General features: G+C 48.2%; 2 protein-coding genes, 2 long non-coding RNA genes and 2 pseudogenes across 14 annotated transcripts; 3 read left to right on the top strand and 3 right to left on the bottom strand.

Annotated features, from left to right (window-relative positions):
* Window positions 1–24,545: 24,545 nt before the first annotated feature.
* On the bottom strand, window positions 24,546–27,158 carry LOC101441765 (eukaryotic translation initiation factor 4E transporter pseudogene; annotated as a pseudogene).
* Window positions 27,159–46,306: 19,148 nt separating this feature from the next.
* On the top strand, window positions 46,307–114,516 carry ZRANB1 (zinc finger RANBP2-type containing 1). Of its 11 annotated transcripts, XM_071215633.1 has the most exons (12): window positions 46,584–46,723; window positions 71,450–72,300; window positions 87,183–87,304; window positions 89,644–89,725; window positions 92,013–92,200; window positions 97,045–97,198; window positions 98,495–98,566; window positions 99,090–99,288; window positions 108,588–108,708; window positions 109,964–110,093; window positions 110,294–110,523; window positions 111,441–114,516. In XM_071215633.1, the coding sequence occupies exons 4-12, from the start codon at window positions 89,698–89,700 to the stop codon at window positions 111,657–111,659; spliced, it is 1,341 nt and encodes a 446-aa protein (XP_071071734.1). In that variant the 5' UTR covers window positions 46,584–46,723; window positions 71,450–72,300; window positions 87,183–87,304; window positions 89,644–89,697; the 3' UTR covers window positions 111,660–114,516. The 11 variants fall into 11 exon arrangements, with proteins under 11 accessions (XP_071071731.1, XP_071071738.1, XP_071071730.1 ...); XM_071215629.1 differs by lacking the exons at window positions 87,183–87,304; window positions 89,644–89,725 and adding an exon at window positions 70,041–70,215 and having other exon boundaries at window positions 46,347–46,723; XM_071215634.1 differs by lacking the exon at window positions 71,450–72,300 and having other exon boundaries at window positions 46,641–46,723.
* Window positions 100,757–101,632, bottom strand: LOC101434041 (small ribosomal subunit protein eS8 pseudogene; annotated as a pseudogene).
* A 1,159-nt stretch (window positions 114,517–115,675) lies between the features above and the next one.
* Window positions 115,676–146,743, bottom strand: CTBP2 (C-terminal binding protein 2). Its single transcript, XM_004446660.5, has 9 exons — window positions 144,769–146,743; window positions 126,308–126,462; window positions 126,009–126,153; window positions 122,572–122,778; window positions 119,308–119,522; window positions 118,757–118,887; window positions 118,137–118,264; window positions 117,497–117,614; window positions 115,676–116,163 (listed from the first exon to the last, which is right to left on the bottom strand). The coding sequence occupies exons 1-9, from the start codon at window positions 146,378–146,380 to the stop codon at window positions 115,983–115,985; spliced, it is 2,892 nt and encodes a 963-aa protein (XP_004446717.2). The 5' UTR covers window positions 146,381–146,743; the 3' UTR covers window positions 115,676–115,982.
* A 21,956-nt stretch (window positions 146,744–168,699) lies between these two features.
* On the top strand, window positions 168,700–176,300 carry LOC111767014 (uncharacterized). The gene is made up of 3 exons (XR_002798921.2): window positions 168,700–169,208; window positions 170,110–170,202; window positions 175,970–176,300. It is a non-coding gene; the product is annotated as an uncharacterized lncRNA (long non-coding RNA).
* A 98,790-nt stretch (window positions 176,301–275,090) lies between these two features.
* On the top strand, window positions 275,091–278,645 carry LOC111767029 (uncharacterized). Its single transcript, XR_009186041.2, has 2 exons — window positions 275,091–275,544; window positions 278,237–278,645. It is a non-coding gene; the product is annotated as an uncharacterized lncRNA (long non-coding RNA).
* The last annotated feature ends 9,713 nt before the right edge of the window (window positions 278,646–288,358 follow it).

The following is a 288,358-nucleotide window of genomic DNA, read 5'->3' as shown; positions in this document are numbered from 1 at the left end:
ATTTGTGCTAATCTCCCTTTCTTTGTTGCGTCACCTTGCTGAGTTGACTCTCCATGGCACCTGGACCAGGGGGTCTCCACAGCGTGGGGGCGAGCCTGCCTTCACAAGGAGGCCCTGGGATGTGAACCCAGCTGATTGAGCCACAGCTGCTTTCGCAGTAAGAATACATTTTTGCTCCTTTCCCATTCTTCCCTTCTCCCTGCCCCATGCCTGGAGGAGCCACAGGCAATAGTGGTGGGGAGGCGGTAGGAGGGAGGTGGTGGGAAAGAGAGCAGAGACAAGGGGAGAGGGAGAGGGAGAGGATGGAAAAAATCAACCTCAACCCCTCTTCAGGCTCATCATGGGAGAAGGGGAGTAGCTTTGAACTGGAAGTGAATTTGAGGTTTTGGTTTAAATCAGATCATACTATCTACTACCTAAAACGAGGACCAGTGGTCCATACCTGGAAGGCAGAGTATGGGATTGTGGGAAATGTTGTCTGGGAGGGCAGAACCAGCAGAGGCGAGGTGGGGCAGGGGTGGGTGCGGGTAGGCTGGGGGGTACAGCTGGTTCCTGAAGTCCAGACTGTTGAAGAAATGGGTTACACTTACTGTAAGAGAAGAAGGTGCCAGAAAACCCTCTAGCCCTTCCCACTTCAAAACTCAGCTCAGATGCCCCTTCTCGGGAGACTTCCAGGACCGCCCGCGCCCAGCTCTGCCCGGCACACACTGGCTCTGCCGACTAGAGGTTTCTCTAGCGCCCGAGGGCTTAAGCTCAAGGCCAGCTGTGCCCAGCGCTGAGCAGAGAGCCTGTTAGTGGGGTGTGCTCACTGAATGCTTGTTGAGGTGAGGGACGAAAAGGCAGCAGCGTGGCAGGACTGAGAGCGACCATCTGCAGGGAAGGTCTACTAAAACGGCAGTGACCCCTCAGTCTCCGCATTTTGTCTGGAGAAAAGAGGTGCAACTGATTTGGCCAAAAGATTGATAGTTGAAGAAGACCTCAGATCACAAGGCAGCCCCAAACGTGCTGGCTTCTGCAGGAGGTGGAACACGGCCTTAGCAACAGGAGGGAGAACCTCCAGGGCATCAGACGGAGACGGCTGATTTTTCATATTTGAAATGCAGGGGTACGTTGTTAAATAGCCCATTCCTTTTTTTTTTCAATTTCTCTCCCCTTCCCCAACCCACTCCCAAGTGTCCACTCTCTTATATCCATTCACTGTGTGTTCTTCTGTGTCTGCTTGTATTCTTGTCAGTGGCACTGGGAATCTGTTTCTTTTTGCTGCATCATCTTGCTGTGTCAGCTCTCTGTGTGTGCAGCACCACTCCTGGGGAGGCTGCATTTTTTTTCGCGCTGGGCGGCTCTCCTAATGGGGCGCACTCCTTGCACGTGGGGCTCCCCTATGCGGGGAGACGCCTGCGGGGCACGGCACTCCTCGCACACATCAGCACTGCGCATGGGCCAGCTCATCACACGGGTCAGGAGGCCCAGGGTTTGAACCCTGGACCTCCCATGTGGTAGATGGACGCTCTATCTGTTGAGCCAAATCCACTTCCCCATTCTTTTTTTTAAAGATTTATTTTATTTACTTATTCCTGCCCCCCATTGTTTACGCTCGCTGTCTGTTCTCTGTGTCCGTTCGTTGTGTGCTCGCCTTCTTTTTAGGAGGCACCAGGAACCGAACCGCCTAATGGCTTGAGCCACCACTGCTCCCACTTGTGTCTCTCATTGCGTTTCCTCATTGTGTCTCTTTGTTGAGTCATCTTGTTGCATCATCTTGTTGCGTCAGCTCACCACACCGGCTCACTGTCTTGCTAGTCTTCTTTAGGAGGCATCAGGACCCGAATCCAGGACCTCCTTGTGGTAGGCGGATACTCAACTGCTTGAGCCATATCTGCTTCCCTAAGTAGTCCATTCTTAATTCTAAATCAATGTCAGGATACATGTGGCAAATGATTGATCAGGAAATGGAGACAAAAGTCAAACGTTGGGGGAGTGGGTATAGCTTACTGGTTTGAGCACCTGCTTGCCATGTATAAGGTCTCGGGTTCAAACTCTGGTGCCTCCTCAAAAAATAAAAAATTAAAAAATATCAAGCATGGCCAAAAGCAGATCAGTTACTATGTAGATTAGGGAAACAAAGGGCTATTCAAATGCATTCCCAAATTCTGCTTATGAAATGTTCTCGTATATAAATAGTCCCAAATGTCCCACAAGTGAAAGGAAGATAATTCTTCAGCTCAGCTTTTTAGGTCTCTTCCTGGAGTTGAGCCATTCCATGCTCCTTCAAGGGGCCAGAGGATTGAGTTGAAACAGCAGACGAGTAAGGTTTCTTGGCCACTTACCCATCCAAAGCTGTTGCGATCCCATTTTCTTCTCACCCTAACCCCATGAGGTGTTAGGAGGCTTAGCAGATGTTAGCGGTACCTCAATTTAAATTTTACAGGAAACTGAAGGTCAGAGAAAGTAAGTGATTTGCCCAAGTCTTGGGGTGTAAGCAGTGATGAGCCATCTCAGGCCTTCTGATCCCACGTTCCATGTTGATTTTTGCCACATCCGGCTGCCCATCCGTGGGTCCACAGGCAGGAGAGGGGAGCACTTAAAACAGAGTCACAGGGAAGCAGACATGGCTCAACTGATAGAGTGTCCACCTGCCATATGGAGGGTCCAGGGTTAGATACCCAGGGCCTCCTGACCCGCGTGGTGAGCTGTCCCACGTGCAGTGCTGCCCTGTAAGGAATGCCGTGCCACACAGGGGCGCCCGCATGCGGGGTGCCCTGTGCGCAAAGAGTGTGCCCTGCCAGGAGAGCCGCCCTGCGTGAAAAAAGCGCAGCCCACCCAGGAGTGGGGCCGCGCCCACGGAGAGCTGACGCAGCAAGATGATGCAGCACAAAAGAGACGCAGTTTCCTGGTGCTGCCTGATAATACGGGCGGACACAGAAGAACACACAGCGAATGGACACAGAGAGCAGACAATGGGAAGGGGGGAAGGGGAGAGAAATAAATAAAATAAATCTTAAAAAAGAAAATAGAGTAAAAAATATCATGTCTACACGGGGATAAGGAATGTGTCAAATCATCAGCTATCTAGAGAAAGATTTCAGCACAACCATGTTTCCCTGAAGTGTTTAGAAGACTGTTGGGGTTTGGGCCCAGCCTCAGTCCCTGCCCGCTGAGACCTGGGGGCCTCGCCCCGCAGCAGCGGGACTTCCTGTTACGAGCGAGCGTGCCTGAGGGCTCGCAGGGCCTGGGGCTGAAGGAGGCCCCTTCCTTCCACACTGCCTCTCCCTCTGGCCTCCGCCTGCTCAGGCGCGCTGCGGCGAGACAGAAGGCGGAACCGGCTCGGTGGCGCCTGCCCAGGAGGTCCAGGGATGGGAGCTGCGGGTTTGTCACCACAGGAGAGAGGGTGGAGAGGCGAGGGGCGTCCCCACCACTAGTAAAATGTTGACCCAAGTTAGGGCCAAAGTCTGCGCCATTGAATTAGGCCCCACCCCCCTTGTGGAGGGATTGGAGAGAGCTGTGGCAGCACCTTCTTCTCTTGTGCCTGTGGAGGCAGGAGTGTGGGAAAGGGCCGTGGAGGGTCTTCCCTACATACTGCAAAATTTAGAAACACCCTAAACACCCAGGTGTTTATGGTACACATACAATCATATGTAGTTATTTAATAATATACTTTCAAAGAATTTATACATCTGTCTATATTATTTAGTGAAATGATGAATGTGTGTTATAAAAGCTGTTTAAAAAAGCAGACCAATAATATGTTTCTGGAAGGAAATCCCACAAAGTGTTATCTGTGATTTCCTGGTTTATGGTACAGGAAATACTTTGTTTTTTCCAGGTCTTCTGTAAGAAAAGAATATTACTTTTGTTGGATTTTCTCCTCTTAGAGAAGGCAGTGGGCCTTGAGCAAGGGGTGGTCCCTGAGAAGTCACGGTTGAGTGGGCTACTTATCAGGGAACCCAGAGAGCAATCTAAAAGTCAGAAAACTGGGGAAATGTCACAGCAGAAACCCGGATAAACTGTCTGATGCATCATCAGCTGGAAGAGCAAGCAAGCATGATGATCCAAGTGCAAACTCAAAGAACCAGATGACATCGTAAGGTTTGGGGTGGAGGATGTAGCCCTCCCCTGGGCAGACAAGTGCAAGGCCTTTTCAAGAGTGCCTGAGCCTTGGTGTGGACAGGGAGGGAGTAATTCATGTGCTGACCCGAAGGGGACAACCTTTGCAATCACGCACATGGGTGAAAACCTAATCGTGGTAGTTGACAATGACGCGGTGAGCCTCCTCTGTGCATGTCTGTGCCCTCATTTTCTCTCCCAGCATGCCTGCTGCCTTATCAAGGGCTCTATACAACGGTCTTGGCAAAACCCCTTTGTAACCTCCAGGACCCGCCAAGATGACAGTGGCAGGAGCTACAGGCTTGTTGGTCTACAGCCTGGAGGAATGCAGGAAGTACAAGCTCAAGGCCATCAACTGATGGCAGAGAACTCAAAGGCAGCAGTAGCTGCTGGGGACAGGCCATGAGCCACCCGGGACCAGGGATGACAGATGATCTGGGAAGTGTGGCATCATTCAGCGGGGAGCTCAGAGTCAGCCTGCTGTGGTTTCCCCTGCCCCTGGGCGGCCCAAGACCAATGAGGCCCAGGGACACATGGTGCCTTCCATTTGTTGGCCAGGTCTCACCTTTAAGTTCCTCTGTGGCCACATTGCTCTTGGCCTCTGTTCTTTGCAGGTGTCTCTGCAATGGTAGGCAGAACTTTCTGGGCCCCTGAGACACGGGTACCTTGCTTCTCTATGGTTTTAAAGCTGTTTTTTTGAAAGCCCTGGATAAATGTTTGTGTACTGGGCCACCCTGCAGGGGCCCTTTTTTCCAATGATACTTTTCTTCCCTCACACTTGTTCATTTCTCTTGTTAGCCAAAATGAAGACAGAGCCATGGCTAGTTCCCTTTTGTTTCCTCTTCTGGATGATACAAGAGAAATGGTCATCAAATCAATAATTCATCAAGCCATTGCATCTTACATTCTTTATTTTCCTTTCTTCAGTGAATGAGCTTGTCATCTCAATGCTGCAATGCTTTTTCTTTTGGCCCCAGGCTCAGGGTTTAGCATCTCCAGATGCTGTTATGTGTTGTGTAATTTGGGTTGCCATAGTGCTGGAAATGGCAATTTTACTGGTGCCGCCTAAGAGTGAGGTTAATGTGACACTTGGATTATGTGTAGATTTAGCTGCTAGTGACATCTGTGATGTGACTCCATAGTTTGCATCCTCTTCAGATCCTAATCTGATCACCTTCTTGGCCCCATCAGTTGACTGAGTACCAATCAATTGTTAAAACAGCAAAGAACCTATTTGACAAAAGGACGCTGAATTCAAAGTTATTTCTGGCCTCGGTCATTCACTGAACTTGCAAACACTGCTGCTGCTGCAAAGTCAACTGAGAAGGCCCCCTGTACTTGGATTGATGACAGTAAATCTCCAGCCCCGTGTTGCCACCTGCTTAGCAGCTTGCCTTGCAGTCCTCTGCTCTCCCCAGCAGCAGCCTCTTGACCCCCTTGTCAGCCGTGCTCGCGCACTAACCCCCAAGGCGGGGGGCTTCCAGCAGACTCAGGACAGGAGCCTGACCATTCCTCATTTTCCACTCTGACCCTTCACCCTTAAGCCAGCTGGACAACCACTTGTCCTTGACTTTTTGGGGGCACCCAAATGCACCGGCTACTCCTGTCCTCGGATGAGTGCTTGAACTCTGGTGAAGGAAATGGGGCTAGGTAGCCATGTTTGTCCCCATGACCTCCGTCCCCGGCCAAAGATGATTGAATACGGAGACACATAATCCATGCCGAGCCAAAGACACTCTCCAGAGAATTTAGTCCAATGGCTCAGGGCCTGAGTTAGACGGCCCTGGTGCTGTGTCAGGTGGAAACAGCTGTTTTGTGGACCCTCCACACTCAGGTCCACTCTTGAATCATCCATCAGGACACCCTGGCTCATGCCTCTTGAGCCGGAGGCTGTGTCGGGTCCTTCTAGCATCTGCTTTGGGGCAGCTCCTCCTGTGGGGTCACGTGGCCTCACCCCACCCACTCTCTCCACGTTGGCCTTCCCCAGTGACACGCCGTCTCCACAGACCATTCCGGATGCCCAACCCAGCTCTGACCGGCCACCTGGTTGGCCCAGCTGCTGGCCCTACTCTTTCTTAAGGCCTAGGCCCAACAACCGGGGCCTGGGAAGGACTGGGCTGCACACTCAGAGGAGCGAGACTAACAGAAGAAATGTCTCCTGTGGGGCTTGGCTTCGACCCACCAGGCTGGCTGGTGGGCTTTTCTCCCAGTCCTCCTTGCAAACAAGGGGGCACCTCCCCCGAGAGGCCATCAGAGCTTCTGTGACGGAAAACGGAACTGCCCACCACTCAGCCCATGCCCGTGTCAGATCTGGAGGCCCCAGGAACAGGCTGTCTCCTACCACTTGCAGGACCCAGGGCAAGAGGGCAACGGAGGCCTGCCTACCATGTGTCAGAAAGGTTTAAAGGTTTTTAACAGAGTCACTTAACAGTTACACAAAACATATTCTACCCTCTTACCTTGGCAGATATATCTTCATAAGGAGAAAACAAAAAACCTGTATTTGTAAAGCTATGGCTTTTATTTTTAGAAAATTGGCAAAATATCAAAGACAACCGACTATTATTGTACACGTCAAGGTGTTTTGTTGATGGGCAGGTGATGTTTGGATGAGTCATACATAGTTTATAAATTATTCTATATTTCTACCAAAATATTTATTTTTCTTTCCTGCATTTCAGCAAAGTCACTGTTAATGTTGTTATAGGCAAATTTTTCACATCATTTTTCCATTGACAATTATGCTAAATTAGACAACTTCCCTGGAAATACTGTACTTCTTAGTTTTTTAAAAAATTAATTTCTATTTGGAGAAATGTTGCTCTATTGAAACAGTAGCAGTTGGAATTGTCAGTAAAATTATTAACGTAATACTTGAATTTTGAAATAAGCCGTGGATTTCATATATCAGAATCAAACATTATAGTGGGGTTGTGTGTGGCAATAATCTTTATTGCAGAAAATACTGCACGTACTTAATTTTTCCCTATAAATTGCTATCGCTGGCATTGCAATTTTTAAGAAATCTTAAGGCAATATCTAGATCCATAGAAGAATGCAAGAAACTGGCATTATACTTCACACATATAACATCTAGACCTGCTTTTGCACACATTTAAGAATAACATGAATTGTTTAATATTGTACAATATTCCTCTGCTGCCATGGGCAACTGTCATGAAAACCATACTAATTTATGAATCTCTCCCAATCCTGAATTAGAACATGAAGAGAAGGAAAAAAAGGCACACCAGCACCCTCCAGGAAATGATGTGTGCTCGTGCCAGAATCTGTGGTATTTATCCATTTGAGAAGGCTTTGACTAACGGGTCAGTTTGTCTTTCCCTCACCTACCCGTTTCCACTGCCAAATCTTCCCTGCTCTCAGAAGCAGGGTCCATCTCCAAGGTTGGCAGCGACACAAGCCAAGAGTCTCCAGGGTGTTCTGACCCAGCCCCTTTAATTGCAAGGACAAAGGCCAGAAATAGTGGATAAATGCTTCCCTGAAGCTGACTAGCGTTAGTCCTGGGAGTAGTTGTTTACATTGAATAGCTTGTGCTGTCCACGCCCAGAGCTCAGGATCGCAAGGGAGCAGAAGGCTGGTCCTCTTTAGAACGCGGGTTTTTGTAACGGATGAGGCTGGAAGGGGCCTCTCTTGCCAGGGAGTAAGGGTGGTTCTGCCTGGGAGAGGCTCTCCTCTAGGGACAACAATGCTTCCTGCAGGGGTGGCAGAATGGACCCGGGGAGCACTACAGGTTTTGAGCCCTGTGCTCCCTCCCTCCCTCCTTCCTTCCGTTCTTCTTTCCTTCCTTAAAAGGAAATACATGCAAACAGTAACTGGTTCCAAACCCTGCACAGTAAGCCCACAGGGGCAGGAATGGAGAGAGGTACCTGGCTGAGCAGGAGAAGGAACAGCTGCAGGAGCAGAACCTGGTGCTCAGGTTCCCAGACTGCTGTGACAAATACCATGCAATGGTCTGGCTTAAACAGCAGCGATTTTTAAATTAAAAAAAATTTTTTTTTAGTATTTTGATTTCAAAGCTTTTTGTTTGTGAAGGCTTACAGAGATTTAAAGGCTCACAGGTGCAGAGGCTAGAAGGCTGCTGCCCCCCAAAGTGTGTTCTGGCTGGCTGGCAAGCCTTGGGGTCCGTGCCTTTCCTGTCACGTGGCGATGTATTTGGCCCTGTCCTCGCCTTTCTCTCCTGGGTTCCCACTGACTTGCGGCTTTGGCTCTCCTCTTTGGCTTTCTCCAGGTATAAGATTAAGATCCATCCTCTTTCAGTAGGGCCACGCCTTAACTAAACATCTTAAAAAATGTCCCATTTACAATGGCTTCACACCCACAGGAATGGATTAGAATTAAGAACACTTTTTTTCCCCTGGGATACAGAGGCCTGAAGGTATTTGGCCTCTTATAGTCTCCCAATGAAGTTCTTCTCCAAGATTGTTTTATCCCATCATTTGGTTGCCTAGATTCTTTGACTCTTCCCTTAGACTGCTGGACAGGGGAAGCAACCGTTTATCCTTTAAGTGCAAGTTCAGAGCATTCAACAGATTGAACTTTTTTTTTAAGGATTTCTTTATTTCTCTCCCCTGTCCCCCACATTGTCTACTCTCTGTGTCCATTTGCTGTGTCGTTCTGTGTCTTCTTGTCTTCTCTTTAGGCAGCACCGGGAACCGATTCTGGGACCTTCTGGAGTATTAGAGAGGTGCCCAATCTCTTGCGCCACCTCAGCTCCCTGGTCTGCTATGTCTCTTATAGTCTCTCCTCTGTGTCTCTTTTTGTTGCATCATCTTGTTGCACCAGCTCTCCACTCAGGCCAGCTCACCGCGTGGGCCAGCTGTCTGCTCAAGACCAGCTTGCCTTTACCAGGAGGCCCTGTAAGAAACGAAGATTAGTTTAGTTTTCACATAAAGGAAGAAAATATTGATTAATGTGACCTGGCAGCCTACTGCCTCAGTCTCCCACTCCTGGGTTAAGCAGGGACAAAGGAAACCAGCTTAAGACAGTCTTATAGGCAGTTAAAAAGATGCCCAAGAAAGAGCTAAGTCAATACCAATTCAGCACTAAATTCCATTCCTTATTTGGCAAAGGGGAGCAGGTAAAAAGTAATGGTTGGCATGTGATGGGGGAAGCGGTTAATCACAAACTTTTGTGGGAGAAAGTTAGATCTTCCTGGATAGGCTGTAACCTCTGAAGTATCCAATCTATGGAGAAACAGAGGAAGGGCTTGCGTGCCAGGCTTAGGGGTATAAATTGTGTCATTTTTCTTTGTTTGGGGCACCAGCCATATTTTCTGGTTGTGCGCCCCTTCTTGCAAGATTGAGAATAAATTCTTTACTTCTCCACCATCGGGCGAGCCTTATTTTCTTCCAGAAGAAGCTTTCTTTCTAACAGCCCCAGGAATCGAACCCTGGGCCTCCCATAGGGTAGACGGGAGCCCAATCACTTGAGCCACATCCGCTTCCCAGGATTGAATTTGAAGACAAGTTTCCTTGACACTAATCACTCCTCTTGTACCAAGAGGAAGGCTGATATCACAGCTGCCTAGTATGTTCCTTTCATCTCAAACAACACAACTTTCTCCCGGCAGGACTCTAATGGCAAGGCAGCCCTGGAGACAGCGGAACATGCGGCCAGACCTGGCTTGGTCTTTCTGCGCTTAGATTCTTCAACTGTAAATGGAGGGAATTGTGGGGATGACGTGAGAAAGCCTCAGAGAACCGTACAGTCCTCCATCCATCCCCTGTGAATGAATGGGAAAAAAAAACCTAATCAAGTCTGTATGGAAGGGCCGCCCATTACCCCACAAATGCAAGAATGGGTGATGCTCTGTAAAAATGCTTTCTTACGGGGTGAAAGAAAAGATTATCCCCCAGCCCCATCAACACAGTCTGGTTTCCATCAGGGAATCCAGCAACCCCTTCTGGGCTTATTCATTTCAGAACCCACCTGTAGGCTTAAAGTGGCAAAGGAGGGCCTTGGTTATTTGATCCTGATTTCTCATACTGCAGGATTTCACATATTGTTTTTAGAAATAGAGGATAGCAGGTCAATCATTTCAAAAGCATTAACAGAAATGTGTGCCCAGAAGGGGATGTCGTCACCATCTGGCTTCTAACCCTCTCATTTTCTAGATGGGCCACAGGAGGCCTGGAGAGAAGCGGCTGCGGAGCGGAGGAGCCGGAGGTGGGCTCAGCGCCCCCGCAGCCTCCTCCATCGGGCTGGGACCCAGCAGGCTGACACGCCTTCTCCCTTGTAGGCTTTGCAGCCGCCCTACAAGGCAGGGGCATCACTATCTCCACTTTCCAGACGAGGAGGCAGAGACCACGTGAGGCAGTTGTCTGGCTGGCTCAGCGCCAGCAGGGGCGTTATGTGGGTGGGCCAGCACCCAGGCCCCCGGCTGGCAACGCCTGGCTGCCGGGCCAAAGCAATGGAAGGAAGGGTCCCGCTCGGGAGGCTTCCCACTGCCCTCCCCGGGGGGCTGGGCCAGGCAAACAACAAGCGTTTCTTCCTGATTGTATCCTGGCTAGGAATGTCATGGTCACATTTTGGAATGAAACTACTGTCTCCATAAGTAAAATAATGCATCAATAAAGAGAACATCTGGGGGCTTGGAAAAGTCTGCCCGCTGGGACGGGAATGGCAGGATAGTCCTTAAACCAGCGGCGGCTGAGAGAGGTCCCCTGGGAGGCTGCCTCCTGCGCCCCAGTTGTGGACGCCACAGCTCTGCCTCGGGTTTGCCCTCGGAGCCACCGGCACGTGTCCTCGAACAAGGTACCGTTCCAGCAGCTTTATCTGGACTTTGCTCTGGATGCAGCGTTCATCTGTCAGCAGCCCTGGCCTTACCACAATTACTAAAAACTAACCAGATGACTCCTTAGGCTTTCAGGATTTATCTTTATCAGACTTCGGAAAAGAAATTTCCCGTCAACCACAGCCTCTGCTCCTCGCTAACTTCCGTGCACTGACCCGCTGCCCGCTGCTGAAAACCTGATGAGTCAGGACTGATTTTAACTCAGTGGAAGGGAGTAAGAAAATAATTTTGAGGAATTATGTTTAGGATTTAGGAGTATGAAATTATATTCCATGTGGGGCTAATGCTCTATGTCACGTGCTGGATGTTTTCTAACACAGAATCAAATACTACATGTAGAATAGTCTATTAAGGTCTTCTCTTTTTTTAAGGAGGTACTGGGGATTGCACCCAGGACCTCTTACATGGGAAGCAGGTGCTGCATGACTTGAGCTACAGCTGTTCCCCTAATAAGGTTTTTTTTTAAAAAAAAAAAAAGATTTATTTTTTATTTTACTTATTTTATTTTTAATTTATGCCCCCCCCCGCCCCGCCCCGTGGTTCTCTCGTCTGTCTGCCCATTGTTTGCTCACCTCCCTTAGGAGGCATCGGAAACCGAACCCTGGACCTCCCACATGGGAGGCAAATGCCCAACGACCTGACCCACACCTGCTCCCTGTGGGCTGTGGCATCTGCTGGCCTGTGGCATCTGCTTGTTTTCGGGCATCTAGCTCTCGTTGTGGCAGGGTGTGGCGTCTAGCTCTCGTGGCAGGGTGCAGTGTCTAGCTCTCGTGGCAGCGGGTGCAGGAGTCTGCTTGTCTTCCTTAGGAGGCAACAGGATGAAACCAGGACCTCCCACGTGGTAGGCAGATGCCCAACTGGTTGAACCACATCCGTTTCCCCCTAATAAAGTTTTAACACAGCATCTCTTAAAATGTAAAAGTGCCTCCTATTTTTTCTTTCTACTTTTCTTTTTTTTTTTTTTTTTAAAGATTTATTTATTTTATTTAATCCCCGCCCCTCCCCTGGTTGTCTGTTCTTGGTGACTATTTGCTGCGTCTTGTTTCTTTGTCCGCTTCTGTTGTCGTCAGCGGCACAGGAAGTGTGGGCGGCACCATTCCTGGGCAGGCTGCACTTTCTTTTCACGCTGGGCGGCTTTCCTCACGGGCGCACTCCTTGTGCGTGGGGCTCTCACGCGGGGGACACCCTTGCGTGGCACGGCACTCCTTGCGCGCATCAGCACTGCGCATGGCCAGCTCCACACGGGTCAAGGAGGCCCGGGGTTTGAACCGCGGACCTCCCATATGGTAGACGGACGCCCTAACCACTGGGCCAAAGTCCGTTTCCCTCTTTCTACTTTTCAACTTCTGGCCAATTAATTTTTGGATTAAAAGAAAACTCTAAATCTCCTTCCACAAAGTGCCGATGAAAGGAGCACTTTGGAAAGGGGAATTATTTTGATTAATGTTGATAAACGATCTGGAAAGTCAGCATAGCACTGAAACCAAATGTTAGAGCTGGGAATGGCTATAGCAATTAAAATCCACTGTCATTGGTATTTTTATCAATTGGGCATAACTAATCAGGTGCATATTTTCATAAAATGATGATAAAGTACAATGTTTTAAAGGGACATCATAGAGAAATGGTGAGTCAACCCCCAACATTGGAAATTTGTAAGTATTATGCAAATATAAGTTCTTAGTTTATTATCCACTAAGCTGATTAACTAGAAAAGCTTCTACTTGACCTCAGAATCTGCAGAACAGAAGGCTCTGCCTATAGCCTGCTGTGTCTGGTAAGGCACAGGGTCAGTTTCCTCTGGGAACACAATTGAAATGCTACTCTAAAACGAACCAGTGCCCATAGTTCTCATAGAAGTACCTTTGCCTTTTTATCGGCCCTACCCTGGTTCCTCTGCTGGATTTTCTCTATTTCACACCCAAAAAACACCTACCCCAGCCTTTTTATGTTTTTTTTTTCCCCCCACTCAGAGTTCCATAAATCATTTACAGATGAAATTATATGACCTCTGATATTTACTTCAAAATAATATGGAAAGGGAAAAATAAATCTGATAAAGGTTGAATGGATATTAAATATATAATAGAATATATAAAGAACACCTACAGCTCAAAAAAAAAAAAAAGACCATCATCCAAATAAAATATGGGACAAAAGATTTGAATAAATACATCTCCAAAGAAGATACACAAATGGCCAATATGTTCTGTCATTTTGGCCATTAGGAAAATGCAAGTCAAAACCTTGGGATACCACCCCACAATAAGAATGACTATTATTGGGGGGAATAAAAACAGAAAATAGGCCCAATCAAATGGTAGAGTGAGAAGCTTCAGGATGCTGTCCACCCATAGAAGCTTTGAACAACCAGTGATAACTGGAAAAACATCTTTCCCAAAGCCCCAGAAAATAGTTAAAGGATGGCAGTAAAAGGGCAAGTGCTGAATCAAGGAAAAGGCTTCTTAAAAGCTGTAGGATCCGGTGTTGCCCTGGGTGGCCCTACCCCGACCCCTCGCCTCCCAGTGCGTAGCCTGGTTCCATTTCCAGAGGGAACAGAGTAGTCCTCACCCACATACTGGGAGCACAGATAGCAGGCCCAATCTGTCTGGTGGTGGCCTGAGGGACTCTCTGGCCCTGAACTTGCCCTGTGTATAGAGGGCAGCTCACAGAGTGCTTCTATAGAAGGCTGTGAAAGAATAGTCGAGCGGCTGCTTGGGGCAAGGAATTGCTAGCTATAGGACATTCAGTACAGTACCCAGGACTGTGAGGAAACTGTTTCCTAGGGAAAAGGGGGTAGTAGTAGCCAAACAAAAAGGGGAATTTTCAGGGTCAAGTGCAAATGCCCAAGACAAGGTTCATGCTCAGAAAGGACTAGGGCAGCACCTATGCTTTGGCCTGGAGCTGTTCTCCAAACTCATTGTATGGATAAACTCTGAAGGAGAGCACTCCCACAGCTCAGCCTGCAAGGACTGGAAAAAGTGTTTTCTTTTCTTCCTACTTTTTTTTATTTGTTAGTACCTGACATTCAAGGAAATCTTTGTCATAACACTAGCTAGCTACAAGTTTAAGGAACAGACACCACAGAGTCTAAATTCCAACATATCACATTAAAATATCCAAATGTCCAGGTTTCAATAAAAGATTAAAAACATGCAAAGAAACAGAATGTGATGACCTGGACAAAGGAAAAGATTAAAGCATTAGAAACCACCTATGAAGAGGAGCAGAATGGGACATCAAGGCAAAGTCTTAAAAAAAAATGGTCCCAAATATGCTCAAAGAGCTGGAAGAAAATATGGACCAGAACTAAAAGGAAATAGATGGTCACAAAAAGAATATCAAAAGAGAAATGGAAATTATGAAAAGGAAACAGAGCTGAAGACCATAGTAACGCTAATTTAAAAATCCCGAGTCCTCCGCTGTTCAACAGCAGATTGGAGCTGGCAGAAGAAAGAATCAATGAACTTGAATATAAGACAATTGAAATAATCCAGTCTGAGGAGCAGAAAGAAGAAAGAATGAAGGTAGTGAACATAGCCTGAGGAACCTGTGGGACACCACCGAGCATATCAATGTACGCATTGTGGGAGTCCCAGAAGGAATAGAAAGAGAGAAAGGGTTAGAGAGAATATGCAAAGAAATGATGACAAAAAACTTCCCAAATTTAAGAAAAGACATGATATATACATTCAAGATGTTCAATGAACTAAAAACAGGATAGACCCAAATAGACCCACACTGTGCCATGTTATAATCAAACTGTTGAATGCCAAAGAAAAAGAGAGAATTCTGAGAACTGCAAGAGAGAAACAATGTGTCACAAATAAGGGAACCTCAATAAGATTAAGTGTGGATTTCTCATTGGAAACCATGGAGGCAAGAAAGCAGTGGGAAGACATTTAAAGTGCTGAAAGCAAAAGTTTGCCAACCAAGAATTCTATACAGCAAAAGCATCTTTCAAAAATGTAGATAAACAAAAACTGAGGGTCTTCATTACCATTAGACTGGCCACCCAAAAACTTGATAAAGGGTGTTCTGTAGGTTGAAAGGAGAGGACAGTAGACAATTGACTGAAGCCACATGAAGAAATAAAGATCTCCAGTAAAGATAAAGACACAAATAAATAGAAATATCAGTTCTATTGTATTTTTTATTCGTAACCCCACTTTTTACTTCCTATATGATCTAAAAAGCAAATGCACAAAATATAATGAAAAATCTGTGGTTTTGGATTCATAATGTATAAATATGTAATTTGTGAAAAAGAATAACATAAAGGTTGGGGGATGGAGGGATGTGGGAACATTATGTGTGTATACTATTCAAGTTAAGTTGGTATCAAAGCAAATCAGGTTGTTATAGCTTTAGGATGTGAAATTTAAGCCCCATGGTAACAACAAAGAAAACATCAGAGAATACGCAAACTCATAGAGACAGAAAGTAGAGTCATTTACCAAGGATGGGGGCAGAAGTAATGAGAAATTAATGCAAAATAAGTGTAAGGTTTCTGTTTGGAATGAGGGTAAATTTCTAGCAATGGATGGTGGTGAGCGTATTGTAACATTGCGAATGCGATTAATCTCACTGAACTGATGCTTAGGAGGGCCTAGAATGGGAAGATTTATCTTGCATATATGTTTCCACAGTTTAAAAAAAAGAAAGAAAAACTGGAGAGATAGTTACAATTAAATGCATACATGATGTTGGATGGGATCTAAGAATGGAGGAGAGAAACCCGTAAGGATATTATTGGGCCATAAGAAAAAAATGGAATGTAGAATGTAAGCTTTATATCAATGCTGATTTTCTTGAACTTGATAACTGCACTTTATTACATAAGTTAATGTCCTCGAGAGCGAATGTGGCTCTAGTGGTTGAGCACCTGCTTCCCACATGTAAGGTCCCGGGTTCGGTTACAGGTGCCTCCTAAAAACAAAAACAAACATCAGGTAAACAAATGAAAGGTCAACTCAGGGATGCCAATGTGGCTCAGTGGTTGAATGCTGGTTTCCCACTTATGAGGTCCTAGTTCAATTCCTGGCCCCAGGACCTAAAAATAAAAAAGTGAATGTGCTTGTTCTTTGGAAATGTACATGGAAATGTTATGTGTTCAAGAAACGTGGTGTGTGCAGTCTCCTCTCAAATGTTCAGAAAACAGATTAGATAGATGGATGGATAGATAAATAGATAGATATAGATAGATAGAATCATCACAAATGTGGCAAAATGTTAAAAGCTGGTAAATCTGGGTAGGGGTATATTGGCATTCTCTGTGTTAGTTTTCTACTATTTTTACAACTATCTGCAAGTTTGAAATAATTTAAGTTAAAAAGTTTAAAAAGTATGGAAAGGGGAGAAATGGGTAGAGATCAAATTGAAACAAGAGTGGCCATGAGTTGGTAATTGTTGAGGCTGGATGATGGGGCTATGGATAACGTGATGTTTGTAATATGCTCACGAACATCCTTATAGACATGTGGGGAATTCTCTGAGCTAAACACCCAGAAGAGGAACTGCTGGGCTTAAGCACACTGAACATTTATTGGATGCTATCAAATTGCTCTCCAAATGGCTGCACTAATTTTCACTCCCATCAGTGAGAGTTGTCCACAGCCTCATCCAAACCTGAGGTTGAACATGCTCATCAGCCTGATATTTTTAAAAATTGATGTTTCCTTATTGTTTTAATCCACATTATTCTGGTCACTGGTGAATTCAGCATCTTTTTTCTGTGAATTATCTGTTCATATTGTTCCTGATGATAGATAAAGCTCAGTTCTCTGTTCTCGCCAAGAAGGGAAGTATGCAGTAGCCTGCTTGCATTAGCTTGTACATTCAAGTGTTAAATTCTCAAGAATTTTTTAAAAAATTTCTCTCCCCTTCCCGCCCCCCCCCCCCCATTGTCTGCTCTGTGTTTTCCTTTGTTGGGTGTGTTCTGTGTCTGCTTGTATTCTTGTCAGCAGCACCGGCAATCTGTGTCTCTTTTTGTTGTGTATTCTTGCTGCATCAGCTCTCCGTGTGAGCTGCCACCACTCCTGGGCAGGCTGAGCTTTTTTTGCACTGGGCGGCTCTCCTTACAGGGTGCACTCCTTGCACGTGGGGCTCCCCTACATGGGTGACACCCCTGCGTGGCAGGGCACTCCTTACGTGCATCAGCACTGCATGTGGGCCAGCTCACCACATGGGTCAGGAGGCCCGGGGTTTGAACCCTGGACCTCCCATGTGGTAGGCAGATGCTCTATCAGTTGAGCCAAATCTGCTTCCCAATTCTCAAGCATTTTGCTAGCTGATTTTCAAATATTGGTAGCTCCAAATTGGCCCTGGTAGGAAATATTTACACCACAGCAATTAGAAAATGGTGCAGATTAGGGCGCCAGTATCCAGAGAGCTGGTTGTTATTCGTTCACCAGCATCGCACTGCCTCCACAAATTTACAGCTAGACAAAGCCTGATTCCAAAGGGCTCCAAGGTGACCCTGAGTCAAGGGCGGGCGAGGGGACCAGCAAAGGGCTCCGCATCAGCTGGAGCATCCTTGGGGGTGGGGGCAGCCTCCATTTCCCCAGGAGTTCCGACCTGCTGCTGCAGCAAGACAGGTAGGTTTGGACACAAGTTCTAGCATGGAGCTATTCCTTGGCCTCTTTTGCTTTTGTGCTAGGCGGACACAGCTACATCATTTACCGGGCGCAGTGTAAAATGAACACGTGACTCCTCTGTTCAAAAGCAGGAAGAAAGCTCTTTCCTTTCTTCCACCTCTCATCTCTCCGCCTGCCATGGTGTTTTTTATTTGCTATCAATGCCATGTTCTCTTGGGCATGGAGATATTTGTGGGGTGAGTGCAGCCCTAACAGGCGATGGGGACCCTGGCCTGTGACTTGGCACCGGGTCTCACCGGATCCTCCCCACCCCCGCCCCCGGGACCCCTCCCCGCCGAGGAGGGCAGCAGTCACTGGGCGGTGATGGGGAGCAGGGGACCGAGAGCCTGTGCAGGGAGGTAGGGAGGCCGCGGGAGGCCAGACTGCTTGAGTTGAGGCTCTGAGACCCTAGAGCAAGCCCCACTGACCCTTTGGACTTTACTTACAAAACACAGACACAAAGATGAAATGAAGCATTTCAAGACAGCAATGGCAGCACTCCAGGCCAGGCAGCACTGTGGCCCCAGGCCTCTGTGCCGTCGCTCTGCCGCCCGCTGCCTGACCCTGGACGTCCTCACCACCACAATCTAGTTACAGGCAAGTTAGCGTAGACAGGGTCGTTCCAACAGGTCAAAGATAAATACAGTATGTTAGAGAGTCGTGGGCACTAACAGGAAAATGTAAAGCAGGGGATGGGGATAGAAAATGTCGGTGTGCTGAGACTGCTAGGGATGTGGGCAGAGAAGGCTTCACTGCAGTGATACCTGAGCAAGAATTGGAGAGGAGAGAGGGATATCCGAGGCTCTGTATTAGGCCCTTTGTACCACGTAGATCAGAAGTGTAAGGATTTGTGTGTACTATGCAATATGGCAACTGTTGATTGTAGATGCAATCAAGAAAAACCTGAGTAATACAGCCAACTTTGCATGCATAATATTCAATTTTAGTTGTGAGTTATTTTAAGCATTGGAAACATTATATATTATAGGCTGGTGATAATCCTTTTTCTTCTTACCAGAGTGTGTATGAATTCACTTTTCTTTAAACCAGACACTTCTTGATTGCCATATTTTCAGAGATTTGGGAAAGTTATCTTTGGCATCATCTGAGGATTAAACACTTTCTCTCACATTCTTTTAGTTGTGGTTTCTTCCCTCAAAAGCAAAGTAGAGTGTTAAATAATGAAAAATGTAAAGATACAGGAAGAAATGGAAAAAATTTTAAAAGATTAAAAAAAAAGATTCAGGAAGAGGAGAAGGAAAGAGCAACTTCTCAATATTAGGAAATATAATATTAGTCTATCAAACTGTTTGAAACAGGAAATCCCCAAACAACAGTGGCTTAAATAAGATAGATGTGTCTTCCTTGTGTAAACGGTGTCTGCAGAAGGCAGTCCACGTTCGGCCTGTAGAACAGCTCCATCAGGGCCTGGGGCTCCCAACCTTCTGCTCTACCATTGTCAAAATATTGTCATGGTTCAAAATGGCCACAGGAGCTCCAGCCATCACTTCTACCCTCTAGGGAGGCAGGTAGAATGGGTGGAATGGCCTGCACCCTCCATTTTACTGAAAATTTCCATAAAGTCTTTTTACAACACTATTTCTGCCTATATATAACATACATACATTATGGGCCAGAACTTAGTCATATGGCTGTAATGGAGACTTGGAAATATAGCAAAGGCATTTAGCTGAGCAGCAATTTTGTTACAAATTGATGTTCTGTCGCCTGGGAAGGAAAGGAGAAAGGCTGTTGGGAAGAGTTTCTAACAGTTTCTATAATGATCACCAACCTCATTTTCTTTGTAAGTTTATGGAGGCTGTGAATCTCAGAAAAAGAAATCAACATCTAACTCCTAGGGCCTTGGGAAGTGACATTTAAAAAGGTTCTTGTTCTAGCTTTTAAAAAATCAGATTAAAAAAGACTCCAATGGGAAATAAATTTAGGTTCCACTATCTTTATTATTTTTGTGTCTATATTAGCAGTCAAATGATTTGAGGACTTCACTGTAGTTGCACAGAATTTTGTGCTTTATAGGATGAAATTTTTTTCAACGTGCTTTTAAGAAAGGAAATAATAATGGATTGATTGCAATGGTGTTAAAGTGCTGGGCTTCGAAAAAAGCATTTCCAAACGGACATCTTAACTTTTTTCAGTTGAAAATACCTCCAGCTAAGAGAGCTTCTCTCTCTTGTTGATCCACGCCACAACAGACTGTCTGTCCAGGCCGCTTTTAGACAGTACCAGTGCTTTTCTTTTAGAAAGCTAAGCTAATGCATTTTTAAGAAAAAAAGAAGTCTATTTTCTTAGCTCTTGAGCAAGAGCACACCTTCCTCTTGAAGATTCATTTTCTTTCTTTCTAATGGAAACAGACCTTGCCTGCTGGCATGGCAACACAAGAAAAACGTCAAGCTTCAGTGGCAATGACCGTGGGCCACAGCAATGCCGCTCAGTCTTATGCACGGCGACCTAGTGATTAAACTGCTAGTATTTTATTCGTGGGAAGTTATCCCACGAATAAGTAGAGAAGCTTTCAGGAATAGTGTGTTAAACACAGAGCTACTTGTCACTCACATATTTCCCTGCTTTATTGAAATACGTTTTTCTTGGAACTAGGGCTATCCTCTTAATACATTTCTTTCCTCCTCAGTAATATAAGGAAAATTCTTTCTCTCTAATCCTGATGTCAATGATGGAAATCTCATAGACAGATTTAAAGCTGCAACGTAAGACCAATGAAAGTCTATAACCTCCCCAGCTGTGGAAATCTAGCTTATAACTGTTTAACATATGAGCATGACTGGCATTAAATTCAGTCTAAGCCCCATACAGATCTTACCTTTTGTGAGAAATCATTTCATTCAGAAGAACTGCTGCCAAATAGATAACCTCACTTTATGGACTGCAACTTCCTTTCCTATTAATCTACGAAGCTATTTCTTGATGCCTTTCCATTATTTCACTGAAATGATTCTGTACCACCTTGACAACCATCTACAGAGTTTCGCACACAGACTGGATCATCATAATTAGTAAGGCGTATGGACATGCTGTGGCAGAAAAAGGGAAATTCTGACGTTCTTAAAATACGTTGTCTTTGGGTAGAACAGACTTTGCCTAGGTGACATAATTCAGAGTGGCGGTAGATGTGCCCTTCAAGTAAAGGGTAAAGTTCTGGAAAGACCCTGTTTTAAAATGCATGCTCTGCTATCATTTCCGTTGGGTGGATAGCCCTATTTCCCCTGCAGACCCATTTGCCCCTGCTCTGTGCCCTGGGGCAGATAGCCCTGCAAAGACTCCCGCCCTAGCCCTGGGTCCCCAGTTGGCTTTGGCCAACGGGAGGCCCTGGAGGTGATTGGAGGGAGGAGAGAGGGGTCGGGATGTTACACCTGGCCCCTCACTGCAGGGCCTCAGGTGGAGGGGGTCTCTTTCCCTAGGAAGGTCAGCGCTCTGCCTGGATGGCAACTGCACTCTCCCCCCCTCCCTTCCTCCTTCTCTCTCTTTCTCTGATCTGGTAACCATTTCCTACTGTTGCTAGCCCTGGATGTTTCACCATCTTTGTTGGTTTCCTTCACCTCTGCCCGCATCTTGGTTAAGCACCTTGATTCTTTCATCTGTTTCCTCCTGGGACGCTGCCTGATACTCATGTCTTCAAAGGACAGCTTTTAAGAATGGGGAACAGTGGTTATGCTGCCTGTGGCTTATTTTTAGAAAATATTATTATAACCAGAATGGAAAGAGATGTCCTCTGCAATGTGAATTTTTCCTGCTGTTTATTTTTCACTAGAGTTCTGCGGGATTTACATTCTCACACAAGGATGTAAAAGAGGAAGCGTGTGGTTCTGCCAGGTATTCGTGCGCTCTGACCCGTTCTCGAGCAGGGTGCTGATGCCTTGCTAGATCTCCCAGTCTCCCGGGGGCGGGGATTGAATCGGGGTGCTCACTGGCGTCTTAGTGCTCCGGGGCTGCCCTAACAGAGTACACCGACTGGCTGGCCAAAAACAGCAGATGGGTATTTTCGAAGGTGCACAGTCCCAGTGCCAGCAGGGCTGTGCACCCCGAACTCTCTAGAAGAGAATCCTTCTGGGCCTCTTCCAGCTCCTGGAGGCTCCCGGCAGACCTGGGGTCCCTCAGCTTGTGTTGCCCCACCCCTGCCTCCTTCTTCACAGGCCTTCCTCCCTGAGGCTGTCTACTCCTCTTCAAATCTCCTTCTCCCTACACCAGTTGTTGGATTTAGGATCCCTGAAACCCAGTCTGACCTTGTCTCAACTTGATTACCTCTGCAAAGACCTTTTTCCAAGTAAGGTCACCTTCCCAGGGAGGGGGGGTGAAGGGCAGGGTTTAGGGGCACGGGGTGTGTTAGAAGTCCAATATCTCTTTTGGGGGGACACAATTCAATTCGCACCAACTGGCATCCCAGTGGCCCAGGGGCAGGGGATGTAGTCCTGGGTGGGTGGAGCCTCTGACCACATCCCCCCGCCCCCCAGCACGGCTCCAGCTGCCTGCCTTTCCTGCTTGCTTCTTGACTACTTTAAGGTACTCCTCGCAGGCCCTAACGTTTCAAGACCCACACCGGGTTCCTGAAGCAAAGTGTTGGAGGTTGACACTAATCACCTGTCCCGAAAGCCAGGGTGAGAAATTCGCTCAGCAGGGTCAGGTGATTTTTCAAGTTCGTCACTGAGTAAGCATGGCTTGAAGTCAGGTAGTTAGGCTACTTCACCTCACCATTGGGGTGATTCTGATTTCAAGAGTGTGCTGAGGCTGGAAAACGGTGATCATCTGATAAATACCCTTTGCAAGAATTGCCTTTTGAAAAATTAATTTTAAGATTAGAGAAGGCGCTAAGATTTCATTTTAATCCACAAAGCTTTTATGAAAATATCCGTGAGCTATTTGCTGTTTGGGTCCCAGCTGAGAAGATGGAAAAGCTTGGGGGAACCATCACGGGGTAAGGACTTGGGGGCTGGCACTCCGATTTCTAAAAACCAAGTCTGTATCTTGGCTTTCCCATCAATCACATGGAGATGACACCTACCTCCCAACACTGATAAGTATAAAAATGATATACAGATATTAAAGTGCTTTGAAAAAATGAAATATTCTCAAACTACAAATTATTGTGATTGTCTGAAAATACAAAATATGGTATAAACCAGTGGTTTTTAATCTTTTGGGTCATGATGCCTTTCAAGAATTGATGACAGCTGTATCAAGCCCAGAGCATTTTTTCATACAATTTCAAGGTATCCAAGGACCTTCTGAAGCCCCCTCACCTCACCGATTTCAGATTAAGATGTCCCAAACAAATTTCATAAACTACATCTTGTTCTTTTAAAGATTGCTACATGCAAAAGTTAATGTGTTAGATTTAATTTTCACCTGCTTTTCTTTATAAGACAACATTTAAAATTCTGCACAAGATGTACAAATTACAAATTGAAAGAAAAAAATAAAAAAAAATCTCAAAATGTTCTAAGTTCATGAAAAAAATTTAAATATATTAGGATTAGAAACTAGAATAATGATTGAAAATACCCTAAAGTGTAAAATCAAGAGAGCAAAGTAATTCATTCGACAAATATTTCTTGAGCACCTCGATATACACACTATTCAAAGTACTCAAGAGACATCAGGGAATAGCCAAAAATAGGTAAAATATAGGGAGTGGTCATTTCTGTTTATTGTTAAAGCTTGACCCACCAAGTAATGTATGAACATAGCAGCCAATAGGTTCATTAATCTTATAATTCATGTTTTTATCCTTGTGTGGAACAAGTGAATAATTTTGTATTTGTTATAAAACTACATTGCTGCCTGATTAGCCCCTTTTTTGTTTGACTTGCATAGTTTAAATTTATAGCTCCTGTAAATCTGCTGTAACGAAGGTGATAAAATATTGTTCTTCATGGCTTAATCTTAGCTACAAATCAGCCTCCCAGACCATTCTCTTTGGGCCCCTATTTGCATTTATATATTGTTTTTGAAGCAAATGAAATAAATTGCATGAATCAACTTTACTAACTTAAGAAATACTTGAATGATATCATGAATACTTTGAAACATTTTGAAATATTTTTAGACTGTGTGGTTTCTGCCATGATGGGAAGGAAGGGAATGAGAAATATTGTGGCATTCCTCACTTTACTATTTTGGAATAACTTTGAGATAGTTTATCCTTTTAATGTTTGGTAAAATGGCAGGATATTTTCAAATTCATATAAGCATTATATAATAAGACATGTATTCAAAGTGCTAGACTCCAGATCAGTACGTTTTTTTCCTTTGAGTAAGAGGGAGAGAGGGGGAAGGGAAGGGAGAGAAAGGAGGAGAGTTGGCGGCCCCACCCTGCCAGGACGGAAATGGGAAGAAATTTGTGAAACTAACATACTGGACAAATATCTTCTTTGGGGCTGTTCACATGGGTTAGACTTAAAAACAGGCATATATATATATATTTATTTATTTATATATATATTTTTTTCCATTCACACTCTTAGCATAATGCAACTTTAATCAACCAAGGAAAAAACAAAAGTTCCAAATGTACAGTTGAGAAAAATCCAAACTACAGACACAGGCTTAATTAATAGCTACTTTAATGGAAAGCCCTATAAGTTCAAAAAAGCTATCCTGTATATATATACAAAAGTCTGTACATTTAATTCCTCAGAAGAACCTTCCGGTGCCACTTCTTGGAGAAGACACCAACGCTTCATTTGGGTAGCTTACAAAAAGAGAAAGACTGTTTCCAGGGTTGACAGGCTGTGCATCCTGCATGCGCACCAGCAGACTCCACCCGGACTTCGGGGATCCTTCTACTGTAGCGCCATCCACAGCAAGTGCACGCGCATTCTCAAGGCCCCCAAACAGCTTTGCAAGAGTGCGCCCAAGAAAAAGCCTGCGAACCACTCCACGAGCGGAGACAGAGTCCTGACCTGAGTGCCGCCGTAGGTCCTGGCTTAGGTGAGCACATCTGCCCTGCTCACTGTCACCTACACATCTGCGCCAAACCACGTGACGGGGTCCACGGAGCAGCGGCTCCCCTTGCTGGGGTGGGGCTCCAGCTGGGAGGCCAGTGGGGCAGGCCTGACCCGCTGGGGACATTCAGGGGGCAGGAGGGTCGTCTGAATGCTGCTGGGGCTGCCTGGGAACCAGAGCCTGGAGGGGGCAGAACTGACTGTTGTAGCTGCTGTGGCATCATTGTTAGATGCAGAGGTGTCCCAGGATAAGGATTTAGGGGAGGGTCACTAGCATCAGGTAAACGATAAAAGGGCTGACCCAGGATTGGGCCAGATATTCCATCCTTGGAGGAAGCACAGCAGCTTGAAATCAACTTGAAGATGCTGTGGATGAATTCCATGGGCCTGCATCATTTGGACCACGCATGGGTGAAGCTGGTGAATGGGCTGAACAATGGTTTGTGGGGGACGAGAGGAACTGGGTGGACAGGGTGGAGAAAAGATGTTCCTGGAACTGGGGAAGCCAAGGTGGTGTTTTTCTCCCTTTTGCTTTAGGTCAATAATGTCATCCTTTAGTGTAACAGCTGGTCTGGGACAATGGGAGAGAGGACATGAAGACCGTAGCAGTGGGAGAAGAGTCTATTGGCACCGGGCAGAGTTGGATGACAGGAGGTTCTCCTCACTGGTCTTCTGAGTGTCCTCTTTACTCTCATCAAAAGCTGCTTCTCCAGATGCCACCTCTCGTTGCTTTTTCCCTTTGCTTTTATCCAGACTTTGTGTCACTGAGGCAGGGGAAAAGGAAGGAGAAGACATACTTGTGATGGAGGCAGTGGGGGCAAGGGAAGAGGAGTTCCCTTGCTGCATGGGTGCTGGTGACTTCCTGTTGCCCATTTTTCAGTCCATCTCTTGTTCTGTCCAACTGTGGGTTGCCAGAAGTGGGCTAGAAGTTGGCTGTCCACATTGCAGTGTTGTATGGCAGGGCCAGCCCCATAGAAGCTGCCCGTGTCAGGGCTCATGGGCTTGTGTGTGCCTTTTAATGGATTTCTGAGTGGCTGCTGTGGCCCGAGCATGAAACCTGCTAGTGATGGCATTCTGTGGTGAAGGTCCTCTGCTGAGACTGCTAACATTGGAAATACCTGAGATGAGGATGGAGAAGGTGCTCTTTGGCCCTATAAAGATGTTGGAGGCTCCCAGTTCCCCATAAAGGAGCAGGTCTCTGCATTGGTGGACCCAGAAGTTCCTGCAGGATGTTCTTAGGGACAGGCTGGATTAAGATCTCAGCACAGGACATCAAATGACTTTCAAGGTTTTGGCTGACTTTGGACTGTGAAGGCAAAGTTCTACTTGCCTTCATGGTGCTCACTGGCTTGTTAAAGGAGTCATATCTCTATCTCTATCCCTTTATTTTATTTTTTTAGGAGGTACTGGGGATTGAAACCAGGACCTCGTACATGTGAAGCAGATGCTTAACCACTGAGCTCCACCCGCTCTGCACATCTCTATCCCTTTTGAGCTGCTGCTTGCTCATTGCAGCACCAGAGTCTCCTCCAAATGTTCTGCCATGAAGGGGAATGAATTCTTCACTTGCTGGTCTACTGTCAAGCCCGTGAGTCCTGCTGCTACATTTTCCACTGAAACACAACCCCTGATTGTAAGCTTTCTTGAAGTTTTCCTTTATTTGCACAAAGGCTGGAGAGAAGAGATTTTAAGTTCACTTTGGCTTTCTGTAGCATTTCTAAAATATCCACTTAATTGTCAGCATGGTCTTTCATGGGATAGGAGCAAAAGAATTCTCTGAGTTCTGTCCAGGAGAGAAGAGGGCTTGCTCTAGACCTATCAGTCTGAAAAGAAGAACATTTATGGTCCACAGACTATCAGTCCTGCTTTTGACTTTTGCAGCCTTGCCTCATGTTTCTCACTATCTCCCCCATCTTTTCCTCTTGTCTCCTTACTCAGCTAATCACATATGCCTGAAAAACACAGCCTTTATTTCCCATTTCTATTTTCCAAGGGAAATGCCCAGCTGATCTGCTCTGTGTCTTGTTTTGGAATACCAGGATTCTGATTATTTTATTGAGAGTTTGCCTCTCTGTCTTGAAGATGTATAAACTTCAATCTCCTACTAATGAGACCAGAATTTCTTAGGCTTCTTTTGTGCCATGGACACTTGAGAATAATTTTCTAAATGCATAAAATAAATAAGATTATAAGGGAACCAATAAACTTGAAATACAGTTATCAAAATGTTTTAATGGCAGGTCCAGAGCTCGGGCTCCATCTCGCCTCACTCTGCTCTCTCTGCCACACTCCCTGCCCTGACATTAGCTGATATCCTGACTTGTTACCTGCAGGCTCTTTGCCCTGGACCCAGGTGTCTTGGAGAAGTTGGGACAAGATGTCCCAGCTGGCCTCACGGCTTAGTGAGGTCCAGTGGTTCATCTTATGTTGCTCTTCATTCTGACCCTGGACACAGTGGGCCAGTACCTAGTACCATGGGTGCTGGCCAAGGTGTGACCCCAGCCAGTGAGCAGCAGAGCCCAGTGTGGGGCAGTGCCCCAAGACAGCTGCCTTCACTGACCTGGCTCCTGACAATGAACAGCTGGAGGAGCTCAGTGGCAGGTGGCCTGCGTGACGGCCCTGAACCATGAGGCCAAAAGAAAAGGGGACATCCACTGCTCCTCGGCTTTGCAGAGGACCTGTTGCAGCAGCCCCTGGAGTCAGCAGTGCAGCAAGTCTCAAGGGTGGTCATGTCTACCTGGGAGAAGGTGACATCTTATAACACGGTGGGTGAGGCATTCAGTTTCTCCCCAGCCCCAACCTGCCTCACCTGAGGGCCCAAGATGACCTGTGCTCTTCCCATTTCCTATACAGCTGCAGTTCCATGTGAAAGAAGAGAGAGAGAGGACATCCAGGTGAGGAGGTCCTTCATTAGTGTGCCAGAAATGGCCATTCAATTCTAGCCCAAAGCACTGGGGGAGGACCAGGTGATTGAGACACACAATATCTGAAACTCACAAAGGTACTTTGAGGCATCTGGTGAGTTCCACTTTCCCATCAGTGGTTCTGAACACAAAGCCTACAGCTAGCTGTGAAGGAGGTTCAGCATCTCTAGGGTACTTAGGTCTACTTCTCAGGAATCCTGCTTTCCCAAACCTCCAAGCACTCACAAACTCACACTATTGGCAAAGAATATCTTAGCCTTGCTGCTAAGTGATCCTGGTGCTTCAGGTAACATTAAACCAATGTGCATAGCTCAGCTGAACCATCCTGGGAATTCACCTTTGAACTGAATGACAAATCAAAAAAGTTACAACTGAAGATTTCAGAGTATGGCAGATCCTCAAGAGGTCTCTTGTGATGGCAACTCTTCCTTTAGATTCAAGAAGCAGCTTTCTGGGCCATAGCACTTTATGTTGACCCATGTTTCTGCCTTTGGTAGCTTGAGGTCAGGATTGGCTCTGTGGAATTTTCTTACATAGAACCTGGTGAGTTGAAACCCTTCCCCTGTTCTTGCTGCAAAGATAGAACAAGATGAGACTTCCAGGAAGATGGAGGATTTAAGAGGCAGAGGGATCTCTTCCCTTCCAGAAAAATTAGCTAGAAGATAGGCAGAGACTGTTTGGAGGGCTGCTCAGGGGCTCAGGACACCAGAGGAAGGCAAGATACCACCCAGAAGAGAGAAGGGTGAAGGAGAGGAGTCTCAGCTGGCTGGAAAAATCCTGTGAATAAAGTTGCCAGCAGTAGCTGGCACCCATCCCTCCACCCTCTGAGCAAACAGCCAAGGCAGTCAGCCAAGAATTCTTTATCTGGCAAAACCATACTTCAAATGTGACAATAACTTTAAACTATTCACAGATAAACAGACACTGAGAGAGTTCATAAGCAAGAATCCAGCTCTGCAGGAAACACCAAAGGGAGTTCTGCAGCCAGAAAAGAAAAGGCAAGAGAGAGAGGCTAGAAAGAGAGTATAGAAATGAAGACTATCAGAAAGGGTAACCAAAAGGGTACAAAGATTGGGAAATGGATGTGGCTCAACCAGTTGGGGCCCCATATAGGAGGTCCAGGGTTCAATGCCCAGGGCCTCCTGGTGAGGGCAAGTTGGCCCACGTGGAGTGCCGGCCCATGTGGAGTGCCGGCCCACATGGGAATGTCACCCTGTGCAGGAGTGCCACCCTGCATGGGAATGCCACCCAGTGTGGGAAAGCTGCCCTGCGCAGGAGTGCTGGCCAACGCAGAATGCTGGCACAGCAAGATGATGCAACAAGAGACAGAGAGGAGAGAAAATAAGAAGACATAGCAGAACAGGGAGTTTAGGTGGCACAAGAGAGTTATCGCCTCTCTCCTACTCCAGGTCTCAGGATCAGTTCCCAGAGCCGCCTAATGAGAATACAAGCAGACACAGAAAAACACACAGCAAATGGACACAGAGAGCTGACAATGGGAGAAATGGGGGTGGGGTGGGAGAAATAAATAAAAACAAAAAAATAACCCACAAAAGGGTACAAAGATGGACAAAAGTAAGATATGACATATGAAAACCCAAGGATAAAATGATTGAAGAAATGCCTTCACAGTAATGACATTGAATATTAATGGATTAAACTCCCCAATCAAAAGACATAGGCTAACAGAATGGATAAGAAAACATGAGCCACCCATGTGCTGTCTGCAGGAGACTCACCTTAAGGGTAGCTATGCTGGCATCAGACAAAACAGACTTTAAATGCAAAAAAGTGATGAGATGCAAAAGGCCTTTATATATTAATAAAAGGGATAATATACCAGGAAGGAGTAAAGATAGAACAAGACCACGTGGTGACGCCACGTGGTATTGGTCAGGGCTGTCACTGCTGTGCAAAGCAAGCCCAGCTTTGCATGGAGAGGGTGTCCCCCAAGCCCTGAGTCTCCTGTGAAAATGTCTGTTAACGTGATGGTGTTCAAGACAGACATCTCCATCTAAGCCATCTCATGCCAGAGAGCTCCTGTCAGTAAAGCCTTCTCTTGTTCAGATACAGAATTATTATATGTTGATTGGTTAGATCCCATGGCTGAAGTTGACCTTCGACAGCTCAGCAAACCTTCAAAACTCAAACTCAATTTGCTGCAGAAGAAAAATGCCCTACCAACACAGTGGGGATTTCCAAGACCTCACTATCTCAGGACAGCGATGCTGCCCGATGCTGGACGCTATGGCCTCTGCGAACATTGCAGGCCAGGAAGGGACCCTGGGCTGTCTGGAAGTGGCTGCAGCTTCTGACTCCCTGAGGAGGACCTGCCCGGCCTGGCCTCGCCTGCCCATGAGCCCCAGGAGAAGGAACATGACTCCTGGGATATGAAGGAGCCCTAGGCCAAGCCCTGCTGGACCCAGACGGGGTCCTGGATGGGTTCAAGCTGCCTGAGCGCTCCCTGAATGTCTCTGAGCTGGGTGCTACAAGAAAGCATAAAGAGGACACTCTGTAACTGGAATTAACTGCCTGCACAGAGGAATTTTAAGGAGGTCATACAGCTGTTCTGCTGGTGATATGGACAGAAAGACAACACAGGCATGAGCCACACAATGACCTCACGTTCCTGCTGTAGCCAGAGGGGGCCAGGAGGAAGAGGGTCAGCCTCAGCAGATCCTGAGCAGGCAACTGCTCCCCGGACACACAAGCAAGAGCAGTTTGAATGGCCCCCGTGGACCGCTGCGTGGGACCTGCCAGCATGGGCTCCTTTGTGCAACCCCAGAAGAGGTGCCCCTGTGTTAACACCCTTCTGGGGCAAGTGCGAGCCCATGAGGCTGAGGGGTGGCATACAACTTGGTCTTTTATATATATATATATATATTTTTTTTAATTTCTCTCCCCTTCCCCCCCTCACCCCAGTTGTCTGCTCTGTGTCCATTCGCTGTGTGTTCTTTCTGTGACTGCTTCTGTCCTTATCAGCAACACCGGGAATCTGTGTCTGCTTTGTTGTGTCATCTTGCTGCATCAGCTCTCCGTGTGTGTGGCACCACTCCTGGGCAGGCTGCACTTTTTTTTGCACTGGGTGGCTCTCCTTACAGGGTGCACTCCTTGCACGTGGGGCTCCCCTACGCAGTGGACACCCATGCGTGGCATGGTACTCCTTGTGTGCCTCAGCACTGTGCATGGGCCAGCTCATCACACAGGTCAGGAGGCTCTGGGTTTGAACCCTTGACCTTGCATGTGGTAGGTGGACGCTCTATCCATTGAGCCAAATCACTTCCCCAACTTGGTCTTTTAAAGAGGAAGGGAAGTTGAGTCGCCAACCAGGAGGTTTGCCCCAGAGAGAACTGACGAAGCTTGAATTGCTACCAGACACCGGATGAGACCTAACAGTACCATGCTTGGGCTATGGTCGAATCTGAGAGTTGAGATTAAATATAAGAAGGAGGTTTACATTTTAAATTAAATGACATACTATAATGGGTCATGGGGTGGGGAGGTTTGGGGGACTCAATTTTACCCACTCTGCACTCCACAAGTGTCTTGGGTGCATGCTTGGACTACATTACAAAGAGGAGTCACCTCTCTGTGCTGTCACTATGAACAGGATGAATGGGTCATCTCTCTAATTTGCTGCTCAGAGTAAATGAGAACAGTGGGCTCTGAGTATAGGGAGTCGGGACGTAGGCAGGAATTTGGGGAAATAGAGACATTTCTGTAGGAAAGGGAATGTTGTGACAAATGTAGGAAAATATTTGCCTTTGAAATTAGCCATATAAGTTGAAAAACTATGCAATTACTAATTATACCCTATGCATATAAAAATGTTTAAAAATATGTAATATTAATTTAAATATTTCTTTAAAAATGCATTAAGGCAACAAGTCCTAGTGGTAGGTCTAACAGCCTTCATGATTTGGCATGAACCATATTTTGAGAGCTTGACAACTAATGTGATATATAAACAACTGGACTCTATTGGTGACAGTCACAGGTCTACTAATACAATGCTGGTTTACTGCTTACATAGATGATCAATGTAAATGTTACATTTTAGTTAAAAGTCATTCCCAGTTCTTGGATGCTGGTGTGTGTGAGAGTCTCTCCATAGATCTCTAGAGAGATCCCCAGGTTAGGAATCCCTCCACTAGCTGTTAGCCCTTTGGGTGCAGAGAGTATTGTCTCTGCATTGTCAGTGCTTGGCATGGGTCTGAGATGGAGTCATTCCTCAGTAGATGTTATCAGAATTAAATGAAACACAGAGCCAGGAAATGGACATTTCTCCATTTCATACTCAATGTTTCAGAGGAAAAGCCTAGAACTCAGAAAGAACAGGTATGTGGCAGAGCAGAAATCAAACTCAGGTCTGTTTAACTCCAAAGTCCATGCTCCCCCTGTCTCACAATGTAGCCTCTTACATAACTTTTCTAGATCCAGATAATAACACTAGTGAAGTTGTTTTAGATTCTTGATGTTGCCGAATTTCTTAAAAAGACTCAGTAAAACATCAACAATTCTTTCATAGCTCAATGAGTGTAAAGAGATACCTAGTTGAATATTTATGAAAATGTCTTAATCCAGTTGTACATTGACCTTATTACTAAGAGTGTAAATTCCTATCTATCGAGATGGGGCTAGTCCTAGCATTGGCTGAGACTTGGATAAGTCAAATGAGCTATGTTTTGTCTGATGCTTAGCAAGCATATTTTGTCCTTTCATGGTAGATTTTTTTCCCCAGGCAGATTTGTGGTTGGTGTCCTGGAAGATCCCAGTGTAATTTATTGCATCAGAATGGATTAGGCAGCATTATTATGTTGCATTTTCTACTGTAAAGAGATTTTTCCACTGAGGAATCAGGTGGCTTACACAAGTGGAAGCTATTTTGCAGTTTATAGAACTGACATTTTCTGCAACTTGGCTGAGAATTTGTTCTTGTAACAATTGAACATTTCTATGATTTCTCTTGAGGGAAACTCACCTGTTTTATAAAACATGCTTCATAAAAGCACAGACCTCCTAAGCACCCTAAGCAAACTGGACCCCTGGTCATTTGCTTTGGCAAAGTGCCTTTGGTTTTCCTTCCTTGCAAAGGTCCACCTCTCGGTAACCTCTGAAGTCTGGGCTCCTGATTCTTGGCTGCCCAACTTTGCTGGAGGAAGTGGCTCCTTGTTGCTCTTCTTTTTTCATTCTTCTTTGATTGCTTACCCCAGACCCCTGTTCCAAGATTCCTTCATTCTCCTCCAGGTCCTGATTCCACCTTCAGTAGGGACCCTGTGCCTAATTCACTGAGGAAGAGAAAGCAGACAAGTCTGCACCATCACTTCTGGCTTTCCCTCCAAAATCTCCCTACCACACTATTAAAAAAAAAAAAAAAAAAAATATATATATATATATATATATATATATTTATTTATTTATTAAAGAAGTTGTGAGCTTACAAAACAATCAGGCATAATATGCAGAATTTCCATACATTATCCCTTTACCAACATCTTGCACTGTTATGGAACATTTATTATGGATTATGAAAGAACATCATATTTTTCCATATACCCTTCTATTATTAACACCACGCATTAGTGCTGTACATTTGTTATAGTTCATGGGAGAACACTCTTATACTGGTACTATTAACCACAGTTCAGCACCCACCACATGGTTCACTGTGTTATACAGTCCCATGCCTTGTACCATCCATCAAAAGTGTACTCTCAGTGGCTCTGTTTCATTACAGAATTGTGCAGTTACTGCCTCAGAAAATTTTTTGAACATTTTCCTTAGTCCAAAAAAAATCCCATATCCCCTATTATTGGCCCTTAGCATTGATATAGTAACCTTCTTTGACACTGATGCAAGAATATTACAATATTGCTAACTATAGTTCATAGATTACGTTAATTGTATTTCCCCACACATCACCATATTCTTACCACCTTGTAATAGTGACGTATACTTTTTCTAGTTCATAGGCGAACGTTCTTGTATTTGCCCTATTAACAACAATTACACCACCAGGTTCACTATGTTATACAGTCCCGAGATTATTCCCTAACTTTCTTTCAATTGATATTAACATCCCCAGACTACCCCTTTTCAGCCACATTCACATTTATAAATGTGTTTGTTATACTCACTATGATGTGTTACCATCAACTCTATCCATTTTCACACTTTTACAGTCAAGCTATTTAAAACTTTTACATATATTAAACATCAGTACCTCTTCTTTGCACTCATCTCCAAGTAAACTATACTCTAGATTTTAGCTCCATGTGTTTCTTTGTATTTAATCCATATTAGTGAGACCACACAGTATTTGTCTTTTGTGTCTCACCTATTTCACGCAGCATAATGTCCTCAGGGTTGATCTATGTTGTCATGTGTCCCAATTTCATTTCTTCTTACAGCAGCACAGTATTCCATCATATACGTTTATCATACTTTGTTTATCAATTCATTGGTTGATGGATGCTTGGGCTGTTTCCATATTTTAGCAATTGTAATAATGCTGCTATGAACGTCGGTATGCACGTCAGTTAGTGTCCCTGTTTTCAGTTCTTCTGGATATAGTCCTAGTAGAGGGATTACTAGACATACATCAGTTCTATATTTAGCTTCCTGAGGAACCGCCAAACTGTCTTCCACAGAGACGGCATCATTCTACATTCCTGCCAACAGTGAAGGAGTGTTCCTATTTCTCTACATCTTCTTCAGCACTTGTCATTTTCTTTCTTTTCTTTTTTTTAAACAATGGCCATTCTATAAGGTGTGAAATGGTAATTCATCGTAGTTTTGATGTGCATTTCCCTAATAGCTAATGATGTTGGACATTTTTTCATTTACTTTTTGGCCTTTTGTATTTCCTCTTTGGAGAAATGTCTATTCAAGTATTTTGTCCATTTTTTAATTGGGTTGCTTGTCTTTTTAAAAAAATTTTTCACATTTAATGCCATTCTCCACATTGATTACTCTCATGCTGCCATGAGTTCCCATTCCAATATGTTTTCAGCTTCTTTTTTAAACAAATCAATTTTGTTGATACTTATTAATAAAGCACAAATCTATACAAAGTATATAATCACATAGTTGTGCATTCATCATTCATTTTTAGAGCATTTTCATTATTCCAATAATAATAAGAAAAAACACAAACTCATCACCTTTCAATCTATGCTTCCCCTGTTGTACATAGCTGCTTGTTTCTTTTTAGATTATTTGTATTTTGTAAAAAGTCTTATATATGCAATATCACCATATTTGTATTTTATTTGAGGTTTCACTATGCTATGCAGTCCCATGTTACATTTTTTTTTTATGTGTGCTACTTGGGAAGTTGTACTTTTATATCTTTTTTGGTATACATTTAACTGAATGATTTTTGACAAGTCGCCATGTTATCCTGGGCCTGTTATTTTTTTTATTTTATTTTAGTTTTTATTAACTAATCAATATAGTTTTTAAAGAGCAATAGGTGAATTTTCTGTTTTAACATTGATTGCAAGGCAATATCAAAACAAAGGAGTGGATAAAGCATGTATTTTAGTTTCAAATCTAAACAATATAGTGTTTCACAGTGCAATAGGTGCATGTTGTGTTTCAACATTCATTATAGGGAAGCAGACTTGGCCCAGTGGTTAGAGTGTCCGTCTACCACATGGGAGGTCCATGGTTCAAACCCCAGGCCTCCTTGACCTGTGTGGAGCTGGCCCATGTGCAGTGCTGGTACGCGCAAGGAGTGCCATGCCGCACCGCGTAGGGGAGCCCCACGCGCAGGGAGTGTGCTCCGTAAGGAGAACCACCCAGCATGAAAGAAAGTGCAGCCTGCCCAAGAATGGCGCCGCACACACGGAGAGCTGACACAACAAGATGATACAACAAGATGACGCAACAAAAAGAGACACAGATTCCTGTGCCGCTGACAACAACAGAAGTGGACAAATAAGAACACACAGCAAATGGACACAGAGAACAGACAGCTCAGGTGGGGGGGAGGGAGAAATAAATAAATCTTAAAAAAAAAACACTCATTATAAGTCAATATCAGGACATAGGAGTGAATAAATCATATATTTTAGTTAGTTTTCAAAAATAATCAAGGTAGTTTTTTACAGTACTATGTGAGAAGCCTGTTATTTCATACTGAGTGCAAGTCAATATCAGTATGAAAAAGTGAAGAAAGCATGTATTATAGTTAGTATTCAAAACTAATATAGTGATTTCACAGTACACAGTGTATCCTGTGTCTTAACATTGGTTGTAAGTCAAAATCACTACATAGCAGTAAATAATATATGCAGTTTTTTTATATTTAAAACTAACCAGTATTGTGTTTTCCAATGGCACTTGCAGTATCCTCTGTTTTACAGTGATTATAAGTCAATATCTACATATAGTAGTGGATAAAGCAAGTACTTTTTTTTTTTTTAAGATTTATTTTTTATTTATTTCTCTCCCCTTCCCCGCCCCAGTTGTCTGTTCTCTGTGTCCATTTGCTCTGTGTTCTTCTTTTGTCCACTTCTGTTGTCAGCGGCATGGGAATCTGTGTCTTTTTTTGTTGTGTCAGCTCTCCATGTGTGCAGCCCCATTCCTGGGCAGGTTGCACTTTCTGTTGCGCTGGGCGGCTCTCCTTACGGGGCGCACTCCTTGCACGTGGGCTTCCCTACATGGGGGCATCCCTGTGTGGCAGGGCACTCCTTGCGCGCATCAGCACTGCACATGGGCCAGCTCCACCCGGGTCAAGGAGGCCCGGGGTTTGAACCGCGGACCTCCCATGTGGTAGGTGGACGCCCTATCCACTGGCCAAGTCTGCTTCCCAAAGCAAGTACTTTTGTTAGTTTTTGAAACTAATAAGATAATGTTTTCACCTAGCAGTAGGGGAATCTTGGGTTTAAACATTGATTGCATGCAATATCAATAAATAGTGAATAAACATGTATTTCAGTTTGCTTTCAAAACTAATCAGATAGTTTTTTTTACAGTACAATAGGTCAGTCATGTGTTTTAATATTGATTGTAAGCCAATATCATAGCACAATAGTGAATAGACTATTTTGGATTTTGAAACAAATCAAGTTACTGTTTTGACAGCTCTAGGTGAATCCTATGTTTTAACATTCATTGTCAGTAAATTATCAGTATATAGAAGCGAATAAAGCATGTGTTTTAAGTAGATTTCAAAACTAATCAAGATAGTTTTCTCACAGTGCACTAGGTTGGTCATGTGTTTTAATATTGATTGTATGTCAATACTAGTATATGAGTTAATAAAGCATATATTTTAATTAGTATTCAAAACTATTCAAGGTACTGTTTTCACAGAGCAATAGGTGAATCCTGTGTTTTAACATGGATTGAAAGTCAATATCACTGCTTAACACTGAATAAAACATTTGTTATAATTTTTGAAACTAATTGTTTTCACAGTGCAGTAAGTGAATCAGTTGTTTTAACCTTTATTTAAAGTCAGTATCAGTACATAGCAGTGAATAAAGCATGTATTTTAGTTATATTTCAAAACTAATCAATATAGTGTTTTTTAAAAAATCTTTTTTTTTTCAAGATACATAGATCACACAAAATGTTACATTAAAAAATATAAGAGGTTCCCATATACCCCACTCCCTACTCCCCCACTCCTTCCACATCAACAACCTCTTTTATCAGTATTGCACCCAGCCTTTATTTTTTACCTGTGAAACGATTTACCTGTGAAGAAATGTCTACTCCACCTACCATAATTAATTCAGTAAGTAGTTACTGAGCTGCTATTATGGGACAAACACTGTTCTAGGCATTTAAGGTATGTGACAGAACAAAAATGTGTGCGTAAACAGAAAATAAACACATTAAATAAGTAAACCATAAAACAAGTTAGAAGATGAGAAGGGTTATGGGAAAAAACTTAGCAGGGTAAGGGCAGAAGTCTCCTGGTGGGAGAGGTGGGCTCACTGAAGTTTAAAATAGGGTCCTAGTGGCTCAGGCCATAGGGCACTCACTTCTCACATGATAGGTCTCAGGTTGGGTTCCTGGTGCCTCCTGGAGAAGGTGAACAAACAGTGAACTGACAGATGGGAAGGATAGATAAAAAAAGAAAAATTATAATCTAAAAAAACCAAACTTTATTTGGATATTCCAAACAGGCTTCCCCTTTGGGGTAATCAATAACAGCGGGGACCCCTCCCCTTACCATTGCCAAGGAGAGAAATAATTAAAAGTTTAAAAGGTAATCACCCGAGACAGAGCTTACTCTCTCTGCCTAGAGGAGCCTGCACCAGATCTTGGTGTGTATTTTTGTCTCTCGTTCCCATTTCTCAGCAAGCTCTGTTCTTTCCCCATTTCCCAAATAAATTATTTTACTGGTCTAAAAATAAATTAATAAAATAAAATAGGGTCCTCAGGATAGCTCCATGGAGATGACATCTGATAAAAGACCCCAAAGTAAGGGAGCTTGTATCTAGGCTGAGGAATTCACTACGGCAAAGGCCATAGGGTATATTTGATGAGTTGCAGAACTGCAAGGAGGCCAGAGTCAGTATAACGGAGTAAGTAGGAAAGTGGCAGAAGTCCAAGATGTAAGAGGGATTGGAAGATTAGTGGCTGGGAATTTAGGTTGATCATGCAAAGTCTTGTAGGCCATGATAACGAGTTTGTTTTCATTCTGGGGGAGATGGAAAACCTTGGGAGGGTTTTGAGAGAGGTGATGTGATTCAAATTGTTTTTGTTTTTGAAACAAATCACTTTTACTGATACAGATTGAGAAAGCATATCATTCATCTAAAGTGTACAATCAATGGTATTTGTTATAATTACATAGTTGTGCGTTCATCACTTCAATCATTATCAGAGCATTTTCATTATCCCAATAATAATAATAACAAACAAACAAACAAGAAAATTCCTCATCTCTCAATCTCTCCATGTTTTCCCTGCTATATATAGCTGCTATTTCTGGCTATTCTTGCACTATTATTTATTTGTTTATTAAGAAGTTTTATTGAGATATATTGACATACTATATGATCTATCCAAACTGTATAATCAATGGCTTTTAGTATAATCACCATGTTGTACATTCATCATCTGAAAACTATGTTACAGTTTTAGCTTTCCTTCTATTAATATACATGACCTTAGACTTGCCCTTTTAAACACTGTCATATCCATATAATAGCTCTGCTACTTACAAACACTAAGATGTTTTCACTATTTCTATTCATTTCCAAAGTATACAAACAACCATTTTACGAATTCTGCACAGATTAACCCTCAGCTTTCCATTCTCTACTCTCATTCTATTTTCTTTTCTTTTCTTTTTTTTTTTTTAAGATTTATTTGTTTAATTCCCCCCTCCCTCCCCTGGTTGTCTGTTCTTGGTGTCTATTTGCTGCGTCTTGTTTCTTTGTCCGCTTCTGTTGTCGTCAGCAGCACGGGAAGTGTGGGCGGTGCCATTCCTGGGCAGGCTGCACTTTCTTTTCACGCTGGGCGGCTTTCCTCACGGACGCACTCCTTGCGTGTGGGGCTCCCCTACGCGGGGGACACCCCTGCGTGGCAGGGCACTCCTTGCGCACATCAGCACTGCGCATGGGCCAGCTCCACACGGGTCAAGGAGGCCGGGGTTGAACCGCGGACCTCCCATGTGGTAGACGGACGCCCTAACCACTGGGCCAAGTCTGTTTCCCTCATTCTATTTTCTGGTGACCTATATTCTAATTATTAACTCCACAAGTTTACTTGATAAATTTAATTCATAATAACACAATCTTACAGTATTTTTCCTTTTGTGTCTGGTTTGTTTCACTCAACATAATGTCCTCTAGGTTCATCCATGTCATCACATGCTTCATGATTTTCTTTCTTTTACCACTGCATAATATGCCATTGTGTGTATACACTACGATTTGTTTATCCATTCTTCGGTTGATGGACACCTGGGTTGTGTCCACCTTTTGGCAATTGTGAATAATGTCGCTATGAACATTGGTGTACAGATTTCTGTTCATGCCACTGTTCTCAGTTCTTCTACGTATATTCCTAGTAATGGTATTACCAGGTGACATGGCAAGTCTATATTCAACTTCCTTAGGAACTGCCAAACAGTCCTCCACAGTGGCTATACCATTCTACATTTCCACGGATAAGAGAAAAGCATTCCTATCTCTCCACATTCTCTCCAACACTTAGTTTTCTGATTTTTTAATAATGACCGGTCTAATAGGTATGAAATGATATCTTATTGTAGTTTTGATTTGTATCCCTCAATCAGTAGTGATGTTGATATTTTTCATGTGGTTTTTCACCATTTGCATTTCCTCTTTAGAGAAAGGTCTATTCAATTCTTTTGCCCATTTTTAAATTAGATTTTTGTTTTTGTTTTTGTTTGTTTGTTTGTTTTTAGGTTCCAAGGCTAGGGATTGAACCTGGGAGCTCATTTATGGGAAGCCGGTGCTCAACCACTGAGACACATCAGTTCCCTTGAGTTGGTTTTGTTTGTTTGCTTTTTTGTTTTTGAGGCACCAGGAAATGAACTGGGACCTCCCAGGTGGGAAGCAGGTACTCAACCACTTGAGCCACACCTGTTCCTCTGCTTGTCTTTAGTGTTGAATTGTATGATATCTTCATGTAACATGGATATCAAACCCTTATCAGATATATGGTTTCCAAATATTTTCTCCCATTGAGTAGGCTGCCTTTTCACCTTCTTGACAAAGTCCTTTGAAGCACAAAAGTGTTTACATTTGAGGAGGTCCCATTTATCCATTTTCTAATTTTGTTGCTCATGCTTTGGCTGTATAGTTTCAGAAACCACCACCTACCACTAGGTCTTGAAGATGTTTCCCTACATTTTTTCCTAGAAGTTTCATGGTTCTAGCTTTTCTAATTAGGTCTTTGATCCATTTTGTGAGATAGGTGTCCTCTTTCTTTCTTTTGGACGTGGAGATCCAGTTCTCCCAGCACAGAATGTTAAACAGCCTGTTTTACCCCAGGTGGGTGGACTTGACAGCCTTGTCAAAAATAATGTGACCATAGATGTGAGGGTCTATTTCTGAACAATCAATTTTTTTTTAACCACTGTAGCTAGGTAATATGATTTAAAGCTAGGAAATGAGAGTCCATCAAATTTGTTCATATTTTTAAGATGTTTCTGGCTATTTGGTGCCCTTTACCCTTCCAAATAAATTTGATAATCAATTTTTCCATTTCTTTAAAAAAGGCTGTTGTAATTTTATCAGGATTACATTAAGTCTCTAAATCAGTGTGGGTAGAATTGACATCTTAAATATATTTAGTCTTCCAATCCATAAACACTGAATGTCCTTCCATTTACTTAGATCTTTTAAAATTTCTTTTAGCAATGCATTGTAGTTTTCTGAGTACAGGTCCTTTACACCCTTGGCTAAGATTATTTCTAAATAGTCGATTCTTATAGCCCCTGCAGCTCTATTTTTTATGATGTCCTTTTCTCTTGTTTTTGAGAAATAAGGGGCTCACCTGCTTGCCAAGACCAGTCACTGTGCTCTGGATTGCTTCTCTCCTGGATTACAGTCATCCTTTTTTCTCTCCATCTTCACTCCTCTGTTTACAAAAGTGCTCAGATATGTCTATTCCTAAAAAGAAATACTTAAAATGAAACCTTGCCTCATTCCTGTTACTCCCTGTGTCTGTTCTTCTGGCTCTTGCCTTCCCTTCACTGCCAAACTTCTTGGACTGGTAGTGTAATTTGCTACTGCAATACCCAAAAGGGCCTTCAGCTTTTGAAATTTGGCTTCTATTCCACCTTCCTACTGAGAAACTGTTTTCCAGAAGGTCACAAAGTCTCTTGTTTGTCAAGTCAAAACAAGACTTTTGTTTCTCTAATTCCTCTCTAAGTCTACATAATTTGACATTGTTATTACCACGTTCTTGAGGCTCACCACCCCCGTGGCTTCCAGAACACTGTATTACCTTGTTCATCTCTCTTTCTGACTGCTTTTTTCGCCTTCCATCGTTCTTTTTCTTTCCCACTCCTGTGGCTTCAAGGAGTGGGTGTGTATTTTCTGCTCCAGCATTTTCCCTGCCTGCTGCACATCTCCTCCTGTGGGAGGGGCCAGGAGAGTCTCAACAAAACCTAAACAGGTAGTAGACTGCTCTTCCTATCTGGTTGCTCTCCCATCTTACCCACTGTTAATGACACCATTACCATTCAGAACTCTCTGCATCTTGTTCTTCTGCCCCAGATTGAGTCACTGGCAGACCCTGAAGATTTTACTGTCATACCATTTTACCTTTGTCCTGCTTTCCATTCCCACAGTTACTTTGGTATAGGTCCTTTTTTTCTAGTTGATAGCTCTGTCTTGATTATAATTCCACTACAATTTGTCTCACAAACATTCCAGGGGAAAGTATAGCTCCACTATTGGCACTTACTGCTCACAACACTTCCAAGACTTTCTACTATAAATGGATTTAAGTACAGATCTATAATTTTGCCATTCAAGACCTTTGCAATAAGCCAGAAAAAGTAAAATGGGATTTTATCTTCTATGGTAAGTTGGGAAACAACTGAAATAAAAACGCTAGAACAAACCAAATGTCAACAAAACCATACTGTCTCTACACTTTAGAGATTAAAACAAACAACCAACAGTGGATACCTTTTTTCTAAATGAAATATTTCTCAGAATCCAAATATTTATAAGGATTGTAGTTTAACTTCTGAGCCAAATGACATGTATCAATTCCTTAGCTGTGACAATGCTATCCCCTGTATTTGCTGGCACCTTTTTAGCTCAAATGTGGTATAATGGAAAGAGTACTTGCCTGGGGAATCAAGAGCTCTGTGCTCTAATGCCAGACCTACTTAGCCTGAATTCTGGTAAGTTGCTTAACATTCCCAGGCATTAGTTTTTACATCTGTAAAATGTTTCAAGATCTTAGCACTGCACATTATGCTCTTCTAGGGAGTGCTTAAATGGAGCATGTCCAGCCCTCCTCCTAGGGCAGAGGTTCTTAAAAAGGGGTCTGTGAGCTTGAATTGAAATTCAAGAAAACATTCTTATGGGACGTGTTGGTGCGAGTGTGATATATTTATTAAATATTACACAGTTTAGTGTGGACTTAGTAAGGGGTCTGTGGTTTTCACCTGATTGGCAAAGGGGTCCGTGGAACAAAAAAGCTTAAAAACACCCGTCCTAGGGATTGATTCAATAGATCTGGGGTGGTACCTAGATAACCCTATTTTTAAAAACCTACTCAGGTAATTCTAAGAACAGGCGTTCTTAATCTTTTATGTTCCACGGACCCCTTTGCCAGTCAGGTGAAATGAATAGTACTGTAATTTATGTATTGCATACATTCATAAGTGAAGGAAGTGTTAGATTACAGTTAGAGGTCAGAGGAAATAAGATAAGTTGATTTTTTCAATTCAAGCTCATGGGACCCATGAAATTTTTTCATGGACTGATACGAAGGGCCTTCCTTATATTATGATAAATATGGCTGTTTTTGTCTTATCGTCTTTCCTTTGCATAGTTTCCTTAAACACAGAATGTCTTGTTCTTCTTTTTGTGCTTCTTGTTCCTTTTTTTAAAAGATTATTTTTATTTATTTCTCCCCTTCCCCCGCCCCCCACCCCAGTTGTCTGTTCTCTGTGTCTTTTTGCTGCGTGTTCTTCTTTGCTTTTGTTGTTGTCAGTGGCACGGGAATCTGTGTTTCTTTTTGTTGCGTCATCTTGTTGTGTCAGCTCTCCGTGTGGGCGGTGCCATTCTTGGGCAGGCTGAACTTTCTTTCACACTGGGCAGCTCTCCTTATGGGACACACTCCTTGCCTGTGGGGCTTCCCTAAGCGGGGACACCCCTGTGTGGCATGGCACTCCTTGCGAGCATCAGCACTGTGCATAGGCCAGCTCCACATGGGTCAAGGAGGCCCAGGGTTTGAACTGTGGACCTCCCATGTGGTAGACGGACGCCCTAACCACTGAGCCAAGTCGGCTTCCCTTCTTGTTCCTTGACACATGGTAGTCCTTGCTAAATTGAATAATTCTTATCCAAACAATATCTCCTTCTCTCAACAAAACAAACTAACTGAAACTAAACAAAATAAGGGCCTCAGTTACTTGTTAATTCAGAAACAAGATGCTCTGTAGCTTTGATTCAGGGAAGGGAAGCTGGAGGTACTTAGAAGCTCTCAAAGGAAATATTTTTCTTTGAGAGAAATGTTGTTGGTTAAATCATTATTTCTGCCTAACAATGTGGTGTTTGGATTTATCCATATTATGTTAACTACATGTTTGAGAATGTGCATTATATTTTATAGGCAAAAGACGATTGTAGTTCAAACTCAATTTATTGATGAGTCTTTGAGCAAAGGATGTTGTTTTCTTATACTACAGATTCCACCCTGTGAAAACACGATAAAAAATCTACCACAGGGATGGCTGTGAAGATAAAATATAACAACAGCTATGAAATATATTTTTGGTGAGGGGAAGGTATTATTCCTTATTGACTAGAGTGAAGCTGTACATACATCTTTTACCATATTTATGCCAAGAGAAACTCAGAATACCATGACCAGTTTTTCCAAATGAAGCCCCTATCCAACTTTTAGAAATCTGATTCCAGGGGTTCTTAACCTTTTTTGTTCCATGGACCCTTACTAAGTCCACACTATACTCTGTATTATTTAATAATACATCTATCATACCCACACCAACACGCCCCCACAAGAATAATGTCTTTTTGAATTTCAATTCACGCCCATGGACCCCTTGTTAAGAACCTCTGGATTAAACCTGAATAACTCTACCCTCCAATGGAAGGTGATGTGTCCAATAAGACTGCTAAATGCCTTTTACAAGTGCTATAGTGTTTTGTCAACAGCTAACTTTTTTTTTTTAACCGACATATAAATTTATTTTTCCTCCTAACAATATTCAACTATCCTGGGTACAATGATCACCTCAGAAAATGGTGCCTTACAGGGGGCTGAGTGTGGGTCTCTGCTGCTGGCAGATTAGGCACTCAGCAGTGGCTATAGCCAAGTCAGCCTTTGTGAGAGGAAGTCCATGTTGCTGAGTCCATGCATTACCTCCATCCCTACCACCATGGCCACTTTGTTCTTGAGCCCATTGAACAATGGCAGGAGTACCTGGGGAAAGGGACTGAATATCCACAGAACGGGTCATCTTATCCACTTGATTATTAAACTTCCCTGCTGAAGTCACCTTCTGGGGAGCATTCATGTGAGACACAAATATTTTCATGTTTTTTGCCCTCTCAGAAAGGTCTATCCATATCAATCTTCCCCAGACCTCTGTTGCCAATTTTCCAGTCACGTTCCTTCCATGTCCCTGACCATCCAGCCAAACCCTTGGCAACAGCCCATGAATCACTGTACAAATGTACCTCCGGCCACTTCTCCTTCCAGGACAAATGAACAACCAGGTGCAGTGCTTGAAGTTCTGCACACTGGGAGGATTTCCTCTCACCACTACCCTTTGGGAACATCTCAGAAAGAGGTTGCAGTGCTGCTGCAGTTCACTTTCAGGTGGTACCTGCATATCATGGAGCACCACCTGTAAACCAGGCCCAAGTTTTCTCCTTCTCGGTCAACTGACTGTACGTAACTCCCCAAGAGGCCAAAACTATGGGCTGGGAAAGAGAAGGTAACATGGCAGGAGTGGTGACAGTGGGCATTGAGGCCACTTCTGCATGTAAATTACTTGTGCCTTCAGAACCTGCTCCAACCCTATCTCTTATATACCACTTCCATTTCATAATGGAGTGTTGCTGTGCACACCCAACTTTATGGTTTGGTGGGTCAGACAACTTGCAGCTCATGATAAGGCAACTCAGGTGTCATGGTAACTTGGTGGCCCATGGTTAAGCATTCAGTCACTACTATGCAACAGCTAGCTTTTAAAGAGATTTACAACTTTCATAGAGTTGCTGTGCTTGATGGTCTTCCAAAATCTTGAAATAAAATTTGAAGTATGAGAAACGAAAGGTGAAGCCCCATTGGGAAAAACCAAGCTCTCCAACCAGAAAAAATCAACACACTGGGCTTTTAGCAAATGGCAGACTTTAGACTTTTGGCTATTTTCACAGTAAACACACACACACACACCCTCACCATATAACATATCCTATTCAGAATTCAGGCATTGGGGATCCTCACAGCAGTACTTTTTTCCATAGCCATAATTTATCTTCTTAAAACAGGTAAGGCATATACCAATTTACAGAAAAGGCAACCATAATAAAGGCGGCTTTAACTAAGTCTCTAGATAGGACGCGGTGGAGGAGAACGAACACCAGGTTCTCTATGGCTTTTCATATGTGTCGCCATACATGTAACATACATATGGACATTACATATACACACACACCTATAAATAGCCACCTCCACAACAGGGTAAAAAAAGATATAAAATTTAAACTATCGCAAACAACCAAAGCATTTGTCTTTCCTGGAGTCTTATCAAGAGCTTGAAACTACCGCAGAAGTTGAGGAGAATCTAAAGTTACTAAGTTCACTCAGAAGACGTGAGCCTTGGTTGTTGTCGAATCTGTTTGCAGAGCAGAGGAGCAGGGAGGGAGCTGGAGGAAGAGCGCGCCTCCAGCGGGCAGGCAGAGCAAGCCCTCGGCGCCCCCAGCGGCCCACGTCCCCGACGGCCCCGCGAGACCCGCACATCGCGTCGTCCGCGTCGCTCTCGGAGAGGAGCCGGCCGCACCGCGCCAGTGGCCGCAGCCGCGGAGTGTGCGCCGCCGCCTCACAATCAGGGCCCGGAGCCGAGGTGACGTCACTCTCGGAAGCCCGCCTTCTGCGCCCGGAAAGAGGCGGTCGCCCATTGGCTGCGCCGCTGGCAGGCGCGGGGCCAATGACAAGGCGGTGAGCGGCGGGGTCCGGTCTTGACGTTGTGCGGTTCGCCGTGGGGTTTATTTGGCTCCGGGTCCCCTCAGTCGCCGCCATTAGGAAGCCGCAGCTGCCGGCCGGCCCCCTCCTCTCTTTCCCCCTCCCCCCGGCGTCCCCCCGCCTCCGTGCCTCCTCTCCGCCCCTCTCTCCCGCCTCCGGCAGTCGAGAGCCGCGCGCGGGCCCGCGGAGATCATGTCCTGACTGAGGGGTGAGGGCGGAGGCGGCGCGGAGGGAGGCGGAGAGGGGCCGGGCTCGGCTCGTCGCCGCGGGTTGTTTGGAGAGTCGCCGCCGCCGCCGCCGCCGCCGCCGCCGGGCGCCGAGCGTCGGACGGGGAGGAGGAGCAGGAGCTGGAGGAGGAGCCGCCACCGCCGCCAGGTAACCGGGCCCCGGGGGGTGCGCCTCGCCGCAGGCCCCTCGCGGCCCCAGCTGCGGCCTGCCGGGGCCCTCGCTCCGGCGCCCAGGCCGCTGAGTCTCCAGGGTCTCCTGCCCGGCGGCCTCCGGTTGCGGCGGCGCTGTAGGCGAGGTGAGGGAGGGGGCCCCGGACCGCGCATCCCTTGCCGGTCGCGGGTTTGCCGCTGACTGCCCTTCCATCTTGGGTGCGGGGTTAGGCCTGGGGCTGCGGGGAGGGTGGCTCAGTCCCGCTTGTTTACCGACCATCGATCAGCCGCGGCTGGACTCCTTGCCTGCCCTGCCACCAGTCGTCCGCCAAGATTTTCTCCGAACTTTTCCTGCCAGATAAGAGTCCGTGAGTGGGGTTTTGCTCCTTTTCTGCCATAGGCCCTAAATACTTGGGTCCATCGCCACAAGTTGGTGCTGGTCTCCAAACTTGTATTTCGGTACCTCGGCCGCCTCCTCTCCGCCTCCTCTGGTGGCCTCCTGTTGTTGCCATTTCAGTCTTAAGAAAATAAAAGCGGGGGGCGGGCGGGGGGTGGGTAGGAAGAAGAGAAGGAGGAGGAGGAGGAGCTGGAATTAGTGGAAAGATAATACACCCCTCCCGCTCGCATTAACCATTGTCTAATGCAAGTATTTATTATTTTCTCTGCTGTGGCTCGGTGTGGGTCATTTCACAGACAAAAGAAAATACGCACAAGGGACAGACAGTTTAGTTTAAGCCTGGAAGTTTGAATTGGCCCATTATCTTCGAGATACGCTGGTGTTTTAAATTCGCTGACAGTTTTGAATTTCGATCATTTGCTTCCCCTTGTCCATAACTCCATAGACTTTTCAGGTTAATCGTGTTCTTTCTCCCCAAGTATTTTGGTCTGTTTGCTCACAGTATGACCCGTGGTATTTTTATTAGAAATCTAACGTACAAAAACGTTGTTTTACGAACACAAGTGCGGAGAAATCTTTAACTTTGGAAATGCAATGTATGTATCGACACACATATTAAATGAGTGGTTCTACTTGTAGGTCTCATTTTTCAGTTAGTTTCATTATCACTTAGGCGACAACTAAGTACCTATGTTTTGATCAAACGGGTGATTACAGCCATAAGCCAGGGAAGCCATAAGTAATTTTGATTTTGGCTTTGTGCCAGGGGCCTTGGGAAAGTCGTTTAAACTGTGTATGTGAAAAATAAAACCGGACCACTCCTCCTGGTTATTATTATTTTTAATTAAACGAAGTAGTTCTAAACGAATTTAGGACCTTATCTCTCTCTTGATTTTAGGATCTTATAACAAGATATGCAGTTTCCTTCTTATACTAAAATTTCATAACATTGTTTTTATTGGACTATTATGTGGGCTAAGTAGTAAATAGTAATGACATTTTAGTTTTTGGGAGAGGCTGTTCTTTGGATATCAGGAGGGGCTTTTATTAAAGTCTCAGAGCATTGGGACAACCCATTTATTTACTCTTGAAATAGGCTTGGGTTAGTATGATGAACTCATTCATAATAGTTTATTTTCAACTTACTCCCTTGATCCAGATCTGTACACTGAAAGGAGTTATGGCATATTACATTTGAAGTCTGAGGGTTAGTAGAGTTTTGGAGCTCACTGTCTGCTTGTACAGTATTTGGTACAGATAGTTTCATATAATTGGTACTGTGAGAGCTGTTCCATGGGCTTTATACTTAAACTTCTTTTTAATAAATGCAGATTTTAAATAAATGGGAGTTGCAGAAGTGGACCACAGTAACTTTTTAAATTTACCTTAGCTCAGTTTTATCATTTGAGCATTGCTGCTCACCCCTCTCTCCTTGCACTAATACTCTCTTGTACCTGGACTTGAATGTTTTTTCTTCCAGTGATGAGATATTTTCTTGGATTATTTGTGCTCCACTTATGCATTGGGTAAAATAATATCTTGTGTATGTTAACACTCTGTGCTCTTCATACTGCAACTTAAAGACTTCCACAAGACTCCCTATTTACATGGAAAGTAGTGCTTCTTGGCGTGGTGTTCTAGATTCTTTATAATCTGGCCAATCCTTTCTCCCGTCTTCACTCCTATTTCTTCTCTTTGTGACTCCTTAGAGTTCTGGCCAAACTCACTTGTTTGTTGTTCCTTTGAAGTCCCTCCTCTTGGCCTTTCTTTATGACATTCTTTCTGTTTGAGATCTTGTATTCAGGGATCCTTTTTTTCACTCTGGACTCAGGTTCTATCTCCTAAGAAGCATTTTTGAATACTTCCACCCCAAGGAATCTAGTTGCTTTTGTCTTGTGTAGAACTGTTTTCTTTCTTTTTCCTTAGCATATGCTAGTTGGATTTCAGTTTTTTTTCCTGCTTCCCAGCTAGATTTTTAAGACCTCTAAGAAATGGGCATGAATCCTATACCCTGTATCTATGGAGACCATATATTCAGCATTGAACATGAGCACCTAGCCTGATAGGGGCCCTTTACGGTTATAAAGGTGATTATGTAGTTAAGTATTGAAATTTATGGGAATTTGATGTTTATGAGACAAAATATTTGAAAAAGTATCTTAAAAATCTTCAAAATACTCAGTCAGGGTGTTTGTATATCAGCATAGTTCCTTGCTTGTAGAGGATGCTTAACATATTTGGTCTTATTCAAATAAACATAAGTACCACAATTCTGTGGTTTACTTCAGATTTGAGTCTGGTGCAATTATTTTGTTTTGTTTTAGTTTGACACCACTGACACTAAAGGTGGGCAGTCTGTGTTTGTATATAGGTAATATTTAACATCATGGAAAGAAGAAAATAATTTGTAACCTCAGTTTGCATCTTAACCTCAGATATTTTCAGCATGTATCATTGATCACAAGGCAGATGAGATTCAGGAGAATGGGTGTGATTCACTGCTACCTGTCAGCCTTTTTGGAAGAAGACACGAACACAAGCTGGTCCATAGTTTTTTTGTATCGCAAGGACAATACATGTAATTATTTAGGTTATAGATGAATGCTGATACGTTGGAAAATAGGTGTGTATGTTTCTGTTGTTTATGAGTAGGAGGTATGGTATTTACTTCCTGCTTCGGTCAGTATCTTCTGGCTGGCTGGCTGGCATTGGCAGCCTTTGGCATTCCTGGCTTTTCTGTCACATGGCAATGCATGTAGCAAAGTTTTCTTTTTTCTCCTTTGGTACCATTGACTTCCGGATCCTGGCTGTTGCTGGTGGCTTCCTTCCCCTGTTCAATTTCCTTTGCCAATAAGGGCTTCAGCCATATTGGATTAAAGCCCACCCTCATTTGGTTTGGCCACACCTTAAAGAATAACATCTTCAAAGGTCCTATTTACAAATGGGGTCATATCCACAGGACCAGGGGTTGGGATCTGTCAGCCTTTTATGGGGCACATGATTTCAATCCCTAGCAATAGTTTACATAATATCTAATTTTTTTTTTTAACTCCAGAAACCTTGTTAGCATAATTGAAGCTAAAATTGAAGTATGCTTCAATGTTAATAAGGTTTCTAGAAATATTAGGCATTTTTACATAAGCTATTTGCATTTGTAAAAGGCAGTCTCATAGAATTATACCAGTAATTCCACTACTTGAAAAATCTGGATCAATAACCATTCTTTGACTTTTGAGGGGGAGGATGGTATTTTGGTTAAGATGTATGTAGTTTTAACTAGAGCCATCAGTTTGGTAAATTGAAATTAAAGTTGATTTTTTTAACCTGCCTATTAATTTGAACTTTTTAGTAACTAAAACCCAGTTTTTCTAATTCATATTTTGAGGGCAAACTGCCCACTCAACTCTCCTCCCCAACTAGCACAACACAGTTTTGGTTTTTCATCCTTTGGCTTGTGGAATTTATGTGAATGGTGTTAATTCATATAAATAAAAAATGCTTGGGGAGTGGATATAGCCCAAGTGATTGAACGCCTGCTTCTCATGTACAGGGTCCTGGATTCAGTCCTCAGGTACCTCCTAAAAAAAACAAAACTAAACAAAAACTTGAATGGGTAAAGCATGTTGGAATTAGTTACCTATCTTTTTTTTTTTTTTCTTTTTAACAGCTTCATTGAGGCATATGTCAGATATCTTAAAATTCACTCTTTTATAGTACATAATTCAATATTTTTTAGTATATTCACGGAGTTGTGCAATCGTCATCACTAATTCCAGAACATTTTCATCTAAGTGAGACCCAAAAGAAACCTAAAAAGAAACCCACACCCATTAGGAGTCATTCTCCATTCTTCTTTGCCTTCAACTCTTGACAAACAGTAATCTATATTGTCTTTATGGATTTGCCTTTTCTGGACTTTTCATGTAAATGGAATCGTAAATATGTGATCTTTTGTGTCTGGCTTCCTTCACTGAGTGTATTGTTTAAGGTTCATTCCTGTTGCAGCATGTATCAATATTTCATTCCCTTTTTTTTTGGGCGGGGGGGACGGTGAGGAAGTACTAGAGATTGAACCCAGGACTCTCGTACGTGGGAAGCAGGCACTCAACACCGAGCTGCATCCGCTGCCCAGTGAGCATTTGTTTGTTTTTAGGAGGTACCAGGGACTTCATACATGGGAAACAGGCACTCAACCACTTGAGCTACATCTGCTCCCCTCTTCATTCCTTTTTATGGTGAATAATATTCTCTTGTATGGATATACCACATTTTATTTATCCATTCATCTCTTGATGGGCATTTGGTTTTCCATTTTTTGGCTGTTATGAAAAATGTTGCTATGAAAATTTATGTATAGGTTTTTGTGTTAGATATAGGCTTTTATTACTCTTGGGTATATACCTAGGAGTGGAATTGCTGGGTTATATGGTAATTGCGTCTTTAACCTTTTGAAGCATTGCTAGACTGTTTTCCAAAGTTGCTGCACCATTTTACATTGCCACCAGCAATGTATGAGGGATCCAATTTCTGCAATTTCTCATCAATACTTGTTACCGTCTCTCTTGATTATAGCTATCCTAGTGAAGTGGCATCACTGTTGTTTGCGTTTTTTTTCAGTCATCTGATGACTAAAGATGCTAGCATGTTTTCATGTGCTCATTGGCTATTGTGTATCTTCTTTGTAGAAATGTCTATTTAGATCCTGTTTTTGTCTGTTAGGCTGCCGAAATGCAGATACTGTAAAATAGGTTGGTTTATTTTTTTCCATTAAAATAATTTACTGAAGTTTATCATTCATACATGAACATATATAAACAATAAGTGTGTAGTAAAAGTTGTGAACTTAAAAAGCAAATATGTATAACATCATGCAGGGCTTGCATACATCACCCCACCCACCACCAATACCTTGCATTGTTGGGAAACATTTGTAACCAACTATGAAAAAGCATCATCAAAATATTACTGACTATAGTGGGTTGGGTTTTAACAATGGGTATTTATTAGCTTGTAAGCTTACAGTTTGGAGGCTGTGAAAACGTCCAAATCAAGGCATCATCATCAGACTATGCTTTCTCCCTGAAGACCAGCTGCTGGTGATCCTGGACGCTTCTGTCATAGTACAATGTGCGTGGCAGCATTTGCTGGTCTCACCCTTTTCTTCTGGGTTTTGTTGCTTTCACCTTCTTGCTTCCTTGGCTTTCTCTCATCAACTTCTGTGGCTTTCTCTGTGTTCATCCCATTTATAAAGGACTCCAGTAAGAGAATTAAAAGCCTCCTGGGCCACGCCTTAATTGAAGTAACCACAATAGGTTCATATCCACAGGAATAGACCAGCTTTAAGAACATGATTTTTTGGGGTACACACAGGCTCAAACCTTTACTCATTTTTACTCATTTTTCTAATTAATTGTCTTTTGATTGCTAAGTTGTTAGAGTTATTTATATATTCTCTGTATTAAATCCTTACCAGTTAAGTGAATTGCAAACATTTTCTTCCATTCTAGAGATTACCTTATCACTTTCTTGATGGTGTCATTTGAAGCACAAAAATTGTTAATTTTTTTTTTAAAGATTTATTTTATTTATTTCTCTACCTTGCTCCCGCCGTCCCCATTGTCTGCTCTCTTGTGTCCATTTGCTGTGTGTTTTTCTGTGTCCACTTGCATTCTTGGTGGTACCGGGAGTCTGTGTCTTTCTTTGTTGTGTTATCTTGCTGTGTAAGCTCTCCATGTGTGCAGCGCCATTCCTGGGTGGGCTGCGCTTTTTTCACGTGGGGCGGCTCTCCTTGCGGGGCACACTCCTTGTGCATAGAGCCCCCTCTGCAGGGGACACCCCTGTGTGGCATGGCACTCCTTGTACGCGGCAGCACTGTGTGTGGGCCAGCTTACCACACAGGCCAGGAGGCCTTAAGTTTGAACCCTAGACCTCCTCTATGATAGGCAGATGCTCTATCAGTTGAGCCACATCCATTTCCCTATTACTTTTTTTAAAAAAAGATTTATTTATTTCTCCCACCCCCTTGTTTGCACTTGCTATGTCTTCCTTGTTTCTTTTTTTGTTTTAGATTTATTTTTTATTTATTTCTCTCCCCTTCCCTACCCCCCCCCCCACCAGCTGTCTGCTCTCTGTGTCCTTTCGCTGTGTGTTCTTCTTTGTCCACCTGTATTGTCAGCAGCACTGGGAATCTGTGTGTCTTTTTGTTGTGTCATCTTGCTGTGTCAGCTTTCTGTGTGTGTGGCACCACTGTAGGCAGGCTGCACTTTTTTTGCGCTGGGAGGCTCTCCTTATAGGCACACTAATTGCGCGTGGGGCTCCCCTATGTGGGGGACACCCCTGCGCGGCATGGCACTCCTTGTGCGCATCACCACTGCACGTGGGCCAGCTCATCACATGGATCAGGAGGCCTAGGGTTTGAACCCTGGGCCTCCCATGTGGTAGCTGGGTGCTCTATCCGTTAAGCCAATCTGCTTCCCCCTTGTTAGGAATTTTAGGAGCACTGTCAACTGAATCTGAGACCTCCAATGTGGGTGGGAGGCGCCTTATCTCTTGAACCACCTCCATTCCCTGCTTTGTTGAGCATCTCATTATGTCTTCCTTCTTGTGGCTCTTGTTGTGTCATCTTGTTGCATCATTTTGCCGTGCCTGCCCATTGTGCCAGCTCGCTATCTTCTTTAGGAGGCACTGGGAACCTCCATGTGGTAGGTGGGAGCCCAATCAGTTGAGCCACATCTACTTCCCCGAAATTTTTAATTTTCATGTTCAATTCATCTGCTATATCACTTGCTGTTGGTGTTTTTTGGTGTCATATCTAAGAAACCATTGTTCATCCAAGGTCATGAAGATTTGCACCTATGCTTCTAAGAATTTTATGGTTTTAGCTTTTACCTGTAGAGCTCTGATCATTTTAAGTTCACTTTTGTGTATGGTTATCAGGTAGGTGTCCAATTTAATTTTCTTCCCTGTGCATATCCAGTTGTCCCAACATCATTTGTTGAGATGAACTTAGTTTTAACAATGGAGTTATTCTCAACTATAAGTTCTTATTTCAAGACAACATTCCCTTGTATATATACATTTTTGCAGATGGAGAAAAAATTCCATTGTTGCATATTAAGTTGTAATGCTATATATATGATTGGAAATTCTGAAGGCAGGGCATCTTTTCTGTGATTTTTTTTAACAATCCACTTCTAAATCTTTTGCTTTTTTGATGGGTGTGGGTGGGTAATTAAATTCATTTTCTGGGTATTTAATGAATCTATAGTTTGTTTTTAAACAGGAGACTATACAACAGTTTTTTTTTTTAAAAGATTATCTTATTTCTCCCCCATCCCCGCCTTCCCTGCTCTTTATGCTGTCTGTGTCCATTTGCTTTGTGATCTTCTGTATCTATTTCTCTTTTTGTCTTCCCTTTCTCACTTTTTCTCCTCTAGGATTTCCTGGGATTCAATCCTGGAGACCCCTGATGTGGAGAGAGGTTCCTTGTCAATTGAGCCACCTCAGTTCCTGGTTTCTGCTGCGCTTCACCTTGACTCTCCCCTTGTCTTCCTTTTGATATGTCATCATCTTGCTGCATGATTCACTTGTGCGGGCACTGGCTCACTGCGGGTACTCTGGCGGTCACTGGCTCACCATGTGGGCACTCACGTGGGCACTGTCTTGCTTCACTACCACGCTTTCTCTTCTTTTTCACCAGGAGACCTCAGGGATCGAACCTGGGTCCTCCCATATGGTAGGCAGAAGGTCTATCACTTGAGCCACATCCACTTCCCTATAACAATTTTTAAAACTATTTTTGACTAAACTGTTTTTGGAATACTGTCCTTCAATACCAGCAGAATATTGAGTTGTATTCCATTGACTAAATGATTATAAGAAACTCATAAAACAGACACTTTTTAAGTTATAAAAATGAAATTTTCACAGTTAAGTGTTAGAAACAAACCATAATTCAGCAACCTAAGTACAGTAATAAAGCTTTGTTTGGACATGGTAAAAAAAATGGACTAAATTAGTTTAATCTGAGTTTGGGAAGGGTCGGGAAGGACTTTACAGAGGTGGAGACATTTGAGCTGGTCCTTGAAGAAGTAACAGGTTTCCAGGTATATAAAACTGAGTGCGAATGGGGAGTGGGAGGGTATCCTGTGCAGAAAGAATAATATGAATGAAGATATAGAGACATGAAAATTGCATGTCATGTGTAGGGAACAGCAGAGTTTAGTGTGGCTAAATCCTGAGGATGAGATTGGAAAAGCACTTCAAGCACCTGGTTCTAGGTGTCTGTTCTATTCCTTCTCCAGTCCCTGATCTTTATCTTCCTCCAGGGAAGTATTGTCGCCTGGCTGGGAGTTAAGAGAGGAGTGGTTCCCTTCAGTGTGGATATCCTACACATGCCTTACAGATAAGAGGAGGGGTATGTGTGTGTGTTGGAAATATTTGTTGTATTAGGTTGGAAACCTGAAGGCATTGATTTTTATAGAAATTCATTCAGCAAAGTAAATGAATAATTTTTGGGTACTTACCTTGTGATTTGAAGTTGCTTAGAATTTTCACAATGTACGTTACATTAAACACTGTTTAAAAGGTTTCTGAAGTTGAAACATTTAATTAATTCGGTGTTAATTTATTTAATTTTTTATTAATAAGCATTTCGTACTACATGTTGAAATACAACTGTGAACAAGACAAAGTCTCTGCTACTTGTGTTTACATTGTCTGTGGAGAGACATCAAGAAGTAAACAAGGGAAACGGACTTTGGCCCAGTGGTTAGGGCGTCTGTCTACCACGTGGGAGGTCCGCGGTTCAATCCCCGGGCCTCCTTGACCCCTGTGGAGCCGGCCCAAGTGCAGTGCTGATGCTCGCAAGGAGTGCCGTGCTACACAGGGGTGTCCCCCGCGTAGGGGAACCCCACGCGCAAGGAGTGCACCCGTAAGGAGAGCCGCCCAGCGCGAAGGAGGGAGCAGCCTGCCGAGGAATGGCGCCGCCCACACTTCCCGTGCCGCTGACGACAACAGAAGCGGACAAAGAAACAAGACGCAGCAAAAAGACACAGAAAACAGACAACCGGGGGAGGGGAGGGGAATTAAATAAATAAATAATAAATCTTTAAAAAAAAAAAAAAGAAGTAAACAAGAGAAGATTAGTGATAAGTCCTATGCAGGTAATTAAAGTAGGGAGATGTGATGGAGAATGAGTTATAACTGTACTGAATGTCAGGGGAAAACTTTTTGAGGAAGTGACATTTAAATTGAGATCTCATTGACAATAAGTTGGCCATTTGAAAATCTGGGGAAAGAGTATTCTGGGCAGAGGAGATTTCTAATGCAAAGACCTAAAGTTAAGAATGAACTTGGCATGTAAAAAGAATGGAAAGAAATCCTGTTTTAATATAAAGTTTTGTCATTTTAGTCTGAGTGGATTGGGAAGCCATTAGAGGATTTTAAGCCAGGCAGTGGGTAGTGATGTGGTCTGATTTACATTTTTAAAACATTACCCTGGCTTCTGTTTAAAAATAATGGGTTGTGTATAAGTAGGGAGATCAGTTAGGCCTCTGTGCAGTAGTGGAAGTGAGATGATGGTGGCTTGGACTAGGGGCATAATAGGGGAAGCTGGAGAGAAGTAACCATTTTGGGACTTGCTTTTGAGGTAGTGTCATTGCTGCATGCTGTTAGAGGCAGTGACTAGACAGTCATCTAGTCTTGGAACCTAATGTTCATGTTTCATTTTATGGGGAAAAGTCTTTGTAACTCTGGAAGGCCATGAAGGCCATGGTGCACTAGTGACAGTAGAGTCAGAAGCTGGGGTTTACTTCCTAGCTTTGTGACCCTCCACAAGTCGTCTCACCTGTCCTGAAGCCACGTACAATTCCTTGTCATAAAGTCACATATAATACCTTGTCATAAAAGCAAATATCTATCTTGGGATTATTTTGAGGATTAAATGAAATATAATTTAAAAGTTTTCTGTGACCTAAAATTCCATATAAAACTTAAAAGTGGTGTTATTTCAAGCTTGTAATTGTTTGTAATATTAATTATAGGTCTTGGGTCTTTAGATGATCTGTTTTAGCCCCTACTTGAAGATAGGTGAGACATTATTATCCCCATTCTTCAGATGAAATGGCTTGAATTCTAAGGATTTACCCAATGCAGTATCTCAAGAGTCAGTAAAAGGTGGAGGGGAACTTGAACCCACATCTAAGAAGTGCAGTATGTTTTTGTCTTCGTGAGAGAATAGGGAATAAATATCAAGAGATGCTGTTCTCATAGTAAAATAAGGTAAATTTCAGTTTAGTAAAGCTTTGATGAAAAGCAGTAATAAATCAGTATAGGAAAATATTATAAGACTCTTACCTTGTGTGTGTGTGTGTGTGTGTGTGTGTGTGTTGGGAATGTTGGAAGAGGAGATACTTAAAGACTGGCATGAAGGGCCTGACTTGCTTAGGACTTTTTAGTTTAGTACGATATTGTTGAAAAGTTTTAAAGCTGCAGAATAGCAGGATCTGCTCTTCATTTTTTTTTTTAAGACATTTATTTATTTTATTTATTTCTCTCTCCTTCCCCACCCCAGTTGTCTGCTCTCTGTGTCTATTTGCTGCGCGTTCTTCTTTGTCTGCTTCTGTTGTTGTCAGAGGCACGGGAATCTGTGTTTCTTTTTGTTGCATCATCTTGCTGTGTCAGCTCTCTGTGTGTGCGGTGCCATTCCTGGGCAGGCTGAACTTTCCTTTGCACTGGGTGACTCTCCTTACGGGGCGCACTCCTTGTGCATGGGGCTCCCGTACGCGGGGACACCCCAGCTTGGCGCGGCTCTCCCCACGTGCATCAGCACTGTGCGTGGGCCAGCTCCACACAGGTCAAGGAGACCCGGGGTTTGAACTGCGGACCTCTCATGTGGTAGACGGATGCCCTAACCACTGGGCCAAGTCTACTTCCCGGCTCTTCATTTTGATAAGAACACTGCCAGAGATGTGGAGGATAGGAAGACCAGGTACAATAATAAGTAGTTGAAGTGAGAATGGAAAGGAGGGATACTTTTTAAAAGGGTTTAAGATATTACCTTTAGCTCACTCACATATAAAAGGGTAGTGGTAATGCCTTCAGTACCTATTTCATAGTTTGTGTTGTGATGAAAATGATGTATGTGAAAGTATTTTGAAGCTTAGTAGGGTTTATTGTCTGATGGCATATATATAATTATACTTTTTCCCCCTGAACTGTTTGAAAGTTACTTCAGACTTTATTATGCCCTTTTACCCCTAAATATTTCACTGTGTACTTCTAAAAGCGGGGGCTTTCTCTTTCATAACCACAGTACATTTATCAAAAATCAGGAAAAATTATATGATACTGTTCTAATTCTTAAAGATAGGATTTTGTAAAACTCTGTAAATCATATTTAGATTTTGTCACTTGTCCCAGTGATGTTCTTTATAAAAGCAAAAGTAAATCTCAAATCATGTGTTGCATCCCGTCATGTTTCTTTAGACTCCTTTAATATGAATAAAGTCTTTTTTGTCTTTCATGATAATTGGTGTTTTTGAAGAGTGTAAGCTAGTTATTTTTTAGGAAGCCTTTTTATTTGGGTTTGTCTGGTGCTTTTTCATGATTAGAGTCAGGCTATGTATTTTTTGGTTCTTCGCATGACTTTTCAGGAGACAATTCATGTCATTGTTGATGACATTAACATTGGTTACTTTGATTAAGGTAGTGTCTTTGAAGTTTCTTCATTGTAAAGTTTCTGTGGGGAGATATTTTGAGACTGTATAAATACCCTGTTGATTCTCAACTTTCATGCACTGGTTTTAACATCTGTTGAGAATAATTTTCTGAATTCATCATTATTGTGATGATTGCCAAATGGTGATTTTCTAATTCAGTCATTTATTATTATTATTTATGTGGCTGCAGAGAGACTAGTAGAATGAATATTTATGTATTCATCAGTTATCAACATATGGCCAATCTTGTTTCATTTATATTCCTCCTCCTCCTTCCCAAAGGACTGTTTTAAAACAAATTCCAGACATAATTTCATTCGTAAATATTTCAGTATGCCTCTTTTAAGAGAAAAATCCTCTTTGGAAACCATGGAAAGCATACTATTATCACAACAAAAATATTTAAACAATAATTATTATTAAATCATTGTTTTTATTTTCTTTGTTTATACACACGGTTTTTAAACATTTGGTTTGTTCCTACCAGGATTCAAAAAATTAGGTCCATATATTGGATTTGATTGATAAAATTTTTTTTTTTTTAAGATTTATTTATTTATTTAATTCCCCCCCCTCCCCCGGTTGTCTGTTCTTTGTGTCTATTTGCTGCGTCTTGTTTCTTTGTCCGCTTCTGCTGTTGTCAGCGGCACGGGAAGTGTGGGTGGCGCCATTCCTGGGCAGGCTGCACTTTCTTTTCACGCTGGGCGGCTCTCCTTATGGGGTGCACTCCTTGCGCGTGGGGCTCCCCTACACAGGGACACCCCTGCGTGTCACGGCACTCCTTGCGCGCATCAGCACTGTGCATGGGCCAGCTCCACACGGGTCAAGGAGGCCCGGGGTTTGAACCGCGGACCTCCCATGTGGTAGACGGATGCCCTAACCACTGGGCCAAGTCCGTTTCCCGATAAAATATTTTAATTCTGCTTTTGCCTAAAGGGTCCTACTACTCCCCCCACCTCTTTTTTCCTTGCCATTTATTTTTTGAAGAAATTGGATAATTTTTTTGTGGACTTCCGTGCATTTTGGAATTTACTGATTTCATCCCCAAGATATATTAGTTTGTTCCTCTATCTCCTATATTTCCTGTAAAGTTGCAGTTAGGTGTAAAGGCTTGATCAAATTCAGAGTCAATAACTTTTATTATTATTTGCACAAGTAATTCCTAGGTGATATGGTATGTGGTGTAAGAGAGCCTCATTTTAAAAGTAAAGCTTAGATCTTTTATGTGATCATTAATTTAATATTAGTGAACATTTTAAAATTTGGACCTGACTCTTTCAGGATTTTTCACAGTTGGAGCAGAGAAAAGTTTAGGAAATTACCTTCGGAAATAAAGTATTTGTAAAATCAGCTTAATAAACAAGATTTGAAAGTGAGTCTTTACATAGAAGATTGAAAGACTTTTTACTAATTAGAGTTTAGCAGAGGGGATGGGGAATCTGGATGTCATCTTGTTCAGCTCTTTCATTTTTTTATAGATGAGAAAATAGAGATTCCAAGGGATGATTCTTGACTCTTTCACAAAGATGAGTCTTAATTTTCTCACAGATAGACATTCTTTGCTTTCCTTTAACACAGGACCATGTTCAGGTTGTTACAGTAAGTTCCTTTTGTTTGGAATTGTAATTTGGGATGCACTATTGACTTGTGATGTCTGAAACTGTAAAGGAACCATGCTAAAACGGGTTCTTTAATAACTCAAGATCTATAGGTATTACTCCCTTTCTTGTTACTGTCGAGGAACTGATGTGTTTGAACAGAGGAAGTTGATAAAATTACAGATAAAACTGGTTTGTAAAGAGGTAGAATTCTTAAAATGACTAGAAGAAGATAGATGAAAAGAAACAGCTTTGCCGTTGTTTTGTTCTAGATTTGGTCCAGTTATTGGTTAGTTTTTTGTCTTCTATATCTTCTTTCATTCTAATCAATAGGTTGTTAATTATCTAATTTTTTTTGAGCCATTAGCATTTTAGTTTTTATTTCAGGTTTTCGTAATTAATGTGGTCTTGACAGATAAAAATGTAAACTTTAAATTCTTTGTTAGGCTAGTTGTAGTTGAAAGAGTTATCTCCTAAGTTAAGGTGCAAATAAAGGCCAAGCTCACCCTAGCAGATGTTGTTTAATTTAAATTTGTCCACTTGTCCACAGATTCTTGGGAAGGGGTCTCAGCAAGTATGTTTAGTTCAAATCTGCTCTTTGTTTGAGAAGGGCAGCATATTTTTGAGAACTACTAATTCTTGATTATTTATACACAGTTTCACATAGATTTAGTACTTTTAAAGGATATTTAATGATTGCCAAAGTTTTGTACTTGTGTTCTTTACATAGTAGGGCTTGAGTAATTAAGCAGCTCATGGATGGTCATAGTGGCTTAGGTTGCTCAGATTTGGAATGTTTACACATGTGTTGTAGAATCATAGACTTTCAGATCTGTGAGGAAAGGAGAAACAAGCCTTTGTCGATGGGAAAACTGAGGCCCAGAAACATGAAATTCTGATTTGGTCTTCATTTGAATTGGATTCTAGGGTTGTTTGTGAAGCTTAGGAAATAAATATATATACCCAATTAATAGTAAGAATTTGAGTTTTAAAAGAGTTTGGCTATTCATCTGATGCCTCAGATGAATTTTGAAATTCTTGTTCTCATTGTCATATTCCTCGTGATCCACCCCCTCACCCTCTTGCTTAGGAAAATATACTGCTCAATTATTTATCGACAGTCACATCTTAGTTCCTGATGGTGATAGCTGACAGTTTAGAGGGCTTACCATGTGCTAATTGACTCATTTTATGCTCATACAAGCCCTAGAATATAAAGATATTATTGTTGCTCTGTTTTTCAGAGTAGGAAAGTGAGGCTCAGTCAAGTTAGAGGATGTGATCAAAGTTAAAGTTAGAAAGGGCCAGAGCTGGGATTTGAATTCTGACATCCAGATCTGAATTTACTCTCTTATTCATTAATGCTCTTTGGCCTTGCTGGACAAGTCTTAATATATGATATAAAACACTTCAATGCGTGTAATGTTCTTCTCATTGGGGTCTTAAACCAGTTATGTGACCTGTGCAAAGGTGTTTGAGCAGATCTGAGGCTAGAAGCAGGTCTTTATAAAAATTTTATTAGAAAAACCATGTGGAAAATAGAGTTCCCATATACCCCAAGAGGTTTTAATACTAAAGTATTTGCTAAGAAAAATAAAGGTAATAAACATATAGCATTATTTTGCATAAGTATTTCATTTGCTCACTTGGGAGATAGGATTTTTAGTTTTTCTAAAAATTCAGGTTTCTGTAACTTGGCAATTACAGGATAGTGATCAGTGATGTTTTATATTTTAATGCCTTAGAATTTTCAAGATTTGAATCACCAAATGAAATAATTAAATCTTAGTTTATCTTAGAACACTACCAGTTCTTTGAATAAATTCAGTCCATGAAATGCAGCTCTGTCTTTAATTGGTAAATCTGTGGTGATGCCTACTGTGTGCCAGCCACTGTTCACACTGGGAATAGAGTAGTGGGAAGACAGTTAAAAATCCAGGCCTCATGTTACCTAGCCTTGTGGAGGGAAAGTGTGTGAATGAAATAAATAAATTATAAGGTGATAAATGCTGTGGAGAAAATTAAGTAAGAAAAGGGACTGGGCGATGCTGGGCCAATGGTGTGCGGAGGTGGTAATGCAGTTCAAGTAGGTGGTCAGGGAAGGCTGAGGGGCTGAAAGTAACATTTGAGGAAAGACCTGAAAGAGGCTGAAGGAGCACATCATGCAGCTGTCTTGGGGCAGAGGTGTATTTTGTGTTTGAGGGTGGTGGAAGGGAAAGAGAGTGTTCAGTTTTAAGAGAAGAGCAAATGTCAAGCCCAGGGTGGTGGTGGAGCTGGTGGAAGAACAAATGATATAGGGGCCATTAGGGTCCTTGGCTTGCATTTTGAGAGAGGTGGAAAGCCAATTGTGGATTTTGAGCAGAAGAGTGATGTAATTAAAACGATGTGTTTCAAAATAGTAAGTGTGGCTGCTGTGTTGAGAATAGATGGGGCTTAGGGGTAGGGTGCTAGGGGAAAAGCAGGAAAAGCAAGGAGACCAGTTAGGAGACTACTGGTATAATCCAGGTGAAATAAGGTGGTGGCTTGGAGCTCAGGTGGTAGCAGAGGAGGTAGAGAGAAGTGATCAGAATCTGGATATATTCTGACGGTCAAACTAGAAAGATTTGCTGATGGTTTGGGATTTGGGATTAAGACAAAAGAGGAAACGATGCCAAGGCTTTTTGGCCTGAGGATGAGTTGCCATCAGTTGACATGGTAAAGATTGTGGGTGGAACAGATTGGTGGTATTGGACAGACCAGGAATTTAGTTTTTTACAGTTTAAGTTTGAGATGTCTATTAAACATTAAAAGATGCCAGGTAGCCAGTTGGATTCACAAATCTGGAGTTCAGAATTTGAAATCGTCAGCATATAGGTGGTATTTAAGCCTGGGAACTGAATGAGCTCCCTAAGAGAGTTAGTGATTACAGAAAAGAGGTATAAGGAATGAATCTCAGGGTTTTTTAAAATCAGGAAGATGAGGAAGCCTGCAAAGGTGATTAAGGAAGACTAGCTCCTTAGAATGAAGGAAAACCAGGAGTGTCTTGGAAGCTAAGTGAGAAAGTTGTGTTTAATTATGAATTATGGAACCACATGGTTCCATTGTTCAACTGAACCACTTAAAGAATTTAATGATTGTTGTATTTTGTCTTTTCAGTTGAGTTCCTTTATTCCAAATGCCAGAATAGCAGAGGCATAAGTGCTTTCAATTTTATAAACTATTAAATTACATGTATTATATATATTCATGTATGGGCAAGGAAGTGGGGATGCAGTAGTCATGACTTGCTATGTAATGTTTTAGATATTCATTGATAGAGTAATATATTTAATTATGAACATAACTGGTGTGCCGTCAGCTGAAGGAAAAACAGAGTTTTTGCTGTTTATAAGCTGGTTGGGATGTAGGGAAATAGCACAAGTGTATCAAATACGAATCTCAGTCCCAAAAATTCAGGTTAGAGATACCACATTTTTCTTTAAATCAAATTGATTTAAAGAACTCTAAGCTCCCTTGGCAGGAAATTCAACCTCAGTCATCCTTGGGGCTCCCTTCCCTCATGTTAGTCAAAGGTTTGGTGTCATATGGTTCAAATTTTACCTGCATAGGTATTGTATTCCCTTGCCTTCCACAGGATTCCTTCAGATTCTGTGACTCTGCCATCAGCCCCAGTGCCTGTGCTTGGCCCCTAGTTTGTTCCTTGCAAACATTTTCTCCTGAGGCCTAGCTACCTCTGCAGCATGGAGTAGATTCCCTCTTCCAGCTCTAGAGTCTTTCCTTTTTGTCTGAGGTTGCTTAAAAGTCCGCTCCACCTTTTTCTTTCTCTTTTCAGGTCACTTAACATGGTCTTTTCTATGGACTTTACTAAACACAGGGATGGTTTGTTTGTTTTTAGGAGGTACAGGGATTGAACCTGGGACCTCGGATATGGGAAGCAGGCACTCACCACTTGAGCTACATCTGCTCCCTGAACTGAGTCTTAAAGGATTTGCTGGAAGTGAATGTGTCTGAGGTGCTTTTGTATCTAGGGAGTGCCTTGATGTGTGTATTGTGGGGGAGGGAGTACAAGAATGAGTTTGGGGCATGTGTGGTCTGTTTGAGGGTGAGTGGTGCATATTAGGGTATGTTTGTGTGGGGAGTATGTGTTTGATGAGAAACAGTTGAGGGTTTACTGTTGCAGAAGAGCTTCAGAAAGAGGGTGGTATTATTAGGATTATTCTGATAGCAGTGAGCTTGGCTGGATTTGGCAGGGTAAGCAGCTTAGTAGGCCTCTATAACAGAACTGGTACAGTAGTTCTGACCTGAACTGAGAAGGGGTTGGTGGCAGTGGGAATGGGAAGAAAAGAACTGAATGCACAGAAACCACCAGGAAGAATCTCTGGAGAAGACAGAATTAAAGACGTCTGTGGGTTTCATTGTGGGTTACAGGGGTACTGATGGTATCATTCATGGAAACTGGAAAACTCAGGATAGGAGTTGGAGCCCTGAAATGAGGTTATATTTGGAGATGTAAAGTTAATCATATCATTAGTCTTTTTGTTCTTGCTCCAAACTAGTTGCTTTTCCTCTTGACTGTTGGTAAGACAGTGATGTTGGAAGATGTTAATGAGAAAAGAAGAAACGACTGTTTGGGGTTTTTGGCTTAAGAGTTATGTAGTCTTTTTAAAAATTTATTTCCATAAATAGACAATTCAGGATACCTTGTAATATTTTAACAGAACCTGAAAATTCAACATGCGTGGAATACCCACTTAGTTTTAGCTTTCATCTATATTCCCCAAGATGCTTTTTGAGCATTTGTAAATCTCCACAGATTTATAGTAATAAAACTAATGAGAAAGAAAAACTTTAAAGATTGCTCTCAGTCTTTCCTCAGGGTAACTTGTCATCATTTAAAACTTACTGACAACTGAGATCATTTCAGGTTGTATCTTAAGGAGCTTGTCTTTGATGAGGTTTCCTTCGGTTCTTCATTTCTTTTTCATTAGCAGTTTGTTTTATAGGTGGTTGGGGGAATTTATAGTGTAGCTACAATTTTGGGAATGGTTATTATTTTCAATATACATGCATTTCTTCTAGAATATTTAGTAACACTTCAGAAGTATGTATTCATTAAGTCATTGTCAAGCGTGACAGCATAAAAAAGATTCATTTACTACTCCCCTCCACTTCCCTGGCCATTAATATGTGCATCATAATACTTATGCTCTTTGATTATTTGGATTTGGAAGCATACAGAAGTTATGATTTTAATATTGTTAAATGGTTGCTATATTTGGAGATATTATTCAGTCTCCAGGTAGACCTTGATGCACAAATGAATATATAGACTCTCTGGTCCACAGAATGGGTACTGCTGGTATTGAATTGAAACCAAGGAATATTTGTCTTAAGAATAACATGTGTCCAGTTCCCCTTAAAGAAAGTCCAGAGTATTATATAAATTTTGCTTTTTAAAAATTTTTTTTAATTTTTAAAATATTTTGAAAGATAGATTACATAAATGTTACATAAAAAATATGGGGGATTCTCATATACCTCACTCCCCACATCTCCCACATTTTCCCACATTAACAATATCCTTCATTAGTGTGGTATATTCATTGCAATTGATGAACACATTTTGGAGCATTGCCACTAAGCATGGATTAAAATTTACATTGTAGTTTACACTCTCTCCCACCCAATTCTGTAGGCTATGGCAATATATATAATGGCCTGTATCTGTCATTGCAATGTCATTCAAGATAATTTCCAAGTCCCGAAAATGTCTCTGTGTTATGCCTATTTGTCCCTCTCCCTGTCCTCAGAACTTCCAGTGGCCACTGTCTCCACATTATTGATAAAATTTCTTCCATTGCTAGAATCACAATAATTGTATAGTAGAATACTGGTAAGTCTATTTCAGTCCATAGTTCATTCCCCAATCCTGAGGATTTTGGGATGGTGATGTCCATTCCACCTCTAATTGAGAGGGGGCTGCGATCTCATAGGGCTGATGGATGGGGCTGTCTTGTTTGCAGTTGTAGACTCTTGGTTCCTTGGTATGGTAACTGTCCATCATCACGTCCATGTTAGTTGTTCTGGATGAGACCAGTGAACTGGAGAGTAGGTGTTGCAACTCTTTGAGATTCAGAGCCCAGCTGGCACAGGGACAGACCAAAGATTTAAGTCTCTTGGGCGTACATTTAACAACTCTTGTACTAATCATAAGTTCAGATAGAAAGAAGAGCCACGTGTAGGAAAATCACAACTGAGTCCAGTCCTTTCACACTGGGGAGCATAAATTCCAAAGTAGGCCTACTGGTAAGGCACCAAACTTCTGACTGTCTGCCCTGACTGTAGTGTCTGGATATCTCCAGTGCCCTGAGGAGCCTCGCTATTTGTGGTAGTATCTACTTTGGCAGTCAGTGAGATCCTGTTGAGATGCACGTAAGTGTAACTTCTGGAATGACCTCCTTGCTCACTTTGAAGTCTTTTAGCCATATAAACTCATTTATATTTACCTTTTTCCCCTTTAGGTCAGGGTCTTTTTCCAGTTTCATTACTAGTTGGTACTTGGTAGTAATCCCTCAGTGCCAGGGAGGCTATTCCCAGGAATCATGCCCCATGTTGGCAGGAAGGTAATGCATTTATATGCTGAATTCGCCTTAAAGAGAGGTCACATTTGACAATGAGGCTCTCAGGAGGTAACTCTTAGGCACCCTGTAATAGTAGGCTAAGTTTCAATTTCAAGAGTAAAGGTTCATAAGCACGATCATTAATATCAAGGGCCCATCAGTGGACCATCCTCCTTTAGTAGTCATTGCCCCTGTACTCAGGATTCTAGCTGTTACGTTAGAGAATGTGGCAGAGCTCCACAGGATGGGAATTGGATATTCCTCTGGTTATTGTGTGACTCTCCACCCACTGGGAAGTGCCCACAATGAACATTTGAACACATTTGTATGCCTTATATCTATGCCCAGGTGAGCTTCCTTCCATGTATCACCCATCAGTGACATCCCACACCAGTGATCCTTCCCTGCCACAGTTGTAACCCTTCTGCAGTCCAAAACTTCTTAAAAAATGAAGCCAATAAAAAAGGCAAATACAATTAATAAGATAATGAAATGATAGTTTTAAAAATAAGAAATAAAATACAAAAAAAATAAATTTGTGATAAAAATAATGAAAAAATACTAAAAATTTTTTTTGACATTTTGGCTTTCATCACTGTAAGATCTGTTATCCTATATGTGCAGTGACATTTTCTTCCATTTGTTCCCCCAGTGTCTTACTTTTTTCATTTTGTCTTCAAAGAAGTTTTAGGTTACAGAAAAGTCACATTCTGAATACAGGGATTCCCATACCCAACATCCTCCCCTTTATCCTCCTTCCCCTATTAATAACATTTTCTATATGAATGGTACGTTTGTTACAACTGATGTACAAATATTGAAACAAAGCTCCTAACCATGGTCAATGGTTTACATTATGGTTTACATTTTGGACCATACACTTTTATAAATTTTGATGTAATTTAACATGACCTGTATCCATTATAGCAGGATCAAGTAGAACACTTGCATTACCCCCAAAATACTCCCTGTTCCATCTGTTCTATTCTTTTCTCCCTCTCCCTTATTGTAGTTTTATTGTACCAATTGAGGTGTGAATTATTGGCTAGAACTTAGAAATCTGAGTTGCTTGTAAAATTAGACTTGTAAATTAAATTGGGTATATGAATGTGTGTTAGCCTAAAATATTTGGTAACAGTTTTACTGTATGCTGTATTAGTTTTTTTTTTATAAAAGATTTATTTTATTTATTTCTCTCCCCTTCCCCCCCCACCCCAGTTGTCTGCTCTCTCTCTCTGTTTGCTGCATCTTCTTTGTCCACTTCTGTTGTTGTCAGTGGCACGGGAATCTGTGTTTCTTTTTGTTGCGTCATCTTGTTTGTGTCAGTTCTCCGTGTGTGCAGCACCTTTCCTGGGAAGGCTGCATTTTCTTTTGCGCTGGGCAGCTCTCCTTAGTGGGTGCACTCCTTGTGTGTGGGGCTCCCCTACGCGGGGGATACCCCTGCGTGGCAGGGCACTCGCGCGCATCAGCACTGCACCTGGGCCAGCTGCACACGGGTCAAGGAGGCCCGGGGTTTGAACCACGGACCTCCCGTGTGGTAGACAGACGCCCTATCCACTGGGCCAAGTCTGCTGCTCTGCAGTATTAGTCTTTAAAAGTGGTTGCTATTGAAAATAACTTCATGTCCTTTTTTTAATTATTATTTTTTTAAAGATACATAAATCCCACAAAATGTTACAATAAAAAATGTAAGACTTCATGTCCCTTTTGAGATGTCTTGATACCTGGGGGGAAAAAAACGTGGGTGTTCAGTGTTAATTTCATCTCAGTAATGCAAAATCACATAGGGAACTGATGTTATCTTTATTCTTCACTTCCATTTACTGATTACCACAGGTTACCAAATGGCTTTCTCAGATAATACTTTCCAGTGTATTTTAGCTTGTAGTCCCTGAAAAACAATATTTCTACAAATCTCAGTTCTCCATAGAGTGAGAATTTGTACATCATTCTCTAATACAAATGCACTGTTCTTAAAACTCCCATGCTTGTTTTGGTATTGCTCAGTGACCTGGATTTTTGGAAGGGAGTGCTAAAGTATGCAGGTAGGCTATTTAAAGCAGCTCTTTGTTTAATATTTTCCAGGCATATGGATCAGTGATTCTTTTTTTTTATGCTTATTATTATTATTTTGTTAGACTTGGACATTTAGATATGCTGTGCTGGTACATTAGTTCCATGAAGATTAGCTAAGATAGTATTAAGTCATAAGTTGCTTAGTGATGTCTACAAGCTTATCAGAGTGAGGCTTATTAAGCAGACATGGATGTTTGAATAAATGTTTTAAATGAAATATCAAAATTACTTGTAGTGGCTCTGGATATAGGTTTATTATGACATTTTGTTCTTGTCATGATGGGTTTCTACTCGTTTTAATTTCCAGTAGCATGGGCAAATAATTTATTTCTGTCTTCACTCCTGAGAAACTGCTGAGTAAGAAATTTGCCATTAAATCTCAATTATTTACTTATAGATGGGTTATATGATTTTAGCGCCCTGCCCTTCACACTTTGGACTGCTGTCAGATTATGTGTAGTCAGTGCATACTAACTCAATTTAAAAGCCTAAAGCCAAATAAATTTAGATTACCTGCATTAGAGAAAGAAAATGCAGTTGCCAAATGGGAAAGTGATTTAAAAGCTAAATAAATATAGGCAATAATTTTTTTTAACTTCCTTGGATTTATACCACCTTTCCCTCTGTAATAAAGGTAGGAATTGGCAATACAACCAATAAATATTATCAATAATATTAGCACATAAACACAGATTTGAGGTTTTATAGAAAAATATATTTGCCATTTCTAATTTGACGGAAGAGCCCAATCAGCTAAATTTATTTCTGTGTTTTATGTTAAATTAAAATTCTAAATATGATGGTCCATTGTTAAATGAGTTGGATTGAAATAGAGAACTGATTAAAATAAAACTTTTTTAAAAAATAATGCTTTGGGATAAAGTATCAGGCTTCAAGTGAAACTCAGTTTTGGTCTCCTTTACAGGAATAGCTATTCACAGTCAGACAGAACCACTTATCACGCTTTGCAGTATCTCCTGAGGAAGTAAGAATCTGAGCCAGCATGAAGACTGAATCTTGTCTTTGGTCTGATTTATAAACCATACTTTTATACTAACCATGTGCAAGGTGGAGGTAATAGCATGGAAACTAAAATCTTAGTAAGTGTGATTTTTTATTTTAGCTATTAAGTAGCCTTTCTTATCGTGAATTTTGTCCTCCAGATAGAGTTCACAGTATAAATGGGATGAGGACCTCACAAGCAGAGACATACTCTTCTAAAATTAAGGATATAGCTTTTCAGATTCAGGAAAAATTCTCAGAGAGAGAGGGAAAGGTTTCTATTACACTGCCTAAGATTTCTTTTTCTTTTCTGGTTAGCGATAGGTAGTGGGATGATACTGAATGAGAAGGAATTCAAGAAAATGAAAGTCTGGTTTAAGTGACCAATGCCTAATTTAAAGCCTTTAGAAAAAATTACTAAATTTGCTATATAAGTTGCTTCATTTATGAATTGGTTGTCACTAAATAATAGTCTTCATGATAGTATAGTGTTAGAAAGTCCACTTTTGAGTCCTAGGAACCTTTTAAATAGTGAATATATTTTTATTATGAATTACATTGGGAATACTCAAAATTATACAGGAATGTTCCGTCGATTTGATTGTCTCAGGTACAGGTGATGTGCAGTATTTTCATGCTTCTGACAGAACTAGATTTTCAGGATACAGGATAGCTAGGAACTTTATTTCAGTGTTCCTTTTTGAGTTGTAAGGATTACTCTTCAATGTATATTTTTTTCTCCCTGTGCTAATTAAGAATAGGGGATAATTAACAATTTTTAGCTGCTCTTTTGCCTTAGCAAAGGTGGTAGAATTGACTTTGATCTTTTGAAATATTTAAAACATTGTGATACTTTACCTGGGTAGCATAACTGTGTTGTTCATAATTTGAGAATGGTTATGGGTTTTCAGATAGTATTTGGTTTGTGTTCTTTCCTTTCCTTAAAGAGGCTTAACTATTGGTAACTTTTCTAAATTTATGGTGATTGGCTGGCTGGAATTAAACATTTCTGTTAGAGGCTTCCCTATTTTAATCCCTTTCCTTGTTAGATCTTTCAGCATAAACCTCCCTTTATCTCCTGTCTATCTCTGTTGCATTTCAAAGTATAATTTTATTATATCTCAAGGTCTTAGGATTTTTTTCCTTTAGGAACTTTCTTCAGTATCTCTGTGAATATAAAATGAAGATAATTCATTATAAAATTGTACATATATCATTTGAGAAATGTATATTTTATAAGTTGAAGGGTTCTTATATTTTCTGGGCAGGCATGTTTTTTGAGGTGAAATTATATAGTTATTATTTTAATAACCATGTCCTAATTATTTATAGCTTCCTGCCTGACATAATTCACTTCAAGAAGTGCACAATGTCAGAACGTGGAATTAAGTGGGCTTGTGAATATTGTACGTATGAAAATTGGCCATCTGCAATCAAATGTACTATGTGTCGTGCCCAAAGACCTAGTGGAACAATTATTACAGAAGATCCATTTAAAAGTGGTTCAAGTGATGTTGGTAGAGATTGGGATCCTTCCAGCACGGAAGGTGGAAGTAGTCCTTTGATTTGTCCAGACTCTAGTGCAAGACCAAGGGTTAAGTCTTCATACAGCATGGAAAATGCAAATAAATGGTCGTGCCACATGTGCACATACTTGAACTGGCCAAGAGCAATCAGATGTACTCAGTGCTTATCCCAGCGTAGGACCAGGAGTCCCACAGAATCTCCTCAATCCTCAGGATCTGGCTCAAGACCAGTTGCTTTTTCTGTTGATCCTTGCGAGGAATACAATGACAGAAATAAACTGAACACAAGGACCCAACATTGGACTTGTGCTATTTGCACATATGAAAACTGGGCCAAGGCTAAAAAATGTGTTGTTTGTGATCATCCCAGACCTAATAACATTGAAGCAATAGAGTTGGCAGAGACTGAAGAGGCTTCTTCAATAATAAATGAGCAAGACAGAGCTCGATGGAGGGGAAGCTGCAGTAGTGGTAATAGCCAAAGAAGATCACCTCCTGCTATGAAACGGGACTCTGAAATGAAAATGGATTTTCAGAGAATTGAATTGGCTGGTGCTGTTGGCAGCAAGGAAGAACTTGAAGTAGACTTCAAAAAACTAAAGCAAATTAAAAACAGGATGAAAAAGACTGATTGGCTATTTCTCAATGCTTGTGTGGGTAAGTTTCTGTTTTCTGCATTTTTTGGAATGAAATGGGAAAGGTCTTTAAAATGATAAAAGATTTAAGCAGGATCAATATTTAGCATTGATTTCAAAAATTTTTTAGGCCTTATGCTGTTTATTTGGTATGATGTGTATACTCCCTTGTATGCATGCATAAGAATCTTTGTATTTGTGATCTTCTCATAATTTGTCCTGAACTGCCTATGTTTAATTGTGTATATGTATTTCTCCGTCATTGGGGAAAAAACTTCTAAGTTAAAGCAAAGTTTTTTCACATGCCAGTAGTAAAATGTATACTGAGTTTAAACTGCTACTCCATTTATTGTAACAAGATGTGACTGAGGAACACCAGCTGCTGTTTCCGAGTGTTTATAAACAGTGTGAGCATCTTGTGATGATAGAAGCTTTAGTCAGATGTTAAAAATATCACAAAAATGTGTGACTCCAAGAAGTTGAGCAAACATAATATTGACCTTGAAAGTACTGCTGTTAATTTAACACGAATATTGTGTAGTCATTGTTTGCAAACTTTAATATAGTCAGTTGATTCCATAACTTCAAATTTTAACTTCTGTATTTTGTTTATAGTGCTTTCCTAAGGAAATTCTGGATATTGGTTCCAATATTAGCACAGAGCTTTAAAAGGACATAAACATGTGAGAGCAGGATTTTCTCTAGTTATTGACCTTGTGAGTTAACTATTTGTGATATAATTCACAAAAGCAGTTACTTTGTCTTCAGTTTTTAAAAAAAATTTGATTAGCTATTTCAGTTTTACAATTTAAATTATTTGGATGAAGGAGGCTTGTTTTGACATTGTATTTTGTAAAATTTTGAGTACTGTTTTTTATGACATCAGGGAGCAGATATGGCTCAAGTGGTTGAACGTCTGCTTCCCACATGGAGGTCCCGGGTTCGGTTCCTGATGCCTTATAAAAACAAAACAACAACAAGCAGACAAATGAAAAAACCAACTTGGGGGAGCCTGTGTGGCTCAGAAGGTTCAACACCGGCTTCCCACATATGAAGTCCTGAGATTAATGGCCCCAGTACCTTAAAAAAAAAAAAAAAGGTTAAACTTTGTGTGGAACAGTAGCTAAGCTTTAAACAGTAGGTGTTTTATTTTCCAGTACTAATTTTATTTGTTTATACCCTGGATATATCCCCAAGAATATGTATGACATAGCTTGTATGAACCTGCTAGTCCTAATAGTTGATACTAAGAAATCTGAGTTTTATTTTTGTCTTGTCCTGGCAAGAAGAATATCTCAGCAGAGAGCTCTTCTGAAAGCCAGTGTGATACCCAGACATAAAAGACACTTAGTAACTATTATTAGCTCCAGTTTTCCCCTAACTTGAGGACTAGGGAAGGAAAACAGACGGGGGCAGTTTCCTGTTATCTATGTTGTCCCATTTCTCATCTCATTGATTTTTTTCCCCCAAATTGGGAGACCACACATTGTGTGATTGTTATGTTTAAAGGAGTTACAGAAGGGTTTTATTTATTATTGTAATATGTTTTTTATTTTTGTGAAGTTCACGTAGCTATTTAAAATGAACAGTTCAATAGCATTTAGCACATTTACAGTGTTGTGCAACCACCACCTCTTATTTACTTCCAAAACATTTTCATTACCCTAAAAGGAAACCCCTTACACATTAAGCATTTATTATTATTTGTTCTGCTGTTGTATTGAATCAGTTGCCTTATATAAAAGCGTTTTAATTTTTTTTTTAGGAGGTACTGAGGATTGAACCTGGGACCTCATACATGGGAAGCAGGTGCTCAACCACTGAACTACACCTGCTCCCCAGCATTTAAATTTGTAACCCAGGATAATTCCTTGAAAAGACACAGAGAAAGAACTCCAAATAAATCTGCTGTAATTTCTGTATTTCTGGACCCTACATGCATATCCAGCTACCTACTCAACATCTCCCCTTGAATGTCTAATAGGCATTTCAAACTCAGTGAGTCTGAAACTGAGCTGATCTTTCCCTCAAATCTGTCCTCTTACAGTCTTCTATCTCAGTTTATGGCAAATTTATTCTTATTTGCTTGTGCCAAAAACCTTGGTTATCCTTGATTCTCTTTTTCTCTTTTCTCCGATTGCTATTTGTCAGAAAATCTTGGCTTTACCTCCAAATTATATCTAGAATCTGATTATTTCTTACCACCCTGGTCCAGCCACAACCCCCTCTCTGCACTTGCTCTCCCTTACGGTCTCTACTTGCTGATTGTGATGTATCATAAGAATGGTATAGGTATTTTTGTTTGTTTTTCCTGCTAGGAATGGTTGAAGGGAGTACTGTGACTGAAAACTTTTGAATAATGTTTGTTTGATGCCTATGAATATTAGTGTTCTCATTATTGCCTTTTATCAAGTCAGCTGAATAAGCATATCTGTATGAAGCTAATTGCTGCCTCCCAATTTAAGCGGTCATATGCTAGTACTTCCCAGCATTTCATGGCTTGGCTACAATTTGAACTTGAATTTTAGTGTGGCATTTCTGTAATTGTTCTGCTTGCTGCTTGTGTTTGTTTTCAGCTTGGTGTACCACAGTTGTTTGGTGATGTGTTTTCCTTTTTTAGAATTTTCCTGTCCTTTGGAATTGCCTTGTGGTCATTATCACTTCTTTGTTGATAGCCCTGTAGCATATCTATGTTCTAGTAATTAATTCTTAGAGATCATTTTCTGGGAGCTTAGCGAGAAAGATAATGAAATTGTGAACTGTTGTGATAGATCTAAGTTGTTTTATTTTTCAAGTGCTGAATTTATTCTAGGGTGCTAATGGGCTTTTGTTTGATATGTACTTGTTTTTATGTTGATGCCAGACTGGGTCTTTTACTGAAAGATACTCATCTTTTCTGATTTATTGTTCTTTTTTTACTTAGTACATTACTTTATAAATGAATGAAGGCAGAGCCAGAAAAGAATGGTCTTGCAGCTTACTAATCTTAAACATTTAAAGCCATCCAATTGCCCCTTTCCTTTTTTTTTTTTTTTTTTTTTTTTTAGAAAAATGGTTTGTCAGTATATTCTATTAGAAACGGTCTTCGATTCAAAATATGGGCAGGCTCCTGTAACAGATCTTTGGCACTGCATCCATAAATGGAAAGTAAGCTGCTCCAAAGCTGACAGTTCTTTGTATGTCCTTGGTTAACTTTGTGGGCTACTCTTCCATGGGATGTGTAGCTATAAAATTGGGTTATCTTTTTTTACTTCATGAAATTCTTGCTAATTGATCTTTTTCCTACCAAAGGTGGTTGATATTATAGGTATTAGAATTATTTTTAGCAATGTGAAGGAGTTATTATCTTCAGATAATTTTTGACTTTTAAGAATTTCCTCTAGTGATTTTGTCTTTTTCTTTTTTTTTCCTCTAGTGATTTTGGAACTCTGGATGTAAAATAATGTCATGATTTTTTAAGTGAACTGTGATAATTCTCAGCAATAAAAATTATTCTAACCTTTAGGGGATATATATATATTTATATATGTGTATAAATACTTTGCTTTAGCGTGCACACACACACACAGTTCTTTCCTTTGTTTCCACTTTCCATTTCCATTCCCATTCCATTCTTAAATGATGCTGACCAGTTCTATCTGGGATTTAGAAGTGCTTCTGGACACCTGGGATAAAAAAGAAGCTTCAGTAATGAAGGTGTCTATTAAAGCATATGGACAGCAATGGCAGAAATCGAGCCCTTCAGTATAGTCCTCTTCTAGTTGCCTTTAGTATGTCTGAGATGTAATTTCTGGATTTTAGAGATGGTTGATTACACAGGTTTGCCAGCTAATAATGTGCCTTCTTATGTGAGAAAGGGAATCTGTCTTATGATTCTTGATAATATGATAACTGACATTTGAATTTTTCCACCATTGATTTCTTTTTTTTAAGGTACTATATTAATTGAACACATAAATTATGAAATCCAGATATATCTTTTGAATATTAAATAGGATGATGTGGTTAGACTCTAAGGAATTGCCTTTACTTTTGCTATAAAGTAAGTTTTATTAACGTAAACTACACACATGACAAAAAACAATCAAGCAGCATAGAAGGTCTTGTGAAGAAATGTAATGGTTTCCTTTTCTTCTCTCCACCTATAATCCTGCTGTGTGCTTTTTCACCACCAACCTTTTATTTTTAGAAATTTCAAAACCTGTAGAAAAGTTAGAAATGTAGTACCTTGAAGACTATATGCCCTTGACCTAGATTTTCCAATTTTAATACTTTTCCACATTTGGCATATCTGTGTTTTTCTTTAACCATTTGAGACACTGCACTTCTTCAGCATGTGTGTCCCAAGAACAAGGGCGTTTTCCCTGCAAAACCATAGGAAATTCAATATTCAAAGTTCATATTTAGTTTCACCAGTAGTTTCAGTGTAGCTTTTGTCTTTGCCCATTTCAGTTGAGGATTTAGACATTGCATTCAGTTTTGTCTCTTTAGTCTCCTTTGACCTGGAATGGTGCTTCAGGTAGCTTTTTGGTTTTGTTTTTTACTTGTTCTTTTATGACTTTGGTATTTTTGAAGAGTCCAAACCAGTTGTTTTGCAGAATGACTCTCAATTTGGAGTTGCCCATTTACTCATGATTAAATTTAATATGAACATTTTTTGGAGGGGAGGTGAAGAATACTACATAGGTGATAATATTTGAGGTAATACTTCCATATCTCCAAACAGTGTCCTTGTATTATTGTTGCTTGTTTCATTAAATTTAGATATTATCTCCTCTTTTACTGTAGTAGTATGAGTTTTCATTTTAAAATATTAAAAGCAGAGCATGCTTGTAGAATATTGCAGAGATAAAGAAAAGCTATAAAAAGAAAACTGTGAAGAAAAATAATTGTTTTAAATGAATGTGTAATATGACATTGAGTTGCTATATCTTAGTTGACCTATTCATTATTATTAGTCTTCAGGGTTTTAAAAAATGTTTTGTTCTGATAGTCTTTTAATGGGCACCTCTAAAACAAAAGTTATTATCAGCATTTCTCATGATTTCCTTAGCTCTCCAGAAATGTGATTATTGGATCAAATGATATAAACATGTTAAAGGTACTTTAGGCATATTGCTAAAATGCTACCGGGAAGGACTGTACCAATTATATTCCCGTTAGCAGTGTAAGAGAGTCTTTGTGTAGCTGTCTTTGCAGATATTTGTTAGGAGACCTGCTATCTCCTTCCGTTATTTATATATTAATTTCCTTTTGTGTATATATTTTCTTTTGCCCCTTTTCCTTTGTGATTTTATCAAATTATATGAACTTCATATAAGTATAAATAATGTTATGTATATGATATAAATCTGTACCTGTCATATTTGTTATAAGTATTCTTCCCCCCTGTATTTGGTTGGGGGTTATGCTAGTAACATTTTATTTTTGTTGTCTTTTGCAGTTTTTTGGATTGAACTAAGGATTAAAATAATTTTCCAAATAATTTCCACTAATAATATGATTTATTGAATAAATTTTTTCGCTATTGATTTGGGTGCTTCTATTGTACATAAAATGATTCTACATACTGGGGATTGTTTTAAGGCTCATTATTTTGATAAGTATATTTTTATTTTATTATCACATCACACTTTTACTTAAATAATTATGGCTTTATTACATAGTTAAAACATCTGATAGGGCATATGGCCATTCTGCCTCTCTCTCTATTACCCGCTGCCGCAGTTACCTTTCACAGTTGTCTTAGCTTTTACTTTTTCTTTATTACTTCTTTTATTTGTTGGTTTGCCTACTTATTCGTTCATCTAGTAATTAAAGTCTGCTCTGTGAAGCACTGTGATGGTCATGGCTCTCAAAGAGCTTATGGTATGTTGGGTGAAGATATAATTCAGCAAGGCAATATAGCATGATAAGTTCAGTTGAGGAAGAATGGTGCTCGAGGAACAAATAACCTAAACTTAATTGGAGATTGGGGTGGCTTTCAGGAGGAAGTCACACCTAAGCCGCAATCTTAGAGAGGAGAGGGAAAAATATATCTGTTAGAGGTTATTGCATGTGTTAAGACCCCAGAGGCAGGAGAGTACGGTGTGTGCAGTTAACTGAAAGGAATTCATCGAGTTTTGAGTGTAGAAGATAAACTGGATAAACTTGAGGTAAACTGGAAGGTAATGCTGGGCCTTCAGGGACTGTTAGCCTGGCTTTGGAGTATAGATCTTACCATAAGGAGTGGTAAACCTTGGGAAAGGTTGATCAGATTGCTGGTTTAAGAACACTCTGGCTATAGTATGGAGAATGGATTGAAAGGGGCATACGGGGGCAAGCAAGACTATTAGGAAATTTTAACATTACAGGTATGCAAGGATGGTATACATATGGTATGTTTCCCCCCAGTCCACCCAATTATTAGCTCCTTGTGTTAGGATGATATATTTGCCTTACTTCAAAAGGAAATATCCCATTCTTTATACCCCCCGTTGTTGACCTTTAGAATTGATTCTTTGCCATTGCTGCAAAAATATTACAGTATTACTGTTAACTCTCGTCCATAGTTCACATTAGTTGTAAGTTTTCCTTGTATTGCCGTATTCTTAACACTTTGTAAAAGAACATTCTTATATTTATACACTTAACCATAATCTTCATCTAACTACCCAAATCAGTATTATACAATCCATAGATTATTCTCTAGCTTTCTTTCAATCGACATTTATGCCCACAGACTACCCCTTGCAGCCACAATCACATTTATAAATCAGCAGTGTTAGTTGTACTCACTGTAAGTGTGTTACCATAAACTCTATTCATTTCCTTACTTTTATAGTAAATCTTATTAAAAATTCAGGGAGTGGATGTGGCTCAAATGATTGAGCACCTGCTTCCCACATGGGAGGTCCTGGGTTTGATTCCTAGTGCCTCCCAAAAAATCCAAAAATGCAAACAACAAAAAAAGCCCAAGCAAAACAAAAAAAAAAGCCAACTCAGGGGAGCTGATGTGACTCAGTGGTTGAATGCTGGCTTCCCACATATGAGATCCCAGGATCAATCCCCAGCCCCTGGTGCCCTGCATACATTAAGCATCATCTCCTATTCTCAACCCACATTCTATCTCATAGTAACCTATACTCTAGAGTATACTCTGTAGTTTACCTCTGTGAGTTTACTCATTGTATTTGGTCATATTAGTGAGACCATATAACATTTGTCCTTTTGTGCCTGTGTTATTTCACTCAACATAATATCCTCAAGGTTCATCTGTGTTGTCACGTGCATCCCAATTTCATTTCTTCTTAGAGCTGAATAATATCCTATTGTATGTATATACCATGTTTTGTTTAGCCATTCATCAGTTGATGACACTTGGGCTGGTTCCATATTTTAGCAGTTGTGAATAATACTGCTCTGAAAGTCTGTATGCACATCAGTGTGCATCCTTACTTTCAGTTCTTCTGAATATATTCCTAGTAACAGGATTACTGGATGATGCAGCAATTCTATATTCAATTTCCTGAGGAACTGCCAAGCTGTCTTCTACAGAGCCTATACCCATTCTACATTCCCAGCAACACCTCATCTTCTCCAGCACTTGTCATTTTCTGTTTAAAAAAAAATTTTTTTTTAAGTAATGGCCATTCTATAAGGTGTGAAATCATATCTTGTAGTTTTGATTTGCATTTTCCTAATAGCTAGTGACGTTGAACGTTTTTCATGTACTTTTGGCCTTTTATATTTCCTCTTTGGAGAAATGTCTGTTCAGGTATTTTACCCGTTTTTAAATTGGGTTGCTTGTCTTTTTATTGTTGAGTTATATAATTTCTTTATGTAACATGAATATCAAACCGTTATCCGATATGTGGTTTCCAAATATATTCTCCCATTGAGTAGGCTGCCTTTTCACCTTCTTGACAAAGTCCTTTGAAGCACAGAAGTGTTAACATTTGGGGAAACAGATGTGACTCAAGCAATTGGGCTCCCATCTGCCATATAGGTGGAGGCAAGCTGAACCACGCAGTGAGCTGGTCCACATGGAGTGCCGCCCCACGCAGAGTGCCAGCCCGTGCAGGAGTGCTGCCCCGTGCAGGAGTGCTGGCTAACATGGAGAGCTGACACAGCAAGGTGATGCAACGAAAAGACACACAGAGGAGAGACAGTAAGAGACTTAGCAGACCAGGGAGCTGAGGTGGCGCAAGAGTATGATTGCTTCTCTCCCACTCTGGAACGTCCCGGGATCGGTTCCCGGAGCTGTGTAATGAGAATACAAGCAGACACAGAAGAACACACAGTAAATAATGGACACAGAGAGCAGATGTGGAGGGAGGGGGGAGAAATAAATAAATAAATCTTTTTTAAAAAAGTATTTATATTTGAGGAGGTCCCATTTATCCATTTTTTCTTTTGTTTATCATGCTCGGGCTGTAAAGGTTCAGAAACTACCTCCTACCAGTAGGTCTTGAAGATGTTTCCCTACATTTTCTTCTAGAAGTTTTATGGTTCTATCTTTTCTAATTAGGTCTTTGATACATTTTTTATTTTTTAAAGATTTATTTATTTAATTCCCCCCCCCCCGCCCCCCGGTTGTCTGTTCTCTATTTGCTGCGTCTTGTTTCTTTGTCCGCTTCTGTTGTCGTCAGCGGCACGGGAAGTGTGGGCAGCGCCATTCCTGGGCAGGCTGCACTTTCTTTCGTGCTGGGCGGCTCTCCTTACGGAGTGCGTATGGGGCTCCTCTACGCAGAGGACACCCCTTCGTGGCACGGCACTCCTTGTGCACATCAGCACTGCACGTGGGCCAGCTCCACGCGGGTCAAGGAGGCCCGGGGTTTGAACCGTGGACCTCCCATGTGGTAGACGGATGCCCTAACCACTGGGCCAAGTCTGTTTCCCTGATACATTTTTTGAGTTAATTTTTGTATAAGGTGTGAATAGGAGTCCTCTTTCTCTTTTGGATATGGAGACCCAGTTCTCCTAGCACAGTATGTTAACTAGACTGTTCTGTCCCATGTAGGTGGACTTGACAGTCTTGTCAAAAATCACTTGACTATAGACGTGAGGGTCTGTTTCTGAGTTCTTGATTCAGTTCCATTGGTCAATCTATCTATCTTGATGTCTGTGCCATGCTGTTTTTACCACTGTAGCTAAGTAATATGCTTTAAAGTCAGGAAAGTGAGAGTGCGCCAACTTTATTCTTCCATTTTAAGATTTTTTTCTGGCTATTTGGGGACCCTTACCCTTCCAAATAAATTCGATACCTGTTTTTTCCATTTCTTTAAAAAAGGTTTTTGGAATTTTTTTTGGGATTATGTTAAATCTGTAAATTAGTTTGAGTAGAATTTGACATGTTCATGTTATTTAGTCTTTAAGGCAGTGAACACGGTATGTCTTCCATTTATTTAGGTCTTCTTTGTTGTTTTTTTTAAGCAATGTTTTATAGTTTTCTGAATATAGATCCTTTCTGTCCTTTGTTGAGTTTAATTCTAAATATTTGATTCTTTTAATTGCTGTTATAAATGGAATTTTCTCTCTGACTTCCTCCTCAGATTGCTCAGTAGTGTATAGAAATGCTGCTGATTTTTGCATACTAATCTTGTATCCTGCCACCTTGCCTAACTTGTTAGTTGTGGCTTTTTTGGGATTTTCTAGATAAAAGATCACATCATCAGCAGTTAACAAAAAGTTTTACTTCCTCCTTTCCTGTTTTGGTACCTTGTATTTCTTTTTCTTGCCTAATTCCTCTAGCTATCACTCTAGCACAATATTGAACAACTGATGACAGTGGGCAGCCCTGTCTTGTTCCTCATCTCAGCAAGTAAGCTTTCAGTCTTTCATCATAGAGTACAATGGTAGCTGTGGGTTTTTCATATATGTACTTTACTACGTTGAGAAAGCTTCCTTCACTTCCTATCTTTTGGAGTGTTTTTATCAAGAAAGGATGCATTTGTCAAATGCCTTTTGTGAGTCAGTTTGAGAGGATCATGTGATTTTTCATCTTCAGTTTATTAATGTGGTTTATTTTTTTGTGTTGATTTTCTTGTGTTGCACCACGCTTGCATACCTGGGATAAAACCCACTTGATTGTGGTATATGATTCTTTTATTGTGCTTTTGGATTCAGTTTGCTACTATTTTGTTGAGGATTTTTGCATTTATATTCATTAGAGAAACTTTTGTAGTTTTCTTTTTTTTGCAGTATTTTTTTTAAGATTTATTTTATTTATACCCCCCCTTGTTTTTTTTAAAATGTCTTTTTTTTAAAAAGATTTATTTATTTTTTTATTTCTTTCCCCCCAGTTGTCTGCTTCCCAGTTGTTTGCTCTCTGTGTCCATTCGCTGTGTGTTCTTCTGTGACCGCTTCTATCTTTATCAGCGGCACCAGGAATCGGAGTTTCTTTTTGTTGCGTCATCTTGTTGTGTCAGCTCTGTGTGTGTGCGGCCCCACGCCTGGGCAGGCTGCACTTTCTTTTGTGCTGGGAAGCTCTCCTTACAGGGCACAGTCCTTGCGCATGGGGCTCCCTTACGCAGGGGACACCCATGCGTGGGAGGGCACTCCTTGTGCACATTAGCACTGCACGTGGGCCAGCTCCACATGGGTCAAGGAGGCCTGGGATTTGAACCGCAAACCTCCCATGTGGTAGGTGGACGCCTTATCCATTAGGCAAGTCAGCACCGCCCCCCCCCTTGTTTTTTTATCTGGTTTTGATAATAGGGTGAAGTTGGCATTCTAGAATGAGTTTGGTAGCATTTCTTTCTCTTCAATTTTTTGGACGAGATTGAGCAAAATTGGTTATTAGATGGTTTTTGAATGGTTGGTAGAATTCACCTATGAAGCCATCTAGTCCCTGGACTTTTCATTTTGGGGAGGTTTTTGATAACTGTTTCAATCTCTTTACTAGTGATTGGTTTGTTCATGTCTTTTCTTTCTTCTAGGATCAGTGTAGATTATTTGTGTGTTTCTAGGAATTTGTCCATTTCATTTATGTTGTCTAGTTTGTTGGTGTACAGTTGTTCATAGTATCTTCTTATGATCTCTTATTTCTGTGGGATCAGTGGTAATGTTCCTCCTCTCATTCTTGATTTTCTTGATTTGCATCTTTTCTCTTTTTTTCTTTGTCAGTCTGGCTAAGGGTTTGTCAATATTTTTGATCTTCTTGAAGAGCCAACTTCTGGTTTTGTTGATTCTATTATTTAATTTTGTTGTTGTTGTTCTCACTTTCATTATTTCTGCTCTGATCATTATTATTTCTTTCCTTCAGTTTAGGATTAGTTTGTGGTTCCTTTTCTAGTTCCCCCAAGTGGGTGGGTAAGTCTTTGATTTTAGCTCTTCTTTTTTTAATGTAAGTATTGGGAACTAAAAATTTCTCTCTCACCACTGTCTTTGCTGTATCCCATAGGTTTTGATATGTTGTGTTCTTATTTTCTTTCGTCTCAAGATACTGATTACTCTTGCATTTTCTACTTTGATCCAGTGATTGTGTTGTGTAATCTCCATATATTTGTGAATTTCCCCTTTTTCCATCTGTTGATTTCCAGTTTCATTCCATTTTGATCAGAGAAAGTGTTTTGTATAATTTCAGTCTTTTAAAATTTATTGAGACCTGTCTTTTGACCTAACATATCTTCTATCCTGGAGAAGGATTCATGACCCCTTGAAAAGAATGTGTATCCTGTTGTTTTGGGGTGTAATGCTCTATAAATGTCTTTTAAGTCTAGTTCATGTATCATGTTATTCAATCTCTTTCCTTGTTGTCCTCTGTCCAGGTGGTCTATCCAATGATGAGAGTGGTATATTGATGTTTCCAGCTATTACTGTAGAGGTGTCTTATTTCTTCCTTCACTTTTGCTAGTGTGTGCCTCATGTATCTTGGGCCTCCAGGTTAAGTGCATAAATATTTATTATAGTTATTTCTTTTTGGTGAATTGTTCCTTTTATTAATATATATTTACCTTCATCTCTTACAATGTTTTGCATTTAAAATCTTTTTTGGGGGGAATGTGGCTCAAGAGGTTGAGTACCTGCTTTCCACAGGGAGGTCCTGCGTTTGGTCCCAAGTGCCTCCTAAAAAAACAAACAACAAGCAAACAAACAAAAAAACCAACTCAGGGGAGCTGATATGGCTCAGTGGTTGAGCACCAGCTTCCCATTTACGAGGTCTGAGATTTAAGATCCAGTACCTGAAAAAAAACAAAAAAACCTGTTTTGTCTGATATGAGTATGGTTACTCCTGATCTTTTTTGATTACTATTTGCATGGAATATCTTTTTCCAGCCTGTCATTTTCAAACTGGTTGTGTCCTTATATCATATTTTTTTAATCCATTCTGTCAGTCTGTCTTTTGTTTGGGGAATTCAATCCATTAATGTTCAATGTTTTTACTGTATAGGCATTACTTACTTTGTCTTTTTATCCTTTTGCTTTCTTTTGTCATATCTTACTATTGTCTTTTAAACTTAACCCTTACTAATAATCTTCATTTCTACATACTTCTCCAACTCTCTTGCCTTTGTTTTTTTCCTTTCAGGCTGCAACACTATCTTAAATATCTCTTGTGAATCTGGACTTTTGGTAATATACTCTTTCAGTTTTTGTTTGTCTGTGAAGCTTTAAACTCACCCTCATTTTTGAAGGACAGTTTTACTGGATAAAGAATTCTTGGCTAGCAGTTTTTCTTTCAGTACCTTTAATACATCATCCCACTTTTTTCTCGTCTCAGTGGTTTTTGATGAGAGATTGACACTTAGTCTTATTGAAGTTCTCTTGTATGGGATGCATTACTTTTGCTGCTTTCAGAATCCTCTCTATCATTCTGTTTGTCATTCTGAATAGTAGGTCTCTCAGGGTAAGTCTCTTCAATTTATTCTCTTTGGGGTGCATTGACTTTCTCTCTTATTGATATTTATGTCTTTAATAAGGATTGAGAAGTTTTCAGTTATCATTTCCTCAGATGTTCTTTCTGCCCCTTTTCGGTTCTTTTTTTCTGGGACACTGATAATGCATATGTTTATGTGTTTCATGCTGTCATTCAGTCCCCAGAGACCCTCCTCCATTTTTTCCATTCTTTTTTCTTTTTGTTTTTCTGTCCTTTCAAGTTAAGATGCTCAGTCCTCCAGGTCACCAATTCTGTCTTCTGTCAGTTCAGATCTGTTGTTTATGCCTCTAATGTATTTTTGTGTTTGTTTTTTGTTTTGTCTAATGTACTTTTCATCTCGTCCATTGTGTCTTTCATTCCTCCTTAAGCTCTGTTACTTTTCTTTGCAGATTTTCAAACTGTTCTTTATGCTTACCTGGTATCTTAATATCCTTCATCTCTTTAGTCATATTTTCCTTCAACTCCTTGAATTATTTAGGAGATTTGTGTCATTATTATTGATTAGTTGTCTTAAGTCCTGTATCTTCTCAGGACTTTTGGTTTATTCTTTTGGCTGGACCATCTCTTTTTGTTTCTTAGTATGGTTTATAATGATGTGTAGTCATCTGAATATGTTGGTGAATTTAGTCTTATGGCTGGTTTCTCTCTCGCCTAGTGGTTTTGTTTCACAGCTCTTCTTTGATTTTTAGTTCAACTTATTTTGTCTTTAACGGTGCCCAGCTTTAGTTGTGAAACAGGGCCTGTGGCTCACTAATGGGGTGCAGCTCTGCTGGAATGAGGGACTCCTAAAAGCGTTTTTTTTTCCCTTGCAGTTTTCTGGCCAGCCAGCAGATGGCGTTAATCACAGAGGTGTTTTCTTTAGACCTCCATTTGCCTGTAATTCTGGTCTGACCAGAGCTCTGAGATTCAATACCGCCTCTGCTGGCCAAATTCACTGTAGAGAAACTACTCTCCATCCTCTGCCACACCTTCCCTCTTCCTAGGAGGAAGATGTCTGTTTACCTATCATTTGGCTGCAGTGAGCTATAAGTTTTATTCAGGCAGTTTGCTTTTAAGGTTGGGGATGGGTGCTGTTCCCAACTGTGGGGGTTAATAACTCATGGTTTTCACTTCAGCTTCATCCTTCATTGTCTCTCTCTTCCTCACTCTCCTGGAGGATGCGGAGCACTCTCCTGTTTACAGATCCCCTAGAGCAGCTTCCTCAGACAGTTTATTTCCCTTTTTCCATTGTTTTTGTGGGAGAGTTGAGCCCAGTCTACCTACTGTGATACCATCTTCCCAGAAGTCTCTAGGACCTTCTTTCTTACGAAAGTGTCTTCTCAATTCAGATATTTCTTCATGACTCTAGGGATTCCCGTATTTCCATAACAGTTGGATTGTTAACAGTCTGATCAAAGCTCTAAGGAGATACTTAGGACCTCAGAAATATCAACTCTACTTGGCATGATTTGTCAGAATTAATAATAGAGCATAAAAAAGCCCTAATTAGAGACTAATTGTATTGAAGCTTGTTTAGATATAGTATTGATTTTAATTCATGATTTCATCTCTTTTATTTAAATATTAGAACCCTTTTTTTTGGGGGGGGAGGATGTTTTGAAGAAGTCATTGTTCTGTAGCACCATTCTAGGAATAGAAATGCTAGATTTTAACTTCTGCCATTGGTTATTGGGAAACTACAACTAAGTGATTTGTTTGCTCTTCTCAAATTATTTCTGGGACTGTCACTGTGCTACCTGAAGGTGTACTTGAAAATACTGAGGTAATTTATTTAAAACCAGCACGTTTGAATATTGAAAGAGACTGCTGTGACTAAGCCAAGTTCATGATTAAATTATGGCTAAATGGTTAGAAGTATATAGAAGAAGTATTGCTGGATGTTATAGTTTCCTTGTTAATATGCAAAACCAAGTAAACGAATTACACTCCAGAATAGTGGAAAAGTATCCATACACCTTAGCCAGCCACATCTGCATCTTTCTACTGACCATGATAATAAAGGCCATTCTGAACATTACCACTTAAAACTAACTTTTCTTTTTAAGGGCTCCTGAAATTGTGCCAGCTGACTCCACCTCCACCCTGACCCCACAGCATAAACCATGCTGTGATGTCACAGCTACCATAGAACTCCAGGGTAGTGTTGAGCTGGCCCATGTGGGCTCAGGTAAGTCCTGGCTTTTTTTTTACCATTTGGCATTCTTTTCAAAGTTAGTTACCATTATGATTTTATGTCATAAAGGAAAATAAGGCAAAACTTTGAAAACTGTGCCATATATGGGGGAAAAAATAAGTCTGTTTCCTTAACATCTATGAGCCAGCTCCATATTCTAACCAACGGAGTTCCATAGTAGCTGTGATGTCCCCAGTGAATTGTGACCAGTTACTTCAAAATATGTTAAATTCTACACTTGGCCCAGCTTGCAGAACGATATGAAGTGTTTTTAACTTTCCAGCTAGCAAAATATAATATAGTAACTTTCATTTACTCATAGGTCTCCATATTTTTAAAAGTATATAAACCCTTTGTCTGTAATTATATACTATTACTTAGCTAGTGCAGTTCATGAAATCAATTTTGAATGTATGATGTCACAGATTAGTTTTTTTATAAAGTTTATCATCTCAGAGTGCCAGTTGTCCTTTTTTTTAAAAAAAAATTAGCTTTTTAATTTTTATTTTTAAAGGGGTTTTAGGTTACGTAAATGTTAACAGAGAAATATAGGGAATTCCCATATGCCTCACCTCCTCCCTCTCCCACACTTTCCCACATTAACATCTTTCATTAATGTGGTACATTTGTTACAATTGGATAATAAGTCTGTAATGGATAATAATAAGTCTTATTTTAGTACATTGTTCATTCCCCAATCTTGAGGATTTTGGGATGGTGACACCCACTCTGTTTCTAATTGAGAGTGGCTTAGATCCCATTGGGCAGATGTATGGAACTGTATTGCTTGCAGTTGCAGATACTTTCTGTTTGTTGGAATGGGCATTGTCCATCATCTCCTTGTTAGTTGTCCTGGGTGAGTCCAATGAATTGGAGAGTATGTGTTGCAACTCTGCTGAGATTCAGAGCTCAACTGGCACATGAATGGACCAAAGATTTAAGTCACTGGGACATAGCCAGTTGTCCTTATATTTCCTCTCATAGCATGAAGGAGGAAGGACAGGAAGTATAATATGTTTGTCAAATTTTAAAAAATGATATTAATTCAGGAAAAGATGCTTCAGTTACTCTTGGAGGTTTTGTGAGGTGTCAGTAACCTAGAAAGCATGTACAGGACACCTCTTTCTGTTCTGCTTGAACTTTTCAGTGTTTTCTTGACTTTTGTCCACAAAGTGGGATTTTACCATTTGTATTTATTTGCTGTCTTATTCTACATACCAACTCTTCTACCTCCTTCCTGATTTCTTTTATTCTCCAATATGAAAAAAAGGTGGTCAAAATGTAATGTTAATGTGAAGAATTCAAAGATTTTTTTTCCTGTCTTCTTAAAGGAATTGAACCTGGGACCTCGTACATGGGAACCACTGAGCTACCCCAGCTCCCCTCAAAGAATTTTGCAAGTTTGTTTTACATATAACCTAGATGCTCCCCCCTGCTCCAGTAGGAAATATGTGGTAGTGAAAACTTGAAATTAATCTGAGTATGGAGCAAATCCCATTAAGCACCTTTTTTTACAATGAATAGCTATCAAGAAATTGTCTCAACTTTATTCAGTAGCTCTCTTTGAGCAATGTGTAATAAAGATAGACCAAAAATTAGGATAGTTAAAACATGCTCATGGAAATTCGATTTGTAATAAATTTATTAATCTTTGTAACTGAAAACTCACCAGTCAGGGTAACTGTGAGCTCTTAATTATGATGAATGCAGGGAACAGAATTATGTATTTCCAAAACATTAGACAATAAAATAGTTCTGTTCATATCGTTTCATGCTCATACTTGCTCTTCATGTTTAGGAAGTTTGGAGAACTTTATGTTGTGAAGTTCCATTCTTTTGTCTCCATTCTGTTCATCCTCATTTCTTACCCTCCTGTTGTCTAATCCTTGGTAGGGAATGGACACCACCACCTATCTGCAGTTTAATGCAAAGATTGATGGTAGTATAAATTAACCGTTCTTGATATTTTGGAATAGGCTAAATAGGAATCTCTTTTTTTATACTCACATGTACGCGCATGCTTGCATACATACATCTATACCCGTTTTTGTACATACATGTATGTGCATGCATGCATACATACATACATACATATTTAGATATGTATATATAAATAGAAATAAATCAGCTCTAATAGCTTTTTTGAGATATATTCACCTACTGTACAAATCAGTCTTATAAATTAATGTTTATATTTTTAAAAGCACTTATTTTAAAGGCAGAATGGGTGACATTGTAAACAGAATTCCAAAGCACAGTTTGTTAACTTTGTTCTGCTCTTTGGTCTCTACCCTCCTCCCCATTTGACTGTGCTAATTAATTTCTAATTATAGAAACCCTTCAGAATCATGAAAGAGGAAATGCATTCTTAGGCAAGAACTTCTGAGATGGGATTCTTCCAGACTCAACTACATGGTGAGTTAGCTAGAAATAGTGAAGACAGTGAACAGTGATTTAGAAGATCTCTTCCCTAGCCAAAAGAATGCAGGGGTTTTTTTTGCATTTAGCATTAGATTATCTCATCTTTGTCTTTGAGAAGTTAAAAAAAAAAAAAAAAAGAATAAATATAAATACATGCAAACACACATATATACACCATGTAGATCCTCTTTGTCTTTTTAGGTAAAATTGATTATATGCTTTGGTCCTTGGGTTGCTTTTGGAAATACTCAGAACATCTCTTATATAAAGAAATTACATATATATATTATAATATATATATATGTATCAGTTAAAATTGAAAATTGTGACAGGTGCAGTGATTCTGCATGTATTTGGAAATAGAGCTTTCACAGGGCTAAAGTGAAAGGCAGTTGCCTTTATAAGGAAATAATATATAAACAAAAGGAAGTGGGGTAGGGCATGTTCCATTATAATAAAATGAACTGTGTTCAATTATACACAGTTTTTTTAGCTCTACTAGATTATTATCTGTTCATTAAAGCAAATTAAGCAAAAACCTTAGAGTTTTTTATGTACTTGCACATAATAATTAGAAATAGATAACTCTTTATGAACTTGTTTTTAATTCAAAGTAACACTTTATGTATCTGGGAAGATTTTACTTTGGGAAGATTTATCCCCCTTAGTCTCATGCCACCCTGGTTTTAGCCCTGACAATTTCTTTCAGAGACTGCTCTAGGGCAGTGTTCCTTGAGTATGTTCTGGAACCCTTTACGTATAAAGGGTGGGGGGCATTTTGCCGCTGTTCTTGTGTGTTTGTATTGAAGAATGAATTAATCTGCTTTGCTGTGCAAATAAAAATTGCTACGGAAAGGTATTCTCATTTAACACTGTGGTTCTTAACCTGAAAAATGTGTTTGTGTGTGTGTGGGGAGGCAGGTATTTTTCTGGGGAGAGGGTCTATATTTGCATAAAGGATCTATGACCCCAAAGTTTGAAAAATTTGAAACTGGCTTTTTATATTTAGACATGATGAAAAAGGACTGTCTCTTTTTCTCATATTGCCTGGTGTAGAGCTCTGCATGTCAAGACCATTCAGAAAAGTGGAATTTAAATAATAGAATTTTTAAGATTTGTTAAGTTTAATAATGGGGGAAGTTGTATTATATTAACCTTATACTGTGACTAATAGCTCTTATTTATCTAATAATTTCTAATTTAGGATGGCAATTAAAATGTTTTTCTGAAAATCACACAAAGAATATTTGTAGTTAGTGTTTTATGCAACAGACAAATTTTTCTTGTTGTAACTAGGATATATTTAAAATTATTTGGTTCTACCATCTTGGTGTATACGTTCTTTTTTTTTTTTGGTGCTGAAACCAGGGTTCGAATTGGTGTATATATTTTTAACAGTATTTGAGGTAAATTTGGACATTATACCTTCGTTTTTTGCCAAGGCTGTTTGTTCATTATCCATAATTGTAACTATATTGCTTAATAAAAAGGATTGCTGACTTTACCTGGATACTAAGTTGTGTTAAGATTAATGGTTCAGTGGGAATGGGAAGATTTTTTATGGGTTTGAAAAAAATAATTCACTTGCTTTATCCCCCTATCTCCAGTTGGTTTGTAATGTTTTATTTTAGCTTATCTGTTGGAAATCATCTGATTCAAATTGTGCTTTATTAATAATTCTTCAAGGGTGTAAGATTTGGCTATGAGAGGTTCTGAAATGAAAATATTGCTCACTTTTTCTTAAATTGGAAATATTCCTATATTGTTTTAAAGCTAAATAGCAGTATGGAAAGTTTAGCATTTGTTTTGATTCAGCTTTAAAAATGCAGCGTAAAGGGCATGTGCAGCCTAGCACTACCTTGAAGCATTTCCCTGTCTCCTCAGTGTCTGTGGAGTCAGGATAAATAAATGCAAGACCAGAATGGCAGCTCAGAGTATCTTGTATGAAGTCTAGTTCTTCATACTAGGTTACTGGTCATTTATCTAGTGAATGTAGCACTGCCCTTTCACTATTGTATTCTAATAATTCCTCTTCATCTCCACCAGAGCATAAAGCCAGCATTGATGGTAAGTAAGGTAAGTGCCAAACTAGGCTCTAGTCTAGAAACAAAGAAAGAGAAACCAACTAACTTTACTTATATTCTTTAGGACATTTATATGATGCCCCAGCAACCAGGAAGCACAGAGAAACAACTTAAAGGGTTTGATGTGAATGCTACAGATTTGTGCTTTCTAGAGAAAAATAGAATTAAACCTTCTTCTATCTTGATGCTTGTTTTAGGGGTTGTAGAAGGTGATTTAGCTGCTATAGAAGCTTACAAGTCATCAGGAGGAGATATTGCACGGCAGCTCACTGCAGATGAGGTGCGCTTGCTGAACCGTCCCTCTGCTTTTGATGTTGGCTATACTCTTGTACACCTGGCTATACGTTTTCAAAGGCAGGATATGTTAGCAATATTGCTTACAGAGGTGAGTATGACATTTTGGTTAATCTTTTTTTTTTTGGTAAGGGAATGTGATCTTCAGTTTTGTTGTTATAATGTTCCCCCAAACAGCTCTTAAGTGTGTTTTAAATCCCCACCTTTAAAAATCACATTAAACTTAAGAGACTTCAACAGTATATAATTCTTAACTGTATATGTGTTTACATTTTGCTACATTATTTGAATCATTTTTTTATTCATTCAACTAACAAATATTTATGGAGTATCTACTATGTGCCAGGCACTTTTAAGAAGGGATACTGTGAAGATGTTGACTCCTTTAAGGAGTCTCCAGAAGAGTATAGAAAAATAAACAGGTTGTTCTGACAGTGTGGGTTCTGATAAATGTGAATGCAGGGTGCTGTGGGAGTGCTTAGGGAAGTGTTTTGAGGTACCAAATTCTCCATGAACAGGTAGACCATCTTTACCAAGATGGAGGAGAAAGTAGGAGTTAGCCAGATAAAAAGGATAAGGGAGGATGGGGGTTGAAGAAACTGCTTTATGCAGGGCCCAGGGATCATGGTCTTTGTGGTAAATTCAAGGACATGCAGGTAACTCAGCATGGTTGAGATGGTGATTGGGAACTGAGAGAGGGAAAGTGTGGGAGAGAAGCAGATCTGGATTATCAAGGATTTTTCTAAGTTGAGGAATTTGAAATTATTCTGAGGGCAGTATGAAGCCATGGGAAGGTGTTAGGTAGAGGAGCAGGGAGTGACAAGGTCAGATTGTGTTTTGGCTGCTGTGGATTGGAGAGGGAGCAGAAGCCTGGTCAGGAGTGCATTGTGGTGATCCTCGCAAGAACTCTGCCAGCCTGGTAGTGGCACTGGAAATGGAAAGAAGTGGGCTAACTTGCGATACTATGCAAATGTAATCAGTATTAAGGGATAGATTGGATATGAGTAATGGTGAGATATGGATTGAAGTTGATTCTAGGTTTCTAGCTCAGATAATAACTGGGTGGATGTTGCAAATGATAGAGGTTACAAATAAATTATTCTTGATATTACTGTATTATCCAGGTAATTTTTTTTTTAATGATGGGAGAAATAGAGTGAAAATACAGTAAGATCAGTTGTGGATTCAAATTTTGTCAGTATGCATCTTCATGTGTGCTTATGTGTATTTGTTTATTCAAATTTGCTAATATATGGGAGTCATGTACATGGCACTTTATGGGGATTGAAAGATAAGAAGGTCAGATGAAAGCATGATTGAAATGTCTAGTCATTGTGTTCAGTTTGGTAAGATTCTAGTGAAGTCACTGGGGGACCTGACAGAGAAGAAGGGGAGGGCCTAAGAGACTGAAGGCCATGAATGAAAACAAAGGACAGGCCAAGCGATCAGAGAGAAGAAGGGTTGTTTGTAAAGGACCAATATAATTAGAGGGATCAGGCAGGGTACTGGAACTTGGGAATGAAACAGTTAGAGTTAGCTTTTCTGTAGTGGCTAAGGTCTGTTGAGGTAGGCAGCATATGAACTAGGTTTCAAGTCTGGGAGATTCATTGGTTCTCCTCTGACTGGTGGAGGACCATAGTCTGGGAACTAATAGGGGATGATATTGAAATACCAGTATATCAGGGTATTTATTGCTATGTAACAAGTTACCTCAAAACTTTTCAGTTTAAGACAACAAATAGTTGTCATCTCCCATAGTGTCTGCGAGTCAGGAAACTGGGAGTGGCTCAGCTGGCTGGTTCTGGTTTAGGATCCCATGAAGCTGCAGTCTAGACGTCAGCCAGGCCTGCAGTCATCAAAAGGCTCTACTAGGGGTAGGGGATCTGCTTCCAAGCTCACTCACCAGGTTGACAGTAGGAGGCTTCATTTCCTTGCCACATAGGCCTCTCCAGAGGGCTGCTCACAGTGTGGCAGCTGATTTCACCTAGAATGTATGTTCCAGTAGAGGAGAAGAGTGAGAGAGTAATCCAAATGGAAGCTGTAGTATCTTTTAGGGAGTGACATACCATTCACTTTTACCATATTCTGTTGGACACATAGACCAATCCTGAACAATGTGGGGAGGGGACATCTACACATGATTGTGAATGCTAGGAGATGGGGTTATTTCGGGCCATTTGGAGACTGCCTGCTGACCAACTTCTCCTAATGACCCTGTGATTTAGGAGTAAAGACTTGAGAATTTTTGAGGAAAGTTATCATCAAGGGAATGCCCAGTTTCAGTTAAAGAGAAGAGGTGGAAGGCATGTTGTTCCAGATAAAGGACAAAATTGATAATGAAATGAAATCTTAATGGAGTCAGTACTCTAAAAGACACAGTTGAAAGGACCAGTAGGGAGATTCATGGACTCAAGTGACGAAGGGAGAAAGTTGAGGAACATAAGATGAAGGAAGGAAATGGCTGTGAATCATGAGGATAAAGGAGGCTAGAAGATGAGAGGCAGACTTCAGGGACATGCTAGATTTGAGGAATGCTTGGACATGAGGTTTCTTTTGGAATGTTTGCAGTTTTCATGCTCCAGTCCAGGCTGATTTTGAAAAAGTCTCCCCACGTTTGGGAAAGGGGCTGAAGGCCAGCAGACTGGAAAAACAACTGTTACTGAGAAATAGTCACTGTTTTAGTGTTCTTGACTACTCAAGCAAATACCCTGTATTGTGTCAACTTAGACAGTGGGGATTTATTAGCTCATGGTTTTGAGGCTAGAAGAAAGTCCAAATCAAGGTGTTAACAAGGTGATGCCTTTCTTTCCCAAGACTGGCATTCTGGGGCTGGGTACTGGTGATGCTTGGTCCTGGGCTCCCGTGTTACATGGCAGTGTGCATGGCAGCTTCTGGCCTCTTCCTTCTTTTACGGATTCCGTTAATTGTCAGCTTCTCACTGCTTCCTCTATGGCTTTTCTTCTCTTTGTCTGAATTGCATTTTCTTCTAAAGGATTCTTGGAATAGGATTAAGAGAGCCATGCTTATTGAGGTCAGCCATACCTTAACCTGAAGTAACCTCATCAAAAGGTCCTACTTAGAGTAGATCCACACCCACAGGATTGGATTAACTTTAAGAAGTTGTTTTTCTGGGGTATATACAGCTCCAAACCATCATAGACATGTAATCATATTCTGAAAATATTTAATATTTAGTTTTCCATATTCTGGGTGTTACTTAAAGGTTAGCTCATGAAGTTAAGATATTATGAGAATTTCTGCTAATTCTGAACAGTGAAGTTTAGATGAACTCAATTTTCTTGCAGGAGTTTTCAAAATAGAGTATTCAGAATTGGGTATGCAGGGATTTTGAAACACAGTGCTTATCCTTAAGAGCAGCTGCTATTAAGATTGTCCACATATAAGTATATAGGTGACATTATCAGTAAAATATAATCTTTGTGTGGCTTGCTGGAAGATCTGCTACTGCGGGCTGCAGTTCCAGCAGAAAACAAAGCTGACTGGCTCCTCCAGGGTTAGCGCTAGAGTCACACTTTCTCATTATCACTTGGCACACACTAACTAGTGAGTAGGTTTTCACCTTTGATTTCAGAATTCTCTATGTAGACTTCTTGAGCTGAACAAGAATGTAGTTTAAATGTAAAACATTTTTTTGTATCATTTGTTACTGCTCATTTAAAAGAGATGGTTTGTTGTATTTCCTTGCTTAGAAGCCTTTTTTTTTTTTTTAAAGTTCAGTTACAACAGATGTGGTTAGACTAACACTTTAAAATCATGCCTTTATTCCAAGTCAACAGTTACTGGAAATACTCTAGACAGAGTGTGTGTGTGGGGGGAGAGTTTCTGCATATTCTTCTTTATCTATGAGTTGGAATTCCCTGGTGGTTTTTAAAAATTAATTAATTAATTAATCAATCCCTCCCCCTTGTGACTTGCTTGCTGTCTGTTTTCTCTGTCCATTCACCATACTTTTCTCCATGTCTGCTTGTCTCCCTTTGTTGCATCATCCTGCTGCACCAGCCCTGCGCAGGCACAGGCTGTCAGCTCTCTGTGGGCGTGGGCCAGCCTGCCCTCACAAGGTGGCCCTGGGACACGAACCCAGGACCTCCCACATGGTAGATGGGAGCCCAAACAATTGAGCCACAGCCGCCTCCCCCTGGTGTTTTTTTTTAAAGATTGTCTGCTCTCTCTGTCCATTTGCTCTGTGTTCTTCTGTTTCTGCTTGTATTCTCATTAGACGGCTCCGGGAACCGATCCTGAGACTTCTGGAGTGAGAAAGAGGCGATTACTGTCTTGCGCCACCTCAACTCCCTGTTCTGCTAGTCTTATTTTCTGTCCTCTGTGTCTCTTGTTGTGTCACCTTGTGGCGCCATCTCTCCATGTCAGCCGGCACTCCTGTGTGTGGTGGCTTTCCCATGCAGGGTGGCATTCTCATGCAGGGCGGCACTCCTGCCTGGGGTGACATTCCCACATGGGCTGGCACTCTGCATGGGCCAGCTTGCCCTCACCAGGAGGCCCTGGGCGTCGAACTTTGGACCTCCTATATGGTAGATGGGTGCCCAATTGGTTGCACATCAGTTTCCCTCCCTGGTGTTTTTAAGACTGTTTTTCCCATGATGTACTTTTATGAACAACATCCTTTTACATAAATCTTTATGTGCATCTTTGAATATTTCCTTGGGATAAATTCCTAAAAAGTGTAGAATTAATGAGTCTGAGAGTAAAACATTTTTATGGCTGTTTTCCTGAAAAGTTGTACTGATACATACTTCTACTGGTAAAGAAAATATAACTTCCTAACAATACCCACTATATTTTAAAATTTTTAAAAAGTTGAGTTACTGGAAAATTTTGGTAGTTACTTTTAAGTGCTGTTGTTTTTCATTTCTGTTTATGCTAAATGAGATGCAGAGGAAAGTTTCTTTTGTATTTAAGGTGTCTCAGCAAGCAGCAAAGTGTATTCCAGCAATGGTGTGTCCTGAACTGACAGAACAAATTCGGCGAGAAATAGCTGCCTCTCTTCATCAGAGAAAGGGGGATTTTGCTTGCTATTTCCTAACTGACCTTGTAACATTTACATTGCCAGCAGGTAACTCCAAAATTGAATGCGGAAAGAAACTCCTACCTTATTAACAATTATATTCTTAGGTATAAGTGAAAAAATGTATTTTTGTTAGAAAGCAAATACTTAGCTAAGACTGTATGTGCATCTTCAATTACTTGACCACTGTGTTTATACTGGAGGGGACAAGTATAGACAAAACAAGGGCTACTCATAAGCAGATGCTTTTGTATTTTGGGAGGAAGATGGCAGCTGATAGTAACTGATTTCTTTTTGGGCCTTGGATAGCCATTTTTTAAAAAATCTGAGGTTTACTCATTATTTTTCTCATAGGTAGTTTAGAATATTATCAGTCTACTTTTTTCTCTTTTCTTTAAATGCCTGCCATTTTGAAATTGGTTACCTGGTATTAGGAGCTAGGATTAGAACATGGGCTTTTGATGGGCAGAATCACATAATTTGAATAAAAAATACTTGGGGTGCAATCTTGAAAGTATCATTCCTTCCTTCCCCTTTGCATTCATTTAGCTGTATTTGTGAAGCAACTTTACATTTTTCTATTCAGTGACAATTGAAAATGTTTTCAAGGATTCCTTTTTGCCACTTAGCATTGAATAAATGCACCAAACAGCAAAAGTTTCTGAAATAAAACTTCCATCTGGGTTCAGAATATTTTGACTTTTATATTCACATGTAAATGGTTATTTACAAATGCTAGGAGATAACTAACCTTTAAGAATAGGAGCAAATTTCATTTGAAATGCATTGTTTCTGTGTATATTTAACTTTAAACTTTAACCACAAGTGGTAGATATTTATTTCAAATTAAAAATAGCTTGTAAAAAAAATTTTTTTTTTTTTAAACAGTACTGCTTCTTATTCTAGTTTACTCTGTTAATAGAGTAAAAGAGAACATAAAGAATTTGGAAAGATGACAAAAACAGAGACCTGTGTGACAAAATTATAGGTGGACCGAATTTTTAAGAAAATTCTAAAGCCTGAATATAGTAGGCCTGGATAGAGATTGGGAGAGTGAGGAATAAAGAACAAATAAAAGTCTGCTTATAATTTTTGGTCCAAATATTATTTTATTTTTAGATAAACCATAGTTTTGATAATGAAATACAGAAAACGTGTGTGCATACATGTTATATACACAACATATGTGCACACATAAATGTTATACATGCACATTTTTAAAAAGAACCTGCTTGACAACCTTCAGTGAAAAAGTTACTTTAGAGGACATTAATATTAGAAACTCAAATCAAGTTTATTAAGTCAAGAAACATAGGATCTTTTCAGCTTGCTTTTTCATTATAGATATTGAAGACTTGCCCCCAACAGTGCAAGAAAAGTTATTTGATGAGGTGCTTGATAGAGATGTTCAAAAAGGTAAGTGTGGAATTAATGAGGGTAATTTGCATCTAATCAATTGCATCTAATCAATTGTGTGGTATAGCTTGAAGTAGTGTGGTGTTTGGTTGGTTAACTTGCCTTATAACTTTAAATTGAGTATGTTAAATTCTTAAGAACATTGTCATTTTATGTTGTCCATTTGTTGGGTTGGATTTTAAAAACAATCAGTTGTAACTATCCATAACTGGATAGAGTGAGCAGGGAAAGTTATATAGAAAGTTAAGCCTTGGTTTTCTACTTCCTATTCCAGAATGAGTACATTCTATATTAAACATTTTTAGAAAATAAACTGTAAAGAATTTAAAAGTTGAATAAATTATTTTAGAGCCATAAAATGTTTAAACTACTCAAAAGGTTTATATTTCAGTTGACAAAATATATCCACTTTTAGTAAATTACATAAACCTATTTATGTCTCGGAATAGGTTCTTCCCCTTACTAAGTATTTCTTAATTGCATAGGCATGAAAATGAACTTGTTACTTAAATTCCTCATATAGAGTTAGAAGAAGAATCTCCAATTATAAACTGGTCCTTGGAATTGGCTACACGTTTGGACAGTAGACTATATGCACTTTGGAATCGGACTGCAGGAGACTGCTTACTTGATTCAGTACTACAAGCTACCTGGGGCATTTATGACAAGGACTCAGTGCTTCGGAAAGCCCTTCATGACAGCCTACATGACTGTTCACATTGGTGAGCTGGCAGCCTTGCCTGTTTTAATCCAGGACTTGCACTTGTTGGATCATTTCCTTATAGTGATGGGATACTTAATTCAATTGTATTTTCTAGGGAAAAAAAGGGAGAAATCTTTTTGGTTTTGTACATTAAGACACTTCAAGGATATCAGTGGTTTTGATACCTTTTTGTTGAACTTTAAAATAGAAATATGAGGTTTAGTAGTAGCTTTAAGCTTTTAACAAGGGCTTTGTTCATATTCTTAGGTATTTTTGCTAAACTTTAAGAGATAACATTGAGAAATCTATGATAAGGTTCCCCCCACCCTTCCCTATGCTGGTAATCACAGGACCACATTTTTGTATTTTGAAAACTTTCAGACCCATAGAAAAGTTAAAATCAGTGCAGTGGACCTAAATATCTTGTTAATTTGACTGGCCGAGGTGTTAACTTTTGCCACGTTTGCTCTATTGCCATATATAAACAACTCCCCTTTGTTAGTTTTAGACATCTTGATGCTTTACCCTTTAATATGTCAGCTTCCATTTTTCCTAGAACAAGGATTTTCTCTTATCCAACCTCCCCAACCCTCTACTACACCTAAGAAAATCAATATTTATTCATTTATCCTATGTATAGTCTAACATACATATATGAAGTCCATACTCCCATTTTTACATTGTCTCAAAATGTCCTTTTCACCTTTACATTTATTTTTTAAATTAAGAAAAAAAAATATTTAATCCAGGATCCAATCATGTATAGGACTAATATTGAACTGTAAATTTACCCCTTGAGGCATATCAGTTGCTGGAAACTATGACAATGTTTGTGAATCAGTATTGCAGTCTTTTTCATTTGTTTGATTTATTGTATTTTCTTGGTTCTATGAGTACATTATCTCAGTTATTTTATACATGAGAAAATTGAGGTTCAATGAGGCTGAATTACTTATTGTTAAGTTAGTAAGTAGCAGAACCATTTTAAAGTTCGCACTGTTTTCATCATAAAAATGAACTTTTTTATACTATATTTGAATACTTACACAGTTATGCTAACAACTCTACTGAAAGTTAATGTAATTATTCTGGCATCTTTATGTCATTCTTAAGTACTATTTACTTGTGAATTCTGTTGTCAGTATTTAGGGCTTAAAATATAAATAGAAGTCCATTAGAATATAAGCTTCATGAGAGCAGGGATTTTTGCTTTATTTCATTGTTGAAGAGCTAGAGTCTACAATAGCTCAACATGTTAAGAGCTCAGTAAATACTGAGAAAGTACTCTCTAGAATTTGAAATACGAGCAGTATAATTTCTTTATTGAGAGCTAAATCATAGATCAAAGCCTAAGATCAAAGCAATAGAGTAAAAATAATTAGGCTCCTAAAGAAAACAATAGTTCTCCCAATGGATTGTAACCTATTGGAGAACATGCCACTCAGAATGGATAGTTTAGTCATTCAGCCTTTGTTGCCAGTGTTGTAGCCAGTGGACTTTGTGCCTTGATGGAAGTGGATGCTGTGGATTTTTTTAGAAAGAATAATACCTTTATTACATGAGCTGTGATGGGAGGGAGGAATTATTTGCCTTTCTGGTCCTTGGATTTCCTTGAATAGGCCTCTAGCCCCTTGCCCTCTTGCACATAGCCACCTGCTTGGCCATACTGGCATGGCCTTGAAGAATTGCATGCAAGAAGGTTGCCCTGCTGGAACTGCTCCTCCAGAAGTGTGCTGATCTTGGCATTCTTTTTCCTTTCACATTTCTTTTAAATTTTCTTTGACAGCTTTTTATTTAAAATCTTTTTCTCAGGAGCCAGCTGGCCCCATTCTTGGGCCCAGGGGCAGTGAGTGCATAGTGGAACTGGGGATACTGCTGGTAGGATGTACTGTCAAGGAACATAATGCAGTTCTTTGCTGGGGTCTTGGTGCTGACCCGCTCGTTACAGAATGCACTGTAAAAATCCGTGATCCTCGTTTTGCGAGTAAAACAGTCAGAGCCCCAGGAGAAGTTCCCCATGTCTAGCCTCAGGGTACAGTACTTCTTGTTACCTCCTTGCACCTGAACTGTGTGTGTTTGCATGTTCGGCGGGAGCCAGTCTTAGTGTTAGGAGCTGGGCGTCCAAGCTCATACTTTGTTTTTCGGTGGTAGGGATTTCTGTTGTCCCTCATATTGTGGTGTTTCTGCTGGTCCTGGGAGATGTCCATTGCATGGTGCTGGCCGGAAATGCAAGACCATTTTTATTGTGAGGTGGGTTTGTGAGGCCGGGTAAGCCTGATGCCATCAATTTTTCAGTCATCAAACTCCTCTTTACCTGATTATGTGCTTACCAACCTACATCCTGGTGATAATTTGGTGTTATGAGGGTTCTGCTCTCACTAAGAATGAAAGTGGTTCCTATGGTACTGATTTCTTGGTATTATGACTTTCTGGTTTTGCCCTGTAACCTTGGTTGGTGTGAATCTGGCCCTACAAGATATATCTGTTCTCTGGGTTTTGGTGAAGTCTAGCTTCTCAACCTGAAGGACTGAAGACCAGATCTTGGACCTGGTAAATCTTCTACTTCATAAGTGCTCTTTAAAAAAGTAGTCCAAAAGCCTATCCTTTGGTGATTATATCCTGGCATTAATGTAAGTTTGAAAGTACATGATAAATTTCTGCACACAATGTGTATTTTTTTTTTTTCCCTGTGTGTTTAAATACATTTGTGGCTAATAGTAATTGTTTTGGTACTTACGCTACCTGTTCCTCAGAGCTGGTAGTAGGTGATTTTCTGGATCAGATTTGCCACTGTTTTTTGTATTGGGACTGGAATTCTATCGTGGTTTTGAACCGTTGTGGTCGTAAGAGTCTATTGTGACAGCAGGGAAGAAAAAGAGTAATATAATCTGAGGTAGTACATGGACTTAATGGGGTAGGGGTGGGTAGCTGTTAGAGTGAAGAGGAACTAGACTGTATGTTTATAGCTATTGGTAAATGTTCTAGCAGATCTTAACGTAGAGGCCCTGAATAAAAGGATGCTTCAGAAGAGAGGTTCTAGAGTTGGCATATTGACAGGCTTCCTAGAACAAATTATGCCTTGACACCTTTGATCCCTGTCATCTGGGACTCTTCCCCTGATGTTTTACCATTAAGGTATAGAAAACTCCACTGATTGCAATGAAGATGATGTAAACTTCCTTTTACAGTATTTTGGTGGGATGGGGATAAAGATAACCAACTAGGGATAGAGGGAAGCATTGTTGCCATAGTTTCAGGTCTCCAGAGATATGGGTCAAATATATTATTAGCCATAATGAGTAACCACAAATTTTGTCTATTTTATTTATTTTATTTTATTTATTTTATTTATTTTATTTTGATTTATAATAAGTTTGTTCATCGGGCTGTTTTGTTCCTGTCCCCTCCCCCCCCCCCAAATTGGGCTCTTTTTTTAAATGTTGCATTAAAAAAATACGAGGTCCCCATATACCCCCCCAATTGGGCTCTTAGTGTAACTGTTAGAGGATAGAATGAGAGGGCGAGCAATCCTGGGGCTTTTCTTCCTAGGCTAAGAGAGAGGGAGCCAGCATTGAGGCTGGTTCAGGGAGCCAGCATATTATGCATGTAGGCTCCTTTTAAGCAGCTCGTTGCCAGGTGACCTTTTCATGGAATCCAAACCAATTGAAATGAGACATTTTCTTAAGTCATTTAAATACCTAGTAAGAACTGAGAAAGTAATTTTCTTTTATTACAATTCCCTCTAACACTTCAATTTGGGCTATTTTTATGTATTGGTAGCTGTTCCGTACTATTGGATACTCATGATTTGACTTGCCTAAAGTCTTTAAGACTGAATATTGTACTTGCCATTATTTGACATATCAATCAAATTTCTCGGGCCAATTGAGGCAATTAATGCACATGGGGAAAAAGGACTGGTCTTTTGAAATTATTATTATTACTATTTTGGTAGTACTATCTGGAGCTTTGAATTATGTTCTGTTTTTTTTTTTAGTGTAAGCTGCCACGAATGTGGTTTGGAAGTAGACAAATAAATGATACATACATGTACATAATACCTGTGCTATTACTCTGGTAGATTTGATTATAATGAAAATATTAACAAGATTAAAATGACTTCAAAAAGTTCTAAGCTTGAATTTCAGTTAATTCTTGTCTGTTTTTATGGAACCGCTTTATTAAAGCTTATTGACATACCATAAAATTTACTTGTTTTAAACATATAATTCAGTAATTTACAGGATTGTGTACCCATCACAACGGAATTTTCAGACATTTCTATCATCCCCAAAAGAAACCTCAACTCCATTAGCATTCCTTCCCAGTTCAGTCCCCAACCCCTGGTAATCACTAGTCTAATTTCTGTATCTGTAGATTTGCCTTTTCTGGACATTTTATATAAATGGAATCATATAATATATGGTCTTTTGTGACTCATTTCTTTCACTTAACATTTTTTCAAGGTTCATCCATGCTGTAGCTTGTGTTGGTACTTTTCCCTTTTTATTGCCGAATAGTATTCCATTGTTTGGATATATTCCTTGTTTTGTTTATCTGTTTATTAGTTGATGGACATTTGGATCATTTCTACTTTAGGGCTATATTAGGAATAATGTTGCTGTGAACATTCATGTACAAGTAAGTCCTTTTATTCATAGGAGTGGAATTGCTGGGTTATATTATAAATCTTGAACATTTTTGGAAACTGCCAAACTCTAGTCTATAGTGGCTGCCCCATTTTACATTCCTACCAGCAGTGTATGAGGGTTTCAGTTTCTCCACATTCGTTTTGTCTTTTTGATTGTAGCCATTTTTGTGGGTATGAAATATATCTCCTTGTGGTTTTTATTTGCATTTCCTTAATAACTGGTGATGTTGAGCATCTTCTCATATGCTTATTGGTCATTTATATATTCTCTTTGAGGAAACACCATTTCATATCTTTAGACAATTTAAAAATAATTTGTCTTACTATAATCAAAATTTTTTGGATTCAGATCCTGTATTGAATATGATTTGCAGTTATTTTCTTCCAGCCTCTGACTTGTCTCTTCATGTTATTAACGGTGTCCTTCCTATTATTAATGAGTAGCACCAAAGTGTTTTGTTTGTTTATTTTTAAGAGGCACTGGAGATTGAACCTGGGACCTTATACATGGGAAGCAAATGCTCAAACCACTGTGCTACAGCCATTCCCTAAAAGTTTATTTTGAGGAAGTCCAGTTTATCAATTTTTAAAATTTCTTATGCTTTTGCTGTCTTATAAAATAATTCTTTGTCTAATCCAGGGTAACAAAGATTTATTCCTGTATTTTCTTCTAAGAGTTTTATGGTTTTGGTTTTTACATTTAGGTCAGTGGTCCATTTTGAGGCAATTTCTGTTTATGGTGTGAGGTAAGGATATACATTCATCTCTTTTGCATGTGAATGTCCAATTGTCCCTGCACCATTTTTGGAAGACTTTTATTGCCCATTCAGTTATCTTGGCACCTTTGTTGAAAATCAGTTGACTTTGGATTCTCAGTTACTTTCCACTGATCTGTATGTCTCTCCTTATACCAGTACCATACTGTCTTGATTATAGATTTTGTCGTAAGTTTTGAGATCAGGAAGTTGTAGGTCCTCCAACTTTTCCTCCACCCCCCAAGATTGTTTTGGCTATTCTTGGTCTTTGATTTCCATGTCAGTTTTAGGATCTAGTTTGCCACTTTCTGCAAAAAAAGCCAGCTGGGATTTTGATTGGGATGGCATTGAATCTGTAGATTAATTTGAGAGTATTGTCAACTTGACAATATTGAGTCTTTCAGTCCATGAACATGGAATTGATTTTTAAAAAAATTTTTTTATTTTGAGGTACTAGGGGCTGGGGAATGAATTCAGGATGTCATATGTGGGAACCAGCACTTAACCACTGAGCCACGATGGTTCCCCTCTGTTGGCTTCTACATTTGTTTTTATTTGTTGTTTGTTTCCATTTTCCCTAGGAGGCACTGGACCCCAATGTGGGAAGCAAAGTGCTTAGCCACTTAAGCCACGTCCGCCTCTGAAATTGATTTTTGAATGTTAAACTGAACTTACATTCCTGGAATGAATTACACTTGGTCATGGTGTATAATCCTTTTAATTAAAAAAAAAAAAATTTTTTTTTTTCCTTGAGGTACTAGGGGCTGCAGATTGAACCTGAGACCTCCCGTGTGGGAGGTGGGTGCTCAACCGCTTGAACCACATCCACTCCCTATGTAATCCTTTTAATATGTTGCTGGATTTGGTTTGCTTTCTGTTCTTACTGAAACCAGGTGGCCTCAGAATTTAGGTGTTGGTGTGTTGGGGGTGATTATTTGAACATGTTCATGTTAAAAGTATATTTCATTGAACTTCCTTATTCAATAGTCATCTTGAGGAGTTTTGAATTTATTCATTTAATTTCTGGCTGACTTACCTGCCTTATTCATAAAATGAATTGAGGCAAGAAATTTCTAACTAACCAAGAAATTTCTAACTGCATATGTGTTTCAGACATCAAGAGTAAAACATGGAACATCCTTTTAGAAAACCTAAGATTAGTTTTTCTTCGGCTGAGCCCTCCATTAGGGTATTGTAAAAGAAACTTGTGGTCCTGTAACACATTTAATTTGATGTGCAGGAACTTTCAACAACACCGACAGATCGTTTTCTTCTCTTTTGCTTCTTTTACCTAGAATTTAAATGTATAGAAAAGAAAGGTGCATGGAATTTCCATTCCTTAAGTGAGAGAAATGTGTTGTTACAAACAAGGGCCTGTCTTTACTATAGATGTCTTTGCTGTCTTGTTTTATAAGAAAGTGAGCCACAATTTTTAGCAAAATTTCAGGTTTTGGTTGATTTTATACTTGATATGAAGAAAAATAATAGATTTTGGTTTTAGTAATTCAGTCTACCCCAAATGGCATACTTTGATTTTAGAATTTATTAGGCTGAAATATTTAGAGGAGGGGTACTATATAATAAAAAATTGTATTCATTGCAGTGATTTTTCTTTTTTTTTTTTTTTTACTATCAGAGAGAAATGATTTATGGAAAAGACTCTCAGGGAAGTCATCTCTATATTCTTATGAATGCATGGGATATGTACTTACTGCCTATTGTTAGTGCATTGCCCAAGTAGTGATTTGTCCTGTATATTAATAGAGAAATGTAGTGTCTTTGACTGTTTTTAGTCGTTTTTGAGTTTGTAACCCAATAGTAGATAATTGAAATTGTTTTTATCACCAGTGTGTGAAGTTTTGAATGAAAATTTGTTGGATGGTGATATCAAATTTTGGCCGAGGTTATATTAAAAGATGTCTGCCAATTTATAGTGCTCTTTATGGAGGAATTGCTCAACTTTCTCTCAGGTGTCTCTCCTACCTCCCCAACATTTCATAAAGTCCTACACATGGCTCCTTTTTTTTTTTCCTAAAGATTTATTTTTATTTACTTCTCTCCCCCTCCCCCAGTTGTCTGTTCTCTGTGCCCATTCGCTGTGTTCTTCTGCGTCCACTTATATTCTTATTCACGGCACCAGGAATCTGTCTCTCTTTTTGTTGCATCATCTTGCTGTGTCAGTTCTCTGTGTGTGCAGTGCCACTCCTGGGCAGGCTGAACTTTCCTTCACGCTGGGAGGCTCTCCTTACGGGGTGCACTCCTTGTGCATGGGACTTCCCTATGTGAGGGACACCCTTCCTTGGTAGGGCACTCTTTGCGCGCATCAGTACTGCGCGTGGGCCAGCTCCACACGGGTCAAGGAAGCCCTGGGTTTGAACCGCGGACCTCCCATGTGGTAGGCATGTGGTAGGTGGACGCCCTATCCCCTGGGCCAAGTCCGCTTCCCTACACATGGCTCTTGTTCAAGCTAAATTGTCTTGCACAGGGGTTGGCAAACTATAACCCACAGTTCAAATCTATCCCAGAGTATTTTTGTTGTTGTTGTTGTTGTTGTTTGGTTTGGAAACTAAGAATGGTTTTCACCTTTTTAAATGACTGGGAAAAATGTATTTCTTGAAAAGTGAAAATTATGTGAAATTCAAACTTCAGTGTTCATATATAAATTTTTTTGGAAAACACAAAAGACAGTTTCCAAAGAAGAAATACAAAAGGCAAAGAAACACTTGAAAAAAGGTTCAACATCACTAGCAAGAGGATGTCAAGAGATAGGAACACTTATTCACTGTTGGCAGGAATGTAGAATGGTATAGCCACTATGGAGGACTCTTTGGCAGTTCCTACAGAAGTGAGTATATAGACTTGCCATGGGACCCTGCAATACCATTTCTAAGTATATACCCAGAATTACTGAGAGCAGAGGTATGAAGAGACATCTGCACACCGATGTTCATAGTGGCATTTTTCACAATTGCCAAAAGTTGGAAACAACCCAGGTGTCCATCAGCTGATGGATGGATAAACAAACTGTGGTGTATGCACATGATGGAATATTATGCAGCTATAAGAACAAATGAAGTTATAAAGCATGTCACAACTTGGATGAAGCTGGAGGACATGTTGAGTGAAGCAAGCCAGACACCAAAGGAGAAATACTGTATGCACTCTTATGATCTAAGTATACTGTGTAAAACTCAAGGAGTTATTAATTAGAATATAGGTCACCAGAAAGATAGGAGGGTAGAGAATGGAAAGGTGAGGGTTAATTTGTGCAGAATTGTTTCAAAGGTGGTTTGTAAATCTTTGGAAATGAATAGAAATAATGAAAGCATATCATGGTGTGTGTAATTAGCAGTGCTATCGTATGACTATGACAGTGGTTGGAAAAGGAAAGTGTAGGATCGTGTATATTACTAGAAGGAAAGCTAAAAACTGTAAAATAAGATAGTATAACCTCATAAAACATGAATATGGGTGATAATTGCATAAGACTGGTTTTACAAAATATAAATACAGATATACACGAGAGAAGGGAAAAGAATAGCTATGTACAGCAGGAGAAGCATAGATTGAGAGGTGATGAGTTTTTTTGTTTGTCTATTATTGGAATAATGAAAGTACTCTCAGAGTGATTGGGGTGATGAATGCACAAATGTGATTACACTGAATACCATTCACTATAGTCTTTGGAAGAATTTATGCTTTATTAATATATTATCAATAAAATTGTAAAAAAAATATGTCTGCCAGCAGAAAGGAGACATTTTTAACTTGAAAAAATATTGCAAACCAGGTAAAATGGGTAAAATGATTAATTTCTTCATAAATTGCTTAGATAAAATCTATATGTTAAATGTTTGGAACATTAAATAAACTGCTTTAGAAGGCTTATTTTTTACTGTCTTGCTTTTCTAGGTTTTATACACGCTGGAAAGATTGGGAGTCATGGTATTCTCAGAGCTTTGGTTTACATTTTTCCTTGAGAGAAGAACAATGGCAAGAAGACTGGGCATTTATACTCTCTCTTGCTAGTCAGGTAAGAGTGCTTCAAGGTGCCTCATGATTTAAATCCCTTGATATATGTGAATCATGTTGGAGCATGTGGTACAAAGGAAAGACCACCTGGCTAGGCATTGGGCAACTTGGATTCTAGGTGTGAGTGGTGTTTATCAGCTGTGTAACAATGGGCAAGTTCTCACTGCAGACCCAGCAGAATAATGTATCAAGTGATACAAATTGAAATCCTGTTAGATCGAAAGCAGTACTTGGGGTGATTCTAAGCCCTTCAGATTGCTCTTGTCTATATTGCCCTCTCAGGACAGTGGCCTTCTCCCTACTCTAGGTTAGCTCCTGACCTGTGCCTCAGATGGGGACTTGATGGGCTCAGTGAGCTAGAGGGCACTCTTCTGCTGGTGCTGGGCTGTCAGGCCCTGAGGAACAAATAGAAATCTTCAGAGGCTCTTGAGAGGTGAATGTGCCCACTGTGACCCAGGCAGAGAAACTTCAGTCTCCTGTACTCTGTGTACCAATTACCATTGACAAGAGTGATTTCTAAATAACATGGAAATGAACTCTTATGAGGGTAGCTAACAACTCATGTTCTTTTAAAAATGAGATCTTCATTTATAGAACAGAACAGTGCAGGGGTGTCCCTTTTAGAAACTTGTTTTAAAACTTTTGTGAAACATGTTCACTATACTAAACTGTGGAGTTAAATTATGTACATAACAAACCACTCCTTTTCATTCCAGAAAACACCATAATTCATTTGTACTATAAAAAGGAGTTCTGCACTCAGTTCTATCACTGTACATTCTGTCTTTGGGCCATTTGGGCAGAGTTCATTGTATTTTACAGCTGGGACATGTATACCCAATGACCGTATGCCACCTGAATCATTGTAGTTGGAAGAGGACCTGTAGGTTGTAGCTATAGGGTATACCAACTTTCACAGGTGAATGAAGTATTATTCCTTGGTATCTGATTTTTTTGGTCCTGAGATAGTATAGTGAGTACCAAGATAGGAATAGCGTGTGATATCTCAAAATATTGATCCAAGTCCATTTGGTTCAATACCTCTTTGGGTAATGAATCACACCTGTACATAAACTTAGATTTCTGTAACAGTTTTATTGAACTTTACAGCCTGAGTTGTTAAATGCTTTTTTACCTTGACAGTATATTTCTCTTCTTAAAAAAACTGATCAAGTACTGTTTTTTCACACATCCTTTTTTCTAGGGGTGGTAATATTTTAAAGATAAATTGCTCTTTTTTTGTGTCTTGTCTACAGCCTGGAGCAAGTTTGGAACAGACCCACATTTTTGTACTTGCACATATTCTTAGACGACCAATTATAGTTTATGGAGTAAAATACTATAAGAGTTTCCGGGGAGAAACTTTAGGATATACTCGGTTTCAAGGTAAGCCACTATTCAAGGATATTTTGTTAAGTCTCATCTTTACTATTAGAGTGTAGTTTGTAGCCACATCCTTGAGTTAATTTAACAGGAGAAGAGGCAGAGGCTCAGAGTGGCTTTTTGATTCCAGGAAGCAGAGCAGTAGGCAGTGGGTGTGGGGGGCGAGGGGAGCAGGCCGAAATGACCAGTATCTTTCTTTTCAGGTGTTTATTTACCTTTGTTGTGGGAACAGAGTTTTTGCTGGAAAAGTCCGATTGCTCTGGGTTATACAAGGGGCCATTTCTCTGCTTTGGTTGCCATGGAAAATGATGGCTATGGCAACCGAGGTGCTGGTGCTAACCTGAACACAGATGATGATGTCACCATCACGTTTTTGCCTTTGGTTGACAGTGAAAGGAAGTTACTCCATGTGCATTTTCTTTCTGCTCAGGAGGTAAGTGCATGTTTCTCCTATTAACTATGTAACACTATTTCAGAACCCAGCGTCAGGCATCTTTTTAGGTGTGGTACGATCTGCACTACTTGTTAATTTTTTTTATTTGGTTGTAATATTTGCCACTTTCTGTAAATACTGGTCAGACAGACTTTGAAATTTACCTCTTCAAAACTGCTATGTATAACTAAAATTCCTGTCCTTAGGTGGTGGTGAGTGTTAAAAGTATAAAAGGTAGGGGGAATGGAGAAGGGACCAGGGACTCTCTGCCCAGAAGAATGCTGGCTGCTTGATTGAGACTTAGATCCTGGGCAGTGTCAGGAGCAAGAACACCAGGAAGGGGGAACCATTTTAGGTGCAGGGGAGTGGGAGACATCATGATACAGACCAGGGAGGGGACGTGGTAAGAATGTGCAAAAGAACACTCTGAGAAAACCTATATTCTTATAAAGTTATTGGTCTTTATTATTAAATATCAGTAATTATAAAACATTTATAATCACATCAAGAGAAGTCATTGACCATCATTTGTAGAACTTCAGCCTATACATAATTTACTGATTAAACTTACCTTGTGTCATCTTTTTGAAGCTGCGACTGTCTTTTTCTGGCCTTTCCAGGATCAGTTTGCTTTTTGCTATATCAGGAAAGAAATTCCATTACCATCTAGTACTAGATTGTTCTTTCTAGTTTCTTCTGAGGATTTTCCTGTTGATGTCTTCTAAAAATCACAGTAAACTGTTTAATTATAAAGTTGATGAGAGGTTGAAATTCTGCTTAACAGTTTACAGGCATACCCATGTGGAAATTTGCTGCTTTGGCCTTTTCATTAGTTATCGTACCGGCTGTTAGCTCTTTCTTTCTGATCTGTTGTTAATTTATTGTTTTCCCTCTTTTATCTTCCCCTCCTCTAAAAGCTAGGTAATGAGGAACAGCAAGAAAAACTGCTCAGGGAGTGGCTGGACTGCTGTGTGACTGAGGGGGGAGTTCTTGTTGCTATGCAGAAAAGTTCTCGTCGGCGAAATCATCCCTTGGTCACACAAATGGTAGAAAAATGGCTTGACCGCTACCGACAGATCCGGCCTTGTACATCCCTGTCTGATGGAGAAGAAGATGAAGAAGATGAAGATGAATGAAAAAAATCTAATAGCAGAAGCCGAAGGCATTGGATCTGTGATGACCCCGAAGTTAGTGTGGTGTGCTCCAAACAGAGTGGAATGGAATGGAATGAACCAAATGGGCAGGATCTACTGGGGAATGTTTTTCTGACCCAAACCCAGTGTAGATAATGCATCTGCTGTGTGAGGAGACAGAGAACTTTGGTTGGACTACAGTTTGTAAAAAACTAATTTTATTAAGACAGAACTTTTTTCCTTTCAAATTGTAAATCTGTCTATAAATGTAACGCATGTGGTTGTGTAAGAAGTTGTGTAATAGGAAAAGTTGTACCAGCATCTTCATATTGAGAATTTTTTTTTCCAGCATGGGCACTTAAAAAAGCACATGGTAAATGACTCTTTGTTCCTTTGAGATAACCTTTTTTCAGTAGAACCTGGCATTCTACTTCACCTCTTTTAAAAGATCCATTTTACATTAAGTCTAACTAGAGCTTGTTGGAGAGTTGAAATTTTTATTGTACAAATTACCCACAGGAAAACAAACAGGTTTTTATTTCATTAATAATTTAGTTCCTGTCGTGCCCAATAAAATAAAAATCAAATCTTTAAGGAACAAACTGTAAGAAAAGCTAAGAATTTATTAGGTGAACTTCATAGAGGCATTGTTCCCTTGTTTTGTAAAGGGTTTTGGTTTCTATTACTATTTCCTCTTTAAGTTTTCTGATAATGCCCCTTTACAGTATTTAGATATTTATTTGTTTGGAAGAGCAACCTAAAATGAGGGCTTATTCCAGATTCTTGGCAATGGCCTTTTTTTGTGAATAGTTATTCTCTGGATGTAAACTAGGGAAGCATTGGGGAGTAGACCCACTTGTATACTAAATGAACTGTGTGAATTTTGCTCACTTGGGCTTGATTGGAATGTTATACTCCTAAATTGCCATTACAGAGGAACTTCAGTCGTACTGTCTTTTATCATCCATTCTGTTCTAAGCAAATCCTGTTAGAAGGAAGGCGTGCCTTTGCTCAGGCTAATGGGAATACCAGTTCAGTACAGAAATAAAGATTTTAAAAATGCAATAAGGTGGTTTAAATGCATTGTATAATTTCTCAGTGGGTAGCCTGAGAATTTTTGCATGTTGGTTAATTGTGGCCCTTCTTAACAGTTAAAACTATAGTCTTAGGTAGAAGCTTTTTGTAAAAGTTTGACCACTTCAGGTATGCATTCAATACTGGGTAAAAATTTCAAAACTATCTCAGGAACACAAAAAGAAAGTGTAAGCACTTTGTAGACAAGTGATGTGGCAAGGAATTTGGAAAAGAGCCCCGTCATATATATACACACATATATATTTCTTTACTTTTGATGAAAAGGCTGTGAAAATCCTTAAATATTTGATTCTTGATTTTTCCCTACATTCTGCCTCCATGGTATTGAAATGTGCGTGATGTCAAAATCTGATGCCAGAATACATGGAAAAAAAAAAACCCTGAACTTATTCATTCTTCTCTGACTACTCAAAGGGTGTTCCCAGGATTGAAAGGACCATTTTTGCTATATGCTGAAACTTGCAGGAAAAAATTATTTTGAAGTATGATTCCATATAAACGAGCTTTTCATATGTATGGTAAATGTTCATTGTTCTGAGTGGTTATTGGCTTTTTACAAATTGGTTTTACAGTTGCTTTCATTTTGGTCAATAATTAATCAAATGTGTGTTTAGGAGGCGTCCATCCTGGCTACTTAGCACAGCATCTATAGTAACTTTTTTCCACATTTAGGAATAATTAATTTTTAAGTGGCAGAGATCCTGTTTTAGTTGCCCATTAAGAAGCCAGAGAGAAGTGTTTGAGGGAAAAGCATTTTGCCTGTGTGTTGTGGTCTGGTGGGTGTCCTTCCCTGAGTTGCTCCTTTTATGATTGGTGACCCTGACCACATCTAGTTGACAGGTATAGCGTTCTTCCCCGTGGGAAAGAATGGTAGAGAATTCCATTTCCTACGTGTCAGACTCTTGTCAACAGAGATGGGACTTTGTATGGTCTTCACAGTAGATTGGCTGTTGAAGACCAATATTTTGGGTAACTCACTGTTCAGCTCTTGAACTATTAAACAGCCATAATTATTGTCCCGAGCTAAGAACATGCAGATCTTTTGTGGCTGGGTGAAGGGTGCAAATGTCTGGTTGACTTGAGATGAGTACCTCAAACTCTGGACTTAAGACACTCACTCTAGGAAGGACATGGTCCTTTGAACAATGGTGGTCTGACCTCTTCCTAGAAGTGTTATGTGAAATCATTTCCATTGGATTATCAGGGCAACCAAGACCTAATCAAGCAAAACCTGGGTGCACCATGGATCAGGACCTGTCTTTTCATGTCTGATTCTTGCACGAGTGTCCCAGCCTTATTCCAGCTAAGGCAATACTGCTGTTCACTGAGTGGGGAGCAGTGTTCATGAGGATACTGTTGAACTGGGCTGCACCCCAGGGCTGCTGGGCCAGTAACTGAGTGCTCCAGCTCTCCTGTGAAGTTGTTACGTACTTTTTTAAATGGCAGAGTTGGGATGAGTGAGGTGACAAGGTCAAGTTAATGCTTTAAAATACTGAGATTTTTTTAAAAAGGGAATTTGGTACTTGAAATTATTTTGTCATTTGTAGCCAACACCAGTATAAAGGGTTAAATGTTATTTTACAAAGAAAGATCCATTAAAAAACATCAACTTATGAAGTTCTTAAGGAAATGGCTGATATTATTTCAGAACACTTCTTTGTAAATGTAATTGTTAGGTTACTGGCCAAAAAAAGGTTTCTCTCCTAGGATCCTGTTTGAGCAGGTAATTTTGCTTTTGGGTAAATTAAAATCAAACTTGACCACCTTTTGTTTCTTGAATTGATTTTAGTTCTAACCCACTATTTCATCTTAAGGATGGCATAATTTGATTCTGATAGAAACCTCACCTATCATGTAATTGTCAGTATTCTTGAGTCTGTTATGGAATAGGCAGAAAGAAAATTAGTAAATATTTTAACCCAGGAGTAATGGGAGTTGGGAGCTGGCTATTTTAAACATCTCAAGTAGAGAATTTTTACATTGGTGAGATGTGTTTGAATTTCAGAACTTAACAGAAATTTTTATTACTTTTTATTGAAAACTGCACTGAACGCTAAATGTCCACCTTTACAATAAACAAATACAGTAACGGTAACTCACACTAAAACAAAACATACTTCTGATAGCCATTATTTTTCTGTTTGGGACAGTTTTAAAGTTTTTCTTTTTTTTGTCACAAAAACAGGAATGTACCTATACAAAGGCTCAAAATAGGCCATCTTTTTAAACAAAAAGGCGATGATTCACAAAAGACTATGAATATAACATGTAACTAGTTGATACAAATCTAATAGGATTTGTTAAAATCAGTCACATCTAATAACACATCTGAAGTGTTCTTGTATAAAATATCACGTGAAGAAAAGAAGACTTTATCAATGTCTAAAAAAGTGGGTTTGTTCATAGACAATCTGACAAGTTACCATAAAAAGTGTTTCCTGAGACATAAGGAAATGCAACATTATTCTTCTTGAACGCTTTTAAGTTCAAGACTTTCCACTCAATAAAATAGCTGAGGATCTGAAACTGAGAAAATATATTTGAGTACAAACAGCTTGTGAAACTTAATACTTTTTTTTTTTTTTTTTTGCATCATCATCAGAGGGTACTACTGAACTTCAGCCAACGTGCCCGCTCAGTACACAGTTCAGATGTGAGAAAAGCACTTCTCTGTACAGGAGCTGTACTGTCTTCCATCCTCTGCTTGCAGTGGTCTAACACAGGCAAACAGTTTTCTCCCCCGTTTTGTAGTAATTTAATCTTCCTAAAATCTTCCCAAAAGAGGTAACCAGCCCCATGAACCCAAGGGGCTAGAGTCATAGGATGGGGGTTTCCTCTAATATATTTTTTATTTCAATGTTTGGAACTCTTGATGCAACATTCTAGAGCAAGGTGCTCAGGACCTGCTGTGCCCAAGGGACTGATAAAGGAAAAAGATCTATTTATTCGTTGTGATTTGATGCACAGATGAAAAACTTAACACACAATAACAGAAGTTGGTCGTTAATAAATCACGTCCTAGTCTCTCCGCACTTGGAAGCAGACGACTTCAGTTTTCCCACGCCTCGGCTTCTAGCTCTTTTGTAGTTTTAACACTGCAACATCAATGATGCATTATGTCCGGAATCAGTTAAAAAGACCATGTCAAATTCCTTTTCTCTTAGTTCATCAGCTTTTCACTGTCTCTTGGTCCCAGGTTTATTCTGAACGATTACCTTACGACCTTCTCTGCTATTGCTCGTTGGGGTGCTCTCGATTGTCCCCGTGTTTTGTGGGCTGGTTGGGAGAAGGAGCTTGGGAAGGGTGTGCCACCGTGGGGAGGTTGTGCGTCACAGGGATGCCTCCGGGGATGATCCCTTCCATGGCTGCAGGAAGGCCTCCCGGAGCCACGCCCACGATGCCTGGTGGGTATCTGTGGGGGACAGAACAGGGTGAGGTCAGGGCAGAAAGCAGCCAAGTAACGTGCTTGATTCTTTCTAGTTCTGGTCTTTCCTAAAAAAATTTTTTTAATAAAAAATTTTTTATTGTCTTTTTAAAAGATTTTAAACTAGTTTTTATGGGTAAGTAGTCCAAACAAAATACCAAACCACTGATTAATTTTGTAGCTTTTAAACACAGGGAAACCTTTAAATATCTATAGACATTGTACTAATAGACTCCAAGTTCTCTAGTTTTAAGAAGTGTCCATTACACTTCACTGACTGAATCACGTCCCAACAGAAAGCATGGAGAATTCTTAGCTTTTCTTTGTGGCTTCCTAGGTGGTTGGTTGTGTTCCCATGGCCTGCATATGTGGAAGGGATCCTCAGGTCCTGCTTTCCTCTCTAGCTGAGGTGCCCTCAGGACCCGCAGTGCAACCCCCACAGTGTACTGCCGTGTGTAAGAGGGGACATATGCTTTGGCCACACAGAACACACTTCTTGTGCACGAATGTGACTCGATGTATTTAAACCTATTTATGAGGATTTTTATTCTCAAAGCTATCAACCCCCTGCCACGTTAGCTTCGTCAGAAATCCCAGGAACGCTCCAGGGCTTGGATGGATAGGATCCCTTCACGCTCCCCTCCAAGCCTGGGTGATGGTCCAGGTGGGCTCATGAACGAAAGTGGAGCCAGGTGCTGGGCGGCCAGATGATGACACGCGAAGAGCACCAATATACGGGTTAAAAAAAAAAAAAAGGTAGGGCTTTGAAGGACAAGAGAAATGTGAACAAGGCCACGTAGCTGCCAGGAAACAGCATGGCTTCCTCAGGCCTTTAGTTACGGGTTCTGGTGCACAAACGATTTAATCTCAGTATCTGAAACAGTAGGCAATGCCTGGAGCCACGTTCAGTTTTCACAACTGGGGGGTGGGTGTAGTGGGTAGAGGCCAGGGGTTCTGCCAAACACCCCACAATGTATACAGCCCCAGATGCAAGTGTACCAAGGTTGGGAAGCCCCGAGTTACAGAAGCCACACCTCGTACTTCTGGTGTTCAAAGCCGCGGCTTCCCCTCTGGTGTTGCATCCCCACATCTCACCTCCCTTTTAAAACAGGAATTTCTTGCTACAATGGTATAACTCCAATTCCGCTCTGTATCTTACATTTGTTCTACTGAAACCAGGAATTGAAGATGAGAGGGCAGTGTACATAGTTTCCACTGAGAAGGCAGGTTTTTCTTTAGCACCTAGGAGGAAAACCCATCCTCAAGTTCATGCTTCTCTTCTTCCCCTTGAGGCTTAGACAAATTTTGTTCCTTCTCTCACCTGTATGTGGCACCATTGAGCTCTGGATGAATTGCTTGCTGATCTATTACTGACCAAGGAGCTGTTGTAACAAAAAATTCCTTGTTCACACAGTTTCTTAAGCTTTCTGGGATGCGACCTGGTATAAGATAAAGTTCATCATATATTTTTTTAGGGGTCACAATGAGTTAAGTATTATCCTTAGTAGACATCACTGGGGGAAGCAACCTAAAATGTTCATACCAGTTTAGGTCTGTTCAACTGAAGTGTCTTAATAGCAATTAAGTCTCTTAATATCAATTAACAGAACCTGAACTGTCCCGGGGCCTGGCCACTAAGCTCTCTAACTCTGGCCTTCAATGAGAACCAAAAGGAATCGCCCCCTCCAGCCTCCCTCTGGGTGGCCCCCTCAGGGTGTAGAGTAGTTAACATTGCTGGTTTCCTCTCTGAAATTTAATCCAGGGTTTACAAAAACAGGACTGAACACAATGAAAGTTACCTTGACCCCTAAAAATTAACTGTGGCCATAGGGAGCCTTCTGTTACCACTTTCAAGCGTCCTTAACAGCTGGCACCCTGCGATCCGAGGCGGCTCCCTGCAGACCTCGGCAGCCCTGCAGCCTAGAAGGATGCTAACAGAAGCGCGTCTGCCCGGGGCTCACCTGTGATTGCTCGGCGGATCTCAGTAGCAGCTGCCTCCCTCATCTCTAGTGAGGCTTGCTCACTATACCAAGCTGTGTGTGGAGTACAGATGAGATTCGGTGCGTCTTTCAGTGGGCCCTGAGCAAAGCTAGATAGATGGAAAACCGGAAAACAGTATATTGGAAAGTTGACTCACAACATACTCCCCACTCTGCTCATCGAAAGGGAACTCTTGGCCAAGTAGAGTACTGGCTGCTTAAGTGTAACTGAGGGGCATTCACTATGTATTTTGTAAGTTTGTTTTAGAACATACTAATCAAGACTTTTTAAAGTACAGTGTCAGGAGTAATCAGTGGACAGAAGAACGATATTCCAGAATAGAGATGAAGCCTGTCTACAGATGAAAAACACCACCATTTCGCCGCCCCGAGCACTTTGATTACCTTTGGGGCCCTCTGGGCCCTTTCATGATTATTGAGACTACAGGACAGCCTTTACAGAGGAACCCTCCCAGGACCCTTGTGCCTGGGTTCAGTGTGCGCGGGAGAGCAGGAGTAGCACTGGGTCCTGGGTCCCTGCGGATTCCTGGCTGAATCTGGGGACACCAGCTACCAATCCATTGCAGTCTCACCAGCCCTACCTAAAAGGCTCCGATTCGTGCACGTCAAGGGCAGCCCCTCGGATCCTTCCTTCCTTGAGGGCTTGGGCTAAGGCTTTCTCGTCCACTAGTCCACCGCGGGCTGCATTCACTAGGAATGCCCCTTGCCTCATCTGGGGAGGCAAGAAGCAGCAGTTAAACAGATGACCAGCAGGCTCGTAAGAGGTTTAAGAAAGTCACAGCAGAACAGGCTGCTTGGTTTAATGTGTGTGCAGCAGGTGGGGAGGGGAGCATCTGTGACAGCTGGAGGCCAGGGGTCCATTGCTGCCGAAGCTCAACAGTAAAACTGTGACCTCCCTGGGCAGCCGGGCCTGACTGAACGGGGCTCCCGGGAGCTCCAGGCTGCCCTGGCCAGGGGGCCACCCTGTGGAGGGGGGTGGCGCCGGCCAGCTTGCCACTCACTTGTATCAGGGCACTTACTTCCCTGACCGTGGGTGGTCCATAAACCAGTGCCACCCGCCTTGTGCCCTCAGCAGGTGCCGTCACCTTGCGATAGAACTTCCAGGATCGGAGGGCCTCTGTTTTCCAAGTACCTGCTTGATAGTAAAGTCGTTGATGAGGTGGTGGTTATGCTCGTTGAGATTACAGTGCAGGGAGACGCAGTCGCTCTGGTACAGCAAGTCCTGCAGCGTGTAGATCCTCTGCACGCCCAGGGACCGCTCTATACCATCCTGCAAGTAGGGGTCATAAAACAGGACGCTGAATCCAAAGGCCTTGGCTCGAACGGCAACCGCCTGCCCCGTGCGACCTGTGCAGAAACAGAGTGTCCATGGGTGAGTGTGTCCACAGCCCTCTCCTGCAGGATGTGGTGGCCTCGAGCCTGAGCTTGCCATCCCCAGTCAGGCTGTGGCCTAAGGAACCCTGCCCGAGGCTCAGCTATGCCCGAGGCCGGCACGGCCACCCAGGTCACTGGGGCCACCGCAAGGAGGGCACGCCAAGGTGAGGGGGCTGTCCTCCTGGATGGGCTGCAGCGGGTGGTGTTGTTGTGGACCTTCTCAGACAGACAACCTGGGAAGAAGGCTCTTCTGGAGCCCACATGCCCCTCTCCAGCTCTCCCCTACTGCCCTGCCCTGCTCATCTTTCTCCCTGACTTCTTTTGTTCATTTGCATAGCAGGGTTCTTCAAATGAACTTCATTTCTTTATTGCTCTCAGTATCCAACAAGGAACATTCCTGCTGGGTTTGCTCACAAAACTGACCATTTCAGTGTGGCCTGAGCACAACCCAGATGTGAGAGAACTGATTAGGCAAGAGGCATTAGTGTGCAAGGCTCATTCCCAGGGCCTGAGCCCTGATAAGAGAGCTCCGGCCCCCCCTCAACCCAGTATGGAGCCCAGGGCGTGGACCTCCAGCAAGTTACAAATGGATGTCACCCAAGGGGACACAAAGGCATCCCTGGCTCCTGGACAACTGTCCCCATGGACTGACCGCCTCTGGCTTCCCAGAGCTGTTTTCAGACTGAACAAAAGCAATGGCTGGAGGTGGTTGACTGGGCTCTACTAGGATGTAGCGCAGAAGCGCTCTAAAACCACCCGGTACACGTGGGAGAGGGAACCCGGACAGGAAGAGTTACATTCTCAACAGGAAGCTCACGCTTCTGAGGGTTACTTGGGGGTGGACTGCCTCTGCTTGTCCCGCTGACCACCGGTTATCTAATTGGGCGTGACTAAGACAACTGCCACGGTTTGGAAGCAAAGGTTTAACAAGGCTGTTCTGATCAGGGACAGCCGCAGGGTCATCAGTAGGTCATTAGCCATCAGGCCAGCCCTCTTCAATGTCACGGTTAACCAGAATACAGCCACACAGCCCAAAGGAGGGCAGGAGAGCGAGTGGGGTGTGGGAGGCAGTATCGGCTTCAGGGTCAGGGCTGAGGGGAGAGGCAGTGCCTGGCTCAAAAAACTTCAGGGAGCCGGAAGGCCCCTTGCTGAGGAACTTGAAGTAGATGATGAGTGACCCCACTGCGTGGCTCCCCGTTACAAATGCTGCCTCCCCTGTCGTGGCGGCCGCCAGCCCCCCCCAGACAGCTTTAAAGTGAGCTTGTGGCTTAGGGTGCCTTCCCGAGAGCAGCCCAGATTCAAACCCCAAAATGCTGCAAGGACGGGGTTCACGGAAAAGAAAACTTAATATTTCACTAGCTTTTACTTTAGCCACCAGGTTTCCTAAATTTTAGAAGACATTAAGTTTTGCTATTGACGGATGACCCAGCCCATGCAGGAGAACCCCGGTGCCTTCGCACACGCTCTCCCAGCAGCACTGGCCAGCCCGGTGGCTTGGAGCTCCTGCCCGACACCGTCAGTCACCCTCGGGCTCTGTAAGTCAGCTGCTGCTTGAGCCTCAGGGTGCGTTCAGCTCCTCAGCACAGACAGGGGGACAGGCCTTGCATGACCAGGCCCCCTCCGGTCACGTGGCTACAGAATAACCTGAAAAAGGCAGTACCAGGAAGCAATGACAGCTCCTGGACGGGGAGCCGGGGCCCAGGGAGTTTGCTGGAAGACACGGCCGAAGCGAGGAGACTGGCCTACATAAACAGACGGGGGTGTCCAAAGCTGGACGAGAGGGGACAAAGCCAAAGAACCGGCTTCAGTAGGAACTTCCCACGACAACGGGGCTCAGAAGCCATCAAGCGGGCCAATGGGGTTCTCACCGCACTGCCCGGCAGTTCCCAACACCCAAGGCTTAGAGGCATCTTGGAGAACCCTCCCTAGAGCAACCCGAAGCCCAGTGGGTGACCCTGCGGAGGGTGCCCGGGCTTCCAAAGTCCTTCTCAGGTCCTCAAGTCCTCTGTTAACCCGGAGGACTGTAAACTTAGACCCCGGCTGCAGGCTGGTCCTGATCCCAGCCAGTGCCCGCCTTGCAGCAGCTGTCTGTGGGCGTGTTAGAAATAATGGCACTCCTGGACCGTCAGCTTCTACCGCCTGTCCACGCTGGCACCCAGGTCTCCTGTGGGGTCAAGGTCACCCGACGCCCCCAGAAGTACAGGTCCTGACCGACGGTCACTCATCTGGAAATACAGGAACTCGGGGCACCTCTGGAAGTCAAGCCAGTATTTACGGCACGCCCAGCCTTGAGTTCTGAAGTCGTCCCTACGTATAACCCTCCTTCCAACGTGCACTTCCAGAAACGGAGGCTAAGAGAGGCTGAGTACTTGGTTCAGAGCCAGTAAGGGGGGGGAATGAGATTCAGTGCAAGCTGAAACCCCCGTCTGTGTGACATGCGGCCATCGGGGGCTGGGCTGGGTGGGCCGGGGCCTGGCTGCTCACCCTGTGGTGGCCGGAGGCCTGGGCAGGGACACCACCCGCATCTCAGCAGGGCAACTGCTGACTCCAGGGGGCTGCCTGTCCCCGCGGGCTGGCTGCCGTGACCTCGCTGCCACCCTGACCTGGCATTCAAGGGCCTTCAGGAGCCAGGTACCACGCACTGCCTGGGATTCCACGTCCCTGCCAGCTGATGCCAGCCCCGTGCCTGCCGCTCCCCGCTGTGCGTCCCCACCTGGCCTTTCCGCCACGAGGAACCTGCTGAGGGTTCAGCAGGTGAAAGGCAAGGCTGGCTGTGGCCCCGTCCTGCTGCCTGATGCCACATGGTCCTTTCTTCCAGAACCAGCCCCCATTTTACATCAGGGGCAAGCGCCCTGATCAGGGCTGACCCCCGGCCCCCAACGTAGCCACGGGCCTCAGCACGTTAACATGCAGCACCTCCGGGGCGGGCTGCACCTACCCGTTGTGTCCCTGTGCCAGCCCTGGGGTGGGGCAGCCTGACTTCCTGGGGGTGCTGGGGCCGGGGCAGGACAGCTACACGTACCGAAGCCGATGAGGCCCAGCGTCTCCCCGCGGATGCGGGCTGCGCCCGAGGCCACCTCACGGATCTGCTCGACGCTCTGGACCCGTGTGCCTTCCCGCAGCGCCTGGTACAGCCACGTGTTCCGCCGGTACAGGTTGAGGATGTGGCAGATGGTGGAGTCGGCCGTCTCTTCCACCGCTGCCGATGGGATGTTGCACACGGCGATGCCTGCACAGGACCCAAGGCTGCAGTTAGAACACCCTCAGGGTGCCCAGACACGGTGCTGCAGGACAGAGCAGCACACTAGCGCAAGGGGAGCATGGCACTCAGCCCCCTGCTCGTTGTGCAACCCGGAAATTGAACAAAGGACGCAGGGAGCCCACATCCATTCCCACCACCCCAGCTCCTGGTGCTGAGCCGGCCCCCTGCAGCCCTCTCCCAGGCCCACACTGACCCCACACTGTGCCCATCCTGGGTTCTAGATTCCATATCACTGGGAAGGGGGCAGTGTGTACCCAGACGGGGCGAGGCAGGCCGGCTGCTGACCACCGCCCACCCCCAGGACCAAGAAGTTGGACGCCTGCCCCAGGGTTTGGCCACGGCGCCCAGAATTTTGGAGGAGAGCATGGGGCAGGAAGAAACCCGTAGGTGCCCGTATCCCGGGAGAGCCGGCTCAGGCCGGAAGCCCCCGGGGCTCTTCTCATGGTGCTGGGGCAATGAACACCAGCTTCTGTTTTATGACATTTCAAGAGTTTCCTGCAATAAACTGTTATTACATTATGACCTAACATCTTCGATAACAAGACAAAACATGGACACAAGGGCTGGAGCAGGGCAGCAATGAGATTGAATCCAGCCAGAACCTTTTTGGAAACACAGTCAGGCCCGAGGACCACTTCAGCCTCTGTGTGGGGGCTTCCGGGGAGAACCACCAAGGCCTTAGCAGTGAGGCCTGGAGACTGACCTTCCTTGCCCGGAGGGCATTCTGGGGAAGGTGTACATGGCTGCCAGACACGGGAGTGGGGTGGGCGGGCAGGCTGCCTACAGTCGCTTCCTGCTGCCCACAGGCCGCTCTGGCAAGGGCTGGGCTGCAGCGGAGAACAAAGGGGCTGGGCCCAGTGGGGGGCCTGGCAGCCAGGTGGGGTCTGCACGGAGCACTGGGGCATTGAGCCGGTCCAGGCCAGGGGCTCCCTTGGAACGCCAGAGGGAAGAACCCGGGAGGAGGTGGCCCTGTCCCCGGGGCCCTGAGCACAAGCCCCCACACCCCTCAAGGGTGAGGGGAGGGGACAGCTGGCACCCAGGCCAGCTGTGTTCCCATGGCTGAGCCCCAGGCCGGGGCAGGCCGGGGCTCCTCTCGGCCCAGGCAGGCCCAGCTGCCCCAGGCTGCACAGCAGCAGCCTGGCAGGACACCGACCCCGGGGGCTGGTTAACAGAAAGAACTGAGAAGGCCAGGGGACCCTGAGGCCACGCAACCATCAGACAGGCTGAGGCAGGCGCCGGAGGCTTAAGAACGGCTCTTGGCAGCCGGGGCCGTTTTGGCTGCTGTGTTTCGGGACTCCGAGGGCTTCACGTGGTCCCGGCAACGCCTGGCAGGAAGGTCCAGCAGCAGCCTCTGCGGCGGACACAGGCGCCGACTCTCAGACCTCGCAGCCCCTGGGAGGAAGTGTCCCCCGGCAGCCCAGGTCAGGGGCGCTCCGTGTCAACAAAGGCCATGACGCGGGCCAACGCCCCGAGGTGGCAAGCTCTGCTCGGTACAAGTGGGCTCGCTTCAGGATGACTCAGGGTCCCTCCGTGCCGGGTGGCACCTGGCACCAAAAGCCACAGAGCAAGGCCGCCAGCCCCCACAGCCCCTGAGCTCATGGGGTCTCTGTCCCCACGTGCGAGGGTCCCAAACAGCCGGCTGCTCACGTCCATTTGCTCTCTTAATGCTTTTTAATTCACGGTCATTGCTGCAACCCTTTCAAACCACCACCAGATTGGAAACCAGATAAAGAGCTTCCTAGAGAGGCACGGGGGACCGGGTGGGGTGGGGCCGAGAGCCAAGGGACAGCCTGCGAGGGACGGCGCTGGCCCAGCAGCTGGGCCCAGGCTCTCGGGGATTCCTCCGGCCTCCCCGCTCGTGGTGAGCACAGAACCGACTCCTGCCCCTGCTCCAGGTACTGCTCTGCGCTGGCCATTCACCCGGGGCCGATGCCCGCTGCGAGCCCAGCGCCAGCCCGCCCACCACCTGCTGTCCGCAGCCAGGTCAACGCAGATGCCACCTGACATCCCCTCTGGGTTTTTCAAAAGCCCTGTCCTCTGTCCTGGCTGTCGGCTGCGCGTGACAGGACTCAGGAGACGCGGGCTCCCCCTCGGCCCTCCTGAGTGCAGAGGGTGGAGCTGCCACTGTCTTTGAGGAGGAGGGCCCAGGCTGCCTCCTCCCAGCCCTGCTCTGTCCTGGGTGAGGCAGGCGGCCTCCACTTCCTAGAAAGTCAGAGCCTCAGTAGCCGCTGGGCTGTGAGAAGCCAACACGGTGGCTGTTCTGTGAGGGGCACACGCCTTGGCTGCAGGAAGCGTGTGAAGGGAACGCAGCTGTGAGAACCAGAGCCCTTCCAGCCCACTCGGCCCTGCTCGCCTGACCTGGTTGGCCCCAGGGTCCAGAAACCTGGGCGCTGACCCCAATACAAGCGGGGACGAACCCCTGGGCCTCTGGCCCTGGAGACTCGTGGGAAGGACCCAGGCAGGCAAAGGCCTGCCCCTCGCCCTCACGTGCCACCACGGGTCTGTGCCGTCCACACACCCGCCCCAGGGGCCAGGGCCTCGAAGGGGGGAGGGGGGCTCCGAGCTGGGGGCTGACCTCACTGGCCGCAAGGACACAGGAGGGAATGGACCAAGGATGCCCAGCCATCCTGAGACACCCCGGGCAGTCTCCTGGCCCGGGGCAGCTCAGGACTCACCAGGAGCATTTGCCCCCATGCGCCCAGGGGGACAGAGCAGGAACAGGGACCAGAGCTGCCCAGGGCCCTTGGAGACCAACGTGCAGCTCCCGGCGTCCCACCAAGCCCAGGCCAGGGGCTGGGACAAAGGGGCCCTCACGGCCAGGTGCAGGAGCCCTCCCCCTGCTGCCCGGTGTCCGTCCCTTACCAGGGCTTTCCTTTCAAAACCCAAGGCTGGCCAGATCTGAGCAGGACATGCCCTCCCCGGGGAGGGCAGGGGACGCGTCAGCAATGGGGCTCCCACCAGGACCCTGGAGTGGTGCACTCAGGGGTGCAGTTTCGGGGTGACTGGTTTGGGTACAGCGCTCACACCCCTGCCCTTTGGGGAGAGCCCAGCAGTTCGCTGTGGCCTCGGCCTGCCGAGTGAGTTCCCAGAGACCAGGCTGCCTGGGAGGGGAGGCAGCGGGAGGTGGCCCCGGGCCCTCGGCGGCCCTCTGAATGGCCAGCGCAGCCCCTGCCACACGCATGCCCCGCAGTCCTCACCGAGCTCGCCGGCCGCCTTGATGTCCACGTTGTCGTAGCCGCTGCCTATCCGCACGATCACCCGCAAGGCCTTGAACTTCTCCAGGTCCTCCCTGGTGAGGGTGATGGTGTGGTACATCATGGCACCCACCGCCTCGTTCAGGACCTGAGGACGGGAGAGCAGACGCGGGCTCGGGGGCGCCCTCGCCCCGCGGCAGCCCCGGGGAGCACCCGTCCCCGTCCAGCCGGAAGCGGGCCAAACGGAAGATGAGGCCGGAGGAGGGGGAAGGGCGGGAGTGGGGTGCCGGGGACCAGCCCACCTTCTCGTGGATCTCCTGCGTGGACTGCGCGTCGCAGAAGGCCACGGTGGCGAGGTCCTTCAGGATGGGCATCTCCACGGTGCAGTCCCTGCCGTCGAGCAGCGCCACCAGGGGCCGGGGGTGCAGGGGGCCGTTCATGACCTGGGGCCGGATACCTGGGAGGGAAGATGGGGGCTGAGGCCTGCCGCCGTCCCCGTGCTGCCACCCAGGCAGGGCCTCCTTGGGGAGGGCTGGGGCGGGGGGTCCCTGCTAACTGGGGACACGGAGGCCCTGCAAGCACGGGGCTCCCCCACTGCTCCCCTGGCCGTGGCAGAGCCCAGCCCGGAGGCCAGCTCTGCACCTGCAGAAGAGAGTCCCTGCAGCGGGGACCTGGGAGTGGGCGGGCGACCTCGTGCAGCCGGCTCCATCCCCACATGGCACTCAGGCCAAGGAGTCGGAACTTCTTCCAACAAAGCCCTGGCCCCCCAGCCTTGACTGGCTGCAGCGGTCCACCCGAGGCCAGGGCAGGCCCCTGGTCACCGAGCCAGGGACCAGGTCCCTCTTTGGTGGCGGTGCCTGCCCCTCCTGTGGAGGGAGAAGATGGGTCTTTCCAGCTGCCTCACAAAACAACCTGAGAGAGGACGGAGGGAAGCAGGGGCTGTGGCACGGCGTGGCGTCTGCACCCCCTCCGCACGGTCTCAGCTCCTCTGTGCCGGGCGAGGGGATGTGGGTGGCCCAGGTGGGAGACGAGGCGTCGCGAGCACTTGGGGGAGCAAATGCACCTCCTCCCACGGCCCAAAGCTGGCGGTGCACGCCGGCGACCCAAGACCAGCAAGAAGCTGCCACGGTGGTTGACAGATGCCCCCGGTGCAGCCGTGCAGGGCCAGGGGCCCGTCGGTCCTGCAAACACGCTGCAGATGCAGATTCTTCACGTGGCAGCGTGGACCAGCAACGCCGTGGGCCCTCAGGGAGGGCCGGAGCCCACAGGATGCAGCACACACCCGGGCGTCCGGGGCCTCAGCAGTCCCCAAAGCAAACGTGACATCCCGGCGACAGGGCAGCCACATTCCCTCCAAATACATGTTGGAAAAGCAGCCCCTCCCAACGGTGGGCTTGCCCCGGGAGGACCGCACCCTGCTCCCTGGCTGCTCGGGCAACACAGAGGTGGCACCATGGAAGCCGAGGACAGAGAGACAGCCCCGTTTCATTGTCAAATTGGAAATCTTTGGCCTCGAAGTGAAAAAACTACTTCTGGGCTTTTAGCACCCCGGACGGTCTCTGGCCACCCCGTGTTTTCAGCGGTTCCCGCGGGAGCCCTGGATGGTCCAGGTGGCTGCCCCTGGGGCCAGGCCAGCCCCTGCCCTTCCCTCCCGCCTGCATGAGCTCCCTTGTCCTCTTCTGAGGGTGCTGCCTGTGCCCGTGGGCCCTGCCAGCAGGGGTGTGGGTCCCATGTCCAGCGGCCTCCGGGTGACCACAAGGCAGCAGGAGCCACCTGCTGGCGCCTTCCGATGGCCTCAGCCTCGCAGCCCAGGAGCCCACTTCCACCCCCCACTGCAGGAAGGCGATGAAGGAGGGCCCTGCCCCTGCCTGGAAAACTCTGCTTCCCCGGGCCCCACCACAGCTGCACCGTTCAGGACAATTGTCTCTTTGAACATGGAGCAAAGAAAAGCAAAGAAAAGGCTCTTGTCCTGGCCTGGGCAGAACGGCTGGAGGGGGTGGGACAGCGGAGGGCAGGGGGCACCGCTCGGCGGCCTCCCAGGTGCCCAGGCTCTCCAAGGCCCCCTCCTAGCCTGTGAGCCCCACCCTGGGACAGCAGCCCCAGGCTCCGCCCCCCCTACCTGCCCAGGTGTCTCCCCTGCCCCGCCCAGCAGCAAGCGGCCTCGTGCCCTGCCTGCACCTGTGCCTGCATCAGCTGCCCCCAAGACCTGAAGCCCTGGGCTGGGCATCCGAGGAGACCTAAACCCCAACGCCCTTCTTCCCGTGGTGGAGAGGTCCCCCTGGCCCACGACCCTCATGGGGTGCCAAAGGGACGGGAGAGGAAGAAGGGGCTGCTGCTTCACCCTGGGGCGTCTGCTGTGGGGACGGGCAAGCCCTCGCAGGCTCCGTCTTGGCCTCGTAGCCAGGTTCAGCCCACAAGCTGAGGCTCGTCGGGGAGAAAACCCGCTGGGGCCGAAGGGGAGCCGGACAGGCCCCTGTGTCTCTCCTTTCTCTGCCCCTCCTCTAGTCCCTGGACCATGCTGAGAGGGCAAGCAGGAAGCAGTAACTCCCCCGAGAGTGGAATCCCCTGTGGTTGACCCCGAGACAACCCTGCTGCACCCAGAGCTCCTGCGACAGACAAGGAGACAGGCTCCCGCGTGCGAAGTACCCCCCACCGAGGACTGAGGACCGAGGGGCGGGCGGCTCGGCAGCTGGCCCTTTCTGAGAAGGCAGTGAAAGGGCAAAAGCCAAAGGGTGTCAAGAGAGGCCTCTGCCCTCCCACCTCGGCCACGGAGCCGCCCCTCAAGGCCCAGGGATGGGCTCCTGGGGCCAGGGGACCCCAGGCCGGGCTCCTCCACAGGGTGAGGCCACGCCCCTTGTGGACCGAGGTTCCAACGATGCCCGAGCTCACGATAAGAAATGCACCTGCAGGAGGTGGCCGCTGGCACGGGTGGGCTCCAGAGTCCCCTGACCCCTCCGCACGGACTGAGAGGCCCCGGAAGGGAAAGCAACCACAGGGTACCCAGACGTCCCCAGCGCCGGTGCGTGGACCCGTTACCTGGGCAACAAACTCCAGGTTGCCTAGCGATCGCCTCCTCCCAGCTCTGCCGCCTCTCTTGCTGGTGAAGCCCACCTTGTGCCCTCGCTTCAGGGCGGCCCGAGCACCAGGGGCTCGGGCAGCAGCTGCGGGCCCCGGAGAGCAGGGCAGGAAACGGAGACGCGGCCGCCACGGGCTGAGCGCGGCTGCCGAGCGCAGGTGGCTGGGGTGGGGAGGGGAGAGCCCGGCGAGGGTCCCACGTGAGGGAGCCATGAGACCCCTGGTGGGAGCCGAGCTGGGGCGCTGACAGTGTTTGCTTCTAGAAAGACAGAGACTGCCCCACATGTCGCCCTAGTCCCAGGGGGCACTTGCCTGTCTGCACCCTGGGACATGCACGCTCAAGCCATCACGTCCGGCTCTTGCTGTGCTCAGTCTGGCTGGAGTCCAGAGTGGGGTCCTGAGAAGTCCCCAGGAAACAGAGGGGGAGCGCCGGCAAAGAGACCCCCACCTCCTTGTGCTTACTGAGAGGTCCTTCTGCACTGCCCCCAGGTCTAACCACCTGAGCTACCTGTAACAGGGGCAACCAGCAGTGCATTTGGGTTAATACGAACATGGCGCTAGGACGTGGCCAGTTACGGGACTGCAGGAAAAGGGGCCCACCCCAGGCCTGGGAAGACAGACGCAGCGCCCACTGAGGAGGCGCTAAAAATGGGGGTTTCTGATGAACGATGGCCCCCCCACCCTGCACACTCTAGGGGAGAGGGATGCCCAAAGCCCGCGCCTGACGAAAACCCGGCAGTGCCAGGCCATTCCCGTTCGGCAGGCAGGCCACCTGCTGCCTCTCAGCCTGGGGACTGGTCGCCTCTCCCCAGCAGCCCTGTCTACACCACACGCACCCCATTCTGAGGCTCTCCCAGCCCCCAACACGTTCCAGGTCTGAGCACAGCTCTCCTCTAAGCCCAGCCTGCTCCCCAATGTGACCAGCACGGCCCTACTCGGACCCCTAGAAGGCTGGACACGTGGGGTGGAAGTGCAGGCCTGGATTCTAAACCTAGATCGGAAAATCCCGGCCAGGTTTTCACCCAGGACATAAATGAGCCTCAACAGTCCCTTTGCAAGACCCAGCATCTAAGTCTCACGTGGCTGAGCTGAGGGTCCTGGTCCATCCATCCCAGCACGCAGGGGGACCCTGAACAGCGCATGGGGGGGGGGGCGGGTACCACGAAAGCCTCGTGTTGCCATCGGCAAGGGTTTGCCTTGCTTTGTAAACATTTAAGCACGTTTTAAAAATGGCTCTAAACCGCCAAGTACAGGATCTCAACAACAACAAATGTCCTGCAGTTGGCTTGGGTTTCTGCAGAAAGCACGGTGGGTGCCTGCAAGCCCAGGCCGCCCGCTGGCACTAGCACTGCCACAAGAACAGCCAGGTGAGATAAGCGGATTGTTCCAGGCGGGCTTCAAGGCCATGATTCCTTAAGTCTGGGCTGTGAAGGGCAATACTACTTTAAGGTTAAAAAACCCTTGCAGCCGTCACTGGAAAGCTCATCTTTGTTTCTGCATTGCTCTCTGCCTTTCATCTGGCAAATGTGCTTTCTCCGGGGTGTTCCTGGGAAGGGATCTGCTTCACTTCCTTTCCGAGCCTCTCGGGCAGTCTGGGCCAGGGCCCAGGCAGCAGTTTGATCTTAGGAATGTGATCATGTTCAGATACGCGCTTCCCTCCCACAGTGGAGACCCTGGTTTTCCTTGGCTCCCCCTCTTTCAAGTCTCATCTTACACTGCCGACGGGTTCCCTGCCAGGAGCGCCTCTTCCTCAGAGCCTCTCTTGTGGCCACCCTGGAGCCTTGGAAATAACATGTCCCCTGGCTGGGGGGCTGACCAAGGAATCTGGGGGCTGAGGCTGAGAACAGCCGTTTCTTGGCTGATGCAAACCTGCACAGGAGGAAGGCAGGCCAGTTCCTGAGCAGCAGACAACGTGCTTCCCACTCGCTCACCCGCTCACACACGTTGGCTGCTACATCGTTGCCCTCTCCAAAGGGGATCCTGGGACTTTGGATCTGCTTCCCTCCACTCCAATTCCCTAACTTCAACACATCCTAGAGACCAGCCAATGCACAGAGCCTGGGAAATAATCACTGCTGTACTAAGCCACTAGATTTTGGGATGATTTGTTACACAGCAATAGCTAACTATCAATAGCTACTTGAGATATAGCTCCGGCAAACCACGGACAAGGCGTGTTAGAGGCACGTGGTGTGCAGCAGGCCTGGACACAGTTCAGACAGGATGAGCCCACTGTGAGGTGCTGGAGAAACCCTAGGAAAGTCTCATTCCTTGCTCTTGCCAAGACAGGTCAAGGTCAGTTTTTAGCCCAGAAGCTAAAGGCCCCCCCGGTGATTGCGAGGGTTCAAGCTGTGCCGACAGCTCAATAATGGGATTACTCTGGGATGCTCTAGAGCCACTGTTTCCTTTCCCCACTGGTGGGTGAGGCTGCTAGGTCCCAAGGGTGGACTCTGAGGGTCCTTGAGCAAGGCCCGGGCTGCCAGGAGGCTTCAGGGGCCACCGCGGCCTTTCGAATGGTCTTTCTTCTCACTTTCCTGCACAAACCCCTGGCTTTTGGTGTAACACCCTCAGACTCCTACCTGATCCTAAATCTTATGGCGAGGATGCTGAAGGGCACTTCAGAGAAGGAAGCCCGTGTTCTCATTCCAGGCCAAGGTACAGAGGGCAGGGTCCCTGGGGCACCCGGTGGGTGGGCCGAGGGCCCGAGAGCAGCACGGGCCTGCTGACCCAGCTCTGCACTGCCAGCACGCCAGGAGGCCCATGGAGAGCGATTTAACCCACCCGCGACTGAGGGCCAGTCTAGGCCGGTCGCTGGGAAAATCATGGTAAAGAGTACGCGCCAGAAAGCTTGGCTCGGACGGATGCACGAAAGGTTCCTCCACATGCGGGACATGTCCACACAGCGGCAACGACAGGAACGAAATACTGATCCACTGCCCCAGGCGGACTGAAATAAGCCAGGCCCGGCAGCCCCACGGAGCCCGATTCTGTCCCTGTGAGATGTCCAGGACAGGCAAATCCAGAGCCGGAAAGTAGGTTAGTGGTTGCCAGGAGACGGAGCCGGGCTATTAGATACGGGCTTTCCTTTCTGGAGGAGGAAAACGTCCTGGAATTAGTGACAATCGCTGTTACTCCATTGACTATACTAAGATGGGCTGAGGTGAATGCACGCTTTACGAGGGTGGATGGTACAGTACGCGGATTACAGCGCAACAGAGCTGTTACCCGAAAAAGAAATGGGTGCAGGGGAGGGTGGCCTGGCCGGTCCCTGAGCACGCAGGGCCTGGTGTCATGCCGCTGCTTGGCTTCTGCATTTGGCGTCCCTGCAAAGTCAGCTGGTGAGTTGGAAGAGGCCCCAGGTACGCCGCCAAGGTGATTAGCTTCTTAAATAAGGCACACGTCTCCGTGAGCCACGGCCCGACAGGTGAGGCGCTCGGCAATCTCCCTCCAGCTCTTACAACAGCCGGCCCCAGAGCCAGCCAGGGAGGCTCCCAAGCGCCAGGACCACGGCCCCGCCCCCCAAGGCGTGCCGTCAACCCTGGGTGCGTGTGCACGTGAGTGTGCTCTTCTGGAGTGAAAGCCAATGTGGAAAGATGATGCGGAGACCAGCTCACCCAGCTGAAAACAAGGGAGAGCCGTGCTGTCACCTCAGCGGCTCCTGAAAGTGGCGCGGGCAAGCCGTCCCTGGCCACCTGTGATGTGCACTGAGTGACCACCGCACAGGGACGCCGGACAGAGAAGCCTGGCTGGAGGTTTTTCCCCCCAACGGAGCTTAAAATAAAAGCAAAGCCGAGGACCACATTTTATCGTTTGCTTGAGCACATTTAATCGCAGAGGCTCGCTCGTGTGCCAGGCTGGGAGCCGCCCGCCTGCCCTGGATGTGCGCTCTTCTCTCTTGAGTACTTCCTGGCTCGGGAACCCTGGGGCGCTGTGCTCCAAAGTGAACACGTTTTGTGTGACCCCTGTCCTCGGAGCAAGGTCAGCCCCGAGGCTGCACCGACTCGCTGGGTCTAACGCTCTGTGTTGGCCCAAAGGCCAGCCTCTGGGTGGTCCCTGAGCTCTGGGGAGGGGCAGGATGGAGGGACGTGGGCCGAGCGAGGGACACTGGCCCGAGGAACACTCATCCGCGGGGCGAGGACCCGCAGGCTTCCCGGACGTGCCTTCCTGCTTCCCTTAGGGAGGTAAGGGGCCGGGGGGGCAGGGCTGCGTACCGCCCGGGCACGCCTCCTGGCAGGAACGCGCATCCTCCCAGCCCCCTTCCAAACCTACAAGGCCCCGACGGAAGCCTCCAGGGTTCATTCTTGTGACGCTGGGCAGGCCCAGGGTCGGATGACACGCCTGTGGGTGCAGACCAACCCCGCCCCTGTGCCCCACGTGGCCCCCCACGTGGCCGTTTCCCCGAGCCTGCTGAGCCGGACCTGGGGAGTCTGCCAAAGAGCAACTCCCCTAAGGAACGGGCCTCTCCAGAGCAGCTGGCCCCGGGGGCTGGGCGGGCACGTCCTCCTGGGTGCCCGCCTCTGTTCTCCATCCGGCGGCGTCCTCGGCCCTAGGCACCGGAAGCTCTGGAGTCGGGCCCATCGGCTTACGCCAGGAGGGGCTGCTGGGGGGACGTCACGTGCACTTTCTCGATTAGCCCCTGTGACCATGCCTGGAGGAGGCACTACTCCATTTTACCAGGAGGACACGGAGGCTGAGAGGGAAGGGATCGCGCCCCAGGTCATGGCGTGAGCGGGAGGTGCGGGCAGGACTCGAACCTGGGTCTGCGATGCCCAAGGCTAAGCCCCCAACCCCAGGGTTCCTCAGCTGTGGGACAACCTCGCCAGGCCTGTGAGCTGTGTCTACCCTTCCCTCGTCAGCTGAGTTCAGCAACAAGCCTGAGACCACGGAGAGAGAGATGTGTAACGCCAGGCGCACCTGGGACCCCCAGCCCAGGGGGCAGAGGTGGGCTCGCTTTGACGAGCTAAGGGGGGTCTGCTATCGCAACAAGGACGCTTGGTCCAATTCAAGTAGCTCCAAACTCACAAAATCAAGAGCCTCATGTCTGAAGTTTCTCAGACTGGGGTCCCCCACACCTCTCCCCTCGAGGTGCCCCAGGGTTTTGTGGCTGGAACCACGAGGGTGGCTGCTGTCACACAACGTAGCCTCCAGGCACCAAGAGGCAAAGCCTCTTCTCCCTGACCTCCCGAGCCGAGAGGCTGCCTGGGCACATCCCTCAGGCCCCGGGCTGCCACTGGCACCCACAGAACCACGGAGCCTGGGGTGCTGCGGGAATCCACGGGCACTGAGCAACTTGCACATGTGCGCAGTCCCCAGACTACTCTTGGGGACACACAGGCAGGCTTTCGGGGTATCCTTTGACCCTGGAAAGACGCACAGGCCACTGAGTGGCCAGCAACAAGAAACCTGGTCCACGAAGCATCAACCTGCCCCGCTGCACCTGCCACTCACAGGGCCAGCGCAGGTGGGGCAGGCAGCGCCCTGTGCCTCCAGTGCCCTGAGCACCTCGGGCCCGGCGGGAACTGCTGAGAGGCCGAGAGGACCTGAGACCCCTGGCCTCTGAGCCTCCACAAAGCACCAGCTTGAGGAAACGGACTTGGCCCAGTGGATAGGGTGTCCATCTACCACATGGGAGGTCCGCGGTTCAAACCCCGGGCCTCCTTGACCCGTGTGGAGCTGGCCTATGCCCAGTGCTGATGCGTGCAAGGAGTGCCCTGCCACACAGGGGTGTCCCCTGCGTAGGGGACCCCATGCGCAAGGAGTGCATCCGTAAGGAGAGCCGCCCAGCGCGAAAGAAAGTGCAGCCTGCCCAGGAATGGTGCTGTACACACGGAGAGCTGACACACAAGATGACGCAACAAAAAGAAACACAGATTCCCGTGCCGCTGACAACAGAAGCGGACAAAGAAGACGCAGAGAACAGACAACCGGGGTGGGGGAGGAGGCAAGAAATTAATAAATACATCTTAAAAAAAAAAAAAAAAGGCACGGGCTTGGAAGGAGGCAGCACATCCTCCAGACCCCAGGGAGCTCAGAGGACGGGGCCACAATGGACACCACCAGGGAAAGCCAGCATCTCCACTGCCTGCCGTTGCTGGGGGTCAGGGTCCCCTGGCATCTGTCACCACTGGCAGTCTTGGCTGGAGGTGCGAATACGGTCGTGTCCCTCTTGAACGGCCTGCAGGGACCATAAAGCCACCAGGTCCCAGAGCCGTAGGAAGTCCAGACGGAAAGCACGTGTGCACCAACCCAAGCTCTCCAAGGCAGGTGTTTTTCCTAGAAAAATACCCAAGATGTGTAGGGTGTGTACTCATGGCCGTACGTCCCCTTCTTTGGGCTTTTGTTAGACCTGAGAGACAAGTGTTTTCTCCATCCTTGGGCAGCAGCTCTAGGGGGTCCAGCGAGGACAGGACAGCGGCGCAGCGCAGACGCAGGAGACTCTCACCTACCATGAGAGCTCTAAAATCGTTGGTTTAACCCCTTAATGATGCCAGGGAACAAACTGGCAGGGTGGGGACCGTCCTCGTGAACGCGTGACTGACAACACCCTGCACAGGCCATCACTTTCCCTCCAATTCGCTCTTTGCAGCTAGAGTCCGGCCCCGGCAGAGGAGTGTGACGGCTGGTTTGAGTGTCCACACGAGCTGTCTGTTCTCAAGACAGAGTCTTCCCGCGTGAGCCCGTGACAGGCTGGTCCCTGTAAGAGCCTGTGTCCTACCCTCTGCCTTAGGGCTTGTGACCTAGAGCCCATGGAAGCAAGAGGCCCTGCACCTGCTGTACCCCGGCCCAACGCTCACTTGGGGCCCACACCTGGTTTCGGGGTCTCTGTCCACTCCTGTTCCTGCAGATGGGGTGGCATCGGGCAGCCCGGCCTCGGGTATCTGCAAGGAGGTGACTCACTGCCCAAGCGTGGGGACTTCGGCAGAGGCCATGGTGGCATTTCGCTTGAATTTTCTGAAGTTCTAAAAAAAATGTGCCCAGGGCAACAATAGATGGGAATGTTTGAGAAAAATAAAATGAAAACGAAATAAAGACGAGAAAAGAGACGGCTCCAGAGGCCCACGGCAGAGGCAGGCAACGAGCACCGGGGGGCTGCTGGCCTGTCTGCTTGCGGGCATCCCGATCCTCAGGAGGTCATGCCCACCCACAGACAGCGGGCGCTTGGGCTGCCCCCCTCCCATCTCCAGGGTCCCTCCTGCTCCCAGGCAGCCTCTGGGAGTTCTGCCTGGAGCTGGGAAGGGCAGGAAGCAGCACCAACCAGGAGATGCGTGTCCTGGAGTCCCGGGCCTCAGGGCTGGCCGAGCGGCACCACCTGGTCAACCAGCAGGAACGCACTGATGCTGAGCTCACCCACGTCGTGGGCCCCGAGGGACCCGACACCACCCAAGACCGTGGCAGAGCCTGGAGGCACAGGCTTCTTTCTCACCATCCTGGCCAGACGCCCACAGAAACAAAGTGACGCCTCTGTCCCTGCTAAGACAGCCCTGGGCGGGAAGCTAACTCGTTTGCCCTGTGGTCCTAAAACACAAGGGGGGTGCATCTCAAGGGTCCTTTCCTAGGCTAGCCGGCCGGCAGGGTCCTCCAGCCACGGCCCAGGGGCCCCGGACAGGCCTGGCAGCAGACTTCCCAGGCACAGCAGCGCCCCCGCCTCTCTTGTCCTCTAACTTTGTCTTAAAAATTGAATGACTTTTAAAGCACTGCAGCCTCGAGACCCGGGTTTTCAGGGAAACACTGGAGCGCATCACAAAGTCATGCTTACTCCTTCATATAACAGGCATCTGGGAAGTGGACTTAGCTCAAAGGATAGGGCGTCAGCCTACCACATCAGAGGTCCAGGGTTCACACCCAGGGCCTCCTTGACCCGTGTGGAGCTGGCCCATGCGCAGTGCTGATGCGCCACGCAGTGGTGTCCCCCATGAAGGGGAGCCCCACGTGCAAGGAGTGCGCCCCGTAAGGAGAGCCGCCCAGTGCAAAAGAAAGTGCAGCCTGCCCAGGAATGGCGCTGCACACAGAGAGGTGACACAGCAAGATGACGCAACAAAAAGAAACAGATTTCCGGTGCCACTGACAAGAATGGAAGCGGACACAGAAAAACACAGAGCGTGGACAAACTTGGGGGGGGGGGGGGAGGAAAAATTCCAAATAAATCTTTAAAAAAAAATAAAATAAAAAGACGCACCTAAGGGAAAACCCCACTGGGACATTTCTAGGTTGAGAGGTCGGCTTAAAGCTCTTCTGATGGAGGGACAGTGGATGGGCCCAGGCCTGGCTTGGCGACACTCGATTCCCCAGGCAGAGCTCCTGTTAACAGGAAGCCGCACTGGACGGAGGAAGGGGCGGGCACGCCGTCTGGCCAAGACACTGTAGTGCCGTTAACAGCCCAGCGGGGCCCCAAACCTGCCCACACGAGCTCAGCAGCCTCGGTAAAGACGGGACCCTGGGAGACGCAGTCACAAGGCAGCCGTGGGCACCCACCGGCACGTGGTGGGCAGCCGCAGGGGAGAAGTACAGGCGGGGGGTGGGGAGGGAAGACACCGTGAACCTTGGGTTTAAGCCGCCACTCCAGAGGTGGCTTTATTTTCCATCTATCTCCATAGACTAGACCGAGAAGGCTGCCCCTGCCTGCCCCGCCAGACCCCAGTCCAGACCCTCACCTGCTCCACAAAGGCACACCCAGGCTTCCTCGCACAGCTCTTCCCGTGTCTGAGCCACAAGTTGTCCTGCCTGCATTTGCAAACCCATCCTAGGGTCAAAGAAATCCTCAGCTGCACACGGGAGGCTGTGCCCCAAGGACCACCCACCCCCTTGGTGGGGAGCCACGTTTGCAGGCTTGATTTCACGCGCTCAGCAACTTGGGTAGCACGGCTGAATTCACATGCTGTGCACCACCTCTAGGCTCAAGTTAGCTGCAGTGTGCTATCCATCACAGAACTCATTCCTTGAGCAAGGGAGAGAGCCAGTCTCAGTGGACATGGATTTGGTTTTTTCCTTTATATGAAAAAACATTTAGAAAGTCCTTTGTGTGAGTCAGCCTCAGGGGTGGTGGCGGGGGGGGGGGGGGGGAGCCCATTTAATCACATCCTGGGTCTTTATCTCTACCATGGACTAAATCAGGTATGGATTTCTCTCTTTGGAGAACTAAAACAAAACAGAACAAAACCACATATTGAAAAGATTATCTATAGACCAGCTTTAGAATTCATGGCTATATATAATCTTGGGGACAAGAAATTTGCTCCCAACATCTGAAAAAGTTCCTGTTAATACATATTGACTTTTTTCACTTCTATCTTTCTTATACAGTTCATTGCAGAAACTAAGAAATCTCACGTGCAGCAACATCAGTTGGCCCTGCCAGGTCCCCATGTCGGCAACCTGGAAAGCAAAAGTGGCAGGGGGAAGTGGACTTGGCCTAGTGGATAGGGCGTCCGTCTACCACATGGGAGGTCCATGGTTCAAACCCTGGGCCTCCATGACCTGTGTGGAGCTGGCCCAGGCTCAGTGCTGATGTGTGCAAGGAGTGCCCTACCATGCAGGGCACTCCCTGCGTAGGGGAGTCCCACGCGCAAGGAGTGTGCCCTGTAAGGAGAACCACCCAGCGTGCAAGTAAGTGTAGCCTGCCCAGGAATGGCGCCGCACACATGGAGAGATGACTCAGCAAGATGATGCAACAAAAAGAAACACAGATTCCCGTGCCGCTGAAAACAACAGAAGCGGACAAAGAAAGAACACACAGCAAATAGACACTGAGAACAGACAACTGGGGTGGGGGGACAGGAGAGAAATAAATAAGTCTTAAAAAAAAAAAAAAGAAGGAAGTTGGGTCTACTTTTCACAATGTATATAAAAGGTCATTAAAAATGAATCAAAGACCTAAATGTAGGAGCTGAAACTATGGAACTTGAGAACATAAGGATTTTGCAAATCCCTGAGACCTTGCATGAGGCAATGGTTTCTTATAATGCCAAAAAGCACCAGCAACAAAAGAAAAAAGAGAAATCGATAAACTGGACTTCACCTAAATTACAGATTTTAGTGCTTCAGAGGACACGACCAAAAAAGTGAAAAAAAAAAAAAAAAAAATCCCCCCCCCCCCAAATTACCACCTGACATCCAAAGCCAATGAGGACTTCAAGTCTTGCTGCCCAAGCCCAGAACCACGGCTGAGCCGCAACAGCTCAGAAGGTGCCCGTGGGGTGGGGTCCCGGGTCGAAAGGCAGGAGGCAGGGACGTAAGCACTCAAGAGCTCAAGCAGCGTGGGGAAGGGGGCCTGCTGCTTTGACGAGGAGACCCGGGTCTCCCGGCAGGTGCATGCCTGTGCTGGCTCGGGAGCTCCTGCCCACACTGTGGCAATCTCCCAGTGGCCTTCCGCAGAGGGTGGGAAAACCTGACCTGTGCATTCGATACGGGCTCGCCTCCCGAGGTTTAGGAGAAGCAACGGCCCTGGAGGAGCGAGGGGGACGGCGAGGGGCACAAAACGTGAACCCACCGTCAGCCCCACTCTCTCCACCTAGGGCAGCTTCAGTCCAGGGCGGCCCACAGGACTCCCGACAAACCAGAGGCGAGGTGAGAACCAGCCCCGGGCCCTTGCAGGCCCTGACCTTGCAGGTCAGGGGACAGGCACTCGGGCAGAGCCGGGCTAACCCTCCCTCCCGTGAAAAACTCCCCGACCCTGCCTAGAGAGAAGGGCGGGGCGAACCACCCTTCTTGAACCGCGCTGTCACCGCCACGCCAGGCCGCCCTCGGAAGCGGGGCTGTGAGCCCGTTTCACTGATGGCGCTATCGGGGGACAAATTCCCAGCCTGCAGGGCCAAGGCAGGGTGTGCCATATGCCGGCTGAGTTGACAGGAATTCCTGGATACCTGGTCTCGTAAAAAGGTCTGTGAGACTTTGACAGGACTTGGGCCTGGCGTTGCGGCCTGGGGACCCACCCGGCACAGGGGTGGGACCCCTCCAGCCAGCCCAGTCATTGTCCAGCTGCTCTGGGCGTCACTTGCCCCAGTGCTTTCCCCTCCATGGAAAGGACAAGTCCACCCACAAAGGGCCAGAGGAGAAACTTGATGGGGGGGCGGGTAAGTCCAGCCACAGAGCCCCAAGTGCGCCAGCAGCCTGGTGCACGGCCTTCCGGCCTGAAGTGGCCGAAGACGACGATGATGATGAAGCCACCACTTTCAAAGCAGGCCCAGGCTCTGGCCGACGCCCCGCAGGTCCTGAAAGAGGCCAGAAGGTTCAACCAACCTGGACACACATGCCCTCCTCTGCCTCTACTCGCTTGCTCATCCCCGAGAACCCGATGAGGCAGGTCCAATGCTTACACCCCGTGGACAGATACGGGAGTGGAGGCATGGAGAACACGACACGTGCCCAAGCACACACGGCTGGGGAGTGGGGGCGCTAACGCACACCAGGCTCCACACCTCCGCGTCACACGTCATACTACCTACGTCCCTGCGGCCCGGGGGCTGAAATCGTGTTCCCGGGGACGGTAAACGACAGGCGTGACGGCTTCGGCCCGGAAGGGCGCGGTCAGCCCGGAGCGTTCTCACCTAGGGGTGGGACGCGTGGGTCCCTCAGAGGACCGGGAGCAGCCGCCCTCGGGGGTTCTTATGCAGGAAGAGGCAACTTGGAGGGGCAGAAACAAGAACCAGACAGCAACTTCTGGGCTCCGGGTGTGTGGACGGAGTCCAGACACGCCTCACCGAAGTGACACTGCCCATGCTCGAGACGGTTCTCCTTGGAAAGTCTCAGCCGCCAGACCCTGGAACCAAGACCTTTCTTCCGGGGCCCTGGACAAGTCCCCCGGCCTCTGCTGCGCTATGCTGAACTCTCTGGACCGTGGAGGAATGCCGCTGGCACCGCAGAGCACCCAGCCTCGCCGCTGCCAGCCACGCATGCTGTGCACCTGCACGCCCGCCCCAGGCTCCGCCTCCCTCCTGCTTCACCCTGACCTCAACCTCTCACACCCGACTCCAGCTGCGGCACCTGCACCCCGCTGGCATCCCTGCCACCGTGTACACACTCCTAGGATGCGGGGAGTGGGAGGACCCGGGGTTCCAGGACCCTGGGATCACTTTGGGGTGCGCCTGGTTACACGTCACAGTAACTGTCCTTTCCTGCATCAGACCCCGCACGACCTAACCTGGGGGTGCCTGGAGCCAAGGCTTGGGCTACGTCTGCCCGGGAGCCTCAACGCCTGCTGCAGCACCTGGCACGCAGCGGGGGCGTGGTCGATGCTGATGGGGCGAACGAGTGAATCCCCAAAGTCAGGCCCAGACCCCGCGAGGTGGGTGGGCCGCTCGGGGGGGAAGGGTTCCTGCCTCTCCTCAAATCTGTTCGCTGCCTGGCCAAGTCCATCCGAATGGCCATGACAAAGTCAGGCTCCCCTGCTCTGCGGGGCCAGCTGAGCTCGCTCCCCAGGCTGTGGATTGGTGCCATTGAGGGGGGGGCTCCAGCGTTCTGGCCTTTGACCCCATCTGATGGCCTCGGCGTGACCACGAGACCAGAGTGCTGTCAGCTCCCCAGAACTGTGTGCAGACGGAGCCTGGAAGGAAGCCAGGACACTGGAGGGCGCACGAGGGGACGCCGGGCAGGTGGGGCCCAATGGGAGCAGCCAGCGGCCCGCGTCCACCAGGTTACACGTTTCCAATGGGGCGTGTCTCTACCTGGAGACCAGGGGTGCATAAGCCACAGTGCTGGGAAGCAGCGCCCTGTGCTGGAGACCTACTTTGGGGCAGACATCGCCACCACCAGGCAGCAACGTTCCTGAAAGGACATGGGCGGCAAGCCCGGTAGAGGGGTGGGGACACCTGAGACTTCACTGACTCGGCTGTATACAGAAAAACGGCTGGAAGAAAAGCCCTCGTTTCCCAGACGTGGCCACCCCTCTTGGAGCCCCCCCACCAGCTATTTATTGAGCTGCTGTATCCTGGGAGGACAAAAAATACGACAATGGCCGCAGCACCGTCATCTGCCCAAGGCTTTCCACGGCATCTGTCACCGGGAGGGCTCTGTGACAGCAAGCCCTGACGAGGACTGATGGCACGTGATGTGGCGAGCGGGCGGGGGCCTGGCTGGACTACAGCGCAGCCGGGAGGCCACAGGCCTGCTCCAGCCTGCTGGGTCAGCCTGAGCGGGAGCGGATTTACCAGGCACTGCCGCTCCCGCAGGTGTGCTACGGTGCCCCTCGCGGTCAGCGCGTGCCGGTGTCTCAGCCTGCCTCGCCTTTTCACACTTAACTTCCTGGACCACGGACTGGACTTCGCAAAGAGGGATTATTCACATGCTCAAAGCCAACTGAGATAAAACTGATCAACAAGTAAATCAAACGGATGAAGAGAGTCAAAGCATGTAGAAATAAAAGCAGACCCCTAAAAACCTACTGCAGACGCGCCGACACCCCCGTCCCTTCAGTTATGCAATCACCAAGTCCAGGACGCATTCCTGCAGGCTCTGTTGCTGAGGACGGCGCTGCTGGGTGAAAAGCGCACCATCTTCCAGCGCGGCACTCCAGGGACGGGCTGGCCTGACGTAAGGTCCAGGTCCTGCACTTGGGTCAGTGCAGACTCGGGGTACTTTTCTCAAATGTAAATGTTATCCTCTCAGGGGGTCAAGTGGCCTTCCCGCCCAGGGGATGCAGGGGCGAAGGAGAAGCAGCCAGAGTGGTCTTGTAGAGACACCATCTAGTTTTGGGCTGCTTTCAATAGATCCAAGCCCGGCTGTTGGTTCCATGAAAACTACCACTCAAAATGCCCCGGATATAGGTTGAAAAGCTAGCAGAGAAGGAAGCTAAGTACCTGTCCTCTGCCACCCCCCCCATGGGGGAGGGAGACAATGACACACTGAATGGGCAATAAGGAACGAGGAGGAAAACTACTGCTTTGGGATAAATTATTGACAGAGAAATTTATTTGCTGGCAGACTTCCGACTCTGCAGACTTCACTGGAACTGGCCCGCTGCCATGCCACTGAAATAAAAAAAAAATCAATATCCTTTGGGCTGCAAAACGGTGTGTTAACCATCTCACGCCAAACGACCTAAAGAACATCCCTCACCCCATACCCAAATAACAGCGAATGTTTTTTGTTAGAAGGGGGTGCAAACTAAATAGAAAAAAAGGAAAACGAGGTGATTTCGCAGGTCCTCCCCTCGGCAGAGCCTTTCCACGACTTCAATGAGGAGATAATCTTTCGGCGATTATGACCAAACCCTCCTGTCGCCTAGCAACACATAATTAAGGAATATGTTTTCAGATCCGCTTCACAAGCCCGGTCATTATCAGATGAAATTACTGGAGCAACAAATGTCATCGCCATGCAAATGAGTTGGCTGCAAAGAAAGAATGTTTGACTTGTGAGGCAGAAGGGCCCCCCTCCCAAATTACCCAACGTGCTCCTGTCACGCATTGATGGGAAAAGAAAAAAGATCAAATAGATTGTATGGTCGGATTTAAGAAAATATACAAGACGAAGCCAGACTGCAGTGAGGGCAACAGAAAATCCAGCGGTTACCGTCTCCCTTTTACAACCACGAAGAGCCTGCAGGGAGGGCCAACCCTGCAGAGCAGCAACTGCCCCTTCAATCGGGGTGAGCCACGGCGGTGCCAGCCAGGTCTCGGAAACGGAACGTTCCGGCGTTTGCCAGCAGTTGTTTCAGGGCAGACTCAAAAAGGGAGATCTGATTTTTTTTTTTCCCACAAGATTTTCACCCCCCCCTCCAAGCGTATAAGGTAAATTACTCAGAACAAACTCCTCTAAAGAGAATTTCGTTTTCTAAGTTATGATGTGGGTCTGAGACAAGGGGGAAGTAGGTTTAAAAGGAAGAAGACCGATTTACATTTTAAATTTTCATTAAGATGGCAGAGCTAAAAAAAAAAAATATCCGAATGTTCCGAGAACGTCTGCCAGGAAGTTCCTCTACAATGTCCAAAGAAACACATGGGTGAATTTGATCTGGCTCCTGCTTTCAGGAAAAGTACCTAGCGTCTCTTCTCCCTTTCCTCAACGTGGAAATATATTCCTCCCGACAACCAAGCAGAATTCCCAACTGTATTTTCAAAGATGAGACAAAATCTGTTTTTGAAACACGGCGCTTGTAGGGATTTCAACATCTTGCTTTGTTTAACACACAAGCCTGGAAACACACGCGCTCCTATCTGCACGACAGCTAACCGCCGCCGCCGGTACCGGGTGCAGACCTTGCCGTGGGAAGCAGCTTTCCACACCAGCACCCACTGCTAACGACGAGCCGACGGCACCCCATTTACAGGAGGCACCTGACGAAATGCTTCTGCCTTCCCGGAAGCTGCCCCGGGAACGGGAGCCAGAGGAGCCGCCGCCCCTCCGGGAGCAGAGGCTCGGGGCTCTTCTGGACGGTGGCCGAGGGCTGTGCTCGCCGCTGTGAAGGTAACACACAACGAGCGCGCCTCGGCAGCTCTGAATCGAGAGGAGGAAGCAACACCGCCCCGACAGATTGGCCTGATACACAACTCGCTTTTACCCAGAAGGACCTGTGTCAATCCGCCAGCTTGGAAGGCGGCCACAGCGCCGCCGCCTTCTTGCTCGACAGCGTGTGTGCACACGGGGCGTGACCTCTAAAAACTCAAGGACCCACTACCCTACGCTAAGGTCTATGCCCCTCTGGTGCCCGCCCAACGCTCCGAGCTAAGGAACGGGGTGGGGGCGGCCGCGTTACTTGGTTCTGGCGCGAGCATGGTGGACACGATGATGGGGGCGCCCGTCCGCCGGGCCACCTTCTGATACGGCGAGTGTGGGCTGTGGAGACTCTGGCTGGCCGGCGGGAGCGTGGACGGCTCCCCGGGGAGCCCGGGCTTCCGCAGGAGCTGGGGGCTGCCGCGGGGGCTGGGCAGGGGAGACGCGGCCCCGCTGCGCTCGCGCTTCAGCAGCTCCATGGGCACGGTGTACAAGGTGGAGTAGGCCGTCCTGGGGCCCGGGTGGAGCGGGTTCGGGGGGCCCGGGTTTATCAAGGCCACTCCGGCCTGCGGGGGGTACATGGGCCCCGGCCGTGCGGTCAGGGCGCAGGGCACCGGAGAACTGTACCCAGAGTTAGAGGGCAAGTGGGGGGCTGTGGCGCCCACCCCGGGAGCAGAGTACGTAGCCGTCGTCTCTGGAAGGTGCTGGGAGGGAGCGCTCGAAGGACGGCGCGCAGTGCCTCCAGCTCGGGGGGACGCCGCCTGCAGGGAACCCACAGGCTGGGGCTGCAGGACCGCGGCGGCCCCCAGGGCGGCCAAGTCGCCCCGGAACAGCTCGCTTCGGTGGCCAAAGCTACTGGACCGCGCGCGTGGCAGGGGGCCCTGCCGCTGCATCTCCGCCCGGCAGCGGCTGGCCAGGCGGCCCAGGACGCGGGCCTGGCCCAGGTTGGGTGCGACGGCCTTGATGTCCGCGTCCTCCAGTGTGGCCAGGACAGCCGGGCAGTCAAAGCCGTGCTGCAGCAGGCCCGCGAGCGTGCCCTCCGCCACGCCTTCGGCCCGCAGCAGGGCCAGGAACTCGGGCCCCGCGCCACCTTTGCTGCAGTCGGCTTCATAACTGTAACCGTCAAAGGTCATCTTGGGGGGGACGCTGTCCTGGGCAGGCCCGTAGCCTCGGGTCGCAGCGCCGGGGGCCGGCCTCGGGCCGCTGACCACGGGGGCCGCCGCGCTGGGGTCCACCACCAGGCACGTGGGGGCTGCCTGGCGGGCGGGGGCAGCGTCGTCCGGCCTCTGGCCGCCATCTCTGTAGACCTGCGGGGCGGGGTAGGTGGGGCCATCTGCCCCGGGCCCAATATCGGGCAGCTCTGCCCCATACCATGTGGGAGAGGGGACCCTGCTCTGTGTCCGGTGTCCCTGAGGGATCGTTTTACCCCCAGGGTCCCGATACAGGTGACCAGCATCCCGCAGGGCAAGCGACTGGCCTTGACCCGGCTCCCACGTCACCCTGCTGCCGAGCACCCCAAACCCAGGCCCCGCCGGGCCGGCTCCCGGGTCCCGGGGGCTCAGGGGTGGGTGGCCGTAGTAGTCCTGCAGCGGCAGGGTGCGGCGCCCCGACACCACCGCCTGCCTGCTGTCGTACCAGGCAAAGCCGGGGGCGGCCATCTTCCTGGCAGCGACGCCGTCACAGAAGGCCTCCTGGAAAGGTTGGGGCGCTTGGCGCGGCGGCTCGCACCACGGTCCCTCTCCTGCGTCCGTCACGGAGCCTCTCCTCCCCGGCTGCCTCGCGCACTCACCGCGCTCCCAGGGGCCTTCGTACCACTCCGCAGCATCCCAGCTCTGGGAATGGCCGATGTTTATATGCCTGCTTGGCACCGGCATTGGCGAGGCCAGGGGCGAGGGGGAACCTCTCTTTATGAATCTTCAGTTACATCCATCAAAACCAGACCTGGCTGTACTCGAGTCCCTCGGAGATGGCGGAGCGGCCAGCCGGGGTTTCCCGTTTCCAAGTCCAGCCTAAATTATTAACGCTCCGAAACCTTAGTAGATGGAACACCGCGCTCCCGGTGACGCGGCCTCCCCGCCGAGCTGGTGGTGGCATGGAAGCTCTTTTCTGAACCGTTCCGTCCTAGGGAGGGAGGCTGCTCTCGAGCCGGACCCCCCTTCCCGCCTGGTCCGCGCACAGACCTTCACTCTCCCAGCTGGAGGATTAGGAGCTAAATAAAACCTCTAAAGCTTCTGTGCCATGTGACAGCTCCCTGGACTGATGACATCGCTGCCCATGCCAACCAAGTCCTCCCAACTTGCAGCTAAAAATGACTTCCAGGCTGAAGCTCTAGCTTACGCTATCTCCCAATTAACTCCTCTCCAGGGTACATTTAGGAAGACTTCCCCCCACCCCAGAAAGGGACAGAAGGAAAATAAAAGACAGCTTCAGTGCCAATTCGATCTTAAACCAACCCTGATGAAATGCCAATCCATTGCACACAGCTGAAAGAGCAAATAAAATGCGAGCCAGCAGGTCAATACAAAGGGTGCCATGCCAGGTTCTAGAACAAGGACTGGTTCAGGACAGGGGCTGGCTCTGCAGCCAGCCTGACGCTTTCCAATATTGACACAGGGCTTCGAAATGACTTTGATTGCAAATTTAAGCAAGTTACATTATGGAAGTCCAAATGGATCCTCTACAATTTTATCATAAAACACATGTTGCCGGAAGAAACAAGTGCACATGTGATCTGGAATTTATCACCCTGAGAAGGCAACTGAGGCCACAGGAAAGGGAGGGTCAGTGGCTAAACCCTCACCAGTGGAGCTGCTGCATCAGAAGCCTATCTTCCTTTAAATACGCTTGAGAAGAAAGAAAAAAACAATTCCAGCAGGCCTGGCCCGCTTCCGTCTTGCAGATGATTTTCAATATTTCTAAGGATTAAGCTTTTACAGAGTCCACAAGGGATTTTAGTACAATGACGCAAACAAGAGCAATTATTTAGATAAAGAAACACTCCAAACAGAATCCTCAGCTAGTCCCCTCTAGGTATAGAATGATCACAGAGAAGCAGTACCGCCAGGCTAAGGCTCCAGGGTTCCCACGACAAAGAATTAAAAAATAATAATAAAATTTGGGATCAGGAGGCTACAAAGGCACTAAACATGGAAAATAGTTTTCAACGAGTCAAGAAGCATGTTGCAGCCATTAAATCCAAGAGAGTTTGTCTTCCCCCATCTCTTTCCATCCAAGATTCAACCAGAATTTCAACTACAGAAATAAAATCATTTTACAAATTAAATGAGAGAAATACTGGAGACTTACTGGGAGGGAGGACAGTGGGTACAATTCCATTTCCAGGAAATGGGGCCACAAGCTAAGTGGACAGGGCCACCGGCCCTGTGTCCTGCCTGCTACTTATCCAACTTGGGCAAAGTTCTATTTTTCTGTTCATTGGAAAATGCCCTGGCAGGTGGTGAAAAGGCCCAAATCCTTCCTCATCCCCTCGCCTCCTAGGAAGCATGAAAAGGAAAAGGAAGGGAAAGGGTCACACTGCAAAATGCTGGTCTCTGTGCACTGGAGGCTGGCCGTTGGAATTGCAACTTGCTGGAATTACGGTGGAAGGGGCTGGGCAAGGGGAGGCGCGGAGGGCCTCACCGGCAGCCTGTGGATATGTTCAATTAAAAGATGCACCATCAAGGACAGGACAAGGAGTGGCTGAGCCCCAGCCCAAATGGAAACAGCACTGTCCAGGTGCAGCAGGTCACTGCCCGGGCACGGCTGGGCGGCGGGCGGCCACAGGGCTTCCTGCCTCCTGGCAGCACTGCTCCTCCCAACGCAGGCGGGGCTGCTGCCAGCCTGTGCTCCCACTGTGGGCTTCTCTTAGGGACGCTAACGTCAAATAGAGCCTGATGGGCCCAGCAGGACACACCTGAGGTCAAAGCAATTTAAAGGGAGGGAAAAGCAGTAACCAGATAATTTCCAGACCACTCCCCAACATCCACCTGACCACCTTCGCCCAGTCTTGGGTTTGGGGCCAAGCCCTCCCAGCGGAGACCCACTCCACCTGCCCCCTCTCCTTCCACCACTGGCAGAAAACACCTGGCTGTGCAGTTCGGACAGGAAGAGACTGAAATGGTACCAGCCCCTGAAGATGGCTGGGAACGGGCATCTTGGAGGTTATGTTTTTCTTATAGAATCATTATTGAGGGCTTTCAAACAAGATGACGGCTAAGGACCAGCCCCCAAGAGGGGCCTGACCCTATCAGTCCTTTACTGTAACCCCAAACAACCTTCCAGGCAGGCACGGTTACGCAGGATCCCAGATGTTGGGCATGCAGAGGTCGGGTGCCTCACCCAAGGGACACCGGGAGTGCGCATGGCAGAGCTGTGCTCCAACCCAGTCTCGCCCGACCCCAAAGACAGCCCCGCTTTCCCAAATTCCATGCTGCCTACCCGGGGAAACTGCAGTTGTGGTACCAGAAAGGGGAAACCGAAATTGCGTCTTTCTGGAAGACTGTCTACAATTCAAATAAAACAAACCACTTAAGCATCAGAAAACAACTCCTGAACCAAACGGCACTCCATGTGCTTCTCCAGCCTGCCATTGGGTGGGACCCGCCTGGAACCTCAGGACTAAGCCTTCCTACCACCTGCTTTTCCTTTCTTGGTCGTTCGGAGACGGGTGGATGAAGTCTGAGCAGGCTGGGGGAAAGCCCTTGCCGAGGCTTTGCCTTGGGGATAACTCTTGGTGACTTTCCCAACTTACTAGTATCTTGAACTACAGAGGGCCTAAGCTCAGAAGAAACCAGCGATGCTCCTTGGGTGGGTCTTCGGGAAGACATCGCCTCCCCACTTCCCGGGTGAAGGGGACGACAAGCCTCGCCACGCGCCGCCCTCCCCGCGTGCAGAGCAGCCGCCTCCAGCCGCCTCCAGACCCCTCGCCTCGCCCGGAAGCCACCCGGACTCACCAGGTCTGTGCCGCCAGATACCGCGACAGAGTTTTTCCTTTATTAGGTAAAAACACCTGTAACTACACTCACTCTTCCCAACACTCTGGCAGACTGAAACTTTTTAGAAACCTTTTAGAAAGGACTGTCTTCTGAACACCTCATGTTGATTAAATAAAGCGAGCTGACATCCGTTTTTGAAGGCGTAACGGTTTCTCTGCCTTAACTTTTTAATCCTGCCAACACCCTCACTAGAGAACACTGCATGAAGTAACATCAAAATGATATAATATTATCAAAATGATATAAACAGAGAAGCGGACTTGGCCCAGTGGATAGGGCATCCATCTACCACATGGGAGGTCCGCGGTTCAAACCCTGGGCCTCCTTGACCCGTGTGGAGCTGGCCCGTGTGCAGTGCTGATGCACGCAAGGAGTGCCGTGCCACGCAGGGAGGTGTCCCCAGTGTAGGGGAGCCCCATGAGCAAGGAGTGCCCCGTAGGGAGAGCCGCCCAGCGCGAAGGAGAGTGCAGCCTGCCCAGGAATGGCGCCGCACACACGGAAAGCTGACACAAGATGACGCAACAACAACAAAAGAAAGAGATTCCTGTGCTGCTGACAACAACAGAAGTGGACAAAAAAGAACAAGCAGCAAATGGATGCAGAGAACAGACAACTGGGGGGGGGGGGGAAGGGGAGAGAAATAAATAATATAAATTTTTAAAAAAAAAGTCAAACATTGTAAAAAAAAATGACATAAACACGATGACTGTCTAAAGTAAAAACTCATATTCTGAAAATTTTTAAAAAGACAACCTCAACTTTCTTACAGACAGAAAAAAACCTCAGAGATAAAGCCAAGTCTCGGATTCCCTGTGGAACAGAAGGCATCAGTTCATGATGACAGAGCCTCAAACTCAGAGGAGGGTCCAGACAGCTCCCGAGGATCAAAGAAGACATGCGAGGAGAGGGACGCGGGCCCCACCATCGAGCCCGTCGCCAACTGTTGGTGCAGGCTGCGGGCCGAATCGCGACCGGGGACGCTGTTGGACGAGGCTGGGAGACGTCACCACCACTCTGGGGGCTGAACCCAGAGCACCGAAGACCTAAGGGACAAGACGAGGCGCACGGCACCGGCGGCGAGCACCAAGGCTCCCTCACCCCCCTGCATGGCGGGAAGAGAAGCCTGCGGGGCCTGACGAGCGCCTTCTCAGGAGGCAGCACACCCACGGCGGAGCGCCCACGTGGACGCCTGCCCCTGGGTGGGCAGAGGCCCGGCCCTGGGATCTGCTGCCTCGGGGGGCCGCGTGGACAAGCCGGCTCCGGACGCGAGGGTGGCCTCAGGGACATGCCTGCGCCTGCGGGAGCCCAGGACGCAGGCGCCTCTGGTGGCCTCCACCTCCTTCAGGCGGCGTCTCCCTGGGGACTCTGAGGTTAGCGGGGGACACAGGGTTTTCTGGTATAGACAGCCCGAAATAGGCAGGAGGGACATACCCACTTCCTACTTCTAAATGAGTGCAGGCTGTGTGGCGGGTTTGTTTTGGTTAAGACAAAGCCTAGAATTTTCCGCTCTCTGCCTTACATTTTTTTCCTCTTCTCCTTCACCTAACACCTCCCTACTTGCCTAACGTAGTTTGGAGGGAGGAAAACCCAATGCCCCCAGGTCAACGAGTGAATAGGAAGCCAGGAAGAAAGAGTTTTAAGCAGCCTTCCGCTCAGTTACACGAGCGCGAGGGAACCTCAGTACATGACAGAGGAAGCCACGACGGAGGCTGAGCCAGAAGAGACCCTCAAGCTCCAGTCCTCTTGGAGCGTGCTATTTGCCATTTTAAAGAGACAACAAAGGCGTACATGTTGTTCCTGACCCAATTTGACTAAGCTTTAAAAGTGGCTGACAATCTTGTTATGAAAGCTGGGTTTGAGGCATGGGGGCTACTGGGTAAAATCCTCTGGCTCTTTTGCGGCACACCACAAACGGGCTGGGAAGGAGGGAGTGTGTGCTGGGACCCCAGCTCTGCTGCAGGACCTGGGCAAGCCTGGACCTTCCGGGACCCTGGAACACATCCGCCGCACCAGGCTGCTCTGAGGACCACATGGGCTGGCACCCGCAGGCGCAGGTCACTGCCGCCTCCCTGCCCCCTCCCCGCAGTAAGAACGCCCCCCCGCGAGGCCTGAAAGTCTCAGGCACTTGGCCCCACCTCACCGCCGCAGGGCCACCCCACCCATCACACGCCATGCTGGACGTCTCACCATCGGAGCTGGGCTCACAACCTTCCGGCAGGTCTTCCCGCTGCTCACCTTGGCTGGTGATGCCCCACGGTGGCCGTCCCCCAGGTCCAGCTCAAATCACACTCCTCCACATAGCCCCCATGCACCCTGTCACCCCATCTCTAAGAGCAACTGCTGGGAAGTGAACTTGGCCCAGTGGTTAGGGCGTCCGTCTACCACCTGGGAGGTCCGCGGTTCAAACCACGGGCCTCCTTGACCCATGTGGAGCTGGCCCATGCGCAGTGCTAATGCGCGCAAGGAGTGCCATGCCACACAGGGGTGTCTGCCGCGTAGGGGAGCCCCACGCGCAAGGAGTGAGCCCCGTAAGGAGAGCCGCACAGTGCGAAAGAAAGTGCAGCCTTCCCAGGAATGGTGCCGCACACACGGAGAGCTGACACAGCAAGATGACGCAACAAAAAGAAACACAGATTCCTGTGCCGCTGACAACAACAGAAGCGGACAAAGAAGACACAGCAAAGAGACACAGAGAACAGACAACGAGGGTGGGAGGGAGGGGTGGGTAGGGGAGAGAAATCTTAAAAAAATAAGAGTAACTGCTACCCACTGAGAGGACACCCTAAAAATAGCCAGGGAACACATCTACCCAGACACCAAGGTCCTTGTGCTTGGTCCTCCGACGGGCACGCCTGTTCTGTTGTCAAGGCGATGGAGACCTGCCCCTTGGTGACATGCCCATTCATCACTCTGCTGGTCCTCTGGTGTGGGCTGTGTACAGCGCACAAGGGAGTCAACGTGGGAGACTGTACTTGCCCTCAAGGCGTGGACGGAGCGACGGGGAGAAACGACACGGAACCACCAGGGACTCACGTGTGGTCACCAGACAGCCCCTGCCCTTTACCATCAAGGCCTCTGAACCCACGTCCACCTCAAGTGCGAGCACCCGCGTTAGCAGGGGCTGCTGACTCGCCAGGGGCCTGTGCACAACGAACAGCACCGAGCAAAGGAAAGCGGCGGAGGACCTGCTGGCCCCAGACAGGGACCATGGTGACTCGCAGACAGAGTCGGCACGTGGGGTCCCGATGGTACGGCCCACAGCCCGCAGAGCGCCAGGTGCCCTCTGCCAGCCCAGACCGGGCAGCACCCCCTGGGTCAGCACAACGGGCAGGGGGGATGGGCCCAGGGCAGGGGCGGGGTGCGCAGGGCCAGCCCACCGCAGAGCAGGCGCCTTCCTCCTCCGATGGGATTCCCAAGCACGGCCTCCGCGACGAACGAATTCTCCACTCCCAGGCACCCTCTGCCCATCACTGAGCTTGACTTTCTCTGCAGCATTTACTACAGCGTGAAATACCCTGGTGGCTACACGCCTGTGCTGACGGTCCGGGAGGGCGAGTCCCCAGTAGTCCCTGGGCACAGAGTGGCATTTGTTAAGTATGGGGCAAACAGAGGGAGTGATCCATGAGCAGATGTTACAAAGACAGAGACCGTTAGACGTCCCAGGCACACTGGACACTGGAGTGTTCTGGATTATGACTTTTATTTTTGGAATTTGCTTTTGGAAAAAAAGTCCTTTTAAAGGATCCTGGTCAATTTTTCTTTTCTGATTTAAAACAACAAAAGTTTCAAAATAGTGTAAACGCTGGACCAGACACTTGCCTCTTCACACACACACAAAAATACATAGGGTCAAAATGCATCTCTAAAGAAAGAAAGAAAGAAAGAAAAACAACAACAACAAAAACCCCCCAAAACCCTAAACGCATCTCTTACAGGCCTGGAACAGGTAATGTCTGCTGCTCAGGGTTCCAGTACAGATGCGAGAAGAAGGTCCTTGCGCTTTCGGTCTGGTTGTGGCGGCCAAGACTGAAGGGGGGGGGGTTGTGTGGAACACAGGAAATTCTAAAAACATGGGAAGGGGAAATAATCTTTTCAACTCAGAAATAAACTTAAAAACAGCAAATAGCCTTTTTACTATACACACACAAAATAGCGTCAAAACCCACTGAACCGCATATTTTAAATACAGTATGCAGAACAACTATTAATGCTTCTTTATTATATGCATGAAAAAGAACTAATCTGTCCATTGGTATGTAGTGTGAAGGCCGTAGCTAAAATCAGAAATGAAGGGCTTGGCTTGCCACTTTCTTTCAGGCTCTGCTCTAAAACCAAACACCTGCTTCATTAAAGGGAGTGCAGGGGCAGGAGTCACGTCTGCCTCAGAGGTTACACTGTGACACACAATTTTCTGGTGCCACGGCTGGGTGATGGGAGTCAAATGAACACCTGGATGCCGCAACGACCTTCTGTTAGGCCAAGAAAGGACTGGCCCTCCGCCCCACCAGGAAGCTCGGAAGAATCCAATCTATCTCTCCTGGGGCACAAGTGTGAGCGGAGGCGCCCTCCCGTAGCTCACCATCAGGCCTTGGGAAGCAAGCACGTAGAGGCCCCAGCCCCTTGGACAGCAGGTCTGGGGAAACCCACGGTGCCTGTATGTCCACAATGCCCCCCACCCCAGCCCTCACCTGGTAGCGCTCAAACAAGATCTGCCCTGGCCCTGGAAAAGGAGTTCGAAACTCAGAACGCCACGTGGGGCTTCTATGGAGAGGGAGTGGAAGCGGCCGAAGCGCCTGAGCTTCATTACCAAGAGGATTGATATTTGGGACACTACTCAAATAAGGGTTTGGTGAACTGAGTCTGAAGCCAATCAGAAACGGGGTCTCACGTCACTGCGCATGACTTACAGGTACTGCAAAAGGAATGAGAGGAAAGCAGCCAGCAGCTGAGGGTGGGCCTGGGCCCCCCCCCCCGGCACGTTCTTGTGATTTGGTTGCCCTATGCTGGGGGACCCCAAACCCACTGACATTCCACCCTCGCGTGGGGCAGTGCCTGCAGGGCACACCTCTTCAAGGCCAGGGTTGCTCAGCCGCCCGCTGATTGACTGTGGCACAGGAGCGTGCCTGGAACCATTGGAACGCTGGTTCCCGTGAGGTCTGCTTTAACCTCTAAAGCGGAGAGTTCTTCCCCAAGAGTGCAGTGACCAAGAGGAAAAGCACCAGGAGAGAAAAGCCAAACGTGGCGAGTAGGATCCCAAACAGTGACGGAGAAACGAGGCGCCCACCGGCGGGCAAGCCCTGCGCCCGTGGTCGTGGGAGGGAGCCCTAAACAGCAGCCCCAGCTCAACGTCAGACAGCGAGAAGCAGAACCCCTACCACGGACCGTGACGCCCCAGCTTCCGGCGGGGAAACTAGGCAGGCTTGACCTGACGCTTTTAAAGTACGGGGAGCTTAAAGAAATAGTATGGGGAGCTTAAAGGAATCTGCCAGCAGCGTCCATCAGCAGATTGACCAGGGCAGGGAGAAGCTTAAATCTGCATTTTCCAAATGAGTAATATTAGAGAACTAACACAACATTTGGTTCTCCTTTGGAGAAATGGAGGGCCTGGGGGGCTGTGGCCACTATATGGACCCAATCCCTTGATGACAGGGAGCACTGGGGTGAGCGGGGACCCCCAGGGGAGGGGGCTACTGCCCCAAATTGACCTTAAAACCAACCATAACCACCTGAGGCGAAACACAGACTTTGATCCCTTGCAAAAAAAAAAACAAACTTCATTCCTGGCTAAGAAACTTAATTGTGACCATTTCACATAGCTTTACTTACATGGACATAACATTGTTCTAGCGCATTTGTTTATACTACAGAGCTTTACCTCAGGTGTAGTTGACTATTGTATATTTACATAGCTGATGTAATTATAGCTAATCACATAATTACTGGAAATGTGCATAATTGCCTAATCCCAACATATAATTATAATGTATAGCAACATTATAAATCCCATGGAAAAATTCACATTTTGGGACTATTTTGACGTGACTGTAGGCTACCTATAGAAAACAAGCTAGGGACCCTGTTTCTTTACAAAGTGCTTTAAAAACAAAACAGAACAAGGAGTGATTTTATAATGCAAAAGACAACAACGCTGCCCCAAACAAGCACCCAAAAAACAATAACAGCAACAAAAAACACCTTCCAGCGGACCCTGGCCGACACTACGGGCTACACACGTCCCTGCAGGGAAAGGCTGCGTGTCCCCTGCTGAGGGCCAACGGGCACGTGCTTGGCAATGGATGCTGCTGCAAGGAAAGCGCCCCACCCCAAGCCACAGAGCGGGCACCAACTGCCCACACCCCTTGCCTCGGCCAACCTGGAAGCTCTCCTGGGGCCCTCATCATCACTTCTTAGACATTCTGGGAACATCCCATGGGGGGATCGTCCCAACGGCACTTCCTTGCACAGCTGCAAGCTCACCCAATTAAGGGCAGAGGAATCCTTTACAGAAAAGCTGGTGGGGAAATCGTTCTCCCCCACATCATCTCTGCACCACTTTCTCTGAGTTTTCTGTCTTCCTCTGCCGCAAAGTTGACATAGAGAAGTTTCCAATTTGTGTAAAAGATGCAGTTGGGCTCAGGTCCTTTCTGGGCCTCTATTTTTCCCCACATCCATCCAATCAGCCCATGTTTGCCACCTCCTTTTAGAACGTACCAGAAGGGAGGAATGTATAATATGATGATGTATTTAAAAGGAGGTTCATACCAATTCTTTTGCAGAGGAAAAGTATTCTCGAGTTAGTTATAAAGGGAACGATCACAGCTCACCTGATAGAATCCTCAGGACCATTGTTTCCCATGTGTCCAAGACATTTGAACAAACTGAAGTAAAAGGCAGTATCTACTTTTTTCAAATTGCATTTTCAACAGCCACAGGGATGGACGGCATTTAATGATTTATTCTAACACAACCCATAGTAAGCTGTTCTAGCAAAAAGTCATCAGCAAAAGCCACTGTGGAGTACTACAGTTCCACTAATCCAGGCTTCTGGGAAATGCTCTCCTGGGTTACTTTTGCAAAGGTGAATTAGAGCAAGCCCTCTTCTCTGACCAGCAAATACTTGGGGCAAATCAAAGTTACTCTGGCGTGATGCAGTGACTCTGGTACAATTCACCAATGCGGTTCTTCAGTGATGGCAACAAACTTAATAAAGGCAAAGGCTAAGACCTCAATTAAACATCAAAAAGAGCAGATCCTGCACTGTGGTTCTGTGTTTCAGACTCAGTTCTCCATAGTAATTCTTATATAACAGCACTCTATCAATTGTTTGATGCTGAGGATCAAGAAACAGCAGAGAATGCATTCTAAATATGAAAATAGAAAGAGCTGCTTAGTAAAAATCCAAACCTGGCTTTTAAGTCTGCTTCAAAGCCCATTATTCCAAACGATTTGGATGGAGTCCCAAAGACCGCGGCTGGTAGGCAGCAAAGATGAACTCTGTCCCCCGCTCTACTCTCGGAGCCTAAGGCCTTCCTGTGGTGTGCCACACCCATGTCTGACTCTGGGCACACAAAGAGGTGTACTCCCATCTTCCCTTGGGGTTGACGCTGAGCCCACAAAAGGAGAGGCCCCTGGAGTCAAGAGGGGGATCTCTGAGCAGGGCACGGAAGGCTTCAAGGAGGGAGGGGCGGACCAGGTAAGGCCTCGGAAGGCAGGTGGGGGTTCTGGGTGGGGCCGGTGGTCAGACGCAGCCCAGCTGGCTCAGTGGGGGCAGAAGGCCCCACTTGAGAGGAGTTGAGTCTCTGAGTTTCTTCAGAAAGCAAGTCCCAATTGGGTAGGGAACCCCACAGCCAGGGACTTGCACCGGAGATTTACCAGGTGGGTGGGATGAACTTGAAGGGGTTGGTGTTCCCAGGACCTAAAGCAGGAAGTTCCTCCAAGCCCAGGTGTGGATGGGCTAACTTCCGGGGGCAAAGCAGCTTGACACTTTTAATCCTAAAGTTGCACAAAGTTTAGGGGGACCAGGAAGGCCCTGGGGTGGGGGTGTGGGCAGAGGGGAAGGAGAGGATAGTTTAATGGACTCCCCGGACTTCCAAGTAGATCATTTTTTGAGCCACTGAGGTTGGCAGAAGTGACTGCAGTGAGAAGTCAAAGGGGGGTGCAGATGCCAGAACACTGCCAGTGGAAGAAACGAGGAATCAGCGATGGAGCCGAATAGGGGAGGGCAGGGAGAAGAGCAGCCTGCCCGGTTTCCAGGGTGCCCGTTGCCAACTGCTGTGCACCTCACCTGTACCCTAACCTGACCCTGACAAGGTACTGGGAAGACCAAATCAGCTCAGTCAGGCAAGCAGCGCCAGGAGTGCTGGCATGTGCAGAGCCTTTGTAACTCAGTGGATGCTGCTTGAACCACAGTGATCGTGGAGGACCAGTTGCACCTGAATAGATTAAAAGTTTACTGCAAATTCCATATCACAGACGAAGAAATGGGTGAGAGGTTGGCAAAGCCTGCTTAGGAGACACAGTCTGAAGATGATGTCAATGGTTTTTGCCTGAATGGACAAAAGCTCCTTCTACAAGTAAAGTCAGGTCTATACAGCTGTGGAAACACAGAGAAGAAGAGACGCTGGCTCTTCAATTCCACTCCCATCTCTGATGTGGGATCTCTAGCAGCTGCTGGACCGAGATGGTGGCACTGGTGTGTCGGACAGAAGCCTCTGAACGCCGATCAACTAACGCTCTCTTGGGGGGTGGGGACGGGACTCCATAACCTTGATGAGGCATCCCTCCACAAAAGCCAAAAAGTAAATTTTAAGAAATCCTTGTGCAATCGGAAGAATCCAGAATGTGGGACCTTCTACCAAACAACTGGTCTGGACGTTTCAAAAAAGTCAATGGTTATGAACAACTACAAGGCAAGGAGGTGAGTTTAGCCTAAGGAGACTAAAGAGAATGACAACTAAACTCAGCACAGGTGCATTGACTGGTTCCTGCATAAGCAAAAAGACATAGAAAACAAGATCAGAAAAGGGATGCATGGGGGGCTGTGACCAAGAAGGCTATATAGGGTTAAATTCCTTGGGGGTGGCTATAGCACTGTGGTTAGGTAGGAAAATGTCCTAAAGGAAGACACAGACCATAAGCACTTAGGAGTAAATGGCTGCATCTACTGCCTTTCCGATCGTTCTGGAGAACTCCATCCATCCATCCACTTACCCTCCCCACCACCCACCTTCCTAAAAAAGAAAGCAAATGTTATGGATGGGTAAATATAGTTGAAGCAAATTCGTGTATTCCTTATACTACTGTCAACTTTTCTGTAGTTTTGAAAACTGAAAATTTTAAAAATACATATTTATTTAGAAAAAAACCCACAAACCAACCTCAAACCCAGTCAAGAGCCCTGATCCTGCAGGCAGCCCGAGGGGAGGTGCAGGTCTTACGGCACCGGGCACCGGGCAGGGAGCGGAACACTCCAGTGGCAAAGCTGCTCAGCCAGCTCTCCTCCCCCAGTACAAGTGCAGACAACTCGCTAATTAGGAGGGGATGGTGCTTAATCAACATTTCAGAGTTCTGGCCCCAGGTTTCCATTAGATTTTAATTATGTTTATCTTTCCTTTCATGAATAAAACACTTCCAGACATTTTCAAAGATACCAGGGACCTGTACACATCACAAGGGGTAATGCTGGGCTCTTCAGGAATGTCTCAGAATTCATTGTTGTAAATATCATAATTCGAAGCAGATAAAGTCCGGAAGCTTCAGGAAGAGAAACAAGATGGTCGTAATAAGAATGCCTTTAATATGCAAAATCATCTCAGGTGTGTGTGGCAGCAGTGGGTCTCAGCACTTATTCCCTTCTCCACTCTCCTCCTGGCCCACCCCGAAGCCTGGTCCCCTGGGAGGACAAGGCCTTCGGACCCCAGAAGCACGGGGCACCGTGGAGGGCGTCATACGGTGACGGTGACGGGCGCTGGAGGGAGGGCGTGGCAGAAGCCTCGCAGGGACTGTTTAGGGTGGAGGGCGGGACTACACAGCTTTCATTAAAAACCGCCAATCACGCTGGCTCTTACCTTCACAAATTCTGTCCAATCGCTGTCGCTTGACTTTGTGCTTATCCACAAGGGCCATTCTTTATCGAACTTTGCAACTCTCTGATTCAAAAGGCAAAGCAGTCCTCTAAGAACTTAGGGGAACTCGCAGGAGTCTGCGCGCATTACGCCACTATGAACCCTGAAACAAGCAAAAAAGAATCCTTACTCTCTGGCAGCCCTCGGGGGCACAGGACAGGTCATCTGGGACTGCGCAGCCATCCAGGCCCGTGGCTGGCGCTCCTCCCGCCAACACTGGTAGGCAGGCGGCCGTCCCTAAGGTCCACTCCACCTAGCTCCTGCCTCCTAACTTGTACAGGAAGCAAGTGAACACGCAGGGGACGGGTGTCAGCACGGGGCTCTCTTGCTTTGAAACTCTGGGATTGTAAACACCAGTGACCCATCCATGTGAACCAGAATAACTGGTGCTGCAGCCCCAGAGCCCAGGTGACAGCCCCATCTGGCTCATCCCTTGCTCCTGTGAACTGCGGAGGGGCTGCGCATGGGGGACAGGGGGCGGCTCACAGACCACGCCGGAGCCCCCGGGGCGCGGGGCAGGCTGACGTGTAGGCGCCCCGCTGCAGCTACACTAAAGACTTGCAACTTGCACCCGGCAGTTTACAAACTTTTCAAAAAGGAGCCGAAGCCACTGCACATGGCACAACCCGAGCCCCTCGGGCCCCTTAACGCTACTTGACGGCAGAATGGGGGCAGGAAGCCTGCCAGACCACCTAACCAAGGATGGCTCGGTGACACCTCCAGCACCCTCCTCGCATCTGGAGGGCGCCAGGCAGCACTGCCAAGGGCAGCGTTCCAGGCTGCTGGCCTTGACACTTGGTCCCCCTTGGTGGGCTGCAAGGACCCTGGAGAGCACAGCAAAGGAAGGATGGGGGCACATAGGAAGCTCCAAAGGGGAATCCCAATGCTGCCCAAGGAATGGGAAGCTCCGTCCTCATGTCTGTGCCTTCTCGAAGTCCTGCCCCGTTTCCCGCTCACCACGCACCAAGTGAGGCTGCAAGCCAGAAGCTGCCAACCCCGTCCTAGCTTCTGCCATTGTTTTGGGAATTGCACTCTTCAAACCAAGTAAAACAAAGCTTGAAGAATCCCAGCTAAGAACTGCGGAGGTTTTACCAATAACCAGGCTTCTCCATTGAAAAGAAAGCAGAAGTTGTCTTCAGCGACGCAGCAAATCAGGGAGGAGACAAAAGCGAGGCGCAGGGGGGGTTAAAAATGGCCATTTCCGTGTGCGCCGGTGAGGGTTATTATGTAGGGTCATCAATTATGCAAAACTCTGGGAGTTACTTTATCAAAGGTCAGACCACAGGTCTGAGTCCCAATTATTAAAAGGTAGGCGACTTCCTGGTAGTTAATGGCTAATTTTCCAGCAATGAGGCTGAAAAAGCACCCCAAAGATTGATGGCCATAATTATGTGATTTTTAAAGAGCTGGGAAAAGGCACAATTTCCAATCATATACATTATTAATGCAACAGCTAAGAGATACCAAACTCTTTCCAATCCTGAGATGTTCCCTAAAACCTGGAGTCACCATATATGCTAAGTGACAACGGTCACCGTAAAGCAAGGGGAGGGACGGGCCACGGAGATGTTGAGGACACATTTTTAAAACCCTGGTTTCCATTTTGCTGGGCTTTCTTGAAAGCCAACCATGCAAGTGGGTGGTCCCTATTGGGACGAGCCAGAGATGGGAGAATGGCGGGGGCGCGGTAAAGAGGGGCGATGGGGGTAGACGAGACCTCTGGGCTGGGACGTTTGTGCCCCTTGAGGCCCTGTGTGCCAGGTTGGCCCTGAGGACTGGGGTTTCCAAACCGGTTTGGTCCTTCCTCGACGCTGATGTGAAAAGGTGAAAAGGGTACGCTGCAGTAACCGCCTCACCCAGAGGTGAGAGAATTAATTAGCTAATATTTGTGAAGCGCCTTGGAGATGAAAAATGACAGCTCTACCATCTGAGGCAAGCTGGGTTTCACACCCTCTTCCCCCAATTCCCTGAGTGAAGCGTAATCACCCTTTTTGCTTTCCTTTGAATTTTAATTTGTATAATTAGATGGCTTCCTGAAAAATTGATAAGCAGAATCTCCACGCAATCAGAGGGAAGATTAGCCACCAGTTCACACAAATTGTCTGCGTGCCCTTATAAAATAATAAAAAATGAAGGCGTTCCCTCCTCCCAACTCTCTGCGGCTGGCTTTGGGAGTGGGAAGGGGCCCCCAGGGTTAGCCCCTCTCATGGGGACCCCCCCATTTCAGGTTTGCCTTCAGGCCAGCAGGGCTACAGAGGCTCCTGGTACTGATGGACCATACCTCCACCTACCCATAACTATTTCTTTTAAACAGGCGTCCTGAACCGTGACATTTCCCTCGTTTGCCCCCCCACCCCGAGGAGGAATAAATGAACATAAACCCTCCTCTGGAGGACAGCACCAGGCCTCCTGGGAGCCACGCTGCGCACAGTGGGCTCCGGCCGCTGCCTTGCTGGTAACGCCGGCACGGTCAGTGTCACCGGCCACGCACCGGGCCTGCATCACTGCCCCCTCGGCGAGGCTGGCTGCGAAAACCAACACTCGGGGTGGGGACCACTGCTCTCCTTTGGCCTCTAGTCCACACCAGTCTCCACCCGTAGTTCGTGCCGTCTTCGCCACTGAATGGATCAACCCCTATCATCTACCGATACGGTCTAACCAATGTTCAGCCAAAAAAAGGTAAATGTAGAAAAACTTGTGAAAAAGGAGAAGTAATGTGCTCCACTGTCCCACTACTGCTGAAAATGTAAAACTATGGTAGTGAGGTTGTTGGGGTTGGGGATGGCATTCTAGAATTTACTTTAGAATGACCCTGAGTCACCTGTTTGGGACACTCAGGCTCCTTGACTGTAGAACAGGGATAAAATCACTGATGTCCCAAAGTGGCTGTGAGCCTCAGATGAGAATGTGCAGGGACACAACAGCAGGCCTCTGAGAACTGCTCATTTACCTTCTTTTGTTTCAGCAACCTTGGCTACTGGCCCCACCCAGGGGCCAGCCACTCACTCTGGCTCGGGCTGGGAGGTAAAGCTCGGTGAAACTCAGCGAAGGTCAATAGGAAAACCAGGTCTTTCCGTAAGGACAAGGGTGCCCTGATATCAAACCTTACAAGAAATACCCCTTCCACCCAAAAAGAGAAGCATCTGAATCCCAGGCCAAAGCATACCAAGATTTGAAAACATCCAAAAGAAAGGAGTTTTCAAACGAGGTCTGAAATGTTTGGCACCAGGGAATTCAACATATTTCAGAAGAAAGCTCGGGTAAGAAAGCTACTTGGAGACTTTTGGCTAATACAAGCTACGCGTATGGAAGAAATGTTCCACATGGGTTTCAAAGAGAAACCTAAGACTTAAAGACAGGAAGAATGGCCCCCAGCCCCCACCTCCCCCCTAAAGGGAACACCACTTCCTTTCACCACCTTCTCTCACATTCCAAACACAAAACAAACATCTAGAAGCAAGGGCAAAAGTCAATTCCCTTCATCTGACAACATCCAAAATATGCGCAAACTAATTTTACCAAACGGCCACTAACCACGCCATATGCCACCAGACCCTCAAGAGGTTAGAAAGCACAGACCCCGGGGCCTTGCTTACTAAAGGCTGACATCTCAAATACAACTTTAAGATCCCTTCTGGGTCTTTACTCTAGTTCCTGGCCTTTTATAAAGATCAGGCAGCCGAGGGGATTTACAGAGTTATCGCACAGGTCATTGCACGTCTTCAGCAGTGGCTTTTGAAGGGACAATTCTTCTAAAACTACTCTAGGATGATGATAGCCTTAAATTCTTTTAAGGAAATCTACTTCAACATTACATTGAGAAAAAAAGAGAGACCCAAGTTTTGCAATGTGCTAGTCAATTAATATGATCCTAGTTAAGCAATTACTGCCAGGTTCTCCACACAAACCCCTGAAGGCCTCAGAAGATATTTTGCTGCTACCTGAAAAGGGACTGCCTCAGCACGCAGCACCACCATCCGCCCAGCCCTGACCCTGCTCCTGGATCTCCACTGGGCCACGCGGCCCTTGGCATGCTCTCCACCGGGCCACACATTCCTTGGCGTGCTCTCCACCGGGCCACGCGGCCCTTGGCGTGATCTCCACCGGGCCACACGGTCCTTGGCGTGCTCTCCACCGGGCCACGCATTCCTTGGCGTGATCTCCACCGGGCCACGCATTCCTTGGCGTGATCTCCACCAGGCCACACAGTCCTTGGCTTGTCAATGGGCTCATTTATTTACCCAAACCAAGGCCAGGCGGAGGGGCGTGGGGGGGGCCAGCGGAAGTCGGGGAGGTCTGCAGGCGCCAGCGCCCGCAGGTACACAGTGCCCGAGTCTGCTGGGAAGACCCTCTCTGATCCTTCATCTAGTCCCAAAGAAAGCCACAGGCTAAGGCCACCATTCCAGGGTCTTGAGAAGCCAAAGCTGAGTAAGAGACTCCTTCCTTAGGAAGGGAGCTGAGTGGAAAGCTCTAAACAGACGATTTGGGGTTTGCTTTCTAAACTACCCCTGAAGAACTAAATACATGCCAGAACGAAATAAAGGCCCCGAGGGACTCACGGAGCAGTGGGGAAAACACCCGCCAAGCCTTTGGGTAAATGGCAGCAATACTACAATTAATGCAATTATTAAAGCTGCACTTGAAGAAGGAAGTGAAGACTTTGGGGGAAATCGGATGTGGGAAATGGGGTTACAGAAGTCAGTTTTCTAAAAGGCCCAAAGCCAATCCTCCTCAGCTATTTACTTGGTAGTTTATTTTATTTTATTTCTTTAAAGGATTAGATTCAGACATCAATAGCATAAAAAGTTGTACAGGGATACTCCCCGACCCCTCCCCACCCCCACACCCCAGTAACAGGCAGGACTCTTCGAGAGTGACACACTGAACCTTCCCACTGGGAATTGCAGACCCCGCATGTCGGGGTGGCCCAGCTGCTCCCCTTTTCTCAGGGAGCACCCAGCAGGCCGAACCTCAGGGTGACAAGGGCACATCCCGATCACACACACAGCCACGGCTGGCCCTAGCAGGGATACTGTCACCTAGTAGGTGAGCTGCAGGTAGCACGGGCCAACAGCCCTTTCTCCCACACCTGGAGGCCATGGAGGTTTCAGAATTCAGAATTTTAGGGATTTAAAAAAGATACCAGATATTAAGGTTTTACCCCCCCCCCCCCAGTCAGTATTTCTGAACACAGATTAATAAACCTATATGCCCATCAGTTCAGGTCAGGCCAAATTCTACCACCACACAGGTTACAAAAGAAATTGGATACAAAGCTATGGCATTATGGATCTGTGATTTTATTCTTCCCACCTAACCCACACCCAAAAATTTCTCTGGGGCTCGGAAAGGGATAAAAAAACTAAATATGAAGACCCCGTACCCCATCTGGCGCTTGTAACATCAGAGAAACTTACAAAAGGAGTACATGAAGTCAGGCTAATACAGGGAGGTAGAGGCTGCACCACATGGAAAAAGGCAAGCAAAGGTAAAAACCGTGCACCTATTGGGACTGCCTCCTGGGTCAAAGTGGTAAGTAAATCCTCTAGCCATGGCTTTGGTTTGGGTTGTTAGTACATGGAAAGAGATTTCTTGGTGTTAAATATTTTCACTTGTTCAAGGATATAGACAAAAACAGAGAACTTGACCAGAAACAATTCATGATTTTCCTAACTGGTTGTCTTATTGTGTCATCATGAACATTAAGTCTTGGTCTTCGTATGTTAAAGGGAATGAGACACTCCTGTATTAAAAATTTTCACATTTTTAAGCATTTGTCTTACAAATATGCTTTAAAAACTAATAGGTTCATTGGCATAAAATAGTCTTTTTAAGAACAAAGGCAAAAACAAAACAAAACAAAAAGAATAAAGGCGAAAAAGCAAACTTTCATTCAAATGAAAAGGTGTAAAATCACATCTTTCATTCCGATTCTGTTTAGGCTGCAGGAACACAGGAACAAGATTAATTTTCCTTTTCCAATGTCTGACCCCTTCTTCCACTGGCATAACAATTCGGGTTTATAGCAGAGAAATTTGGTTGGGCAGGGAAAAAGAAAGGGATTTGGCAACCTCAAGTTTTCTGTGGATATTACAAAATCCACCCTGATTATACAGAATAGCTCATTATATTAAATATCAAGGGTTAGAAATTATTCCAGAATGTTGGAAAATTCTCACAAAATGCCAGCAGGGGGCCCTGAGGAGGCCTTCAGGGTGGCCAGTCAGGTGCTGGGCATACAGGAGGTATCTGCTGGGGTGCAATGGGGTCCACAAGTCTGTGTCCTATAGCCTGAAAGGAGGCTGGCTGCCTTTGAACTTGCCACGGTGGGGGCAGGACTAGTATTCTGCACCAGCTCCGTTGTAAAGGAAGGACAAGACATCGTCAAAAGCCCTGCAATGGGCGGGGACCTGGACATTAGCCAAGGCAAGAGCCACTGGCACCACGCTTCCCGGAGACAGGTATCCGAGGTAAAATGCGAAGCTCATGCAAAACTTTAAAAATTGTGTTTGCAGCTGCCGGACAGCAGCTCCGGCCGGTGGAGGCGGCCTGGCCGGGCACCCTGCAATGAGACCCCTGGGCCGGCAGAGGGTGCTACACGCCTGCACAGCCTTCCCAAGACCACAGAACCCTAGGTGGCACCTTGGTCCTTTTTGTCCCTTCTGCAGGAACCTGGAGAAACGCCTTGGAAACTTCCAGAAGGAAAGGTCTGCGGTGGGCTGGAGATCAGACACTGCGTTCCTCCTCAATTTCAGGATGAAAGAGAGACAGAAGGTACCTTCCGTCCAGGGACCCTCACAGCCACAGACGTTTGGGCTTTAGGAGTGTGGTCAGCCACGGGAAAGGAACACGGGCCAGGCTGGCCCTGAGGCTGAGCTGGAGCCCCCTTTGGAGCCACGAGACGCGGGGGCCGGAGGAGAGGCCTGTCCTGCCCGCGGCCTGGCGTCCCCGACGGGGCCCCAGCCTGCCCTGGAGGGCTATTTTCCATTCCGCCTGTACTTGTCTTTTAAAGACAGGTCCGGGAGGAATGAGCCACAGTGATGAAAAATGACGACGACTTGGCAGAGAGATCATTTCTAAAAAGAGGAAAGAACCGGGGCGGGACAGGGCCCGGCCGCTCTGCAAGGCTCGTCAGGGTTTCCATGACACGCCTGGACTTCTGAGGCCCGGGCACACCTGCCTCGGGGGCTCAATTCCACCCCCCAGCCGAGGGGGCGGCGTGCTGTACAACACGGGTGACCTCGGCCCAAACACTTCCACCCGCCAGACCCTAATTTGGTGAGGGAGGGAGAAATAAGCCTATTTTCCAACCTGACTCAGGAACTGATTCCGGGGGGCAGGCCTTGCGCCATAGGCAGCTGACTACAGCGGGGTGCGCTGCGCCAGCCCAGGAAGAGACGACCTGGAAAAGCACGGCCAGTTGGCTTTCCCCCACACCTGCGGGATCCCGCCTGGCTCACCTGCAAGAAGGAAAGGTGGGGCGGGTTTTGCCCATCCACCCTAAGGCCGGGGAAGACACACACGCTCCACTCTACCCGCAACGCGTCCCTAGAACCAGCACCCTCCCATTTCACAGCTAGGGTCTCCATGGCAACAGGATGCCACCGGGAGACAGCTCGCACTTGGCCTGACTTGGCGGGCGATGCCTTTGGGAAGAGCCAGTTCGCTTGGAGATCGGGGGTGTCCCACCCGAGTTCAGTTCCTCCTTCTCCAGGAGTCCTCTGGACAAGCCTCACCCCCTCCCTTCGCTGCCTGTGTCTTCACAAGCACCAACCCACGTTGTTCCAAACACATTGTGTGGCACTGGCTTTGCCCTATCCCAGGACGGTCCTCGGTACAGCCCACCTCAGGGCCAGCCACCCGGCGAGGCGTGTGGACTGTCTGCTGGCCGAGGCTGGCAAGAGATGGACAGGGGGTCCGGTCCAGAGGGAATGGAGCTTGCGCTGATGGAGGTAAGTCGTTAATGCAAATGCCGGCTGGGGTCCTTGGTCAGTTTCCAGAAAACATATCTGGGAGATGACCTCAAAACAAACAGTGCGGAGAATGGGTGTAACTCACTGGTTGAGCGGCTGCTTCCCATGTACGAGATCCAGGGTTCAATCCCCGGTACCTCCTAAAAAAAATAAGCAGTGAGAAAAGCTCACTCAAAATACACCCAACCTCTGCAAAGGATTAAGGACCCAGCTGTGGGCCAAAGCAGACAGAGATCCTGAGCAACTGTGACCCAGGAGAGAAAGCTCACCTGCACCCAGGGCCCTGCCCATCACACACATGTCGCGTCCCACACCTGAGCTGCAGGCGTGCTGGGGACAGCATCGTTCTACAGGGGCCAACGTCTCCTGGGGCGGCCCATCCTTTATGCCAAAGGAGGTGGCACTCGCACAAATCACAGCAGGAGAGCCAACTCTAGCTCAAGAACACGGTAATTAGCCTATGACGGCGGATATTCCACGTGGGCTCTTTACCAATATCCAAATTCTGTAACAACGCTTCTCTAAGAAAAAAAGCTGTTCCGCAGGGAAGGGTTTGTAAGCACACACAGCGCTGCTGTCATGCCAGAGTTTACGGAAATGGGAAGCAGGAACCAGACATCCCCAACTCCGGAGAAATCTTTTGATGGAAAAGCGGCTCTTCTCAGACCTTATCTTTTCAACCTGAGTCATAAAAAAACACCCAAGCCCTTAATCTTATATGTAGCTCTTTAGCAACATGAAATAAAACAGCTTGCAGCTATTCATTTTGCTTAACACGACGGTTTTGATGTGGAGGACGGCGCTCAGACACCCAGAGGGGAAGGCAGGCTTTGTTTGTATCAGTGCCGGCAACCAAGGGAAGCGGGGCCAGCCGTGGAGACCGGTGGGGGAGGAGGGGAGCGTGTGACATTCATGTGTCACATGAATTCATCTTTCCTGATGAAAAGAGAAAAGGGGGGGGGGAGCCTCTATCTAAATAGCTCCTTTTGTTTTTCTGTTCTGGGCTATTCCTGGAGTTAACCAATCTTCTTGAAGTATTTCACCTGTTTTACAGCTGGCTCCAGTCCTGGGCTCCAAGGCTGTGGTGGGTAAACAATGCCAGTTTTACACTTACTAAAGCTCGGAATGTTCTGTCCATGGCTAAAATATCCTTAGAGCAGCGAGCTGGCTGGAGCGGGGGATTGGACGCCAGCTCCACGGAACTTGGAGAGGTGGGAACCCTCATCAGAACGAGCTGGGCTCTTCATGAGCTTCCTGCACTGCAGCGGTTTGGAGCCAAGTCCCCCCAAAAAACATGTTCTTAAATCTAATCCATGCCTATGGGTGTGAGGCCACGGTAAGGAGGACTTCTGCGGAGGTTACTTCAGTTAAGGTGTGGCCCGCCTCAATCAGGAGGGGTCTTTATCCTGTAAGCAGGAGAGAACTTCAGAGAAAAAGCCAGGAGCGGCAGCCAGAAGCTGGACAGCTGGAACAGGAAGAGAAGGAGCGACCAGGAGACTCATCGTGTGCCTTGTCGTGTGACACGCTAAGGACCAGGGATGGCCAGCAGCCCGTGCCCCAGCGCTGCCCAGGATGCTGCCTTCATGTGGACTTTTTCCTAACCTCAAAACTGTGAGCAAACAAATTCCCACTGTTCACCCTGACCCCATTCCATGGGATTTAAGAAGCCAAGGAAACTAAAACAGGCGCCGTCAGGGCAGGGGACCACGTGGATGACGGTGTGTGTGTGGGGGTGTCTCAACGTGAATCAAACCATGGGGCAAGTGCCCAGGGAGCCCCCTTTAACTGTGAAGTCCTATGAAAGCGTTCTTGGCAGGTAATGGCCATGATCATTTATGGGGAAGCTGTGGAAACGGAGGTCCTGGCAGACAGGTAACGGGCAGGGGAGTCCAAGGATTCCAGGTGTATGTCCCCAGACTGGACGGTCCCATCCAGTTGGTACAGCATGACTCTGGGGAAGGGCTCGGAGGGAAGGCTGCTTCTGGGCGCCCCGTCTTGCCAGCCCATACTCCTGCACGCCCAGCCCCCGCATGTGCCTCTCTGGTCCCTCCTCCTGAATAGGAGGCCCCACATTTTCAACTGAAGGTCACAGGTCACGTCAATCATGCAGGCCCGACCGTCTCTATGCTCCATGCAAGGGGCAGACCTGGGGCTTTCCAGAGTGACAGAAGACCGTGTCCTAACCTTTTTTCCCTCTAAACTTGGGATCTGATCATTCAAACACATTGCTTCACCCCACCTGTGCATGAGCACCATCAAGCAGGTGGGCCACAGAGGGGCAGAGGGGGACCCCGAGTCGGCAGGTGAGAACCGCAGAGGAGCTGGGAGAAAGGTGTCCCCCGTACCCCAGGCCTTCTGCAGACCTGTTTCACAGGAGGTGGGGGACCTGTCCAGAAAGCCACACATGCCTTTGGGATCTGAAAGCCAAAACAGGTGACGGGGTGCCCCAGTAGGCAATAGCTCACCGTGGTCAAGCTCTGCGGTCATTGACCGGATGTCGTTTCTGTTTCAGGGGTGGGGGAGTAACGTCCCTCAGGACCCTGCTGTTTCCGGGATCACCATCAGCTCCATCAAACGCTTGCGACATTCCCAGGGAGTTCTGAGGGTAAGAGCACTCTCCTCTGTCCATGGTCTCCCTCCAACCCCCATCTCTCTCCCCCCTTCCACCAACCCCACTCTCTTTCTCCCATTCACATTCTCCAATTATTCTCTCGAAAGGAAGATACAAATATACAGAACGCAGCTTGTCACACTGGTACCAAACCTATTTGTTCCTTCAAAATCTAGAACTTCCAACATAATCCCAAAGCATGGACAAACCACGTCCCCACAGCCATCAATGAACCTCAGAGAAGCAGGGGTGGAGCACCCCCAGCTTTCTGGGGTTCAGCTGGTATTAGTCCCTGAGGCCGGGGAGCTCCCACCTCCAAGTGGTCGGTGGCCGGCCCGGGATCCGGGGCCTCAGCCCTCAGCACACCTGGCCAGCGGGGCAGGTTCAAAATACAAAATAGCTCCTGTCCATCCTCTCCCGACACCCCCATCATCCAAGCAGACAGGAAGGAAGCAAAGGGGCAAGAGGCCCTGGACAAGCAGCCCCCTGGGGTCCCCAGCCTGGCAAGTGCTGCAGCCAGATCCCCAGAGGACACAGGGGGCCAAGGCCCGGACTAACGATGGCTCCTCCCCAAAGGGGAGCACAGGGGCAGGCTGCCCAGGTGCAAAAAGGCCTGGGGTTCGACACCTCGGGGCTTCATCTCAGGTGAGGGCTGACATCCTGCCTCCTCAGGTACCCTGCCCTGGGCCACCGCTCAGCTCAGCCTGGGGGCAGCAGTGGGAGGAGGACAGGAGAAAGGCACCTTGGCCTCGGAGGTGGAGAGGTCCACGGTGAAGTGTGGGGCCGCCCACCTCCCCGAGGCAGGCCTGCAGGATGGCGCCTCCTCCCCAGCTGCACAGGACCCTGGCGAAGGCTGCGCGGACAGGGTCTCGATGACCTGCCCAGCGCCCTCATGGGACCCAACGCTCCCCTCCCTTGCAATCCAGGGTGGCCTGTGGCCGGGGGGGGGGGGGGGAAGTTGAGCTGCCTCCAAGACCCCTTCAGGAGGCCCGAGAACCTGCTCCGCCGGCGGCATCCCGCCTCACTGTGGCATCAACAGCAAGGCCCCAGGGATCCCCACCTCCCGGCCCTCACACCTGGGTAAGCCCCCCACCCCTGAGAGGAGGCTGGCTTGCTTCTAGCAAACAAACTGGGGCAGAGGTGATGGGATCAGGTTCAAAGCATACCTGAATGGGCATCCCGCTCCCAGCTCCCACTTGCTCGCTCTGATGGGGGCCGGGGATCTGAGCCGCCCCATGGAGGGGCCCACAAGGCAGGAACTGAGGGAGGCTGTAGTCCACAAGGAACCATGCCAGTGACCTTGGAAGAGGATTCTCCAGTAGAGTCTGCTGATGGGACTGCTTGTTACACAGCAATAGATAACTAACACAGTCCTTTGCCCAAGCCACCAAACTTACCACAGATGAAGTACAGCTCCACTGAAGAGATAAAAACCGTACCACATGTGTACAATGCATGGCACTGAGTTTACATTACCCATGGGTGGAGAACACTAACAGGAAGCCACGGAAGCGCTGTAGGTCTCTGCTGCCCACACTGATACAAGAGCTGGGACATACCAATTCTGGAAACACCTGGGGGTAAACCACCCTCCTCACACCAGCCATGCCTCTGGGCCTGTTGTTTTCACTTCCTCCAGGGCTCAGTTCCACAAGTGATGTTCACAAAAGCACCATGGGGTCTCCACGGTGACCCAGGCCCACCCAGGAATCTGGGGACCGGGAAGAGACCCTGGGGGCCCAGGCCACTCCCTTGCATGAGAACTTGGCCTACACAGACCCTGTCCTTCCTCCCTTAGACCTTGCCCTTGAACTGCTGCTCCTCTAAGCCTGAGCTCTCCAAACCAGAGAGAGGGCACAGGGGGACACTAACAGCGTCTGTCTGCACGACACGGACCGTTCTCACGACGGGGAGGGCAGATGTGAGGTCTGGGGTCCCAGCAAACCCAGCCGGGGACCCAGCGGGGAGAGACGCCTGAGCGTGGCTGCGGGTGTGCACACGTATGTACACACACACACGTGTGGCCCTTGAGAGTTCCTTAGAGTACAGCATTTCTGGGGCCTTGGGGAATTTTTAGTCACCAAATCTAAGCCTCTGACCTCTGAAAATCTGAGGATCCACCAAGGTGCTCCAAGTCCAGCATTTCTGCTCACTCCCCTGCAACCCTGGCCTCCAGGAGGAGCTCTGCGTTAGTTTATTGGTGCAATGCAGTGGAAACACAGGGGCCCACTTCAGCCACACCCCACAGTCCCGGAGCCACTAGCACCACGGAAGGCTGGGCTCCCTGGACCAAGGAGAGGGACTACCAACGCCTCTGACACGACCAACCAGCTCCAAGTGCAGGTAGAAATGGATCCAGCTGCTAGCGGGGTCTCTATGCAGGGTGGAGTGAGGGCAGGGGGACTTCTGCAATGTGGAACCCAATCCTTCTCGCCCACAGGTAGTCTGGTAACCACAGCCAACACTTAAGAGTGCGCCCAGTGCGTGCACACACAAGCCGTCAGAAGGCGGCTTGGCTGGGCTGGTGGCAACCCCAAGGTGCCCCCACTATGAAAGAACAGACCCAGCACAATCACCCATCTTGGGATCACCCCTGCTCTGAGCAAGGCTCTGGGAGGGTCTCCACATCCTAGGGATCCCTCCCAGACATCTGGAGAAGTGTGTGTGCTGCTGGCTCTAAGGGCAGGTTCCAGTCCTATAAGATGACACCATGACCCCGGGCGCAGGGGGCGTCTTCTCAAAACCATCCTCCTTCACCCTGGACACCGCTCGTCTCCTAACTGTACCTAGCGTGTGCGGTTCACTTAAGTGTGAAAGTACCAACTCGAGACTGGCAACAGCATCTGGCAGACGGTGGCTGTGCTCTTGGACACGAGGTGGCACCTGGGAAAACCTCCGCGGGTTTCGGAGGGCCAATGTCATCCGTCCCGACCCCACCACAGGCGACGGCTGGCCCACCTCGCACCGCGGCCCATGGCCCTCCTACCGAGGACCCGCCTCCCAGTCATGCTGTGCTCCCGACGACCCAAAGAGCGACGGCCATGGCGCACAATTGCCCGCGGTGCCTGCAGAGCTCTGGAAAGCTCTCCCTCGAGAGTGACCAATCACACCTCTGTGTCCTCCGCCGGGCCCGGCTCCCCCAAGGAGGGAGTGCCCAGAGGAGCTCGGGCGCCCCCCCATCCCAGCAGGGGACCTCAGCAAGGGTTAAACGGAGCACACTCAGGAACGGGGCTTCCACGCAATTTGGTGAGGTCAGCGAGCAGAGCAGAATGACACTTATAAGAAAAAACATCTGTCGGTGCCAAAAGGTCAGCAGGAAGGGAGCGGGATTTATGTGACTGACTGGCCAGACCACGGCTCCTGGAAGGAGGGAAGCACACGGCTCAGCTTATTCCCAGAGAGACAACAAAAAGCCCCTTCCAGGGGTCCTCTGCCCAGTCGCCGCCGCCCTGCACATGGGGCCGAACCCCACTTCTAGAAGGTTTCGGGCCCTGCCTGGGCAGTTTGCTCCCTGTGCATTCACAGGCCAGACGTGGAGGCTGGAGAATCCTCGGGACGTGCACTCTTTGACAGATAATGTTGGTGGGCGTCCCCGGGTCACGAGAGCTCCCACTCTCTCCTTTCGGGCTGGAAAACAATCTGGGTCACTTGGATAGGCAACGATTAAATAAATCCATCATCGTGAAAACCAAAACAAGAGGCCTCTTTGGAAAAACAGGAAGTCTCGGGCCGTAACAGGGCTTAAAATAGGGCCTGCTTCGACTGTTGACAAAACTCCAGGCTCCGAAGCCTCTCGGCCTTTTTTTTGTACGAGATCCAACTTACCTTTCCATGCTCCTCCAGGAAGAGGCGCCGTTCCCGCCAGGCCGCCCTGGCCTTTGTTAAGGCTCTGCCACTGGTCACGGGGTGGGGGCCGGGGGCCGGGGCCTGGCCGGTGGCGCTTCCTGCCCCCAGACCCCGAGGAGGGTCTCACAGGAAGCCAGACCCTGGCCCCACAGCAGGAAGCAGGGCTGGTGCTTTTTAATGAACGGGGGCCGTCTCGGGCGCCTCATCCTAACCGTTTGAGAGCCGGCAGCCTCCCGTTTGTTCTTTATGGACTGTCACGGAGCCTCGCAGAAGCCTGCTCAGCCGCTGGGCCCGAATCCAGGCCCTTGCCCGCGCTGAATGGCCGTGCAGAGGGGCTCGCGCGGGAAAAGCAGGGTGCCCGTTTCGCCCGTGTTCCAGCGAATGAGCCTCTCCCTCGCTCCAGACCAGGCGGGAGGGAGCCAGTAGTATACGGTCTCCTCAAATTCTTTCCAAAGTTACCCACTGTAAGGGACACAGGCACAGAAAACTGCGTAGTAAAACCCGCACTGGGATAGAGGGCTTTATCTGCGCAAGCACCGTCCCTCCACTTGGAGAGGGCTCTTGCCATCAACCTTGAACTCTCCGAGCCTTTCCCAGTTGCTCCTGCCTGATCCCAGCAAGCACCAGGAGGACAGTCTGAGAGAGTCTAACTATCCCCTGGATAAAAGGGCAATCACAAAACGCATCTACACAGATCGGAGAATCGAGTCGGCCAAATTCCTTCTTAACACGGAGACCTCACGCTGCCAGAACGAATCCCCAAAGGCTGGTCAGTCCACGAGGGCCTTTGTGTGTCCCTGGACCGCCAGGAGGCAGGAAGCTTTCTGCACATGGGCACAGCGCTGGCGGGGAGAGCCCGGCATCCTGCACACTGGGGACCTTCCTTCCCCAGACAGCTGCCGCCCGAAGGACAGTTAAAAATAAAGACCAGGGAAGCGGCTGTGGCTCAATCAGCTGGGCTCCTGTCTACCTACGGGGGGCCCTGGGTTCATGTCCCGGGGCCTCCTTGTGAAGGCAGAGCTGGCCCGTGCACCATGGAGAGCTGGCGCAGCAAGATGACACAACAAAAGGGAGACAAGCAGATACAGAAAAAAAATGTGCAGCAAATGGACACAGAGAAGAGACAGCAAAAGAAAAGGAACAAGCCACAAGGGGGGAATACATAAATAAATAAATCTTTAAAAATAAATAAAGTCCATGCCGAGGGAGGAAAGAACACACCGGCAATGCAGTGTTTTGGGGTTCTGGTGAGTTCTGTCCACTTACAGGAGAAAATCAGCTGCTGCCATGGGAAGAGTAAGATGCACGTAACTTCATGCTATCTTGAAATTCAGTGTCAGACAGGTGGGCGACTGTTATGAGGGGATGGGTGAGGAGACAGGATACAGAGTGGCTTAAATGAATGGACTGGGACCTGGCTCTCCTGGACCATGAGCGGGACGCGGCTGGCCGGCGACCACACCACGCTGGACGGCAGACGATGCCAAGACTTTCAGGAGCAGCACCCAAAGCCCGGGGTGGTGGTGGGCTCACAGCACTGCCCATCCAGCCCAAGGCCCCCCAGCTGATCTCCCACCCCACCAAGCTGCGGAGAAGCTTCCAGAAATCCTGGTGCTCCTCAGCTCTGGGCTGGGCTCCCTGGGAGCCGGGAGGGGTGTGTGGGAACCCCTGGGTTGGGTCTGGCTTTGCTGCTCTCCTGGGGGCAGACTGTGATGAAAGGGGATTCAGGATCCGGTTCACCTATGGACCTCAGGTAACCCTGAGGCCAACCCACACCTGAAAACGCTCCCGCTGCCCTCCCGGCGCTCGGCCTCAGCAAGGGGTCAGAGGTGCGGAGGGGGCCACGGCCACCATAACTCAAGGGTTATCCTATGATGGGCAGAGCAAACCATTGATCAAAGTCGCTCTTTTGCAGAGAGAACAACACGGAGAACTGGAACATACGTGACAGCGGGCAGCTGATCCGAAAGCATCGCACACAACCACTTGTTTTTAAGGCGCCGTGAGCTATTTTCATACCTAACAGAAGCACTGCCAAGGGGAGCGAAGAAGGAAACCAAGCAAGCTGTGGCCGCTCGGGGGACTCTGGCTTACACTTTTATCCAAAGTATTGCAGCAAATCCTTTGCTACTTTGGCTCACAGACCAAGGTCATAAACGTCCTTTGAAATTGAGTTCAAGTGCTTTTATTTTTTAAAGAAAAACTCACCAGTGGCTTTTAAACAGAAATGCACTTTTCTTACCACTGCTGGCCGTGACTGAGCTTCTCCTGCTTGCTTTCTCGTGAGAATACGTGTGTGTGTGTGTGTGTGTGTGCACGTGTGCCACAGACCACCTGAAACATGGGGTTCTAAGCAAGTGAGAAACCTGAAACTGTTGTGGAAGGAAGTGGTGAGCCTTTGGCCCCAGGAGGGAAGGTTCTGGAGCTTTGGGCTCTGCCTGCAATTATGTGCGGGGCAGCCGTGTGGAAGAGGGACGGGGCGAGTTCTGTGTCGGCAGAGCCACGCGTCGAGGAGGGGGGAGTCCAGAAGCAGAGCCGGCAGGGTCAGGTCCCAGGTCATCTTGGATGTGAACCGCACTGGCACGCTCGTCCCACCTTGGAAACAGGAGTCCAGCCTAGGGGTGGGCCCAGGGCCAGGAGAACCCCCCCAGCGGGGCCAGGGCTGCTGAGACGAACATGCAGCCTGGCACTGAGATGCTTTTCCCTATTCCAGAATCTTCTGGACTGCCCTGGAGGCGTGGCACGGTGCCCAGGATACCCAGCAGCCGGCCACCCCAAGTTGGGTTCTGCGGGGTACACAGCGCCGGGCTCGGCCGTCCTCAGCGCCCACAGGATTCCTGCGGAGACGAGCAGCCCCGACATGCACCATTTTATTTTCACTCCAAACATTCTCCCTGGGACCATCCCAAGAAGCCGAGCCTACTATTTCCAACTAAAGCCCTGGCATTGTCTAGGAATGTTTTCAGGACGAAGCAAATTGCTAAAGCAAACATTTTATTTTAGTCTGCTAGGACAGCCAAGCGCTTTAAAAATATTTCTCACTAGGACTTCCAGTGGAACTGCCCCCTCTGGTGGAATCGGCTGCTTTAGACACTCTGATTCAGGAAAAGCTTGCTGTAGGGATGCCGGCTTGGTACCCACATGTTCCCCCAGGGCAGTTCCTGCTTCAGCACCGCCCCCCATACCTTGGTGGCCTGGGGGTGGGGTGGGGGAGCACAGGCCCTGCTTGCGGGGAGGTGGGGGGGCAGCCCTCAGCCGCTCTCCTGAACGCTCCTAGAACAGTCACCTTCTGACACCAAAGACCAGTTCTCAGCTCTGCTGGGAGTCCTGGGGGTGGCCGGTACTCGGCCACCAGGAAAAACAGGATGCAAAGAGGAGAGTGGGGTCTAAATGGGCAGCGTGGCGTGGCTCCAACGCCAGCTGCTGCAGCCTCTGCATCACGCCCCGAGCTGTGGACGGGGGCCCCGGCTGGCTGTCATGCCCGGCTGGGCCCCAAGGCTGCCAGTGGCCTTCCCCGGGCAGCAGGTGGAGTGGTCACAGGGCGCCGAAGCTCACGTCTTGGGCACTTCCCCATCACGTCACAAGTGCCAGCTCGTCCTTCCCACTCGCGTCCGGGCACAGGGGTATCACCTAAACCACTTGCTCCAGGGGCACAGTTGCTGGCCCCGAAGCCGGGCAGCCTCGCTCCAGCCCCCAACTGCCCTCTGTGAAGCACCAGCCTCCGCACACAGTTCACTGAGCATTTTAAATGGTGGAGAAGGGCAGGGCTACCACCAGGCTGCGGGGGACACCAAGGGGACCTGCACCTGCCCACAGAGGAAGCTGGGGCGGGACAGGGGACAGCCGAGGACAGAGTCTACTCCGTCAGGTCTAGATCACTGGAAAAAAGTACACTCCAAACAAGAAAGGGGGCAGGGGGGAGAGGGCACAGGGTGCTTAACATAGCAGACAACTGCCAATCTGTGTCCTCCAGGTGTGATCATGTGATTGCCGCTACATTTCAAGACAGGGAGTCCTTGTCTTTTATGGATACTAAAATCTTGCCAACGGGGCACTAGGATTTGCTCTGGGTAGACTGGTGGGTGTGTGAGAGCATATGGGGAGGAACGGGGGTTCAGTACACACTTTCTGTTTTTGCGTACTTGCATGTTCTCCCTCCCGCCCTCCCTGAGATAGCTCCCTTGTCTGCTAGTTCATTGTTTTTGCTGTCTTTTTTTTTTTTTCTTTTTTCCTTTAGGAGGCACCGGGAACCAACCCTGTGACCTCCCGTGAGGAGGCAGGCACTCCATCGCTTGAGCCACATCCACTCCCCTACTTGCATGTTTTTTAAAAATAAAAGCTCTACCTCTTGAAGGCTCTGCATGCTCCCCCCGTGGGAACAGCAGCCACCCCCTCTGCAGAGCTGCTGCCAGCACCATGGGTGGCCCTGGGGGCTGGATGTTACTCCAAGGAGTCCAGGGGCTTTCGAAGGGCTTCCAGCGCGCAGGCCACGGCTCCGCAGGCCACGGCTCCACAGGCACCACTGTATATTTGGAACTTACACTGTCTTAATTCGGCCAATGCTGGGTGAATTGAGAAAGAACAATGAGCAAACAGTCACACTCTCCTTCTCTTTACCACTTTGCCACAGCCCGTGACAAGCTAATTACACGTTACTCCGAGAACATCTTTATTTCTGATGGGTGGGTGGAAGCATCACACTTAAGAAGTTTGTGTAATTTATTTCTCCATGAGCCCACATGCGTGTGACACACACACGCCCCCCAAAGCCCACCATCACACTTGGGCTTTGACGAGTCTGGACAAAAGAAAAAGACAGCAAGGCCACCGAACGACGACGCTCATGCACGTCTATTCACGACAGACCTGAAATGGACTCCTTTCCCGCTGCGGCAAAACTGTTAAGTTCCTCTCAACGTGGACAGAACCGGGGGAAAATTCTAGTCCTCTGGCTCCTCTCCAGTAGTAAAAATTAGTTGCCACGTGAAAAGTGCCGATTCCTACCAAATGAAGCTACAATTTCTCAACTCACGATAGTGCACTCAACAGCGGTACACTTACCTCACCAGGGTCTGCTGGGTTTTGTCCCAGGGACAGCATTTTGGGGAGCGTAAGTTTTGCAAATTCATTCACCTAGGACAAACTTCCCAAGTAAAGAGGCAACAAGCAGGCACGGTCCCCCCGTGGTGGCGTCGCATAGATTCTCAAGGCCAGCAGGGTGGGCCAGATGCCGGGGCTCCCAACCCTGCGGCCCGCCGCGGCCGAGGTCCCCAGCTAGGACGGGGTGGGCAGCTGTATTGCTCACCAGCACCAGATGCCTTCCCCTCCACCTCCCGGCTGCAGCACCTGGTCCAGCAAATCCTGCCAGGGGTTTCCCCTCAGCACTGCCCTTCCCAGCAGTGCTGCCCCCACCGTGGCACTCCGACTTTAGGGGCAAATGTAACTTCATTACACAATGCATCCTTCACGTAGGGACCCAGTTATCTAGAATGCAGTAAAAGAAAATTAGTGTCAATTGCTTTTTAATCCCCCCCACCACCTACTTATGTCCCATATGACGTCACCACAGATCTGTTCAGATTAAATGTGGACGCTAAATCCCTGTTAGAGCCCTGCTCTTCAGGAGAGGTGGAAATGAGAGACAATCTTAGAGGAGGCTATTCTCCAGCCTGTCCGCCTGTCCCCATGTCCACCCAGCTCCCCCAGTGCAGTGAGGACCCAAGGATTCAGCCTACGGTCAAAGTCACCGGGAGAGACGAAGAATGAAACCTTTCTGGTTTGGTTACTTAGCTCAAAGCTGGTTTTGTTCTTTTCTTCTTTCTTGGCCGAGTTTTGCATATTTAGGATTTCAGTTACACAAGTTTCCCTACCTCACTGGTTTTACTACTTAGCAGCAGAGAATACTTTCTAAGGACATCTAAAACACCCCCCAGGCAGCCACCACTGTTTTGCAAAGACCTGGGAAGCTGAGAGACCCTCAGTTGGTGGGGAAAGGATGCGCCTCCCCACTCCACCCAGAGACGTGGGCTCAGGCGCCAAGGGAAAAACATTAACACAAGCAACACCCATGTTCCTGGACCCTGGACTCGCCGGGACCTGGTACTTCCAGAGAGGGAAAGGCACCATATCAGACCCCAAACGGAAGTCGTGCAAACTGAGGCTCCACGCGAGCTTAGAACCCACCCAAGGGCTCGGCCCCGCTGCCACAAGTCACGGTTGTCTGCTTGGGATCTGGGCCCTTTTCTGTACGTGACACACTAAAGAGTTAAAGGAAATCCAAGGACAAGTCAACGTTTAAATCCAACGCACACTGGGCACCATCTCTCAAGCAACTTCAGCAAAATACTGGGAAAGAGCCACGGCCAAAGGGCTACTGCTTTTGCCACTGTCTCCCTAAAGCAGGGGTTCTTAACCTTTTTTGTTCCACAGACCCCTTTGCGAGCCAAGTGAAATGAATACTGCTGTAATTTGTTTTTATTGCATACATTCATAAGTGAAGGAAATGCTGGATTTCAGTTGGCGGTCCGAAAATAAAGATAAAAAGTTGATTTTTTTTTTCAATTCAAGCTCACAGACCCCCCGAACTCTTTCCTCGGATCCCCCTGGGGATTCATGGACCCCTGGTTAAGAAGCCCTGCCCTGAAGCCCTTGAGGGGCTGTGCAATCTGGGGAAGGGACCAGGAAGAAGGGAAGAGACACAGATAGGTCTAAAGGATGCTGGAGGGAACAATCGCATCAGATCCCTGTGGGGCCAGCCCCCGGGTTTTGTTTCTGTGGGCCTCTGAACTGTGAACAAAGCAGGACCCCCGGGAAAATGGTGGGGGGCAGGCGTGGACACAAGTCAGCGAGAGGATCCCCCAGCAGCGGCTCCTGGCCACCAGCAGAGATGGCTACGGAGGCTCAGATTATTATTCATTCACCCTCAATGTGAAGAAGGTGTGGCTCATTTTCCTCCTCTAGAAAGTGATCTGCCCCCTCCTTCCTCCCATGCCAGGCAGTCGAGAGCGCCGCCACGTCCCTGGTGAACGTCCCAGGCCCTCTGTCTGTCCTGGGACCAGAGCCAGCCAGCTCTTGGCTGAGGAGCCCCAATTGTGAGGCTTCCACTGCAGCTTCTCTTAACACAGCAGTGGTGAAGACACAGAGCGAGCCCCCATTTCTCCCAGGCTCCCTCTCGCCAGCAGGGAGGGAGACTCAGAGCTGTGGTGGCAAGAGGGGCTGCCAAGGTCAGAACCACCTCAAGCAGCCTTTCTCTGCCTAACCGATGAGCAGGTGCAGACGTGGTGATGGGCAGCCCTGGAGGGGGTGTCTAGGGCTTGCTGCACTTAGGGCGCCCAGCGGACCAGACATTTGGGAGCACGCTGGAAAAGGGGTGGTGCCGTGATGACCTTGGGAGGTGGCTAGAAGCCTGGGAGGATGACCGAGAAATGCCAGTCTGCACAACTCAGCCCACAGATAAGAGGTAGGGAAGGAAGGGCATGAAAATCAAGTTTAAATTCTAGCTCTGCCACTTACAAGGGAGCTCGTGACCTTGGGCAAGTCACCGGGCCCCCCACACCTTGGCTTCCTTACTCATGAAAGAACTGCCTCACTGGGATTTTAAAAACCAGCGTAGCCAAGAGCCAGCGGCGGCCTCATCCATCGCCCTGTCTGGGCCTCTGGACCGTGGAGACCCTGGAAGTTTTCAGGGAGACCAGTGTGTGCTTGTGGACACCGGCTAGGGAGGAGAAGCAGCCGCTCACTCTGGACAGGCTCCAGACAGCCGAGGCCGCTCCCTTCCCCAAGGCCTCAGGGCCCACCAGGATGTGACAAGCAGTCCCTTCCCGGAGGCCCAAGGACAGCACCACATGTGCACAGGATGCACAGAAGTCAACTCACCTGGTTTCTCTAACCTGAGCGCTCTACTTGGGCCAGTTCATCGCTGGGTGGCAAAGTTCTCCATTTTCTTTAAAGCATTCTTCAGACCTCCCCAAACCCACAAACCCACTCTAACCGAGAGAAACATCAGAGAAACCCAACTTTTGTCTGTACTTCCCCAAACGGTCAAGGTCATCGAAAACAAGGACGATCTGAGAAACTGTCCCAGCCAGGAGTGCCAAGGGAGACCTGACAACTGAGAGTACCGTGGGAAAAGGTCATCAGGCGAGAGCTAAGGAAATGTGAACCAGTATGGACTTTGGTGAAAATAACAAGGGAAACTGGATATAGGGTATATGGGAATTCTATAGAATTATCTCGATTTTTCTGTACATCTACGACTCTTTAAAATGTCTATTTAAAAAAGAAAAAAAAATGTTTTTATAGGCTCTGTGCCATTTCTCAAATGACTGCTGACCATTTCAAAACTCAGTCCTCTAACCACCACAATTTGGTTTTGAGGAGGGACTCCCCACCCACCCCCCTTGCAGGGCTGAACAGGGAGCTGCAGGGGCAAAGGGCAGCCAGCTTGCCGTCATTGTCCCCAGGCCTCCTCCAGTCCCGCTCTGAAGCAGCCAAGTGCAGGGTCGGTCCTGAGACCCGAGACCCACTCAGCTCCTGTGTCCGTGGCTACCACATGCCTGCTCACTTTCCCTGAAGGGCCACTGAAGCCACAAGCGAAATCCACATACACCTGCTACTAGCAAGGAGCCAGGGGACCCTGTCCACCGCTGCTTCACCAACGAGATACCAGAAAACGAAGTAGAGGAAAACGACTCCCCAGAGGTCAGCTCAGCGTGGCAGCAGGCCCCACAAACCCAACGCCATGGCCAGCATCCTGCCAGACCACCCTCCCAGGCTGCAGTGCAAACGACGACCGAGGACCCGCGTGGCTCTGTGCGGGGCCCCGTCCTGCCCGCAGAGGTGGCCGGCGCCTCTCCAGGAAGCAGGCACTGCCACCTGGGGCCGCCGTCCACCGCCATCCACCGCCATCCACCACCACCCACCACCACCCACCACCGGATGGGAGGAAGGGTGCAGGAAACGCTCACCCCTCAGAGCCGGGAGAGCTATCCGCCAGCCGGCTGCTGCCTTCGGGGACGTCACAGCCCTGTCCCCTCGTCCCAGCTGACTGACGAGCTGAGCCGTCGGTCTGTCCAGCTGTTCTCAGAGGAGCCCTGCCCTCTGGGAACCTCCTTCCACCAGGGTTTCTTTTCTGGGCTTCCCCCCTCCTGTGGGCTCATGATATCACAGATGCCACAAACAGAAAGAGCCGTTAAGTTTCATCTACACGAAAAGAATCCGAAGTATGCACAGAGATCTTAATAGCGCCTAAAGGAAAACGTTAGTTTGTGCATATGACCCCCTTCCCCTTCCCCTAAACTGGGGTGGAGGGCTGATATCTGGGAGCCCTGTGTGACGATAGGTCGGTGTGCTTTTACGTTCACAACTCACACTATACACTTATTGTTACGTATGTTCATGTATGAATGATAAACTTCAATCCACTATTTTTTAAATGAAAAAGAAAAGCTAAGCTGGTAATTTACTGACCAATACAAACGAGAACTTTTCTCCTAGGACAAGCTGCCTGGTCGACTCGGGCATGAAGGATGGCAAGCACTGCGCATTCCCGCCGAAAGGGTGAGGAAGGGAGCCCTGTGCCCTGCTGACACCACCACGCGTGCCGAGACGCAGAGGGCACGAGCTGAGGGTGAGACACCTCGGGCTCCCCAGCTTGGTGGCGGGGGCTGTAGGGCTACACTGGAGGCCCCTGGGCGCCAGCGCCTGGAAGGGAGGGCACCAGGACCGTCTGGGGGAGGGGCTCTCGGTGCCCTGGGGCCCCCTGTGACCTGCAGACCAGGCAGGCCTTCCCAGCTGGGGACGGGGCCACCTACCCTCTCTGCTAGCCCGAGCTCCCCTTCAGCTGAGCCCTGAGACCCTCCTCTGCATGCAACTGGACTTCTCCCTTGACTCGCTGTGGACCTTGGACAACTCCATCTCTCTGATCCTCCCCCTCACAGTCAGAGGCTGGGAGGGGAGCGATGTATTACATCATATGTAAAGCACTTGGGTTGGAGCAGGAGCCCCTGCCCTCCACAAGTGGCCTCCAGGCCGGCCAGGGGGCTTGGGTCCCCTGTGACCGACGTGGGTGGGCCCAGCTGCAGTGGTGACAAGTGACCGCCTTGCCCTTGCACAACTGGCCACCCCTAGAAACAGTTGAGGGTCCCTTCTGCTGGATGACACGAGCACCACAGAGACTGGATTACAATTTAGAGAGTTTTAAAATTCCAGAATCAGAATCATTCCTAAGATGTCTGCAATGGTGATCGGACACCGCACACACTTGCCAAAAATTTCCATTTAGACAATTTTATTTTCCAATAGTTAGTTCCCAAGCCAAAACTCGTTCACCTGTATTTATTTTGCCCTTCAATCGGGAAATGGCCACTTCTGCTGGCTCCCTGCCTTTTATTATTTTTTTAATTAGAGAAGTTGTCGGTTTCCAGGACCAACATGCATAAAATACAAGGTTCTCGTATACCACCCTATTAATACCTGGCATTTGCATAGTGCATGTCTTGAAATTAAATGAGAGCAGATTTTTGTAATTGCACCATTAACTCTAGTCCATGATTTAACTCAGGGGTCCATGGCTTAACTTAGGGGTCACTGTTTGTGCTGTGCAGTTTCATGGATTTAAATGTTTTTTTTTTTTATTCCAGTACTATATATACACAACTTAAAATTCCCCCTTTTAATCACATTCAAATATATAATCCAGTGCTGCTAATTACATTCACAATGTTTTGCTACCATCAACACCAGTCATTACCAAAACTTTTCCATCATCCCAAACAGCAATGGTACATTTTAAGCCTTAACTCACTCTTCCCTACCCCCGCCCAGGTTAATGGAGCTCCTTGGTTTCCCTTCCTCCCAGCCCCAAGAAGCTGAGTAGAAATCAAGGATGTGGAATTTCTTCCTTTTCTGTACTACACACACAAAAAAACAACCAACCAACCAACCAACAAAAAAGCACACCTTAAGGACCTGAACAATAAAGTTAAGTTACTCCCTCTAAATAAACTAGTGAACTTTAGTCACTAATCACGCATCGATGTTGGCTCATTAATTTTAACCACATATCAGAGTAATGCAAGGTGGTAATAAGGGTATATGAAAACTGTACTATCTTTTTTTGTAAACCTTAAAACTGTTATAAAAATAAAAGTCCATTTGAAAGAATTTTTTTAAAAAAGGGGAAAAATCAAGGTTCCCCTCTCACCCACACTGCCCCCTCCTGCTCCTGCAGGGAACACATCCCCTGGCTTCACAACTAACTACCTGTGTCCTGAGCCAACTCTGCACCCACAGGTGCTTCTGCATCCGCCCATGGGCCCCGACTTACCCGGGCAGCGTCGCCTGCCTCTGCGGAGGGGACGGAGGCAGCAGGGGCCTTACCTGGTGGAGCTCAGCTGAGAGGGGAAGGGACACCTGGGGGGGGGGGGGGGTGGTAAGAGGAATGACGGCGCCCCACCCACCTTCTCCGAGCCCTTGACCCTGGACCAGGAGTGGCCCTGGGGTTCAGGGGACTGAACATGGAGGCCAGGGGTCAAGGCAGAACGTGTGTCGTGAGCTGCTGACGGAGGAAGTGGCAAAGGCTGCTAACAGATGGGTCATGCGTGCAGTTAGCCTGAGCCAAAGTGGAACAGGAAATTAATCCAGCATGCTAAGACTGGCACTCCAATGCTTGGAGCAGGAAGGGGGAAACCACCCCCAAAGTGAAGTTAACACCAGAAAGATGGCAGTAAAAGCTTACAAGAGTCAAATTAAAACAGAGCTAATGACCACGAGGGCCACCCAAAGAGCCAGAGAAAGGGCCGGCACTTCAGAAAGGGCAGGCTGACTGGAGCCCCTGATGAAAGTAACTGTAAAATAAACCCCTTAACGGCTAGACAATAAATCTTTAAAACCAGAGCTAGAAGCCCGCCATTTGCCCAATAATTTTCCTTTCATTAACACAACGATCAGCGAAATCAACGTCCCAGATACCCAACAATGCGTCCCACCGTCCCCAACGCCTCCCAAACGCACACATCACGCCTCTGACTATTCGCAAAGATGTCGACCCAGCGCCGCAACTTCTGAAACAGAATGAGAGCAGGAAGCGGATTCTGGCACCTCTCGGTGAGGGGGATGAGCCAAGACACGTCAGCCGCGCACAAACGCAGGAGACAGAGCATTTGGTGGGAGCCGCGGCCAGCGGGGCCCCTCCTCCAAGCTGCGAGGGTGGCCACCCCGGGCCCTGACGTCCGCACGACCGCCAACCCCTCAGGGCCAGCGCAGGGCTTTCTTGGGTCAGAATCTGAAGGGCCAGGACAGAACCTGGGCCCAGCCCCCATGCACCCTGCAGGAAAAGGCAACTGGGCAGGAGGGCGGAGAAGAAGAACAACAGGCGCCTGCGCCTGGCCCCCCGGGCAGCAGCCCTCTGCTCCTCCAGGGTGGGGGGCGCCAAATGGAGCCTGGAAGGCTCCCAGAGGGAGGGTGCAGAGCAGACCCAAGGGGCCGGCGCTCGTCCCCGGGGCTTTGGCACCGCCCGAAGCTTGGCTGGACCAAGGGCTACTCTGGAGGTTTGGCAGACGCCCCTCGATGTGCACTTCAGGACCAGTTAGTCTACCAGGAAGGCCCCAAACCGTCGACAAAAACTCTGATTACAGTTTTGGCAACCGCTATTTAAACCATTCCTTAAACTGTTGGGTGCGATAAATAGATGACAGCATGGCAAACAGCTGAAACTCAACCTCCAGAGCCCACGAACACAGTGTCAGGAAAAGAACACAGCCTCCTGGTAACAAGCGGGCCTGCTCAAGCCTGTGGATCCAAAGCTTCTGGGGACTCCTTCCTGCCTCTGCAATTCCAGAGGCTGCTATGTTCTCACTTAGGGTTTTGGGTTGTTTTTTTTTTTAAACAAAGCAAACGAAAACAACCACAACAACAAAACCCACTTAATCTCAATGGTAGTGATACCAACTTCAAAATGTCTGATGTCTCCCCAAGGCCCTTTCAAACAGCCTTTTACATAAATGAATTTCTCAATGGAACTGGAAAACAGTTTTCATGTGGCCAACGATTCAACTCGCTGGTTCATACGGCGGTTTATGCATAATATTAGGGCCCCAAGACCGCGACCAACACTGAGGACGGGCGTTGACTTGCGGGTTCTCTGGGCGACCTCTAAAGGCATCTTTCCCACCAAGCAGTGGTCCAGCCTGGTCCTGCCGGCAAGGGCCTTCACCACCAGGCAGGACGAGGCCCGCCCTGGGTGCTGAGAACCTTCTGGCATCACAGCTCCACAGAGCTCCACCCACAACTGGGCACTGGAAACAGGCTTCTGGGCGATGCTGCAGCCAGTAGGGCACCTGGTTAGAAACAGGGGAACTTATCATGATGATCACTGTTTCTGGAGTAAAGGAAGTTTTGGTGTAATATGATTATCATTTGCCCTAAAGGCATTACATTAAAATCCACGTGTGTGATTTTAATGGAAATGGTCTGGTGATATCCTATACTCTGCAAAAGGTTTTGGCAAGGTGACAGTGTTTCTTTCCAACAAATTTCCTTTTAAAACAAGTTCAATAAACTAAAAAACAAAACAAAACAAAAAACAAACAAAAAGTAAAAATAAAGCAAAACAAAGAATAAAAAAAAGAATACAAGTTAAGCAACATTAGCTGGATGGATCTATGAAGCACCGAACTTGGCCCAGGCTGAGAGAGAACCAAAGTCCTCTAGTGATGCATCTGGGTATCTCAGCATCATCAGGGGAGTCCGGCAGTGTCCCCGCACTGGTGACAATGGGCAAGCAGCAGAGGCCATGCTGCACGGAGTGGGTGAGGAACATGCCTGCTAGCTGACTACTACTCTCGGTTCCCCCCCACCACCAAAGGCCAGTTCCTCCAGGGAGGTAGGGGCTACACTTCCATTCTCCCTTCCAATGAACACTTTCAGTCATTCAGAATCTTAATGAAAAGGTCCATCCAGCAAGCAAGTTAAATCCACAAAACTCAGTTCAGATCGTTTTCCACCCTTGGAAATAAGACCCACTTTGGGCCTCGGTTTTATCCTCTGTAAAACAAGGTTTCACAGGTCTCTGGAATCTCCCTTCCAACTCTAGTATTTTAGGACTTTCTAAAGCCTGTAGTCCCAACTCCAGAATTCTGAATTGCAGTAACAAAGAGCAAGTAAAGGAAAGAACAAGCTTAAAGCACCATTCTTTGCATTTCTCAGGCAACAACGTGGAACAATGTTCTGTATAACAACTAAGATGCTACCACAAATCCACCATAATTGCTAAATGGAAAACATCAGGCAATGCCTTGGGCTGGTGAGGGCTGTGGAGCGCCAGGAACTCCTGCACGCGGCAGCTGAGGGCACAGATTGGTATAAGCATCCTGAAGACTGCTGGGCATGTTCTACTGCATTAGTCAGCCAAAGGGGTGCCGATGTAAAATACCAGAAATTGGTTGGTTTTTATAAAGGGTATTTATTTGAGGTAGGAGCTTAAAGACGCCAGGCCATAAGCATAAGTTGCTTCCCTCAACAAAGTCTATTTTCACGTGTTGGAGCAAGACGGCTGTTGATGTCTGCAAGAGTTCAGACTTCCTGGGTTCCTCTGGGCTCAGCTCCTCTGTTTTCTTCACAAAGTCAGCTGTAGACTATCAGGCAAACGGCACTTTTTCTCCCTGGAGTTTCTACCATGTTTAAGGAGCCATCTCCACTCCTCTGTGTTCTCCTGGCTCCAGCTTAAGGCTTCAGCATCAAACTCCAACATCAAAACCTCCAAGCATTAAAAAGCTTCAACTCTGTCCTTTGCCAGGCCTTTTATCTGAGTCTCCACCCACCAAGAGGCAGGGACTCAACACCCTACTGACGTGGCCCAATCAAAGCCCTAATTATAACTTAATCATGCCCAGGTACAGACCAGATTACAAACATAATCCAATATCTATTTTTGGAATTCATAACCATATCAAACAGCTACATCTACCAAAGCCAAACACAGACGACCTGATTGCCCCGCAGGTCTTCCTCCAGGTGAGTTCTCAGCAGAAATGCATTCCCCATGTGCAAAGGGCACGCATGCAGCATCACTCCCAACACCCTCCAAGCCCCTATGCCCATTAACAGGAGGCAGGATGGAGGAAAGTATACCAAGGCTATGGAATAGCATACAGCGGTGAAAAGGCACTGCTGTTCACATAAAACAAGGCTAACCCACACAGGCACAAACGCACAAAGAGTACAGGCTGCAAACCTCCATTTCAAGCTAAGCGAGCAAAGTTCCTCTACGGCGGAAGTTAGAACAGAGCCACTGGGGAGGGGGAGCTCATGACCGAGAGGGCCCTTCAAAGCGGGGCTTGATCTAGATGTATTTGCTTCGCAAATTCATCAGCTTGTATTTTCTGTTGGTACATTCTCTTTTCATTAAAAACAAGCTTCACCACTTCTCCCCAGGAACAAAGGCATGCCGCACAGGCTGCCGAAGTCTGTTTCCCTCTTTATACTTTTCCCAAGCGCCAGAGACCTCTGCCTGGGCACCATCTCCCAACACCAGGGGCAGCAGCCAGCCTGACGCCAGCCCCAGACAAGCCTGAGGCCCTGATCTGGGGCACCCCAGGCAGGGCTCGGTGGCTCCCCCACTCTCTTGCTGTGTAAGACCTTAGCAAAGCTGCCCCACCCTGCTCAGCTCAGGCCCATTGTGATGGGCACTTAAGCCCTTGACAAGGGCCCGGCATCCTTGCAGGTCTAGAGGTCTCAGGCTCTGCCCAGGACCCCCATCCCACTCTTCTCATTTTCCAGGAATTCTTTCTTCACGTAGGTCAAAGTCACGCCAGTTCCCTCTACTCCTCACTCAATATAGCGCGTGGCACTTGAGAGGCACAGCCTCTCCACAAAGCACAAACTCACTGCCACAAGCCCTCCTGCCAGCGACTTGACATTAAAGAAACATACGGCACTGAAGAATCTCCACAACCAAATGGCAGCCAGGTCAGCGCTGCTCTGCAACAGCAGGCAGAAAAACAAAAATTGAGTCGTAGCAGGGGTTAAGAATTTTATAACCAGGCTGGCAGGAGGCAGCTCATTTCACAGCAACTGTCTACGGATCTCCAGATCTCTTCCCAGGAGAGTTGGAACATCCAGAAAGGTTTCTGCCTTCCCAGACCCTCTTTTCCTCCTTCCCTCTTCAGATGGTCATTTCTGCCAAGAATCATCTGTCTTGCTACTTCCTGTGGCTCCATTAATTACAATAACAAGAAATAACCCTGCAGTGATGTCATCCAAACTTTTACTTCCTGCAGTCAACGAACAGGTCAGCTCCACTGCTGTGAGAATCCAGATGCGTCATGCCTCCATTTTGGAAAAAAGAAAAACCATGGTTTTTACGCTCCATGAAAGCTTTTATGTTTACAGAGGCACTCACCCCCAAGGTTTTATAAGTGAAATAAAAATAAAATGTGGGTTATGCCCTGCCACCAAAATGTAACTATTGTAAGGGGGAAACAGGCAATCACTTGTGTAAAGCTGTGAATGTTAAGTTTGTCCACGTAAAGAAAAGCCACATTTTTAAGATGCGTGTAATGAGACACAGGGCACAAAACACGTTTGGTGTTTGTATGCACCGAGGAAGGAGTGGAACTTTCAGCTGCTGACCTCTGTGTGGCCGCTGAGGCGCCTGTGGGGCCCTCGGGCACTCATGGGAAAGGGCGTGTTCCCTTCTCTGCAGCCAGTGACAGCAGGGGGCGGGGGACAGGGAAGGGCGGACGTTTTCTGTGCAGCTCTACACCCTCTGGTCTGAAAGAGCCACCTTGTCCCAGCAGCCAACACCAAGAGGAGTTTTTAATCTTCTGAAGGGAGCAAAAAAAAATAAAGCTGTGTCCAACAGCACATTCTGGAAGGTTCCGTGCTTGGGATTTCCATTACAAAGAGCCCCGTGAGCGCTCAGGAGCCTCCCTCAGATCAGCTGTGGGGAGCACCCATCCAAGAACCGTGGGGACAAAGTGGCCCCTGCCCAAACCAACAGCATTCCATACCGTTGTCCCAACCTGTTGCATCCAACGTTCAACCTCGGGTCGCCTCCACGACAGGAAGTCCAAATCGGACCACAAAGAGTGGTTTTAGTTTGCTAAAAGCTGTCCCAAGCAATATACTAGAAATGGTTTGGCCTTTACCATGGAGATGTATTAACGTCTAAGGTTCCAGTTCCGAATCTGGGAAAAATGTTCAAATCAAGGCTTCAGGGGACACACTCCCCCCAAAGACCGGCTGCAGGCCATCTGGACTCTTCTGTGAAATGGGAAGGCACACCGCCGAGTCTGCGTCCTCTGGGCCTCGTTGCTGTCGCCTTCCTGGTTTCCGTGGCTTCCTCTCTTGGCGTCCGGCGTGTGTCTGTTTCTGCAGCCCCCTCTGCATTCATCCCATTTATAAAGGACACCAGCACAGGGTGAAGACCCACACCCTGGGTCACTCCTGACCAAGTCATCTAATCAAGAGGAAGGTCCCACTGACAGTTCCCAACCCCAGGAGTGGATTAACCCCAGGATGTGATCTTCTGGGGTCCAAATGGTCTTCAAACTACCACATGGGGCCTCTCCTGTGAGGTCAGCACTGGGTGTGGAGCTATATTCTGGCTGATGGCTCAGAGTCAGATGGAGGTGGCATTCTGGATGGGTGCAGAGGGGGAGGGGCAGTCCCTCTGCCGTCCTACCTGCCCCCAGCCCACCCAGAAAAAGCATTCTGACCTTGTCACCGCCAGCCCCCAGGGACGGAGGCACAACCTTTCTCATGGATGGCCGTAGGCCAGCTATGAGGACCAGCATTCAAACTCAAGGGAGGGAAGTGGATTTGGCCCAATGGACAGGGCGCCTGCCTACCACATGGGAAGTTCACGGTTCAAATCCAGGGCCTCCTGACCTGTGTGGAGCTGGCCCATGAACATTGCGAATGCGTGCAAGGAGTGCACCCTGTAAGATTTGCTGCCTGGTGCGGAAAAAGTGCAGCCTGCCCAGGAATGGTGCCGCACACACGGAGAGCTGACGCAGCAAGATGACACAACAAAAACAAGGCATATTCTGGGTGCTGCTGACAAGAATACCAGCGGACACAGAAGAACACACGGTGAATGGACACAGAAAGCAGACAACTGGGGGAGCGAGGAAGGGGAGAGAAATAAATAAAAAATAAACCTTAAGACAAAAAATTCAAGGGAGCTTCTAGGTGTCATCTCCTGTGCAAGAGGATGTCCCAAATATTCCTTAGAATCCCAAAGATTCCTTATAATACAAATTACCTGCAGCTAACCTCGACCTGTTTTGTTCAAAGGACCCACCATCACCCCAGGCCTAGAGGCCCTGTAGCAACCCTGAGATTTTCCCACAGCCTTTTAAACCCAAAGCACCCTGGCCAGGCCTTCACAAGCCCCCCACCCCGTGCTGACGTCAAGTAGCTGTGGCAAGTGCTGCTTTGAGGAAATGCACGGATGGGCAAGAGGGTGGGGGCAGCTGGAGCTGGGGGCGGCGCCAGTCCAGGAGGGGCGATGGCCAGGCCTTTATAGTCCACAGTGCAGCCGGCCCTTCTGCCCGGACGGGATCCCAGCCCTAAGGCTGCCGCTCTCGGTTCTCCCCGATCCGGTTTCCCCGTCACAGACCATGGCTGGAAGGAACGCTCTTCCCACGCCAACCCAAAAACTGGGAAAAAGCAAGTCAAAGTCCCAGCCCCCCGCAGACGTATTTTTGCCCTCCGTCTGGAGCTTTTGCAGCACCCGTCGCGGCTGCAGGTGGACTCCCTGGCTCGCCCTGTCCCCTGAGCTGTAGGAAACGTTTCTTTCTGCCAGGAAGGACCAGGGACGCAGTACCCTTTGGGTACTGCCGATTCCGACATCAGTTCCTACTGCACTCCCTAAGCATGTGGGGTGTGGCTTCTACACAACGTTCTTCCAGGTTCAGATAAACAGCCAGCTGGTTTCAGTAAGATGCGAAGAAACAACGAGAAAGGACCATTTTGGAATGGCCTGTTATATATAGAAATTAAATCAAGCTTGCTTTAAATAGAAGGGTGGCCCGTCCACTAGCATTCCATTAATTATTAATTCTGAAATGATCCAATGTGACCTCCTGGCCTATTCCCAGAGGAAAACATATTTCTCATTGACAAAAGACAAATATCTCTAAGAGCTGCTAATTTGAACAGAGTCAGTTCCAAACCTGGGAGAAGTGACTTTTTCAATGGTGAGTTTATTTACTAAGCATGCGCTCAGATAAAACTGAGGAGACTGACTTAGAAACCACAAGCCTTTCTCCTGTAACGAAAGCCACTTTCAATATTAAGTACTCTGTAGAGAAGTACTTAACGTTCTTTCCTGTTGATTTTGAATGATTTAGGCAGAATTTAAAAACTGAGTTGGCACTTCCTCCATTATCCATAACAATGTTAAATGGTTCCGATACTGTACCTGAGCATTTGCAGTGATCTTGTCAAATAAAATGCTCTTCCAAGTTAACGTGGCTGTATATTTACGCATTTACTATCACAGTTTCCTGCAAAATGCACAAATCATCTTAACAGAGTGTAAATTTAAGTACTCTGAAGGCATTTTATACTCTGCTTAACTTCTCTAAGGGGCCCAGTATTTTTTGGAGCAGATAAATCATGCCTGCCTATAACCCGACTTAAGGGAGCAGCAGTCAGAACTTCTCAGGAGAAATACAGTCCAGTCTCCTTGGCTTAGGGGATAAGCAAGCACCCCTGCACCCTGCTCACCCAACGAGGGAGCAGCCTTGGGAACGGGGCCAGGGAAATGCCGGCCTCCTCGTCCCTGGTCACCGCCCTCTTGCCACTCTGGAACGGATGGGGACTTGACCACTGTGGACTCAAGGACGCCCTAACATCTGTGCATGTTGACTGTCATCGCTGGAAACGTGATCTGCTCTGGTTCTTCTGTGAAATGAACCCAACGCCCCCATGCCTAAAAGGTCTCCAGATGCACAGAGAAGTACAGAAAGGGGGAAAGCAGGGTGGGGTAGGAAATCCATCCCCACAGCAGCTGGACTTGTAAATTATTCACCAAAGCAGGGAACCTTAGCCATGGCCCATCTGGCAGGGCCAGGCCTGGGTCGCAGGCTGTGCCCCAAAGGCCAACAACGGGGAGCCATGCCGGCCCGAGAGGAGTCCACAGCAGCAGCCCTGAGTCCATAAGGTGTGGGACCCCGCTTTTCCTTCAGTGACAGACGCACCATCCCCACAATTTACAAGTACTCAGCACTACCTCCCGCCAGCCACTGACAGAGACATGCTGTGCAAGAAGGTAGAATGATGTCACATCAGAAAGTGAAGCGGGCAGGACACAAAATCAGGAATGGGGTGACTTTTTTAAAAAAGGAAACAAAGTCAGCTTGAGCTAGAAAGTAAGGAAATGCTCAAAGAAAGACAGATACGTGTCAACAAGACACAGGAGAATAAAATGAAAAAGGAAGAAAGGAAGAAAAAAAAAAGACAGGAGAAAAGAACCAACTTGAGGAGATTCCCACTGACCGAATCTAGAGCAACTCGAGCATTAAACACACAGAATGAAATAAGAATCCTTGAACCCTTCCCAATATAGATTAAAAAAACATATAAACAGAGCCAGGAAGATGGTGGTGGAATAACGAGCTCCTAGAGTCAGCTCCTGCTACAGGGCAGTTAGCAAACACCCAGAGGTCTCTGGAGCTGGCTGAAGCACCTGTTTGGGGGCTCCAGGAGGCCAGAAGAGCATCCTGTAACATCCTTGAAGGTGTGGAAAGGGGAGACTGCCCACCTGCTGAGAAGACTCGTCAGTAGAGTGCTCCACAATCCAGAGGCCAGCGCCCGTCATCCACTGGAGGCACAAGCTGCCTTGGGAGCTGTTCCGTGACCGGAATCGAAAGCTCCACTTCCCAACAACAGGGGAGGAAGAGACGACTGGGCACCAACTTCAGCTACTGATGAGTAAATCCAGTGGGCTAAAGTATAATCCTGAGAACACCTAAAGTTTGAGCCTGTCCAAGTCAGAAAGAGGCCGGGAGCCACCATCTTAATTCCGCACAAGGGGCAGCGGGGCAGACTGAGAATCCCAGTGCTGGTGGGGACCAGCTTCTTTCCATCCAGATCAGATTGCAGCTCTAGCCTAGGCCCCAGTGCCACCTCCGGCAGCAAGGAAGCTGGGGGGGACCTGAGCCAGCCTCTCTGGGAAATTACTGGCCAAACTGCGGAGGCCAGTGATTGTCCTACACTGGCGCTGCCAGCCGCCCCAGGAGTTATTCTGTGGCTGGAATTGGAAGCTCCATTTCCCAAAAACAGGGGAGGAGGAGATGGTTGGCTGCCGATTTCGGCTACTGATTAGCAGACTTGGCTGGCAAAGATATAACCCTGGGAATAGTTGGGGTGAATCTGCCCAAGTCGGAAAAAAACTGGTGACCGCCATTTTCACTCCACCCCTAGTGGACTGAAAATCACAGTGTTGGTAAGAACCGGTTTCTTTCAGCCAGATGGGCCTGCAGCCCTAGCCTAAGCTTCAGCCCCACCTCTGGCAGGGAGGAGGCTGAGGAGCCCTGCACCAGCCTATCCAGGTAACTACAGGCACCGCTGGCTGGCACAAGCTGAATAATTGGAAGTCTACCAGGGCAAGTGTGGTCATCTTGGACTGGCACTGCATAGATTGCTGTCCACACCTGCAGCTCCATCCCCACCCCAGGCAGGGGAGAAAGGGGCATGGAGTTTCATCAGACTCTCTGGGCAACTACAGTCTAGGCCTGCATGACTTGAATTATTCCACACAGCTGTGACTCTGCCCTACCCCTGGCAAAGGAAAAAGTTGGGAGAAGATTCATTGGTCCCTGGGACAATGAAGGCAGTTTGAGCCTCCACAGCTTACAGCACCAATTACATCCTTGGCTCCTACTGCACAACCAGCAAGGGATAAAGGGCAGGAAGCCCTAAACTAAAGAGAAAAACTGCACCCAGAATAAACACTCTAGCGAGCCAGATGCCAAGACACCCACAAAAAATTACAATCCACACCAAGAAACAGGAAGCTATGGCCCAGTTAAAGGAACAAGATAAGCCTTAAGATGACATAAAGGAGTTGAGACAACTAATCATAGATGTTCAAACAAATCTCCTTAATAAATTCAATGAGACAACTAAAGAGATTAAGGATATTAAGAAGACACTGTATGAGCACAAAGAATTTGAAAGCATACATAGAAAAATAGCAGATCTCATGGGAATGAAAGGTGTAATAAATGAAATTTTAAAAACACTGGAATCATATAATAGCAGATTTGAGGAGGCAGAAGGATTGGTGAGCGTGAAGAAATGGCCTCTGAAAGTGAACATACAAAAGAACAGATGAAGAATGGAAAAAATTGGGAAACGGACTTTGGCCCAGTGGTTAGGGCGTCCGTCTACCATATGGGAGGTCCGCGGTTCAAACCCCGGGCCTCCTTGACCCGTGTGGAGCTGGCCATGCAGCAGTGCTGATGCGCGCAAGGAGTGCCATGACACGCAAGGGTGTCCCCCGCGTGGGGGAGCCCCACGCGCAAGGAGTGCGCCCGTGAGAAGAGCCGCCCAGCGCGAAAAAGAAAGAGCAGCCTGCCCAGGAATGGCGCCGCCCACACTTCCCGTGCCGCTGACGACAACAGAAGCGGACAAAGAAACAAAAGCAGATAAAGAAACAAGACGCAGCAAATAGACACCAAGAACAGACAACCAGGGGAGGGGGGGGAATTAAATAAATAAATAAATCTTTAAAAAAAAAGAATGGAAAAAATTGAACAAGGTCTCAGGGAACTAAATGACATCAACAGGCATGCAAACATTTGTGTCACGGGTGTCCCAGAAGGAGAAGAGAAGGTAAAAGGGGCAGAAGGGATATCTGAAGAAATAGTGGTAGAAAATTTCCCAAACCTATTGAACAACTTAGATATCTGCGGCCAAGAAGCACAACATACTTCCATCCAAATAGACAAACTCTGAGATCATACGCATCAGAATGTCAAATGCCAAAGACAAAGAGAGAATTCTGAGAATAGAAAGAGAAAAGCAACACATAACATATAAGGGATATCCAATAAGTTTAAGTGCTGATTTCTCACCAGAAACCATGGAGGCAAGAACAGTGGTCTGATATATTTAAGATATTGCAAGAGAAAAACTTTCAGCCAAGAATCTTATATCCAGCAACACTGTCTTTCAGAAATGAGGATGAAATTAGAATATTCACAGACAAAGAGAAATTGAGAGAATTTCTAAGCAAGAGACCAGATTTTCAGGAAACACTAAAGAGTGTGCTAGAGCCTGAAAAGAAAAGACAGGAGAGAGAGGTCTGGAAGAGAGTCAATAAATGATGATTATATCAATAAAATAACTAAAATTGTTAAAAGTGTGGTGAAAATAAAATATGATAGATAAAACTCAAACAGGAATAAACTTAACCAACAACGTGAAGCACTTGCATTCAGAAACTGCAACTCAAAGTTAAAAGAAATCAAAAAAGGCCTAAATAGGGAAGCGGACTTGGCCCAGTGGATAGGGCGTCTGCCTACTACATGGGAGGTCCGTGGTTCAAACCCTGGGGGCCTTCTTGACCGGTGTGGAGCTGGCCCACGTGCAGTGCTGATGAATGAAAGGAGTGCCCTGCCACACAGGGGTGTCTCCTGCGTAGGGGAGCCCCACGTGCAAGGAGTGCGCCCCATAAGGAGAGCCGCCCAGCACGAAAGAAAGTGCAGCCTGCCCAAGAATGGTGCTGCACACACGGAGAGCTGACACAGCAATATGATGCAACAAAAAGAAACACAGATTCCTGGTGCCGCTGATAAGGATAGAAGCGGTCACAGAAGGAACACACAACGAATGGACACAGAGAGCAGACAACTGGGGGGGTGGGTAGGGAAAAGAAATTAAAAAAAAAAAAAAGGCCTAAATAACTGGAAGAACATTCCATGCTCATTCATTGGAAGACTAAATATTATTAAGATGTCAATTCTACTCTAACTGATACACAGACTCAACACAATCCTGATAAAAATTCCACCCCCATTTTAAAAAAAAATTTAAAACATGATTATCAAATTTATTTGAAAGGGTAAAGGGTCCTGAATAGCCAGAAACATATAAAAAGGCAAAGTAAACCCTCATCTCCAGACTTTAAATCATATTACCTAGCTATAGTGGTAAAAACAGCATGGTACTTGCATAAAGACAGACACACAGACCAATAGAATCAAACTGATGGTTCAGAAATGGACCCTCACATGTATGGTCAAGTGATTTTTGACTAGACTGTCAAACCCACACAGTTTGGGCAGAATAGTCCATTCAGCAAAATGGTGCTGAAAAAACTGGATATCTACAACCGAAAGAAGGAAAGAGGAGCCCTATCACACACCTTATCCAAAAATTAACCCAAAATATAAAAAAACCTAAAAATAATAGCAAGAACCAAAAAACTTCTGGAAGAAATTGTAGGAAAATATCTTCAAGACCTGGTGGTAGGTGGTGGATTCTTAAAGGAAATAAGGACCGAGATGGACTACTGCTGTTTAAATGTATGTAGAAGTTTTAATTAACTTTACTGCAAAAGTGTAGAAATGCATAGAGTAGATGGTAACACACAGTGAGTAACAGCTAGTTTATAAATGGGGATGTAGCTGAAAATGGTAGTCTAGGGATGTAAATGCCAACTGACAGAATGCTAGATAATAATCTAGGAACTGAATAGCACAGTAAACCAACAGGTGGATGAGAATTGTGGTTGATGGTACAGATGCAAGAGTGTCCTTTGTGAGCTAGAACAAATGTACATCACTACTGCAGGGTGTTGGGAACACATGGGAAAAATACAAATGGAGTGACCTATGGACTATAATTAGCAGTACTAATATAATATTCTTGCATCTGTGCTGAAGATGTACTGTGTTGATAATGAGGAAATATGGAAAATGTGAGCCAAATGTACACTATGGACATGGTAACAAAGAGATGATATTATCTTATCTGTAACAAATGTTCCACCACAGTGTGATGTGTTGATAGAGGGGTGTTATTTGGGAATTCTGCACATGTGCATGACTGTTTTATAAGTTTACAACTTCTGTCATAAAAAATATATTTAGAAAGTAATAATAGGGTCTGTTGGGGGAAAAACACACCAAATGTAAGATAAGGACTATGCAGCAATTTGATACAGTTATGAATTCCAAAAATAGTATTGGACTATGTTTGTAATCTGATCTGTACCTGTGCATGTTGATGTGGGTGGGGACTCACAGATAAAAGGCATGGTAAGGGACAGAGCTCAGGGTTTTTGATGTTGAAGTTTGATACTGAAGACTTAAGCTGGAGCCCTGGGAAGGAAGCTCACAGAGGAAAGAGAAGCCAGCCCCAGGAAGAAAGGAACCTTGAACCCAGAGAAAAGCAAGCCCCAGGAATGTAGGAACCCAGGAAGTCTGAACCCTCGCGGATGTCGGCCGCCATCTTGCTTCAACACATGAAGAAGGACTTTGGTGAGGAAAGTACTTTATGCTTTATGGCCTGGTATTTGTAAGCTCCTACCCCAAATAAACACCCTTTATAACCAACCAATTTTTGACATTTTGCATCAGCACTCCTTTGGTTGACTAATACAGACTATAATTAGTGGTAAGATTTTGACAATATTCTTTCATAATTTATAACAAATGTCTCATGACGATGCAAGGTGTTGGTGGAGAGTTGATGTATAGGATCCCTGTATGTGATGTATGTTTGCTTTGTAAGTTCACAACTTTTACTACATGCTTAATTGCTTATGTATGTTCATATATAAATGATATAAAGATAATAATAGGGAGGTTTGGGGGAAAAATAGTGTGGTTATGAGTCATATTTTGACAATGCTCTTTAATCATTAGTGAAAAAGGTTTAACAATGTAAGGTGTTGGTGGTGGGGTGAGTTATTAGAGTCCTGTATGATGTTATATGTTTGCTTTGTAAGTTCACAAATCTCGCTATACATTTATTGTTTATGTATGTTTGTGTGTGGGTGATATATTTCAATAAATTAATTTTTTAAAAAACCCAAAATATAAACAGCAAGCGGATGTAACTCAAGTGGTTGAACACCTGCTTCCCATGTATGAGGTCCTGGGTTCAATCCCTGGTATCTCCTAACAAAAACAAACAAAAAACCACATATAAGCAAGGGAAAAGGGAAAGCTTCTCATAGTAGAAAGTCAGCTGATGTGTAGAGAAGGAATGATGACGTCTGAAAATTACAACTTGGCAGCCATCCTAATAGGTAACTAACTGATCAGATGAGAAATATCAGTGATGTTAAGACCAGCAGGTGAAAGTCTGAGGATTAACAGGAAACTTACCTGCCTACAGTTCCTCCCCTGTTACAAAGGTTTGGAAAGCTAACAGGGGCCAGACATGACCATAACCTCGCGCTCAGTTAACCTCACCAGTTATGAGATAAACAGACCCTGTGCCGCCTGATAGGATGGCTGGGGAAGAACATGGCCTCCCTGCCATCAGGAGAAACCAAACAGAGGGACTCTCCATCCAGGGCCATTCTGTACTCAAAAACGCCATAAAACACAAAGGAAGACAAGGAACCGCTCCAGAGTAAAGAGGAAGACAGCCTGTGACTGCTATGCAAAACACAAACTCCAGAATCTTCTTTCTCCCTAAAGGATATTAGCTGAACAACTGGTAAAAAATGTATTTGCAACTTGTTCTCAGAGGGTTGAGAAAAGATGCAGGGTGCCCGTCTGTGATGGTAGGAGAAGAACAAAGCAGAGGGGGGAGAGGCCATAGTTTTGGGTGTGTGGAAGTGGTAAGAAGGCATGCTCCCCCTCCACTCTTATGGCTCCTTCCAGGAGCCTGAAACTGCGTGAAAATAAAGTTACAGAAAAAAAGGGAAAAAAGAGAAATGGGCATGAGTGCCCACAGCGGATTGTGTTCACATTTTATGATGAACTTACATGCCCCCAGAGGGCCCAAATTGTTGTGATGCAATTTAATTACTCTTAACAAGAAAATAAACATATCTGAATCACAGTGTCAGGCTTTCTGACCCGCCCCCCCCCCACCATCTACACTTGGGTTTGGGGTCCAGTGGCTCAAATTCACTACATGCCCTGAAAACAGCCAGAAGGGGCTGGCAGGGGGGCCCGGCCTCCTCGCCGGCTTCCCCCTAAGCTCTGGGGAACTCTACGCCTCCATCTGGCCTGTCTCTGGGACAAGTTGGAGGTGGCGGGCAGGGCCACGGCACTCAGGCTGCCCCATGGGAGCTCAAGGCAGGACGGGGTGGCCAGGGCTCTGGAGTGCCAGAGTCCAAACTCCATGCCCAAGGAAGATTCCATCTGGCTGCAGTGAAATCCAGACACCAGCCAGAACCACCCAACGGCAAGTCAGGGGTCCAAGGCGGGCAATGGGTCTGTAGGCTCCTCCCATGGAAGGCCCCTGGGCAAGGCTGGGTACCTCCCAGCTCCTCCAGCTCCTCTCCTGGGCAGCAGCCTGGCCCGGCTCTCGGCCCTGGGCAAGGCTGCCTTTTACAAGAACGTCAAGTTTCTCCACGTTTAAACGCAGTCCTTCTGGGCAGGCTCTGGAGAAGAGAGGACACTGTCCGCTGCTTCCACAAAAACCCTTTTTGTGGAATAAAGACCTTCTCTTTATTCAACTGATGCTAATAAAAAATTTAATATATCTCTTGCCTCGGGGTAACCTTTTCAACTCCTGTTGACTTTTGTCTGAGACCGGCCCGTCCTTGTCTTCACAGGACAGGCCTAGTGGGTCTTCAGCGTCACCCTCCATTCATCCCGTGCTTGCTGCTAGCCATTGGGCTCCAAAGCCACCTCTCCAGGAGAGAGGGCTCCCCACAGCCCACTGAGCGTGAGCTGTGAGGCGAGCGTCCAGGCCACGGCGCCGGCTCCTGCCACGGGTGGGTGCGGGTGGCTCAACGCCTGCTACGGCCAGCACTCAGCGGAGCGGGACCCGTGTCCTACCTGGGTTTACAGTGACACCAAAAACATACACAGGAGCTCTTTGGGGGCCAGTAAACGTTCTCAACATACTTTACGAGAACCGGAAGAGGTTTATGCTCAGGAAATCCCTCAGGACCGGGCTTCTCCCAACCTGCCAAGGACACCTGAGACCACCAGAGGCCCGTCTCAGAAAGCCCCCAGAGCCAGGCCTCGGGAGCTCACGGGTGCCCCAAGGGACCCAAGCCCCCTGTCTGGTCCACCAGGGGAGGCCACCGTGTGCCGCTCCCTGACGAAGGGGCGGCCAGAGCTGAAGACCACGATGCCCTCTCCCCGTCCCATGTAGAGACCCAGGACCCATCCACCCTTCTTGCGAAATCTGTCTATTCTGGGCGGCCGGTGGGAGGCCGAGCCCAGCATGGAGGGGCGGGCGTGGGTGGAAGGGCAGCACCGGCCGAGAAGCTGCAGGGGGAGGCTCCCATGCTGCAGCTTAACACGTAAGCATGAGTAAGAGGGAGGCGCTGGGGCCCTGGCTCGCCCCAGGAGGGTGGCCTCCCAGGTGGAGTTCCAGCCTGTTCCTGCCCCACCCCAACTCTCCAGGAAGGGAGGTGCTGGGTGGGGCTCACCTTCTCCGTGGCCCTGAGGGGTCCTGGACAACAGCCCCGGGCCCTGAGGCCAACTCCTCCCTTCCTTTTGTTGTCCGGCCCAGGCCCCCCAGTCCTGCCCCGAGGAGAAAGCCCTTCTCTTTTCTTCCTTCCTTCCTTCCCAAGGCCTGGCCCGGCTGCCCCACATGTGGACCTTGTGGCCCCAAAACCACCTCCCGCTGCTGCCTCAGACTGCCCCCAAGGGGCCGGCCTCTCCACCTGTCCCCGTGGGACCTTCACGCCAGATGCCACGAAGCATGTCTTACTTGCCCTTGACAGGTTGGCCCACCAAACAGAGCCCCCCCTTAGCCAGGGCTCATGCGGGGGTAACCCAAAGACCACCCAACCTGGGCTGCTCCAGCATTCGGCTGAGGGACCGCCTTCGCCTTTGCCCGCCCACCCCCCGGATCAGGCAAGCTGTGACACCAGGGTGTCGGGGGCATACTGCCAGCAGCGTCCGCGCTCCAGATCAAGAGCTGTAGCTCAGTGGCTGCTGAGAAGCGGAGAGAAGCTTCAGCCACCTTTACTACCAGCACAGTGACGTCAGAGAAGACGCCCTCCTCGGGAGGCCCTGAGGCCGCCCTGACAGCAGTTAAAGCAGCTGAGGAAGGATGGTGAAGACAAAGTCATCCAGCAGGGCCCCCTCTCTCCCAGCCACACGTCAGACTCTCTTTAGCGACAATGAAAGAAAGCTACGCCGACATATGGCGAGGGGAGCTACCCCTGTGTGCGGCAGCAGTTACATCAAGTCTTTAGTGGAGGATTTAGCTGTTTCGAAGATCCCATTAGCCAGAGACAATTTCCATCCCAGACTCCAAGCAGAGCTGGTAGGTTTACTTCTGACAGCAGGCAAGGAAGCTTTACCAAAAAGTGTTCTGGGAACAAGAAAGCCCCAGAACTAAGCCTCAGCCAGGTCCTCCCTGGCGAAATCTATCCCTTGTCAGTTTCAAACCAGTCACTTGTGAGTAACAGGGCCTCCAGAGACCACTACAAGCCATGTGAAAGTCCGGCTCTTTTACTAAATGCCAAAGGTCTCCCTGTTCTCCCTTTCCAAACCGTTTTCTACAGAGACACCCTAGGGGGCTGCATTAGTCAGCCAAAGGGGTGCTGATGCAAAATACCAGGAATTGGCTGGTTTTTATAAAGGGTATTTATTTGGGGTAGGAGCTTACAGTTACCAGGCCATAAAGCATAAGTTCCTTCCCTCACCAAAGTCTATTTTCACGTGTTGGAGCAAGATGGCTGCCAATGTCTGCGAGGGTTCAGGCTTCCTGGGTTCCTCTCTTCCCAGGGCTTGCCTCTCTCCAGGCTCAGGGTTCCTCTCTTCCCGGGGCTTGCTTCTCTTTCCTGTGTGTTTACTTCCAGGGGCTCCAGCTTAAGACTTGAGCATCAACCCCTAACATCGAAACTCCAGCATCAAAAAGCGTCCAACTCTGTCCTTGGCAAGCCTTTTATCTGTGAGTCCCCACCCACCAAGGGATGGGGACTCAACACCCTACAGGTATGGCCCAATCAAAGCCCTAATCATAATTTAATCATGCCCAGGTACAGACCAGTTTACAAACATAATCCAATAGCTATTTCTGGAATTCATAACTATATCAAATTGCTATAGGGGTTTTTAAAAACTTTGATCCTATCATACTCTGCTTATAACTCTCCAAAAAAGTCTGATTGCTTTGATGGTTGAGGCAGGTGATCAGGCCTCCAGGTGATATGCAAGAATAAACCACAATGCTGGGACCACAGACGCAGCACCCTACCATCCTGGCTGAGAAGTTAGGTCTGCCACAGGGTGCTGAGCCTTCCTCCACTCCCAGCCCTTTTGCCCTTCCTCTGGACTCCTTATTTGCCCCTCGAGTCTTTCTGTTTGACAAGTAAGATCCCATATGTAAGGTGTGTGCTGGAAAACTCAGACTGATTTGGGATGCTTCAGCTCAGACCCCATGGCACGCAGCGATCATTTAGGTTTTGAAGGATTGATAGGTGGATTGGCGCACAGTTCACCAGCAGACAGGCAGTCTGCCCCACTGTTGGCCAACTTGGCTTGTTTTTTTATTAATAAAAACTGTTCTAGGTTTAAAGGAACTAGGCTTCTTTGTTTCCCTATGCAGTTCTGCCCTCTGAAGAACAAGCTGCCTCCTTGTTCACAGGACACTCTGAGAACAGATGTTTTTTTGCTCCTGGTTCAGCAGCCCCAGGTTCCTGAGATGCCTTCCTGTCCAGGTCTCTTTGAGAGCTCTTCAGGAGTTAAGGTGTGGCTGGTACATGGCCCTCCAACCTGACCCCAGCACTCCAGCATAATGCAGCCAGCAGAGCCCACCGAGAACGTGCCCCTAATTCTGCTTCTGACCCTGAAACGCCACCAACGCTTCTGTAGCCACCAAGGTGTAAGAGATGAACTAGTGGGAATTAAAGATATCTGAGCCCGGGTTGAGACAACCTCAGAAGGAATTAGCACCAACTATGTGTCAAAGATGCAGCACCATCTGTTTTCAAACACAGCAGTCAGACAGTAAGTGTAACAAAAGAAACAAGGTAAAGTGAATAGGAGGTTACCAAGAGGCGCCAAAGATGCAGCACCATCTGTTTTCAAACACAGCACTCAGACAGTAAGTGTAACAAAAGAAACAAGGTAAAGTGAATAGGAGGTTACCGAGAGGCGCAGATTGCCCGTGAGGGTTATGAAGAAGGAAGAGGGAAGGGGAACACAGGAGGGGAGGAAATAACTCCTAGAGGGATGGAGTACCCATTTATACACCATGACCCAAACAAGGAGGTACAAAAACATAAGGTCTCTTTGCCACTCAACTAATAACTGGAAGTATCAATGCAGCTACTTCTGGTACCTTCTATGTAACTTACTAACGTCCCTAAATCATAGATATTTTGATGGTTAGTGCCTGTCACTCAATCACAAGCTAAGCACCCGAGCATAAAGCCTAGGATGAATCAGAACTCTCTTGAAAATGTCTCTCTCCTGTAAATTATTCAGTGTTTCTGGTTCCTAGAAATCAGCAGCCCTGCCCAAGGCCCAACAAAGTAGAGTTTCCTTTAAAATACACACAGAAAGAGGGAGCTATTAACACCCCTCAAAATCCCCTCCTTTTACAACTGGGTCCAACCATCTACCTTCAAGACACGTGTCAAGCAACAAGGAGACCCACCAGGAAGGAAGACAAATGTCAGGCTTGCACTCCTGGACCCTCCTCAGAGAACGTTCGACTGAGCAAAATGATCAGAACAAGGCCAAATATCAAACCAAACCATTTTGGTTCCTTAGCCTAGCCTAACTGGAATTCATCAACTCCGTTGCCAAGAGACAAATTTTGTATCAGAGACCCAAAAGCAATGTTCTAATTTCTTCTCCAAAACAGGCAATAGAAGTTTTTTGCTCTGACAGATGCATATTCACCACTTACACCTCAAATGAAGCCGAGACCTATACAGAACATTCCAGAGCCTGATAATATGCTGCGTTTTTTTTTTTTAGTTTAAAATAGTTGCTCTTAAATTCTAGCCTAGAATAAAAATAGCTTTTTCACAAGAATATTGAAAAGGAAAAAACACTACTTAAAGAGATTTGGTTTTTTAAAATGTGGCGATTCTGAAGTCTCAGAAGTGGACACAAATGTTTTTCGTCAGGTATAACAAAAATGCCTGAAGTGAAATTATTCCAGTAACTGTTGAACAAATTTAATGGCACTGGGCAAGTGCGGGCCTACACAGGAGTACCAGCCAGGCCATACCTAAATGCGAGTCTACACAGGAAGTACCAGCCTCGCCTTGGGCAAGCACAGGTCAATAAAGGAAAAGTCAACGGAAACAGTCCAGAGTTAGCCCCAAAAGTTTTCAGTGGTGCTGATGACTTGGGGCTATTAAATTGCAATTTTGACTTACCTACTCTCTAAGCATAAATCAAGCAGGGTTCAAAATGGACCTCGATGCACAGAAGGACAGAAGATGTAACATCTTCAGGTGAGGAGGAGCACGGGAGCAAAGGGGCAGTTCAAAACTCCCAGACCGGTCTACAGACTGTCAAAGACTGAATTTTGTAAATCCCAGAAAAAGATTATGTTCTTGAATGAATCCATTCCCGTGAGCGTGGGGCCCTCTGACTGCATTAAATTCAGTTGAGGGGCCTTCGATTAGATTACTTGGTGGGACAGATCTGGGGGTTTTGATTGGACTGTGTCAGTGAGGCATAAGCGAGCTTGCATCTCCGCCCTCTTGCCGTGGCTGAAATGCAGGCACAGAGAGTCGCACAGTGAGAAAGGAGGCGGCCGTACTTGACCCTGCCATGGGAGGGGGACTCCAGGTTCCCCTACAGCAGCAGAAAGGCAGAGGAACCGAGAAAGATTGAGAGAGAAGCCTTGGAAAGAGACGAGCCTTATGCCTGGTTTCCCACAGCTGAGCTCGGGGAGACAGGAGACTCTGGAGAGGAGGGCAGGGACCTCTACAGAGGCTGGTGTCTATCCTGCTGTGCCCAAAGCCACACAGCTCCCTAGTGGCGGGAGTGGAATCTGGGTCCACGTATCTGGATTCTAGCGCTCACCATCCCTCTGAGAAAGACAAGTAAAAGAAAGAAATAAGAGGACACTCACCACTTACACAAACCTGAACCACAGCAAGCATAGAGTCCAAACTGTAAAATTCCTGAAGTCAAAAGAAGTTTTGGCTCCATCTATTATTTCTCTGGAGAAGCTAATCACAAAGCCAGCCACACACGCTCCTATACACTTGCACACTCTAGAAAAAGCAAAGAGAAGAACGTGGCAGTACACTGGGGGTGGGAAGGATAGTTAGCTTCGCTTTTATAAAGTTTGCATTGCACTGTTTCTCCTTTCAACATGTTACGATCCTTTTGGAAACATCAGGATGGTCAGCAATTTTTTTCCCTATTAAAAACAAGTAATAACGACCGCCCCCAAACACAAAACACCAAGAATGATGTATTCATTGTAGAACATCTGGGGAAAATAGGGGGAAAAAGTCATTCCAAATTCTATAAACTAAAGGCAACTGCTATAAAATATCCATCATATTTGCCCCATGGGTATCTTATGGTTATACATGAAATATGTACATTCCATAACAGAGTTGTTTCTCGTTTAACCCAAGCATTCTAGTTATTTTCTTTTAAACTGTGAAAGCACCCTTTTAGAAAGAATGAGTGGTTCTCTCACTGTTGGATACCGAAGGCATCAAGTAACACCATGATGAACATCTTGTCGCAGTAAAGCTTTTCGGCACAGGTGGGGAAGGAGACCCCTGGCTCAGAGGATGCTCGTTTTCATGTCTGATTCCTTTACGATGGTATCTTTTTGAACCTTCCCTCCCACATCCCGCAAGCTTGTGGGGAAGGAGCTGGACACACACACACACACGCACGGCAGTCTCGTCTCGCTGGGTGTAGCTGTAAAGTAACAAGCCCGGCCAAAACTGGGTGGAGCCGTGCCAGACGCTGGGGCTGGCTGGTGCTTATGAGCCAGGATGCTGGAAACCCCCACCTCCACCGACTGAGCCACCCACGGCGGGACGCTCCGCAAAGCGCAGCCCAAGCCGACTGTCTGCCTGCCTCCCTCCCAGGGGCACCAGCAGCTCCTCCCATCCCTGCCCCTGGCCCCAGACTGCCCCTGTCAGGACCTCTGCTCCTGCCCCATCCTCAGCAACCTCCACTGCCAGCCTCCTGGGGCCCCCAAAGCTGCCCAAGCGGCCCCCGCACCCTCCGCCCAGGGCACATCCATCACCTTGCCTGCTTTCTCACCCAGCACCTACAAACCGCTAGTGCTGGGTTAAAGGCACCTGAACATCTTGGAAAACTCAGTCTCCATGGTGTCCTGCACCCAAGGATGAGGGCGTCCACGGGAACCCTGGGTCCCCGAGCGAAGACGGAAGACGGGCTTAATCACAGAAGTCTCGCCCGAGTGTCCTTTCTAATCCCACTTGCTACTACTTTCAAGCGAGCATTTTAACCACTCCTTGCATATGGTACGATTAACTGCAGTGGGTCCTATTTTAGGCAGATTTTCCACATTAGAAAGCAAAATGGTTAAAATAATTGTACTATACACCTCCCACTCAAGACACTTTGTTTAATTTAAAGTCAAATACCAAAGCAGGAGACTAGATGGCCTCCCACATTTATAGATTTATAAACTGCCTTTCCTGATCATCCCCCAGGCTACCCCTCCCCGCCTTCGGACACAGCTGGGTAGGAATTCACTGACCTAATATTACTGGATGGATAATTCCTCGCCTTGGGGAAAGACTGGCAAAGCCCATGGCATCTGCCATTTCTAATCTACGTTCCGAGATGGCAACTAGGGGCCAGTGCCAGGAAGCTCTGGCGGGGGTGGGGCAGCAAACACACACGACACTGGCTCTATGTAAAAACCTAGAAATGCACCGGCGTCTTCAGGAAGCACCCGCTTTGTTCTGAAGAGCTTGGGCGTCGGATTCAACTAAATCATCGCAGAGCCGGTATTTGAGAAAATAATTGAATTAAAGAGTTACCGTAACTCATCGAGAGCGTTAACCACCATCCAGCGAGGAGCAAGGCATTGCTGGGAAAGTTCCCCATCTTGAGAGAGCTAGGCAAGAAGCATATAATGTGCTTCTGAGGACAGATGGGACTTTCCTAATTGTCCCCAGATTCCTAGCAGCAGGGGTGGTAACTAAATGGTTTCAATTAAAAGTTAAAGAAACAGGGGCGAGCAGGCGGTAAGTTATGCCTGGTGCTGATAAGACTGATTCCGGTTCAGCCTGAAGGACGCTTTCTCCCGATTTCAGACAGAAAGTGTCAATGGCACATGAGCAGTGAAGCAATCCCAACATGTCTCTGTGACAAGGTGACAAATAAATCTGTCTGTCAAGGCACTGTCAAGAACGCCCACGTGACTGGGAGGGGGCCGAGTCCAAGGCGCGAGCCGGCATCGCGTCGCCGAGCCCCTGTCACCGAGCCCCGCCGAGCCCCTTTCGTCTGCTCAAGTTGTCTCCCCCCACACCTGGGGCCCGGCCTCGAAACCGGCTGCGGAAAGGAGGGGCTTCCGGAACACGCCACGGCCAAGAGACACGACGCGGCGACGCGCCTGAGCGCTTCTCAGGGCCGGCACGGAGCGGGGGCCCCGGGCGGGCTGGGAGGTGATTCCCACACCACCCCGGTCTGCAATCCAACACGGGGCGCGACCTCAAGGAGACGCACGCACGATGTGACAGCACGAGGGGGACAGACATCCACCCCTCGGCACGGGGGACGTGTAGAAACTGGTGGTCGCACTGGGGGAGGGTGCTACTGGCATCTAGTGGCCAGTGGCCGTGGTGCCACTCAGAATCCTGCCTCCCCACCACCCCAAGTTACCTGACCCAAAACGTCACCTGTGCCAACAGTGAGCAGCCCTGGCTTAAAGGAATCCTAACTTCAAACCTCTGAAGTTTCAAAGGAACGAGGGGTGCTGAGAAAGAGCTGGGTTGGTTCCACGCGACGGGATGTAAGAGGATGCTGATGAAAGGATCATTCAGGACGGTGGCAAAAGAGCAGAGCCAACTAAGTGCTTCCAGGGAGTAGAGCGGGCCGAAGTGAGCCTCCCGCCGCAGGGAGCAGCACACACCGAGCTGGGCCCCGTGAGGCCGTCTTGGAAAACCTACCTGCAAAGAGCGCCAGGCCTCGGCCGCTGCGGTCAAGGGGAGGCCGAGAACTCGGAACATCCAGGGACGCAGGAGGGGCACCAGGCCTCAGAGCAGGCCACCAACGCACTCCGCGTCCAGGGGACACTTTCCACCCACGTCGGTGATGCTCCACGAGCAAAGGTTTGACACCCACCCACCAGCACATCTCAGGAACAGAACCCTCACTGTCAGAGGGTGACAGCCAGAGGTGGCCTCCAGGTGCCAGAAATCCACATTCCAGGGACAACGGTCAGCGCCCACAGGCCCCTACCGAGCAGCCGTAGCTGCGGGCAGGCTGGTCTGGAACCACGTGGCCACGCTCAGAGCTCCAGCTGCCACGCAGGCACGGAAGGAAGGGGAAGGCGGCAGGGGGCTTCTTCCCAGTCCAGAGACAGGTGGAACACAGCTTTGGGGACCCACCCCACACCCCTCGTCTCCATGGCCATGAGGGCAGGCCAATGCAAGAACACGACAAAACGCTACGTGCCGTAAGGAAGCTGCTCCTTCAAAGCCGGGGGCCTCGAGAAGGAAAGAGACCCAAGGGGGGCTGTGCTCAGCACCATCTGCTGCGGGTTTATTGGGCAAGTGCCATCCCCCCCCGGAAGGGGATGGTGAACAGTGGAGGTGGGGGCCGAGCTTTGCAGCCAGGGCGGGAGACGCAGGGGCTGAGCTTTGCAGCCAGGGTGGTGGACACGGGTGAAGCTGTGCAGCCAGGTCAGGGGACGCAGGGGTGAAGCTTTGCAGCCAGGTGGTGGACACAGGGGTGAAGCTTTGCAGCCAGGGCACTGGTGAAAAAGAAATTTTTCTCAACTGTTTAAAAGACCAGGTGTAGGTTAAAGATAAAGCCACTGGGGTTAACCCAACCACGTCCTTTCAGGTCTTTACCTCCTCTACCCTAACGGGGTCCTCTCTAGAAGCCCTTACACTCACACCCAAGTGCCAAACAGGAGAACGAGAGCACAGGGATGCATGTTGACCATAATGAACCAAATCTGGGAATAAGAAAGTTTGTGCAACCCAGAATTCCGTACTATCACCATTAGTTAACATTTTGGTCTTTTATCCATCTGGTTAAAGGGAAAGAAGACACGGAAATCAGTGTGGAATCTGTCCTATGGGGAAAAATGTTCTCAAACATTTTTAAGTGGAAAGGAAACAAAAATCCAAAATACAATGATAAAACTCCTGCATGAGTAGAGACTGAAGCCTCTGGGATCTAATACTAATGGGTCAATACTTCCCATTTTGCTACAAAGAGTCAAGGAAAACAGACCTACACAGCCAAAGCAAGAGGTACAGGCACCAAGGAAAATCCAAAGGGGGAGGAAAAGCGATCAGCAGATTATGGCATGTGGCCGGTGACAAACCTAAATGTTGGGAATAAACCCTAAAGTGGGTCAAGTTTTATCTACAGACAGCTGTGCCTGACAAATTATCTCTTCTAAGATGATCACATACATTAAGCTTTTTAAAAAGCAAGAAAGCCAACTCAGGTAGGAAATACCAAAGTCTATGTAGCATGAAATATCTCCAGGAGACTTGTTTAGTGAAATTAACTCGTGGTTTAATGGGGAAGGGGGGTCTGATATACAAGAGTGCCCCAATTTCGTCAGAGAAATTAACATTTCAATCCTGTTTTTATCTAGAAGTCATTAAACTGTGCAACATGAATTATTGGAACTGTAGCAGAGAATTAACTCTATCCATCAACTAAGTCCAAACACTTTAGAGTGCATCTGTAATGAAAAAATAGCTCTACATTTCTATCTCTTCTCATTAAAGTAAACCAGTTTTCCCTCTCTCAGTATATAAAACTGTCTTCTCTTCCTATAATTTATATTACCATAAGCCGGCTCACACTCTAAACTATTACATGCCTCCAATTAATTTTTGCAGCTTTTGCCTGAAAATTTAATGAGATAGTAGTGTGTGAACCTGCTGACTCCAGATTATGCGTGCGCTAATATTAATGTTGGCATAATAAAATAATCTGATCCACGCTGGCTGAGAGCGCCTCACTATTGCCCGAGTGGGAAAGGGAAAGTGTGAGCCAGCTCCACTCACGTGACTCTATTAAATCCAATTATAAAATTTACTAGCCTCACATTAAACTGCTTCTACTTCTCAACCTGGGGGAAAAAAGTAAAGAAACAGCACAGTCTAATTACACCCCTGTAACACCATTCTATGACATTCCAGTGGAATCCAACAGTGGAGACGGATGGTATTTGTCTAAGATCTTAGTTCTCTACCACCACACAGGCTAAATAAGAGGCTGCCACTTCCCAAAATGAACTCTGAGGCAGCTAAAGCAAATACCCAGGTGCACACGAGGGTTTAGAAACCCCACCCCAGCCCAGGGGCAGGCACTCCAGTTACCTGGGCCACAGGCAGTGCCATTACCATTCATAAGCATGTGCACGTGTGTGCAAAAGAATGTGTGTGCACGAGTGTATGCATGCATAAATGAGCGTGTGCACATGTATATGGGTGTGTGCCTTGGTGTTGAAGCGCATGAGCATGCATTCATGTGTAGGAGCGCGTGAGCTGAGTGTGTGCATGAATATGAGTGTGTGCATCTGAGTGTGCAAGTGTGTGCGTTCAGCCAGTGATGAACAGGTCAGGTCATTTGTAACTCTAAGTCTCGATTAAAGGCCCTCTACACCTAGGACCTATTGCCCAAAGGTTTAGGCATGAACCAAAGGAATAAGCAGCGTCCATTTCTTTGTACAGCCAATGACAAAAACAGAACAGCAGCAGCAGGTGGTGACCACCCGTCCTCCGTGGCCTGCAGAGCACATGCTCTCAGCCACGGTGTCCAGGCAAGTGTGAAGCAGTCGCATGTTTGGTGCCCAGAACGCACAGGCCGCTCCTGGCCTGTGCAGGGAAGAGCACCTATCCTCGTGGCCACAGGGAGCTGAGATTACCGATAACGCAGGAATGTGCAGCATGGCGCCGAGCCTCAGGGGTACTGAGCCACGGGGTTGATGTCTGCATGTCCAACAGCCTGCACAACAGCAGGGCCTGGGACCGCGTGGGCCAGGCTAGAAAGACCCTCCGATGGCCTCCCCTGGGTCCCCCACCCCCAGCCCAGCCACACCTCCACCGGGCCAATGAGCCAGCATGGGGCTGCCACTGGGGGAAAAGACAGACAGACACGCAACCGTGGCTGTGAGCCCAGGGAGAGCACAGTCTGGAAGCTCCGGCCTGGAGTCCCACACAGGGACCATTCCTGAGTCAGGAGCCCCTTGTGTGGGTTGTTTATTTGTTCGCAAAAAATTTGGTGTCTATACAGATTAGAGCAGAACTATCCTAACAGCTGGTCAGGTGCATTTACTACCAAACCCCTTTGGACTGTGCATCTGGACCGTGCATCTGAACCGTTTTGGGAGATGGTAATTCAGCTCACCCAGGAGGTGGGGGTGGGGGATGGCATGTGCTGGGCATGCGGGCCAAACCCAGACCTGTGTTCAAATCCCACCAAAGGCCAGGAGGAATCGACTGGCCTTTCAACTCTGCTTTCCGTGGCCTCTACTGCCAACTCAAGCCAAGAGAGCTCCACCAACACCTATTAGGAAATGCAACCTTTTCAGGAAGTAGCATTTAGAAATGCAGCACCACATGCTCTGTAGGAAAAGCACATTTCAGAGCTAAAGGAACTGTCACCAGCTTTGGACCAAAAAACCTGTTGAGCGGGAAAGGGGCTGGGGCTCAATCGACTGGGCTCCCGACTACCACATGGGAGGCCCTAGGTTTGCGTCCCGGGGCCTCCTTGTGAAGGCAGGCTGGCCTATGCCCGTGGAGAGCTGACACGGGCCGTCCGCAGAGAGCTGGTGCAGCAAAATGATGCAACAAAGGGAGACAAGCAGACACAGAAGAACACGCAGTGAATGGACACAGAGTAGACAGCAAAAAAAGCTGCAAGGGGGGGGGATACATAAATAAATAAATCTTTAAAGAAAAATAAAAAATTTTTAAAAAGCTGTTGAGTGGCTAAAACAGCTGCCTGAGGGGGGCAGGCGGGGTCCAGCTCATGGGGAAGGTGGCAGGAGGGTCCGAGACCCACCCAGGCCCGAGGACACCTGCGAGCCTGTTGCATCACTGCCGCTGGCCAGTCGAGGCTGGGAGAGGACTGAGGGCAGGAGCCCAGGCCCAGTCACCCGTGGTTCTCCCCAGACCCGCTGCAATCCTGGCACACCTGCCGGGAGACACCAGGAAAAGGCCCCCAGCTCCCATTGCCAAGCCCGGGCAGGGCACGCAGGGCCCATCAAGGTCACAGACTGCAAACACCCTCTCGAGTCGAGGAACAGAAGCTATTAGCTGTGTTACTGGCAAGCACAGATGTTGTCTATGTCTAAAAATTCCCAAATAGATCAATTAGCATATTATAAAGAATTTACTTCCATTTTCCCTTGGCAGATCATAAAAGCCAAAACACAATGCTCGGTTTGAAATTGACAAGTGTATATAGCAGGAGATGCTCTATTAAATGGAGACAACGGCAGAATAAACTGGTATTTATAATGATTAACCACCTAATTAATTCTAAGAGTAGAATGTCAAAAGCTATAAATCTATTTCTTTGGTAACCTAAGCTTGACATCAAACAAGTCCCTTCTGCTCCATGAAACGAAGTCCTAACATTTTCCTAACATTTCTGAGCAGCAGTTCGGCTGTTGCGTTTGCGCACATGTGGAAAAGCAAGGGAAGGCTAGAACCCAGGGGAAATAAATCCACACCCGTGCACAGAAACAATTAAACAGCAATACATTTTAAATTTTAAATAAGTTACAGAGCTTAAATACCACAAATATATGTAAATATTAACAGGTTACTAGGATCTGTGCCCACTGCCTCCTGGGATAATTATCTTAGTTCCAAGCAGGAAATTCTTAGAGCTTTAGTCCCAGCTTTTCCCCCAACCTGGCCACAGGCGTGGGGTGTGGGCAGGAAAATCCTAAAAAAAAAAACAGGGTAAACGCATTATTAGCCTCTGGAACTTACTTACTTGTAAGCGCTTTCCTCACTTGTACCTTCAGAAACTACCCTTTAAAAAAGGGAGGCTGGAGGAGAAAAGAAAAGGAAGAGCAAATAACCTAAGAAGACAAAATTAAGTTAATAGATGCACAGTTGTCCTCCTTGCCATTCTTCCTGAATTCTCCTAGATTGCAAATCAAAATCTGCATTTAAATAGAATATTTTTAATGTAGAAAAGAGGAAGCCCTAGGGTACGGAGGTATTGCATTCAATACCTATGGGCGCAACATGCATTTTAAATGAGATGCGGCATTTTGAAATTTACTGAATATATTAGATTCCAAATGGTCCTGTTATTATTACTATTTTTACTAAATTTTCCTATGCTAATAGGTGTGTTTCTCTTACGGCCAGGACTCTTAATGATAGTAATGTGAAATTACATCCTGCTATCAATTTAATCCTGAGAAAAGATTATACCGATCCCGGGATCTCATAAACTGCTGGCTCTGATAATTCCGGCCATTATTCAGTGTGAAATTCAAACAGTCGGAATTCATTAACATTGGATGTTACAAATCTGCATTTTTAGATTTTGCCATAAAATGCGGGAGTCCAGAGCTGGTGACCCGAGTCTGGCAGGCTCTCATGTGAAGCGGCCGTGCTAAACGGCTTCTCCCAGCCGGCTCTGGGATAAAGCCGCGGTGCTCGCCCGCTGCACGGCTGACCGGGTCCCGGCGGGGAGAGACAGGGCTGTGCAGGCCTCAGCCCCGGCCCCTTGGGTCACACCCAGCGTTCGGGCAGACACTGTAGCGAGCTCGAGCCTTCAATGGCGTGAGGACACGATCCCGCGGCGACCCCGGGGTGGCAGGCGCGTGGCGGTGAGCGCAGGGGCCACCAGGCAGGTCCTGGCCGCGGTATGAGCCCGAGCGTTTCCACAAAAATAACCCAAAACTAACATCCAACGAATGGCGTCCAGGAAACGGTTCAGGGAAGCCAGGCCCTTCACTGCTTGATGAAGAAACATCGGCACCAGGGCGGCGGGGGTGCGTGCCCACCTCCCAGGGCCCAGGAGTGGAGGGCGGGGCTCAGGGCTGCGCACCTGCTTTGCTTGGATGAGGTTCCGGGTCCATCCGGGTACCTCCTAAAAAAAGCCACGATGGAACTGTCACGGGCTAGGAAGTCGAGGGTTCTCTTCTTCTCGCAACCGAATGCAAACCTAAATTTTCGCCTGACGCAGAGACCACAGGTGGCCCCGGGGAGTCCCACTCTGTACTTCCCTCCAGGCCAGCGGCCCCTCTGTGCTGCCCCCGGGCCGAGCCGAGGGCTGCCACAAGGACAGCGGCCAATCTTCAGTGAGCCCTCACCGCGTGCCAGGTACCCGCTCGGTGGTCTTCAAGGACTGTCTTGCTTAGCCCCCTTAGCCCCGAGCCCGACGAGGGGGAAACAGACACAACCGTCAAGGGTGTGGGAAGCGGATTTGGCTCAACTAATAGGGCGTCCGCCTACCACATGGGAGGTCCAGGGTTCAAACCCAGAGCCTCCTGACCCGTGTGGTGAGCTGGCCCACACGCAGTGCTGATAAACGCAAGGAGTGCCGTGCCACGCAGGAGTGTCCCCCATGTAGGGGAGCCCCACGTGCAATGAGTACACCCTGTAAAGAAAGCCGCCCAGCGCAAAAGAAAGTGCAGCCTGCCCAGGAGTGGTGCCGCACACACGGAGAGCTGATACAGCAAGATGACGCAACAAAGAGAGACACAGATTCTGGGTGCCGCTGACAATACAAGCAGACACAGAAGAACACAGTGAATGGACACAGAGAGCAGACAACTGGGGGGGGGAGAAAAAAAAGTCAAGGGGGTTGGTCTAGTTTGCCCATGGTCGGTGCCATCTGAAGAGTTCAAGTCTGAGCTGTGAGCTCTTCCTACCCCTTCCCTCTGCCCATCACCTCGGCCAGGGCCAAGGCCCAGGCAACTGGAATCTTGACCTGCCCCATCCAATCGCCAGGAAGGGGTGCCAAAGCCAGTGGGCTCCTGGCTGCGAGGACGCAGCCCACACCGAGGCGCTGGGCTCCTTCCCGGCCGGATGTGCAACACTGGCCCGCACTAGCGGGCTCTCCAGCCTCAGGCAGGCCTGCGTGGTGCTTCTTCGTAAGCCCGTGGGAGAGCAGAGAGTCCCAGTCGACGGGGGCCCTCCGGCCTCGCGGAAGCGGCGACCCCACGCTGCAGTTCAGAGGCCACCCTCCACTGTCACGAGGAAGCTGCAGCGAGTTTCAAGTGAATTAGGAGCCGGGAGTCCTGGCCTCTCATCAAAGGAAAGACTTCCAGCAAACGTGGGACCGGGACTGTCCATTACAGGTGCAGGAAACACCAGCTTCCAGGCCTCCGAGGGCCAGCAAAGCAGGCGGCCACCATGCTGGGGTCCGCGAAGGAACCCGACACTGAGGCCGACTGTCCCGAGGGACCCGGGGCCGCAGGCCTCAGGCAGCTGGCTGGCCTTCGCACTGACCTCGTCATCCCAGCTCGGACGGAAGTGAGGCTCGGAAACAGCCCCTCCCACCCGTGAGGCGGCCACGGCCGTGACACCCCCAGACGGCAGGGGTGAGGCGGGTACAGCTGAATCCCCAAGCCACACAAGGGGTGGCCAAAGCTACCCGACCTACCGCACGGGCGGAAAGCCTAAAAACGCGGCTTTATTATTCCAGAATACACACACTTCCCCAAAACAAGCACTGCAACCTGCAGGCTTGCCTTTGTCTGCAGACACGCTCCCACTGGCCCTGAATCGCCGCTGCATTTACACAGATGCTGGTGCGGCTCCCCACCAGGGCCCAGCCCAGTCCACAGCGCCCTCGTCTCCCACCCGCCCAGGCCACGTACAAAAGTTAAGGAGACCATGAGGGCAAAGTGTGCACCCTCTGCCTTGGAGAGTGTGCACAAAGCGCTCTGGAAGGGTCTATGTTAACAGAGCAGTGCCCCTTCATCCGAGTCCACCATTATTTAATTTCACTTGATAGAGGGGCCAGAAGGCTCAGGGTCATTAAAGACAGAAACTAAAATCCTTGATTGTGGTGTTTTAATAAAAAAAAAGGACTTAAGGTTCACATCGGACAACTGGTCGCCCTCCCCCTTCTCAGGGAACACCTGGGAGGTCCTAGACCTGGGCGATGGGCACCGAGTCAAAGCAAACCACGACCCATCCCAGCAGCCACCTATCACGCTGATGAAGACACACAGGCAGGACAAAAAGGGGCCTCGCTGGCTCTGGGCGCGGCCCGAGGCACCGCCCCCAGATCCCAGAACCCAGTCTTGTGCGGAGTCCTCACGCTGAGGTTGAGTTCTCCGAGTTCCTGAGCCATGCAAGTGGGGATCTGCCTTCAGGTCTGCAGCCGGGGAGGGAGCAGGTTGAGGGGCCTGGCTGAAGTGAGGGGCATTCTGGCAAACCTGGACACAGAGCTCCCAGGCCCGGCTCCTCGGTGCCCGTCTCCCACTGGAGAGGCGGCAAGGCCTGCTGGTGTCCTTGAGCTCTGGCATTCCAGCCAGGAAGCACCACGCAGCTGAGCAGCTCCCCTGCCCCCACCCCCGGCAGCAGCAGATCGCGCTGTGCCACGTCAGCGCATTTTCCTAGGAGCTGTAGGTTACACCCTGCCCAGGACAACAAAGGTTTGCTTTGACTTAGACAACGTATAGGTCAACGTAGAGGCAAAGCCGGTGACCACAGAAAAGGTAGGGACTTACAAGCCGTGAACGTACACCAGATACTTGTACCATGAAAACTTAATTCTCATCCATCTCCTATCCCATCTCCTACATGAAGAGACACTGCAGTACTGCCCAGATCAGCTGAGTCCCACCCCCCTGCAATCCGACAGCCAGCTCCCTGGGACATCTGATCCTGTGAGCCCTGAGAACAGAACTGGGTGAGGGGTGGGATTCTGTGTGGGAGGCAAACGTCAGGATATATTATAGAGAAATGGAAATTAAGTATCATCGTCAGATTCTCTGAACCGCTGATCTTCCACGGGCTGTGTTTTTTAGTCCTCGCCCATTAACATTTTTTCCTAGTGTTTTATCTTTTTGCCATATATAATTAATTTTAACAGCATCTGCAACTTACCCCACAGGTTGCTGCTGTTTCTTTTCAACAGTATACTGCTGAGAAATTGATTTGTTTGCTCGGTGTGCCTAAAGAAACCACATTATGAAAAATGTATAAATGTCACTGCTCAGGCGGCTTCTTGGGATCTGTATGGAAAAATGTCCCATTTTACCTCCTTGTACACTCACAGATGATAGTGTCATGTATAACCCATGTGCCTCCCCCAAACCCATGAGTTATGCGGTATTTTTTTATCAAACCTCTTATTTATCCTTAACTCGTACACGGCGAGTGGAATTATCTTAATTGCTACATGGAAAGAATGAATTCCAAATGCATTCAGTTAGCCAAGACAACTTTATTTTTAACGGCATGGGGCCAGGTGGGAGTTGCAGAGTTTGCCAAAAATAAATGAATCAATCAGTAAATAAAGCAAGTGTGTTCCGTTGGCGTTGGGTGGATGGATGCGAGGGGAGGCGTAAGCTGCGGGCAGCAGGATTCTGCCCGGATGAAACCGCCAGGCCAACTTCTCCCGGGGATGACTGGACTCTCAGCCGTGTCCTAAAGCCTTCCTTTAGAAAGCACATCACATCTCCTGCTCTTTCAATAATGGTCAAAATCAAGATCCAGAAATTAGGACATGAAAAATTCAGAAGGTACAAAAGTTCTTCCAGCACGGGTTTGAGATTGGTCCTAAGAGGAACTCAGGAATTTGTGGCTGAGCGTTGGCTGAGGACTAAAAGTAATGCCAGTTTGCATTTGAACAAATCCCGTCAGGCTTCCATAAAAACATGGATGGAATTGCAATCAAACAGCCCAAGACCATGTAAAAATTCGTTATCGGCCTAATGCATTCTAGGAGTAGTATCAGCAGTAGTGGTAATGCATACACATGTCTAACAATAATATTTACAGAAAAAAATAACTGGGAAACGGATGTGGCTCAACCAATTGGGCTCCCGTCTACTATATAGAAGTCCAGGGTTCGATGTCCAGGGCCTCCTGGTGAGGGCAAGCCGGCCCATGTGGGAGTGCTGCCCCGCGCAGGAGTGCTGGCCGGCGCAGCAAGGGGACACAAGAGACACAGAGGAGAGAAAAGAAGAAGACAGAGCAGAACAGGGAGCTGAGGTGGCACAAGAGAGTACTCGCCTCTCTCCCACTCTGGAAGGTCCCAGGATCGGTTCCTGGAGCTGCCTAATGAGAATACAAGCAGACACAGAAGAACACACAGCAAATGGACAGAGAGAGCAGAAATGGAGGGGGGTGGCGGAGTAAATAAATTTTTTTTAAAAACTTAAAAATAACCCTTTTTCCCCTCTCATTAATCACACCCAGGAAGACTTGATAGACACCCAACATTTTGAATGAGGAAGCGCATTTCTCCACCTATCCATTACTCAGTGACATATAATCCCCTTCCCCAATGTGAGCTTGACAGCAAACTTAAAATATCCTTTCCTTCTGCAAATACGGGCCCTCCCCTGTCCCAGGCCAAGGCCCCCATCCACTCCTCAGCACTCCTCCTCCTGAGGATCCAAGCCTTCAGGAAATGCTAAAGATCAATCAGTCTGGGACATTTGCCTGGGGTTGGTTGTCCCATAAAACTGGGTTCCTACTGAGGTGCTCAGGGGCGGGACGGGGAGCAAGGCAACAGTCTCAGGAGCCCCCACACAGCTGCAGGTAGCTCTAGGGAGGGAGAGGACGGGGCCACCCTGCATCCCCGAGTCCCACACACAGCCACACCCTGAGGGGTAAAAAGGAACTTCAAGGGCCTCAAGGACCCCAGGAAACCATCACCCACTTCGAAGGGGCTGCTGCCAGGCTGGCCAAGCAAACCAGGCGACGGAATCATTTCCCGAAATGCTCCCCTTAGCGTGGGACAAGGGGAAACTTGCGTCTGGGCTTAGACCCTCGGAGTTGTCACCCTGGACATGCCCATGTACAAGCAAGTGGCTCTTTAGGAAAATGGGATCTTAACCAAGCTAAGAAGGCTCTTGGGAAGAGGGGGCCACACACACCCATCCTCAGCACACTGGCTGAAAGGTGTGCTCAGTTCATCCGACCTACTGGGGGAGCGAACTGAGGCCCCCACCCCCAAGAACTGCAGGCACCCCTCCCAAGGAGGGATCCCGCCCAGCCCAGAACCCCAGGAAGCAGGAAAGCCGCTTATTCCCCAGGCACGGATGACAGAGTGAAAATTAAGACCCTCTGTTTCATTCTGTTCCTTCCTAGCTGTAAAGACTTTGATTGGAACCAGCAGCGAGTGGGGGAGGGTAGAGACCAGCATGGCTGGAGACAGCAAACCCCCAGGCAGAGGGCAGGGGAATGGAGCCTTGAGCCACTAGGTGCCGCTGGGCAGGTGCTGACTCTAAAAACAAGGGCCTAGGGCTGGGGGGTCTCTACAACTCTCCTCGGCCCGCCTGCTAGGATTTTGAGATTCCCAGGGGAAGGGGACGACGGCTGAATCAACAGCTCCCATTTAAGTCTTGGGAGGCAGGCAGTGCTTTCCCATGTGCTTGGATCTGCATCCCTGGGTGCAGGGGGCTCAGGAGGAAGAGAATCCAAACGGGAACCAAGGGCTCCAGCTGCCCTGGCGGGGGGCTGGCTAATCCCACCCCCACCCCCCAGTCCCCCGCTGTTCCACACTGAGAGGCCCCTGGAGATGAAAGGCCTGCACATCTCCTTCTAGCTTGCGGTTTCCAAGTTGGCAGGCTCGTCTCCAGCCTAAAGACTAGAGCAGGCTCACACCTCCCCAGCGAAGGCCACTAGGCTGGAACCAGTGTGGCCGAGACCAGATGCTGCCCTTGCTCCCCGAAACTGGCCGTCAAGACCCCAAGCCTTAGGGACTTGTTCCTAGATTAAGACGATCCTTTCTCTTTTGTTCTCTGGGGGGTGGGGGGTGGTAGATAGAGATCCATCTCTCCAGAAACAGAGCAGAGGCCCCTAAAGACGAGTGGCCTGTGAAAGCCGCACATCATATGGTCAGCCACCCACAGGACTCCAGCTGGCCGGGTGCCCATGACATGCTAAGACAAGGATCCTCCCACCCCAGGCACATCGAGTTGGCTGTGCCCAGTCAACTCTCAGATCGCCCCTCCCTGAGGTCTTGTTAGGCAGGTCAAGCTTCTACATCATTACTGCGATCTGTCAAAATAACGCAGTGCGCGAGTTTCTCTGAGCACGGGCAGGCGGGCACGTGGTCACTCCCGCAAACCCACAGCCACTACTGTGCCACCATCATTTCACATAATTAAGGTAAGGGACTTTGATTTGCACATCCACTTATCTGTAGACATTTAACAAGAAATGCTTATTTTTCTCCCCTGACACCTTTGCTAAAATTACAAGATAATTGGGTGCTGCAGCAAATATTAATGCTTGAAAACAAAACGGCACAAGAAAAACAATGATCCAGCAGAACAGGTGGAGAACGAACTCTGCTTCCGGAAGAAGTCAGCAAACCATATGGAATAATGGGTTTTCATTAACAAGTAGCCACATACAGAAAGGAGAAGAGCAGAAACAAATTACAATGGATCTAAATTTAGCAGGTCATTAGTCATTATTAATGACAAAATGAGCTTCTTTTGGGGAAGGGACCTGAAATGTTTGAAGTTATTTAAAAAACAAGAGACTGAAAAAAACCAAACACGAACCCAAATACCAAATCCACCACAACCGAGATATAATGCTGCTAAGCTAGACCCATGCTCAGGGTATTAAAACGCTCAGAACTCAGACTCTCGAGGGAGCTGTGTCTTCTTTGTCTATTTCTCTCTCTCCAATCCACACTAAATAAGATCACCATCTAGACCAGAATTCTCAACAGGGGAGTCACCTGGTCGAAGCCAGCACGGGGCCCTTACTTTGGCCTCCACCTGCTGGTATGTACGGAAGGCGGGCCGAGCTGAGCAGGTGAGCCGGAGCCAGGTAGTACAGAGCCCAAGTCTAAGAGCAACTGTGCCTTCCCCAGGGCACTCGGGACCTCAGCCTTGCAAGTGTATTCCAGTGTGGGCAGAGTGACAGCAAAGCCCGTGGCAGGGTGTCAACGTGATGTGGAGGCAGGCACTGCAATGCATGGTCAGAATCATCTTGAGCTCTTCCAAAGTGCTTGAAAAACTCACCAAAAGTATGCCAAAAACCAAGTTCTGATGACCACTGATGCACGCTTGGCCCTTGGGAAACATGCATCGTCAGGACTTTGTTCTGATGCCAGATGCATTTGCACCGTGTTGACCATCCTCTACCTGAGATCAAGACCCCAGCTCTCCAGGGTCCCAAGCAGTTCCAATGATTCAACTGAGTCAAATGAGAATTACTCAACCATTTTTGATATTATACTAAGCATTCCTGCGCTCTTACCGTCACAGGATATATAGTTTTCCAAGCCTGCAGTGATGCCTATAAATATACTGAGCCTCTCCTGACTTTCGGCTATGCAGGCCAGATGCTCCCATGAGCTGCAGGGAAATCAGACACTTTTCTCTGAGAAGGAGCCTGAGTATCAGATACTACCGGACAGAAACCCTCAGGTGGGGGACCAGACGCCGTGGATTGACCCATGCCCATCACCAGAACCCACTGCTAACAGCTTCCATCCCAGCACCCAACACTAGAACTAACACCCTGACAAAGCTGGGCCCAGGGTGATTCTGTACAATGTCTCCACCTTAGAATTCTGGCCAGATTCCAGCACACAGGGTCTAATAAACACGTTCTAGAGCTAGGCGAGAGACAGGAAAGAACTGCAGGCTGGCCTGGAAAGGTAAACCAAACATACAGGGTTGAGAGTGGCCGCCATGACATAAAAACACCCGTTTCCTCATGTTTCCCCCAGAGAAGGTTCAGTGATACTTCTCAGCTCTCAACCTCCCCAGCACGAAGGTTCTTAGAGCTTTTCAAAGGTCCCCGAGATGTTGACTCAGTTTGGTGTTCCATGGCAGCCTCATAGGCAGGCACTTAAAACCCTCTGAATTTCTCTATCAAATGAAATTTTAATGGAGGTGGGCGGCTCTTGGGGACCATCTAGTCCAACCGCTCAATTCACAGGTAAGGCCTCCAGATGTCTTAGGGAAGAGATGACCCGCTAAAGCCCCCTGGCTGGCGAGTCATCTGCACCCCCAGCTGACCTTCCTCCAGAGAAGAGGGAGGGAGACGCAGGAGGCCCCCTCCCCACCCATGCCCACTCTGCTAGTTTGGTGTAGATCCTCTAGGCTCCCAGGACTCCACCACCAGAGCAGGGCCCCACCCCTTGGTGCCCAGAGAAATACTGGACCCACTCCTTAGGAAAGAGGGTCAGAGGCCGCAAGGTGGACCCCTGTCAAAGCAGAGGCAGCCCACACCAGCTCCCACACCTACGCAACGCTCCAGGAACAAGTCTAGGGTGCCGACAGAAAGCTTGCTGTGCTCACACTCTCTCTTCTTCCTTTTAAATGCTGGGGCTAGCTCAAGAAGAAAACTTTTTTTTTAATGAAGGATAAAAAATCAGTCCCATCAGAAACGGTGACACTTGGAGATGCCAAGTAAGGTTTTGTCAAGATGGCTAAAGGCATGTTGAAACCAAGCACGTGAGCCCGAATCCTTGCTACGGGGGAAGGACTCAACTACATCAGTTGATATTTTCTCAATCCCAATCCAAATGAGTACTTCCCTCAGTGCAACCCATATTCCCTGTAAACTCTACCAGAAAGAACCATCTGTAGGAGGCAGATAAAAGTTGTTTTAAAAAACTTAAAATAAAAAAGGATCTTCAAGAAATCCAAGAGCAGGAATTCTTAACAAAGGGTCCGTGAGTTTGAACTGCAATTCAAAAAAAACATTATTCTAGTGGGGACATGTTGGTGCAGGTGTTACATATTTATTAAATAATGCACAGTATAGTGTGGACTTAGTAAGGGGTCCGTGAAACAAAAAAGGTTAAGAACCCCTGCCCCAAAGGTTAGTAATTCTGAAAATCTAAAGACGTGCCATAATCAGCAAGCTGTCTTCCTTCTGAAGACTTCCATCAGGACATTTTACTTGAATGACTTGGAAGTGATAGGGTTCTGGTGTGGCATGAGACTAGTTCTCTAATTCATTTTTATTCTTTCTAATTAATACCTGGAAAAGTTACAACACTACTTCATCTGACTTGAGTTTCCTAGCAGTAGAATTTCCATTGACTTATCTCCATAGCAGCAGCAGAGGCAGCAAAAATCACTTTCCACTGAACTATCCTGTTCCAAAGTTAATTACATGTATTCTGCTGTTGATAAATGAAAATACCAGATGCAATTAATTGAAAGACAATCAATCTGATCCTGCTATTAAACATCCCAATGCAACATCCAGAGGCTGCAGCAATCCATAGTCATCAACTAATTGAAAACACATTCCAAAGGGGCTTTTAGAAAACGGAACTTTTACCTGGAGATATTTCAGAATAACTCACCAATATTTATCTGTCCACAAACTCTATAGTTCACACGAAGTGCTGTCCGTCTTTTTAAGGGAATATAGCTTCATTGGTTCAAAACCATTTAAGGCGATGAAACCCTGAAAGCAAAATGAATTGGGTCAGTGAAGCTGAAGCAGTGATTTTATTTTTTATTTCTTGTTTACATCTAAGCCATCCTTTAATTGCATTTTTCCAATGCCTTCGATTCAAAGCTACCAGAGGTTATTAAATGGTTTCATTAAAAATACTATTTGTCTTGCTTTAGTCACATACCAGATCAAATTAAACAGTAGAGACCAGAACAAATGAGCCCTTTCCATCTATTTTGACATGAAGCCAAGTGTGCAAAAGCAGAAGGTGATATTGTGTCATCACCGTGAAAATGTCATTTAGCTTTCCTTACGTCTCCAAGCAGCAAGCAAAGGAACAAGACAATCGATACCTTCAAGCAAAAAAGTATTACTGACCATTTTGAGAAATATGGAATTATAAAGTGCAATTCATAAGCCCATGGTTTATAAGTGCTATTAGCATAAATGCTGACAACTGTTAATCTACTGTAACTCTGATTAACGGTTGCAGTTGTCCGTTAATAGAAGGAATTTTAACTTACTACTGAAATTGATTACTCAGTTAAAGAATTCAATCCTAATGTTCAATAAAATTGCACTTTCTTGGCAAATGCAATATGAAATGAGGTGATGCATTAAACGGCACTCACATTTATTTTACTATACATGGAATTAGGAGGAAATGTATGGAGCCTTCCGCGGTATCCAAACCACTTGCTCTACACAGAGCTGCAGAAGGGGCAGGCGGGGACTTCTTCTCTGGCTGACAGAAAAGGCCAACACCTGGGCACCAAGCATGTCCAGGTGTCTTTCCTATGGCTTTTCCCTGAAGAACAGATGGAATCTCAACATTGGAGTTGCTATGCAACTGGAGGGTCCGTTTCAAGGCAGTCCTTGCCAAGCCCCCTGAGAAGGGAGAGAGGCAGGCTTTACAGAAATGAACTGCTTCAGCCAACCTGACTACCACTTCCAACCCCACCTTACAACCAGGACTCAAATGGTTGGTTAATACACCGAAAGCATGAAATTACTGCAACTGGCTGCCTGGCCACACGCTCTGCTTTTCAAACCTGTTCTAATCTTAGAAAGCTAGAGTTTCTCCTCTTAACAACCACAGTCCAACCCCTTGGGACCCACCCAATCTTGTGACAATCTCCTGCTCGAGCTTGTAGCAAGTCATAAAGAGGAACCGCTGGACCTCCCACTCCCCATTCAAAAGAAAACTAGGGAAGCAAATGTGGTTCAAGCAGTTGGGCAACCGCCTACCACACAGGAGGTCCTGGGCTTGGTTCCCAGTGCCTCCTAAAGAAGATGAGCAAGACAGCAAGCTGGTGTGACGTGGTGGCGCAACGAGATGACACAATGAACAGGGAAAAGAGGTGGCTCAAGTGGTTGGGTGCCTTCCTCCCACATAAGAGGTCCCAGGTTTGGCTCCCAGTGCCTTCTAAAAAGAAGATGAGCAGACAAGAGAGCAGTTAGTGAGCACAAAAAAACAAATTGGGGGGGGGGGCGGACGGAGAAATAAATAAAATAAATTTTTAAAAATAAAAAAGTAAACTAGACTTCTGTGTTCTTTCTACTTCAATCTCGTGAAGCAGAGCAGTCGAGTGTTCTGACCACAGCTGGTTCCAACTTCAAAACTAGAACCAAGTCAATGCCAGGAACGCGCTTAAAAGAACTACTCAGGAAAGGGGCAGTGTCTATTGTCAAGGTTATCATGTACCCAAGGTCAAGGAGCGAGTCCCTACCAAATGTACCTGCTACCTGCACACCACCTGACCACCCAAACCTCCCAACCCAAGGAGTGTGGCCATGCAGGCACTCCAGCCTCCTGAGCACGGGGGGGGGAGTGGGGGTGGTTAGAGGGACACAGACAACAGTCACCATCTCTCTGTGGCCCCAAGTCCAGACACAGTGTGGACTCACATTAACTGGGCATCTACTACAGCCAAGGAGCCCCGAGCCCCCCTTTAGAGCTGGCAGGTGCTTGTCTGGCAGCCTGTTTAAATACCCCAACCCATGGGTATCTCCTGTAACCCGTTCCCCGTCTGCCTGCCAGGCTGCTACATAACCTGCTCGTCTCTGAGTGGTAAGCGCCTGGACACATTCTATTCATCTCTGGGTCCTCCACGCCTGGGACATGGTAGGAGAGTAAATATTTATTAACTAATGGTATAACAGAATTTCAGTTCCTTTCCCAGTGTTGCTCACCTCACCAGGCCATGGGCTTTCTACTTTCTATTTCCTGTGCTTAGCACAGTAAACACTCAAGTGCTTACAGATACATAAACAATGAATTTCCAAAAAGAAAAGAAAAGGATATATATCAATTCAGGGAATGGACCCTTTTGGAAAGCAGGAAGGAAAACGGAATGGGGGAGGGAAAACTCAGCAGCACCTATAGCATTATTTCTTGGTGGTGGTGGTGGTTTTTGTTTTTTCCTAACGTCTGGGCTCTCTTCCCGTAAGTGGCCTGAGGTGATCTCTGAAAATGGTTTGCTCTTCACTCGACCCAGAAAACCGCACAAAATCACACAAATTTAGAGGTTCAAATTCTCGTGTTCACTGGAACACTTGTGAAAACTGCCCAGGCCAGCAAGAACATGCAGATTTGAAAAGCTGCCAGGTATCTGAAAGATGTCACGTTCCAGAAGCAGCGTGTGCCATTCCACTGCTACAGCGGCAGTGCCGGTGGGTGTGCCCAGGCCAGACGCAGGGCTGGACACACAGACGGTGCTGGACGGCGGCTGCACACGCTTAAAGGCACAGAGCGCAACGCGGAACTTCAGGGCCGAGGTGGATGGTCTCTGGTCACTGAGCAAGTCCCTGGATAAGCTGCCGTCCTTACCGAGAGAGCTCTCGGCAGGAGGGGCCCGGAGCTGAGCTCCCCCTGCCCCCGGCGGGTGATCCTCACTGAAAAAGAACAGACTGTTCCTAAACCAGAAGAGGAGGTTGCACAGAAGAAAAAGACATCCCAGCAGAAACTGCAGAGACAGAAACTTTTGGCTCGGGAATAAATTCAGCATAAAATAAATGCAAATCCAAGTAAAAAAGGAAGGGGAAAAAAATGAACCCGTAACGTGGTGAAATGTATCTCACCTTAGGAGTGGCATCAATTTTTAACGTCCTCTGCGATTATCTTTGAGATACAGGATAGTTAGAACAGTAAACGGAGAACAGAGACCTCTGCCTGTGCCCAAGGATTCACCGGCGGTGAGGATTTGTGGAATTTTGAGTCAGAAATTCAGGAGTGCCTGCAGACCACCGAGTTAGCAGCAATGGCTTAGTGAGTGGATTAGGAACATTAAAAAGACTCGGAAGACAGGCAGAATCTTTACAGCAAGGGCTCACTCACTGTTATTTGAAGGTGGATAGAAGTATTTAAAAAGACTGGAGTTACAGAAAAGCCAAAACTTCAGAAATATTCGCTTCTGCAGAAGCCTGACGACAGTACAACAAAGTAGCGCCCTGCATGCTGGCCAGGGGAAGCTTCCTTGGCAGGCTTTCTTAAGAACTTCCAGAAACGACCGAGCAATCAGACTGACTGCTGTTCCTAACCCTGCCACGCGGGAGCCTGTGCGGACCGACCCCTAGAGCCACGGGGCCCCCGGGCGAGCAGGTGCCCGCCAGCACACCCGCCATCTCCAGGTCACCTCGGCGGCTTCTGGCCAAGCAGGACCTCCTATGTGGGGCCTGCACCATCCGCCTGGGGGATCGTGGCAAACATGCTGTGCCCATACTGACGGTCACGAGAGTGCGCACACACCCACCCGTGCATACACACGTGCACGCACACCCCCCACAGGAGAGAACACGCAGCACACAGGCGGAAGGGGTCCAGGTCAGGCGGAGACCTGCAGGTCCTCCACTTTCTACAAGATGGAAAGGTGACACTCAGAATGCACTGCCAAGAAGGATCACCTGCACTCACACTAAGTCAAACATAAAAATCACATTTTAGGCATGGAGTTGAGAAGCCTACTTTTCTGGGGTGGAATGAAATACAGGCCCTGGGAGGTGATGAGCTCTAACAGGGTCCTGCAGGGGCCCCGAGGCTGCACCTCGCTCGTTCCAGGAGGACCGGGCCCACCCGCGCTGAGCTTCCCACTGTGTCCTCCAGATGGTTCTGGGCTCTGCGTGGCAAGGAAGGGCCAGCCCCCACACACTGACCCAGGACACGAGGCTGCCACCCCCTGCCTGTAGCACCACCGAGGCGGCGTGAGTTATTTCCAACGTTGCGTCTTGAACTAAGGCACTGACGAGCCAGAGCTTGTTACACTGGGGCCTTCCTGAGCCCCACCTGGCGTCCCTGCCCACCAACTCACCGTGGGCTGCCTGGTCTGCCAATACCCTGCGTGGACGAAGGCGGAGCCCCTGCCGCCCCCTCCTCTGGGCTGGCCTGGAGTCTGGATCAGGCTGGCCAGGGAGCAGAACCGGCTCAGCTGGCCATTTATGAGACAGAGAAAGGTCCTGGCATGGCAACGTGGACAGAAGTGGGGGGCCCACGCACCTGGGAGGACACCGGCTGTAGCTGCACCTCCTCGTGGCTTCCCAAGGTCAACCTGGCAAGACCATGGTTCCAGTTATCGAGTCACCCACGAATCTGGGCACTGCTGTGGAGGTATTTTACGGATGTGGTTAAGAGCTACACTCAGTTGGCTTTACTTAAAGATTACCCTGAAAAATACAAGGGGGCTTCAACCAATCGGTTTGAAGCCCTTCTAAGAATAGAACTCAAGGTTCGCTGGGAAAGAAGTAAGTCTGCCACAGGACCGCTGCATAAAATCCTGCCGGCCTGCCCCCGGATTTCAGACGAGCTGGCAACATCAGCTCACGCTGGCGTTTCCAGCCTGCCGGCCTGCCCCACAGAATCTGGACTTGCCAGTCCCCACAATCGCGCAGGCTGATTCCTTAAATAAACTTCTTACTATGTATACGCAAAAATACAATTCCTACTGGTTCTGTTTCTCTGGAGAGCACCGACCGACACAGGCCCCACTAACATTTACTACTTAAGCAGAAAATCAGAAAAGGCCAAAGTTCATCCCTTTAAAAAATCATGAATTGAGAGACAAAGTAGATGAGAGGTGACAAGGGGAGGGGAGGAGGGGTTTTACGTTTGGTGGATGTAAATAAAATTTTCAAACCATCACAAATTTATTGCAACAAGGGGCTAACCCTGAAAGGGGACATGAGAGAACCAGAGTCACAATAAACCCCCGTGACTTAGTGTCTTCATCTGTGATATGGGCGAACAGCATCCTGTGAGAAGTGCCTGTATACAGCAAGTACTCAATAGATGTTAGCCGCCATCGGACCTGGTGCATGATTCCAGGATGAGGAGATCATCGGCAGCTTCTAAGGTCCAAACCTCCCGCCACCCAAATCACGCAATCAGTGGTTCGGATTTGGCCCAAGAATCGTCTGTCCTACTAGGCCACTGAGGAGACCAACACGTCTCCCAAGGAATGAGGTCCCCGTCCTCACTCCTCGAGGGTGGCCCTGTGATGAGGTCGTGCTCAGGAAAGAAAGAAGGGTCTGGGTTAAAGAACTACCAAGTCCAGCGTTAGCCAACACCGGTTGGGGGGTGCCCCTGCCTGCCCGTGAACACCAACCCACCAGCCCACCTGCCGCTGTCACCCGAGCCCCTGCCTTCTTCAAGGGCCCCTTCACTCTCTGGCCTGGGTGTGTGGCCATGCCCGCAACTCCTGGATTCTTTTGGCAGGTGTCTGCTGAGCCCCTAAGCCCTGGGACACAGGCACCAACAGGGGGCTGGTCCCACGACCCGGGGCTCGAGCTCCCGTGTCCACGCCACCGGGCGACCGCGTCAGCATCGCCCAGACAAATCTGCAGCGGGAACCAACCTTCTCCAGGAGGCCTCACCAGAGCCGGGCAGGGGGAACCGGGGGCCACAGCCCACCCAGGTTTCCACAGATGCGGCTCTGGTGGCCTTGCCAGGCGGGCCATCTCCAAATGGCACCTGTGGTTTTAAGCGTCACACCCGGGTGATGTCCAAAGGACGCACGGGTCCTCCAGGAATGGCCTCCACGCCCCACCCTGCAGTGCCCCGACACCACACTCCAAAGGCCCTCTGCCCCCCCCCGCCAGGGGGCTGCCACACGCTCAGCCCCATCAGCTTCCGAACCTCCCGCCCTCAGGGTCGCTGGGAGAAGGTACAAATGCTGGGCAGGGAGAAGGGTTTCCCCAACTTTGACCACGACAGGGGGTGAGGGGCTGGCAGCCTGTCCCTGTCTCTCGGTCCCTGCCACTGTGGGGTCCCTCAGCAGGGCCCACTAACAGGGGCCCTCAGGTTGCCCCTGTGCCGATGCCTTGAGCAGCCCCCGTTTATTATTACCCACCCCCGGAGAGGGCGATCCCCTCAGGCACGAAGCCATGTGCGTTTCTGGTTTGGTTCTCACATGGGGAAAAACCCAGAAACCCACAAGGTTCACTGAAGAGCAGTCGTTCCCTTCACACTGAGGAGGCCTGAACTCCGACATGGCCTGACAAGACCCTCGCCTCTGCGTCGCCAGGCCGTCCCTCTGCGGGATCCCTCCCGCCCAGTGAGAAATAAACCACCTTAACACGCTTGGAAACAATTATCCTTCACTCAGGAACAAAAACAAACCTTGAAAGCTAATTCTTTCCATGTCCCTCCACAGCCACATTTGCATTGAGACACTTGAGGTCAAATCAACACGTCATTAAAATCCCACCCCCATGTCCAAGAGCTGATTTCAACTTCAGTTAAGACCCCGGGCCCCCGGGCAGAACCCTCACACACAGGCTGGGGAGAGAACGTTGACGGAAATTTTGGAATATTAAATACGTTCAGCTGGTTTTAGGTTTTGAGACTGGAAAAGGGCCCAACAGCCAAGATGTTGGAACTCTTGTCTTCACGTCCAAGGAGAGCCAGTGCGACGCCGCCCTGAAGACTCGGGACTTTACCACTTTCTCAGAAGAAAACAAAACGGGATCTTTTCCCCAAGGCTGCCTCAGATGGGGTCCATTAACCGTCCGCTGCTCTGCTCTGCCTTTCAGCTTTTTACTTTATGGAGCACAGCGCCAGGAGTCGAGGCGGCCGGTGACCACGCAGCTTCGCCCTCGGAGCGCGGCTGGCCGCCTGCAACCCCGTGAGGAAACGAACGGGCCGCGCGAAGTCCAGGCTGGCGGGCTTGGCCACGACTGGAAATTACATGGACAAATGGGGGCTGCCGATTTGAGACCAGGGCAGACCAAGTGTTGAAAGGAAAAAAAAGCGGCTCTGTGAGCGGCGACCCACTCAACCCCGTCGCCGTGAGGACGCAAGCCGCTTCCCCGCCGACCCTGGCACCGCAGGCAGCCGGCCGGGGCCGCAGGACCTGGCTACTTGGGGACCCTGGCTGCCCCCAGCGTCTTGAGTGAGCGGGGAGCTACAGGCTGCTTCACGGACAGGCTGCGAAGCCCGCGTGCCCACGGAGCGGGAGAGAGTCCTCACCCCTTGAGGGGAGCCCAGGCTGAGGGGCCGAGGCCTAACAGCCTTGAAGAGAACACCCACCGGGGCGAAAGTGGTAAGTTCAAGGCTCCTGCAGGGGCAGCCAGGCAACCGCCCCCACGCACCTTGGCGGCAGGTGAACGGCCCTGTCGTCCCTGGAGACTTAAGACTTCCTGCCACGCCCCACCCCCATCCTACCCGAGGAACAGTCAATATTTTCCTAAGAGATGATCTGAGTTGCCAAAAACACGAAGGAAACAGTTGGGTCATTCTCTCCTGATGGAAATCGCATAGGATTACACAGGCACAGCTTGGAGGTATGGGGTCTGCTCCCAGATCACGCACTAGTAAGAGAACGTCGTAACAAAGCGAATGACACGAACTTTCTGGCTTCCCAGTACATATAAACGTTTACATTATACAGGAGTCTATTCAGTGTGTACTCGCCTTATGGCTAAAAAGATCAATGCACATAACTTAATTAAAATATGACACAGAGACACGAAGTGAGCACATGCTCTTGGGAAAATGTTGCTGACAGACTTGCTGGGCAATTTGTAAAATAAAAAAAAGCACTATCTGTGAGGTCAATAAAGTATGCTGGTACTTATTGTTCAATATAGCGTATATTTACTAAAAAGTTTTCCAAAACGTTTTAATGACATAGGAAAATACTTCTAAGTGGGAAAAACAAATATAAAACACATATAAGATGATTCAGGTCATTCTATAATCACTTTAAAAATCCTCTTTAAACAGTGAGTTTCATTTTTCATACGTACATACATGCATATAAGGCAGAAAAAAAGACAGATCCAAAGTGTTAAAAGAAGTTATTTCTCCATGCTAAGATTAAGGGTGATTTTTAAAATGTTTTTCAGATAATGAAAATCATTCATGGATCATTTCAATTTTCTTCATACTTTGCTCTCTCTTCCCCATTTTTCTACCAATCTGGACAAAGCATCCTGAAAACTTGGCAGGCTCCGCTCTGTTGGAAGGGCCAGCTGGTGGGCTGAGACGGGAACCCCAGAGCTGCCTTTCTGGTCACAGCAAAGTGGAGAGCAGCTTCCCTAAGCTGCGAGCCCCAGGACACAGGTGCACTTCCAGGGTGCGCTTGAAGGAAGAATCCCACCCTTGCAAGCTGAGCCTAGAGGTCTGGAGACTCACATCCCCATCAGCCTGGGGCAAGCGGGAGACCCTGGCTCCAGTGGGGAGCTCTGAGCCCATCCTCGCCAGAGGTCTCCTGATGCCGTAAAGGATTTGTCAGCAGCTGCAGCCATGCTCTTGGCCAGCAGACTCCACTGCAGGAAAATGAGCAGGAAGAAGCATAAAGCGATGGCTTAAGACCCAATGGCTGAGGGAAGTGGTTGTGGGTCAACTGATAGAGCATCCACCTACCATATAGAGGGTCCAGGGATCGATACCCAGGGCCTCCTGACCGGTGTGGTGAGCTGGCCCATAAGCAGTGCTGCCTGCGCTCAAGGAGTGCTGTGCCACACAGGGGTGTCCCCCGAGCAAGGAGTGCACCCCGCAAGAAGACCCACCCATGCGAAAAAAGTGCATCCCACTCAGGAGTGGCACCACACACACGGAGAGCTGACGGAGCAAGCTGACGCAACAAAAAAAGCGACACAGTTTCCTGGTGCTGCATGACAAGAACGCAAGCGGACACAAGAAAAACACACAGCAAATGGACACAGAGAGCAGACAACGGAGGGGAAAAGGAGGGAGGGAAATAAAATAAATCTTTAAAAAAAACCCAACGGCTATGTCCAGAACCCCTGAAAAGCCACTTCCCAGAAGAGAGGCCAGCCTAAACACTCAGAGTATCAAATCAATGGGCTGAGGGCCACAGCACTGATGGGTGAGAGGACACTAGTAAAATCAGCACCCCGCTCCCCCACACTGTCCTTTGCACACAGAGTTCCCCTGACCCTCACCCAGCTGGAGTCCTGGCATCTCCTGCTAACCCTGACCCTGACCCACGGCTGCGTGACTGGCTTAGATGGTCGGTCGGTGGCGTGATCGGACTGACCTTGGAGTGGCGAGACCAACGGTGAGGCCTTGACTGACCCCAGGGAAGTGCCTTCACTGCTGGGCTGGGGACGGACGGCAGTGCCTACTGCTCTCCCCCCAGCTGTGGTTAGATGTGACGCTGCAACAGAATCACTCAGCACGGTGCCTGGCACGCAGGGAGCCCGCCCGCAGCAGCCACGTTGAACAAAGGGTCTACTAACAGGAATGTAAGAATTCAAGGACCCAGAGTCCTAGAAAGAGGAAAGGAAACGGGTTTTCAACCCAAACTGCAAGGTGTAGGCGAGTTTACATTTAGAATGAAGTAAGCCGCTGCCAAAGGGAACTGCGGCCATACCTGCGGCACAGAAACCACTCCTAACTCTGCAGAGGCTGCACCTTTAAACGTCCTTTTAGAAATACAAATGGCAAAAAAACACATGAAGAAATGCTCAGCATCATTCATGATTAGGGCAATGCAAATCAAAACTACAATGAGATATCATTTCATACCTATCACAATGGCCACTATTAAGAAGACAGAGAACTACAAGTGCTGGAGAGGAGGTGGAGAGATAGGAACACTTATTCACTGCTGATGGGAATGCAGAATGGCACAGCCACTGTGGAGGACTGTTTGGCAGCTGCTAAGGAAGTTGAATATAGACTTGCCATGTGACCCTGCAATACCGCTACTGGGTATATACCTAGAAGAACTGAGAGCAGTGACATGAACAGACAGCTGCACACCGCTGTTACCAGTGGCATTAGTTATAACTGCCAAAAGTTGGAAACAACCCAGGTGTCCATCAACAGATGAATAGTTGTTTGCACATGGAATACTATGCAGCTGTAAGAAGAAATGAAGTCGTGAAGCACATGACAGCATGGATGAACCTGGAGGACATCAGCTTGAGCGTAGCAGGACAGACAAAATAGGACAAATACCCTATGACTGCATGACTACGGACCAAATAGATTGTGTAACATGATTTTTAAAAAAATATGTATCCAATACATCTAATTGAGAAAAGTGTGTTTTTATCCAACCGTTTTTAGTTTTTAATTGTTTATATTTTCAATTATTAAATGTACAAAATAAAGTTTTAAAAAAAATCCTTCTACACTGCCACCCACAGAGCCTAGCATATATATAAAGAAAACCTGCAAATACATGCTTGAATGACGCACCCAAAGTCCTTGGAGGGCCTCATCGGCCCTAAATGTTTTTCCTCTGAGGAAACAAATCTCATTTAAGAATGAATTGGGGAGGAACTGGACTTGGCCCAATGGATAGAGCATCCCCCTACCACATGGGAGGTCTGTGGTTCAAACCCCGGGCCTCCTTGACCTGTGTGGAGCTGGCCCACGCACAGTGCTGATTTACACAAGGAGTACCCTGCCACACAGGGGAGCCCCATGTGCAAGAAGCGCGCCCTGTAAGGAGAGCTGCTCAGCGCAAAAGAAAGTGCAGCCTGCCCAGAAACAGTGCCGCACACACGGAGAGCTGACACAACAAGATGACGCAACAACAGATTTCTGGTGCCGCTGATAAGGATAGAAGCAGTCACAGAAGAACACGCAGTGAATGATAAGGATAGAAGCAGTCACAGAAGAACACGCAGCAAATGATAAGGTAGAAGCAGTCACAGAAGAACACGCAGTGAATGGACACAGAGAGCACACAACTGGGGGGGAGAAGGGGAGAGAATTTTTTTTTTTAAATCTTAAAAAAAAAAAAAAAAAGAATGAATCCGGGAGCCAGATGAGCCCTTAGAGACCGGGAGGTCAAGGCCCAAGGCCACCCAGCCCACCAGGGACAAAGCCCTGTCTTGACTCGGACCTTTCCACGCTCCACCCCAACACCCTGGCAGAACACTTCCCAGTGGAGAAAACCCCAGAGAGTGGAACCCCTCAGAAGAGGGCTCCTCCACAGCCTCCAAAGCAAGTCCAGACCATGCACGGCGGTCCCCGAAACAGATGCTGACCCTCTTAGCAGGAAAACTCCAGACAGGGAGAGAAAAGTCAAAACACCAGACCAACCCGTGGTAGGGCCTCGTGCTGCCCAAGTCAGAAACGCAATCCTAACCGGGCTACCGCGCCACGCCGACACACGTGCGTGTGACCAGGCGCCCTGTGCCCCGTCGTCCTGAGGTCCCAGAGGAGCAGGCCGCACTGCCCACTCCCAGGAGCAGGATAAGGGTCTTGATCAAGAAGAGAACTGCAGCGCCTCTAAAGAGCAGATAAATATTATCTATTTATTCACGTACACGAAGTAAATAATGATGGGAACGCTGAACTAACCTGTATACGTGTGTAATTACTCAGTTGCATTTCATTAGTTTTTAAAGTACAGACAACCCTTTTAGCAAGATGTGCACAAGGGTAATTATTCCTAAGTGCTCCCCTCATTCATTTATGATGAATGCGCAAATAGACACAGGTACAGGCATTCAAAATGCAGCACAAATGTACCTTCTGAAAGAATGACAGCTCCAAATTTTCACTGAGAAATTAGCTTCTCAGGATTTGTAATTTTACAGTTCTCACTAAAGTACACCCCAACCCGAGAGGCTTAGAGCTTCCTCTTAAAGAGAAGTTGCTGACCCTGCATCCCAAACAAAATCCAATAATCCTGTATCCCAAGTTTTGTTTCTTCATACCTCAGTCGACACACACTGTGCAAACCCCCACGACGCAGGTGAACAAAACTCCCGCGAAGAACTGGGCTCTTTTGCTAGTTTCAAAAACAAAACAAAACAAATAAAAACCCACCCACCATAGTCCAAAGCTACTCAGAACATCACTCTATAGATATCTGCTGAAAAACAGGGCACACTGGGGGGGACAGATGGAGGTGCCCAGGCCCTCCCGACAAGAAGGAAGGGTCTTGCAGTTCTCTGATCTCTGTATGGGTTTCTTCTTACCCCCCAGTTCTGATGTAAGCTGGGTCAAAACCCTTAGGATCGGAATATTTCTCAGCAATAAAAAGGAACAAACTATTGATTCAGGCAGCAACTTGAACGACTCTCCAAGGGAATTATGCCAAGGAGCTGCTGCCAGGGGTTGGGACTGGGAGGGGGTAGCAGAGAGGGGGATGTGGCTGGAAAAGGGCAAAAGGAGAGACTTGTGGCGCTGGAAGTGTTTCCTGCAGCTTGCGGTGGTGTACACACAAACCTGCACGTGTGAGACAAGTGCAGAGCACTGACTCCACACACACACGCACGCACACCAATGAGTACACAAAAAAACGGATATTGTGAGGACATAATATCCGTGGATTGTACCAATGTCAATTTCCTCACTGTGGTATTATTACAGTTTTGCAAGACGTTTCCAGTGGGAGAGACTAGGATTTCTCTGCACTACTCTTCTGGCAACTGCCTATGAATCTACAATTATCTCGGGAAAAAAAAGAAAGAAAGAAAAAAATTACAAGGAAGTTTTGGTAATGAATGGTGGTAACGGTAGACAACACTGTGAATGTAATTAACAGCACTGAATTATATACATAAATGTGGTTAAGAGAGGAAAAGTTCAAGCTGAATTTAAAAAAAAAAAAACAACAAAAACCCAACCAGGACAACACCATGGTGAACCGTATTGTAAATGATGGACTATACTTACTAGTACAATTACAAAAATGTTTTCGTGAATTATAACAAGCACCACATTAATGCAAGGTGTTAACAGGGTGGCACACGGAACTCTATTTTATGCATGCTGTTTCTCTAACCCTACAACTTTTCTTTAAAAAAAAACAAAACACACAACCCAAGTAAAGCATGCCTATGTTTGTTCCGCTCCGCACGGCGCTGTCCTGAATGAAAGGGCCATTCCTTTCTCTAACGGGAGGCGTCTGCGTGGGGGACGTGGCCCTGCTGGCACCCAGTTTGTACTGGGATGGTTTCCTCTGGCTCCCGCAGGCCCGCCAGCCCACCCAAGCCCATCAGGCCTTCAAAGGAGCGCACTCCAACTTCCGAGCTCTCACCCTCTGCTGGAGCTGGCAAAGGCGCCTGCTACGTCAACGCTTTCCTGGCAAACAGCGCAACTGACTTGAGCTCTCCCCTGCTGCTGCCAGACGCCCAGGGCCACCCGAGTCACCCCTGACCAGGGGCAGCTTCCTTGGCCTGAGCCCGGCGAAGCAGCCCAGGGCAAGGGAGAAGAGGATTCCAGCCCCGGGGCTGCTCTGGGCCCGGCAGGTGGGCCACCTTGGCAGGGACTGGCCAGCACTGGCTGACCCAGCCTGGCTGAACCCAAACCGCAGGCCGCAGGCCGAACAGGCCAAGATGGTCCCCGGCAGCCACCGGGCCTGCCGGCTTCCAAGGCCCAGCTCGCCCAGAGAAGGTTCGGGAGCCGGAGGTGGGAAGAGCTGCCCAGCGCCCTGCTTCTCCGGCGGTCTGAGGACCTCACCTGGAGGCCCCAGCGATCCGCACTGGCCTTGGTGACAAAACTTAAATCACACGGTGTCAACTGAAAGGTCTTCGTAGCTGGCTCTATCCTCGAGATTCCCCGTTGTCTCCCTTTTAAGGAGAGCTGGCACGCTCCTTGCTAACTCCCTGCTGAGTCAAAGAATCCAAAAGGAGAAAATTACAGGAGAATCTCGGCTGTTTCCGCCTTGATCGTCTTCGGGATTACGTTTTTGTTTTTTCATTTTTTCAGCTCCCTCAACAGGAGTTGTTCTCCCAGCAACAATAACGAAGTACCGCCCTCTCCCCAAAAAGTGCCATTAGGTTCAAGCACACAGATGAAAAACATTTCAATAGTAAGACTTTTTTTTTAAAACAGATTTTATAAACCTTTAATAGCCATTTTACTCAAAATGCTCAACTGCTTTCAAATCACCAACAGTGCCCGGCTTCAGAGCTGCTCAAGAATTAACCAGCGACTCTTCCACATGAATAAAAATTACATCCCACATAAATTAAATATATAATTTGATTAAATATGTTTATGTCTTTGTGATGACATTTAGAATAGAAGTAATCATTTTCTTCTTTAAAAGAAAAACTCTTTCAGATATAATTCGAAGCTGTCAAACCAATCTTCTGCTACAGATCTTTTAAATGTCACATACCTTCGAGAGGGGATGGCAGTTTTCCTTTTAAATATGCAACTCCAAACAGTGGGTTCTGACTCAAGTATGTATTAAAATGCACAGCTGGCATTTATCCTGATTAAGTACAGTCCTTCGCCCCCTCCCTCTTGATGGATCTGCTCAAAGGACAAGCCATAGGCGCTCCCAGGAGCTCAGTACTCAGCCTGTTTTCCCACAACTCCAGGGTGGCTTGGGACGCTGGCCCTGGCCGCTACCCACCGGCTCAGATACCAGCCCACGTTCCTAACACCGTAAGGGGGCAAAGGGATCTTATAAACCTCACAGTTGGGGCCACCCCCACCCCCGGCTGGCTGAACTCTGGGTAACTCCTTTTTGGCTCCCCATCAACAGCCCAATTGTAAGACGGCATTCGTCGGATTCAAAGAAAACCTCTGAAGTCATTCTCCTAAGTCACTGACCTACATATGCAATTGCTTATTCTCCTGTCTCGGTAGCAAACACCGTGCTATATTTAAACACCAAGCACAGATATATCTTTCTTCTGAGACGCCAACAGCTACACGTAGATTATACCCCCAGCCCTCCTCTCCTCAACTGAAGGAAAATGCAAGCCTGTCAAGAGCCAGTGTTGTGGGAACTCTGAGCAGGCCAATATGGTCCATTTCTCTGCTATTTAGGAAGGAGGTACCAAGTGTTCCCTTCGTGAAAAGAAGCATGAGGAGCAGCTCCGTGGGACAGAAGGAAAGTGAGGCCTAGCACACTGCTGACTCCCCTGCACCTGGGGAATAGTGAGTGCAAGGAAAACACCAGGCCGAGACTTCACGCCTGAAGTCGCTTAAACGTAGGTAACAAGCATGGCGTACACCAAGGGTCCCAAAGGCTGCGCCAGGGAATGACAACCAGGTAATGACCCTGGGGCCAACCAAGATGACAGCAAAGAGCAGGGAGTGCTCCGGGTCTGTTTAAGAGTGGGAACCGGGAAGCGGACATGGCTCAACTGATAGAGCGTCCGTCTACCATATGGAGGGTCCAGGGTTCGATCCCCAGGACCTCCTGACCCACGTGGTGAGCTGGCCCATGCACAGTGCTGCCGCACGCAAGGAGTGCCGTGCCACGTAGGGGCTCCTCTGCGTAGGGATGCCCCACGCGCAAGGTAGGTGCCCTGCAAGGAGAGCCACCCCGCGTGTAAAAGCACTGCCCGACCAGGAGTGGCGCTGCACATACGAAGAGCTGACGTAACAAGACGACGCAACAAAAAAGAGATGCAGATTCCCAGTGCTGCCTGAGAATGCAAGCCAATGCAGAAGAACACACAGTGAATGCACCAAGAGCAGACAATGGGTAGAAAGGGAGAGAAATACATAAATCTAAAAAAAAAAAAAAGGCAGGAACCATAGGTCGGGAGCTGATAGCTGCCAATCTCTTGGTATTCCACACAAATTTGATGACATGTAGGTAAGCCCCCTGCCCCTCTACCCATGCACATTCGAGGGTGATCCTAACGTCATCTGAAGGAGGAGTACGAGTGAAGAGCTAAACCAGAAAACATGTCACCACCAGATGGTCAGAAGCAGGGACCTCCCACGTGGGAAAGGGGAGCTGTGCTTGCGGTGGGGAGTGGGGGGGGAGACCAGGGCCAGGCTGTGCACAACTCCAGGGCACGCCACGCCCACAGGCCGCACTGCAGGGGGCAGCCTGGGAGGGGGCAGGGCAGGACACACTTCACAGAGCCCAGGTCACGCCAGAATCGGGAAAGCTCCGCCGCACGCCCTTTCTGTCCTTGGCCAACCTCGTGAGGGCAGGTGAGTCACTGGGCCTCTGAGAACCAGCTCCCTCATAGGCAGGGAGAAACGCCACCTCAAAGCCACCGACCCTCTCACTCAAGTTCTACTTCCACTTTAAACAGGGAGTTCAAACTTAATGGCCAAAGTCAAGTCTCAAAGTCACTGGGGCTTGAAAGAAACCAAGCGCTTCCTGTGGAAAAAGGTCCCAACCGGTGCTCCCGGGTCAGCCAGCCCTGACCCAAGTCTGACTCCGGCCACGTCTCAGAAGCCAGGAAGTTCTCCCAACGCTACCCCCTGCCCATCAGCTCCTGGATGGAAAATCAAACTCAGTCGTCTGCTCTCACCGCCTGTGGCAAGCCCAGCTGAAATAAACGGTTGTTTGGGGAGGTGAGACAGACCCACTAGTGCCCCAGTCCCCAAGGTTTTAAAGTTCTACCCTAACGGGCACCTCCACAGGGCCCCTGGCAGACCAGCTTCCACTACTGCCCGGCCACTGGGCTTCTGCTTTTTTCTGGGGCCCCAGGCAGTGGAACCCAGGGCCAGCTGTGCTCCAGACCATGGCTGGTGATACAGCTGTCCCCACTCCCCGTAACGAGGCATTTCTTTTTAGGATCAGCTCAAGAACACACTTTGTCTCTCTAAACCCGAAGAGAGCCGCCCGACGTGAGACAGCTCTGTTCACAGCCACTGCCCTTGTGGTTACTGGATTTGCATTTTTTTAAAAAAAAATCAACTCTGGTCCTTTACAGCATCCTAGTTTATGAATCCTCAAAATATTCCCTTGAAAGAGGCAGGCTCTAAGGAAGTCAACCGGGATCCCCCCAAGCAGACATGCTAGCAGCCCCAACATCACGGCCGTGGAGGCGTGGTCCGGCTGGCTACGGTGTGCCCAGCGAGGCCAGCGCACCCACCGCAGGATTCTGGGCAGCCTGGCTCTCAGCGCGGCTGCTCTGGAGGGAGCAGCCTGGAACCACAGACTGCGTCCTAGCACGAACGGAAACTAGAAACACGTGGGCTTACACTAAGCTGGCGGCCAGCGGGCTCCAAACAGCAGCTTGTTGGTCATGCAGCACAGGTGTGAGAAAGAGCCAGGAACACCCCAGGCTGAGCCACCAGGGGCCCCGCCTTCCTCCACTATTCCTGTGGATCACCACTGGAGAACGCGTTACTGGGGGGAGGGGTTCACGGCAGGGGAAGGGGTGGGGTGGTCGGGGAAACTGGAGAGTGGTAGGCCCTCTGTCAACAGAGACTGCTTCCAGGGGGTGAGCTGGGCAGCCCAGCCCAGCAGAGCAAACCGAGCAGCCGCTGCACCCATCCTGCAGCCAGGCAGAGGGAGGGGAGGGGAGGGGAGGGGAGAGGAGGGGAGGGGAGAAGAGAGGAGGGGAAGGGAGGGGAGGGCTCCCACCCCCACCACACCCCCTCCGGCAGAACCGATGCTCCGTTACTGGCTTCAACCATCGTTCCAACTTCATATATGGCTGGTGGGAGTATAAAATGTTATATTCACTTTATAAAACTAAACATCCACCTACTCGATGACCCAGCAATTCCATTTCTAGGAATTTACCCAAGAGAAGTTAAAACATATGTCCCCCCAAAAGGCATGTACAAGAATGCTCATAGCAGCTTATTCAGAAGAGGCAAAAGCTTGAAACAGCCCAAATGTCCATCAAGAGGTGAACAACGGCGCCAGGAAAAACACTGTGGGCCAATTTTACAATGGAATATTACTCAGCAATTGAAAAGGAATAAGCTGCCGATATGGCGTGGAGCTGATAATCACAAAACCACCATGCTGAGCCTAAGCGGCCTGACTCAGAAAGGGACACACTGCATATTACATAGACACACAGAAATACGTATTCTGCACATACATATAACTTATGTATACATTACACAGTATTCTATGGAACTCTAGAACAGGCAAAGTTATCTGTGGTAGTAAAAAATATATCCGAACCGTGGTTGCTGGAGACGAGGAGGGAGGTGGAGTGGGGGCTGCCCCGGAGGGGCTGAGGACCCTGGTTTTCCCGGCCAGGCAGATGTGTGCGGGTGTCGGAGCTCGCAGCGGGTGAGCAGCTGAGGATCCATGCATTTCCCTGTGCTCTACGCTTCGTTCCAGTCAGTTCCCACTCCCATCCTTCCTCGACATCTCCCCAAATTTCACCTCAAATAAAGAAGAATGGGAAGACCCACAAAGAAGTGGGCCTTAGGTGACAATACGTAGCAAAGGAACGTTCCCAAGCCAGAGCTGGACAGCTGGGTGGAGAGATGGAGCGCAGTGTGGGCTCTAGAGCTTGGGGGTGGGGGGGGAGTTCTAGGGCTTGGGGAGGTACACTGTGCAATCCTTCCCACTTTTCTCAGTCTTACATCTATCATAATAAGATGTTGAAAACAATGTGAAAACAACATTCCCAGAGAGCCCCCAACACCTCAGCTGGAGAACTTACTACTGTGAACAGGTCAGGGAGGGCCAGCCCTGTGCAGGGGCAGCAGGAGGCTGAAGCTCCTTCCTCTACAAGAGCAGGGATCCCTGCAAAACGCCTTCGCGTATCCCCAGACAGGTCGAATAATGCGACAAGGCCAAGTCCTCAAACAGCACGGGACAAACGTTGCTCGCTCTTTTCATGAACAGATTTTTATGGATCCAGGAGGCCTGGGGCACCTTTAGGATCACGCCCTGCAAAGGAAAAGGAGCCACGGTGGGATAAACTCCCCAGCACAATGACATCTACAAAACGCTGTGTTTTGGGGTGCTTTGAGGGTGGGGGAAGAATGACCAAGTGCAGATTCACTAGCGGGGTCATGACGTTCTCCCCCAAGCCTCTGGGGAAGCACTGCAACCTCTCGGCCAAGCAGAAGCAGCTGGTGGAGAGCAGAGCGATCTGCATGGGCCCACATGCTGCTAAATGCCACGTGCTTAACATGGTTGCTGTGACATGCCGTGGCCTCTACAAGAGAGCTTCTCAATCTGAGGTTGCATTCCCAGAGCAGGTCACATGCAGGCCATACTTACAAGCTTCTCTTATTACCCCAAAGGCTTTTAACATGTTATGGGTAAAAAATAAATGAGACTGCTGTGCAGTTTTAGAACGCAAGGGAACCCTCAAATCGAAGCTGGCCACCAGGAGTCGTTCTTCTGTGGCATCTCGCAGGCACGGCCTGGCACCCCTGCCGGGCCCGGTCAGCAGCAGGAAGCAGGCTCTCTGTGAGCGTGGTGGTGGGTTCCGGGGCTGGACCTGGACTGCAGCAGGTGGCCAGCCAATCGCATTCCCAGAAGGTGAAGACGACAGGCGCATTTTCATGGCCACCATGTTTATGCTAGTTCACAGCTAAACATTACAAGCCTGGACTTCCTCCTGAAGGTCTCCAAAATGTTTGGACTTTCAGGGCCCCTGGGCACGCCCCAGGCTTTGAGGTGGTCAACATGCGTCCTTCTCAGCGAGCCTCCCAGTAGACATTGTAGGGGCAGGGAGGGCAGAGAACCTACAGGACAAAGTCATGAGGGCCATCAAGCTGGGAGGCGCCCTCCTAACTGAAGCAGTGTGAGCTAGCTCCCACACCCACCGTATGCATTAGCACTACCTGCTTTAACAAACAAGCCCCACAATGTATTTCAGCTCCGTTCAAGTTTATTACTCACTCAGGAAAAGCCCAGGCCAGAGTTCCTGTTGGGTGAACAACTCTTCTCCAGAGTGACCCAGAAACCCAGGATCTTCCGTGGGCTCAGACAACCTTGGCTGGATTTTCTGCCCCCAGCTGGCAGTCAGGGAAGGAAAACTGGATAAGACACACTCATTTCTTAACTACCTCTGCCCAGAAGTGCCAGTGCTCTGCAGGCAAGGGCTATCACAGAGGAGATGCTTGGGTGGGAACTTCCAGCAGTAACTTCCTGCCCACAGAAGAGAACATCTGGTGTCTCTACCACATCAGGACAGACTTACTTTAGAAGATCCTGTCATACACAGAATCCCAGGTGATCTGATCACTGACCCAGATCTGCAGGGATGCCAACAACACTCAAACATCTGATAAAATTCTTTTATGGCCAACCCAACCATGGCATAAAAGAACTAGTCTAATCACAGCTGGACTCTCACTGACACCAAAAAAACGTTAAGCAAATACAGAAACCTTAAAGTTGGCAAAATGTTTCATAGTCATCAAATCTAAGACACCCTCAAATCTCAGACCCGGTATTACTTTATAAATCACTAAGGGAAAAAAAAGGTCAATTAACTATAAAATGTGACCAATTTTATGACATGATTCCAGAGATGTTACAATATTAAAAACCAATGAAGCGCACTGCTCTCCTTGAAGTCTTCCAACAAACCTGTTAAAAAAAACACCACTTCCGTAAACATCTCACAGGTAAGGACCTGGGGCACCAAAGGGCTGGGTGACTTGCCGGGGGCCACACAGCTGGTAAGGGCAGAGGGGTTCCCACCTGCCTCTGATACAGCACCTCAGGCTGATCAAGATCCTCAGCTGCCTCCCAGAACACCCAAAAACTCCGAGAGACATCCACAGAGACTGATTCATGGCAAATCAAGCACCTTGGATATATAATGTTCTTATAAACACATTTGAATTAAGAAAAACAAACTCCGCTAAAATATGGATTTTCATCTGCATAACACTTTACCAACAAATTCCACGACATTCAAGTGAGAACAGATGATGTGCTGAAATATCAAAAACAAGAATCCGATTTGGTAAACAGTTGAGCGCTATTTTCACATCATCCTAATGAATTTAGTTTCAATAAACATAAATCAGCAAACACTTTAAAAATTTTTAATGGTATGGTACAAAACGATGCTGAGAATGACAGCCCGAGAAAACCAGCCCTTTTCACCAAGTGACGGATAACACGGGAATAGAAAAATAAAAAAGGGATGACAGTGCAGAGTCCACCGCCAGCTCATCTAAGCTGTGTCCTGGGACTTACTTTCCATAGAAAGCTCGATGACTGTCAGGGAAGCAGCAGGGAGAGGGGCTCTAGACCCCTGGATCCTGCTCAAACTGCCAGGCGCACTCTGATACCAGGGGGCCAGGGTGTGGAAATATGCACATGTACCTCCAACAAATGTCCGGCTGACTCTTGCCCAGCGCAGGCACCCCCTCTTTATGCAACCCTGCATGACCCTCCACTTTGAGGGCAGGTTGCGGGGAAGGATCTGAGGATGGCGGGATGCAGGCCAAGATGGGCCCAGACTCACCTGCTCACCTCCACTGCATCTCACTCCTGTCAATACCCTGAAAGCGGTACCAAGCTACCACCTCAGCAACGAGTTAAACAAAGCTCAGTGCGCAGGCCCAGGTAAACACAGACAAGCCCTGGACAGGGGACTCCACCGAGGGCCAGAGGCAGGGCCCCCTCTTCAGAGGAAGGCCCAGAGGTCAGTCCATCTGAGCCCTTCGCTTTTGCCACCTGAAATTGGAGGCTGTAATTAGGATACATCTGAAAATGAATTTAATCTAAATCAAGTAAACTTTCGAAATGATTTTTTTGCCTTGGAAATAAGAATTCAAAACGTACAAATCCAATCAGAGTTGTTTTTAGAAAGCACTCCAAAGCCTAAGTAACTTCCCTAAGTGTACCCAACTCTCCCGGGTTCTGAGCTCCCTGGGAACAAGGAGTGCCTCATCCCCGAGGCCTACGCTGCGGGAATCCAGCAGGTTCATTCAATTCTAAGGTCTGGCGGGAGCTTCGCGGTCTTGCCTCCAACACTGAAGGAGCGTTCTGGCTGGCTAAGTTTGGTTCCAAAAGGCAAGGCACGTAAGACTTCACAGGTATGATATTAAGCAAGAAACAAAAAATTATAAACTCACCAACAGACAAAAAACCCAATTTTAAAAGACCTACAAATGACCAATACACACATGAAAAGATGCTTAACCGCATTACCCATTAGAGAAACGCAGATGGCTAAGGGTTGGTGAGGGGGTAAAGAAACTGGAAACCTCACGCATTGCCAGCGGGAAGGAGCACGGTGCAGCCTCTGTGGAAAGCAGTTGGCGATTCCGTACAGAGTTAAACACAGAACTACCATAGAAAGTAAAACATGGAATGACCATACAACCTGGCAATTCCACTCCTAGGTATGTACCCAATAGGACTGGAAATAGGGATCCAAACAGAAACTAGTACACCAATATTCACAGTAGCCGAAAGGCAGAAGCCACCCAAGTGGCCACCAGGTGAATGGGCAAATCAAAAGTGTTTCATTCCATATAATGGGTTCAGCCAGAAAAAGAAGTTCTCATACATGTTAAGTGAAATAAACCAACACATAAGAGGACAAAAACGGTATGCTTCCACTTACATGAAATACCTACACTAAGCAAATTCATTGTGATTGAAAGATTACAAGTTACCAGGAGATAGGAGGGGGTGGGAGGGATGGGGAGTTAATTCTGCTTGGGGTGATGAAAAAAATTTGGTAATGGACGGTGATGATGATAGCCTAACAGTGTAAATGTAACTAATGCCACTGACTGTACACTTAAAATGGTTAAAATGGAAAAATGTCTATCTACGTTGCCACAATAAAAAATAAAAATTGTTTTTAACCCCCTCTAGATCTGATTTTAAAAGCACATGATCAGAGAGGAAACGAATCCAAATGCTCACCAGCCCTGTCCTGGGGCAGCTGCTCTTTCCCACGCCTTGGGAGGGGGATGCACAGAGCACCGCAGCCCCGCTGGCAGGGCACCAGGTTCCCCGCCAAACCTCTGCCTGCTGCTCCACGACCTGTTTTCACTCCACCACTCCTCCAGCAGCAATTCTGTTACTCCACCAACTCACAGGGCCCCTCAGGCCAGAGCACAGGCCAGTGCAGAGACCCGGGCGGTGCAGAAGACCCGGGCGGTGCAGATGCGAGCCCGAGGCCACTGCCCCACTGCCAGGGGAGGCCCACGTGTGCCCTGCTCGGCCAAGGTCAGTGAGGTCAACAAGCAGCAGCGGGGAAGCGGACTTGGCCCAGTGGTTAGGGCGCCCGTCTACCACATGGGAGGTCCGCGGTTCAAACCCCGGGCCTCCTTGACCCGTGTGGAGCTGGCCCATGTACAGTGCTGATGCGCGCAAGGAGTGCTGTGCCACACAGGGGTGGTCCCCATGTAGGGGAGCCCCACACGTAGGGGGTGCACCCTGTAAGGAGAGCCAGCCAGCGCGGAAGAAAGTGCAGCCTGCCCAAGAATGGCGCCACACACATGGAGAGCTGATGCAACAAAAAGAAACACAGATTCCTGGTGCAGCTGATAAGGATAGAAGCAGTCACAGAAGAACACACAGCAAATGGACACAGAGAGCAGACAACTGGGGGGGGGAAGGGGAGAGAAATAAATCTTTAAAAAACAACAACAATAACAAAACAAGCAGCAGCACAGGAGGCCCGGCTGGGACCCTATCAAGCCCCTGGCTGGGAGAATTCTCCAGGTGGGGAATTCAAACCCAGGGCTGGACCTCAGCCCCTGTTCACGCAGGGACTCCTCTCCTGGAGAATCCAGAGCATGCCCCCACCCATCCCCAGTACTAGGGGAGGAGGCAAGGAACCCAGGGGCTCCCTAGTTCCTTTAGACACTGCGGAAGGCTAAATCCCTTCCCTGCAAAAGTCATTCTGCCCCTCTCCTCTAACCGCCCCAATTCATGCAGTTCCTGGGGCTCATATCCCCCACCCAGACAAGCCCCAAGAGATCTCTGGGCAGAGTCGAGCCCGCCGGTGCTGTTTCCTAGGCAACAGCCGCCTGCTCCTTCCAGCTACATGCTGACCACCTTCTCGGCGGTGGGGAGATGCCAGCTTTCCTTCACTTATGGACAGGAGGGGCCCTGGGGTGGAGGGTCCCCCAGCAGCTGCCCCCTCCTCCACTCCCAGTCCCACTCTCCGGCATGCTCCAGCACCGGCCTGCAAAGCGCAGTTCACTTTTGCTCCGGGAGCAGCCGAGGAGGAAACTCACTGCTGATGGGAAAGCAGGTCTCACTACTTGTGACGCTCGCCAGCCTGCAGCTCTGGGTGACCCGGTGCTGTTCTCCACGGGGCCCACGGGAGACAGGTGCCAAGGGGTGTGTGCCTGGAGAGCTGGGCCTCCGGAGAAAGCCTTGTGCGCCGCCTGCCCCCTGTCCCGGGGCAGGGTGGGGAAGCTAGGACATAGCTGTTAACAAGGCTGCTGGTTTCGGGCCCACAAGTGCAAAGGGGCCAAGTGGCCTCAGCTGTGGCTCCCACCCACCAGGCCGGCAGGCCCAGGTGAGGCTGCTGGGCAGAGGCCTGCTACCTGGCTGCCCACCAGCCTCACCTGGGGAGCTCTGAAGACTACCAAAGGCAGGTCCAGAGCTCGGACTCGAGAACCTGAGGGTGGGGCTGAGCTGAGACCTCCAAAGAGCCCCAGCTGGTGCGCAGGTCCCGGCAGGCTGGGCAGAGAGAAGCTCCCCCCCAAGGGCAGGTGCAGCTGGAGGGAGGCGCAGGCCGGCTGCTCGCCCTTGTGGCCCGATCGCCACCTCCTTCAGGGGCCTTCGCTGACGCTGTGGTTTATGGGTGGGACCCTCATGCTTCTCCACACACTGTCCGGGACATGCTGGTTCCATCATTTGCCCACGGGTCGTGGGTTGGGTGGTCAACGTTGGCCGTGCTTGTGCCACCACCCCAGGGCCCGCGTCAGCATCGGCTGCACTGCTGTGACGTCATCCTGCAGCGTGAGAGCCCTGAGCTCGGGGAGGTCCCGTCTCTTTAGTGGGCCCAACGGGTGACAGGCATTGTGGAGGAAATGGGCAAGAGGGGCCCGTTCCTGCAATGATGCCCTCGGCACCTGCTGGACCTGTCTACTCCTGAAACGACCCCCACAGAGAAGGCAGCTCACGTCGGCTTCATGCACACCTGGACCCACGCCAGGGTTGGCGATGTGAACTTGAATCAATGGCCTGTGACAAGACAACACCCGAAACACTATTAATCCCCCACAGTACTTCCAGTCCAGGAACAGCTACAGACAGAGATAGAAGAAGCACGTTCTCCCCAAATGGTGGCAGGATGTTTCTTGATGGCGCTGCCTGGTGGCCTTGCAACAGTTCAGATGGGCTTTGGGCAGGCCAAGGGGGCTGCCACCCGAAAGAGACACTCACCAAACGCCCCTGCCCAAATCTTCAGCACTGACATCACTGCCCGGAAACAAGATGTTTGTTTATTATTAGATGTTCTCCCCTTCCTGCTTATTTTGTACCTAAAAAATCTAAATTTCTTTCCCATCTGGGTCTGCACACCACTTCACCAAAATCACGATTCACTGAGATAGTGAATGCACAAACAATTTCAGAAGAGGGGATTAAAAAGAAAAAGGAATTAGAGAAATCAAGATGATAGAAGATGGGGCCGGGAGGAAATGTAATTTCATCAGAATGAGTTCTGTTTTTCCTGCAGGGGCAGTAACACGGGTCATAGAGCCCGGGACCCTTCTGGGCACAGCAGCTGGGCCTGAAACCAGGGCCGAGTCCCCAGCACCCCAGGCCCCCACCCCCCCAGCCTGTCTCCCCAGCAGGCTGCAGCCAGTTCTCTTCAAGGATGGTATACAGAACACCAAGGGTCAGGCTTTATCTTTCCAAATGCACAACATGCTTGAGCCAAGAAACCAAAACAAAAATCCTTTCCAAGATGCTTTCCAAATTCCTGAAACACACTAGGCTGGAAAATGGAGCCCTGTTTCCTCTTGTTTTTAGTCTCACATTGGCCGTGTTTATCATAAAATAGAATAACTTATTTATTTGCTTACTGCACTTTGAAAGACAATAAATTGGAAAAGCTTCATAAATCTCACAGGGAATTCCTTTAAACAAGGACTGTCAGCAAATATCCGTAAATAACCCTCTGCCAGTCTCTAACAATCACCTCTGCCACACATTCTTTTTCCTTCCTGCTTTTGTACTAATCTTCTAGCAAACAAATCGAATCAAGCACCAAAACGTTTTTATTCTCATGGAGGTAAGGCTCGGAAAACATCCTGAGTCCAATGGGGCTGTTACAGACGTGGCCCAACAGGGGGATACCTCGGCACCCCGAAGACAAGCTGCACTACTTGCTCTGATTTAAGAAAAACAAGATCAGGGATGAGCTTGAAAAACAGAGCCAGGGACGGTATGAACTACAGCGTCGGCTCTCCCTTCCAGCCACTTGTCAGGAACGCTGTGGACAAGCACGGATGAAACGAAGCCCTGTGCAGGTGGGCGACAGGTGCTTCTACTTTTCTCCTTCCTGGATGAGGCCAGGGGCGATGACTCGGTGCCTCCGTCCACTCGCTCCCTTATAATCCCAGTGTGGACGGCACAGCCAGACCCAGGTGGCCACTAGGCAAAGGCCGAAGGCTCGGGGTTTCAAGACCATCCAGAGCCAGCGCAGGCCCTTGGTCCAGCCGGTCCCGATACGACCACGCTCAGAGGACTTGAATTGCAACTGCTGGATGGGGCTGATTAGAACGACCTTCAGCAGTTCAGAAAAAAGAAGATGGACCGTCTCACCCTGAGCTTTCAAGGACTGCGCTAAAAATAAGATTAAGAGGCAGAAGGCAGCTCATGGATAATCAAACGTGCAAGTCCTGAAAGAAGCTACCCTAATCAATTTACATATCAGGAAAGGATAATTAACACAACCAAGGGAAAATATCTCCAAGCCAAAGGTTAAAAAAAAAAAAATCAGACCTGCATCCATAACCCACATGTAAAATGAAGGTGTATGTTTTCAGAAAAGACGAGGCACCCGAATTGCCTGTCAGCTTCCAGTTGAGAGGCTTGTAACTTCACTCTTCAACCTTGATTCTTGAGTACAAGATGCACAACTGCCGAAATCCAAACACACTCGCACGTGCCCACAAACTCATTCCCTGGTCAGCTGTGCCAAGGAGCTGCCGGGGTTCCCCACACAGAGCTGGGTGTCCCTGGGCAGGTTTACGGAGCCTCCCTGAGCCTGCGGCTTCTAGGGTCTATATAATATTTATTCTCACCCTCTCCCCTGCTTGGCACATTCCTGGTGTTCCGTAAATACTAGCTATCATGGGAAGCGGACTTGGCCCAGTGGCTAGGGTGTCTACCACATGGGAGGTCCGCGGTTCAAACCCCGGGCCTCCTTGACCCGTGTGCAGCTGGCCCACGCGCAGTGCTGATGTGCGCAAGGAGTGCCATGCCACGCAGGGGTGTCCCCTGTGTAGGGGAGCCCCACACACAAGGAGTATGCCCCGTAAGGAGAGCCGCCCAGCATGAAATGAAGTGCAGCCTGCCCAGGAATGGCGCTGCACACACGGAGAGCTGACACAACAAGATAACGCAACAAAAAGAAACACAAGATTCCTGGTGCCGCTGATTGGGATAGAAGCGGTCACAGAAGAACACACAGAGAGCAGACGACTGAGGGGAGGAGAGGGGGAGAGAAATAAATAAAAATTTTAAAAATCTTTTAAAAAAAATACTAGCTATTATTACTAATTACCCATCAAACAACTTTATTTCTAATATTCTTGAATAGTGGCAACATCATTCTTAAATGGCCCCCTTCGGAACAGTCATTTAATAAGGTACACACCCAAGGAACGGTTTGTTTTTCTCTACTGCGGGCTGGGGGGCCTCTCAGGTTCCGAGCACCGCCAGGCAGCGCATCAGCTCCTGCCACCCTCCCCCAGTTGGCTGGAGCTTTAGGGTACAACCACAGGAAGCAGTTTTCCCACCTAACAGTCATCCTCTGGAAGCCAGAGACGAACCCAGTGAGGAGGACACCCCCAGGCCTGTGGCTGCCCGCTTGTGCTCACAGATGATCACCTGGGCACACCTGGGCATGCAACTTCTGCTGCCCTGCCCCCACGGCCCCTGGTGCCCCAGGAAACACCGGGTGCTTTCGGCTTCCTAGCTGTAGACTCCCTCGCTGGGCCTCCTCACACTTGGGAACCCCCCAAAATGCTGCCAAGCAGCACAAGCAGGTTTCCAGCCACCACCCTTGCTGCTGGCAACAGAGATGAGCATGGCAAAAGGGAAGTCAAGGATGCTCAAACGGCGCCATGCCAGGAACCAAAAGGTTTGGTCTGCGCTCACGGACTTCAAAGGACTTTCTCCTACAGCGACCAGATACACAGGATGCACCTGTGTATGGAAACGCACCTCACCAGAGGAAGGCCACCGACACGCTGACGTGCGCGTCCACCTGCCCCAGCGCTGGCCTGCTGCGACGGGCGCAGGGGCGGGCCAGGGGCAAACGCCCAGCACCGAAAGGGCTGGATCACCAGGAAAGTAATAAATGCAGTCATCTCCAGTTCTCTTCCTAAGGTTCTCTCCCAATAGCATGGAAATAAGAAAATACTAAAAAAATTATGAAGGAAGTGAGTCCGCTGGAGCGGACTTCTTGAGCATCTGTGCCCGGCCTCTGGGCCAATCCCAGGACCCCTCAGGAAACACCTCCTCCTCCAGGGTGTGAGCTGTCATCCCGTGGCACTGGCCCCAGGGCAGCTGACCTTCTCCAGGACAGCTCCCCCCCCTCCCCGGGGCTTTCCACGCCCCATACTGCTTGACCATGGGACAGCAGCTGTCCCCGCCCGCCTCTACCTCCGGGAAATCCAACGGGGACCCAAGGGAAGCCAGTGCACTGGGGACCCCCAGGCTCACGGGAGCATGGAGCAGCAAGCAGGGGTGCTGGGGAGAGCACCCAGACACAGGCAGGGCCCCCCCGGCTCTCCCGCCTTGGGAGAAGGCGGCACCTGTTCCCCACCCACCTTCCTCCAAGGGGGGCTGGCGGGACGCTGTGGGGAGGACGCGCAAGCAGCTGTTGTGTGCGTGTCCCCAAGGAGCCCCGGGAGGAGTGGCCTGAGCTGCACTGAGGCCACAACTGTGGGCTCAGAACCGCACACCTGCGGGGGTAGGAGCCCACCTGCCCAGCGTCCCTGGGGTGACAAGCCACCCAGGGCAAGTCCATCTGTTGAGACCAGAGCGTCCTCATGGGCCACGTGGAATCTACAGGCACTGAATATGGCCATGAAACTCTTGGCCCTGCTCCACCCCTACCCACCTCCGCAGGCTCCCTAGGTGGCTGGGCTTTCTGATAAATCAGAAAGGAATGATTTCTCAGTGGTGGCCGCGAGCTGGGGTGGGGACAAGGCCAAAACCACAGGGGCATGGGGAATGCCTCCCCACGATGGACCACGAGGGGCTTCTACGCCGTTGTCAGAACCTGCAGAACTGCACACCAACGGCGTGAACTTCACTGTAAATTACACCTATATTAATTTTTTAAAACATTGCTCCTTCTCAAAAAAAAAAAAAACGAGTAGTAAAATCGTAAGACTTCTCCCATCCAGGCAACGTTTTGAAATCACAATGGCCACTCCAACAGCCTTTCCAAGTCTCCGGAGGGCTGACACCCGCACGCACCTACGCTAACGGGTTTTTCCCTGGCATCCACCTCTATCCCGCCTGGCAGCACCCAGAAGGGATGCTTCCGGTCCCAGCATCTGAAAGGAAGATTCTGTTAAATAATGCACTCCCTGAAAGTGTTACACTTCAAACCATTTTGCCAGGTACAACTGTTGAGTTCAGGTAGCTTAGTGGCAGCAAGTGGGAGATGAGCACTCTCAGCCACCTTTCCTCAACTGCTCCCACCTCGGGGGTCCACCTGCAGGGGCCCTCCGAGCGCGCTCCCTGTAGCCCAGCACCAAACCCAAGGCCCTCCCCTCCCCCACAGGCCAAGCTGCACAGTCAGCGGGAAGTCTGGGACGTGGGTGGGGCCGGCCAGCCCCTCCCCACTGCTCCAGGGGCCACACCCTGACAAACAGGTCCTTTTCCTGGCGACAAAGGAGCCACCAAGCTCCGGGAGGCCTGGTGCCTTGAGCCCAGGGGCGTGCTGGCCTCCAGGAAGGCCTCAACCCAGAGAACCCGGGAACCCGTGCTGACCCGGCAACAGGCCAGGGTGGGGTCACCCAGGGTCACAGAGCCAGGTCACAGCAGCACCAGCCCCTGTGGCCGCTCAGGGTCCTGTAGATGAGCCCAGCAGGGGGCAGCCACGGTCAGCCCCACTCTTGGCTCCTGGGTCTGTCCTCAGCTCAGGGTCACGGTGGGTCCTGCCCAGGATTCCCAGAGGAGGACGGAACCAACTCAGGCTTCAGCAGGAGACGAGCCGGGTCTGGACCAGGACTCGCCCACACCCCCCCAGGTACCTGAGCAGACCCCTGCATCTCCGCACACTCCACCGTAAGACGGGGTGATCTCCCAGGGAACTGCGGGGGTTCTTGATACACAGTGCCCAGCGCACAACAGTTGACTCCAAATCAACTGCGGGTACTGAGGTAATGATGCCAAGAACCTTGACAGACCCCAACCAAGGGTCCCAGGCCCCTACTCCCAGCCTAGCCATTCTAGAATACAATGACTTGATGTACGGCCATTCCTTCACGGCTCAAGAGGTAAAACAGGTCAGAGAGGAAAGGCAGTCTGCTCAGGAGCCCTGAGCTGTCCCAGGCTCCAGCCAAACTCTACCCCGGGCAGTGTCCATGGACCATGGGGTTCCAGGTGCCCTTTGGCTAAGGGACCCCACACCTGGACCTCTAGCCCAGACCTTCTTCCTGAACTCAGACCCACAGCTCTGAACTCTGCAGGACAATGTCCAACATGGCAAGTCCCAAAGCAAGCTCATCTTCTCCCCGCACCCCAGGCGAACCTCAGCAGATGCCATCATCCCCCCAACCACCTGATCCAGATGGCAGGTAGGGAGTCACCTGAACGCCACCCTCTCCCTCTCTTCACCATAGCCAGTCCGCACGGGGAGAGTCAAGTCTGCGTCCCAAATGCTGCTCTGACCACTCCCCCATCCTCCCCTCCCCACCTGAGCTGAGCTTCCAGGCAAGCCCCAGCCAGTGTCTGAGGAAGCACCACTCCCACTTGCAAATGTCCAATCTAGTGAAGCTAAGTAAGTTCCTCCCAGTGGCCCTCCATAGCTCTCCAACCCCAGCGTGGCCTCACGGAGGCTCCACGCTCCAGCCCTGACAAAAGGATACCAAGAATAACACAGCACCCTATATTTGAGAACTTACTGGTTCGAGGAGCTTAAAGAGCTTCCCACGTCTTGATTCATTTAACTCTCATAAATACCCAGAGGTGGAAAAAACCAAGCCCAGCCCACAGTAAGGGCACAGAGGCGGGCGGAGGGTGCCACCTGCCCAAGGCCCCCCCAGCTAGCCATTAGGTCTGGGTATCAGAAGTGCAAGTACAGAGGTCCTCTTCTTAAGTGCTGCACAGCACTTCTTGAGGTTCATGAGAATACCACCAACTTCTTTCAATTCTCCCAACATGTCACCTTCCCTGACCCCACCCCACCACCACCTGCTCCACAAGTACTCTGCACCCATCCCAGCTCTGGTGCGTTCCTTACTGCTTGTTGAACTGCCTTTGCTGAACTCCGGGGTAACCCCCCTTTGTTCTTCACCATGTCCCCAACATCTCCCATAGCACAAAGATGGCGCTCTGAAAATGTGCTGAAGAAGCAGATCCTCATTCAACAGGCAATTTTCGGAAGAAGCAAAATTATCTCAATGTCATTGCATGAATTCCCAGCAAATCAATCCAAAGTGAGTTACCTTTATCATATAATGTAACATTGTAAAAGCCCATGCATAAAATTCACGCCTATTTTATTTGATTTACTAAATTATAAAGCTTTCCTAAGTCTCTTAAAGGTAGTTTCCCAGTAATGCCTAACTGCTTAATTGGGATGTGTACACAACATAATTACACCACCTAACACTACGATATTGCTTATGGGAATATCTCCGTTCACGCATCCTGCTTTATTTTGTATTTAATCTCTATTAAGATGTCTATGTGAAAATAGATAGGTAGGCTAGTCTTCATAAACACCATAAATCATCAAGTAGTTTCTTTGCTAACCCAAATCCAAAAGCTGCCCCGAAAGAAACTACTGGTGCCCCAAAGGCTACCACTTCTCCCAGTCAGGCAGACAGCAAGCTCCTTCCAGTTAACGGGTGCCCACCCCCCATGACGCCTATACCTGGGGTCCCAAGCTGGTGGCAGTTAAGACGTGGCTGCCAATTTCTCCCACAGTAAGTGACTCTGCATGCAACTCAAGAAGTTCCCCAGGGAAGTGGATGTGGGTCAAGCGATTGAGCCCCTGCCTACCACATGGGAGGTCTGAGTTAGTTCCCAATGCCTCCAGGAAGGGACAAGCAAGACAGCAAGCTGACACAATATGATGCAACACGAGACACACAGAGGAAAACATAATAAAGCAGGGAGTGGAGGTAGCTCAAGCAATTGGGTACCTCCCTCCTATGAGGTCCCCGGTTCCATTTCTGGTGCCTCCTAAAAAAAAGACCAGCACACAAAAAATGGACACAGCAAAGGCAAACAACAAGGGGGTGGAGAGAAATAAATTAATTAATAATTGGAAAAAAAAAAAGAAGTTCCCTAAATTTCCCTTAGTCCCCATGTTACCCAACCCAGAGCCAGCCACCAACCCTGCCATTACAGGGCAAATGGGAGTTTCAGTCCTTCTCCACCTGACAACCATGCAGGCCCTTTCAAAGAGTCCAGACTCTGACCTTAAAACTAGACAGATCCCTCAAGACATGCTAAAGGGAATTCTAGACAACAACGGGAGGTATGTGAAGAAACACTGATCTCTAGTAAAGATACCAGCAGAGAGTAAACATAAACACCAAGACAACTGTATTTTTTATTTGTAACCCCACTTTTTACTTCAACTGCATAAAAAATGATAGGGAAGTGGTTGTGGCTCAACTGATAGAGCGTCCACCTATCATATGGAGGGTCTGGGGTTTGATACCCGGGCCTCCTGACCTGCGTAAGCTGGCTCACGCGCAGTGCTGCTGCGTGCAAGGAGTGCCGTGCCATGCAGGGGCACCCCCACATAGGGGAGCCCCACACTCAAGGAGTGCACCCTGCAAGGAGAGCCACCCTGGGTGAAAAAAGCACAACCCACCCAGGAGTGGCACTGCAGATACGGACAGCTGACACATCAAGATGATGCAACAAAAAAGAGACACAGTTTCCCGGGCCGGCTGACAATGTGCGCAGATGCAAAAGAACACACAGCACATGGACACAGAGAACAGAGAGTGGGGGGGGGGGGCAGAGATATAAATAAAATAAATCTTAAAGTAATGACAGGGAAGCGGACGTGGCCCAGTGGTTAGGGCATCCGTCTACCACATGAGAGGTCCGCAGTTCAAACTCCGGGTCTCCTTGACCCGTGTGGAGCTGGCCCATGCCCAGTGCTGATGTGCACAAGGAGTGCCGTGCCACGCAGGGGTGTTCCCTGCTTAGGGGAGCCCCACGCACAAGGAGCACGCCCTGTAAAGAGAGCCGCCCAGCGCGAAAGAAAGTGCAGCCTGCCCAGGAATGGTGCCGCACACACACAGAGCTGACACAGCAAGATGACGCAACAAAAAGAAAGAGATTCCCAGTGCCGCTGATAAGGATAGAAGCAGTCACAGAAGAACACACAGCAAATGAACACAGAGAGCAGGCAACTGGGGGCGGGGGGAAGAAATAAAATTTAAAAACATTAATCTTAAAAAAAAAAAGCAACGATAAACCAGTGGTTCTGGACTCGTGCTGCGTAAATATGTAGTTAGTGACAACAACTACATAAGGATGGGGAGGTGGAGGGGTGCAGGAGCTGAGTGGGTGTGTGCCACCAAAGTTAAGCTGTTATCAAAGCAAATAGACTGTTATAGATTCAGATTGTTAAAGGAGAGGAAGGGGGTTTATGGAGAATGAGTCCCAGGATTGTCTGGGTTGATGGGAAAGTTCTGGTAATAGCTAGCAGTGAGGCAGCACAGCTTTGTATGGTTTATCCCACTGAATTGTACATTTGGTCGTGGTTGAGATGGGAAAGTTCATGTTGTATGTTCTCACAATTAAAAACAGAGAGCCATATGAAAAAGGTGATACTAAAGACAATACCTGATCATGGGCTGGATCTCATAATGGAGAAGAAAATGCCCAAAAGGACATCACTGGGACAAATGAAAGCTTCCTATCAATGCTGAATTTCTTGAGCTTGATAACTGCACTGAAGGTGGTTACATAAGTGAATATCCTTGTTCTTAGGAAATGTACGTGCAAGTATTAGGTGTTCAAGAAGCACGATACGTGCAGCTGCACTCAAATATTTAGAAAATAGGTAGATGGATAGGTAGAACAATATGGCAAATGTGGCAAAACTAAAAGTTAAAAGTGATGGGTCTTTAAAACAAAACAAAACAAAACCAAAAAAAGTGGGTCTAGGTGTCTGGGTTAGGGGTATGGTGGAGTTCTCTGTGTGGGGTTGTTAATTTTTGCAACTGTCTGGTAGGTTTGAAACTATTTCAATATATAAAAAAAAAAAAAAGGCCAAGAAAACTAGTTGGATTCCCACCTCACCCCACCTTCAAAACTTTATGCGCACACAATGGCCCCTAGATTCGGGGTATCTGAACCCAAGGCTGCCCTCTGGGGAGCTTGGAATGGTGGAAACAAGGAGATCCTGCCACATAGTTCACTGAGCCCTTACGGGACTGTGAGACGCATCTGCCCCTTTCAGCCTGGGGATGCCACCTCGCTGTCTCACAATAGGGCTGTCACTGACAGCAAAACCAGCAAAGGAAAGACCAAGTATTTCTACAAACAGAACCAAGGTGCGCTGTCCTCCGTAGCGCAACGTACACCAGCAGCCTCACTCAAGTCTGCTAACTCATAAATTCACGGATCAAGCTCCTAAAAGGAATAGAAGGTATTGTTCCCATGCTCTGACGGGTCCCGCCTGCATCATGACAAAGTAACGCGATGGGCCGGGTGAGGGTCTAAGCGAGCACTGTAGGCTCATCTCATTTGCCTGCATCAGGAGGAAAACGGAATTGTGCCTTTTGCTGATCTACATTAATATTCACAGAGGCACATGTTCAAAACAAACTCAGCTGTCTCCACCCTCGACTTACGTACATGTATTTCCCAGTGGGTTTCTCTGAGGTTTTGTATTTTACTAAAACATAATTTGTAAAATTAAATCCCTTTCCTAGCCGGTATGCTGTGATACTCAGGCCAGCCTCACATCATTTGCAGTCCTCCCCTTCTGGATAAACACTGCTGACTGGTCAAGAGATAGAGTTAAATGTCAAGTGCATCTGAATGTGGAAGCAAGTCCCATTTTAACAGACACGCGGATTTTCCCTGGCGTCTCCGGGAAAGCCTGAGGACGGTGGAAGGGGTTGGAAAAGTCCTCTTAAACCCAAGAATATATGACAAAAGAGGGGAGAAATCCGTATTTAAATTTAAAAACCTATTCATTTGGATTTGAGGCTTTTCGAGTTACATGACATTTTCTTTCGATCGTTTCTCTTGCCAAATACTCAAAACCGAGCTCTGAGAGCGGGCGGGTGTGCGCTGGGCGGGATTTGGTTTTAAAAGGCAGTCTGTGCGCCAGTGGGTTCTGGGCTGGCTGCCCCTACCTAAGAACCACCTGCAGGAGGAGTTTGCTAAAAATACAGCTGCGCTGGCCCCACCGGAAGCTTCTCCTTAGGGACGAGGGGTGGGGTCCCAGAAGACTGACTCCTGGGCACCCAGGAGTGCCGGGGGATCCTCCTGCTCCAAAGGCCACGCTCTCAAACCACCTGGGCACCAGGTCCTCCCCAGGACAAGCCCACAGTCAGCTTCTTACCACCGCCTAGGGTCGGGGTGGGGGCCCCTGACCTCCCGCTGCACGTTCCTGGCACACGGGGCTCGAGGGACCTCTCGGTGGCCCTAGTAGGCCCCCAACTCCATCCCAATTCCAGTCGGATGAAGTAAAACACGTCAGCACCAGCAAGGCAGGGGCGGGAAGGGAACTTGCTCTCGACTGCAGGACCACCATGGCGACTCACCACGGCCACCAGGAAGACAGCGAGCAGCTACCATCTGAGCCCTGCCCGCATGCGGCATCGTCTTCCTTCCTGAGCACGACCTTCCCCAGGATTTGCAACTGGGGCAATGAGCGCGCTGCCTCTGCGTTCCAGCACGGTCTGCCTCCCGAGGGCAAGCTCAAGGACGTCGCAGGCTTCCCAAGGGAGATTTTTAGTGGCATAAAATGAGCCCAAGGAAACTGCTGGCCCATGAAATGACTAGCGCATCCTCAAGGTGACAACGGTGTCTTGCACAGACCCTGGGAGGATGCCTCCCCAAATACTGCCCTCCAGGCCCCACCTGGCTACTTCACACTCCAATGTCGCCAAGAGCCAAGACAAACACGTCCCCGGGAATGCAGCGGGCCCTGCGCCTTCTGGGGTTCACCTGCTCGAGAAAGCCGGCGCAGAGCTCTCTGGGGCAGCGTTTAGCACCTGAGACCCCGCCTGTGCCCAGCACGGGTCGCCTGTCGAGGCAGCTCGAGTGGCCGGCGGTCGCCCACAAGGGCCGTCCCTCAGGGAAGGTGGTCAACATCCAAGCTCCTCATCTCTTCCTTCTCTGGGAAGGGAAGGTGGGTCTTAGCAGAAAGTCACTATTTTTTTACTGGGCACTTTTTGGAGTGACCTAACATGGTAACATTCCAAAGACTAAAAACAATCTCGGGTCTGTGGCTGCAGTGACTGTCCCAGGCAGCTCTAGTATCAACCTTCTGGTGTGTCTTCAGGTTGTTCATTTGGAGAGTCTGGGACAAAAGAGACATGACGTACCACTTGTGTTTTTAATAATTACAGCGTAAATGATCCAGTAAGTTTTAGTCCTTAAAAGGGACTTGACGAAGCTACCCAGAGTTACTGAAAAGTTTCTTTCCATCTCATGAGATACTCTGGTAATTTCCTAGTTTTGTCTCTCCAGTTCAACAGAAATATTTTGAAGTGGTATGTGACCACTTGACAAAAACAATCCCCTGAAGAGTTTCCAGGTCCTCACTTTGGGACCCTCCATCCCCTCCCCACCCCCAGGGTACAAGGTGTAGCCCCCTCCCACCCTAAACACTTTTCCCTAGGTTCTCTCCCTGCACCAGTCCCAGAGGGCACTTCACCTGGCTCCATAAAACACACTCATCCTTCAGGAGCAGACCCTAAAACGCCCCTCCACCCTGCGCCTAATCCGCCTAATCTGCCAGGAAGGGCCGGTGCACCCACCCACCCACCAGGGCCATGCCCCCAGGCCTGCCCGGACTCAGCCAGGACCCAGAAGCCTTCTCTGACCTCCCAACCCCAGGAAAACCCACCCTTCTGCAGCCTAAATCAGGATCCTATCAGGAGCCGCTGCTCTGGCCCCGAGGGCATGAGGGCAGCCAATAGGAAACCTGCTCAACCACCTGGGCACCAGGTACAACCTGGTGTTTGCACCTCTCCAGCCCTTACCCAGGCCTGTCTGAGGCGCTTCACAAAATAGAGACCCGTTTTCAACCCTTACAACACACTCCATCGCACTGGACACCTTCAGAAGGCCCCTTCTGCCGGGGCCTCGGAATCAAGCATCTCTTGAACCCCTTCTCCTAGACCAGGCTGTCCTACCCCCTACAGGTGTGCATTGTGGCCAAGCTCCGCCAGGGCAGAGCCGTCTCCTAGGGCCCAGCGTCAGTCTGGGAAAGAAGGCAGGCACTCAACTTCAGGGCCAGCGACCACCGGGTCAAGCACACTGGCCATGCCGTGAGCAATGCCCGAGCCACCCAGGCTGCACTGCAGATGCAGAGGGAGCTGCCGTTGGGGGTCCAGGTCCTAGGCCCTCCCTTTCAGTGTTCTGGGGCCTCCGCCTCACATCCAAGTGCGCACAGATACCACCGAGATTCCGTCGCTCCTGGACCAGAGCCTGGAGCCTGACATGCCAAGTAATCACCCTGTTGCAAAACTCCCAGCAAAAAAGCCACAGCGAAGGAGAAGTCGGCGTTCCAACCCAGCCCTCTTCCTGCTTAAGACAAAGCGCCCAGGAAAGACTCCCTCTGGGAACTCAGCTCGCCCAGTGCACCTCTCAAAGAGGAAGGGAGGTCAGATCAACTTTTTTGAAGCTTCCCTGCAGAGAAACGCATCGAAGAACCAGAGTCATACTTACAACATATTTCCAGACCGTCCACGGAGCTCCAAGGGGCAAATGTAACACAGGATTTACTTCTAAGCTCTCAGGCCTGTCTGCACACACAGGAAGACCGCCGCCAAGACAGCTTCAAGTCACACCCCTCTCCCCGTGGACAAAGCACACACTCAGATCAGGTAAGCTCGCAACTGCCACAAATAAAACTCAAACCTCATTTCGAGTTACTCCTCTGCCCTGTATTTAGAGCACATTAGGCCAGTGGGAACGGGAAAAATTGCCCCTCCCCAGTGCAATTCAAGGACCCCCCCCCCCCATACTCTCAGGAAGACAGCATTACAGATAAAATTCCATCTTTAATTCTGAAATCTCCCCAGCTTTTGTCTGTTGAGGCCACATTCTTAATCCCAGGCTTAGCTGGAAAATGAGAAGAAAGAATGTGTGTGTGTTAAAAAAAAAAAAAAAAAAAAACCTCAACACTGAGCAAAAAGCACCCAGAGGAGCAGGGAGAATAAACAAACTGCACCAATGCCAAGGTTGAGAAAAACAGGTGCTCGGGAAACCTGGCACAGTCACCGTGGCACGCTTGACCGGCAGCTCCACCCGTCCCGCCCCAAGTGGCATATGTGGGACACCCATCGGCGCGCCCTTAGGTCTCTTCTGCACAGACCTCCTGCATCGCAGACTCGAACCCGGGGCCTGAGACCACCCACAAGTGTCGGTTCTCAGGCAAAGGCTGGCGAAATGACGAAAAAGGACGGCAGCACATTCCTGTGCTCCGCCTTCAACTTCAAACCGGGCCACTTCCACTTTCCAGGCAGAACCGCTCCTGAGCAAGCTGCTTCCTCCCTCCCCATGCAGCCGGGCCCTCACTGAGACCAGGCGGAGAAGGCACATCCTGGCCCCGCTGTGCATCCTGGCCCCGCAGCAGACCCCCCACCCCACCCCACCCTTTCCGTGGTGGCGTGAAGCTGAATGGAGAGACCTGTTTAAACGGCAGGGAGCACCTAAAAGAGACAGAGTATAATCACTGCCCAAGCTGGAGCCGAGCCAGGACACTGGGGCTAACATGAATAATTTGTCAGGAGACATCCCCCGGCTCTGCCCTCAGCCCTCCACGACAGCGCGGGACCCAAAGGCTGGGAGGGCAGCTCGCACGGCCCGCGCCTGCGTCGCCAGTTCAGGCCCCCGCCCCGAGCCCAGCCTGCGCTGGGGCTGCGGGGCGAGCACACACGTGTTCCCCAAAAGGAGCGAGGATTGTGGAGCAGGACGGCAATCTTATAATTAAGGAAAGCCTGTTTTTCAGGAACTGCCCCCCCCACCTCCTGGGGCCCTTACCCTCCCCAGGAAACCTAGGTCAGTCCAAGAGTTCTGGCCTTACCTGCCCCTTTCAGGTGAGTTAATCACGCCGGTGGGGGGACTTGTCCCAGGATTTCAGGACACACCCACTTTTGGGCCCGTCCCTTTCAGCTCCGATAGTCTCTTTCAACAGAAGACTGTTTCTTTTGTTCGGGACTATTAGTTCAAATTCCTTTCTCAGGCCAACGCAAACCTGGGGCAGCAGCCCAAAGGAAGTTCACCCGGCAGAGTCAAGTTTCTCCGGGTTTTACAGGCGTGGTATATTCCAATTAGCAGGAATCTTTACCCTATTTCCCTGCTCCGACTTTAAGATGAGCATATTGATTCTAGCTGGAAAGTGAGCCCCAGGCAGGGCGTGTGTGCCGGGGGGAGGGGGTGTCTTCGCATTGGCCTTAAGCCCCTCCCAAGTGAGGGGCCCACCAGGAAGAAGGGGGCTTGCTTTGATTAGGTTCCAACTCCAGGCCACAGACCCGAAAATCTGAGTCTTCCGAACCGATCAAATGACACCTGGCCAGGAAACCGTATCTGACCACGTAAAACCCTCCACAATGAAACCCACCTGCGCCAGGGTGTGTGCGTTTGAGGAGGGGGTGCTGGCATCAGAGGCACACGGACGGAGGGGACAAGGGAGAAACCGTGGTCAGGAAGACAAGTGGGCTTGAGCGGCAAAGCCACTTCCAAACCTGCTCAAGTTCCAAACAAAAGCCAAAAGTGGCCTCCATCAACCCAAAGGAATCGGGGCCGAGGGGAGGCGCACCAGCCCCATGGACTTCGGACTCCCCTACCTGGCCCTTCGACACCTCCGTTTCCTTGTGGGTAAAAGAGCGACCGTCGCTCATACCCCTGAGAGGAGGCCAGAGCTCAGCGCGGCGCCTGGCAGGCACCTGGGGGGATGCTGAAGGCAGGTGCGGGGCCTCTGTCTGGACCGGGTGGGCACGATCCAGGGCGGAAGCACCCCTTCCTGCCTCAGGTACCACCCTGCTCTTGACATCCACGCAGCGGGCGAGGGGACTCGCATTCCTCGCTGCTCAGGAGGTGGCCTCGGCACCCTCAGGATTAAACACCCTAACAAAAAAGGCCACTAAGCAAAGGAGGCAATTAAAACAGGGCAGACTCCCCATACCCCTCGTAACGTGACTGGGAAAGGTATTCTGTTTCTGAGGAGCCCATCTGGACCCCCAGAGAAGGGCAAGCACTCCAGGGACACGAGCCTGGCTTTCCCCTCTCTCCAGGTGGGCCAGCAGAGGCTCCAGCGCACACAGGCGGGAGAGTTCCCGTCCCTGAACCTCTAGCCCAAGGGAGGGGAGAACTTCAGAATCCAAAGCCCGCCACGTGACCAGGCCGAGGTTCCCCGGGAAATGGTAGTTACACTGTCACTTTCAGAAAACTAAAGGAGCATGCTCTGAAGTCCTGCTTGGATTTCTCAAGTACCATAATAAATTTGGAAAGGAGAGAGAGAGACAAACACATGGACACTCCTCCTCAAAGAGGGGTGCAAGCCCCAACCCACCCTAGCCTCACCACTCGCCGGCCAGGCACCCTGGCAGTGTCCAGGGGAGAAGCTCCCGTGGGGCGTGAGCAGCCAAGCGGCAAGCAAATGTCCTTTTTCCTTGTTAGGGAAAAGTTCCCAGAGCCGGGGAGCTGAGAGCCACCCTTGCGGAGACTCCTTGGTGGCCCTGGCGGGACCCGGCGGCACCTGCCAGCGCGCTGTTTGCGGGACAAGGAAAACGCCCCGATTCTTTCCGCCGGGGCAGGAGCCCCAGCTGCCCGGGAGCGCTTTACCTGGGCGCCCGCGGCCACCAGCAGCGCGTCAGCGAGGGTCCCCGCGTGTCCAGGGCCTGAGGTTCAGGGGTGCCGGGGCGTCCGGGGTCAGGGCTGGCGGGAGGGGTGGGCGCGGCCTGGCTCTGCTGCGCGGGCTCCTGCGGGTCAGGCCCGGCGGGCGGGAGGGCTGCGGAAGTGGGCGCTGGGGACCCGCTGGGGGGCCGGGGCCATTTCCATCCCTCCTCAACGACTTCCCTCGGTGGGGAGCGGCCCTCGATTTACAAGTGAAAAGGCCTGGTGGCCGCGGGAGGCAGCAGGAGGCAGCGTTTCCGGCGGTAACAGGTACTCCGGACTCCCGGCAGGGGAAGGCCCCCCCCCCAGGTACACCTGCGGGGTCCCGGCGGTGGGGGAGCCACCCGCGACTCCAGCCTCTGGTGGCGGAGCCACCAGGTACCCGGGCAGAGGCGCGGAGTCGTCGGTCCGTAGGCCCCCGGGGCGCAGGGGGCTCTCGCCCGCGGGTTTGCAGCCCGGAACCCCGCCCGCCCTCCCGCAGGTGAAGCGCAGCAGGACCGCCCACCACCACCCCAGCGCTTTCCCGTCTCTGGGATGGAAAAATCCAACAGGAGAGACCGGAAGTTGGCCTGGCCTGGGCAAGTCCCCCGAACAGAAACAAGGGGCAGAATGACTTGGGGGAAGTAATTTCATATTTCTTCATCGCATACAATAAAACACTGCTCTGCTTACCTGGCCCGCAGGAGCGTCGTGAAGATTAATGGCTGTGGAAGGTTTTTAAGAGCAAAAGCATTCCAGGATTTTGCTTGTAGGCACTTATATGTGCATAGTGTTATCTGTATAGCAAAATATACTCCTTACGGACTGTCCTCCTGGGCACCTTCTACCCCCTAGAGAAATAGGACACAGGTCCACCTCGGGGTGCTCCTGAATAATAAGGAATATGGGGAGAAAACGTCACTCCGGCTCTGCCAACACACAGAACCTTGTGCTCCATCCAGTGCCCAAGAGCTGGCGGAAGCGGTGGCGCCAGGGGTACTGACCATAATTCAAGCTATGGTGCGAGAAGGCAGCTCCTACTGGACACAGAAGGGAGGGAAACAGACTTTAAAACAGCCCTTGTGATCCTGGCAGACAGAACTCGCAGACCTGTTTCGGGATTTGGTGGGATCCTCCTCCCGTCCGTTAGGCAGGTGCCCCCAAGCTTCAGCCTCCCCCACACAAGGGCCCAGCAGTCATCCAAGCTCTGCCAATGCAAGGTCTCGGCTCTGCAAGGGCCACCTCTTCTCACCCACACTCCAGCCCTGGGAGCGGAGTCAGGAGAGGAGGGCTCTCCCGGGGCCTCTCCACTCCAGGCTGAAACTTGTTCCCTCAAGCCTTCTTGGGACCTGGTTTGAAGAGCTCCCCCTAGCCCTGCCAGCCTCCAGACGGGCAGGCTCTAGAGCTCCCTGTAACATCATCCAGACTCTCCAAGATCTGGGCCTTGCAACACGTGAGGAGCTCCCCTCCTGCCCGAGCCCACCTGGGCCCAGACAGGGACTCTGCCTGCACTTCTCAACTGTCCACACTAAAGACCAGCCCACAAAAGAAAGAACTCACAGCCACCGAGTTAATTTAAACTGAAAGGTGCACAAAACCCCTTCCTGGCCTCTTGCCCCTCCAGCAAAGCAACTTCACCTGCTCACTCCTCGCCCTCTTCTCCCCCCACACGGCTCCCTCACGTCCCACACATTCCCTGGGGCAGGCACCATATGATCATTTCCAGATTTGATTCTGGCCATTTAGACCTGATGAAATGTTCCTTTGCTAGTCTCAATATTTTTACATGGCCATATTGGGGCAGGGGTGGGGGGGTGGGGGGGTGGATCCCACTAGGCCAGAAGAGTTGACCTCTATGATCTTGATCTAAGGTTCCTTCCAGAGAAACTTCCTGGGATTCCAGGACTCCATAAAGAAGTTTTTGTTTGTTCTGGGCTCGGATGGATTGCTGGAGGCCAGATTTCAGGCATGGCTAGAGAGCAGCAGTGATTAGTAAGAGTTTACAACCCTTTAGCTGGCCAGGAACTGCAGAAAGATTCTCCACACAATCTACATCACACACCCTTTACAAGGGCCCTTCCAAGTTTCTGCCCCATCCTGGGCTGGAAGGAGAAATATTGCTACTACTTCCAAGCAGACACTCTTCAAGCCAGTTGACAGTATCTCTTAGGTCATAATTAAGGATTTATTTTAATGCAAGCAGCACATTTCTGCTGAGAACAGCTCTTTTGAAGGGAGTAAAGGCAACAACAGAATGGAAGGTGTATCCTGTTGTATTTTGCCAATGGGAAAGATTTCTAGAAAAACAAGGATAAAAGGCACTGGGCTCCCCTCCCCCTCACTTTTCAGGGTTCCCAGAGTAATGCCAACTAAAAACCAAGGCGAGGCTGAGCAGCAGGGCCAGGCTTCAGGTTTAACGTCATTGAAGTAGCAAGAGACTTCCAGGCAAAACCAAGGCTCTGCCACTACCTGGGACAGAAGCTCCAATTCTCTGTAAAACCAAAATCGCCACTTGCCCCATTAATAAGAACCCAATTCTGTGAATATCAAGCCAATTCTAGGCACGCATCTGTTAAATTTAAACAGCTAAAGTAGATAATTTCTGGAATATTCACTTGGAAGGGGCTGGACTGGAAGAAGAAAAGGGTAACTGCAGCCCCACCTCAAGTTCATTCCCAAGTGTTCCTTGCTAAAATCAAGCAGTGGTCAATATCCACGTTGCTTCCACTTAAGGTGGGGGTTTTTAAAAAGGCACTAGGAATGCATGCCACTTTAGCTAAGAGCTGGCTCAGCTTTGGAACCTGGGCCCCATGTGGGAGCAGAAGCAGGGGAAGGAAGATGCAATACAGCAGAGCTTTTTTCAGAAATGACAGCTGTGCAACAAAACATGAAAATCCGGCAAATACTCATTTTAGCAGCATTTTCCCTAACACTACAAACAGATAAAAATCTACTGTAAGGCGAGGAGAGTAATAAAAATACACACAACTGCTTCCTGTGTCTCAGGATACCTCAATTTCTAATATGGATTGAATATTACTTCTTAAAACTGCATGCCAGGGGAGAAAAGTTTGCTTTCTTACACTTTCCTTGAAGAACTCTTACAGTCTGCTTTTAGAAGCTCTCCTCAAAAAAGCAGATTTACGAAGAAGAGAGAGAACACCAAAGTCTCGTGGCAATCCAAGACAGAACCCCTTGTAAGAAAAACTCTGGGAAGGGAGTAGCACAGGGAGCCAAATTTCCATGCCCGGCCGAGATGGATAAACATGAGCCGAGGGTTCCCGACCCGTCTGCAGCTCACTCCCAAAGTTTCATGTTGGCCAACAGCTAAGAGAATGAAGGGAAACTGTCCCTGGGCTCCCATTGTCGACATTCCACACAAACAATGGCCTGGCTCTCTCCCTATGTACATTCTGTATTCATTTGTGAATCCCTTATTTTGCACAATGTGCAAGCTCTCCTTTTCACAGGGGTAGTTCTGAATGACCAAATGCAGCTCTAAAATAGCTTTTAAACATTAATAATGATAGCTAAAAGCAAACCAAAGATTATACCCAAACATTATTTTGTGAATATCATTAAAGTCACACTTTTGGATACTCTCCATTAAATCAAGATCAAAAGAAACACTGAGCACTTTAAAAATGGTTCTGAAGTTTTTAGCAATTATTAAATATAATTTTCCCAACTGAGAGATAGGATTTATTTTTTAAAACCCTTTCACAAGTCTTTGATACATATCCCATCAAACAGACTTGCATAAAAATTAACTTCAAAAGGTTGGGGGGGGGGATTTGCACTTTTTCATTCTTTCAGGAGGAGCTATAACTTTAACTGTGGCTGTGTAAATTAGGACATGCTTCCCAGCTGTGAGAAAACTGATACCTGCTCAGACCGTACAGAATCTAAGGGCATATCCATTCCAGCATTTTTGGGCGCTGACTAAAAGTTTTGAGTAGTGGAAGTCCAAGCAAGCATTACTTAGCCAGTAATTCCCAGGAAGATTCTTGGGGAATAAGACATCTTCCCCATCTAGCAGTCACTTCTGATAAGTAGTTCTTTTCAAAGAGTCAGGCAAACTGCACTTTTTTTAATAACTACAAAACTACGTTCCACCTTCTCTAATGGAACAATCAGCTGGACTGTGGAACAATCACCCAGGGTGTGCCCACATCCAACAGATAAATTTCCCTTCCCAACTTGTGCTGAATGAATATACATTTGTGGCCTGTATCATGGACACGAGTAAAGATTATTAATAGAAGGACCCAAGCTGCAATCACATACATTAAGATGACAGGCTCTCTATATTGAAATGACAGTGGTAAAAAATGACAACTGGAGCCACCATTCTAGCCTTGCTGTAAACTCTTTAAAATTTTTCCATTTAGGGAAAGCATTAAGTGCAAAGGGTATAACTTTGCCTTCAGAAATGATTCATGATGGAAGTGAGCTGTTGGCAAATGGCATTCTGCTGCGAGATCTCAGCAGGGCCCACTCCCTGGGAGGTGTCCTTTTCATTTGGAATCGGTGCCTCTCAGGGATTTCAAATGGCGTGAGCGATCCTGAACTTCCTTTGCCTTCGTATTTTAACAGTTCCCAATAATATCGTAATTTTAAAAGCCAATGCACTGCTTGTTCAGTATGTATTTTATACACTTATCGTTTATTTACTGAGAACTCAGAACATGGAAAAAGTGGCAGGTTGATTTTGTAGTTTTGTATTGTGTTTTTTGTTGTTGTTGTGTGGTTTTGTTTTGTTTTTGGTTGCTGTTGCCGTTACTGTTTGTTTCATTTTCTCTCTCTTGCAGACTTTTCAGACTTATGAATAGGATTTGTCTGGAATTTTAAAAATCAAGAGTGAAGTCATTGACTATTCCCTGAAAGGGTAACTGATGGACTAGTTAATAATTACCCAGATAGCAAGTGTTGCTGTTTCATCTTGTGTACACAATCAGATTAGCAATGCCAGGGAAAGCAAACTGGACTCAGCAGGGACAGGAACAGGTGTGACCCAAGTCCTGAAAGGCCAAAATATCTCACCAAGTATGTCACTGGTGGTGGTGGTGGTGTGTGTGTGCCCGGTTTGTTTGTTTGTTTTTAAATAATGCAGTGTTGGTTTTTAAGTACCCAAACTTTTTCCTTTTTTAACTAAAGAGAAACACTTTGCAAATATTTCTTCACTGAGTCCATGACTAAGGGTCCCAGACTGACAATGCAACACATACTAGCAAGAAAATGCGTTTTAGGGACAAAAGTTTTCTTTTTATTTTAAAATCACAGTTAAGAAAAGGTAGTTCACCTTTCCCCTCACCCCACAAAAACACCCCTTCAAGGGCCTGTTTGAAAGGTCCCAAGTAAAATCCCAGATAACTCCCAGCGCACTGAGCAGACTCTGCAGAGCCCCACCCCCTGCCCCCCAACTAGTAAAGGGGGGCCCTGGGCCCTTTAGCCATGTCTTCCCAAACAAGAAAAGAATGAAACCAAAAAGTACCTGGTCAAGTGCAAAACAAGCTCCAAACCCAAGATCTTGTAATTCCCTCTAATAACTGTTTTCCACAGGAGCTTAACTGGGGTCCCCCACCCCTGGGGCACAGAACCCAGTCAGCGCCATCAACTGCCTTTGCCTGCAGTTCTCCCGGGTGCTGGGGCTAGGTGGGGGGAGGGGTGACCCCACAGCAACACTCGCACTAAACCCCTCGATGCTCTACAGAATTATGCCGCTTTATTTCCTTTGTTTGGTTATGTTATACTTGATCAAGTGTGAACGATTAAACTCATTTCACTAAAGGCAAGTGCATCCACAACTAGCATCCAACTTCAACGGCAGCTGGAAGTATATTTTGAGAGGAAGGCCTACTTTTTTGCTTGAAAGCTACCATCTCATTCACTTTTCTTTCAGGGGCAATAAATAAGGTGCGTTTGGGGTGTTTACAGGAAAGTGTCAGAGCAGTTCAGAGACCCGATGCCAGACTAAGGAATATTTAATGTTTCAACTCTGGGATACAGTAGTCTCTGTTACTTAACAAAGAAGAAATTCTGTTTCAATATTCAAGTTGCTCTGACTGGAAATGTTAAACATTTTGAGTATTACTCCTTCAAACGAAGTAATTATAAAAACAAGATCCTGTATTTAAAGCCCCATTAATTCAAAATGCAAGAGACCGATTTTTTTAAAAAGCAGCGGAATTCTCAGAACTTCGTGAAAACGGACTCGGTTCTACATTGAGAAGAGAAAGACACCGAACGCAGGCTAATTTTTAAACTGTCTCTGAACCCAGCTGCCTAGTAGAAGAGTTGCAACTATTTCGTGGAAGTTAGGAGCAGAATCACTTCGTAAACTTTCCAAAATACGTCCCCTCCAAATTATCCATGTCAGATAAAAATATACCCGTCTCTAGAATATCCAACAGAATTGCAAATCAGTCACTTAGCATTTTAAATTCCCAATGCATATTTATAGAACAGAATTCTCTTGTCTACCCTTCCAGCCACTCAAATCTGCCTCTCTAAGAACTTAGCGATCTCCTACCATTAAAGAAAAAAAGGGGGAAAAAATCCAGAAAAGATCTGTTTACCCGGGTAGGGCAAGGAAGCCAGGCACGACGCCGTAGGCCGCTGCCAGCTGCCTCTCACCCGAGCACGCAGAGCGAGCCGGGATCTCTACGCGAAATTCCTCCTCTGCCTTGCAAAACACGAAACGTGGGTGATCCCTGGAAGCAACTCAAGCTCGGGCTGCCTCCGGGACAAGTCCTCGCGGGGGAAACCCGCAAGCACTCGCGCGCACACACGCAGACTCCATGTCCGCTACCGTCGCCTCCGGGCAGGGAGCGAGCCCCCGGCGGGAGTGTGCGCGCGCGAGTGGGGCTCGGCGCGGCCGGCGGCCAGCGCGGGGCTCCCGGGCCCGCGGCCTCCAGGCGCGGGGGCGCGGCGGGGGTTGCGGCCGGCGGGCCTCGCGCTGGGGAGAAAGGCCGCGGCGCGCCCCGGCTCCCGCGCGCCTCTCGCCGCCGCGCCCCGGGGCGCTGGGAAGAGAAAGAAAGGCGCTGCTGCGCTCGGCCGCGCGGTCCGTCCTGCGCCGCGGCGGCGGCGGCCACGGCCACCCGGCTGTCCCTGCGCCGCGCCGGATCCCCGCCGCCCTCCCGCCGCCGCCCCGGGGCGCGCCCTCTCCCGCTAAACTTTTCTCTTTTCGGTGTGCCCCACCCGGAAAGTGCGGCCCGGGCGCGGGGAGGCGGGAGGGCCGGGCTGGCGGCGGCGGCGGCCGAAGAGGAAGTGGTGCCCGCGGAGCACGGCCCCGCGGAGGAAACGCCCGGCCCGGCCCCCGCTCGCGCCCGCCCCGCGCCCCGGCCGCCCGCCCGCGACTTTGGCGGGCCCGGCCCCGCGCGGCGGCAGATGGGGCCCGGCTGCCCGGAGCGGCCAACAATGCGGGGCCGGCAAAACAAAAGGGTTCCACTTCGCCTCCTTCCCGGCTTTCGCTGGCGCCCCGGGGGCGCCGCGCGGGCTCCCCGCCGACCCGGGCCGCGCCCCCGGGGGCCTCGAGCCCCGCGCCCGACCCGGCCCGGCCTCGCCCCCCCACCCCCGTCAGCTTCGGCCCCCGCGGGCGCGGGGCCCGCCGCACCGGGCGCGCTCGGACTCCCGGTCCCCGGGGAGCCGGCCGTATTGTCCCCGCGGCGCGCGCTCGGCCCGGGTCGCCGGCGGCCCCCGCGCGCGCACCCACCGGGCCCGGGAGCAGGAGCCGGGGGCACCTAGGAAACCATGGCCGAGACGCCAACGCCGCCGCACTCCGGCCGCCGCCGCGGCTCTCGGGGTTCCTTTCCTTTTTTTTTTTTTTTTTTTTTTTGCCAATCCTGATGGGAAGGAAGGTGACCGCCTACTTCGCATTCATCAACTCTCATCACAACAACAAATATCCTCGCGCGGACGGCGGCCAGCGGGCGCGATCGGCGGCGGGGGCCGGCCGCAGGGGACCCCCGGGGCCGGCGCCCACCCGCGGACGCCCGGCGGGGACACAGGGTCGGGGACGCGGGCCAAAGATGTCCTCGGATGCCGACTCCGTGTCCTTCGCCCTCCTCTTCCTCCCGGAGTGGCGCAGTGAGGCGCGGGCTCGGCGCCCCCCGCCCGCGGCCGCAGGTGAGGCGGGGGCGGCGGCGCCCAGCCCTTCCCCGGGGTCCCCCTTACCTCGTCCCGGGCCGCCGGCGTCCACGGCGAAGGGCGCCCACCCGGGAGGCGGCGGCGGCGGCGGCGGCAGCGGCTCCCGCCCCTCCCACCCCACCCGGCGGCGGTGGCGGTGGCGGTGGCGGCGGCGGTGCGGCCCCCCCTCAGCGCAGCATGGCTCCCGGCTCGGTCCCTCGCTCCTCGGGCCGCCGCCAGCTCCTCCGGGCCGCTCCCGAGCCACCTTAAAATGACACACGCACACAGGGACACACACACAAAAACTTAATCTCTCCTGCTCCCCGCCCCTCCCCCTGCCTCCCTCCCTCCCTCCCTCCCCTCCCTCCCCTCCCTTCCCTTCCTTTCCCTTCCCTTCCTCCTCCCCTCGCCGCCGAGCCTCTTCCTACTTCTCCACCCACCCCACCCCCTTCCTCCGCCCACCCCGCTTCCCAGGCCCCCCACCCCGGCCCCGCGCCCGCCCGCGGGGAGGGGGCTGCGCTGGGGGTCCCCAGCCCGCGCCCGCCCCGCGCCGCGCTCACCCCCGAGAGGATGCTAATTCCAACTTGGATCGGGGGAGGGAAGGTCCTGGATGCCGCGCGCCTCGCAGCTATTTGCTCTTCTTTATTTGTTTTCTCCTCCCCGGGAAAGGAGGAAAAAACCCGGCGAGAAAAGGAAAGGGAGAGAAACGGCGCGGGTCGCGCCTGCCGGTGCCCTCGGGCGGCGCAGGAGCGAGGCGGGAGGCGAGGCGAGGGTCGCCACCCGCTACTCCCCGCTTTTTTTTTTTTTTTTTTTTTTTTTTTTTTGGGCAAAGGCGGGGTCTCTCTTTGCAAACCAATGACACAACCCCACATGGGCCGGCCTCGCCCCCTACAGCTACTCCCCACTACAAATGGGCTCTCTCGGGATTAGTGGCTCCGCGAAAGTGCCAACAGGCGCGGCGGGCAGGAGAGGGGCCCGGGCCTGGGGGCACTCCCGGACCCCGCCTCGCCGGGTACGCCCTCGGCGGGGGGGGACACGGCGGCCGGGGTGGGGGTCCCTCTTCCTCCTCCGCCCCTTCCACGTGGGACTCTAGGCGGCCGGCCACGTGGGGGGACGCGAGCCCCGGCGGGCCTGGGCGCGGCGCCCCGGGGTGGCCCCGGCCCCCCGCGCTCCGCCCGGCCCGCGGCGCCAACGTGCCCCCCTCCCGGCCCCGCGGCTCCAACTTCCTCCTGGGCCCCCGCGCCGGCCGCCTCGGCCTTCCCAGGCCCGCGGGGCCGGGCGCGGGCCGGCCACAGGGGGCACTTGGGCTCCCAGGATCCGGCCCCGGGGACAGCGTGTCTGCGCCCGGCCCCGGAGGCGACGGCGGCCGGGGGTGCGCGGGGAGGGGCCCCGGTGTGCTGGAACTTGCGGCGGGGGTGTTCCCGGCCAGAAGCCGAACCTTTTTACACATTAAAGGAAAGACAGACGTTCCTTCCTGTGGCTAGGATCTCGCCCGGCTCTTTTTAAGCCTCGCCTGGGGCCGGAGTCCCGGCCTTCGCGGGGGGCGGCTGCGGCCTGGGTGGGGGGCGGCGAATCGGGGTCCCGGGCCGGCGCGGCGTCCTCTCCCGGCCCGCGCGCCCCAGCGCACTCCCCAGGGCACAAAACCCGGGGCTCTCGGGCCCCACGGCGCTGGCGGGCCGACCGCACCTGGCTGAATTCTCTGCCCGGGACCCGCGGCGCCGGAGCGCAGGTTTCCGGAAGGGAGCCGCGCGGCTGCGGCGTGGCGGAGCCCTGCTCCCGGCCGAGCCCCGCTCCCGGCGCCCAGGGCCCCCCAAACTCTCACCTCGCTTCCCCCGGGTCGGCTGCGCGGCCTCCCAGAGCCCCCTAGGTGGGCTGAATGTGAGCCCTGAGACTCGATTGTTTCAAAGCCACTCGATTGTTTTAAGGTGTGACGACCTGGATTGAGACGTGGGGAAGGAGCCGCGTGGGGAGGGGTCTGAGGTCCGGCCCTGGAAGGCCGCAGGGACGACCATTCCGTGAACCGAGTCGTCGCGTGGTCTGGCCTCCGTACCCGGCGTGCCCCACACCCTACCGAGGGGAGGAAACTTGGAGCCGGGGGCTGGAGGGAAGGCCGGCCGAGCTGCCGAGCCCTGTGGTGCATCCCCAAGAGCGCTGCTTCGAGGCTTCTGAGTCTTGATTAACATTTTTGGGGGGAAATCTTGCGCCAGCCAGCTGCAGGGAGTAGGTCCTCACTGCAGGTTTGCTAACGTGCACGGGGACAACGTGGAGGCCGTGGCTTCAGACGGTTGTTTTTTAATGAAAGGTTTTAAACTTCATTGAGCACCACCAGAGGCGTGGCGAGCGCGGAACCGGGCATTGCGCGCCCACCAGCTCGCGTACCTCGGGTATTAAGATGTCCGGAGCACGTTTTTTATATGGCCCCATTGGCCAGGCTAGGCCAGCCTCATGGGCACAGCTGTCTGGTTCAGATGGAAAAAAAAAAAAACATCTTCCGGCGACCCTCACAACCTTTTCCAGCTCTCCTTTCTCCAGCCAATTTTGCCTCAAGGTCCTGGGGTGCGTGCCCCAGTTCTTTATCCCTGACCCCGCCCACCCACAGGCCCCGGGGCTATTAGTTTGTGCTTTTCCTGAGTTGCTTAGGCAGAAACTATAATGACCATAAATAAAGCCTTTCTGCTTCCTTATTTCACAGGTGATCTTTGGTTCTGAGTGGCTGTGTGTTCGCAGAAGAAACCACAAAAAGTCAGCTGGTTATTCTATCACGCGTCCAACTTTCGTGTATTCTATGAATTTGCCCTAACTTAGGAAATACTGTACTCTTTGAGAACTTTAAAAGGAAGGCATCCTCCGAGCCAAAATTTCTTTCTTGCTTCGACTTGTCTCCCTGCATTTTAAAACACTCTGCCTGTTGCCCTCCCCATGTGAATTTTTTCAGACTCCAATTCTGTCTTTTAAAAAAGGTTGCAAAGTAGCTTTTGTGTTATGAACTTCTTAGTGGTTTCATTAATTATCTCTGTATCTACAGGTATTTTTCAAAAAAATATTAGGAGAAAGGGAAAATACTTTGTTTTAAAATACAAAATTTTAGTTAATTTACAGAATGAATGCCTTAGACTCGTTTTCTTTCGGAATATAGAATGGAAACATTACTTTTTCAGTTCTTGCCATGGTCTCTTCTCATCAAAATCTATTTAGTTGGTCAGGTTCAATTTCTGATGTCCCAGTGTAGATTCTAACAGACACAAAAAAGAAAAAGTCGTAAAAATACAGTAACAACGACAAGTAGCAGCACAAATATTTGTCATTGGCTCACCTTGGGGCTGGGTCCCGCGGTAAGTACTCTATTACCCTCCCAGCAGCCCCTTGAGCCAGAGTCCCCATTTTAAAGGTGAAGGAAACTGAGGTTCAAAGACTTAAAGTGACTTTGCCAAGGTCACACTTCTGGTAAATGGGGAGACCTGTGTCAGCCTGGTGCTGACATTCTACCTTCCCAGAGCACTTGTTTTCCCATCCACATAGCTCCACAGATTTAGAAAAGGCAAACAATTTAAAAATATATGCTTAGCATCCTTTTTGAAAGGTTTTTTCTTAACACTGAACTTTCTGTCTAAACTTCAAAGGAACAAAAAGGAAAACCCAAGAATTAAACGTTTTGTCAGAGACTGGTTAACAAATAAAAAGACAAACACAGGTGTGGCCTGATGGATTAAGGCTTGTGCAGATTGGTTTTTGAAAAACAACAAAAAGTCATGATAATGAGAAAGCAGAAAGTAAATTGTCGATGACTGAGAATAAGGGTCCCACAGACAATTTTTATATTGAGGAAAAAGAAATAAAGTTCACAAAGGTTGCATCTAAGCCTTTTTTCTTGTAAAATATCTGATAATTTTTTTCTCGATTATCTGCCTTAAACGGAAAAGTCTAATTAAGGTTTGAAATGTACACGTTTCACTCAGATGTACAAAGTGGGATTTTTACTTATTGTGGAGAACCAAACTCCATTGCCCCTTGATCTTCCCATTAAAGGTAACTTTTCCTCTTCCAGTTTGATTGTTTCTTCTTCTTGGTCTGTTTGGGTGCACACATTTCGAACTTCTTACGGAAGTGATTTTTCCCCCTTGCTCAAGGAGTTGCCTTCCCTGTCTCCTTTCTGTGTGTCTGAATTGGGGATCTGGGTGAGCCCAAGGCTCTAGGGCTGGGGTGGAGAGTGTCTGGTCCCAGTTTTCCGGTTCCGGGCTGGTGCGGCGACAGGGCTCTCAGCGCGGAAGGACAGGGAATTTCTCCCCAGGCCCAGCCTTTCCCCTGAGGGGCTTCCTGGCTCAGCGGAGCTTCTGAGGTGCTGCCTTGCCCCCCATCAGGCCCCACCCTACAGCCCCGCCTACAGGGCCCCCTCCCCAGTGGAAGGCACTGTAATCTTGACCTCTGGAAGCCTTCTGGGTCCCCAAGAGACCTCAGTGTAAAGGGGGCACTCCTTCCACCAGCCATCAGTCCCCTCTGCCACTGACTGACAGAGGGGTGGTGGCAGGCAGCCAGTGCTGGTCCAGATTCTCTCTCAGCCCATTGGGGGATTTTGTCATCTCTGTTGTCCTTCAAAAGTAAACAAAGTTTGCTTTTAACAGATAATTTGAACAGTATAAACCATCATGGTTCCTTTTTGCCTTGGCTCCCAGGAAGCTCAGAGCCAAATATAATGATCAAACATGCCAACCTATCCTGTTGTCATATTCCAGGAGATATCATCTTCCTTCCTCTGAGAAAAGTGATTCCGAACTTGCTCATAGGAGAGGAGTGCTTTGTGCTATTTAAAAAGACATTTTAAATATTTCCATGTAATTTTTTTCAGGAAGTACCAGGGGCTGAACCCAGGCACTTGGGAAGCAGTCACTCAACCACTGAGCTACAGCTGCTCCCCATAATTTTATATTTGGAAAACAAAATACCAACTGTTCTGATAACACAAATCAAAGAAAATAAAGCTAATACCTTCTCGCTAAGTGACGATATGCAAAGCACACAGGGATGGCTTCCTGGAGTTTAGAAAATAAGACTGAGTTGGGCAGTTTCTGATTTCCATTTTAACTTTTGGATTAATTGTAGGGTTGTGTGTTTTTAGTTTAACCACCTAAAACACTTTTTTGGAAGTTGATGGAAAAATTAGTAATAAATAGTCACCAGAAAAAAATCTCAACCATATCAACATCTCTGACATAAAGCAAGGTACATTTTTCAGTGGGAGGAGTGGGTCAGAGGGAGCTAAAATTGTCCTCAATGCAGTTACCACATTTTGTAACTTAAAATGGTGTGATGGTTTGATTTGTTTTGTAGGCCTGGACTGTAGGAGATGCTCAAGTGTTTCTTGAATGAATGAAGGAACGTACGAATTAGTGAATGAATCACTCAGTGAATATACTTCAAGAGATCTGGGCTGCACAAAATTCATATATGCAAATGGACAGAGAATGGAGTATTTTTATTTATTTTTATTTTTATTTTTTTGAGATACTGGAGGCACGGGATTGAACCTGGGACCTTGTCTATGGGAAGCCGGCATGCAACCACTGAGATACATGCGCTCCCCTGAGTTGTTTTTGTTGTTGTTGTTTATTTTGCTTGTTGTTGTTGTTGTTATTTTTAGGAGGTACTGGGAACCCAACCTGGGACCTCCCATATGGGAAGCAGGCACTCAACCATTTGAGCCACATCCGCTCCCTGGAGTAATTTTTAATTGAAAATATTGGCATTAGGGCAGTAGGATTTGGCGCAATCTTTAATGTTCTGCTATCTCTATTTTGCTGCGTCAGTTATACAACTTAAAAATAAAAGGGGCCAAAGGCAATGATGTATATAGCCTACTCTTCAATGGTTCAGAAAATAATAATGATATGCATATAAATAGAGAATAGTAAAACCAATGTGGCAACATGTTTTTTTAAAAATAATGAATATGGGTGATGGATACATGGGAGTTCTTTGTACTATTCTGACAACTTACTTGTAAATTCAAAATCACTTCACAACAAAAAGTTCTTTTTTTAAAAGTGAGGGGGAAAAGTGCTACCCACAGGCTCATTGTGGGATGTCCAGTGTGGAAGGCACTTATTTCCCTCCACTTCGTAGCCTTTAACCAGGACGGCCACCTTCCTTGCCTGCTTTGTGGCTCGCTGGGAAGGGCTCTGCTCTCTCTCGGGCCCAGGATCTGTGATGGCAGGCTGCACCCCCATAATTAAAGTCCTCTAACCAAGGTTCTTATTTCTTCATTCCCTATCTCTCTATTTCATTTTCCAGGAACCAGTGATTGTAGAAAAAAGACAGTGGTCCCAGATAATAGTGGGTCCTTTTATTAGAACTCTTTGGTGCAACGAATGGACCAGTTGTGTGCACTTGTGTATTTGAAGGGCCCAAGCAGTGGGAGCTCGCCGGTGCTGGACTTGCTGCGCTCTCCCTCCCCTGTCATTCAGGTCCCAGCTCCCTTCAGGACCTCACTTATCTGAGGCTATTGGTCCCTGTCTTGAATGGAGGTGGGGATTTTGCCCCAGTGTTACAGAAGGCGGGTTTATCGTAGCACAGTACAATCACTAAGTGAGTCGCAGCTAATTCTAAGCAGCGCGTCCGTTGCCTTTACCGTGTGTTCAAATCCTGTTCCTATCCTGGGCGGTAAAGGGTAAGGCTCGGAGTGGCTGAAGCGCTCACAGTTTCAGAGTTAACTGACACTTGGTCCGAAGCCCATCACTTTTAACTACACACAAGCGCGCACACATCCGCGCGCGCACACTCTGCCTGCGTCCTCTGGAAAACAGTGACTCCAATCCCAGGAAAACAAAAACAAACATGCTGATTTGCAGGCATGCGTGAGTCTGTGGTGTAGCATACGGAGGAAATAAACAAACATATTGAGCAAATACCTCTCAACAAACATTTAAAGAGAGTCTGCTCTGTCTGACCCGGGTGCTCAGCGCGCGCTCGCCACTGCCTACAAGGACAGGGCGCTGCCAGCAAGCCCATCGCCCCAGGCATCTCCTCTCAGCCTCACCCCGTTGGGAGGTGGGCATGGCGAACCCACCGCTACCTGTGAGAAAAGGTCAGCTCCCACAGGGTTTAGGTGCACGGGCGGCTTGAAGGGTGGGCGTCCCTGCATCCCACGGCCCCGCCCTCTGGAGGACACCGCTCTTGGTTTAAGGCTCTGTTGTTGCCATCTTGAAATTCTTAATTATTTTCAGGATACCGAGGGGCCTCGCATTTTGATCTTGCTCTGAGCCGGTCCTACCTTGCCTGAGGTCCCTTAGCCTGCAAATGGCCTTCTTGCATGGAGGGCCTTGGATTTCCGCTGCCCTGGGAAGCTAATTTAAATCCTAGGTGGAATAAACCCAATCCCAGCACCGTGGGGCGCAGAGAGGGGACGCCTAGAATTCCGTAGTGAGTGACCTACGGAGCCAAACTGAAGCCAGCCTAAGTCCCCGGCCCCTTGGGAGCCCAACCTGCTCGCGCAACCCTTGGAATGCTTGTGTTCCTATAGCAGGGCAGGCCCCCGGCTGCCGGCCTTTCGCCTGTACATTAGCAACTGTGACTAAGGCCAGAGCCACACAGGCCACCGCCGCAACTCAGCCCACAGGGGGGCCCACGGTGGGGCCACTGCTGGGAATGGCCAAGTGGGGGCTGGAGACCAGGGAAGGCCAGCCTCGCCTGCAGCTGCTGTGCACAGAAGAGAGGCCTGTTGCCCAAGGAAAGGATTCTACTCCCAGTGAAGTGGGTTTAGGCCTAAAGCCTGGAGTTTGAGGCCTGTAAAATGCCCCGATGACTGAGCTGACGTCAGTGAGTACTCCCAGGGGAGCTCTATACTTAAAAAAAAAAAATTGCTCATGTCTTTTCCCTGAAAAATTATAGGTAAGGCCCAGGTTGGTCAGGTCAGCTGGCCAGGGGAGTGAGGTCACGTTCACCAACACCCACCATTCACGGTGCGCTTCCTTGTCCCAGAAAGCATCTTTATTTTATGTTAGCTTGGACGGCCGGGATCGGGGACGGGTCTGCAGCGCTCTGGAGCGTGTGGCAATTACTGTTCATAAAGAAAGCCACAGAAAGGTAAGCCCGACCTGAAAAATCACTCTCCAATCTTATATGAATGGGCTCTTGACTACAGAAAAAAAACTTGTAGCGTGTCCACGGCATTCTGGCCAAGTTATATTGGGTAAGCAGTGGAACCACTGTCTATGTCAAATATCAGCCGAACGAGAGATTTGCCGAGCTCTGCTGTCGGAGCTGGGAGTCAGGAAACCCATCATAGCAGCTTTGTGCAGCGCTCAGGCTTTGGATCAAGTCTTTTGCGCTTGAACTGAAACTTGTCCGGTTTCAACTAAGCGTAATTCTCAGCTAGCAAGTGGTAGACCCAGTGCGGATTTAGGGACTCTGGCTCGGGAGCGATATGCTTTTCTCTAAATTCATTCCTGCTGAGGAGGAATATTTAATGTTGTTATTGTGGGATAAAAACTCCCATCCTGCTGACGGCACCCGCCGCAGGCACAGGTGGCACCCCTTTCCGTACTCTGCCTCTGGGCCTTCTCACACCCCTGGGGATCCCATTCCCGGGGACCTAAGTACAGCTGGAAGAGCGTGTGTGTTGGGGGGTAATGTTGGCTGGAGACCCACAAACCACCATCACCGGCAGGAGTGGGAGTCGGTGGCTAAACACTCTGGGGTCCTGCCCTTTGGAGAGACAGTTCTGGAACATGCTATGCTCTGTGCACTTCTCAGAGCTCCCCGCATCATCAGACCTCTCCTGGGGGCCTTGAGCCTGCTTCCTGGGATCGCCTCCCAAGTACACCTCCTGCACCCACCACTTGGCCTCAGGTTCTGTGTCTGCGGGAACCCAAGTTAAGACTTTCTGGGTAGTGGGTGTTTGAAAAATTGGATGAATGAGCACGGGAGTGAGCGCTTAGCTCGAAGGATTGCTGATGAAACCAATGAGATAAATCATGAAAAGCATCTGGTTCAGTGCCTGGCACGTAACAGAAGGTCAGGAAGTGGTGGATATCCCCAGTATAATTTCCCATCTTATTTCCCCTTCAGCAGAAATTGGCCTTAAAATGTAAGAGCTGGGAAGCAGACTTGGCCCAGTCGTTAGGGCATCTGCATACCACATGGGAGGTCCGCGGTTCAAACTCCGGACCTCCTTGACCCATGTGGAGCTGGCCCACGCACAGTGCTGATGTGCACAAGGAGTGCCCTGCCACACAGGGGTGTCCCCGCGTAGGGGAGCCCTACATGCAAGGAGTGCGCCCCGTAAGGAGAGCTGCCCAGAGCGAAAGAAAGTGCAGCCTGCCCAGGAATGGTGCCGCACACATGGAGAACTGACACAACGAGATGACACAACAAAAAGAAACACAGATTCCCGAGTCGCTGATAAGGATAGAAGCAGTCAGAGAAGAACACACAGCAAATGGACACAGAGAGCAGACAACTGGGGAGGGGGGAAGGGGAGAGAAATAAAAATAAATCTTTTTTAAAAAAATGTAAGCGCAAGCATGACAGGGATGGGGGGAGGGTGTCTGTTTAAAATAAATATATAACCCTTGGGCCCAGGGCTTGATTTTCCTTGGACAAACTGGGCAGAATGAGCACACTCAGGCTAAGGGATAATTTGTCCCTCTGGGATCAGTTCATGTGTCAACCTAAAGGGCATTTGCAATTTAACATCCTCAAGAGGAAGCCAGACTTCTTGGGTGGGTCGTGCTCTCGTTTGGGCTGAGAATGTAACTTCGGATACAGGCCGTAATCCCAACTGGGCTTTTCCCACAGAGCTATTTATAAATAGCCTCCAACAGTTAATAATTAATACATGTAATATATTTATTAAGCATTGAATTTATGCCATGCTCCGTGCCAGGTGCTAGAGAGAGAAGGAAGAACCAGGCACAGAACCTGCCCCCAAAGAGCTAGGGGCCTGCCAGCCAGCGGGGCCGAGACTTCACACACTCACGCCGCGAGCAGCCGCTGGGTGCCTCCTGCAGGGCAGAGGGAATGGGGCGTGAAGGGCTTGGCTTTCAGGTCTGCTCTCGGACGGGGCTGCCCAGGGAACTGTTCCCAGGTGGACGCGAACACCCGTGCCCTGCTGAGAAGCACCTGCGGCGGCGGAGGGCTGGAGGCCGGCTCTGGCTGGACTCAGCCTGTCCTCTGCCCCTGTCGTTCCGGGGTGGATCGCGTTCCTCGTGGAGTCTCATTCCCCTCTCCTGCGGAAATGAGCAAAGGAAATCTTCATCCTCACCATTGTCTTCACAGTCAATTTAGTCAACCCGTACTGTAGGCTGGAACAGCTCTAAGCCCTTGATATGCAGGATTCCTTTGGTCTTTGCAACAACCTGGGAGGCGTGGAATTAAATATCCCGTTCCACAGATTCAGACACGAAGGCTTAGCGTGATCGAGTCGGTGATTTCCACCGTCCTGGGGAATGAACTGTCAGAGCAGGGGTTTACCCTGCTCAGTCCTGAGCCCAGGACCACGCCCTGTCCCCAGCGTGGACGGTCTTCCCGTCGAGCATGGCATGCTGTGATTTGGCCGTGCTGAGGGGACTTTCAAAGGGGCTGTTACCCACCCCCGTGAGCAAGAGGAGGGGAGGTTTTACGAATCTTGAGCTGGCAAGGAAGCAGCAAACAATTTGCCAAATCTCCTCTTTTCTTTCCTAAGCCATAACTGCAAACATATTAAACGTAAGAAAACGCCCCGTGTCCATCTTGCAGCAGGGTGTCCTCTTGAGCTTGTTTATCTGGCACTGTAAATCTCATTGCCCGTAGAGTTCTCTCTCTGTGCTAGCTGCTAGGAAGCTCTTGCCCAAAGTGTGGACTAGCTCCAGCATCTGAAGAGCACCTTAGGGAACACATCTTGTGCGCTCTTACTAGCCCTGGCTTTGTCTCATTCTCCTTTTATTCTTGTGAGCCAGATGACTCCCACTTGCCCTCCAGATGTGCTCTGCATCCGTCTCTGTCCTGCTCTCTGTCTCCAGAGGCTGGCCATGGAGAGTCACCAACCATGCCCTCCCCTGCTGGCCTCCAGTTGGGTCGGCCAACGAGGGACCCGAGGGAGGGAAGAAAGGGAGGTCAGAGTATTTATTCCCTGGTCTCCTGTCTCGGCCCCTACCAGGTACCCAGGACTAGCTGTGCCTTTCCACCTAAGGTCATACTTCCTTTTCTCCTTTTTTTATTCATCTTCTTTAATTTACTGAGATGTAACCAACCTATCGTAAATTTCATGAACGTGCACCATTTTGATGATTTATAGTATATTCACAAAGTTATGCAACAATCACCACCATCTAATTCCAGAACATTTCATCACCCCCCAAAGATACTCCTTGCCCTTTAGCAATCATTCCTCACCGCCTTCTCCTTTCAGTCCTTCGCAATCGCTCGTCTCCTTTGTGACCCTGTGAATTTGCCTATTTGGAACACTCCATATAAATTGAATCATATTCTCTGCGGCCTTTTGGGCCTGGCTACTGTCACTGAGCCTAATGCTTTGCATTTTCACCCGTGTGGTGGCAGGTACCAGTACTTCATCACTTTCAGGCTTCCTTTTGAGACGCTACCCATCTCTCTCTCTGGGTTCCCGTCACTTCTTCCTTCCCTTGTCCTTTAGGCCTGGGTGGTGGCAGCTCTGCTGGCCCCCAGTGCCTGAACTACCTTGCGGGATCCCCCTACACCCACATTTCTGTAAATAAACCCTCCTTGAATATTCTATTTTGGGTATGCCTGCGCCTTCCGTTGGGACCCTGACAAGTACCCAGTTTCCTTGTACAGTTCATCTCGGTTCTTTGTAAGAATTCTCACAATAAGGTTCACATACTTTTCCATCGATAGGTTTGCTGATAACATGAAACCCGAGGAGGGGCTCTTCCTTCCCGCGTCGGCTGGTTTTAAGGGGGGCCTCACTCCCTCCAACTCTTCAGTCTCTGGAAATATCCTTGGGGAAAGCCTGGCCCTCAGCCGCATCTGAGAAGTGGCTCCGTTCATTTGGCTCAGGCAGTGTGGCTGAAACGCACAGTGAAAGGCCTGACCGAAAAATGGCCACAAGTCTTCCGTTTCCATGCAGCTCGACTTGGACAACGAGCAAATCCCTAATTTGAAAAAGAGGGCTCCTTCGGGAGCGATGTTGGAAACCGAAGAAACAGCCATTCTCTGGCTTTCCTCTCTTCACCGCTGGTGGCTGGGGACAGAAGGCCCAGCCTCTGCCTGCTCGTGAGGATGCTCAAAAGAGTTCTCAATAAATTTCATTTATTAGCAAGGAACCGCTCTATTAAAAAAAAAGAAGAATAACATTTGCAAATAACCTCCTATTACTTAAGGCTTTGATTTTTACTGTATTCTGGAAGAGTTGGCAGGAGAAGCAGAGTAAGACAATGGGCTCCATAGTGGAGGAGGAAGAATAACCAGGCGAGGTTTTCTTCAGCCTGTCACTCAAACCCGAGGGCTTCTTTCTGGAGCAATCTTTGATGTGAACACTCAAAATGCCCCAAACCCAAGGGCCATTTAAATCTTAATGATAAAACTCAGGAGCAACGCAACTGTTTAGAACAGGAAGGGACCCTGAAAGCCCTACAAAACAAAGACCAGGATTCCAGTGTTTTTGCTAGTCAGAGAAATCGAGGGCAGCATTGTCCAGCTCCGAGAAATCTTATCTTCAAAGACAGCACTGAGCTGCTGCTGTTATCAGGCAAATGCGAATGGCTGGCTTAATAGTTCATCTACATTGTTTTGGAGTAAGTTCAAAACTTTGACTAAGAGTGAGAATGCCCTCACATCTTCACCTGGCCCAACGTCTTGGGAGGAA

Source organism: Dasypus novemcinctus, chromosome 6 (genome assembly GCF_030445035.2).
Source record: "Dasypus novemcinctus isolate mDasNov1 chromosome 6, mDasNov1.1.hap2, whole genome shotgun sequence".
Lineage (NCBI taxonomy): Eukaryota > Metazoa > Chordata > Mammalia > Cingulata > Dasypodidae > Dasypus > Dasypus novemcinctus.
The sequence above is the reverse complement of the archived record's forward strand: the minus strand, read 5'-3'. Positions and strand labels throughout refer to the sequence as shown.

Bases quoted from the DNA above. Each gene is read 5' to 3' on its own strand.
- ZRANB1 (XM_071215629.1), top strand. From the start codon at position 70,175: ATGTGCAAGGTGGAGGTAATAGCATGGAAACTAAAATCTTA. The intron at 97,199-98,494 runs GTAACTCCAAAA...TTTTCATTATAG, and splicing joins AACATTTACATTGCCAGCAG to ATATTGAAGACTTGCCCCCA. The intron at 108,709-109,963 runs GTAAGAGTGCTT...TCTTGTCTACAG, and splicing joins TACTCTCTCTTGCTAGTCAG to CCTGGAGCAAGTTTGGAACA.
- CTBP2 (XM_004446660.5), bottom strand. From the start codon at position 146,380: ATGCCGGTGCCAAGCAGGCATATAAACATCGGCCATTCCCAGAGCTGG. The intron at 126,463-144,768 runs GTAACGCGGCCG...CTTCCCTCCCAG, and splicing joins CATGCTCGCGCCAGAACCAA to GTATCCGGCCCCAGGTCATG. The intron at 117,615-118,136 runs GTGAGCCCCGGG...ATCTTATACCAG, and splicing joins GATCCGCCGAGCAATCACAG to GTCGCATCCCAGAAAGCTTA.